This window comes from Culex pipiens, chromosome 1 (genome assembly GCF_016801865.2).
Source record: "Culex pipiens pallens isolate TS chromosome 1, TS_CPP_V2, whole genome shotgun sequence".
In the NCBI taxonomy this organism is placed as follows: Eukaryota; Metazoa; Arthropoda; class Insecta; order Diptera; family Culicidae; genus Culex; species Culex pipiens.
The window spans coordinates 34,364,657-34,594,117 of record NC_068937.1 but is presented as its reverse complement, the minus strand read 5'-3'; the positions used below and the strand labels follow the sequence as shown (position 1 = coordinate 34,594,117).

The window sequence follows — 229,461 nt, the reverse complement described above, 5'->3', positions numbered from 1 at the left end:
GCCAGCAAATCCGCGCCAGATCCGCGCGATACGCGCCATCCGCGCCATCCGCGCGATCCGCGCCGTCCGTAACAACCCTGAGTGTAGACCTACGGAAACCCTTGCCGCGAGGAGAGGTGAGTGAACCAGTACACGAGCCACCTACGACATAATTCCTCGGGCGGCCCAGGTCAACTCGAAGTTACCCTAGGCACCCCCAGTGCAGGACACATTGGGGGTAGAAAGCGGATGGAATAAGCAAAACATCAAAGCAGAGCGCGAGCCATACTTTTAAAGTGGTATCTGCAAAGAAATTTGTATTAACAAAATGGTCAAAAATAAAAAGGAGATACTAATTAATACTTCCCTGTGACCTTGGAGGTCTCTCGGTTGGACATATAGCCGTGGACACCAAGCTTGGTAGCAATCCTCGTCAGTCGGTGTGGTATTGATCACAGCTGATGTTAATTTGTCCTGCAGCTCAGATGCTCGCTCATTCGGTTTGAAACGAAAAGAACAAAAGAGAACACAAGAAAACATTAGATTCTGATAGTGAGTTTTACACAGATATAAAGTGTAATATAATATTGAATATATTTATAATAATATTTTCACTTCACGATTATTTATTGACACTTTATTTAATTAGCTTTCACTATCACTTTCACTATTTCTTTGCTGAACTAACTATGCTACTGTTACTAAGGAAACAAAAGGATAAAACATCATGATTTGATGTTCTAACAGGTACGTTCAACTAGCCAGCTGCGAGACCCATCAGCCCGGCCGGGAACCAGTCCATATCTGTCGAGTACAGCATACGGTGTGGTTCACAAAATATCAAATGCAGCAAACACAACACTAAGGCTATACATATGGACTGGCGGGATGGAAGCACGTGGACACCTCCCTCCCCCCCCTCCCCCCCTAACCTAACACCCACATTAAGATAAGAAAAAATGACGCTCCTGTTTTTGTGATTAATTAAATTATTTAATATAATCCCACAATGCCTAGAAGAGCCCTCTCTTACTGTTGTGCGTAAGCGTTGCTTTGCTTTATGAGTTTCTACCTAAGCTAACGATGTATCAAAAAGATTTAAACCTGTTCCTACCAGATTTTACAAACAAGAATATTGAGATGCAAATAAAAAAATCAATATCTTGCAATTTTACATAGTATAAAAGTTGTGATTTCTATCAACACAAGTATATAAATATAAAATAAATGTGTGATATAAATCAACATCGGAAACCATCTTTGCAAATAGCCCTGAAACGACGGCAACGTGTGGCTCCATCTCCAGGGATCAATGAGAAACTGCATTGTATTGTTAAAAAATGCTAACAAAAAAAATCTTTAAAATACAAAAATATTTGGTTGTTTGGCAACAAAAAACGTTACTTAATCCACCTTAAGGTGGTTGGTGCCTTCCTCGCATTCATGTTGTATTTTAGGTGGTATTTACAAATTAATTTAAGAGTTCTTTTATTTTTTTTTTAAATTTTGTTTTCATTTGTTTTTTTTTTAACTATTGATTTTACTTGAACAGCAATTTTCAATTATTTTTTTTACCAGCTCTTCAAAATAAAGGTGAAAAATCTCATGAGTTATATATTTCAGTAAAATGTTCGTGTAAATCTTTGTCGAGACAAAATGATGCAGCAACATAATTAATACAGATTTTTTCCAGAAGAGACGCAGACACTGCTGAAGTGATGTGGCAACCGGGCAATACGCATGCAAGGGGGTGTGGCTGCCAATCCCCCGCGTGGTCAAAAAGTCAAAAAAGCAAAAAGACCTCGAAAAAGACCCGGCCTTTGAGGTTATGCAAAAATCACCCTTTTTGTAGCTACAAAAAAACTTTTTCTTGGCATAACTTTAAAAGTACTTCACTAAACAGAATAAAATTTAATAGGGTCTTAGGGGACCCCAAAACGAACAGAATAAGGCAGATCCGGCAAAAATCGGTACAGCCAGTTCTGAGATAATCGTGTGGAAAAAAATCATGTCTACACACATCCCCACAGACATTTGTTCAGAATTTGATTCTGAGTCGATAGATATACGTGAAGGTACATCTAGGAGTCGTATTTAAGAAGTTCATTTTTCGAGTGATTTTATAGCCTTGCCTCAGTGAGGTGAGGAAGGCAAAAAGAAGCTATGTTTTTATGGCAAAATTAAAAAGCTGTACTTTTTTTTCAAGAATTAAACCAGTACGTTTTGTTTTATAAAAGTAATTTGTCATGAAAAAAAAATTTTCGGCACGTTTTTTTCTTTTTACTTTGTATATTATTCCCAGGGTGACCACTCAAATCCCAATTAAAAAATCCCGCAATTTTCCATAAACTCAAAAAATAGGCATTTCTTATCTAAATAATGATTTCAAACAAAAAACTCAAAAAAAAATAATATCAACCATCGAAAAAAAACTAAACAAATTTAAAAAATCTAACTATTTACAAAGGGAAACTCAACAATAAACTCCTAAAAAAAACTTTAATACAATAAAAACCCCGTTGGTTTGACACCAACTGTTGTCAAACGAACGGGGTCACTTTTTAGTTTGACACCCCTTTTACACGGAGTTCACACACACACTTTCCCGATTTCCCGACTTGAGTGGCCACCCTATATTCCGGAGATAATTTTTTGATTTATTGTACGATTCGATTTGAGCCTATAAATTTTTAAAAAACTTACTTGAAGTTGTATAATTAATTACATGCGTTTAAGTTTTTAGTTGATCTTCACACATATTTTAACGATAAAAGTCGCTTTCCTATACAATTTTGTACAAAATATTGATCAGAACCAAGATCAACAATTTTCAATAAATTTAAATTTTAATTCCCGGGAAATTGGACAATCTAAATTAATATATTTTCTGCTGAAAAAGTTTTTGCGGTTCTATAGATCGGAATTTTATTTAAAACTCAACATATTTTTAAATCAGCCCAAACATGCTAAATATTTTGAATAATGCGGAAAAATGTCGGAAAAATGGGAGAGACAAACTCTGATAAATATTTGCAACCTTGTGGCATTTTTTTACTGCCTTAAAATGATTCAAGAGCCTGATAATGTTTGACATACCTTAATTCTTTTTGTAAATTTCCAATAAACACAACTTTTTTTTTAGCTTTTTGAGTGTTTTTGTACATTCCTGACTCAAGGCTTTTAACTAAATACATAAAATCGAGGAATGCTTATTTTTTTCCCAAAAATATTTTTTCCAAAAAAAAAACAAAAATCATAAGTTGCGTTTAAAAAATAAAATAAAAATATAGATAAAATGTTTTTTTTTCTGAAAAAATAGTTAATTTAAAAATCGTCAAATTTTGTTCTTCCGTGTACCACACTCCGTCAGACACCACCGTTCGTCCTTCTGCCGCGTTGTCCTCGTCTCGCGGCCATAGAGGACTACCGGTCAGATCAGTGTTTTGTACATCGTCCGATGTGACGGTTTTCCGTAATCCGAAGTAGGTACGATTCCCAGCAAAAATACGAGTCCGAATCTCTTTGCAATCCCAAGTACACGAACTCGCTCACCTCCTCCAACTCATCATCATCCACAGCTAAAGGGGTGGGGGCCGACGTCCTTCGAACCCCTTCCTCTCATGTACTTTGTCTTCGTCGTATTCATGCCCTAAGTCCTAGACGCCTTGCTTCTACCTTCCGTCTGGTGTAAACATTTTTACCGTCTCCAAGTTTCTTGCCACTATGTCGATGTCATCGGCAAAAGCAAGCAGCTGGTAGGTCTTGTTCATAATCGTGTCACTCGTTTCGATGCCCGCCCTTCGAATGATGCCATCAAGAAACTTGCCGCAGCCCTCGGCTTGATCCAAAGAGTTCCGCTGATTCCCCCGAAACAGGCACGTGACATATCACACCATCCAAGGTAGCCTTGATCAGCCGAGTCAGTTTATCTGGGAACCCATTCTCGTGCATAATCTGCCATAGCTGCTCGCGGTCGACTGTAGGTCGCCTTAAAATCGATGGAGATGTGATGGGTGGGCACGTTGTACTCATGGTTTTACTCGAGGATTGAGACAACAGTTTGTCCTATTGATAACGGATTTCTTTTGGTTCTATAGAGACCATTAGCAGCTGCTTTGATTTTATATTACATGTAATAACCATAATCAGTTTTTTTTATCCAACGTAAAAATCACATCTTGCTTTATAGCTCCAAATAGATCTGTTTGTCACAGAATCCGGTTAGCACGAGTGTAATGCTTCAGCGGTCTTCTTACACGAGCTAAAGATTTGCGCATACTTACATCTTAAAACACACACTCTTCGAGACCTCGATCCTCCTCCTTACAGGAAATGTTCCGCACCGCTGCCACCACCCTCGCTCGACCCCTCATTGTTGTTGTTACTGTTGTTGTTGCTATTGCTATCGGTATCACCTTCAGACGCTGCTCCACCGCCATTGGCGCCGCCGCCACCCCCGTTGCCATTGCCATTCCCGGGTGCCGGCGCCGGCGGAGCACGCCGATTCCTCAGCGAGTGGATGCACGCCAGCATGCGAATCATAAACGAGGCCGGCACCGTGATGGTGTCCTTGGTTTCCTCCAGCATCACTGCGTTGCGCTCCATTAGCTGCGAATATGGACGAAATTAAAACTAGTCGACATGCGCCACACCCTCGAGCTAGTAACTTACATCCAGTGCCGCCTCCCGGTCGAACCGCACCTTCTCCTCCTCCATTGGGGACCAAATCTTGATGTCGTAGTCGATGCCGGACGTGGCCAGCATGGGCAGCGTCGGGTGCGGCTGCACGCAGTTGACCACGTGCTGGTCGGCCTCCATCAGCATCACGAGCTCGCCGGTGGCCCGCTCCCAGGTGAACACGTGGCCACAGTCCGAGCCGGACATGATGTAGTCGTTGCCCCAGAAGGTGGCCTCCTTGATCATTGTGCTGAAAAAGGGGGTCAATGAACTCTTTGAGATTGACAGCAACCATAAGCCTTACCGTGCATTCCGGTGGCCAACAAACTTCCGCAGGACGTAATCGTAACTGAGGACTTTGGCTTCGAGATCGTTGAGTGCTTTCAGTTCCGCCTCGTACGCGGCGGCCTCATCTCTGCTGCTATCAGACTTTTTTCTTTGGTTTGGATTGGATTCTTCGTCGTCGTCTTCGTCGTCGTCATCATCGTCGTCGCCGGGTTTCGCCGAGGCTCCAGCGGTTGATTGACCCGGCCGTGACGACCCTCTGCTGCTTTCACCACTCGTCGATGGTTGTGGTTCGGCCGCCGCTGACTCTTCAGCTGTGCTATTCCCTTCGCCGCTGCTGCTGCTACTGGCAAAGGTTCGAAAATCGTCCACAACGGTCGCCAGATCGCTATCGTTCGTCAGTTCGTTCGTGTGAGTGAGGCCAATGCGCGTCCGCGGGTCGGCCAACATTCGCGACAAAACCTCAGTCATACGATGCATGATCGTAGCCTGAAGTTGTGGGCGAGCCTGGCCGGCGCCCAGCACCCGAGAGGCCATTTCCCGAGCCGGACGCGCCTCTGGTCCCGTGTCGGACCAGTCCCCACGCAAACGCAACCGACGCACGGGCGGCGGACTGTCGATGCTGTGCTGCGTTTTGGAACCCCGTTTGCCCTTGTCTACGCTGCTCGAGGCCGCCTGCTGGGCCGCTTGCACCTCAATTCCCTCCCGGGTCGCGTCAAACAGGTACAGATGGTCGGACGAGTAGTTCACCAGCAGTTCCCGCTCATCCGCACTATACGCAATCGAAGTCACCCGGAAACTCCGCTTCTCGCCCGACGGATTCGTAAACATCTTCACCGGCACCGTATGGCGATCGTTCGGCGATCCCGGCACGCTACAGTCCACCATCTTCAAGAACCTCCTATCATAAATCCTCACATGACTATCGGAACTCCCAACCGCAATATAATTCATCGAGATCGGAGCCAGCGTCATCGCCGTCACCGCCGACGGACTCAAAATCAATATATTGTCCTTGCAGCACGTCTTCACGCACCGCGTCATCTTCCGCAGGTCAAACAACCGAACAGTCCCATCCTCGCCACAGCTCATAAACGACTTCGGTTCCGTCGGCACCGTCATCACCTCGTACGTCGTCCCATTGCTGTGACAGTTGAAGCTGTTCCAGCTCCGCAAGCCCGCCTCCCCAGCCGCAAGCTCCGCGTTCTTCAAGTCCGTGTACAGCACAATCCCATCCCCCGAGCACGACACAATCTCCCGGTTTCCACTCTGCGGCAGGAAGCGTGCGCTGAAAATGTTCGCCCGGTGCGTCGTATTGTACTTGTGCAGCGTGCGGCCCGTGAACGGATCGCTCACGACAATGTGCTGATCGTCGGAACCGGACAGCAGCAGCTGGCCGTCGTCGCTCCAGAATACCGTGTTGACGCAACCCTTGTGCACCTTAAGCGACTTCCACAGGTCCAGCCGGCGGATAAAGTCGAGGCTGTCTGGTTTGGAAAAAATGTTATCAGTATGTTAGTCGATTTCGATAGTACTATTTAGAACGTTAGCGTCGTGTTGACCTTTGATCAAGTTACGGTATAAAGATTACCGAATGACGAACTCTTTCCCAGAAATCGAATTTTGGTTTTACACGAATCCCAACAGTAGAAGACGAGCATAAAGTGCGCTAATTGTGAGGGAAAGCAGACAGCGAATTTCCGCGTAAAGCGGCATACGCACTTTGGAAGAAACCGGTTAACAAAAATGTCAAATGGGCAGCAGCGGCAGCGAAAGCAAGCCAGAGAGGGTGAAGAAAAGCCCCAAGAAATCGTTCCCTCTCCTTTGTGTTGCTGTTCGTAAAGCCATTTCTTGACCCCTTTTCTTGGGAGGTGCGTATTGGCCCTGAAAACGTACATCCAGTTTTTTCCGTTTTTTTTGCATTTTTCAACCCATTTTCAACCAGAACAAAATATTTAAATTCACTATCTTTTTCGTAATCACTCAATTTGCCAAAATGTACAATTTTGATGTCATCAGATTTATAATGCTTATACTGCCCTTGATCGCATAAATGTCCCATATGCATTTTCACCTCTTTTGAGTTATTGATGCAGTTTGGTTCAAAAACGTGAGTTCTTTTAGAAAAGCCTATAACATCCAGTACTTTGCTCTAGAAATCAGGATGAAATTCAGTTTTTTCACGAAAACTTAACACGTAGCCTTATGTGTGTGACAAACTTCAAATGCGTTTTTTCAGCTTGCTGTTTTTTGCATATGGGACATTTATGCGAACATGGGCAGTATATCTCTCTTAGACAAATCGAATTGACACATGTTTTGCACCATTCCATTCAAAGTTATTCAGCAATTTTTCTATTAAAACAATAACTTTGTCCAAACAATTCATTTTTTGATACTTGTAAAATTTGCAAGAAATAAAAATAAAAGAATGACAAAACTTTATAATTATTAAATTCTTAAATTCTTAAATTCTTAAATTCTTTAATTCTTTAATTATTTAATTCTTTAATTCTTTAATTCTTTAATTCTTTAATTCTTTAATTCTTTAATTCTTTAATTCTTTAATTCTTTAATTCTTTAATTCTTTAATTCTTTAATTCTTTAATTCTTTAATTCTTTAATTCTTTAATTCTTTAATTCTTTAATTCTTTAATTCTTTAATTCTTTAATTCTTTAATACTTTAATTCTTTAATTCTTTAATTCTTTAATTCTTTAATTCTTTAATTCTTTAATTCTTTAATTCTTTAATTCTTTAATTCTTTAATTCTTTAATTCTTTAATTCTTTAATTCTTTAATTCTTTAATTCTTTAATTCTTTAATTCTTTAATTCTTTAATTCTTTAATTCTTTAATTCTTTAATTCTTTAATTCTTTAATTCTTTAATTCTTTGATTCTTTAATTCTTTAATTCTTTAATTCTTTAATTCTTTAATTTTTTAATTTTTTAATTCTTTAATTCTTTAATTCTTTAATTCTTTAATTCTTTAATTCTTTAATTCTTTAATTCTTTAATTCTTTAATTCTTTAATTTTTTAATTTTTTAATTCTTTAATTCTTTAATTCTTTAATTCTTTAATTCTTTAATTCTTTAATTCTTTAATTCTTTAATTCTTTAATTCTTTAATTCTTTAATTCTTTAATTCTTTAATTCTTTAATTCTTTAATTCTTTAATTCTTTAATTCTTTAATTCTTTAATTCTTTAATTCTTTAATTCTTTAATTCTTTAATTCTTTAATTCTTAAATTTTTTAATTATTAAATTAAGAAAATTCTTAAATTCTTTTACTTAAAAAATAAATTCTAGAATTAAAAATATCTGTAATTGAGAAATTCTATAGCTCAAATCAGGAATTTTTCTGGTACTATTGTACCCGACCCTTTCCGGTTTCAATGAAACTATTTAAAAAAGTTATCCTGGGCTTATATAAGCCATTTTTGTGTACAAGGAGCCAGTTGCACTCGAAAATGACAGGTAAGAAAAGTGTATGTTATTCAAATATTTTGCTTTTTGTAATTTAAAAATAACTGTATCTCGAAGTCGTTGCATCGTAGTAGTAGTGAGTAAAAAAAGTAAATTAGTCGACGACAAACTTGTATGAAATTGGACGAGCTATCTGGAAAAAAATACACTGAAAGAAAAATACACGCAACTTCTATGAGATTTCTCGATTTTTAAGCTTAAAAGTTAAATTTGAAGGTGATGTCATGAATTTCTTTTCGCTCAATTTTTGAGAAAATAGTCTAAGAAGTCTCTCCTAAAAAAATACAAAAATCATTCACTAAAACTTTTTTTTTGAAAAGTGATCTAAACGTCAAAAATAAAAATAAAAAACCGACAGTGGGAATCGATTCTCCAGACAATTTTATACAAAAGTCTCCATATTGACTATTTGCCTAAGTCCAATCCTTTAATGATACAGCGGCTTTAAAAACAAAAATGTTGAAAAAAACAGGAGTTTTGCCGTTTTGTTGGCCATTTCTATATGACAGACTTCATTTTTCAGTCTCGTACATATTTTTTACCGGAAAGCTCGTCCAATTTCCCACAAGTTTGGCGTTGACAACATTTCAATTGAATTCGTTTTATTATTATTATTCTTTATTATTTATAAACTATATGCAAAAATGGCTTATATAAGCCTAGGAAAACATGTCTATAAAGTTTCATTGTAATCGGAGAAAGTCGGGTGCAAAAGCACCAGAAAAAAAATCCTGACTCGAGCTGGAATTTCATGAATTTAAATTTCATGTTTCGATAGTCCGGATCCGGAAATCCTAGATTTAGCTTCTAGCATCTAACATTTTACCTCGATCATTCAGATATACACCGTCGAGACTAAACAAAAATTAGAACTTTTGAATCAGATTACTAAAAAAACGTTTAAATGAAATTAATTACTGGTAACGGTTTGAATTCTGTATTCTAAACCTCATAATAAAATCTCTGATTCAATCATTTAAACAGAGCCAACATTTATTTAAACTGTCTGATTATTCAAATGTGGTCTGTTTGTACCTCCAAACTGACCAAACGTGTTAATTGATATCGCTTCCCGATCACGACCACGCGCGTTCCGTGCCCTTTGAAACTGCGCAACAGAATACTCACAGCAAGGGTTTGTTCAAAAATTACGTCCAGGATTTTTGATCATTTTTTACCCCCCTCCCCCCCCCTTGTCACAAACTGTCACAATCCTTTACCCCCCCCCCCCCCCCAAGAACGTCCTTTGGTACTTTGGCAGAATAAAACGAAGTGTTACCTTTCCAGAAATAACGCTTTTATTTTTCAAAGTTAGTAAAATGCAACTCAGTATAGTAAAATACACTTAAAGATCGTCAATCCAGGGATTGGCCAAATGCTCTTCCAGGGACACAACCGGCAAAACGTCATCAACATTAACCTGAACCTGATCCTGAACCTGTTGTTCATCGTCACCACCATCGCCCTCCAGAAAAATGTCTTCCGAGATTTGGCTTTTCGCGACTGCTCGCTTTCTGCGTCCGTCGCCCTTATGAATGACACGATGCTTTTTTTGCAGCACATTGGATGCAAAGTACAAACCACAATCGTCACAAACACGTGACTTTAACTTTTCGGCCAAAGAGGGGCAATACTCATCATAGGGTACGTCTTTGTTGAAAAACGCGAGGTTCTGGAAGAGCGTAGCGTACGTTTTCGTCGATGGATCGTCAGAAATCTCGAGGTTTTGCTTGTAGCGCAAAGGTATCGGTGCTGGCAAGAAACGGTTCTTGATGAACGTTTGGTAGACGCTGCGGAATGAGCCACAGCATGCGGGGTTGAGGCACTTAACAATCTGTAAGAAATATTGAGAGGATCGCACGTGCTGGCTTACCCATTCTGGTGATGCTGCTTGAATTGAGTTCTTTTCAAGTTCCGATTCGCTAGACGGGACGAATTCGGCTGTCACTGGATATCCGTCGATGACAACCGACGAAAAAATTTCCACCAAACACTCTCCAGCATGTTGGAAGTTTTCGACTTCCAATTCCGCGTCAACCGTTTTGCCTGAGGCATCCAAATGGCTTCCATAGCGATCGTGAGGGAGCACGACGCCTGAGAGTTGGCGGGACAACGGTGCCATACGCCGTTCAACAACGTTGAAGGCACTGCGGCCAGGCGCGTTCGTGGCGATGAAGAGGCAATCAAGGTTTTTCGTGAGAAAGTGATGAATCGCTATTTCGATGTTCTTCTGGTAGCGGGGATTCTCATCCGGACCGCCATCGACGGTCAGGATAAGAATAGGCTTCGGCTGGCCATCCGGCGTCTTAACAAGACATTTGAATTCCTCCAAGCTGAACACATGATCGAGATCCCGGGCGTGGCTGTACGCAGTCGACTTCGAGTGTTTGCCGGAACGCACCGACACGTGTGTCGGGCCCGAGTAGGACACGGCACCTTTGTCGCCGAAGCCATCCTTTTTAATGGCCACACCAGCATAAACCGACGGAATGAGCTTATGCCTATCGGCCACCACCCAGTCATGATCGGGAAGCCGCACACGATACTCCATATGCATCAGCAATGGGGCTTGAGCGGTAGCTGCAGCAATCCCAAGCGGCACGCGTGCCTTGTCGTCAATACTGAGTTTGGCCACCTCGGTTGGTCCAAAAAATGACGCAACTTCATCCAACGCGGTCATCGTGCTTTTACAGAAATATCCATCTTCATGCGATTTATGCAGATCCTTGCCAGCCTTAGCAAGTGCCACGTTCACCGCTCGAACGTGCCGCTGTCCATCCGTCGTACGACTATTTTTAGCCTGGAGCCGGTAGTACACTGACGAACGGCAGACCTCAAATCCGAGATGATTAAGTGCTTCTGTAAGCTGGTCCAGGGTTTTAACGCTGCGCACTGTTTCAGACCTACAACATAAAATTAAAATTGAGATATTATCGTTGAAACATATTTTAGTTTAACTGAAATATTTTATAATTTTGACGATCTGAAAATCTAGTTGAGAACGTACCGTCGCCGAGCGTCAGCCGATGCGCCGTATTTGGCAATGTTTAGCAATGCCTTGATAAACAGTGGCTGGTCCGATTCGATGTCCGGACGGCCGACCTCCTTCCGGATTTTCAGTTGCTTAGACAACTCCGGGTTGCTTTCGCAGGCTGCCTCCAAGGCTCGCTTCCTCTGGACACGGAACTCCTTTTGTCGCTCCTGGTCCGCTTTCAACTTTTTCAGGTCTTGTTCGAGCTTCAGTTTCTTTCGGGTTTTCTCCTTGAGATCTTTCTCCTGCTCAGCTGACAAAATCCCGTTCCGTTCTCGTAGCAATAGAGAGCAAACTTCCGAGGTCAACGCCTCAAGCTCTTTCCGGATGTTGTCTTGTTTGGGGCAAACATATTTGCTTGAGCTGGCTTCGTCTACGGAAGCGGAAGAGGCTACCGGTTCCGGATCGGCCGGATTGATTACCACAGAAGGCGCGTTTTCCGGGGTGGATGCTGGGACAGACGGTTGTGAGGGCATGGACACGGTCGTAAAAAAGTTCATGATAGTTCCGGTTGGCGCTTTAGCCTTTGCCTGCAACTCCTTAATCTTCTCCTGAACCTTGTTGCTCCAGTCCTGCTCGCCTTTAACCGTCTTCCAAAAGGTGTGAGTGGCCTCTTGATTTGCCTTTCGGCTGCGCAGTGGAAAAGCCTTGCAAAAGGCATCGAAAATCTTGTCCAACGCTTTGCCACGTTCCATCTGAAAGAAAATATATATGAAACATTTGACATTCCGTCAAACTAACCTGTTTTACCTTTCACTTCAGCTGGATTCGTCTGATAAAAAAATGAAGAAAGTGCCACTAAAAGCTAAACTTATTCACAAAGCGTGGAAAAAGCCGAATGAATGTTGACCGAAGCAATTTTGCCATTGACAACTAACAGATACCCTGTAGAAAAATCCGCAAGGTTCATATGACGTATTGAACTCGACACAATTTGTCAAGTGTAGAGCGTTTTAACAAGGTTGTACACGCAAAATCCAGATAACACAGATCTGTGTAAAATTGACACAGATCGCCCAAAACCAGGAATACACAGAATCTGTGTAAAAGTCTTGTACACAGATCTGTGTAAAAAAATTTAACCCAGATTATGAAAGCTAGAACTGAACAGCAATCTGTGTAATTTTTTTACACAGATCTGTGTTATAGGGATTTTGCGCGTACATAAAACTAGATTTTTTTTAAAATCTTACCGGGATTCTCGTTTGACAAATGAAATGATTGTTGTGTTTGCAGGGGTTGCATTTTTTTTTAATTATTTCAAATTTTAACTGGACGTAACAAATTGCCAAACCCCCCCCCTCCCCCCTGTCACAAACTGTCACAAAATACTTACCCCCCTCCCCCCCTCTAAGTCTGGACGTAATTTTTGAACGAACCCCAACAACTCTGTCTTTAAAAAGTCAAAATTATACATTTTATTTCAGCACGCGCGCGCGCTCCAACAAAGTGTCGAAACCGTTTTCACTGCCGCCCCTGTTTCTCTTACCTTTGGTTCCGCCGGCCAGCCGCGACCCGTACCGCTCACCGTGGTTCGCTCCGCCGCCGTACAGCGTCCGGAAGACGCTGTTGGTCGCCGCCATCCGGCTGTCTTCCGGCTTCATCACTAGAGTTTCTTTTTTCTTTAGGCTCACGACACTGAACCGCTCAACCGATAAGCTTTAGCAGGTTTGGTTTTGCCGTTCGATATCTGTACGCTGATTGATATCTTATCACAAACGGGTTCACACAACAGAGGGGCGTTGCAATATCTGAGAAACTCGCACCCGATTTCAAATTGAATAATTGCTGGATTTAAACTATGGTCTCCACCGGAAATGGGTACGACGACGATGCGAGCTCAGCGACTGGTCCAAACTGCTTCTCAGCAGCACCAGTCGGAACCACCAACAGCATACTGGAAGATCGCCGTCCGATCCAAGGGTGAGTGATCTACAAAGATAATTTGGTTGAAAATAAAAAATCGTTACAAATCTTCGCTGAAATATCACCTCCCGCTCTCGAACGCAGGTAAGATGCTGAAATTAAATATTATGTCTCAATGTCGCGTCGCGCGTTTTTTTTTCTTAACTCTCAAAATCCCCAACTTATTTCCACCCCAGCTTCTAGACCGAGACTGACCGAGACCAATCCATGTCGGCGTTGTCGTCAGCTTAAGGAATGTAAACAGCGACGTCAGAGTGCCAACGCCAAAATGTACAGCATTTTGGCAGCAGCAGTCTGGGGGGAGATAAATGAATTCCGCTGTCGCGGTCGTCGCGGGCGTCCCCGTCATTATGGTCATGTCCCGCGCCACCCCCCAGTTATACTTACAAGGGAAGGGAAGTGGAGGGGAAAATGGTGCTAAATTTAGAAGTGCGCTTTTTTTCGCGCGCTCTCACGGAAGACGGGGGTCAGCTGGGAAATTTCCCTTCCCTTAGGTTGATTGAGAAGAGGGATCCGGACACCGAAATAGCTCCAGAGAAGAATTTGGAGACGAGTGTGAGATGGTGATGGTTCTTTTGGGGGTTGCTATTTATCGAAGTGATCATTTTGCGCCTGAGTGGCGAAGCAAACTTAGCTGGAGAGGGTGTCGCAGTTATCGGGAAAGGGGTTTGAATTTGTGCTGTGCAATTCTCTGAGACTTGGAGCAACGATTATTTCTTTTATTTTTGATTTGGCTGAAACATTGTGGATATTTTCGCCCATACATGTCTTCATATAATTTTGGCAGCAGTCCATACAAAAACTCATTGAAACTATTAAAAAAAATCTTGAGAGCGGAGTCTTCTGTAAAATTGTAGGTTTTGCTTTGGACATCTCTGAAAGATAGTTGAGCAATTCTCTACGAAATAGGTCTATTTTTTAAATTTTTGTATTTTTTCATCTGGCTGAAACTTTTTCGGTGCCTTCGGTATGCCCAAAGAAGCCATTTTGCATCATTAGTTCGTTCATATAATCTTCCATGTAAATTTGGCGCCTGTCCATACAAAAATTATGAGCATGAGCATAAGCATGAGCATGAGCATGGTTGACTGCCAATGAGCTGCTACTCCGTTATTGACAGATCAGCTGAAGTTAAACAATGAATCAAAAATGATCAGTGGGAGCCAACCATCCGTTCACTGTTTAACCTCTGAAGATCCCTATTTTATTAGTCAATACCGGCGCCCTCCCAAGAAGCCTGCAGTTCAACGAAAGGGAGGAATGTTAGTCCGATAGTTGAAGTTGCAGACTCATCAAGCACACAGTTTTTCGCTATATACTTGTTGATACCGCTTGAGACCGTTGAATCCACAGCATCTCCTTCAAGCATCACGTGATTATTATTTTTTTGGGTTAGTAGGATAAGGTATTGGCTTTTCGATGCCTCCCGAGCTACGATGCTATGGGGAGGACTTTCATAACAGACCCGTCGGCGAGCCTTCCGAGCAACGATGCTATGGGAAGGTCTTTCTGGTTAACACACAAAGTCACTCACACACAATTATTTCACTCCACTAATAATTAATCCAAAATGTCAGTGCGTCTTTCGACCATTATATAGAAATGGCTTTTCACCATAAAAAATAAAACCTTATTCAAAAAAATTATACACAATTAACCCGAAGCCGTGCCTTCCGATCAACGATGATATAGGAAGGGCTTTGAAAATCACAAAACAATTAATTAAGATCACAAAAAACACCAATTACTCAACGAAAATAACGCTCAAGACACAAATAATTCAGTAAGTCATGCTATTATTCGATTACCACAATCTCTCATCCCATACGAACAGCGACACAAAAGCACACCAAACAAAATTAACCTGCATAATCACGACTTCGCGTCTCCACTTCCAGCGCACCAATCTGGCGCCTGTCCATACAAAAATTATATATGAAAATTCAAAAATCTGTATCTTTTGAAGGAATTTTTTGATCAATTTGGTGTCTTCGGCAAAGTTGAAGGTATGAGTAAGGACTAAACTGAAAAAAGGGATACACGGTAAAAAATATTTTGGTGATTTTTAATTCCACTTTTTGTCACCAAAACTTGATTTGCAAAAATTTCACTTTTTGTCACTAAAACTTGATTTGCAAAAAAACACTATTTTTATTTTTTTTTTATTTTCTGATATGTTTAAGGGGACATCAAATGCCAACTTTTCAGAAATTTCCAGAATGTGCAAAAAATCGTTGACAGAGTTATGAATTTTTGAATCAATACTGATTTTAATTAAAAAAAAATTAGAATTACAAGCCTAGGTTTCAACATTTGGATGAATAAAGTGTTTTAAAATGCATTTACAGGCATCCAGTTGCTGATAGGTTGGAACAGGGAAATAGACAACTACCGAAAGCCTGCTGGACCTGGCCCGGATTGGGAAGATGGCGAGCGCAGAGAACGAGGCAGTCTTCGGTCACGGCGTAAACGGTTCCCATTAAAGTCAAAATCCCGCGAACGCAAGGACATCGGAGCTGAAGAGCACAGATTAGTACGTGGGCGCAGTCGCAGCGGGGAGGTTCTGTTGCCGCCGTGTCAGCTGAGTGGCAAGTTCCTACGAAAGGAGGAAAATAAGGATGATTGCGCGGATTACGAGTGGAACGGTGGCAAGCTGATCCAGCTTAAGCGGGAACCGGCTCATCTCGGGCATGCGAGCGGGATTCACCAGCTAGTTGCAGGGAACTGGAACATGAAAAATTATTGAAGATTTGAGCTGTTTGCGGAAGATGCACTGTTTGGTGAGAGCTTTCCATAATTGTTTGCTATATTTTTTATCCCCTATAATCATACTGAGCTCGCGCAGTTCTCTATCTGATTGACTATTTCTTTTTCTTGATTTTCTATTCTTCATTTGCTTTCTCTACCATCTCACTCTTTGATGTCCTTGTGAGGGGATCATCGATCCATCCGCATTGACACACTATCTTTTAATTTTTCGCCTTGTCTTTCTTCTTATTTTTCATTGTTTTTTTCACACTTACTACCAGTCTTTGTGAGGGGATACTGAGCTCGATTTGCTCTCCATCCGCATTGACCTTTTCTCAACTATGATTTTCCTTTTCATCAGTAGTTAGAATCTGGGTGCTGAAAAGACAGAATGCGTAACGTGATTTTCGAATGCTTCTAACTACTCCTCACTAATACAACTGCACTACAGCTATAAACATAAACAAAGTAGAAGGCTATGTTCAAGCTCAAGCGTGACATTTTTTTGCTGCTGAAGTGACTTGTTTTGAAACATTTTGGATCTGTTGATGTTAGACTTTTCGCTGACAAGATTAAGTACTTCGCGCGTGTTTTGTTCATAGTCTAAACGATGGGCGGCCAAAGAGGCCTTTTTTGTTTTCCACGTGACGAAAAATTGAGTCAGAAGTGGGTGGAATTCAGTGAATCGTAAGAGCATCCAAATGGCACTTTTGAATGTTTCAAATGTTCGAAGCCATCAACTTTTTTTTATTCCTGACAAAATAAATTATTGATCGACTACAATACTTGCTATTTCTTGGGATCATTTTGCGAACAGTAAATTGGTTCCGCTTTGACAGTTCTAAATTGAGGCCGCTTTGCGAACGACTATTCAGCACCCAGGTTAGAATCAAAGCCGGGGATCGGGGAGGGAGCATCAGGGCAGTGGACAGTATGCTGTAATGGCGGAGACTGGATGTGGATAGTGGAAGACCAGAACTACGTCACAAGGGGAAAATAGTTTAATAATTATACAATTCTTAAGGATTGTCTAATTACTACATCTATTGACCTCTGTCAGTTTCCAGCTGTCTGCCGCGCCCTTTTAGGCCCCCAACAGGGTGCGAGCCCTGTTTTTCAGCTTTGTCAGACTTTTTTCGGAGTTATTGGAGGTTACTGTCGGAAGGAGATTCTCTTCCCCTGAGGACACCGTGAGTGATTTTGCTTGTTCGCGTCCAACCACCCCCTTTTGGCCCTTCATACGGCAGTAATTTGAAGATGCTCCCTTTAAGTCTGAGCCACTGTAATTCTAGGCAACCGCTACATAGGTCATCCTTGTGGCCCTGTTGGTTATCACATCAAATCAAATCAAATCAAATTTTACAGTCATCCAGTTGCTTTCCAATCATTAGTTTTGAAAATATCGAGGAATTGGCGATTTTTTTTTTCTCAAAAAAAAACTTTTTGCGGGACTGTACATTGGTATTTCATGAAAATTTAAAATGTTTTCAAAGGAGTTCAAACATGCTAAATATGATTATAAACGCGGGAAAATGCATTTTAACTGGTTTCAGTTGATTAAACTTTAATTTTCATTAAAATTTTGAAGTTTTTCGAAAAGGCGGTGTGCCCAGAGAAGTTGGGCCATCAGTCGTGTGGTGTTCGTTGGATCGATCGAAGAGTGAATAGGCGCGCGCGAACCCGCGAGAAGTAGATCGGAAATGCATTGAAATAGAGATTCGCGTCGTTGAATTATATGTTATATTTTCATTTCGTTTTGAAAGCCCATCCCATAGCATCGTTGCTCGGATGGCACGCCGGCGGTAAGAAGTTAAACATAATACGCGATTGAGGAATTGATAAGTCCTTCTCAAAGCGTCGCAACTCGGAAGGCAGCGATAATGTTTCACTTTTTGGTCATATCATCTTACAAAAATGAATCCTGATCTATCCTAAATTGTACATCACCGAATAATACGTTAATTTAAAATTCATTTCGTTTTGAAAGTCCTTCCCAAAGCATCGTTGCTCGGATGGCACGCCGGCGGTAAGAAGTAAAAAATACGCGATTGATAAGACCTTCTCATAGCGTCGTAGCTTGGAAGGCAACGATTGTTTCACTTTCTGGTCATATCATCTACCAAGATGAATCCTGACCTTCCCTTTCCTTCCCCTACTAACACAATTCCCCCACTTCCCGTGATGCTTGAAGGAGATGCTGTGGATTCAACGGTCTCATGCGGTGTCAACAGGTATAGAGCGACAAACTCTGTGTCTGATGAGTCTGCAACTTCAACTATCGGACTAACATTCCTACCTTTGTTGAACTGCATCTCCTTGGGGGGGCGCCGGTATTGACTTAAAGCAGAGATCTTCAGGGGTTATACAGTGAGGATGATTAGCTCCCACTATTCATCTGTTGGTTCATTGTATAACTTCAGCTGATCCGTCAATAACGGAGTAGCAGCTCATTGGCAGTCAACCATGCTCATGCTCAAAATTTTGAAGTTTTTCGAAAAAATATTTTTTGCCCCCTGTTTATTCAGGCCAACTTTGAAGGGGGAGCGACATAAATGTTGAAAAATATTTGCAACGGCCTAAAGTAGTAATTTGGATTTGGCCCGCACTTTTCTCTCGCACTTTTGACAACAAAATTTCCAAAAACTAGGCAACCAGCAGTTGTTTATTTACATTTCCAGTCGCAGTTTCCACCAAACTGGATATTCGCACTTTAAAATTGCGATTGACAGATGAGCAACATCGGCTCGCTTTGATCTTTTTTTGAGAAAATTAAAATTTCCCTAGCCAGTTTGACAAGTCGCAATAGCGCGATCGATAGCAAGTTAGTGAGAATTGCGCAATACCAGTCTTATATTATAATTTTCTAGTGTTTTAATTTCATAATTTCATAACTTCATAATTTCACGAAAAGAATGCGCAACATTTCTTGACCGCGTTCCTTCCGATCTGCATACCTACACAGCTTTGCATAAACTTTGTTAATCTTTTCGGTGCAATTCGTAAAGAATGTGCTTTTAATTTTCTTAAATTCTATTTATGACCAACGAACGACCTTGCCCTTTTGCCATAGGCCTTGTTGAAGTAATATTTGCCAAAAACCTACGAGTGAAAAAATACGCACCAGGAGCCAGGGTGAAGGTCAATGATGTCCCTCCCAACCCCCGACACGGCACCAGAAACTTTTCCGTCTTCACGGAAGTGTGCGCTATAATTAGACACTAATCTGTTCGCTAAGTATTTTCCAACAAGTCAATTAACGCCCTTCGATAGGCTGTCTGCCTAGTTGAGACTACTGCTGCAGTAAAATCGATTTGTTTGAATCTTGTGTGTTTATTTTTATCATTTTCCTTTGCTGCGGAAATCTCGAAGATTGATCGATTTTGGAAAAAAAAATCAAACTTTTTCCTTACCTTGATGAGTTAGTCGACTTGAACTTTGTTGGCGGATTAAAACACGGATTTAGCTGATGCGATGGCCGTTGAACACTATTAAATACTGAATTTTACACAATTTCACGTAAATTTTATGATAGAACTTAGAATTTTTCAGGTCCGAACAACAGGAAAAGAATCGACAGCTGATTGAGAGATTTTTTGACAAAAGCTACTCATCTCAAGGCGAATGTTTTTCTTTTGATGAGTGCCAATGACAGCAAGGTTGCCAAATCTTCTGAGTGGCACAAATTTGAAATTTAATGCTGGTTTCAAGCAAAACAATATAAATGGGCCAATGTAAGTTAGTAAATATTACACACTGTTTTCGAGCCAAATTTAGAGCTGATCTCTAGCAAAACAATGCAAAAGGGCCGTTGTGGGTTTGTGAACAAAGAGGGTATCCTGCTCACCCTAGAAGATGTTTACATCTGGCAAGAAAGGGATACACTCTATGTTTACAAACCCACATCGACCCTTTTGCATTGTTTTGCTAGATTTATCAAAGCAAAATGAAACTTTGTACAACCCGTGGTACAACCACCGACACCGACGTAACACTCAAGTAAAAAAGATGACCCTTCTTTGCATCACCCCTCCGGTAAGTCCGGTGAGCTGTCAAACGGTTTTTCGAAAAATGTATCAGCAAGGCAACACTGATTCTATTTTGTTTGTAAACACAAATCAGCTGATTCATTCATAAACTACGATTTGTTTGCAAACAATGGGTCGAGCAGTGTTGCGAAATATATTTTTATCGGCAAGGGGTGATTCCAAGGAAGTAATTGGGGTGAGTCGTGCTGGGACACATTTCAGCAGATTTTTTACATGGAGTGTTACTTCGGTGTCGGTGGTACAACCACAAGAGGATGACATTTTATTTCAAAATGAGTTTTGACAAATTCAGTTTCGCGGTTTTTCTTGACAGAAAGTTTTTTGACAGCTCGTTTCAAGGGGACCATAGTTGCTCCATCGCAAAGTTTCTGTTTGATTTATGTTTGCGTTAAAAAAATACCTGTTCCGAGATTGTTTTTGCTTGCCTTTTATCGTTATGTTTTTTTTTGTTTTTGATAAACATAATTTTATTTTTTGTGCTTCTTGGATGTTTTGAATTTATGCGCTCTAAATTCTTATTTCTCGATTAAATTTTCAAAAGGCCCTATCTGCATAGGAAACCCATGAGGGATAGGTTGTTTTGACAATTTAATCTAGATTTATGAATCATGATAATCTTATAATAGATCAGGGGGATGCTAAAGGCCGCCATCTTGGGTGGTTGAGATTAATAACGCGCGCAAACTGCGCACAGTGAAAACAAAAATATTTGTTTCATTAATAATTCAATTTTTGTTATAAATATTGCTGTAGGAAAAGTCAAATTACACAGTAGTTAAGTTAAATGTTTCATGCGATAAAAGTACAGCTTTAAATGAGTTCATCTGCCCGATGTGTACTTAATAATCCCAACTTTATAGTTTATTTTGCAAATAAATTGATAAAAATCACCTCAAAAACATACACTAACTTTTAAACTTATATTGCGGTAAAATTTTAACATAAAACAATAATTGGGTCCTAAAATGAAGCTTAGATTGCTGATATTATTGTTTACAGCGATAAAGCTTATTTTTCTGAGTACAATTACCCTTTGTACGACCACAAAGAGTTTAAAATGGATTTTTAAATCAATTTTGAAAAATTTACCTCGCGGTCCTTCTTGACAGAAAAGCTCTTACTTGACAGCTCGTTCCAAGGGGACCATAGTTGATCCATCGAAAAAATGTTGTCTTGTCAAAAAAAATTTTTGCATTCAAATGAAAAAAAGTAATCAGAAATGGTTTTTAATCGTGTTTTTTACCGTTGTACATAAAAATTTACATAGGGCTTTAGTACCCAATTACTTTATTTCCATTTTATGCCTGCAGTTTTTGTACTTTTTTTTACAGTACGCAGTTGCATTTTTTTTGTTTTGGTTCGGTAACGAACAGCTGTTCTTTTGTGCTGGCGCCGTAATTGGGTCCTAAAATGAAGCTTAGATTGCTGATATTATTGTTTACAGCGATAAAGCTTATTTTTCTGAGTACAATGACCCTTTGTACGACCACAAAGAGTTTAAAATGGATTTTTAAATCAATTTTGAAAAATTTACCTCGCGGTTCTTCTTGACAGAAAAGCTCCTACTTGACAGCTCGTTCCAAGGGGACCATAGTTGATCCATCGAAAAAATGTTGTCTTGTCAAAAAAAAAAATTTGCATTAAAATGAAAAAAAAGTAATCAGAAATGGTTTTTAATCGTGTTTTTTACCGTTGTACATAAAAATTGACATAGGGCTTTAGTACCCAATTGACAGCTCCCTTTTGTTCTGGTGCCGAAGTTGACAGCTTGTGTTGGCTGCGGGCGAGCTGCCTGTGGTGAGATATAGATGTCGCCCCCCCTTCAATAGATACACATCTGGAGTTTTTTAAAAAGTAAAAAAATCCAGTTTTTGCTTTTTGGGTTGGAATTTAATGGACCTTTTTTTAAAAAAAAAAACCCATACATAATTTTGTAACATATCTAGAGTTTTTTTTTGAGTAGATCCTGTAAACATTTGAAAGGCAATAGTTTATAAGTCCTTTTAAAAAACATTTCTTAATCCACCATTAGGTGGTTGGTGCCTTCCTCACATTTACAAGGTAATTATGAAAAATATATAACTAATACAGAATTTTTCAGAAAATATGCAGACTCTCATTTGAAGCAATGTTGCAACCGGGCGTTTCGCGCGAGACTCTCGCACGTAAACAAAAAGACCTGGCCTTTTGAGGTTATGCAAAAAATCACCCTTTTTTGCAGATACAAAAATCTTTTTTTTTGCATAGCTTTTTAAATACTTTACTAAACAGATTAAATTTTAATAGGGTCTTATGGGACCCCAAAACGAAACAAATAAGGCTGACCCGGCCAAAATCGGTTCAGCCAGTTCTGAGAAAATCATGTGGAAAAAAATCATGTCTATAGACACATACACACATCCCCACAGACATTTACTCAGAATTTGATTCTGAGTTGACATTATATGTATCGAGGTTTTTAAGCGAAGATGGCGTTCGAATGGTGAACGCCCGAAATGTCAAAATCACGCAGTGGTACCAACATTACGGAAAAAGTGTGCCATGGCATGACAGCCACATTTTTTTTCTAATGTTGGTACTACTGCACGATTTTGACGTTTCGGGCGTTCACCATTCGAACGCCATCTTCGCTTAAAAACCTGGATACGTGAAGGTATATCTAGAAGGTATATTTAAGAAGTTCAATTTTCGAGTGATTTTATAGCCTTGCCTCAGTGAGGTGAGGAAGGCAAAAAACTCTAGATATCCAATCCTGCAACCCTAATCCCTACAAGAACCTTTGAATGTAAAAAATCTAAAACTGGAATTTATGTAGGTTATTTCGAATGAGCGTGTAAACCAAACGTCAACAATGTGGATCATATGTTGCAGAAGGCGCGCAAAATCGTTTGCAGCATAAATCGAGGTAAACAGTCAGCATAACATTCGCCGTTGGACGGTTTTAATCTCGCGAGTTGTTTTTGACCGAATTCTAACGAAAAATGGACCAAGTCGTGAAAGTTATCAGTGCCAAATATCCCTGCCGCAAGGCTCTCATCCAAAAGCTGTACCAACTGTTCGGCGACGGCGACCCGTTCCCCCCGGCGGTCTACCTCTACGGCCACACCTCCACCGGCAAGAGCAGCATCCTGCAGGCGTTCCTACCCCTGCTAGATTCCTCCACCACCCCCACCAGCTGGGCCATCCTGAGCGCGATCGAGTGCTACACCAACAAAATCCTGTTCGAAACCATCCTGAACCGGCTGACCGGTCACGTCCCGTGCGCGGCCAACGGGTACGCCTCGCTGGCCAGCGTCGACTCCATGAAGGACTTTGTGGCCCAGCTGGCGCGACTGTCGCCCTCACGGAACTACATCGTAGTGTTGGAGAACGCCGAACGGGTGCGCGACATGGACCACAACGTGCTGCCAATGTTGCTGCGACTGCCGGAGGTGACCGGGCTGAACGTGTGCGTGCTGCTCGTGTCGGATTTGCCGTTTGAAAAGTACTTTGTCAGGACGGGGCTCGCGCCGGTGGTGAAGCTGTTTGTGGCCGAGTACAGCAAGAAGGACATTCTGGTGATTCTGATGAACGATTTCGAGGCGGTGCGGGAGCAGTTAAGGATTGAGTTGGAGTAAGGGTTATTTTGGATGTTTTAGGGCGATTTTTTGATACTGATTGGTTGTACAATTTTAGGTCTTACAAGCATGCCAACTTGTCGGAGGAGGAAATAGATAAGCGTTTGAAGATTGTGGAGATGCTGACGCCCGAGTTCTACGAAAACTACCTCAACATCTTCCTGAACGTGTTCTTCAAGGTGTGTCGCGACTTGAAGGAGCTGCAGCTGGTTGCGCTCGAGTGCTTCCACAAGTACTGCGAACCGGTGCTGGACGGGACGATTGCCGCGGACGACGTGACCCGGCTTTGGCGGAATATTTCGAAAACCATGAAACTTGCCCTCGGGACAATCTACATGCGCATGGGGAACGTCAACCAGGAGTTGCTGCGTCCCATCACCGTCGACGGCCAGACGTCTTCGGAATCCGTCGAGCAGATGCAAACGATGAAGCGGCTGGCGCAAAACCTGGAACTGCCCTTCTACGCCAAGTTCCTGCTGATTGCGGCGTACCTCGCGAGTCACAACGCCGCCAAGGAGGACAAACGACTGTTTATGAAATATCACGGCAAGCAGAAGAAGCGCCTCCAGTCGGTCAACGCAAAGGCCAAGGTGTCGGAGAAGATGGCCACCCAGCTGGGACCGAAGGCGTTCACCATCGACCGGCTGTTGGCCATCTTTTACGCCATTCTGGACGAGAAGGTCGGCCTGACGTGCAACTTGCTGGCGCAAATCTCAACGCTGATTCATCTCAAGTTTCTGAACTTTGCCTCCGGCGAGGGAACCATCATGGACGGCAGCGCGCGGCTCCAGTGCACCGTAGGAATGGACTTTATCGTGCACATCGGCAAGATGGTCGGCTTCAACGTGAGACAGTACCTGTGCGATTTCTTCTAAGCTTGCGTGCGTGTGTTTGTATTTATTAAACTCAACTTGTTACTATTTTCAATAAATATTGCGGTAAATCCGAGATGTGAATCGTTTCGCTGAGGGTGGTGTCGCGGGACCGCAGCTGAAAGAGGCCATTCTGGAGACACTGGTCGCGCAGCAGCAGGCAGTACGGGACGGCAATCGAGTCGAGGTGGTGCAGCTGCTTGGCCAGGGAACGACCGCCATTACGCTCGGAGCAGTCGAGCACGGGAAGGTTCGCTTTGCGCAGCACGTTGCACAGGTGTTTGGCCAGGTCGCGCAACTCCGGCATCAGGGCGGGGTCTGGACAGTGAGAAAGACAACAGTTACAACTCAAATCAGAAAAAAAAGAAACCAATCGTGGTGATTATTGCACTCGATCGTTTTACATATTTAGTAATTTCTCGACACACGATCGAGTTTTCTCGATAGTAAGATTTCGATCTGCCATTTAATACTAATCGAGAAATTACGATCAAAATTTCAAACCTCCACAAAAAAAATCCAAGAATTTAGAAAATGACCTATTTTATTGAAAAAATCTCAATACTTCCCAAATTTAGAAAATAAAAGATTAAAAAAAATAAATAAATTTCAAAGTAATGAAAAATATTCTAAAATTTTAAATATAATAAAAAGTTATTTCTTTTCATTCAAAAATTTTAAAATTCTGCAAACAATCAGAAGTTTTTTGGTTTGGTTGAGAAGTTTTGAGAAAAAGGTTAGAAGTAGGGACCTGTATAAGGAAATGAAATGTTCTGCGAGAAATTTCAAACACCCAATATTATTCAAATTTAAGGTTGAAAAACTTAAGGTTTTTCTTTGGTGTTGGCACGTTTCTAGTACCGATAAAGCACAAACCTGGAGCAACATCTGAAAAGGGCGCATAAGCATTTTGACATCTAGAACTATTTTGAAAATTCTGAAGCAACAGGTAACTATTTAACAAAACTCGCTACGTTAGATGGTAGCTGGGAAGGCCAGCTATTGTTTAACACATCGAGTTTTGTGCAAAAAATACCTGTTGGCTCGTAGTTTGCAAAATAGTTCTAGATGTCAAAATGCTTATCCGCCCTTTTCTCGTATTGCTCCAGAAACATAACAAAGACTACCAGATTATTATAAACAACAGTTTTACAATGCTTGTGATTGTTATAAAATTTATTTATTTATAAGATTTAATCTTGTTTTTTGGCCAAAAATGTTTTAAATTGATTCCGACCTTGTTCTTGCATGGTCTTGTTGCTCGATTGGAACCCCGATTTGACAGTTCGATTGGAACCCTGAGAGTGACATTTCGCCTCTCCATATAGGCTCTCTAGTTAGAAGTAATAATAAAAAGTCAAAAATCGACAATTTTAAAATAATCAGGTCACACTATTTTTTTTAGTTTAAAAATTTAAGAACTGAAATAAACTGCAAGATTGTTGAATTTTTAAAACCTTTGAACTTTGTAAAATGTTCTAACATTCCTATTTCTGAAATGTTGAAGGTTTTTAAATTTTAAAATAAATAAATAAATGGAATTTGAAACATTTACCTATATTTTTTTTTAATTTTTGATAGTATTGAATAAAAACAAAAAAATAAAATAAAAATATAAAATTAAATATAGCGATAAATTTAATTTTCTACAATTTTAAAATTCATTAAATAAAAAAAATTAAAATTTTGAACTTATTTAAAAATTGAACTTTGGTAAAATTTGCAGCAAAAAAAAATATTTTCGAAGTTTTTAAAAGTTTTCTATACCTATTTTTGAAATTTTGCATGTTTTAAAAATTTGGATTATCTTTTTAATTTTAAATTAAAATAAAATCTTTTAAAAATCTGCAAAGTTTTTTTTTATTTGACATATGTTTTAAAACTTTTAAAGTCTTAAAATTCAAGTTTTTTTTTAAATTTTAAACTCTTTCTAAAAACAGATTTTAACATTCAAAAAATTTTAAAGTTTTAAAAATTTGATAAAAAAATCAAGATTTATAAAATTTTGAACTATTGTAAAATTTGCAGCCAAAAAAAAAAATGATTGAAGTTTTTGAAAGTTTTCTATATTTTTGAAATTTTGATAATTTTAAAAAATTTGATGAAAGAAAATCTTTTTATTTTTTTTTTCAAATATATACAAGTTTTTTTTTTAATTTGACATTTGTTTTAAAACTTTTAAAGGTCTTAAAATTGAAGAATTATTTAAATGTTATACCTTTTTAAAAACATTTGAAGTTTTTAACATTTAAAAAATGTTTGAAGTTTTAAATTTTTTGTTTTAGATTTGCGAAGGTTTTGACATTGAAATAAAAAAAACATCTATTAAAATAAAAAAAAACAAAAAATCCCAAAAAAATCTACATAAATTCCCGCTTACTTTTTCAAAAAATCCTAATTGTTTTTAAATTTATTAATATTCGAAGCTTTTTAATTGGCATTTCTGCAAAAAAAAAAAAATAATTTTAAAAGTTTTTATGAGCTTTGTAATTTAGTTTCGTTTTAAATTTTTCTAAAGGTTTTAAAATTTAATATTTTTTTCTTAAAAACGCAATTTTCACCGATAGAATATATTGAATTGAACATAATATTATTGTTAATCAGGAAGGTGAAACACAACTTTCTAACTATAAATAACCCATGGGTGTTTTCGATTTATAATATTTTGCTTCCTTTTAATTTTAAAATGTAGAATTTTTCAATACATATCGAGATTTTCTCGATAGTCAGTCTTAATTTGTCGATGGTAGATCGACAAATTATGATCGAATGATCTTAATCTATTATCCATAAATTAGGACCGTAGACAAATTACGATCGAGAAATTTCGAATGTGAGTCGAGAAATTACGATCGAGTGCAATAATCACCAAGAATACCAACCCTCAGCAAGGCACACGATGCCACACTTGAACGGCGCCAACTTGCGGTGAATCCTCACGCTTGCATCGCCGCCACTTTCAAACGCATCCAGCACGATCTGCAACGTGGCCACTTCGACGCACTGGCGCACCCGCAGCACGCTGGGCCGGATCCTTTTACTGCTGGTTCGGCCCACCTTGATTCGAAAGTCCCCCAGCTCTTCCTCGAGGGCGGCAGCGTCCGCCGGAAAGAGTTCCAGCTGTTCCAGCGTGAGTTCCTCTCCGCCAAGGCGACTCTTGATGGCGACGGATTGAACGCGCGTGTCCGCGTCCTGGCGGGGGTCCGAAATGAAGAACCGGCCCGGATCGCACGCGTACCGCATCCACCAAATCTTGCGCTGCCGTTGGACCTTGTACATGAACTCGCTGGAGGTCGACGGGTTGATCAGGTATCGGCAGGAGAGCGTGTGACCCTGGTCCAGGTTGAGGGTCAAGGAATCATTCAAGGGAACCTTCCCGTTCGCAAATCGCTTCTCTATTGTAACTCCAAACGGTACATTCGGATCGAAGGTTTCCTTTACAAAGCTAAGGTTCTCCCGCATCGGAATCCCGGAACTTCCTTCGTACACCGCTGTTCCAGCTTCCCCTCGTCGAAACTCATCTCTCAGATTATTGCGCAACATTCGTCCAATCGGGCTCAGCTTAAAACCGTCCACAACATTATCCCCCAAACCTAACGCTACAAATTTACTATCCCTACAAGCTTCCAGCAGCTGCCGGAAGCCCACAATCCCCTTCCCACCAACCATCCCCCGCTCACTTCCTCGGTTCCTGCTCGAGCGGAATATTTCCCGGTGGCGCCACAAAGTACTCCTCCTCGGTAACGCGTGCGTTCCTCAGCACATCCTGCTGGATGTTCCCGTCGGTTACGCGGTCCTCGCGCAGCGTCAACCGCTCCCGCTCCAGCACCGTGTACAGCGGTTCCACGCCCTCGGTGTCGATGGACAGAATCTGCGACGCAAACTCGATCGCGTCCTCGAGCGTCCGGTGGGCCTCGGCGCTGTCCAGATCCACCAGGCTTAACCGTTCCAGCAGCTGCACCGTTTGGGCGTCCACCGGGATGCGGGTGGGGGTCGATTGACCAACCGTCGTCGTCGACTTGTGTGAACGCTGGGGAACCTTGCTCGGATGTTTAAGCTCGTGGAAGTTGATCTTTTGCCGGGTGCCCCTTTCTTGTTTTAAATCGGCCGGTTTCGTTGAGGCAAAGGTCCTCACCAGCGAGTGGAGGGTGCGTCCCGGGGGTGGTCGTAGACGGAACGGAATTCTAATCATGTCACACGAGGAGCCGGACTGCGAAGGAACACGGGATTGATATAAGCTGAATGTGGGTTTGTTTTGATTGTTGCGTGATGCGCGAGAGGAGAATCAGCATGAGTCACTCACGCGCCTGACGTGCGAGAGGTGAGTTCCTTTTGTTGTGTGGAACTTGTGGATCGCAAATGTACACCCTTACCAAAAATCATGATTTTTTGAGTTCCAAATCCCACTTTTCATACGAATTTTTCAGTTCAACCCGTATAACCATTTTTATGGTTGTAGTACCTGAACTCAAAAAATCGTATGAAAAGTGTGATTTGGAACTCAAAAAATCATGATTTTTGGTAAGGGTGTATGCTGCTCGCGATGCTTGGTTGCCAGATTTACAGAACTTTACGCAAGTCGTAAATCTCGTCTCGGCATCTCTCTCCGGCAATAGGGTCCTAAAGCCCTATGTCAATTTTGATGTACAACCATAAAAAAACACGACTAAAAACGAGGGGGATGACACTCCGCGATTTCATTCAAATCGCACCTAATCGCGTTAAATTCTTGCGTCATTGCTCATCGTGCCTACATCGTGGTCGTTTTTCGCTCATCGCGCCAAATCGCGCCAGATCGCGCACATCGTGCTCATCGTACATATATCGTGCTCGAATGAAAATTTGCATTCATGCAGTCAGAGTTGCCATTCAATATTCATTCAAGCAGTTTTCCATGAAACTGGCCGCACTGTTGAAATGTTTGTTTTTATTGATTCGAGCAGTCCAAAAAGGTAAATAAACAAGATTTCTTCGATATTTCGGGACAGATTGCGGCAGTTCCATGAAACTGGATTGTTAAGGTGTGTAGTCGGAACTTTTCCCCCTGCGATGACCTGGAGCCAGCATGTTTCGGATTTATAAACTGTTTCCTTTCGTTTCCACAGGACGTAGATTAGCAGGGAAGCGATGGAGATAGCGCTTCGACGGCCGCTTCTAGCGACGTTGGTTTACGGGTCGCAGCCCAACCGGAACAGCATGGCAACGATGACGGCCGTAGCGTCGAATTATTGTGACATCCGGTTGGACATTGGCGGCAGAACGGAACGGAAGTTTCGACGAGCAGCTTCCATCGTCGATACGGACGCTGTGTCTACTAGATGTCCTACGGGAATCTACCGTTCAGAGTGATAAGTTCCAGCTTCCTGAAGGGTCGCTCAACATCAAGAAGGGGACGGATACGGAGTTGGATCCAATCAGCGGCGATTTGAACCCGTGGGGATCGTTCACGCAAGTTCTGGCCGAACTTACGAACAAATGGCCCCAATTTATCGGCATGGAGCAGTACGACAAGCACGAGCTGCTGTAGCACCTGCTGGAAAGTGTACGCAGAGAGGATTTGATACGTTACCAGCTGGCCATCGTCCTCTCGCTTGGGTACGGAAAGCGCCCGAAAACGGTCGAGGACAGGATGGAAAAATATCAAGTTCTTCGACACGCATCGGACCGCATGCTCGATCCCGAACCGGTGTTCCGTGGCTTCCTCGTGTCCTAACCTGCCAGGACTGCTGTCACATTTTGGTGCTTCACGCTTCCTTCCTGGATTTGTCACTCCCGATCAACTTGGAAAAACCTCAACCCCCCATCCGTCGGAAAGGCAACCCTGAATCGCACTACGGCAACAGTGTGTCTGCTTCCAGTTAAGGCACCCAAAAACCACTGAGCAGCCGTAACAACAACTGCACCGCCACCGCAGCAGGTGGCGTTCCGGAAGGTGACGAAAAAGGCGTACAAGGACGACGACGGCATGTTGGACGCGGACGTCGAGGTCTATCTGACCGAAGATCGGCAGTCGAAAAAAATCGTGACCTAATATAGCAATCAGTCGTCGGGCGCCCGGAAAAGCTTGACGATGCGCCGGAAAATCCGAACAAAGAGGTTGAATCGAATATGGTGTTTGAGTTGGGTCTGAGTGCCGAGGGCGTGGCCAATATGATGGATAGATGAGCATCGAGCAACAGGAAGCGAAGGCCAAGGAACGACGTCAACGGACCGTGAGTCATGCCGATTGGGGCAAAACGCTGGTACCGCGATACCAGTGCGAAGACGAGTTGATGGTCGGGAACAGCAATGTGTGCTGCGACGCGTGCACCGAGCGGATCAACAGCAGGCTGTACAAGTGCGTCTAGGTGGTGCTGGTTGCCTTTAGTGTTCGTTCGCGCTAGCATAAAGTGTCCAAGGGCGTAAGCTGCCCCGAGTGACGAGTAAGCCGTTAAAGATGAGTTGAGCGTCAAATTCGAGCCAGATTTCGCGGCAGTCTTTGAGAAAGGGAGAAGGTCGCAGAGAAAGTGTTGACCCGCAGCGTGAGAATCAGAAATTTGTGAGTTGGTTTACAGCGAACGTTCCGTGGTTTGCAACGGCGTACTGGTAGAAGTAGCATTGGATTTGTTTAAATATTTAATCTATGTATAAAACTCTTAATTGCTTAAATAAATTTTATTTTAAATTTGGTAAATATAACGCGAAGCCTGTATACGACTACAATTACACGCTTAACTGCTTCTTCAAGTTTCTACTGAATGCGCGGCTTCTGCTACGAGCTGGTGTCTTTCTGAGCTGGTCAAACGGCGTTTCTGGTTGTGCATCCGTTTCCACTGGCTCGACAGCGGCAATTCTTGGTCGATCACTTGTGCAAGTTCGCGCAGATTACCTCGTCATTTCACTCGACCCTCTCGTAGTTCTAGATTGTATCCGCGAGCCGACCGCCGAACCATCCTCTCGAGCGTCTCGAACGACTCCACAGCTGAAGCCTGTCCAGCGAGATCAGGTTCAAGTCGAATGTCATCAGCTGGCCAGCCGCGGCCGCTTCCTGCCGAAAACACACTGCTCGGCGTATGCCTGGTCATCGTTGATCGGCGACGACGTTCCTGACGTCAACAGCTGGTTCTTGTTGCCGGCCCATCACGTCTTGGGGGACGAGTTCATGCTGATTTGTATGCGTCAATGTCAATGGTAGTTAAGATTTGTCGTAATTTTCTGAGGATATTTGAAGAATCGTTATTAGATTACGCAAGATTCTTACAGTGTTGACTTTCTTACCTGTTGGGGAACCGGGATAACGGTGCAAAACTTGAGTGCCTGGATTACCTCGTCGATGCACTCGACCCACTTCAGCTAGCCGTCCGCCGCCATCGCCGAGCCATCCTCTGGAGCGACATGATCTCCTAGTTGTCAATGTTGGACATCTGCAAATGCACGTCCTAACCGTCCATCATGTACTGGTCCTGCTCCATTCTTGTGCTGAATGATGTTCGACACGTGCTGGTGCACCTGGACAAACTCGGATGTGGGCAGTAGTTCCGACCGGATGTCGTGCATGACCTCGCAGAAGATTCACGACAGGTCGACCAGTTTGGCGTCTGAAAAGTGTGCAAACAAGAAGAGAGCGAGAATGTTAGTTACGGCTGTCGAGTGGCGCCGTGCTCGCGGCGACAGAGCACGGGTGAGTCTTCACTGTTGGGTAATCTTTTACCACTGTGCGGTAGCGACGACGGTCCGTCCGGATGGGTAGCTGAGCGGCTGCTTTTCTGACGGGGGCTTGGGCGGGTCCACCATACATAGTTGCTTAATCCGCTGCAGGACCGTCTGATTGCAAAGCTTGTTCCGAACCAGCTGGTTGAACTGGTTCTCGTGCTCGGAGCTGGTGCCGCTGTTGCACCAGCCGTGGCCGCCTTTACAGCTCCAACCACTGCCGGACCACTGTTGTTATTGATACTGATCGTAGTCGTGGTGCGACCTCCATCTCCGCCATTCGAGCTCGAGCTGCTACCAACCGGGTTGCTACTTGAGGTACTACTTTCCGAGCTTTCATTTTCAAGTCCACCGGAAACACTGCTGCTCGTGGCCGCCGGTGATTTAACCGGCCGGCTCATGGTTGTGCGATGGGTTGACTGATTAGATTGTTCATTTTCTAGATGGCGTTCGGCGATGTTGGACGAGGACGAAGTGGGAACCATATTGTTGGCCGCTGCCACTACCGTAGACTTGTTCGTCGCGACCGTAAAACTGTTGCCAGTGGTGTTGTTGTTGGAGGTATCCCGCCCACCGGGCTCCGATTCGAAAGCGTCCGCTGAAGGACCTGCACGTTCTGTTCGGCCGTTGGAATCATAGACTAAAATATATACCAAAATCAGCGCACTGAATCAACCGAAGACCACCAAACTTACTGGAACCGGCAGTGGGTGCTGCTTCGGCGAAGGTTGTGGAACCGTTATGGGCGGCGGAACATTCCCTTCTATAGCAGAGGTTGCTCCTGCAATTTTGGCCATCAACGTTGCGAGCTTCAAACCGAACTCGTCTCTGCAGGGTGGTCCTCGTCATCTGTCGGCAAATTCCACTACGCGTGCCACCAACGCTGAATTCGCCTCCGCAAAAGGGGGCTACAGTTGCTTCCCTACCGGCCAAGCACGAGACGGATCATGTACACAAGCTTCTCCACGGCCTCTATCGACGCCCGGCGCTATTCCCGTTCCCGGCAGCGCTGGTAAATCTAGCGCGACCATTGGCCGCAGGGTTGCCACGAGAGCGCAACCAGGTGCCACGTCCTCCACCACCGCGAATGGTTGGGTTAAGAACGGGAATGATTGCGCTGTTGTGAGCGATATCGGACACGGAATACGACCGTCTAGGTTGCCTGATTCGTGCAACTTCGCCATCGAATTCTTGATGGCCTTGGAAACGCAAACAAGCTGGTTCTTCTAGATCCTTTCTCGGAAACGAACAAAAAGTAGAACCCGTAATCAAAGCGGCAAATTTCGGACCACGTTTTTTATTTTGTTTGTTTATATTCTGCTGCTCGAATGTGATGACAGCAAAAAAATACATTCCGTGGCTGTCATTCCCATTCGAGCAGTTTGACAGCTCACATCGTGAGATTTTTTTTAGCATCGCGCTCTCATCGTATTCAAATCGCGCACATCGCACCAAATCGCGCTCATCGTGCCAAATCGCGGCTAATCGAAGAAAATCGTGTTCATCGTAGCTAAATCGTGAGCTCATCGCGGGAGTGTCATCCCCCTCGACTAAAAACTATTTCTGATAACTTTTTTTTCATTTTTATTAAAAAAATGAATTCTCGATTAAATTTTCAAAAGGTCCTATCTGCATAGGAAACCCATGAGGGATAGGTTGTTTTGAAAATTTAATCTAGAATTGACTGGACAACATTTTTTCGATGGATCAACTATGGTCCCCTTGGAACGAGCTGTCAAGAAGGACCTTTTCTGTCAAGAAGGGCCGCGAAGTTAAGTTTTCAAAATTGATTTAAAAATCCATTGTACACCCTTTGTGGTCGAACAAAGGATCATTTTGGTCAGAAAAAATAATCTAAGCTTAATTTTAGGACCCAATTTGTCTGTCCAATTGGGTACTAAAGCCCTATGCCAATTTTAATCTATGTCGTGATCGGGGACTTTCTTTTATAATAAAAACACAGATATTTTGCAATTAACAAACAACACGTCTTATTCCACACAAATTAACCACAAAACTGATTTGACAATCTTCATTCTCTCTTTCACCGGCCGCGCGCATCTCGTTGTTTTCTCTTTCGCAGCTCGCTAGCGCGCTCTCGCACTCTATCCGCAATCTGTCTGCTAACAAGGCAATATTCATGAAGGTGCGCACTTTTTGTTGCGCTCTAAACTCTTATTTATGAATTATATCAATCTTATAATAAATACTCATTTAATAATTTATTACATATTCAATCCTGCAACCCATAATCCCAACAGTCTACAACGGTAAAAAAACACGATCAAAAACCATTTCTGATCACTTTTTTCATTCTGAAGCAAAAAAAAAAAAAAAAATTGACGAGACAACATTTTTTCGATGGATCAACTATGTTCCCCTTGGAACGAGCTGTCAAGTAGGACCTTTTCAGTGTAACCATTGGTTACAATTCTTGAACGACCTCAACGGCGCACGGATATCGTTCGGTCCAGGCCTATAAGTGCGGAGGAGCCTTTGCCTGCATCTCAACGTCAAAGACCAACGACCATTATCGTCAAGGGGTTTCCCTCTCAGCGAGCCCAAATTGGTGGACTCCGGGGCTTGCCGATTCGTCAACGAGGGAAGACGCCTGCCCGCGCGGAAGTCCAGCAACGCTCGCTCGACATCCGACCGCGGTTCCCAGCCCAGCAGCTCAACCGTTCTGGAAGCAACCGGTTCAACAAGAACAGCCTACAACCGTTACCTGGCTGCAACGACCCGAGGATCAGCTGCAGCAGTAGGGTACGTTGTCCTCGAGTTGTTTTATACGCCCACACCCACACACAAATACACCGTTCAATAAAATTATACGTTTTAGTTTCATTCCTTTGTGGACCACCAATCAGTGAGGTACTCCTGGATATTAGCTCCTGAAAAGTGCTTAAAGAGTGCAAAAATGCCTCACGGCAAGAAAAAGAGGCGGTCCTCACCAGCAGGCAGAGTTCGGAAACTCACTCACGAGTTACTCAACCATGAGGAAAAACTAGAGAATTTTCCGATCTGCGACTATATCCAAAAAAGTCACCTAAATATCAAATATCTCGGAACTGACACAACCTTTCATAGTGCTTTAAGTTGCAGGTGTTCATGTAGAATGTATACTAACATCTCCCCAAATTTAATCAAATTTGGTTAAGCACAAGCAAAGTTACAGTACGAAATGTAAACAAAAATGGGCCAATTTTAGGGAAATAAATAAGACCAGTTTTCGAAAGCCAGTAAAAATACCAAACACAAAATTTTATGAAACAAAAAATGTTTTGCTATCATTTGATCCTTGGAAAAGAACCCCTGTGAATAACATTGTGAGTTTGGACCGGTTTTGAGTGTTTTTCAACCTTTTTCATTTGGTGCACCAGAGCACCACCTAGGCATATGAGCAACTAAATATTCAGGAGCACTTTTTTCTAAATTACAGAAAAAGTTTATGTTTATCAAAACAATAGTTTATAAACGTTTTGACTATCCATAAACAAGACAAAACATTGTTATTAGACGAATGGTTTTATTATTTTCCTTATTTTTCATGAAAATGGTTGTTTGTGAGTTTTGAATTAGCCAATCAAAGAAATCTGAAAATGCAGAGATTTTAGAATTTGTAATTCATACTTCAGAAATATGGTCTTACAGCAAAGAATAAGTAGTTTTTAACACATTTCGAAGCATTTTCTTACAACTGAACCAATAGATTTGAAGAAAACGAGATTTTGTGATTTGAAAAAAAGTTGCTCATCTTCCTGATGGTGCTCTGGTGCACCACTTCAAATTCATTTTTTTGCACCAATTCGATGTTTGTGGGCCAAAATAAAGTATTTCCTGCATTATTGTACCAAAATTTAGCCATTTACTACTTTTACGATAAGCAAACAACCTGGGCGTTAGAGGGTTAAAAAAATCATAACTCGGTGAATGATTTTTTGCACAACCTGTAAATTTCTGAAAAGTTGGCATTTTATGTCCTCTAAAACATATCAAAAAATAAAAAAAAATAAAAATAGTGTTTTTTGGCAAATCAAGTTTTAGTAATAAAAAGTTAAATAAAAAATCACCAATTTTTTTTTTACCGTGTATCATTTTTTCCAGTGTAGTCCGTATCCATGCCTACAACTTTGCCGAAGACACCAAATCGATCAAAAAATTCCTTCAAAAGATACAGATTTTTGAATATTCATACATCATTTTTGTATGGACAGCTGCCAAATTTGTATGGAAAATTATATGGACAAACTAATGATGCAAAATGGCTTCTTTGGGCATACCGAAGGCACCAAAAAAGTTTCAGTCGGATTAAAAAATACAAAAATTAAAATTGGGTCCTAAAATGAAGCTTAGATTGCTGATATTACTGTTTACAGCGATAAAGCTTATTTTTCTGATTGCAATGACCCTTTGTACGACCACAAAAAGTTTAAAATGGATTTTTAAATCAATATTGAAAAATTGACCTCGCGGTCCTTCTTGACAGAAAAGCTCCTACTTGACAGCTCGTTCCAAGGGGACCATAGTTGATCCATCGAAAAAATGTTGTCTTGTCAAATTTTTTGTTTGCATTAATATGAAAAAAAGTGATCAGAAATGGTTTTTAATCGTGTTTTTTACCGTTGGACATAACAATTTTCATAGGGCTTTAGTACCCAATTGAAGAAAAAAGACCGATTTCGTAGAGAATTGATCAACTGTTTCAGTTTTTAACTGTGGAGGGCGCCATAGTTATCCGATTTTAACCATGTCTCAGATGTAGAACCACCGATGTCGGTGGTAGAACCTTCATTAAATTTAGAACAACTTTCTCAAGACACCATATTTTCAAGATTTTTTCCCACGAAGTTATTAACTCCCTAAATTGTTTAGGTTGATTAACGCTTAGCATTAGGATGTAACAAAAAACTTTTTGGCGGACATTCAGGGGCTGGTTCCGGTGGGCGTACTGAGCCAAAATCCCAAATATGAGCTTGATTGGACGTAACAGGAGCTGGCGCTCCGCCCTTTAATTTTAAATGGGATTTACCCCGTAAATAGCCCGTAAGTAGCATCCTAGAGCTCGGTATAGGCCTTCAAAGTTCGCATTTTTTTCGAAAAATCGGCCATAGCAAAAAAGATATGCGACGTCCGTGACGCCATTTGAATTTGCTGGGGCTAATTTTTCAAAAAAAAAAAATGCCGAATTTAGAAGGCCTGTACCGGGCTCTAGGATGCTCAAAACTTCAATTTTATATATACCAAAAGATGCGCAAGGATCTGGCCTACACGCCAATGATGTTGAAAATAAACGCTTCAGTGGCCAAAATGCCTCAAAAAAATCTTTTTTACGGGTTAAATCCCATTTAAAATTGAAGGGCGGGGTGTCAGCTCCTGTTACGTCCAATCAAGCTCATATCTGGAATTTGGGCTCAGTACGCCCACCGGAACCAGCCCCTGAATGCCCGCCAAAAAGTCATTTTTGTTATACTCTAGCCTAGCATCAGAGAGAAGGGAATACTCTTTGCTAGCATCATCTTGTCATTATTAACAATTGCAGTGCCCTAATGCAATAAATTGCTTTGAAACATCACAAAAGTTAAAGCGGCCAGGCCAGCTGCGTAAAGTTTACCGCAAAGATGATTCGTTGAATTGGATTGAGTTGGAGCATGAATGTTCAAACAACAACACATTTCTGAATCGATATGGGAGGAGAAACGTGAGGATCCCCCGCTCGCGTTCCTGTTTGTAAGATCAATAAATCGTTGGGAGCCACCAGCTGAGAAGTTTTGGTGCTTCGGGACCCTTAAAGGATGGGACACTGTATTTCCACAAGTCTGTTTGTCGCATCGTTGAACTTCTACGCATAATTATCCAACCAAGCATTTTCTATCCCGAAATCATTACTTTTACGAAGAATTGTATCTTGTTTACCTGTTGCATAGCAAGAGAATTACAAATAAGAATAGAGTCGAGGGGGTTGGGAGTTCGAATGTTAATATGCTCGAATTATCAAAGGGCTCAAAACTGGGAATTCATGCTTTGTACCACCCAGATTATGTCCTGCAACGGACGGTATAATGATATACGTAACAAGAGTTGCTAAGTAGGTACTCTTAAACACTAGAATAGATGGTTGAGTTTAAGATATCGCTCCTGCATTCTTACAAGATTTGTTTCTTTTACCTTTACCATAACAATCTACCTAACCCGGTCAGGTATATCGCTTCGTGCTCAACTTCCCTCCGTGCCCGCCCCGCCAACGCCAACCTTATACGCGATACGCCACAACAACAATACTTCCTTTCACTTTCATCGCATCGCCGCCCGAATTTCAGTCCGGTTCGAGCGAGCAGTCGACGTGGTACACTCTCTCGCCTGCGCAATCAATTCTCGCTAGTTAGTCGCGCTCCCAGTGCAACATAGTCGGAGTGATTTATTTTTGTTTTCAATTCCGATTCTATCGCGAACGAGTGCGGTGCCAAAGGTCACGCGGTCATCCCAAGTCGAGTTCAATCTAGTCCAGCCCGTACGCACTCCACACTAAAGGGTATCTCTTGATGGCAATGATGAGACTGCTACAGCCGGGAAAGTCTTTCCACGGGAGTAATCCGGCGTTGCTGCGGATGCTGACGGCGAGTTTGTCCTCGTCGGGGAGTAATTTGCCGGCGTTGCCGCTGCCGAAGCTGTCCGATACGCTGAACAAGCTGCTGACGACGATCGAACCGCATGTGGATCGGGAAGGGTTCAGCCGCAGCAAGTCGGCGGTCGAAAAGTTCATGACTCCGGGTGGAGTTGGTCTGCGGTTGCAGAAGTTGTTGGAGGAACGGGCGGCGAACAGGAAAAACTGGTTGTCGGACTGGTGGCTGCAGTCTGCGTATCTGGAGTATCGCGATCCTGTAATCATTTATTCCAGCCCGGGGTTGGTGTTTCCGCAGTTGCGGTACAAGTCGGTTGACGATCAGCTGCGGTACGCGGCCAAGATTGTGTTTGGGGCGCTGCTGTACAAACGGATGATCGACCATGGCCAGATTAAGCCGGAAATGATGGGCAAAGCCCCGTTGGATATGGCGCAGTACGGCAAGATCTTTGGGACGTGTCGAGTTCCGGGGAGTCCGGCGGATTCGCTGCTGTACCATCCCAACTCGACGCACATCGTGGTGGCTTCAAACAATCAGTACTTTAAGGTGGAGGTAGGCAGCTCGGACGCCATCATCGGCGAGGAAAAGCTGCTCGAACAGTTGCGCCAGTGTCACGAAATGTCACGAGAGCGTGCCGAACCGGTTGGAATGTTGTCGGCGCTTCCGCGAGACAATTGGCACGAGGCGTACGAGGTGTTGCGTGCGAATCCCGCCAACAACGGGACGCTTGATGCGATACAAAGTTCGTTGTTTGTGCTGTCGTTGGATTACGAAATCAAAAACTCGTCCGGCGATGACATAATCGACGCTTGCCACCTGTTGATCCACGGCGGAGGCTCCACGGCCAACTCCGGCAACCGGTGGTACGATAAAACACTGCAACTGGTGGTCGGACCGAACGGAGTCAACGGACTGACGTACGAGCATTCCCCAGCCGAGGGCCAGCCGATCGCGGTCCTCACCGACTTTATCATCAACCACATTGCCAAAGGCGACTCCACAAAAGGATCCGACCGGACCCTACCAGCTCCCCAAAAGCTCACCTTCGACCTGTCTCCAAAGGCCCAAACTCTCCTCCAAAAGGCCGCCACCCAGCACGACAAGCTGATCGCCGACCTGGACATGAACTACCTCCATTACACCGGCTACGGCAAGAACTGGATCAAGACGCAAAAGATGAGCCCGGACAGCTTCATCCAGATGGCCATCCAGTACGCGTTCTACAAGCTCCACCGAGTGCCGGGCGCGCACTACGAGTCCGCCCAGACGCGCATGTACGAAGCCGGTCGCACCGAAACCATTCGATCCTGCTCGAACGAGTCGGTTGCGTTCGCCCGCGCCATGCTCACCCCCTCCGAATCGGCCCAAACCAAGGTCGCCAAGCTGCGATCCGCCGTCGATGCCCACAAAGCGTACGCCTCCAAGGCCGTCCAGGGCTACGGCGTCGACCGGCATCTGCTCGGCCTCAAGCTGATTGCGCGCGAAAACAACATCTCTCCCCTGCCGGAACTCTTCAAAGATCCCGGCCTGCTGGCCAGCCAACACATGAGACTGTCGACCAGCCAGGTGGCGTCCCGGTACGACGCGTTCATGTGCTACGGCCCGCTGACGGCGGACGGGTACGGCTGCTGCTACAGCCCCAAGAACGACGACATGTGGTTCGGCATCAGCTCGTTCCGCAGTTGCCCCGAGACGGACACGCGCACCTTCCGGGACCATCTGCGGGCCGCCCTGGACGAGATGTTCGAGGTGCTGAGCAAGGTTTCGGCGACGGCCAGCAAGCTGTAGGGCGTGGGAGAAGTGGCGACGGCGAGAAGCAGGGAGTTTTATTACCAGTTGTGATAGAGGAGAGATTGTTGTTTCGAACGTATTTTGCACAAGTGTTGACCATATTTTATCGGAAAAATAAAAAGGTGGCGGTATTTTTTTAACATAAAATTTAAACTTGTTTTAATATCTAGTTAAACTGAGAAATAATTCTTGGAGAGATTGATTTTCAATAACATTTTGATTTTAACAGTGTATTGACTAAACACATGAAAGATTGACTAAAAATCCTGAGAAAATAACTTCTTTTTGCAACTTGTTACATAATAGTAGATTCAGCACTTATCCAACGAGGTTTATCGAGAGCATGTGTTTAATCAATTCACCGTTCAATTCAAATTGATATTGACAAGTATTTCTTTTCAATACAAGTGATGAATAGTAAAACTTTTCAGCCATTGTAAACAAATATTACTTTTCGATTCTGTTATTTTTATGGAGAAAAGCAGGCCGTTTCATCATTCGAGAATGACAGAAAAAAGCAGTTTCACAAAGGAGTTACAAAAACTATAATTCAATAATCCATTCGAATGCTGAAACATTTAAGTTAAACTTTTGCGCCATTCTAGAACGACGAAACAGCCTACTTTTCTCTACAAAAAAGAACAAATTCGAATAGAAACACCTTTCAAAACAAATGCTAAAAAGTTCTACTTTTCAGCACTGTAATGGATGCTGAAAAATTAAAGTTTTCAGCTCACTTGTTTCGAAAAGTAATACTTTTCAACAGTGTTTTCGGAATTGCACTCGTCGTATTTATCCAACTCGGTGAACCTTGTTGGATAAATGTACGACTCTTGCTGAAAAAATCTTCTTTTTGCAACTTGTTGCATAATACGACGAGTGATGAAAAAATCAACTTTTGCAACGAGGTCCATACAACGTTTTTTGCAATTCCGAAAAACACTCTTGAACAGAATTATAGGTCCATGCATTGTGTCAATGAATCGTGTAATTCAAAAAAATGTTGAAAAGTACAACTTTTCCCAAAAAAGTTTAGAAAAGTTCAACTTTTCAGCATTCATTTCATTGCTGAAAAGTAGAACTTTTCAGCATTTGTTTTGAAAAGGGTTACTATTCCATTCTGTTATTTTTGGTACAGAAAAGAAGGCTGTTTCGTCGTTCAAGAATGACAGGAAAAGTAAGTAGTTTCACGACGGAATTGCAAAAATAAAGATTCGTGGATGGATTATCCAAAGTGATTTTTTTTTAAAGAATTCTGAAATAGTAGTTTATGCAACAAGTTGCAAAAAGAGGATTTTTTCAGCACGAGTCGTACATTTATCCAACGAGGTTCACCGAGTTGGATAAATACGACGAGTGCTGAAAAAATCAAGTTTTGCAACGAGTTCCATACACAAATTTTTGCAATTTCGAAAAACACCCATTGAGTGAAATTTTAAGTTGAATTTTCACTGATGTTACTTCAGCAGGGAAACGTTAGCAAGGAAAATTTTAGTTCTCGTATTGGCCACCAGATGGCGTCATTGAAATCCAATTTCATTGCTCACTTCACGTCGTCAGCAGGGAAAAAAATTGTGAAGACAACAGGGAAAGTGAAATTTCCCTGCTAACGTGATGTAAATAAATTAGTTATATTTTACGTAATTTAATACTGATGTTACTTCAGCAGGGAAACGTTAGCAAGGAAAATTTTAGTTCTCGTATTGGCCACCAGATGGCGTCATTGAAATCCAATTTCATTGCTCACTTCACGTCGTCAGCAGGGAAAAAAATTGTGAAGACAACAGGGAAAGTGAAATTTCCCTGCTAACGTAAACAGGATTTTTTTTTTTGAACTATAATTCGTATCGTAAATGCAATCTTTTCAACAATATACTTTGATGTATTTAAATTAGTTATATTTTACGTAATTTAATGTCTTCAAATCTGAAAAAATATTTTCCCTGCTAAACGTAACAGTTACTGTACAATAAGAAAATTTTAAAGTCATGGTCATGGATCACAGAAATAGGCAACCAAAATTATAATTTAAGTTAAAATTTACAATCAAACTTGTATAAAAAGGTACTCAAATATGTTGGTGTAAATACTTTCAAATCATTCCTGTTCTTCAAGTGTTCAGCAGCGAATTCTATCATTGGAGCGTGGCTTATTATTGTGATGAGCATTTTCCTTGCTAACTTCACAGTTTCCAAGCCTTTTTGTTTTTTTTTTTATATTATAACTGATGTTCATGTTTTTAGATAATGAGTAGGTATGTTTTTAATTATACACTAGCACATTTTACTACCTTTTCACAAAAGTACGATTGTAATGTGTGTGTGTGTGTGTGTGTGTGTGTGTGTGTGTATGTGTGTGTGTGTGTGATCCAATCCAATACCCGCTGGCCGGCAACGAAATTATGGGAAAGTATAATTTGTATCAGTCTTGGATTATGCTGATACAGGTTATCTCAGTCCCGGGTATTAGGTGGTGACAGCCCTCACGCTGCTTCCAATGACCCGTTTCAGAATGACAGAGCTCCTTAAAGTCCAATTGGGTACTAAAGCCCTATGTAAATTTTTATGTACAACGGTAAAAAACACGATTAAAAACCATTTCTGATCACTTTTTTTCATTTTAATGCAAAAAAAAAAAAAAATATTGGCAAGACAACATTTTTTCTATGGATCAACTATGGTCCCCTTGAAACGAGCTGTCAAGTAGGAGCTTTTCTGTCAAGAAGGACCGCGAGGATAATTTTTCAAAATTGATTCAAAAATCCATTTTAAACTCTTTGTGGTCGTGCAAAAGGTCATTGTACTCAGAAAAATAAGCATTATCGCTGTAAACAATAACATCAGCAATCTAAGCTTCATTTTAGGACCCAATTCCGAGGTCATTGGGCATTGTCTGGCCCCGCCTAAACATAGACCAAGAACCAGAAGAGTCCTCAACCTATCTTTAGACTTCCAATCCCATGAGGGAAAAAGAGATCAGCGCGTATTTAGTGGTTTGGTTGTTAATAATGTAGGCAGAATTTTACAGTTTCAGTTCGGATAGATCTCACCAAGTTTCTGGAATCCCGGTAGCCTTCTTTATCGGCTGCTTCTAAACATCCGGACGTTGCCAGCTACTTTTAGTCGTACGGGTCCGGACGGCCAGCTGCGTGTCGCAAATCACGGACAGCTTGATCTTCCTCTTGCTGATCCGACAAATATCCTGGCGAGTGTATTCTGGAAAGTTTTCCTTGGCAGCTGCGGACACGATCTTGCGGTGTGTCATCTTAAACAACCAAATTTCAGTAATACAAAAATCAAAGCTGTGCAGTGAGTGGAGCATGTCGCACACTCTATTATGAAAAGTTTTCTTCATGTAACTTTTGAACAACACATTTTATCTAACTTTTCCTCGAATTCTTCATTTCCAGGAACGAGTTGAGTTTTAATTTCACTATTTCGAATTAAAATGGCTTAGCACAACTTTCTTTTCATTGAGGAAGACAAACTCAAAAAAATAATACACACAGCAGCCAAGCCACAAAAACCTTCATAAAAGTACGATTATAATGTAAACTCAAATAAATATTTAGCTTGAAATAACAATATCACATCTTTTCTGATTGGATAACTCTTAAAGATATGGATTTCCTTGCAAATATTTCTTTACCATTAACGGTATTAGAAAGTTATTTTAAAGCAATTAAATTTATATATTTTCCGAAATTTTTATTTTTTTGTGTGTCTCATAATTGATTCTTTTAACTGAAATCACGGACAAAACCACCCTGCTCACGCGTTCCAGAATTGTTTTTTTTTTAGCTGAACTCCTAGACAAATAAAAAATGATTTCCCTGCTAACGTAACAGTTTACTAGGCCAAGTGTTACTTCAGCAGGGAAAGCGTAGGCCACGCCCCCACAACGTTGTCAGCAGTGAAAAAAGTGAAGTCAGCAGGGAAAAATATTGGGGTATGATAAATTTATGTTGCCTACGTTTTCCCTGCTGAAGTAACACTTAACTCAGTAAACTGTTACGTTAGTAAGGAAAACATTTTTGATTTGTATGAGACTTCACTTAAAAATATATTCTGGGACATCTATCTTAAAAAAATAAAAATTTCGGAAAATGTAGAAATGTAATTGCTTTAAAATAACGTTCTAATATCAAGCGGTTAATGGTAAAGAAATATTTGCAAGGAAATCCAAATCTTTAAGAGTTATCCAATCAGAAAAGATGTTGTATTGTTATTTCAAGCTAAATATTTATTTGAGTTTACATTACAATCGTACTTTTATGAAAAGGTAGTAAAATGTGCTAGTGTATAATTAAAAACATACCTACTCATTATCTAAAAACATGAACATCAGTTATAATATAAAAAAAAAAAAAAAACAAGAAGGCTTGGAAACTGTGAAGTTAGCAAGGAAAATGCTCATCACAATAATAAGCCACGCTCCAATGATAGAATTCGCTGCTGAACACTTGAAGAACAGGAATGATTTGAAAGTATTTACACCAACATATTTGAGTACCTTTTTATACAAGTTTGATTGTAAATTTTAACTTAAATTATAATTTTGGTTGCCTATTTCTGTGATCCATGACCATGACTTTAAAATTTTCTTATTGTACAGTAACTGTTACGTTTAGCAGGGAAAATATTTTTTCAGATTTGAAGACATTAAATTACGTAAAATATAACTAATTTAAATACATCAAAGTATATTGTTGAAAAGATTGCATTTACGATACGAATTATAGTTCAAAAAAAAAAAAATCCTGTTTACGTTAGCAGGGAAATTTCACTTTCCCTGTTGTCTTCACAATTTTTTTCCCTGCTGACGACGTGAAGTGAGCAATGAAATTGGATTTCAATGACGCCATCTGGTGGCCAATACGAGAACTAAAATTTTCCTTGCTAACGTTTCCCTGCTGAAGTAACATCAGTGAATTTTCATGTATTTTGTCAATAAATCGTTTAAATCAAAAAAATGTTGAAAAGTGTTACTTTTCAATTTTCCATTTCAGTGCTGAAAAGTAGAACTTTTCAGCATTTATTTTGAAAAGTGTTGCTATTCGATTCTGTTATTTTTGGTACAGAAAAGTAGGCTATTTCGTCGTTTAAGAATGACAGAAAAAGTAAGTAGTTTCACGACGGAATTGCAAAAAATATATAAAAATATCCTTATTTTTACCTAAAATTAACATCGAAATGGGCACTTAAATTAAGCTTAAATTTGTAATATTATTGTTCACAACAATAAAACTTATTTTTCTGAATACAATGACCCTTTGTACGACAGCAAAGGAGTTAAAATTGATTTTTCAATCAATTTAAAAAATTGACTTCTCGGCCCTTATTGACAGCAAAGGTCCTACTTGACACCTCGTTCCAAGGGGATCGATCCATCGAAAAAATGTTGTCTTGTCTATTTTATTTATTTTTTTGCATTAAAATGAAAAAAAACGTGATCAGAAAAGGTATTTCATCGTGTTTTTTTACTGTCGTACATAAACATTTACATAGGGCTTTAGCTGGGTGCTGAATAGTGGTTCGCAAAACGGCCTCAATTTTGAACTGTCAAAGTGGAACCAATTGACTGTTCGTCAAAAGTAGCAAGTATTGTTATCGATCACTATTTTTTTTGCAATATCTGAAATGCTCCTATTTGAAAGTTAAACTCTAAATATTTTCAATACCCCCCATTTGTTTCACTCCCTGCTCCACAGTTTTTTTTTCAAATCCATGTGTACAAAAAAAGTGTAAGTGTTTATGTTCCAGACATGACCAATATGGAAAAGAACACAGTAACAGTAACTTGATGCGTTTCAGACCGAAACAAGGACGTGAAATTCACGTACCTAATAGCAACAATTTTGCAACTCTTTTTTTAAATTGACACCTATAAAAATAGAGCCCCTGAGACAAAGTTCTCAGTAAAAATTCCCCGATTGGACTTTAATTTAGTTCGAGGATTTCACAATAAGGGGATTTTCACAACACAATATGCAACTGAAAGCGGACACACTTTTTTTAACACAATACAGATAGAATTTAATAGCTCTCTCGATCTTTTGAAGTACATCAATACGTAGAAATATCCAATAGAAAAACGACTTGTATAAAGTTTTTTTTGTTTGTTTAAAATTTCCAGTTTTTACCCGAAAGCGACTCGGTTTTCAGGTTATCAGTTTGTTCCAATCGTTGTCTGTCCGGTTTTTTTTTTCATTCGTTTCTAATGTATACGAGTGTGAGTGGGTGTGTGCGTTCTTCGTTTTTTCTTCTTCTTCAATATTTAGGGAATTGAGTGGACCTTCAAACTAAACAAAACAGTCACTAACTAATATGAAACATTATTATTTTGTAGGCTTACACTTGTAACTTATGTTAATAATAATAATATTAAAAAAAACTGGTGACCAATCGACATCTGGTTGAGCTTAAAGAAATCAGGGAATTACCTTAATTTAATAACGAGTTCTACTGCTAAGAAAGAATAATAACAATAATTGTGGCGCTAAGAATCCGATGATAGTTTCTCTCTCTTCACTAATATGAAATTTTTGGAGAGAAGACGGGATGGTGTCAACATGGTCAAATGTTCATGCTAATTCAAAATGTAGGGGCTCATAATATCAGTTTTGACCAAAGGATCTCTTTGCTTGTCGTCTCTGCACACACAAGGTTGGCCTGCGAGAGTTTCACACGCACAAGTTTTTAGTATCGTTTTAGTAGTTGATAATGTTTTCTCTTTTTTGAAGTATTTCAAAAAACATGCATATTCTCAGTTCTAATTTGTATATATAACTTCCCTAAAAAATCTGTATGGCAGTCTGTGGTGAGGGTTACTGTAGTGTACTTATCTTTTGACCTAAACTTCTTCTTTATCTCTTTTTCTCTACCTTTCTCTCATATCTTGAATTTCCAAATGGCTTACGTTAGAAAAAATCTCTAATAAAAAATTTGTAAACATTCATAAGTTTAAAATTTTCCTCTCCTCCTAATAAACGTACCTTCTTTCGGTTTAGACACTGTGTTAAGGCTATAAAAATTTGTAATATCGAATTGATTTTTTTTGTGTGTTTCCTCCTCTTCCTATGACTCTTTTGCCAAAATGTCCAAAACGTGACACGTGAGCACCAGGTTGAGGTGGACTCAGTACTGCTGCTGTAGCCCTAATTCCCGATTCCTACCCCTTTTCCCTCTTGTCTGAAAAGCTCGCTGAAACCGTTGCGCGTTGTCTGTCTGTCTTAAGGTGGTATTAGACTGTGACAAACAAACAAACTCGCACTTTTTCGTGTTTGACCGTTTGCCAAACTGACGTATCTGCAAACAAATGCAAAAAGTGCGAGTTTGTTTAGGTGTTGGTCATAGTCTAATACCTCCTTTAGTTTTGTTTGTTTTTTTTTTGTTGCCGAAATCGTGTAGGAGTGAGTGAGTTTGTCTTTTTGATTAAACTTTTGAGAATTACACTGAGAAAAGCGCGAAACACGTTGACGAATTTGCTTGTCGGTAAGAAAAAGTTTGCTTGTTTGTGTGTGTATGTGAGAGTGAGTGAATTGTTTAAATAGTTTAAATGGTGCAATGTAGTCGTGCGTAGAGCAAAAAAGAGTGTCGACAATATGTCGTCATTTATTTGTTTGTTTTTTATTTCGTCTCAATAAATAATGCCGACCTAACCAGCTGTGCTAACGGTAGAAATATTTTAAAAAGTTTGTAAAAACGGCGTGTTCACAACAAAGAAAAGTTAAGCTTAAAAAGTTGTTTGAGTGTGTTTGTGTGTGTGTGTTTAGTACCTACTAGAACTCTCTTCGCTATGAACTCTCTCTCTCTCTCTCTCTCTCTCAGCTATCAACAGTCGTGTAGATATTCATTATGAATCTTTCGAGATCACTTTTGCTCGTTGGCGCCAATTTCTACAATCGACAAAATAACCTTATAAAATCTAACTCCAAGGAGCAATCGTGTTTATGTATGTGTGTGTGTGTGTGTGTTCGTAACAATAGTTTAGTAATATGGCTTCTCGCATTGACACTCTCGTCGCTATTGCACCTAGCGGATTCGCTCTCTCGCTCTCTATCTTTCTTTCTTTCTTCTAGGAAGGCAAAAAGGGGTTTAGGTGTGGCAGGGGGGAAGGATGCTCGCGGATGCGCCAAGGCGTCGATCTCAACCTCACCAACCTAAGCGCGTGATGGTAGCCCAGCCAATGATGTGGCTGTAAAAGTCGGATTATACTGGTTTTCGGATGAGGGGGAAGATAGAAAAATACGATTTGTATAAGCAAAACTGTTTTACAGAAAAAAAAAGATGTTTAAAATTCCAAGGAGGGTTGTCTATTTTAAATGAGTTTGTCATGACTTCCTCTCTCATTCCACTGATTTTCCCATTAACACTCTCTCTAATCTCGTTCTCATCCCCATTCTCTCGCAACATCCTCTCACTAGATATGCATGGAGCGTGAGCATAATTTTCTCAGAGAAAATTGTTGTTAATAAATCAATGCCTCCAGAAAAATCAGAAAATTAAAAAAAAATCAGAAAATACAAAAAACAAAACAAATCAGAAAATTTAGAAAATAAAAAAAAACCGATAAATAAAAAAAATTAATTGGCAAAATTAGATAATTACAAAATTCCAAAAAATAAAAAAAAAACAGAAAATTCAAAAAAAATAATCTAAAAATAAACAAGAATCAGACAATTTAAAAAAATCCACAAAATATAAATATTATAAAAATTTAGAAAATTTTAAGCATTCAGAACATTCTGAAAATTTAGAAAATTCAAAAAACTCCGAACATAAAAAAAAATTATGTTCAGAAAATTGAAAAAAGTCAAAAAAATTACCAAATTCAGAAAATACTTAAAATCCAAAAATTCACAAAAAATAAATCAAAAACTTCAAGAAAATCAACTAAAAATCAATTCAAAAAATTCAGATATTTAAAAAAAAATAAAATAGAAAATTATCAAAATTGAGAAAATTCAGAAAAATAAAAAATCTAAAACAATCAAAAAATTAAAAAAATGTAGAAAATTAAAAAAATTAAGAAAATTTACTAAATTTAGAAAATTTACAAAACTTAAAAAACTAAAACATTCAGAAAATTAAAAAAAAATAGAAAATTCTGAAAATTAAAAGAATCAGAAAATTTAGAAAATTTGAGAGATTTTAAAAATTTTAAACATCTAGAAAATTAAAAAAAAAATCAGAAATAAAAAAAAAACAAAAGAATCAGAAAAATCAAAAACTTTCCACATTCAGGAAACTCAAAACTTCATAAAATAAAAAAAAATTAAAAAAATAAAATAATACAAAAAATATTAAAAATACAAAAATCAAAACATTTAAAAAGCTGAAAAAAAAGCAAAAAATAAAAAAAATAAGATTTAGAATATTCATAAAACTCAGAAAATAAAAAAAAATAAAGAAATCAGAAAATTCTGATAATTAGAAAGTTTAGCAAATTCCGAAAAATTTTAAAATTCGAAACATTCAATAACATTTTGAAAATTCAAAAACCTCAGAAAATAGAAATTACAAAAAATTCCAAAATTCAAAAAAAAAACAAAAAATTTACGGCATTCATTATTAATTATAAAAATTAAGAAAAAAAATAAACAAAAAAATCAGAAAATTTAGAAAATTTACAAAAAATCGCAAAATTTAAAAAAATCAGAAAGATTAGAAAATTCTAAAAAATCAAAAAAAAAAATCAAAGATTTAGAAAATTTAAAAAGTTTTCAAAATTAAAAAAAAATCCAAAAATTAAAAACAAATAGAAAATTTATTGTATTCATAAAATTTAAAAAAATAAAAAAATCTGAAAATTCAAAAATTCAGAAAAAATAGAAAATTGAGCAAATTCCGAAAATTTTGAAAACTCAAACATTCAATATTATTTTGAAAATTCAAAAACCTCAGAAAAAAAATCAGAGAGTTCCAAAAATTCAAAAAATCACAAAATGCAGAAAATTTCGAAAAATAGTAAAAAAAAATCAGAAAATTAAGAAAATTTACAAAAATTCCTAAAATTACAAAAAAAATGAAAGAGATCAGAAAATTACAAAAAATCAGAAAATTCTAAAAATAGGAAATTTTAGAAAATTCCGTAAATTTTGAAAATTAAAGACGTTCAGAAAATTAAAAAAAAATGAAAATTCAAAAAACAAAAAAACGAAAAAAAATCAAAAATTTCTAAAAATTAAAAAAAAAATCACAAAATTTCAAAAAAATCCGAAAAACAGAAAATAAAAAAAAGAAAATTTAGAAAATTCTTAAAATTTAAAAGATTCACAAAAATTAGCAAATTCTAAAAAATCTAAAAAATCAAAATTTTCAAAAAATTCTAAAATTTTTGAAAATTCCTAAAATTTTAAAACCCGGGGCACCTACCTGCATCAAACGCGTTCGGGTTGATGTAGCTGATGAGATCGTTGTCGGACATGATGGTTAACTCCTGCGGTATGCTCGCGTTGGCCCCAACCGCGGCTGCAGCCGCCGCCGCAGCGACGGCTTGTTGCTGCTGCTGTTCCTGAATCCCGCCGGCCGTTTCCACGACCATCTGGGTAGGAATCTGCTGCTGCTGCTGCTGGGTCGGACTAGTGTCCATTGGCTGCTGCGGGGGTTGTTGTTGCTGCGGCACGGTAGAGGTCACCGTCGAGGACATGATCGGATTGCCAATCTCCATCTGTTCCGGGACGGACTGCTGCTGCTGCTGCTGACTGGCGGCGGCCGCTGCGGCAGCCAGGTTTAGCATGAGAGATTCGGTTGCTTGCTGTTGCTGCTGGTGGAGGCTTTCGGTCAGCATGTTGTGGACGATTTGCTGCTGCTGTTGTTGCTGTTGCAGGGCGTTGGCCATGGATTCGGCGGTCATCATGGCGGTCGGTTGACATTGCGACATCAGCGTTTGCTGGGACATGATGGCCTGGGTTTGCGGTTGGCACGAGGTGGTCATCATTTCCTGGGCGTTCATCGAGATTAGCGCGTTGATCGTGGACTGGGTCGTTACGGAGGGTTCCTGGGAGGTGAGGATTTCGGCCGCGGCGTTCAGGATGATTTCCTGGACGGCTTGGGTGGTTTCCTGGGGCTGGTTTTCGATCATGTTGGCGGCGACGGCGGCCATGTTGTTGAACACTTGGTTCGACAGCAGACCAGCGGCACCGTCGGAAACGGCTGCAGCTGCGGCAACGGCAGCCGCGGCCGTGGCAGCGACCGTTGCGTTCGAGGGTGTGCACATCATCGAGGTGGGCGAAATGGTCGGGTTGAGGATGATGTCCGGGGAGATGGACGCATGGGGGTGGGGGCTCACTTCGTTGGACGATCCGGGGGATGACAGGACCAGATTTCCTGGGGATGGAACCGTTATCGTGCTCTGGGAGTTGAGCATCACGTCTTGGGAGAGCGGCGAGTGGTTGGTGTTGGTTGCGCCACCCGGCATTTCGTTGTGCATCATGACGGTTGACGTCGGAGAGTGCGATGCGTTGCTGGCCAACGATACAACCGAGTTGATCTCGAGCATTCCGGGCGGCTTCTCCAGGGAACCTCCCGGCGAAACGGCCGCGTTCAGCATTCCCTCGACGTTGAGCTGTGCCTTGATCTGGTTGATTTCGTTCAAGTTGCCCAAATTGCTGGTGGTCGCGATCATCTGCTCGATCTGGTTCCGCGTCGTGGCGGACATTTGCTGTTCCTGCTTGATGCACAGGTTCATGACCTTGAGTTCGCATGCCGATGGCGATGTCGCCGAGTTGCTGACCTCGTTGGTCTCCATCAGCGTGCTCAGTCCCGACCGGAAGCCCATCATTGGACCGCCCGCACCCGATCCACAGTCCATAGCACTGTTTTCGTTGATCAGCATCGACATGCTGGAGCTTTCGTCCATCATGTCCATGCTCGGCTGGCGAACGCTTCTCCGCCGGTACAGAATGTGGCTGTTGTCGATCGAATTGTCCGTCGAATCCGGGAACCGATCCAGCGAGTCTTCGTTATTCGGGCTGCGACTGCTCTCGTCGAGCAGTTCCGCCTTAAAGTTGGGCGGCGACGACATGTTGGACAGCTGCTCGACCAGCAGTGACGGCCGTCGGCTCGTCGTTCCACCGCTCAACGGTAGCACATTCACCGGCGGAGGCATCATTCCCGTGTCCAGCGTTTCCTGGACGGCCGCGGCGTTGGCCAGCTGTGAACCCCACAGGAACAAAGACTTCTTGGCCGACGCCGCTTCACTGCTCGCTGAGACATCTGCGTCGAAGAAACGACAGAAACGAGAGAGAGAGAAAGAGAACAACACAAGCGTACGTTAATCGAGGATCGTATATCGCTTGATGCGTGTTGGGCCTTAAATCTACACAATAGATCATAAACGGAAACTTATGGCTAGTCTTAGAAGCTAACGGGTAAACGGTATTCGTCGAGACGGTGTAGATCTGCGGGAAAGCTGAGAAAGAGAACTTGAGAAAACTTCTCTGATCTGTTTAGCACACTCATACACGTAAAAAAACTGAAAACGGTTCAAACGTAACTCTGAACCTGTGGCACACTCACTCCGCTTCACATGCTCGATCCTCAATCAAACCAACGACCCTGGCCAGCTAACTCCCACCTGATCCCGGTACGGGTTTATGTGCGTAAGTTTGTACGGAGCTTGAAAAGTTTAACGAATTCAAGGAATCGATCGCAATTGGTGGAAACATTCGCGTTTTTTGTTTGTTTTTTAAAAAAAATCTCAACATCGCAGTCAACGCGAGCAAGTTCAAGTTTAAAAAGTAGACGTAGTCCTCCTAGCTTCTACCAACATCTTTGCCACCACATTAGGCTTGCAAAAACGACGACATTTCAGACACATTCAAAGTAGACAGCGCACTTGCATCCAAACTCGATAATCCACTGACTCAAGCAATCTACCGGTTTGAGGTTAGGACGGTAGCAATTTTCAAGCAAACTTATTAAGGCCAATCGTAGTCCCAACCTCGAACCGACAGATTCCAGATCAAAGAAATTTTCACTCGTAAAAAAAAAATCAAAACTAGTTGACCATAGCTGTTGTCGTGCTGGCACTGAAATAAGAGAGAAAGAGAACAATCGACGATGCGCGCTGAAATGATGAGCTGTGTGTGTGTGTGGGAAGACTGCTTCGCTGCTGCTGCTACTCTGCATCCATCTCTCTCTCAATAGCTTGTTACGATTGCGCGCCGTTGGGCTTTCAGATATTTGAGCGAGAGAGAGTGTGTGGTTGTGGTGGAGAGAGAACAATAACGCGCGCGTGTGTGTATGAGAAGCACGGTGGCGCTGATAGAGAGAGAGCGTGTCGTTGCTTCGCTGGGAAGACTGGTTCGAATGCGTTTGGGCGTAAATAATAATTGGGACAGAGTGTATTGCGATTTGCAGAACGAAAAATAAGGAAAGGATGATTGCGGAAGAAAAGAATTTAAAAAAAAAACTTTCGGATGAAAACAATCGCAACAAGAATGAACGCGAGCTCACTCTAGAGGCTATACGAAAAGAGAGATTAATAAATATTTAGTCGAACAAAGAAAAAAATAATAGAAAAACAAAGGAATATGAAGAACACATTCGAAAACAATAGGTCAAAAATATAGGGTTCAAAAATATTGGTTTGGCATATGTTATCAGTACCCTTGATGGAACCGTGGCGCACGCCGGTTTGCGAGTGCGCGCGCGCGCGATACAGCAGAACGTGCCCGTTACGACGAAACACGGGCAACGATGAAGGCTGATGAAGGTGTGAGAGTAGAGACGGCTCTTAGAACAGGATTCTTCACAGGTTGTGTTGGCTCAGCTCTGTAGCAGTGACTCGCGCAGGTGAGCTCGGCTTCACAGTTAGGCAATGATCACGCGAGTGAGTGCAAGTGAGTGCGAGCGAGTGAGTGAGTACGACTGAATGACAGTTGATGATTATTACGTGCGTGACCGAGCAAACAAAGATGCTCTCAGAAACGATTTTACTGTTTAATCTCAATGTAGGTTAGCGCACGTTGTGCGGCATGGGCAGTCTGTGTGAGTTACTCGATGTTCACGTACGCGAGTTATTGTTCTTTTTACAGAGTGAGAGCACACCTAAAGAACTAAGGAGAGGGGAGAAAAAAAGATGGTGGAAACTTAGATGAATGCGACATGTATTTTTTTGGTTTATGGTTCAATAGGAGCAGTTAGTTTGATTGCAAATCGAATATGAAGAACATAACTAAAGATTTCGTTTCAATAGGTTTCAATAGAAATAGACCAATAGATTTCGAGAAGCATTTGAAACCGGTCGTATTCTGAAGCACACGTATATCCGATACTTTTAATCCGGGATTTTCATGCAAATAATTAAAATGCACTTGAAGATTTGAAACGTTAAGCACTACTTGCAATGGAAGAATCTTTATCAAAAGAGTTTCACTGAGCACGCACTGAGAGAGAATGTGGAAAGAACCGGAAATTCTCTTCTCTCTTGTGTGGAGGAATTTCGATCTCACTAATACATTTGCAGATGAAACGTCAGACGCTGATTTAGCGAATCATGGATTCTATAACCGTTATTTTGAAGGAACTTCTTTGTCTTAAACGTTGTCTACAAAGGGGTGAATACTACAAAAATCACGGTTTTTGATCCAAGTATAGGACAAGGCGGAACAAATTTCCGGAGTTCCAAAGATTTGATGGAAACACATGTTACAGATCAAACTTTGTGGCATCTGAAGTTACAGCTAACTGAGACCATCCGGACATCAAGCGGACTATGAAGACCACTCCGGGACCGGGTTTCAAGTTTCGATGGAGGACATTTCCGAAAACAAATTATGAGTGACCACGCCGGAAGCAGCTTCCGGTGTTTCGATGGGAGACAACTCAGAAGAATTCATGTAAACACGCCATGTTGTCTATCAAACTTGTTGAAATCTGAATTTACTGCTTTTCAAGATTATCTGCATATCAAGGTTGTTAACGATAAAATTATTGAGGCTTATCTGCTTTTTTCACTTTATTCTAGATTTTTTTTTGACTAAAATTTTCACAAATTACCATATTTTTTCAAAACTCCCAAATTTGGAAAATATGCATTATGGAAAAAAAAAGAAATACCAGAAAAAAAATCACAAAATACCATATATTTTTGAATGTACTCAAATTTTCAAAATCTGATGGGTATCAAACGAAGCGAAATTTGAATTTTATTTCACTCTATGTAAGCTTTTTTTGTAAAATGCTAAAATTTTCACAAAATACCGTATTTTTTTTCGAAAATACTCAAATTTTAATAATTTGCAATAGAGGAGAAAAGCAACTCGCGACATAATTTTGAGGCTAGGAATTTTGACAGGTATGATTTTCATAAAGTATTCGCCTTCTTTTCTCTCCCACATAAAAACTGGGGACAAGGTAGCTGTCAAACTAGGCCAAACTGTTAAAGTCACTCACAAAATGAACTTTGAGTGACTTGAGTTCATTTCTGACGTCACAATTTTCTCCTCTATATGGGTATTAAACGACGCATACATAATTTGAATGTATGTATGAAGCATGCAAAATTACGCTTCGTTTGATACCCATAATGCAAATTATGAAAATTTGAGAAGTTTGGAACACATACGGTAATTTTTGAAAATTTTAGTATTTTACAAAAATACATTATTGCACACTTTGCACCAAATTCTCCACCCTTGCAAATAATATCTGCACACCAAATATTTGCACACTTGAAATCCTACCCCTTCTCCCCCGCTCGCCTATAGTGGTGTGTGTCTCGGCTGAGCTTTGATGCTTTCGACCACTTTAGAACAGTTCCAAACTAGGGTGTGTGTCTTAGATAGTTTTTTTTTATGCTGTGGTTTGACGTGTGCTCTTTTGTATAGAGCTTTCCACAAGTTGCACGATTGTCTAAAAATCGCTGCAATCTGCCATAGTAAAATAAAAAAAAAAATTTAGCTTCGTTTAAAAATTATTAAAATTTGAGTATTTTCGAAAAATGCGGTATTTTGTGAAAATGTTAGTATTAGTATAGTATTTATACTTTGAAACTTACTTTTTTTCAAAAAATATATTCTTAGTGAAAGCATTGAAAATTTCACTTGATATGGATGAATTAATCGATTTTAGAAAGATTTCAAAAATGAGTTATCGTCCATTATCGGCGATAAGATTATCGCCGATAGAATGTGGAATAACGATAACGATAACCATTATCGTTATCGTCAGACGATAATATTATCGACGATAATTTTATTGATTAACAACCTTGCTGCATATTCTACGGACTAGTAGGACCACTCCGGAAATGGTTTCCGGTGTTCGAGGACGAGGACTTTTCCGAGGACATTTCCAAAAAAAAACCCCCCCGAAAATACATCATGTTGCATATCAAACTTCATGAAATTGCAATTTATGATCTTCAAAGCACATATCGTCATTCTATGGACTTGTATTACTACTCTGGAACCGGTTTCCGGTGTTCCGATGGGGGACATTTCCCAAAGATTCTTAGAAACGAAATTCCACGGACTAATACGACCACTCCGGAACCGGTTTCCGGTGTTTTCGATTAAGGACATTTCCAAAAAAAAATATCCAAGGAAATAAATCATGAATTTGGAAGTTTAGGCAATCTTAGCCCATATGAACATTCCACGATCCATTCTGGATGTTCCGGATCCGGACAATTCGTTTGAAGAAAACAAATCGAAATCATGTCTTCCACAGATGGTTCGTTCGTTTGAAGAGCCAGTGCGGCAATGAGTACCGCACTCGTCGGTGCCAGTTTTGGTTCAATCGAACGTCATTTGACAGTGTGCGTGGAACTCGCATGAAACTGAAAAAAAAATCAAGTGCGGCACAGAGTTTCAGTTTCAAGATGGCGACGAAACTCGTGCGAACTAGCGCGAGTTTCTTCAAAACAAACACTTTGACAGCTCTGAGTGCGGAACTCAGTGCCGAACTAGCCATCAAACGAACGTACCAAGAGACATCTCATTTAGTGAGCAGAACGCAACCGCTTTCATCTGACAGTCTCTTGTGCTATCGGCTGAGAGGAAGAAAATCGCGAGAATTGAGAGCGAGCGAGCGAATCAAAAAAACTTTTTGTTTGTTTTGTTTTGCGGAAGGATGGGAGAAAGTTTCAACCTTGGAACTGGTCCATTACCTGGTCTCGGGCATTGCTTCGCGGTTCTCTCAAAGTGTGTCTGCGTGATTGTCCGCTTCCGGTTCCGCACACCATCATCATCTTCTTCGGGGCGCTCTCTGGTTTCTCTGTTTCTCTCTTGCGATGGTATGAGTTCCCCTTCTCTTCTCTCTACTCTACATCTATTTCTGATTGTTAAAATTAAATATTCATACAGAACCAATAGATTGTTGTTTGGTGAAAGAAAAAGGGGTTAAATTGTTTGTGTTTTTTTGTTGTGATTGTTGGGGGGAGGTTGGGAGAAAATTACAAAACGGGGCGGTTTTTGCGTTCGACTCGTTGAATCTCCAATTGTTGCTTCTTTGATGGTGGTGGTGGTGGTGGATGTGCTTGTTGATTTTTTGTTGGTTTTTTTCTGTTATTGGCTATTTTTTCATGATATGGGAAACTATTCTAACTTGCGATCGAAACAGTTTAAGCTTTATCTTGTTGCATTTTATAGCATTCGGTATATTTCATGCAGTTCCGCAACCATTCGTCAGCATTCTTGGGACACATTCCAGAGAGGGGGAGATAATTGCTAGACGACACGAGCGGAATACACAACAGTTTGGTAAATTTGGAAAAATGTTGTTCGCAGACAAACAGACTCACTCGCTCATACATTTTAAGCCCGGTCGCACTTAGCATCGGTTGATGTATCCGCGCAAAGTGATGAGGGGTGACTTTAAACGGTGCCAATTTTGACAAAGAAAAAAAAAACACATTTACGGACCCTGAAGTGAGTTGTGTGTTTGTGAGGTGAAAAGCCAACAGCTTGCTGGTGAAGGTGTGAGATCCCAATCGTTCAGTCGCTCATACGAACTCATCCTCGAAACGCACTCATGGCCGCACACTCACACCAGCTTAAACTGCTTGGATCGATCAACGGAGCGTTCGCAATAGGAGTCATGTGGTTAGCAACTTGAGGATCGCCTCATCGGTAGCTGCCTAATATTACGATAATCTCGCTCGCTCCAGACGTATGCCGGCCCTTCTAGAAGCCTCGCATACATCCGTTTCGAGCGCGTGAACCATCGAGAGGCTCTATATCTTGCCCCCCCTCTTCAGACGGGGAGGGAATCCGCGAAGATTCGCTCTGTCAGCCCACAGTTGAGATGCTTACCTTCGCTCTGGTTGCTACTAAAGCTAGAGTTTAGAGAATTGAAGCTTGCCGGACCAGTATTACCACCACCAACACTTGCTGCCGGCCCCGACGGGCCAATCTCGTCCCCACCGCCCAACCCGAAGAACGACCCCGTCGTCGTGGTGGACGCGCTCAGCGCCGTGTGGTGCCCCTTGGGCGTGAAGGTAAAGTTGTGCGTTTCGCTCCGCTTGCCGGCGGACACGATGAAGATTTGTACTACCACCGGTTCGCAGATGTCCTGGCTGATGTACGGCGGGACGGTACAGATGAGATGAGTCTGCAAATTGAAACAAACAATAATAAAAAAAAACTCCCAGAGAGCGCGAGACAAAGCGCGAACCCACCTGCTGCAGGTACTCCTTGTCCGGGATGACGGTCTGCTCCCAGGGCATCACGCTGATGCCGCCGGCGGTCGCGGCGCCCCCGAGCGGGGCCTTGCGCCGCTGGAACACCACCTTGGTGTCCTTGAGAAAGTTTTTGCCGACGATGAACAGTTCGAGGCCGCCCTCGGCCGGGCACGAGACTAGAGACTTTTTGCAGATTTCCGGCACGCCGGGCGGTTGGGCTGGAAGGAAATAAAATTATTGAAAAAATAATTCGGGGGGTCCGTCAAAATATTTCGTCGGGGGGTCTAGAGCAACTTTTTTTTGGGTTTTTATTTATTTTATAGGACTTTTCTTCAGAAAAGTCGCTAAAAACCGATGGATTCATGTTGATTCTACCTCTAATTTAAAGTCACCGGACCAAATTTTCTAGCTTGCTTTAACCTTCTACTGCCCAAATTTTTTTTCGTTTTTTTTTCCCCGTATTCAGGAGGTCATTTTGAGCAACTTTTGTTCTACGAAAAACTTTACTTCTCTTGTTTTATGTTTTTCTTGTTTCATTTTTATTATTTTTATTTGCATTTATCTTGTTTAGTTTATGTTTGTTTTTAGTAGTATTTGGCCTATTCTACCACCTCCTATCATTACATTTTGCCTATCTAATTTTTCATGTTTTTACAGTCACTTTTTCAATTTTTTGCTTGTTTTTCACATTTTCTGCTATAAAAGGCACCATTATTATTTAAATTGGAAAAAAATGCTAAGAAGGATAGTCTGGGATACTAACAAAATTACTGCATACTCCCTTTTACTTAAAATATAGGAAATGTTAGTAAAAAACACAGCCAAAGTTGACCCCTAAAAAAATGACACATTTAAAAACATTGGCAAAGTCACATAAAACAAGTAAAACTTCCAATTGATTTTTGGCGATTCTTTAAATCTAAGCCCGTCTAGAGGCGGGGTTGGGTTGTAGAGGGTTAAAAATAGCCCAACAATCATAGTTGAAAGAAACAGGACGACCGTAGAGAAACCACGTGGACATTTTTTTTGTGTCTTAATGCCGTTCCCTTCTCGTGTATAATTGTTCATACAAAAAAAAAAAAAAAAACGGAAAGTTGTACTTTGTCAACAGGATGCAAAATGAAACTTTGTTTAGACAAAACCGCTCTTTTTTAGGAGCCGCTCATTTTCGTTCGCTCAGTAGAAAGAACCGCTCTTTTGATCGGCTCTTTCGCTCTTTTTCAAAGTTTGGATAAAAAGGGGTTCTTTAAGAATCGTTTGATTTTATAAGTTACAAGCCTTACCCGGCAAACTTCGTTCTGCCTTTTTTTCGTTTGTTGACGTTTCTTGCTTGTTTGCTCATTCAGCCTCCTGTGATCAAAATTTGTTTTTACGTAACTTTCTCCATACAATTTGCCGATGCTCCGGAATCGGTTCCAGAGTGGCCATAGTGTCAATTAATTAGCGTATAAACCTTCCTTGGGCTTATACGAACCCAACCCAACAAAGAGCACCTCGATCCGACGCTCCGTATTGAACCGATTCGCGTTCGAACAAAACCGTCGAAATTTTTTATATATATAGAAGATTTCACATTGGACCTTAAAAAATTATTTGATGAAACTAGTTCAAACTGAAAACGAGAAGATGCCCTTGGAAACCATAAGTTTTGGTGGTCTCTTTGTCAAGATTTCTACTCGTACCTAAACATTCGAGTAATTGAATGGCATCCAAACTTAAATCTAGGATGCTGAAAAATTGTTTTTAATTGCGTTTAATTCTGCAAGAATCGAACTAATGCTGATGTTTTATTTGAAGAAAATATTCTGTGAAATCTTTTCTACATTCTGATTTAATCGATAAAGTCTATAAACGCTAAAGTTTAATCGGACAAAATTTTTTTTCTTTTTTTCAAAAATCTCTAAACTATTCAGTAGATTTTTGGTAATATTTTACAAATTAGGCAATTTGAAATGCTCAATTTGAAATGCTTCAAATACATTAGTGTACAATCAGTTGTACAATGATTTTCTTTTTCATTTTGTTTAGACAATCATTTACTTTTGAGATAAACTTTTATTAGCATTTAAATATTTGAAATTGCATATTCAATTCTCAAAAACAAATTTAAAACTTTTTTTTTAAGTTCAATAAATTATTTTTATAGCATCAATCATGCCATCTTCAACGGTTCATTCAAAAGACCGAAGTTTAAAAAGAACCGCGGTTCTTTTTTCTGAGCCACGGTTCGTTCGCTCTTTTTAGTGAACCGGCTCGCTCTTTTTTTGCCCACCTCTAGTTTAGGCTATTCTTTTGATAATTCACCAGTAAAATTTTATTTTGCAATTTGCATTTCAAGACCATTACCAGTAGCAGAACACTGCCTTAAAATTGCCTGTTTCACAATTCGATGTCTTTGTGCTCTCTATGCTAACTAGATGAGCAATTCTCTACAAAATCGCTCTTTTTTCTTTAATTTCGGAATCGGTATTTTTTCTTTAACTTTAATTTTTGTATTTTTTAATCCGATTGAAACTTTTTTGGTGCCTTCGGTACGTCCAAAGAAGCCATTTTGCATCATTACTTTTCCCATATAATTTTCTATACAAAATCTGTATCTTCGGAAGGAATTTTTTGATCGATTTGGTGTCTTCGGCAATGTTGTAGGTATGGATAAGGACTACACTGGAAAAATGTGATACACGGTAAAATTTTATTGGTGATTTTTAATTTCACTTTTTGTCACTAAAACTTGATTTGCAAAAAAAAAACACTATTTTTAATTTTTTCCATTTTCTGATATGTTTTAGGGGACATCAAATGCCAACTTTTCAGAAATTTCCAGAATGGGCAACAATCTTTGACCAAGTTATGAATTTTTGAATCAATACCGATTTTTTCAATTTCATTTTTCGATGTAAAAACAAATTTGCAATCAAAAAGTACTGAAGTGAAATTTTGATAAAGTGCACCGTTTTCAAGTTATAGCCATTTTTAGGTAACTTTTTTGAAAATAGTAGCAGTTTTTCATTTTTTTTATTAGTGTCCATGTTGCCCACCCTTGAATTTTTTTTTTGAAAATCTGAGAAAATTCTCTATATTTTGCTTTTTTGAACTTTGTTGATACGACCTTTAGTTGCTGAGATATTGCCATGCAAAGAATTAAAAACGGGAAAATGTATGTTTTCTAATTCTCACCCAAACGACCCACCATTTTCTAATGTCGATATCTCAGCAACTAATGGTCCGATTTTCAATGTTAATATATGAAACATTTGTGAAATTTTCCGATCTTTTCGAAAACAATATCTTAAAAAATTAAATCAAGATTAACATTTTAAAAGGGCATAATATTGCTAAAAAAGTGCAATCAGCTAAAACCAATTCAAAATACATTCCCCTGCATTTAGAATCATGTTCTGCATATTTGGGTTGATTTAAAAATTAAAAGATTTTTTTAAAATTTAGATGTTTAGCATCGCAAAAAGTTAATTTTCGCTCAAATTTTTGATTTCGTCAACTAGGGAACTAGTGTTAAATGCATTTTAAAACACTTTTTGCATTCAAATGTTGAAAGTTCCTATTTTGAATACCGGGGTGACTTTGATAGTCATAGTTTTTGTTGTTAAAATCAGGTTAAATGTGTTCAAATTTTATTTTTACGTCGAATGTACTACGCTAAGGTTATAGTTTTTAACAAAAAAAATTAATGTTTATTAGGGTGGGTACGTTTTTTAAAAAGTTCTCGGATCAAGTTTTAGTATGGTTCCCCTTGTAGGGCATGCCCATAGAAAAATTGAAGCTTTTTGAGGGAAAACCGTTGATTCCGGAGACATCGGATTGTTTGCCGATGCGCCAGGTCTAGAAACAACGAATCCATATGCTCTCTTCGGGAAAGGTGTTCTCCAGACCATTCCCCATAGGCCTGACCATACCAGAAGTTGGCGCGTGATTTTCCCAGACCTGTAGGAGCGCTTGAACAAAAAGTTCCAATTTCCCATAGTAATTCCCATGTAAACTTTAACCCTGATGCGCGCAGCCAGTTTACAACCAAATGAGCTGATATTTGGCATGAAAGTCCCTATGGGCATGCCCTACAAGGGGAATCATACTAAAACTTGATCCGAGAACTTTTTGAAAAACGTACCTACCCTAATGTTTATATTTAGTTAACTAAGTTTATAAATTTTAGATAAATTGTTAAAAAGTCAGAATTTGTCCTAAAACTTGTTAAAAATAGTTTTGTTTATACAATTTTCGATTCACATTGCATTTTAAACTGAATTCGAAGCACAAATCAAAAGTGTTCACATTTTGTATGAAATTTGTTCTATTGAAAATACCTGCAAATCTGGAAATTTTATTTAATCATGTTTCAAAAACACATTTTTTTTATTATTTACTAACTTCGTTTACCTTTTCCTAGTGGAAAATTGTCCGAAGATTCCGAAAATGCTTTCCATTTTCCGATTTGAAATCATGTTCATTGAGAAAATCATGACACTTTGAGAATATGAAAACATTGCTATTCATCAACGTTTCCTTAATTATAGTTGACTAACTTTTTAAACTTTTCAAAATTTAATGAAAATGTCATCTAGAAGTACCTTGAACCTTTCTCTACCCCGGTCAGTATGATTCCATACAATTCCGTACGTATTTTATTTGTACTCTTCATTTTGCGAAAAAATCTCAAACCTATCAAAGTCACCCCGTGGCTATCAAATTCATCCCGTTTTACGGTACTAAAGTGTACCGTTTTCAAGATATAGCTACTTAAAGTTTAATTTTGACTGAAAAATTCAAGTATGTAGATTTTTTAAAATAATTGTCCATTCCTGAAAATATTTTTATTTTTCGTAAAGTTGAAGAAAATTTACAATCAAATTGCCTAAGAGACACTGAAGATTGGACCTCTGGTTGCTGAAATACTTTTTTTTTTGAAAATCAGTCCTGGAAAACCTTTTAAGATATACGGTTCTCGTGATATCGCAGTTTGAAAATGGACATTTTTCATAGTATTCACAAAAAGGCGAAACTTTGGTGTCAGATCTCGTCCAACGTGTGATGATGCACTTTCTACTCCAATTTGGTTGGTCTGTGCTGGGAATTGAACTGCCGATCTTTGGGGTAAGTTGGATAACTTGAAATGTTTTAATTAGTACTAACACAAGGTACTCGAAGAAGTCGAACTATATAGATCTGCGTGGCTTGCATCCATCAAAATCAAAGAGATTTCAATCGACAGAGGATTACTCCGACATGGCGTCTTCCTCCTGCTGTGCAATATCTCCCATCAACTCACGTGAAGATCACCCCAACGAACGCAAATACCAAACCGATCTAGTTACACATTTGATTGATGGCGTCCACACTTATCGGGATATATTGTTTAAACGTCATGACTCAAAACGCTCCGGCCACCTATCCTATAGCAGGGTGACGACAACCGGCAGTGTGTACGTCAACGCAGACTTTCTGATGCAAACAAGATTTGGGGACGCACGATTTGTTGAGGCCATTCTTCCCCACTTTCAATGGTCCATATCACGATGATACCCATCCAGCGCGCGCGAAAAGCTCAGTGGAAAATTTTGAACGAAAATAACTCCAAATTTGAAATTAAATATGTCTTTATTGAACTTTCTTATAATAATTACATTTCATTTACATTCTAAGTGGTATGGCTACATGCTCTTCATCTTTGTTATATTTTTCGTTTTCTTATTAACTGTTCACATTCATTTATTTACTTCAAATTGTTTTACATTTTTGCATTGAATCGAATACATTTGGGTAAAAAAGAAAAAAAATCACTTTAACAGCTAATCCTAACCTAAAACTAAAAAAAATAAATCCATTGAAATATTCAAAATCACTAGAACGAGTAAACTACGAACTGTATTTTAAGATGAATCCTCCAAGCGTTCTTACTTGTTCCGCACGAGTTTTGCAACCACGCAGTGTTGTTGTCATCTCGATGAAAATGTTCAAAAGTTCTTGTGGTGAAAACAGGTCACTGCTGCCTTCATCCGTTGATGCTGGTTGGTTTTCTCTCGGCTGCTGACTGAAGCCAGGAGGTGTTGTGTTCTCTGCAACTTTTTGCCGCTGATTCAACGGCAATGGCTGCAGATTTGGATCCACTCGAACAGATCCCGCTCCAGGTGACGCCAAAGCAGGAAAATCCACGTCCGTGTATGCTGGTGGTGTTTTGCGACGATTTGGTTGGTGCCTCGTCGTCGCTTGCTGCCGAATTTTTATAAACTCAGCACGTTTTGGGCAGCTTCGATTCTTGGTAGAATGGTCGCCTCCGCAATTGAAGCATTTCGCTTCAATGTTCTCGTTGATTGTTTCGCAAGCTTGAGTTTTGTGCTCACCTCCGCAGGTTGCACAACGACTCTTGATGAAACAGTTCCTTCCACCATGCCCAAACTGCAAACAGTTCGAACATTGTGTCACGTCACGGTGCACTGGACGATAACGTTCCCAAGTCACGATGATGTTGAAAATTGCCCGAACTGCTTTCAGCTCAGACGGCGTTGTCGATCCTTTCTCGAGATGAACCAGGTACAGTTGATCACGATACTTGATGTCCTTGTTGTGTCTCGTCATCTTGAAGACTTCGATCACGTTCAACTTAAGAGTTTTTAGCTCTTCTTTCAGCACACTCACATCCATGTCGTACAGGCCACGGAGGACCTGTTTCATGGGGCGTTTACCTGGATCGTCATGGCTGTAGTATTCAATCTTTGTGTTGTTCAGGAAATCCCGAACGTAGTTGTAATCCTTTCTGGTAGGTAGCAGAATTTTGAGTCCATCAGCACACAAGCGAATGGAAGCTCGTAAAGCGCCAGATTTGATAAATCCGGTCAGCCACTTTCGCACCGAATCCGATGACGATGTTTTCACAAAAATGGGTGGCAACTTTTCCCGTCGTTCAAATTCTTCCTTCTCGCTCACGTCCACAGGGAGGGTAGCGAACTGGTTTCCAGACAATTTTTGAGCGTCCTTGCTCAAACTGCCTGGCTTTGCAGGTAGCGCTTCGGCATTCTTTAGCTTCTTCAAATCTGCCGATCCTGCTGGTGAGGACCGCCTCTTTTTCTTGCCGTGAGGCATTTTTGCACTTTTTAAGCACTTTTCAGGAGCTAATATCCAGGAGTACCTCACTGATTGGTGTTCCACAAGGGAATCCGAAAATAACTCCACGTTTCTAGCACGTGGTAAAGTTTGTTTAACATTGCTGGGGCCCCGAAATGTGCCACAAAGGGGGCGGGGCTTTAATTCAAGCAATCTTTGTCGGACAGAATCCGAGGAGCGATTGCTGGACGAAAAGATATGTGTCTTTGTGGTTGCAGGTGGAGTGTACGTCAAAGGCAAAGGTGAGAATTAGAGGCAAGCCCACAGAAAACTGAGCTAACAATTAGTCAAGCAGCAAGGCGAAGATCTTATCACGTGAAACAATTTGGAGAGCGCAAATATTAACTCTTTAACACCTGCTTCCTTTCAAATTGTCAACCCTCGGCGCTTTATTGGCATCATGGAATATTTTGAGAACTTACTGTTGGCACATCGATGCCAAATGTTCCAGTGAAAAACACGAGATCAAAATCCGAAAACATCCAGAAAACCGCGTCAACACCTGTACCGCACAATTCAATACAGATAATTCTCTAGGCACGACTTTCCCAAAAGCCAGTACAAACCCAACAAGAAAAAAACAGGAAATAACATCACAGACAAACAGATCGGTCAAAATAATGCTTCGGCTGCCGACAATCCGTTTCTCCAGCAACTTCGCTTAAAAATTTTGTTCAAAACTTTTCGGTCGGTTTGTCTGTGATCACCCATTTTTTCGATCTAATTCATAACAATCAAAACTTGCACGTGGATGACCGAAAACATCGGCTCCAAAAAATAACCTGTTGCGCACCGTATTTTACTCTCTCTCTCTCTTTCTCCTCTCTTCTTGCACGCACACACACACTTGTTATTGTTGACCCGCGTGTCTCGCGTGACTTGAGTGCTTTTGAGTTGGCGGTGGGTGGTGCGGCCACCCTTCTTTCGGTTCCAACCAATCACACGCGCTCAACCTTTCTGAGAAAAAAAAAACATGAGCTCGTCAGCTGCTGTAATACACATAAAAAAATTGTTTTTAATTTGAAGTGTGCGACAGTCGAAAAGATTGACAAAAGAGCAATCATCCCGAATTCCGGAAATGGATTTAATTTGTGTTTTTTTTGAACAGGCCAATTTTTTTTTGGGGCCTTCTCTATGACTAAACGATTATTTTGTTTTGAGGGATTTTTTCTGATCGAAATGGTATCTTGGGCAAAGTTATGCGGACTATTCAGAAAAAAATAGCACACGGTTTTGTTTTGCCAATTTTTAAATTAACTTTATTTTTACAAAAAAAAAAAAACAATTTGCCAAAATCCGCATTTTTTTTATTTTTGAAATCTTTTGATATGTTTTAGGGTACAATAACCCGCAAATTTTGAGCCATTTTACAATTGAGTTATGTTTTTTTGAAAAAAAAAAAACTAATAAAAAAGTTCAGAAAATTTACTAGAATTACTTCTAAGACACATTGAAGATTGGTTCTCTGATTGTTGAGATAGGGGAAATATGCCCATTTCAAGCCTAATAAGCGGTCGTGTTTGAATGATGCTGGATAATCTGGAGTGTTCCTTGAAATTTATTAAAACCATGTACACCAACGAGTAGAGCAACTTTTTGTGAACATTTCTATTTATTTCACTTTTATTTAAAGTTATGCTATTCCTTTTACAAGCATTTTAAAAAAATATTTCAAAAATGCATTCTAATCAGTCGAGTGCATTGGGCCACGCCCATTTTTCTATTTTCAGCTTAGTACTTTTTTTCTTCCAGCGCTCTTTTGGGTCTGCTTAGTGCTGCCAAAATTGATGAAATTTTAAGCGAACACTCACGAAAAGTAGCATTTATAGCGAAAGTTTCCTGGCAGCACTTGCTCACTCCAACAGGCGCTGCACCAGCATGTTGGTGGTGTTGGTGGCCACCCTTTGTTCTTTGTTTGCCTTCGCTTCTCGCTCGGTTTTCTTCAGCCTTCGATTGGAATGGGTGGTCAAAATTGAAACGTCAAAAGACGCGCGTTTGTTTTTTTGATGGCGCTTGCTAATTATTTACATGTTTCGGGATTCTTTTTCAAGTGAGTGACTAACTAATGTGCAAAAGAACATGTTGCCGGTAGTTGGAGGCAATTTTCTATCTTAAACGCTTTGAAATCGTTAGCGCAAGTGAAAAGATATTGATGGCGACTTTCGTTAAGCAGTTAACCTCTGATCTTGCGTGTGGATGTGTGTGCCACCAAAATGATGGGAAATGGTCTCGCAAAATAGAAATTATGATCAAAAGTGCATTAAATTTGATCTTTTTGGCCAGTAATGGCATAAATTTGCGAGGCGGTGCTGTTGCTGGTAAGTTTATAGCCTACAAAGTATTTTTGGAGCTTTAATCAAGCATCAAACTCTCCATATGACGAAGATAGGTGTTTGATTAGAAAGGTTATATTTCCCCTACAGCGAATAAAAGCAAAACAAACGAAAAAATTGAAGTTTTCTAAGTATCTCCCAAACAGCCCCTCACTTTATAATGCCAATATCTCAGCAACTATGGTCCAATTTTCGCTGTTAAAAAATGAAATATTTGTGAACTTCTCAGTTCTTCTCGGAATACATATTTTGAACATTGTCCAATGTAGACTAACATTTCAAAAAGTGTATAAATATCACTTATTTTTATCAATATCTGAGATTCGGCCTCAAAAAAGTGTATTAAAAACAATAAAGTACTTATAACTTTTGATAGGGTTGTCAGATCTTCAATATTTTGGGCTCGTTGTCCAACGATGGGTCTCATTATAGATCCGGACACCTTTTTTTTATCAAAATATTTGATATCTGGCCAAAAAAAGGTATAAATAACACTTAAGTGCTCATAACTTTTGATGGGGTTGTCAGATCTTCAATCTTTTAAACGCGTTGGAAAGGTCTTTCAAAAACCATGATCACCCTTTTTACAATCTTCCGAAATTTAGCTAAAAGCGTTGTTTTAGCATAACTTTTGAAGTACTTTTCTTAACTTCATAATATTTACTAGGATTTTTTGGGACCCCAAGACGGCAAGACGATAATCGTGCGCATATTTTTCGGTGCACGGACTTTTTTTTTTATTCGCTAATTTATTTTTATAAGGTCCTCTTCGGTACCGAGACCTGGTTAGGACCGGGGATCAAATACATAAAATAAAAAACAAAAATACACTACGGCAGGAGTTAATCCACACCGAACTTGCGGGACATGGTGCCGACCACCCATTCCTGGTCCGAGCGGGTCTAGGAACTCCTCAGCCGCGCGGTAAACTCGTAGAACATTTTCCACAGCTCCCCGAGGAACATCTTCCACAGCTCCTCCGTGCTGTAAAGCACCTCGTCTCCTTTCGCCTTGGGTTGGCCACCGGCACCAGGGCCAGTGTTTCCTTGGCTGCTTCCTGCATCAGCTGCGGATTGTGGGTCTGTTTCTTCAGCTTATCCGGGATCGGGACCGGAACCGGCAGCGGAGGGAAATCCGCCGCGGAGAACGACGGTACCACCGGACTCTGTTTGTCCTTCTTCCATGCTGGCGGTTTCGGCTTGGACGCCTGCTGCCGCGACTGGATGAACTGCGCACGTTTGGGGCAACTACGGTCCAGACCCTCGTGAGATCCAGAGCAGTTAGCACACTTTTTGGGTTGAGTTACGTCGTCGTTACACTGTTCCGTTTTGTGGAATCGCCCACAGTTGTTGCATCGGCTTTTAGGAAAACAATTCTTGGCTCCGTGTCCCAGGCGGACGATGACTGGTCCCATTTTCTCAATTGCACTCAGCTTATTGAGGTTCGTGTGTCCCTTGGGAAAGAAGACAATGTTAGGGGTTTCACCCGCGGTGGACTTTTCCTTCCGCTTGATGGCCTTCACATCCAAAACATCAAGGTTATGGTCCTCTTTGAGTCGATCCTTGATGATCTCCACATCCACTTCTGGGAGTCCTCGCAGAACTACCCGGTGGGATCGTTCGCTTCGTCGATCGTGCGAGTAGAATTGCACTTTGTACTCAAGCAGCAGCTCTCGAATGGTGTTATATTCCTCCACGGAAAAACACGTCACTTTTATTCCGCTCCGGGTCAGCTTGTACTCCGGTTTCACTTTGCACAGGGCCATTAAATCCAGAAATCTGTTAAAGCCCAAGTTCGTTACCACCAGAGGTGGTTGCTTTTGTTTACCGGCAGATTTTCTGGGTTCTGGAACCGCCGGGGCGTCTCCTCCTCCTGCTGCACTGGCATTGTTGTTGTTTTTGTCGCCCGCTAGCGCGCTGAATTTGTTGCTGTTGAGCAGGGTCTTCTCAACTTTTTCTCCTTCGATGACGATTCCAGTGACCTCGCTGGTCTTCTTCCGCTTCTTATTCCCGCGGACGGGCCGAAAATCTTCCTCCTCGGAGGATTCCTCCACCTCCATCCGTCAAAAACTTCCAAGCACGCGAGATGACAACACGAGCAAAACACGTCTTAACTTGTCGCTGGCTGGCGACTGATTGGTGCACGGACTTACAGACATACACACGCACAGACATTTGTTCAGAATTTGATTCTGAGTCGATAGGTATTATACCTATTATAATAATTATAATAGTAGAGTAATTCTCGCTGAAAGTGGACCACTATTTACACAAGGTGCTCAAAAATCAAATGCAATGTACTTTTCCAATACCCCTTACCAAGTTATGAACGAAACCATGTTTGGTTGGTTGAATTTGTCCTCACCTCGGCGCCACGAAGCTAAAACATTTTTTTTAATTGGTAATTTTTTGACTTAGGCGCGCCTACAAAATTGCTAATAACTTTGCAAAACTTCAACGAACCCTTGATGTTTAGGGGTTTTTTGGAAAGGAAATGAGCAGAGCTTTCGAATGCACTTGTCAGAAAAATACCGTTCCATACATTTTTTAGCCAGAAAACACCAATGTATTTTTAAAAGTCATTTTTGAAGGCCGGCGCCCCGCTTTATCGAAAAACTGACAAATCCATTCGAAAGCTGAGACGATTTCACATAAAGGACCAATAAATCTAAGGTGTATGTTCCTCCTTTCTTTTTTAATCTAATTTTGATTCTGCGAGCACAGCGCTCCGTTCGCATTTTGGGCACTCAAAATGTTGCAATTTGCTTGCCCCATTTTAAGGTTTTGTCAAAAAATATAGGTGCATACTTTTTAAATGATAGTTTATTGTCCAAGGATCAAAATGCACTTTCGATAATTGACCAATATTTATGTTTTTGGGTTCTTCCAGGCAATTTAATGTCGAAAATTGTTTTTTTTACTTTTTTTTTTTTTAATGCTCGCTTACAATTGGGTGGACTTTGTTTTGAGTAAAACTAATGAAGGAAATGTAGGAAATTTCACTACGAACATTTTTCTCTAAAAGAAAACGTAATTTCGATACTCCAGTGCCAAGATATTTTAGTTTTAGTGAGAAAAAAAGTGCCAATTTTACAAATTTCTCGGAATCAACAAGCACGGCCTATTATTTACATGCGGCATATGTTTTGGAGGCCAGAGTATGGTTTCTTATAGTTATTTTGGTCGCTGAATTCGGATCTGGAATCAAATTTCAGATTTACAGTGAACCGTGATATTTTCGCCACGCTCAAATATTATTTGCGTGTATTCCCCATAGCCACTTAGGGATCGGTAGCCGAAGCCGCTAACCACCGCGCCACGAGGCCTCTTAAAACAATCAGAAGTTGAAAAAAACAATCTCCATAAAAAAATCCGTGAGTAAAATATCAATTAAAGGTGAGCGAAAGATGAAATATGACCGAATTCACTAGCGATTAAAATTACAGCATATTACCGCAAATAACTTTTGGGCGTAACTGTTAATCTGAAATTTGATTCCAGATCCGAATTCAGCGACAAAAAAAAACTATAAGAAACCATACTCTGGCCTCCAAAACATATGCCGCATGTAAATAATAGGCCGTGCTTGTTGATTCCGAGAAATTTGTAAAATTGGCACTTTTTTTTCTCACTAAAACTAAATTATCTTGGCACTGGAGTATCGAAAATACGTTTTCTTTTAGAGAAAAATGTTCGTAGTGAAATTTCCTACATTTCCTTCATTAGTTCTACTAAAAAAAAAGTCCACCCAATTGTAAGTGAGCATTTTCAAAAAAAAAAAAGTAAAAAAAACAATTTTTCGACATTAAATTGCCTGGAAGAACCCAAAAACATAAATATTGGTCAATTATCGAAAGTGCATTTTGATCCTTGGACAATAAACTATCATTTAAAAAGTATGCACCTATATTTTTTGACAAAACCTTAAAATGGGGCAAGCAAAATGCAACATTTTGGGTGCCCAAAATGCGAACGGAGCGCTGTGCTCGCAGAATCAAAATTAGATTAAAAAAGAAAGGAGGAACATACACCTTAGATTTATTGGTCCTTTATGTGAAATCGTCTCAGCTTTCGAATGGATTTGTCAGTTTTTCGATAAAGCGGGGCGCCGGCCTTCAAAAATGACTTTTAAAAATACATTGGTGTTTTCTGGCTAAAAAATGTATGGAACGGCATTTTTCTGACAAGTTCATTCGAAAGCTCTGCTCATTTCCTTTCCAAAACACCCCTAAACATCAAGGGTTTGTTGAAGTTTTGCAAAGTTATTAGCAATTTTGTAGGCGCGCCTAAGTCAAAAAATTACCTATTAAAAAAAATGTTTTAGCTTCGTGGCGCCGAGGTGAGGACAAATTCAACCAACCAAACATGGTTTCTTTCATAACTTGGTGGGGGCTATTGGAAAAGTACATTGCATTTGATTTTTGAGCACCTTGTGTAAATAGTGGTCCACTTTCAGCGAGAATTACTCAGTATAATAAGTGAAGGTGGGTCTACGAGGTCGAATAAAGAAGTTCATTTTTCGAGTGATTTTATAGCCTTTCCTCATTGCAAAGGAATGAGCAAAAATCAACTTATTGATGTACTTTTTAGTTAAAAGGTTGAAATAATGTAACTTTTTATTTCTAAATACATATTTTTTTCCCTTCCAAAACGTTGGGCACGATTGCTCTTAAACTTTTTATGAGTTTCGGCTAAAAATGTAGATAAAGGTTGATTTTCAATAATCGGAAAAACTTGACTAGCAAATGACCCCAATAAAATAAAAAAAATCATATTTATTTTTTAAATTTTGAAAATATAAAAAAATATTGATTTTGTCAATATTATAAAAAAAGGTTGAAGACGTTTTTTAAATTCAAGCCCTTTCAAATTAAAACCTGCGGTTCTAAGATGCTACCAATTAAATATGCTAAATTAAAGGAAAAGCATATTTGTCCTTTTTTCGCAAAAAAAGAAACTTGAAAGCAATTTTGAAAGGTTTCTTCCGAAAAATTGCCAATAAATAGTAAGTAGAAAATAATTGCTTCTAATCCGGAAATAATTTAACAAAAAAATTTAACACAATTTGCAGGATGAACAAAAAAAAAAGGTGGTTCTCAGGAGTTATCCATAATCGTTGAAAAGCTTGAAAAAAAAAATCAAAAATGTATGTATGGTTACCTGCAAGAACGTCTAGAATGCTTATAAATTTTAAAAGTTACATTTTATAAAATTAATTGAAAAAATACTTTTCAAAGCTGAAAATAGGACCCACAAAGATTTGCCGAAAAAAGAAAGAAAAATAACTGTTCCAAATACTCACTGCACACAATCTGCTGGGAGCACACTTGCAGCGTTTCGACGCTTCCGTCGTCGTGCGTGATCGCCGCCCGGAACACCATCCGGCAGCGGGTGGACTTTTTCTTGGCCCGCGGTCCGCTCTGGTCCGGAAACCGGTGCTCGACGTCCACGTTGCGCTCCTTCAGAATGCCGACGCAGTCGCACGTCACCGTCATGTCGCCGTCCGGTTTCATGTCCACCTCGATGACCATGGTGCCCTCGAGCTTCCGCTCGACGCAGGGCGTCGAGTTCTTCCCCGACACCTTGCAGGCCTGGTAGAACATGTGCGGCGCCACCCGACCCACGTCCGTCCCGATAAACACCTGCAGCACGGCGGGCTTGTTGTGGCCGACGAGCCGCACCACCGGGAACCCGTTGCCACTGCGATCCTTGACGGCTCCGCGGGAACCCTCGGTTTGGTAGCGCGCCCGGTGCTGCTGCTCGGGCTGGGTAAGAATCTGCAGCTGAATTTTGCCGTCCCGCGAGGAACATCCCAGCTGGGACTGCAGCGTGACCACGCCGGAATTGCTGAACGGACCACCCCCGCTAACGGGTCCTCCTCCACCGCCTAGCGATCCGGACAGCATCGGGGGTCGTTTGCCCGGTAACCGGTTCAGCGAGCGGGATGCCGACGAGGTCATTACTCTGGAAGAACGGAGAAAGGTGGAGAAACAGTGGATGAAACAGGGGTTTCGAAACTTTCGGTAAATGATGCAAGCTAATGCTAATAGTTTCTAGTTTGGAGAGCTACGCTAGTTCAACTGCTAGAAAGTGTTTGGGATAGGGAGGTTGTCGAAAGCGATGACCTAATAATTAGCATAATAAAGAGCGAGAGGATCAGTGAATATGTATATGAAAAAAAGGAAGAGCGCTAACTATGAATACCACAATTCTACAAAAAAAAAAGTAGTTAACGAAATTACTGAACCATAACATTTTTTGTAGAATAGTTTAAAAAAAACTAGTATCTTTAAATTGATTATGCAATCCAATTTGCATACTAATAAGCCGTCATTTTTAAATGCAAACAAACTCACCGCAAGAATCTTCTGAATACGACTAATGTGACAATAATTGCAAAATCAATAATACTACACTCTAGCATGTGCATCGATCAGTCAACTTTTGCACTGCACCGTTCGGCTTCTCGGTTAGCCAGCAACAATAATCTCAACTATACTCAACAATTACTGCGCTGAAAGAAATGTCCTTGCGACTGAATTATTGATTGCAAAGTAAAATTAACGCGAAAAGCTGCTATTAAGAGCTGAATCGTCATATTTTGTTTCGGAGTCTGTTGCAATTTTTTCAAAGACTCTAAATTGTATTGATGCCCATATTTGAACTTGTAGAATATTATCTCAAAATATCTGCATTTGTTCAAATTTGGCAGAATTAAACAAAATTTCGTAAAATTAAGAGTAATTTTCTCCAGAATCTTAGATTTGGGTGCCATTTTTTTATCCGAACTTTTCTAGACCTTCAAGACGTATGGTTTATTTTATGTTATTTTTTTTCAAATAATTTATACAAGTCCAATAATAAAAAAAACTTGAAAAATCACAACATTCTTGAAAATAGCCTTTTTATCAAAATTTTGAAAAAGAACGAGAGAGCAGTTCTTTTTTATGAGCGAACGAAAATGAGCGGCTCCAAAAAAAGAGCGGGTTTGCCCACCTCTACTCGAAACCGATGCATCGTACAAAAAAGTGGACAAATACAAAGGTCAGTTGTAAATATTTAGTTAAAGTTAGCTATAACTTGAAAACGGTACATCTAAAATACTTTTCGATTGCAAATTCAATGTTGCTTTTCAATAATTGTTTTGTCCAGGTTTGCGATATTTTCTAAAAAATACGGTCCTTTCAAAAATTCATATCTCTTAAACCAGATATTGCACCCTTACTCACTAAGGCTCAGAAGACGTTTTTTTTCTAGGGGACACCATACTTATCAAAATTTTAAATAAGATAAAATTTAATATTATAGCTCTAGAATTCGAATCAAAAAATAAAAATTTTAAATTCGCAAAAATTGCGAAACTGAAATCGAAATACTCAGGTAGACTTTGGAACTTTGGCAACCCTGTAAGAAATACAGTCATGCCCCGGTTATGATTCGTTTAGCTGCTTCGGTTAAGCACGGACCAGTACATTTCGAATGTGATGACCACATTTTTTGAAAATACTAAACATTTCAACAAAACTACGTATTTTTGAAAAAAATACTCAAAACTTCAGTTTTTTACAATACGAGTATCCAATGATCGGGTTTTTTCATACATTTCGAATGTATTAACAACATTTTTGGAAAATACTAAAACATTTCACAAAATTACGTATTTTGGAAAAAATACTAAAAATTTCAGTTTTTTACAATATGTTTACAACATTTTCGAAAAAATACTAAATATTTAAATTTGATCAGTAGTGCGGTGCCTGTGGGGACGCGCAGTCCTGTTTTTTTCGTGTTATTTTCCGTCTCCTTTGTGTCGCTGTTCGAGTTCGAGTGTAATTAAATAATGGCATCAGTTTTCGGGACGCGCAGTTCTGTTTTTTTTAACTTCTTCTTTTTTCATTGTTTTTATTTTTTTATAGACTAGCAAGTCGTATTGCTGGATTAAGTCCATTCTATATCATTGATGATCAGAAGGCACGCCGACGGAGAATTTCTGTTTTAAGGCTTATGATATAAAATCATTTTCATAAATGAAGCCCTTCCTACATCACCGTTGATCGGAAGGCACGCCGACGGAGAATTTCTGGAGAATCGCGATCGAATTAATACTATATTTAAATTCCTAGATAGCTATCTTTCCGCAGCCGGCTGCCTAAGATTTTTAAAATTTCAACCGATAAACAAATTGCTTATGGTCGCATCACCTACCACAGTGAATCCTGACCTTATACCCATCTTACTAACCCCTCAAAACTCATGTGATACTTTGTCGGAGACGCAGCCGATTTAGCGGTCCCATCACTCAAGTATCGGACTAACATTCCCATCCACTTCCCCGTGTCTTACTACTGACCGTGGCCGGCGTCGGTATTGATCAGCACGATAGGGACCTTTGAAAATTGCGAAGGGGTGATGACTGGTTCCTACTTTTCATCTGTGGTCCACGGAGCAATGTTTGGGGGTCCTGGTCAATAACGAAGTAGCAGCTACGGGTAGACACCAATGCTATGTGCTATGCTAAAAATACTAAATATTTAAATTTTTCACGATTTGGGTAACAAAATGACCTAGACTTTTTATACAATTCGAAAGTAATAATTTTGTTTTCGAAAATACTCGAAATTTTCACAAAACAACTTATTTTTGAAAAAAATATTCAAAATTTTATTTTTATTTCAATATGGGTGTCAAACGGTGGGAATTTTTCATACATTTTGGAAGTAATAACAACATTTTTAGAAAGTGCTTAAAATTTTCACAAAACTACCTATTTTAGAAAAATACTCCAAATTTCAAAATTTGTTGCATTCTAAATGTTGGAAAAAAATCCGACTACCTATACTGTAAAAAAATTAAATGTTGAGTATTTTTACGAAAAAAAGTATTTAAAAAATATATAACTTTATGTACTGTTTATAATCTATAAAAAAATCCATATTGTGTAAAAATAAAATTTTGAGTATTTTTTTTGAAAATACATAGTTTGGTGATTCTTTTGTTATTAAAAAAATTGTAATAACTTTCGAAATTGGTGAAAAATTCCGATCGTTTGATACCTATACCTTTAAAAAAAAAATTGGAGTATTTTTTTGAAAATACGTAGTTTTGTGATTTTTTTTGTATTTTCAAAAAATGGTATGTCATTCGAAATGTATGAAAAATAACCCGATCATTTGATACCCATATTACAATAACAATTATTTTGAGGTTTTTTTAAGGCAAACAATTGCATTTCAAAAATACAAGAAAAATACGTATTTTTGTGAAAATTTCCATGTAATTATGATTGCAACGGATAGCTGCCATCATCGCGATTCCAAAATACTAAAATTTGATGTTTGCATGATTTTTCATACCTGGAGTTTTTTTTTAAAAGGTCCAATAAACCAAATTTTCAGTTTTTGCTTTTTGGGTGTGTTTGCAACTGCCTTGAGTCAGGGGTATTAAAAAACACCCAAACAGTAAAAACTGAAAATTTGGCTTATTGGACCTTTTGAAAAAAATCCAGATACGATTATAGCCAATGCCTCCCATATAGCCAAAATCCGATAAGCTCTGTGCACGCCTCGGTTCTGCGTCCCCCATATGTAGTGCTAAACCGAGGCATGACTGTATTTAAATTTATGTAAGGTATGTACTTCGGAAGAAACCGGTAAAAAAATTACAAATGGGCAGCAGCGGTAGCGAAAGCAAGCCAGAGAGGGTGAAGAAAAGCCCCAAGAAAACATTCCCTCTTTTGTCTTGCCGTTCGTCAAGCTGTTTCTTGACCCCCTTTCTTTCGAAGAGCATACCGGCCTTAAGCGGGATTTATGAAGCTTTTCAAACCCAGATGTTGTAAATTTTAGTCACAATGACGTTCTGGCTACTTTGAACATATGTATGTGCCCTAATTCCAGAATAAAAATGTGTTTCAAGAGATTGAGGGTATTAAATGTCGCTATTGCTGTTGACGACTTAGAATTATCAGAATCAATCTCAATCCCACTCCGCACACAATCTTTATAGATACTTCAAACATTTACCACAAAGAGTGCAGGCCCGACTACACGCAGCGTCCGTCCCCCGTTTGATGATCTCGATTAGAATCACAAATACCCGCGCCCTAGATGTGAGCATCCTGCACTGCAGGACTACACTCAAAATTGAGATGCCAAACTATCTGTACTGTTTGGATACACAACATCTTTATTGCTGTTTTGCTGAGTGGGGAGTCCGCCAGATTTGGGGGTAGCATTCGGTAGACATTTTGGATCACGCCTCGAACACGTGCATCGCGTCGAATTTTGAGAATGATCCAGTTCCAGCGGGCTTGATGACCTTACTGACGATTTAAGATTCGTTCTGAACGGGGGTTGCCTCAGAATGTTGTGTAACGTAGCTTTGAATTAACTTATTTCGACGCACAGCGCGCGTAGTTGTATCGATCGCCGATGCTAGATCTGTCTAGATATAGAGAGAACGGTTCTACTACCTCAACACAAACTACGACTACGGGCTCAAGCAACGACTAAAGAAGCTTCTACGAGAAACACTACAGGGCACCTTTCACCCAAACAGATTAGTTGCACATTGCAATGCACAACATTCTACACAGAGTGGGAGAGAGTGAGGGAGAATTGTAGATAAGGAGAGCTATGTATATCACTAGCGTGCCCAGGTCCTCAAGGAAGGTGGGGCAAAAATATTAGAGTTTTGAAAATTTCGTCGTTTATGGACACCCCCTGCCCAATTTTAGAACAAATTTCCGAGGATGGTGGGGCAACTGCCCCATGTTGCCCCACCCTGGGCACGCTAGTGATGTATATCTAAACAGTGAGAGAGAGAGAGTAAGCGCAGTTATCACTAATTACATCTGCCTACGGCAGCATTCTTGCGAGTGAGTGTGAGTAATGCGATCCTTACTTCGCCGGCGCCGCCGCCGCCGTCTTCTGTGGTGATGACTGAGGTGAGGATGATGACGGTGCTTGCAATGATAATGACGTGCTATTAGCCGTGGCGATCGTGATGGTGGACTTTCCGGCCGGCGTCGTCCGGTGGACGGGGATGATGATCTTCTTGGGCGCGACCACCGTCCTGGCCATGGGTTTGATCGGTTTGGAGGCTTGGAGCTTGGTGGTGGTCAGTTTGCCGGTCGACAGGGCGAACAGGGCCCCGGAACAGGCCGCAGAGTCCTCCAGCTCTAGGTGGGTTCGCTTGAGCGATTTGTTGCTGGTGGTGCTAGAGCTGCGGCTGCTCGCGACCGACGATCGGCTCGTGGTTCGGCGCGTGCCTCCGAACATGGAGGCCGGCTTGCCACCGCCGCGGATTCTTCGTGGCGCGGAGGAGTGGCCATTGCCGCTGCTGGTGGTGCTCCAGCCGGACTCACTGTCGACGCCGTCATCGTCCGGATTGCTTCGCGGACACAACAAGCACACACACACAAAGGCGGATCACACGAAATTGGATGAAAGATTCGTTTGTGATGAGATGATGGGGGACGAACACATGAAAAATGGAAAGAAATGATAAGAGAAACACATGTTAGTAACACAATGGTTGGGCGAATTTGATGATGTGTGGGATAAAACTAAACCTAAGGATTAAAATTTAAAAAAAAACACAAAACAACAAAAAATCAAATCACTTTTTCTGCCTCCTCTCGTGGGTCGTGTCCAAGTCGCCGATCGATCGACGCGTACCTCTCGCGTCTAAATAATGCAATAAGTGGCACTTTGTAGTAAACACCGTCACGTGCAGCGCAAATGCACTATACGAGCGATTGCTGTAACGGACAGCTGTTTTCGCGCTCCTGTCGGGAGCGTTCACCGGCACAAACTGGCCGCGGGACCCCGGCTGGACTCGCGATGAAGCTACACTAATCCCACTCTCCGTGTATACTATACACCTATTAGTAGTTTCGACGTCGTCGTCGTCGTCGTGCATATATGAATGAAATGAACGTTCGTGAAAAGAACAGAGAGAGAGAGAGACTGGGCTGAGTTACTCACTAGGTCGTCATTGAATTGTGTCGTTCTGTTGTTCCTAGTACCTACCACTCAGGTTGGGAATTTCGCTCGGAACTAGTCGGTCGGTCAGCGCAGCGTAGAGAGTTTGCTATCGCGGGATTAGCGGAAGATTTTTTTTATGATTGAAACGTGATTGGCACGAGATCGTTGAGTTTGTACGCGGCATGAAACCGGGTTGAGAGGGCATATATTATTTATACCCTCCCTCCTCCTCCTATACCAAACCATCATGTATGAATTATTTTATAGGATAATAATAGATTCCCGTTTCTGTTGTTGCAACTACAGGTGCATGCATGAGGTGGCGCCGCAGGCAGGTTTTAGAAAAAAAAACGGGGATTTCAACGTGCGTCAATGGATTGGGCGCAGATCGGATTTTGACCAGACAAACGGATGGATTACTAACTGCATCAGGAGTTTTCCCGCGCATAACTTATATTCGTTCGGAATATTACACCGTGGAGTGAGAGGGTGGCTGTTCTTGGAACAGTAACGAGAAGGAATATTACCATCCACAGTTGCATCCAATGGATGATTGCTATCCTTAATGAGGTTGCAAAGTTAGTAGTCTTGATATCTGAGTAAGTTTCTCAAAATTGACAGCATTTTCGCAATTCGCAATTCTCGCAATTTTCAGTGTAAGAACGGGCCTTGACCGATCTTATGCACTAGGTTCCCGACGAACACGCACTGCCCTTACACCTACATCTCACCCTTGCTCTGAGTCAGTACGAGCAGCACGCTAGAACACGCTTTGAGTGTTCGTGCCAGGCATGCACACCTTCTTTTCCGGTTACGCATTTTAACTCGGCCGGGGGTGGTACATTACGTAGGGTTTGATGTAAGTATAAGCGCCTAACCATTTATAGTGTGCCTATCAATTTTCATTAAAGCAGTTTAGTTTGAATTCAAAAACTAGTTGTTATTTTACTGTGTTTTGTTTTCTCCTGAAATCTTTCCTAGTGTTGAGTCGTGTTTTTATGTTGCTATTTCTTTTGTCGCGGTGTTTTGTTACAACTTTTGGTCCTAAGCATTTTATAAAAGTTTTTCAAAAGTACAATAGTAATATTTGTGTTAATTCTTTGATCACTCCAAAAATTGAGTAAGGGCTCGAACCTCATTTGTTTGAAGAAAAGGGTGAAGATTGAAAACAATGGACAGTGAAAGAAATATACTATTTGAAGAATCAATAGTAAAAGAAATATAGTAATTTATGAAGTAGATAAAGAAATTAACAATAATTAATAAATAGAGCTAACAAACAAGCTTAGATTGTATTGAGGGCAATTTATAGGGCAAATGAAAAATTATTCAAATAGATAAATAAAGAAAAGGCAGATGATAACAAAATTGACATCGCTGCCAAATTAAGGGAAAGCAGAAAGTATGTTACAGCAGCATCAATTGGTAAAATAGAGTGAAAAAGCGTTGAGAAATAAGAGAATCAAATGAGTAAAATCGAAATCAAATGGAGGATAGTAAACAGAAGCCGCGTTAGAAAATCAGTGAAACAAAATAAACAGAAGATAGGTGGTAGCTGAGAATGAAGAGAAGAGAAACCCCGTTGTGCGATGTTTCAGGTACATCCACAGCAGTTGACTCAACATACTGCGAATCAAAACAATACCGTCTACAATCACAAATTACTTCCCTTTCCCACATTGTCGCGCCCCTTTCTTTTAGCCGTCTCGACTTTGACTTTGGTCAAAGGTTTACGATCCGTTTCCACAGGCCACCAGCTAGGTCATCATGAAAACCAAGCCAACGTGGAGGTAAGAAAATAGGACACTTGCAAGGAACCAGAGCTATACTGTCTTGATCAAGCATGATCTAACAGGACTACGGACGTAGTCAGTGACGCTCCTTCCAGGATGTTCCTCGCCTGAGCGTCAACTGAAGAGGTATCATCAGCATCATTCGCACTTGGCCTGCTTCTCAAAATTGACAGCATTTTGGAAAAAAAAAAAAAAAAAAAAAAAAAAAAAAAAAAAAAAAAATAAACGTGAAAAATACATCACCAATAGGGTGTTTCAAAGCAACACGATGCCGCGGAGTCCTCGTAACTCAGCCGGATTTAGATAGAATTTTAATGTTAGGAACAATGTTATCATACAATTAAAAAAAATCCCAAAGTTCGTTTGTAATCGCTATTTGCAGTGCACTCTAAAAAAGCATAGTTTTTGTTCAAAGTCAGCCCGAAAAATCAGGGGCAAAAATATTAATTTGTCAAAAAAAACTTCTAATTTTCAATGGAAATTTAAGCGAATTACCCTGCGTTTAGAATCATTTTCTAGCATGTATGGGTTAATTTAAAAAAAATATAATTTTTTTAAATTGTCGATGTCTATTACCGTAAAAGTTTTTTTTTCGCTAAAATTTTTGTTTGCGTCAAATCTTATATTTTTTGAAAACTAATGATAAAAAAACAACTGAACTAATGTAAAATAAATTTTTAAACACTTTTTGCATTTAAATGTTTCAACTGTGGCTTAATATTTCAAATTTAATTTTTTTTGCCATTAAGAATAACACATGAAAACCCGTTTTGTATATATAGGGTACGTTATCCTTTAGTGGACCCCTTTCCTATAGTGGACCCTCTGAAGGGTTCTTGATGAAAAATCAATAAAATCACAATTTCAAGCGTGTTGTTGTCTACAAATCTTTTATTTGGCATGTTCAGCATCATTTAAATCAATGTTGACTAATATTGAATTGTCCTTTTCACCAAAATAAGTGTTTTGAGTTCGACATCTGAAATCAGCCATGGCCACTAGCATTTTCACAACAAAACTGCTTTTATATTTTATGATTGAATTAACTATCCAATCATTTTTTGACTGATTATTTAACTTCAGCAAGTCGAAAACATGTAAGTTTAAGGAACTTTACTAAAATAAAGAGAAAACTGCTCATTTTCGAGCAAAAAATAGGGGAGGGGGGGGGGTCCAATATAGGACAACGAAAATCCAAACTTTTCCAAAAGTAGACCCCTGTTAATTAAACCTTCAAAAATGAAGAAAACTGTGTATTTAAGCAAAAGTTTCTCTTAAATATACAATGAATGCTTGTTGTTATCAACCACAAGTCACTTAAACTTAACTGAAGCAACATAATTGCAGTTTGAAATGATATTTTATAATAATAAATCAAGAACAAAACCTTTTTTAAATAAACATGTGTGGTTTTATCAGCAACTGTAAACAAATCCATTGATTAGTTTCGGTCAACCATTTATGTAATTAATATGGAAAAATGTGTGTGTGTGTGTGTGTGTGTGTGCAACCAACCAAACGGGACCACGCGGTCGCTTCTTACAAATTGAGTTGTTTCCATGTATTTTTAGATCTTCATTCTATACATACAAATAACTCGCATAGGCATTTGGAAGGTGTTAGCTCTGCCGAGCTTTGGTGACCCATTTCTACGCTGGCTAGCCGAGCGCGAGGTCCCTCAGCTTTTATCGACCAGCCCCGCCCTGAAGAACGTTTGCACCAATCGGGTTCAAACGTTATTTAGAACTTCCGAACCCTTGTCAAATGGACAAGGACCCAGCGCGTATATAGTTTGATAGTATTAGTATTCCTAATTCCAGGCATCGTTCACCAAGCCGTGATGGCCTTGTGGTTAGCATTTTTGCTTACCAATCCAAAGGACGGGGGTTCGAACCCCGACTCGGGCGACTTTGATTTTTCGTTCATGTTCAGTGTTTCAAGATTAATATTTCCTATACTTTCTCGTTGGGAGCAGATGGGAATCGAACCCAGGACCATTCGCTTAGAAAGCGAACACCGTAACCAGTCAGCCACGGCCGCTCCTTGTAATTAATATGGAAAAATGTGCATCAAAAATACTTTTTTTTAATTATTTTTATGTTTACAGTGGTTTTTGAAACATTTTCTGTGATCTTTTTCGGAATAAAATGTGTTTAAATGTCTTTTAGGTTTTTTTGTTGTTAAAAGCCAGATTAGTTAACAAAACATATTTGTTTATGATGAAAAGTGAGCAAAATCCATCTTTTATTCATTATATCTATCATTAGACCTACACCATGCATCAAAACATCAAATATCGGTTAAATTTGGTATAAAAATAACAGTTTGCCTATAGTGGACCCGGGTCCACAATCGGATTATGGACCCGGATCCACCATAGGAAAACTTTTTTTTTCAAATGGCTATTTTTCTGCTCAAAAACAAATAAACTAATGAAACAAATAGTCAAAATTGTTCAAAAGACTTCAGTTTTCATTGTTTTGTACAAAGGGTTATGAAAAAGTGCTTAAAAATATTGAAAATTTGTGAAAAATGTGCTTCGGCTCTACTAGGGGGTCCACTAATGGTTAAAATACCTTATATGTATTAGAAGAGGGACTCGTTTGCAAAAAAAAAGGTCGGTGGTCGAAATTTGAGCCAAATCCATACAGGGGAACCCATCGGGCAAGAGATTTAATTTTTTTAACCTAGTATGAAAATCGATTTAAAATTTAAAAAATCAATCAAATTTAGCGTCTTCACAGCCCTGGTGAAAATTTCTGCAAGTATTTGCTGATTTGGCAATTTTGTAAAATAAAATAGCACTTTTTTGTCCAAAAGTATTCGCCTATACATATACTTTTTATGTTTTGGCAAAAAGCACGTTCTATACAAAAAGATGAAACTCGCGAACGAGGGAGAGAATAGCTTGCGCTCGCATTTTCGATCGCGCCCTCGCCGTGAGCAGTCGCGAGCGCCCCGTGCTTCGTCCCAAGCTAGCAATTTGTTTATCAGGTTTATGAATGCGAATCAAGCGTTACATTGATCGCTGTGTTGCCCGTTCGCGAGCGGAGGAGAGCACGGGCAATCGGCGAGTTTCTCTCGGCAGCTCGGGACTCGCGTCGAGACAGGCTTGTCACACGTACAGATATTTTGGGCACAGACCAAACACTCAAACTAATTATTTTTACAGTTAAAATACATTTGAGTAGTTTTTGTAAACTAAACTAAAAAGATAAAAATGTTTGCATCTTTTTGCTTGTTTAGTTTTTGATTAAAATGTTTTTCTTTAAAGTTATACTTGATTGAGTGTTTGGTCTGTGCCCAAAATATCTGTACGTGTGGCAAGCATGCGTCAAGAACTCGAGAAAGGATTTTTCTCGCGAGAGCGCGAATATACCAACACTGCAAATAATACGTTTTATGACCTTTGAAAAAGTTAGGCATGATTTTGAAATACTGTCAATATTTTGTTTTTAAAAGATAAGAAAATTACACGCTCGTTTTTTTACATTGAAAATCGGATCGATATGGTTTCCAAGATATCGACGATTGAAAATTGAGCGTCCAAGGGTTAAGGCTCTGGAAGGCATAATTCCAGATCGGCCATTTGGTGGCCATGTTTGTTTTAGAAAAAACATTCAAATCTTGATTCAGAGTTTATCAATCAAAAAATGGTTTTCTTTGTGTTGTTTTTAAAAGCATTCTACATATCGTGATTATTTTTTCATTTCAATTTACTATTTCTGGACCTTGAATTCAGAACCATCATTGGCAGTCATTGCCCCAAGAGTGAAGGACACCTTCTACCACCTTAACAATCACACAATAAAAAGAATGTACCGTCAATGGGGGTGAAAGTGGTCAAAAACAAACTTGTAGGAAATTAAACGGGCTTTCTGAAAAAAAAAAAAATACACTGAAACAAAAATACACGCCACTTCTATGAGATTTTTTGATTTTTAAGTCTAAAACTTAAATTTAAAGGTGATGTAACGATTTTTTTTCGTTCAAAATTTTTGAGGAAATAGCCTTAAATATAACCAAAAGACTGACGAAAAATGCAGGATGGTATGTCTCTCCTAAAAAAATACAAAAATCATTTACTAGAACTATTTTTTTTAAAAGTGGTCTAAACGTCAAAATTTTTGAAATCCGGTAGTAGGAATCGATTCCCCAGACAATTTTACATAAAAGTCTGCATATTGACCATTGTCCTAAGTCCAATCCTTGGGAAGATACAGCGGTTTAAAAAATGAAAATGTTGAAATAACGGGTTTTTTTGGTGGTTTTTGGCAATTTCTATATGACAGGTTCTTCAGTCTCGTAAATATTTTTACCGGAAAGCTCGTCCAATTTCCCATAAATTTGCCTTTGACAGCTTTTTGATTTATGTCGTTTTTATATTAACGCAATCAAATTTACTATCCTGATTTCTACCACACTTAAAACATATTCTATTTTCCGTTATAAGCAATGTAATTAAGCTTATATTTGTAAGCCCTTACATCCAATTGAAATGCTATCAAAGGCAAACTTATGGGAAATTGGACGAGCTTTCCGGTAAAAAAAACTTACGAGACTGAAAAACCACATCTGTCATATAGAAATTGCTAAAAACCACAAAAAAAAAAACGTTTTTTCGACATTTTCATTTTTAAAACCGCTGTATCTTCCCAAGGATTGGACATAGGACAATGGTCAATATGGAGACTTTTATGTAAAATTTTCCAAAGAATCGATTCCTACTACCGATTTTAAAAAAAAATTGACGTTTAGACCACTTTAAAAAAAACAGTTTTAGTAAATGATTTTTGTATTTTTTTAGGAGAGACATACCATCCTGCATTTTTCGTCAGTCTTTTGGTTATATTTTAGGCTATTTCCTCAAAAATTTTGAACGAAAAAAAAAAACGTGACATCACTTTTAAATTTAAGTTTTAGACTTAAGAATCAAAAAATCTCATACAAGTGCCATGTATTTTTGTATCAGTAGAAAGCCCGTTTAATTTCCTACAAGTTTGTTTTTGACCACTTTTTGATACGACGCAACGGCTTCGAGATACAGTAATTTTTAAATTACAAAATACAAAAATATTTAAAAACCTTACGCCCTTCTCAAATGTTATTTTCGAGTACTATTGGCTCCATATCGAGAAATTAAAAAGAGAGATGTGAGCCGGTAACATGGAGTGAAACTTTCGCAGCTTTCATGGTAAACTTCACAGCAGCTTGACAAAAAGTTTAACTCCATGCTGCACTTTTAATTTCTCGATACACAAAAATGGCTTATATAAGCCTACGATAACATGTCTACAAAGTTTCATTGAATTCGGAGAGGGTCGGGTACAAAAGTACCAGAAAAATTCCTGATTTGAGCTGGAATTGCTCATTACCCCTTGTTTGAGTTGTTTTACCTTTAAATTGTGTAAAATGTGATAATTCGTTAGAAACTGATTACCATCAGACATTTTTTGTCAAAGAGTCTGCCACTATTCCCAGATGTAATATTATCATCATTTTTTGTCTGTGATTGATACAGGTTCTCTTCGAGTTACAGTCCAAACTCGAATATCCGAATTACGACCAAACATTTTTTTAATTTTCTTATTTTAAACATCAAATTCGAGTTCTGTAACCCCAACTTAGTCAAATTTGATTGATTTAAGATTGTAAAATGCATTTTTCAATATTTAATCACCGTCATTTTAGCTGCCATCTTGGATTTAAAAATTCTAAATCATTTTAGAGTAGTTTATGGGTCATACTCGACCATCAAAAATAAAGCACAAAAAAAAATTTCGTGGTTCGATTATCCGAAGAGAAATTATACCAAGGCCCCTTCGGATAATCGAGTCTAAACTGTAATTGCCGAAAAAATATTGAAAGGTTCATTTTGATCATTTGTTCATTGGTCATTCTGACCCAATCTCACCCCATGTGCTACTTTTTATGATGTAATATTTACTCAATTTTGGTAAAAAAAGATGTAATATTACACACTTTTAAAGGAGAAGTTACACATTTTTATGTATTAAAAGATGTACTCCACTCTAAGGTCTTTTGTTATCTTCTAGCCGACCTCTTCGAAAATATATTTTCTAAGGTTGAACAGGTTGAACAAACCCTGAATAAAATAAATAAAAAAGGGTTTATTTCGTAAAAAAATAACAATGAATTGTTATAAATCTAAAATGGAATGTTATCTTCTAAAACATTTACTGAGGGTTTTAAGAATGTTTTTTTCCTTAGTGTTTTTGATCATCACCTGCAGTTTTGCTGAACACATCTCATGAATTTGAGATTATTAAAATTTATTAAAAAGCACTGTGCTAGTCTATTACGCATCATTTCAACGGTCAAGAAGTTAATCAAAATTGAATAAACAGATAAGACTTCTCCCCCCTTAACGATGAGGCAACTCATTGTTAGTGTGCATGAGACGCACCTGCTAATTTTTTCCTTAAATATGCGTATTTTTCCGACAAGATTCACTTTTACAGATACTGTCTGTTTAATCAAAAGATAATGATTAATATCTTCTTAGCATTTGAACCTCATTGTTTGCAAAGAGCAATACAATGCCCTTGAAATAGTACCAAATTTATGCTACTTTTTTTCGCAATGAAAATTTGCCAAGATAGTGTTAAATTAGATGCTCAAACCCACTCGAGTCACCGTTGCTTGCACATCGGAAGAAAACAAGATCATTTGAATATGGTCCTTTAAATCGTATGCCAACAAGCTTTGCACAGCTTTTATTTTTTTCATAAAATCTGTCGAGGAAGCATGACTGTTTAGAAAAGTGCTCTGAGGCTCGTTTGAGCAGCTGCCACTGGATGATTTTACAGATTTTCTTTTTGATTTGGTATTAGAGAAAATGTACCTATTTTCAGCATACTAGGGCAAAGCGATTTATTTTTATGAGTTCTTCAGTTTATTTTTGCATTTTTTTGTTTTTTTTAGGATTTAAAACTTTGTTCTAGACGGTTTGATCTCGAAAAAACACTAGATTTTACGTTTGACATCACTTTTAGGAAACGGTCTAACACACTACTAAACGATTGTTTTGATAGTGTTCGTGAGCGCTTTGTAAAAAGTGACAGATACCAAAACAACGGGGTTTCATTGTAGGGATTGTAAATAAAAAAAAGTGACATAAAAGGTATATTTCCCCTATACATTTTCAAACAGCTATTGGATGATGTTTTCATTGAACGTCAAATAAACCGCACAACCTTCACACATCCGGTACCACACAGGTCCCATTTATCTGTGGACAGCAAAACAAGCAACTTATCGCCCAAGGATCGCATTCCACGCGCGGGCAGTCTGGAATGGCCTCAGCACACTTACATAAAGCCCGGCAGAGGGGACGGTGACTCAAACAGGTTGCCAGCCCAGATATTCGAGGCCCGGTTTTCCCGGTCGGTACGTCACATCGCATGAACCGCCGAGGTTGTTCTAATAGCCATACAGACAGCACCAGACAGGTTTTAGCTGCTGTAGCAATAGATGCGACGACGGTGGTTGTATGGTCTCTGTTGTAATTGAATCTACCAGCACTCCGGTGGCAGTCAGGGTGGTTCTGATCGCTACGAGGTACGCATCATGAGCGTTCTCGCGCGCCGGGGACCACCCTGACCTTCACCTGTTGCGCCGCGTTCAGAGCTGCGATTTTGACACAGATAAACGATACCGACGACGAGAGCTTTGGAGAAACTGGTAATGCAAAGTGAAGTGACTCGACCAGGAATTGAATGGCTCGATTGCGAGTAACTTGCGGATGAACTTTGGATTCCACCGAGCGGTGTCTACTACCCTAGAACCTCGATGGTTTGACATCTTTCTGAACACCCTAGTGAGCACCCAACTGTCATTTTTTCACCGCTCTCACGACATTTATACAGCTTTGACCTAACTGACCTAAAGTCGCGGTCATTGTCAAACCATCGCGGTGTTACTATACACACTTTATTGTAAGTTCGATAAAAAGAGATATACTAAACAGAACCTGAGTGCAACGACTATGTGTGTGTGTGTGTGTGTGTGTTTGTGCGCGCTGAGCAAGGCAAAACAAGATCAAGCGATTGCAGATAACGCATTCTCCGAGCTGCCTGGGCTGCCTGCACCTTCTCTCGATGGCGATGACTTGCGATATTTTTACGCTTCGAGTGGCGCAGCACTGAGACTATAGTAGATTTTGAATTGATTTGTTGTTGCTGCCACTGTTTGATTGTGCGTTTATGATGAAGCATGGGAATGTTTGAGGTATAGGTAGAATGCAAATAAAAAAAAATGCACATGTATTTAATTGGCGGGTGGTTTATGTAAATCTTCGAAATTAATCTACACAACATTTGGCGTGATTGCATTGTAAATGTAAATTTATTGGCACACTTTGGAAACGCTGGCACATGCGCTTCCACGTGATATTCGCTGTTTGTATTCTGCAGTTTGTCAAGCGAGTTATCTGAAATTCGTTACAATTTGTATAACAGAGAGGCTCAAACTCTCTTTCAACATAATGATTCAACTTTGTAAATGTTTAGCAAAGCTAAACATTAAATTTATGATGGTATTTTAATTTGCTAGCTGTGTTCTGAAATGAGACAATTCCATAGTAACAGTCCAATAGGGCGAATCTGCGATAGTAAACAAGCAGTCTATCCCTTTTGCTCAAGTGACAGTTCACGTCATGTAAGAGGTGGATAGACTGCTTGTTTACAATCGCAGGTTCGCCCTATTGAACTGTTACTACGGAATTCTTTAATTCTGTTTGCTCAATGTATTGAAGATATTTTTAAATTGCAAAGCTCTTTTTACCACAACGCAGTTTTTTCGGTTTTTATTGAATATTTCAGGGTTGAAGTCCATTTTTGGAGATCTGAGAAGGCCAAAGATGAGGAATTGAGAGCTGAACAATATGGCATACTAACTCAATTTAGCCCAAAATGAACGCACGACAAGATAGTACGACAACGACGATTTTTTTCGACTTTTTAGAATGTATGAAATCCGTAAAACAAATTATTTGACTTTTAATTTAGTTTTCAAAACTGTACTTATTTAAAGAATGTATTGCTTGAAAAAAAAAAGATTTTTAAAAAGTTTTCAGAGTTTGAAAAGTTTTTTCAACAATGTTATTTTTTTTTAAATAGATGATTTTCAATAATTTTGAATTTTTTGGGTTTTTTTTTATTTTTACGAGTTTTTAAAATTTTAAATAACTATTGCTAATTTTTTGAATCTCAGCAATAGGGTATTTTAACCATTAGTGGACCCCTTAGTAGAGCCAAGGCACATTTTTCACAAATTTTCAATATTTTAAGCACTTTTTCATAACTCTTTGTACAAAACAATGAAAACTGAAGTCTTTTGAACCATTTAAACTACTTGTTTCATTAGTTTATTTGGTTTTGAGCAGAAAAATAGCCATTTGAAAAAAAGTTTTTTTTGCCTGTTATGGACCCCCTTTTCCTATAGTGGACCCGGGTCCACTATAGGCAAACTGTTATTTTTATACCAAATTTAACCGATATTTGATGTTTTGATGCATGGTGTAGGTCTAATGATAGATATAATGAATAAAAGATGGATTTTGCTCACTTTTCATCATAAACAAATATGTTTTGTTAACAAATTTGGCTTTAAACAACAAAAAACCTAACAGACATTTAAACACATTTATTTCCGAAAAAGATCAGAGAAAACGTTTCAAAAATCACTGTAAACATAAAAATAATAAAAAAAGTAATTTTGATGCACATTTTTTCATATTAATCACATAAATGGTTGACCGAAAACTAAACAATAGTTTTGTTTACATTTGCTGATAAAACCACGCATGTTTATTTAAACAAATGTTTTGTTCTTGATTTATTATTATAAAATATCATTTCAAACTGCAATTATGATGCTTCAGTTAAGTACAATTGACCATAGTTTTGATTAATTATAAATTCTTACGGCTTTAGCATTTTTGGTACTTTTAACATGAAAACAGCTATATTTATACTCATAATTGAAAAAAATATGCGTTTAGGTTGATAACAACAAGCATTTATTGTATGTTTAAGAGAAACTTTTGCTTAAATACACAGTTTTCTTCATTTTTGAAGGTTTAATTAACAGGGGTCCACTTTTGGAACAGTTTGGATTTTCGTTGTCCTATATTGGACCCCCCTAATTTTTGCTCGAAAATGAGCAGTTCTTCGCTTTATTTTAGTAAAGTTCCTTAGAATTACATTATTTCGACTAGCTGAAGTTAAATAATCAGTCAAAAAATGATTGAATAGTTAATTCAATCATAAAATATAAATGCAGTTTTGTTGTGAAAACGCTAGTGGCCATGGCTGATTTCAGATGTCGAACTCAAAACACTTATTTTGGTAAAAAGGACAATTCAATATCAGTCAACATTGATTTAAATGATGCTGAACATGCCAAATAAAAGATTTGCAGGTAACAACACGCTTGAAATTGTGATTTTATTGAATTTTTCATCAAAAACCCTTCAGAGGGTCCACTATAGGAAAGGGGTCCACTAATGGATAACGTACCCTATAAAGTTTTTTAGAATTTATACAATTTTCAGACCTTACAGAAATATTACATTTTGAGAACTCCTACATTTTTTTGAATTTGTTGAATTTTGGATTTCTTTGCATTTAAATTTTATGGAATTTTTAAAATTACTATTTAGAACTTTTCGAATCTCATTTTATTTATACATTTATTAGATTTAATTCCCTTAAAACAGCGATTCTCAACTTTCTTCTTTCCCCCTGCCAAGTAAATCAAGTAGGCCCGGTATTTGCAGATTTAATTTTTCATGTTTTTTTTTATTTTTGGATGTTTTTTATCGCTTAGATATATTTTTCACTTTTGGAATTATGTTCTTTCAAATTTTTTTTCCAAATCAAAAAATAAAAAAAAATAAAAAAAACCCGATTTAATATAACCAGAGGTGAAATAGAGCCTTTCTTACAAAATGATGAAACTCCGACAAATATATTGGTGCAATTAATTTTTCAGAAACAAAATGATACCACCCAGTGAGAATTTGACCTAAAGTTTCGACTAACCCTCGAATACCTTTTTTTTTTTAATTTCAGAGGTACATTATGGGTCGCAAGGTATTAAAATTTTATTAAGAAAAACATATTGGATTGACATTATTAGCAAAATATAAAGGGTACTCAGTCTTTAATGTAAGTCTATGATTAACTTAAAAAAAATATGTATCGCTATTGCACTTTGTCGATCTATTATGAGAAGCCAAAAAGAACACTTTCACGCGCAGCGTAAAACGTGCAAGCGTAAATGTGCTGGCGTTTATGCTTCGACTTGACGACTTTGAATTTGATGTTCATGGCTATATCTCTGGAAATACATTTTGGAAAAGCTTCAAAGTTTGGGCCCAAGCAGTTTATGGCGCAGGTTTTCGAATGGCTTTTTGTTCGAAACTGAATTATTGTAATTTGATAGCGTTATCTGTAAAATAGTCCAAAAATACCTCTAAAAATGGCTTTGACCACATTTATTAGTCGAAAATTGTGCATCGAAAAATAAAATGTTTGTCTCCGACCCCATGGCTACAAATCTGAAATATAAAAATTGTGGGTTTTACGAGCAGTTTTCCAAAGATGGAAGACACAAATTTTTAAGAGCGGATACAGACATCGCTCAAATATTTCAGAAAAAAGAGCTTTCAATAATCAGACTTTGAGTTCCGGGTTTCGGGCCAAAATTCAATCGAAAGAGCGCTTCAATTTAGTAACAGGATTTTTTTAGGGACAAATCCTTGCGCGCACGATTTTTTAAAGATTTCTGAAAAAAGTGTTTTTCTAAAAGCAAACCTTAAACCTTTTTTTCGTAAGAAAGGCAAAAATCTTAAACAATTCTCATGCTTTTTTTGCATATATTATTTTCATTTTTTTAGAACTTTTTGAATTTTTGATCTTGAATATTTTTGGAAATTTTGAAAGTTTTCATTTTTTGATGCTTGTTTAAATTCTTCGTTTTTTTAGACTTGACTCGATCCAATTTTAAAATTAAAAATAATCAAAATATAAGAATTTTTAAAATTTTTGAAATTTTTATTTTTTTAAATGTATTGATTTTTTGGAAAATTTAGAAAATTCTAAATTCTAAAATCACGGATTACCACAGGCTTTACAACACTCTCTTTGATTTTTTTTCTCTAATAAGCAGGGATGGAATAAACGCAAAACAACCAATATCGCTTGCGAACTTCTTCCACCCGCGAAAGAGAGAGGAAGCGAATCACGCAAAAGAAAATCGCTCCCGAAATTCTCCAAGAAATCAATCTGCTGATGATTTTTTGTGAATTTCCTTGTCAGCACTACTTAAAATCATTTATTTTACTTTGTTTACACACATTGCCCATCTACAAAATGTGACAGGTCATTTTTCGACGTGTCAGTGTGTGACGTTACACTTGCAAGTGTAGTAGTGAAAAAGATGTTCCGCTCAATAATCAAGATTATGTTTTTTAGATTCTTTTTACCGATCTTTCGTGCGCGAGAGAGGAGAGCCATGCTCCCTTCGGATTTTTTTCTCTTGATGAACATCCAAAGATTTTCTTTTGATGATGATTATTTCCTCGCAGCTCATAAGTAATCTTTCGATGAGAAAAGTTGCTTTCGCCGAGGGAATCAACCTGAACTTTTTGATTTCCGCGCATCCCTGGACTGCGCAGGATACCGTCAGTGGGAGTGACATTGGGTCTGGGGGGTTATAGTTTGGTAGAAAATATTTTTTACGGATTTTACCATTTCTCAGGTTCTTTTCAATGAAACTAAATTCTGTTAAAAGGGCTGTGCAGGGGACATCTTAAGATGACTTGTCTTGAAAAAAATTTTGGCAGGCGTCTTAACTTGAGATACGTTTTTGGCTAAAAATCAACTTTTAAATATTTTTGTTGGAATTGCTCGAAAAGTACCCAAATGTTTGTCTTTGCAATTGAGCATTATTTACGTTTCATTTGACACAATGTCACCCTCTCTCAGGGGAGTGATTGGGTAAATTTTCAAACAATTGGCATTTAAGGTAGAGTTCATCAAATTCCACCATATTTTGGGAAAATATTAGTCAACTATCAATTCTGGAGTTTTTTTTTTGAAAAGGTCCAATATACCAAATTTCCAGTTTTTGCTTTTTGGGTGTTTTTGAAACCGCCTTGAGTCAGGGGTATTAAAAAACACCCAAAAAGCAAATACTGAAAATTTGGTTTATTGGACCTTTTCAAAAAAAAAAACTCCAGAATTCTACGATAAAAGATCTATAAAAGTATCTATAATCCATTACGATAATTATCAGTTGGGAAATATGAATCATAAAAATTGAGATTAATAGAGTCTAGAGTGCAACATTTTTTTGATGACCACGGAACCAGGTAAGCGTCAAATTTGAACTATGTTGAACAAAAAGAGCTTATTTTAAATCATATTTTTAAGTTCAGTCTCTCAGCATTTTGTAATTAAGGTACAACTTAACAATTATAAGCAGAAATGAAAGTTTGCGATGCAACTATGGGTATATTTCCCCTAAGTTCAGGATAAATCCTCCGCTTTCGCACCACCTGTCGTAACGAGTTAATTGGAGTCACAGTTTGTGGTACGGTAATCACCCCTAACTGCACCGATAGATTATAAACCGGCTTTGTAATTCAATTCACTCTCATATTCATCACCATTAATGCGGAAAAACGGTGATCTATACAGCGAGTGCGTCACACGATTTCTCACCAATCAGAACAGAACTAAGCAGCTCTTTTCGGTTGAATCTGCACACTTGGACACGACACGTAATCGGGAGCGGGGTTTTTACGCCACGCGTCCAGTTTGGCCGACGGGATCGCGGGAACCGTGGGAGCTTACTCACCTCGAGTGCTGGATTGGCCGGCCGGTCGAGGTGTGGTGTGGGTTAGTGCCGTTCTGGAACTGGGCAGCACCGAGGGCGGCGGCACTGTCGAGACTGCGGTCAAAGCCGAGACCGGAGTCGTTGGAGTTATCACAGTTGTTGACGTTGGCGGATGACGACGAGGACGAGGACGTCGACGACCCAACGGGTCGTTGCTGCTGCTGCTGCTGTTGCAGGTTGAACTGTTGAAGCTGTTGAGCTTGCTGCTGTTGCTGGAGCCGCTGTTTGGCGGCGGTCAGCTTGCTTGCGACCGACGCGAGTTTGCCCGGGTGGTGATGGTGGTGCAGAACCTTGCCCGGGATGCGCTTCGCCGGGACGCGTAATACTTTGCGATGGAGCTTGGACGCGAGTGACGAGCTGGGACTGACGCCGTGTTTCACTGAAAGTGAACAGAAATAAGGAGATAAAAGTTAGAATGATTCTTGTAATCCTTACTTTACGTTTTAGACATTTTAATAAACTACAACTAAGTCCAGTTGAACTGTATAATCACCGTGTTACTTCTATATAGCGTGATGAAAAGTTAGCAGAGTCGCTAATAGAGTGTCGTTTTGTGCACTGCAAGTTTTAAATCAAAACAGTTTTGTTTACTGAACTGGTTTTGAACACGCAGCGAGTAATGATTTTTTAATGTCTTCTGAAATATGTAAAGCTTTTCCCATACCATTTTTGTGGAGGGTGTAGCAACTTCTCCATCAACAACAGAGAGTTGCTTGCTCACTTTTATTTGAGCTATTTATTACTTTGAAATAGTCAAAAACACTTTTTGAATGTTGTAATTTATGAACAAAGTTCTGAGAAGTCGATAATACACCCTAAGGAAAAATATAGCTCAAAATCTGCAACAGTGGATTTGCTGCAGAAAATGTCACAATTTATAACATTTTTTGCAGCAAGCCCGTTGATCATTTTTGCCCGCGTGTAAACATTTCAGCGATCTGCAGTTCTCACTAACACATATAATAGGGGGATGGCGTCGCTATTTTTAGACCACGTTTTCCACTTTTTCTCCTTCGAAACCGACTACTTTATCGACTTCATTTTGCTGGGCGAGCGTCCATGTCGCGGTGGAAGGGTGTCGGATCAATAATCAAGAAGTTGGTGGTTCAATCCTCGTTCTTATAAGGGTTTTTTTGTGAAATACAACCAAAAAGCCGTCGGTAATGTCGATAATTGTCGGTAACGGGCAAAAATGTCATACCCCTATATCGCAAAAAAAACATGAGGACAGATTTCATGCAGAATCTGATATACTTTCATGCCACCATGCATCACAATCATGCGACCGCCGGTTGGGTGTATAAATGTGCCAAGAAAGAGGGTATATTTTTTTGTACTGATCAAAAATATAAGAAATAATATCCGAATCTTATTTTTAATAGTTCAATCGAATATGCATTAGGGTGACAATAAAAAAAATCGACACCAGAGATACCCTTTGATTCGATTCTAATGCAAAAATAAGTACACCCAACTGGCAGTCGCATGATTGTGATGCATGGCGGCATGAAAGTATATCAGAATCTGCATGAAATCTGTCCTCATGCATTTTTTGCGATATAGGAGTATGACATTTTTGCCCGTTACCGACAATTATTGACATTACCGACGGCTTTTTGATTGTATTTCACAAAAAAAAACACTTAGCAGAACGAGGATTGAACCACCAACTTCTTGGTTATTGATCCGACACGCTACCACCGCGCCATGGACGCTTGATGAAAAGTGAGTGAAAGAGCACCAACATATGCTTCTCTTTGGAGTGTTGCTCGGGGACGGGCCAGCTTTATATGTGTTGGTGAGAACTGCAGATCGCTGAAATTTTTACACGCGGGCAAAAATGATCTACGGGCTTGCTGCAAAAAATGTTATAAAATATGACATTTTCTGCAGCAAATCCAATGTTGCAGATTTTGAGATATATTTTTCCTTTGGGTGTATCTGTGCCAATTTTGAGCCAAATCGGTTAAGGCTAAGGGGTCGCTTTTCATCGTTGAAGTTTATATGGGAAAAATCACAAAAATGTATGGGGAAAAACATCGTTTCAGTAATTTTCTGCTAGGTGGCACAGATCTCACCCAAAATTGTTTCTTGTAGGAAATTTAATTCCCTACAACTTTGTCAAAGGTGCAAAACGATCCGAGTTGATCCTGATTTTTGGTGATTTTTCTGGAAAAAATATTTTCTTATATACTTCCTATATACCCCTTGTATACTTTCAAGTATATAAGCCGATTTCTTTTCATCGCATTGCTAATAACTCATCAGGATCAACTCGGACCGTCTTGCACCCTTCTACAAAGTTGTAGGTAATTAAATTTCCTACAAGAATCTTACACTTGGACAATTTTGCACGAGACCTGCGCCACCTGTTGCAAAAATCGTGATGCGATGTTTTCCCCTTGTTTTTGCCTAAAGAATCGATCCAGGGAAATCTCTTGCGATTTTCCGAAATTTTCAATTTTTCTTGTCACCCTAATATGCATGCATTTTCAAACCTTTTTTTAATAATTAACAATACTCAATGTTTTGGATATAAAATCTCTAGTTATTATGAAATCTTTCAACAATTTATCCTTTTGCAGCATTGGCACATACAAGTCTCCATAACATTTTGGAGGCTGGTCATACAAAATGAGTTCGTAAATAAGAGCGTCCAATTTCCCGTCCCGGGAAATAATTTCCCGGGAATTCCCGGGATTTCCCAAAAAACATATTCCTTGTTTATTTATTTTTGACAACCTATTTTAACGATTTTTTTTTATATATCATTTGAAAATAAAATTTGACCAAATCGGATGAACATTGAACTGATGTAATTAAATTTTTCAAAAAGGGTTGTGCGAGAAGAATTTGTTGAGAAGTAGGGTAGGGTAGTAATCAATTAGACACTTTTGGTTTTCAACTTTCAACGATTTTTCTAATTTTTTCATCAGCATGTTTTAATGAGCTTTTGTTGCATTTTATTTCTGTTAGTGTTTTCTAACATTGACCAAAATATGGGATTGATCCGACCTCTACATCCAGAGTTATTCAACTGTCTCATTGTAGACGCACTTGGCAGGAACAATGAGACAGCTGGGGAACAATGAGATACTCAACGAAAATCAATACTTTTCTAGTAAAACATCATGTTTTTGTATTGTTCCATTACAGGTGACTTGCCTTGAACATTTTAGAGCAATTTTGCCAACATGAAACTTTAATTAACCAAAGTTATACTAAAAAGTATTTATATTTTGTAAAATCCATATATTTATACCAAATAACTTTGTAAAAATGAAGTTTAAACTCTATAAATATACCAAAAATCACTTTCGATTCATGTTTTGAAAGATTTACATGGATTTTGAAAAGTTTAATGAAGAAAAATCAAAGTGTCTCATTGTTATCCATGGGCTCAAATGAGTGGGTACAATGAGACAGCCCTGGATTCTGGGTATATTCAAAATTTTGGTCAAACCTAATGAAAGGACATTGTAGCCCAACTCAATCCCTATGGAACGTCGAAAGAAATTTGAAGAAATATTAGTTTTGGTGTAAATGGTAGCCTACGAGCTAAAAAGTATTTTTTGTCCCTTATTTACTTTTACACCCCAGAATCAAACATTTATGAATAACTTTTCAAGGGAGCGTCCATAACAAAAGCCACTATTAAGGCAGACGTGTATCCAGTAGATACACCTTTCCCCCAAATATGAGCCTAATCATTTAAAAAAACAACTTCGTTTCATTTGATATTTACTCTAAGAATGCAACAATATTTCAAAACTCACTTCAAATATTTGATAACTTTAAGTTGTGATTTCATGAGATAGTGTTTTAAAGAAATATTGGATTTTTAAGGCAAATTCAATAATTATCTATTTGTTGAAGCTGAATATATTTGTTCTGGAATAACTTATTTATCCAACGAGGATCACCGAGTTGGATAAATACGAAGAGTGCGGAAAAAATCAAGTTTTGCAACGAGTTCCATACAGTCATCCCATATATTCGGAACGGTTTCCAGATTGGCAAATGTTCAAAAAATTATAGCAAATCGATAATTGAACTTAATGATTCGCTTTTACCTTCATTTGAAAGCCTTTCTTGCGATCTTTCGAATGCTGTATCGAACATCTGCAAATTTTAACTTTTATATGAAGTTTTTTAATAATTACTTTGACCCTTGAAATCCACAAATTCGGAACACTTTTTTCTTACGAATGTAAACAAACTTTTGATCTCTCCAGGAGTACATATTTATTACCAAATAATGACTTCACTCACTGAAACCAATGAAACTCAAGCTAAGTCATGTTTTATACATGGTTTGATAACTTTTTTTTTGTGAAAATATCAGTTAAATTTAGGTGTTCTACAATAGTGGGAGGCACAATAACATCCCACAATTATGAAACAGGCCATTTGGAGGCAGTGTTTTGCTGCTCTGGACAAAATAGTCTTGAAATGAAGTTTTTTGTTCAAAAAGTACTACTTTTACTAGTGAAATAGCAAGATAATGTCCAAATGAAGGTTCTAAAAATAGTAAGGTCGACAGAAAAGCTACTTTTTTGCAATTCCATCGTGAAACTACTTACTTTTCCCGGCATTCTTCAACGACGAAATAGCCTACTTTTCTGTACCAAAAATAACAGAATCGAATAGCAACACTTTTCAAAATAAATGCTGAAAAGTTCTACTTTTCAGCACTGAAATGGGTGCTGAAAAGTTGAACTTTTCAGCACTTGTTTCGAAAAGTAACACTTTTCAACATTTTTTTGATTTAAACGATTTATTGACAAAATACATGAAAATTTGACTAATTTCACTCAATGGGTGTTTTTCGGAATTGCAAAAAATGTTGTATGGAACTCGTTGTAAAACTTGATTTTTTCAGCACTTTTCGTATTTATCCAACTCGGTGAACCTCGTTGGATAAATGTACGACTCGTGCTGAAAAAATCCTCTTTTTGCAACTTGTTGCATAAACTACTATTGGCATGCTATTGACAAATTATCATAAAAGTGTTCCGAATTTGTGGGTGTTCCGAATATGTGGGATGACTGTACAACATTTTTTGCAATTCCAAAAAACACACAGTGAGTGAAATTTTATGTCAAATTTTCATGTATTTTGTCAATAAATCGTTTAAATTAAAAAAATGTTGAAAATTGTTACTTTTCGAAACAAGTGCTGAAAAGTTCAACTTTTCAGCACCCATTTGAGTGCTGAAAAGTAGAACTTTTCAGCATTTATTTTGAAAAGTGTTGCTATTCGATTCTGTTATTTTTGGTACAGAAAAGTAGGCTATTTCGTCGTTGAAGAATGCCGGAAAAAGTAAGTAGTTTCACGACGGAATTGCAAAAAGTATTTTTCCGAATTTTAGATAAACTGTTGGTTTTTAGAGAGATAATCGTTTGTTTTTTTTGCAAATTTTTTTTTTTCAACTATATCATGTTGTTAATAAAAAATTGACGACACCCTGGATCAATATGAACCAATACTTATGATTTGAATTGAAATATGGGACAATTTGAACGAATTTTTCAATGTTTTAAAGCAAAATATGAGATTCTCTATGAGAACAGTAAAGTTTCGGCCATATCAAAAGGTTTCAAAAGTCGATTTTCGAGATCGTAGGGAACTGTGCTCTGCCCCTGTTCGTTGATGCACAATTCGGTTCAAAATCGTGTGCTCTTTCAGAAAACTCAAAAATATCATGTAGGGTAGAGTAGTCATCAATGAGACACGGGGAACAATGATAAAATGGCTCTCACAAGTCGTACTTTCAACCAATCAGGCTCATATTTGGGGGAAAGGTGTGTCTACTGGATATACGTCTGCCATATTAGTGGCTTTGGTTATGGACGCTCCCTTGAAAAGTAATTCATAAATGTTTGATTATGGGGTGTAAAAGTAAATTATGTACAAAAAATACTTTTTCGCTCGTAGGCTGCCATTTACACCAAAACTAATATTTCTTCAAATTTCTTTCGACGTTCCATAGGGATTGAGTTGGGCTACAATGTCCTTTCATTAGATTTGGCCAAAATTTAGAATATACCCAGAATCCAGGGCTGTCTCATTGTTTCCCACTCATTTCAGCCCATGGGTAACAATGAGACACTTTGATTTTTCTTCAATAAACTTTTCAAAATCGATGGAAATCTTTCAAAACATGAATTAAAAGTGATTTTTGGCATATTTATAGAGTTTATACTTCATTTAACCAAAAATACTAAGTTATTTGGTATTAATATATGGATTTTACAAAATTTCATTACTTTTTAGTGTAACTTTTGTTATTAAAAGTTTCATGTTGGCAAAATTGCTCTAAAATGTTCAAGGCAAGTCACCTGCAATGGAACAATACAAAAACATGATGTTTTGCTAGAAAAATGTTGATTTTCGTAGTGTCTCATTGTTCCCCAGCTCTCTCATTGTTCCTGCCAAGTGCGTCTACAATGAGACAGTTGAATAACTCTGGCTGTAGATGTCGGATCGATCTCATACTTTGGTCAATGTTAGAACACATTAAAAGAAAGATAATGCAACTAAAAACTCATTAAAACATTTTAATGAAAAAAATAGAAAAATCGTTGAAAGTTGAAAACCAAAAGTGTCTCATTGATGACTACCCTACCCTACTTTGTTTTAGAAATCTCGCTGAAATCCAGTTTTTTTCTCGTTGTCAAAGGATTAAAACTAAAAAAAAAACTTGAAGGTGTTTCCATGGAAAAACTAAATGTTTTAAAACGGGTTCTGAATAGTTTTCTATCGGTTTGTTTTTATTTCATTATTGATTCATTTTCTCGATTTCTACTGATATTTAAGCTCCTCAATTTTTAAACTTTGATAAAACTTGTGTTGGCCTAATAAACAGTCTAAAGGAAAAACGGCTTTTCATTAGAACAAATGTCTCATAAAACGGATGCCAAATCGTGAAAATGTAATTCGATAGCGAGAATTCAAATTAAAGACCTATGGATTACCTATGGATTAAAAAGAGCAGTTTTCCTTTTCAAAATAATATTTCCGGATTTTTTATCAGCTTTAAATGTTCATCAATGAAGCTAGATCGCTACATGGATTACACGCAATCATCCCAAAACAGCCCACTACTACAAAACCCATCCCACCGTCATTACCGTTTAATCCTCCCGCCGGCTGTCCGGCCGCCAACGTCGTCGTCGACGCCGACAACCTCCCACTGAACCGGTCAGCGGACTGACCGCCAGCCGGGCCTATAGTGCCCCCCGGCGGCGAGTATCCCATTGATCCGGGTGAGGCCGCAGCCGATCGCGTCTCGTACGAACCCGCGGCCGTGGTCCGGCTGGTGTTCCAGTAGTTGATCACCGAGTCGTAACTCTTGCTCCACTGGGCGCTCTGCAGCAGCCAGTTCTTGCCGGCGGACCGTAACTTCCGGCTGCCGTTGCTCGGTTCGCCGTCGGATGCTTCCACCGAAGAAGTGGTGGTGGTCGGTTGACGACCACCGACGCGGACCCGATTCATTTTGCTGATTGTTTATGGCACTTTTTGAACGTCGAAGCTGTTGGGTCTTCCCTGGGTGGACACTGCTACACCGATTGCTGATCCGCTCACGGACGGCGCTTCCGGACTAACTGTTCTGATACGATTACGCTTGAATTTTCTAATTATCAGCGATTTGCTTGGTCGCATTGTACGGTTCACGCTACGTACACACAGACCTGCCGTTGGCTCTTCACGATGCACGACACAGCTTGGTCGTCGATGTGGTGATGTAACGGTGTGTGTTTATGTGCTGAGTAGAAGATCAACAACACTCTACACGCCTATTGAACGGGCCTTTCTGCGCAGGGAAAAGGCGCCTAGAGCACCCTCTAACTGGTGATCATGGCGACGATCTCTTGAACCAGAGTCTTGCAACCGGGGATATCACAGTTCTGAACTTGTCAACGCGACGGATTCTCGCGAACTCGAAACCCCGACGACGACGATCTACGTAGCGACCTTTGATCTCTGAGTACCCCACTGATTGCCCCCCCAATCAACCACCACACTATACACACGGGAGTCCCGGAGATTGCGACGATTCCGAGACTTGCGGCGAACTGGCGCGCGCGCGTACTGGAGACGTCCGACGAACGTGCGATGCTCACTGATACTGACCCGAAGATCCGATCGACTGGGCTGGCCTGCGAGGTGGAGGAAGAGGAGGAATAGTAGGAACACAACACACCGCGTGGATGACAACGTGGTTCAGTATACAACGGGGAAACGCATACTAAGGCGCCAGTGTCGTGTAGTGGTGTGACGGGTAAACATTAGGAGGTAGTCGACTACGACGCAAGGGCGGGGGTACAAATCATCATCATCCGTAATATACGCACATTTATAGCAGTTGACGAAAATTTCGAAGCAGAAAGCTGAAAAACAACTCGGCGATAAGAGAGCGAGACTACGGTGCAACAGAGAAAGAGAGATATCCGAGCGGGTTTTAAAGCGACAGAGCGAGATAGCGAATGAGGATTAGAAATTTGGACTGCACACACCTAGCAGATATGGAACACCCGTAACGGGTAGGTAGATCCAAGTAGCAAGTGTTCCCTGTGGACAACAAAGGAGTTGACTACCTTAACTGCTGAGTCATCGACTATGCTAATTAACAGGAGAGCAGTGTGTGAGATATGTGGGATACGGGATGATACAGCATAACGTTGGGATGCTTTGTAACATAATACACAGGGTCGAAATCTTCGCAGATAAGGTTGCTTTTGTTTACCTTTATGATTTGTATAGTATCACTATCTGATGATGTTTGTTTGTTCGTTCGGTTAGTATCAGTTTCAAACAGATATTTCGCGCTGAAAAAGATCTGGTAAACCCTTTTTTTAGTGTAGAAACACTGCTAATCACCATAAACATCATAAAACGTAGACTAAAACGTATAGTTCAAAATATAAAAGTAATAGGTAACACAAAAGTTCTTCAGTTCTTTGGATCAGGTTTAAATTAAAACCTTTAAATTAATTAGATAAGGTAAGACACTGAAGCAGATAAGGAAATGACGTAATTTTATGAAATACTTGAATATCAAATGTACAACAACATTATTGTTATTAAGCTGAATCACCAAAGTTTCAATGTAAATATTTTTTTTAAATATGTTTCGATAATATACTGGTAGCATATGATTACAACGCCTAAGATCAACAGCTGATAGTGAACCTCAATGTCCCTTTATTAATGCTTACGGTAAACATTGGGCACTTGCATGTCTTGTACAACCAGAAATGCCTGTTATTGTCCAAGATCGTGCTCGTGTCCAGAAAATAAAACTGGTATAATGCTGCCCCCAAAGATCATCCCCAACAAGGTCTGCTTGTGGTTCGCGGTTCGACGACAAAGCGCCCGTACTTTTCGGTTTCTTATCTGGAGCGAACAAGGAAGTGACAGCACAACATCTTCGGCGGGCCAAACGCAAACAAAACAGGCTCAAACTGGTCATGGAGCGTCGAATTGGTTTGTTTGTGAACGGTGTGTGGACGCGGCATATAAATTTCTTGTGCGTGTGGACACGCTAATTGATTTTGGGGAGGACGAAAAAAAATGTAGCCGCCGTGGGATTTGGTATTTATTTGCGCCAAAAGTTTAATTATTATTTTTTTTATTCAAATATTGGCTGTCTGCTGTTTGATTTCCGAGCTATTTTTAAATTTTGGAAAGGAGTTGCTAATCACCGAAGAGTCGCGAATCTATTTTGAGAATGGAAAAATTGCTGAAAATGTGTTAATACATGGTGTTGACACAATTTAAAGCAAAATCCCTGTGCTGATTCCAGCTTATAACATTAGACAGTGTTGCTGAAATATCTTAAACAGTAAGATCTAAAACATTATTGCATATAATCAAAGGATAAAAAAAATATTATTTTTGTTTGACAAAAAACTGTGAGCCATATAAAGGGGAAATAAACCCATTTTAAGCCTAATTAGCTGTCGTGTTTGAACGATGCTGGATAATCTATAGAGTGTTCCTTGAAATTTACTAAAACCAAGTACACCAACACGTAGAGCAGCTTTTTGTGAACCTTTCTGTTTATTTTCACTTTTACTAAAAGTTATTCTATTCCTTTTACAGGGTTATTACGGTGAAATCGAAAAAAAAATCCGCGCCAAATCCGCGCCGTCCGCGCCATATTAAAAAAATAATTTCGCGACAAACATACAAGAGAGTTTATTTTTTATGAATTAAAAAAAAATATTTTGGAACAAAAATCAAGAGATCCATCAAAAGGAACACAACAATCAAAAACGATTAAATAAAATTGTATTCAATAAATGCAATTTTATATCAAGAATAGCCGCATGAGGCCGAATCTCATAACGCAGAATTTTGAAACGCCGAAAATTTTGTGGACAAATTTATTTTTGCTAGGATGAAGTAAACCAGAGGGAAAAGCCATCACAATAATTTTGGCAAAAAGAGAAATTCTAAATATGAATTAAAACATTTTGAAATATAAATATGAAAAATAAAAAAAAAAACAAAAATTTATGGAATCATAATGATCATAAAATTTATAAATTTGAAAATCTTGAAAATTTATAAATCTAAAGATTTGAAAATTTAAACACAGTTCGTACTTGATGATTCTCGCCAAAGAGTCACTCATAAAAATCGAACCACCAAATTTGTATTATTTTTGTAAGAATTTAAGAATTTAAGAATTTAAGAATTTAAGAATTTAAGAATTTAAGAATTTAAGAATTTAAGAATTTAAGAATTTAAGAATTTAAGAATTTAAGAATTTAAGAATTTAAGAATTTAAGAATTTAAGAATTTAAGAATTTAAGAATTTAAGAATTTAAGAATTTAAGAATTTAAGAATTTAAGAATTTAAGAATTTAAGAATTTAAGAATTTAAGAATCTTTAAGAATTTAAGAATTTAAGAATTTAAGAATTTAAGAATTTAAGAATTTAAGAATTTAAGCATTTAAGAATTTAAGAATTTAAGAATTTAAGAATTTAAGAATTTAAGAATTTAAGAATTTAAGAATTTAAGAATTTAAGAATTTAAGAATTTAAGAATTTAAGAATTTAAGAATTTAAGAATTTAAGAATTTAAGAATTTAAGAATTTAAGAATTTAAGAATTTAAGAATTTAAGAATTTAAGAATTTAAGAATTTAAGAATTTAAGAATTTAAGAATTTAAGAATTTAAGAATTTAAGAATTTAAGAATTTAAGAATTTAAGAATTTAAGAATTTAAGAATTTAAGAATTTAAGAATTTAAGAATTTAAGAATTTAAGAATTTAAGAATTTAAGAATTTAAGAATTTAAGAATTTAAGAATTTAAGAATTTAAGAATTTAAGAATTTAAGAATTTAAGAATTTAAGAATTTAAGAATTTAAGAATTTAAGAATTTAAGAATTTAAGAATTTAAGAATTTAAGAATTTAAGAATTTAAGAATTTAAGAATTTAAGAATTTAAGAATTTAAGAATTTAAGAATTTAAGAATTTAAGAATTTAAGAATTTAAGAATTTAAGAATTTAAGAATTTAAGAATTTAAGAATTTAAGAATTTAAGAATTTAAGAATTTAAGAATTTAAGAATTTAAGAATTTAAGAATTTAAGAATTTAAGAATTTAAGAATTTAAGAATTTAAGAATTTAAGAATTTAAGAATTTAAGAATTTAAGAATTTAAGAATTTAAGAATTTAAGAATTTAAGAATTTAAGAATTTAAGAATTTAAGAATTTAAGAATTTAAGAATTTAAGAATTTAAGAATTTAAGAATTTAAGAATTTAAGAATTTAAGAATTTAAGAATTTAAGAATTTAAGAATTTAAGAATTTAAGAATTTAAGAATTTAAGAATTTAAGAATTTAAGAATTTAAGAATTTAAGAATTTAAGAATTTAAGAATTTAAGAATTTAAGAATTTAAGAATTTAAGAATTTAAGAATTTAAGAATTTAAGAATTTAAGAATTTAAGAATTTAAGAATTTAAGAATTTAAGAATTTAAGAATTTAAGAATTTAAGAATTTAAGAATTTAAGAATTTAAGAATTTAAGAATTTAAGAATTTAAGAATTTAAGAATTTAAGAATTTAAGAATTTAAGAATTTAAGAATTTAAGAATTTAAGAATTTAAGAATTTAAGAATTTAAGAATTTAAGAATTTAAGAATTTAAGAATTTAAGAATTTAAGAATTTAAGAATTTAAGAATTTAAGAATTTAAGAATTTAAGAATTTAAGAATTTAAGAATTTAAGAATTTAAGAATTTAAGAATTTAAGAATTTAAGAATTTAAGAATTTAAGAATTTAAGAATTTAAGAATTTAAGAATTTAAGAATTTAAGAATTTAAGAATTTAAGAATTTAAGAATTTAAGAATTTAAGAATTTAAGAATTTAAGAATTTAAGAATTTAAGAATTTAAGAATTTAAGAATTTAAGAATTTAAGAATTTAAGAATTTAAGAATTTAAGAATTTAAGAATTTAAGAATTTAAGAATTTAAGAATTTAAGAATTTAAGAATTTAAGAATTTAAGAATTTAAGAATTTAAGAATTTAAGAATTTAAGAATTTAAGAATTTAAGAATTTAAGAATTTAAGAATTTAAGAATTTAAGAATTTAAGAATTTAAGAATTTAAGAATTTAAGAATTTAAGAATTTAAGAATTTAAGAATTTAAGAATTTAAGAATTTAAGAATTTAAGAATTTAAGAATTTAAGAATTTAAGAATTTAAGAATTTAAGAATTTAAGAATTTAAGAATTTAAGAATTTAAGAATTTAAGAATTTAAGAATTTAAGAATTTAAGAATTTAAGAATTTAAGAATTTAAGAATTTAAGAATTTAAGAATTTAAGAATTTAAGAATTTAAGAATTTAAGAATTTAAGAATTTAAGAATTTAAGAATTTAAGAATTTAAGAATTTAAGAATTTAAGAATTTAAGAATTTAAGAATTTAAGAATTTAAGAATTTAAGAATTTAAGAATTTAAGAATTTAAGAATTTAAGAATTTAAGAATTTAAGAATTTAAGAATTTAAGAATTTAAGAATTTAAGAATTTAAGAATTTAAGAATTTAAGAATTTAAGAATTTAAGAATTTAAGAATTTAAGAATTTAAGAATTTAAGAATTTAAGAATTTAAGAATTTAAGAATTTAAGAATTTAAGAATTTAAGAATTTAAGAATTTAAGAATTTAAGAATTTAAGAATTTAAGAATTTAAGAATTTAAGAATTTAAGAATTTAAGAATTTAAGAATTTAAGAATTTAAGAATTTAAGAATTTAAGAATTTAAGAATTTAAGAATTTAAGAATTTAAGAATTTAAGAATTTAAGAATTTAAGAATTTAAGAATTTAAGAATTTAAGAATTTAAGAATTTAAGAATTTAAGAATTTAAGAATTTAAGAATTTAAGAATTTAAGAATTTAAGAATTTAAGAATTTAAGAATTTAAGAATTTAAGAATTTAAGAATTTAAGAATTTAAGAATTTAAGAATTTAAGAATTTAAGAATTTAAGAATTTAAGAATTTAAGAATTTAAGAATTTAAGAATTTAAGAATTTAAGAATTTAAGAATTTAAGAATTTAAGAATTTAAGAATTTAAGAATTTAAGAATTTAAGAATTTAAGAATTTAAGAATTTAAGAATTTAAGAATTTAAGAATTTAAGAATTTAAGAATTTAAGAATTTAAGAATTTAAGAATTTAAGAATTTAAGCATTTAAGAATTTAAGAATTTATGAATTTAAGAATTTAAGAATTTAAGAATTTAAGAATTTAAGAATTTAAGAATTTAAGAATTTAAGAATTTAAGAATTTAAGAATTTAAGAATTTAAGAATTTTAGAATCTAAAAATTTAAATTTTATTTGAGATTTTTTAGATTTTCTTTTTGTTTTCAAAATTGTTTTATATTTAATATTTTTTTGTTTTTTTATTTAGATTTTTTTCTTAAATTTTGATTTTTTTTTTAGTTTTTTGTCGTTTTGAATTTCACATTTTTATAATGCTGAATTTTGAATTATCAGTTTTTTTAATTACGATTTTAAAAATTCAAAAAAAAAATTAATCTGGATTTTGAAAATTTTGATTCAAAAAACTATTAGAATGTAAAAAAAGTTTAAAATTTTTAATATTTGAATTTTGAATGATGGAGCATTAATTTTTGAATGTTGAGATCTCTTTATTTTTCGCCAAGAATGTTTAAATTTCGAAAAAAATATTCTACGGGTAAATCCCATCTACAATTCAAAGGCAAATTGAATATATTTACTATAAAATTAAAAATAAATAAGGTTAAAAAAACATTACTCAAAACTCAAAAGAAATTACATATTCAGAGCCAGATATATTAAGAAATGAGTTAAGTGTAGTAATAATTTTATTTAAGAAATTCTCAACCATAAATTTAAAAAATAATATCTACATAATCTTCCTCTTAATTTTTCGACGGTTCGTATTAAGAAAATACAAACAAACATTTTCAGAAAAAATCTATTCATAAGAAATTGAAATTGCACTCAATGTAAAAAAAACAAATTCTCGTAATTATTGATAATATTATTCTTAATAACTTGAAAGTAATTCTATCTATTTATCGATTTATTTATCAAAATTGCCATCCGCGCGAAATCCGCGCCTGAGCAAAATTAGTCAGCAAATCCGCGCCAAAACCGCGCTATCTGCGCGAAACGCGCCATCCGCGCGATCCGCGCCGTCCGTAACAATCCTGATTCTTAAATTAAATTTGAATTAATTTGTTTGAATTTTGAATTCCAAAATTTTTCTAGTTTTGAATTTATTTATTTTTAAATTGCAAATTTATAAAATTTCGTATATTTGAATATTTGTATTCTAATTTTTAAATTTTCAGTAAAAAAGACTATAAAAATCAAAAATATTTTTAATTTCTGAATCTTCGAATTTTGAATATTGTAGCTTTCATTTTTGAGTGTTTTGATCTTTTATTTTTCCCCAAGAAATCTAGAAAAGAAAATTATTATATGGGGTGGGTTTTACTACAATTCAACGGCGAAGAGCCAGCATCCGCAGTTGAGCACAGTACGGCCACGGAAACAAGCCCCAATAATCATTTTTCTTACATCCTGGTATATAACATCGAGAAAAGTTTGAAAAATGATTCACATGATTGAAATCCTTTTTAAAATAAACAATAAATAAGGTTAAAAAGAACGATACTCAAAACTCAAAAGATATTAAAAATATTCAAAGCCGGTAAAAATTTGTTGAATGTAGTAATAAATTTGTTTAAGAAATCCTCATCAATACATTTAAAAAATAATCTCTTCATGAACTTTTTTTTACGTTTTTTATTAAGAAAATACAAACAAACATTCTCGGAAGAAAACTCAATTTTGTTTCAGTAGCAGAAATCGAAGCAAATTAAAAAAAAATCCCTGATTCCCTGTTAATACTTTTCTTTTTTGCTTGAAAGTAATTTTATCGCTCTCAATTATTTTAAATATTAATCAAATTTCACATCCGCGCGAAATCCGCGCCTAAGCAAAATTAGCCAGCAAATCCGCGCCAAATCCGCGCGAAAAGCGCCATCCGTAACAACCCTGCTTTTACACGCATTAAAAAAATCCCAAATGTATTCTAATCAGACGAGAATGCATTGGGCCACGCCCACTTTACTATTTTCAGCTTAGTTCTTTTTTCTTCCAGCGCTCTTTTGGGTCTGCTCAGTGCTGCCAATTGTAATGAAATTTTAAGCGAACACTCCAACAGGCGCTGCCTGGTGGTGTTGGTGGCCACCCTTTGTTCTTTATTTGCCTTCCCTTCTCGCTCGGTTTTCTTCAGCCTTCGATTGGAATGGGTCGTCAAAAGTCAAACGTCAGAAGACTTGGCGCGTTTGTTTTTTTTATGGCGCTAGCTAATTATTTACGTGTTTCGGAAATATTTTGCAAGTGAGTGACTAACTAATGTTTAAAAGAACATGTTGCCGAAAGTTGCGGGCAGTTTTGTATCGAAAGCGCCGTGAAAAAATAAGCGAAAGTGAAAAGTTGATTTTGGCGATATTCATTAAGCGTTTGAGGGTTTCTCGCGTGTGTCACTGTGTGTGCCAACAAAATGATGAGAAATGGTCTCGCAAAATAGAAATTATGATCAAAAGTGATCTTTTTGGCCAGTAAGTGGTATACATTTGCAAGCTTACTCGAGGCGGTGCTGTTGCTGGTAAGTTTATAGTATAAATAGTATTTTTGGAGCTTTAATCGAGCATCAAACACTCCATATGACGAAGATATGTGTTTGATTGGAAAGGGTATATTTCCCTTACTTCTACACAGGGTTTTGCTAGATCAAAAACATATACAGTCCAGACTCGATTATCCGAAGTTCAATTATCCGAAGGTTTGTACGGGACTTCGAATCACGACCATTATTTTTTTTCTTTCGTATTTTTTATTTTCTTACTTTTGACATGAAGTTCGAGTTCTGCGATCCATTTTTTTTAATTTGAATATTTGTATGCATTTTAAATTGAAAAAAGGCAATTTTTAATATGTTATTACCGCCATTTTGGCCACCATCTTGGATTTAAAAATTCTAAATTATTTTAAAGTAGTTTATGGGCCATACTCGACGATCAAAAATAAGACAACGATTTTTTTTCCGAGGCCTTCGGGTAATTGAGTCTGGACTGGATTTTTATTTCCTCGACAGAGTTATCAGAATCAGCTTGGATCTCCAAAAGTTGTAGCAAACCCCCCACCCCATTCTAACAAACCACTCTGAAGTGCTTTTGCTACTCCCTAATCGAGCCCAAGAACGCAGCATCCCCAAAAAGTTCTCCCCACCAGCACCACCACCACCGTCCTTCTGCTAGGGCGTGGTTTCGGGTTTTGCGCTTTCGCATCCACCAAGCGTTCTCCCCCCACCTCTAAATGGGCCTCGCGGGGCAATCGTCGTTACAACAACCTGTTGACAGAGCGGCGGACTCACCTGTTCCCGCAGCAGATCCAATCGCTGCGCCAACAGCAGCTCCACTTGGGACGATAGTGCCGGAGGCGGCAAGTCCATTCCGGGTACCGCCAGCACCAGCAGCACCGTTTCTGGTGCCTAGTTTGCCGCCCTTGCCCTTGCCAACCGGAGGAAGGGGGCTCAGTAGTGTCGCCCCGCTGAGAATGGGAGCACCGAGGGTCACGGGCGTGGTGGCGGTCGTCGTTGATCCGGACGACTGGCTCGCGGCAGGGACACGTCTAAGTGGCGAAGAAGTGGTGCATTTCAACAGCATGACTTCTTTCCGCGCGGTTGGGAGGTGGGGTTTGGTTTTCGTCTTCTTCTCTTCTTTTATTGGGTTTGCACAACAATAAACAAACTATTTCTAGCCCTCTTCACTACACACACCTTGGACTCACTAGCACACACAAACACACAATCACTCACTCAGTAGTAGCACACTCTTTGCCTAAGCTTTTATCACTATGCTGGGCCTTCTAAAATCGATCTCTATCGCGGAACCAGAACCAAAACGCCACCAGTTGCTTCAATCTTCTGACGCTTATCTGCTAGCTGTTGAGCTCAGAATCTCATCCAAGGAGCAGCGAGGACTTGCAACAACACTACCACAGCTACACCGAGTCCGAATGTCGGGGCACACCCGAAAATCACCGATAACGGCCCCAGCCCGGGATGACCGAAAGGACGACGACGACGACGACGACGGCACGTGCGATTGAACTTGGTTGTGGCGTTGTATTGGTGCGCTCGGGTGGTGGTGCTGCACGTGGAAACACGGCCTGTTTTTCGGCTCGATTTAGCACTCTCCTCGCTCGGTTTGGTTGCAGATTTGCTTTTTGAGCGTTTTCACTTGGGTGTAGAAGACACAAGTTACACAGCGTATTGATTCTGGAAAGGGAGTGGGGGAAGAGAAAAAAAAAGTACGATAAGTTAGTACGATGGCGCGGATTCAGAGAACGCATTCGTTTTTAGGCAAACATTTATTGATTAAGAATACACCCATTCCGAGAATTTTAGTAGAGACAAATTGTGAGAAATAAAGGCTATTTTCGAAAGTACCTACGCATCAGTCTGTGTAAATTTGCCCCACAACGGGGGTGGGACTCTCAAAACATATTCCGACTTCGGGCGCTTCTAGTTAATACTTGTTACATTTAAATTGTAATAAAAACTTAGTATGTAATCCTAGTAATTCTGTACAAAATTAGCACTTTTTTCCATCTATTCCTTACATCTGAGCAATTCTCTACGAAATAGGTCTTTTTTAATTTTAATTTTGTATTTTTTAATCCGGCTGAAACTTGTTTGGTGCCCGGTATGCCCAAATAAGCCATTTTGCATAATTAGTTTGTCCATATAGATTAATTCCAGCTAAAATCAGGATTTTTTCTGGTACTTTTGTACCCGACCCTCTCCGATTTCAATAAACCTTGGTAGACATGTTATCCTAGGCCTACATAAGCCATTTTTGTGTATATAGAGCCAATTGTACTCGAAAATAACATTTGAGAAGGGCGTAAGGTATTTAAATATTTTTGTATTTTGTAATTTAAAAGTTACTGTATCTCGAAGCCGTTGCGTCGTATCAAAAAGTGGTCAAAGACAAACTTGTAGGAAATTGAACGGGCTTTCTGAAAAAAATTCACTGAAATAAAAATACACGCCACATCTATGAGATTTTTTGATTTTTAAGTCTAAAACTTTAATTTGAAGGTGATGTGACGATTTTTTTCGTTCAAAATTTTTGAGGAAATAGTCTTAAATATAACCAAAAGACTGACGAAAAATACAAAATGGTATGTCTCTCCTAAAAAATACAAAAATCATTTACTAAAACTGTTTTTTTGAAAACTGGTCTAATTGTCAAAATTTTTAAAAACCGGTAGTGGGAATCGATTTTCCAGACAATTTTACATAAAAGTATCGATATTGACCATTGTCCTATGTCCAATCCTTGGGAAGATACAGTGGTTTTAAAAATGAAAATGTTGAAAAAACTTTTTTTTTGTAGTTTTTGGCAATTTCTATATTTTTTCAGTCTCGTAAATATTTTTACCGGAAAGCTCGTCCAATTTACCATAAGTTTGCCTTTGACAACATTTCAATTGGATGTAAGGGCTTACAGATATAAGCTTACTTACATTGCTTATAACTGAAAATAGATTTTTTTTTTCAGTGTGGTAGAAACCAGGATAGTAAATTTGATTACGTAAATATAAAAACGATATAAATCAAAAAGCTGTCAAAGGAAAACTTATGGGAAATCGGACGAGCTTTCCGGTAAAAATATTTACGAGACTGAAACACCAAGTCTGTCATATAGAAATTGCCAAAAACCACCAAAACACCCGTTTTTTCAACATTTTCATTTTTAAAACCGCTGTATCTTTCCAAGGATTGGACATAGGACAATGGTCAATATGAACACTTTCAAAAATTTTGACGTTTAGACCACTTTTCAAAAAAACAGATGTAGTAAATGATTTTTGTATTTTTTTAGGAGAGACATACCATCCTGCATTTTTCGTCAGTATTTTGTTTATATTTAAGGATATTTGAACGAAAAAAAAACGTGACATCACCTTTAAATTTAAGTTTTAGACTTAAAAATCAAAAAATCTCATAGATGTGGCGTGTATTTTTGTTTCAGTGTATTTTTTTCAGAAATCCCGTCCAATTTCCTACAAGTTTGTCTTTGACCACTTTTTGATACGACGCAACGGCTTCGAGATACAATAACTTTTAAATTACAAAATACAAAAATATTTAAATACCTTACGCCCTTCTAAAATGTTATTTTCGAGTACTATTGGCTCCATATACACAAAATTGGCTTATATAGGCCTTGGATAACATGTCTACAAAGTTTGTCATTGAAATCGGAGAGGGTCGGGTACAAAAATACCAGAAAAAATCCTGATTTGAGCTGGAATTGCTCTATAATTTTCCATACAAATTTGACAGCTGTCCATACGAAAATGATATCTGAAAATTCAAAAATCAGTATCTTTTGATGGATTTTTTTATCGATTTGGTGTCTTTGGCAAAGTTAAAGGTATTGATAAGGACTACACTGAAAAAAAAAATTATAAGCGGTAAATTTTTTTGTTGATTTTTAACTTCACATTTTGTCACTAAACCTTGATTTGCAAAAAAAAAACACTATTTTAGGGGACATCAAATGCCAACTTTTCAGACATTTCCAGAATGTGCGAAAAATCATTGACCAAGTTATGATATTTTAAATAAACACTGGTTATTTTCAAAACATTGAATCAGCAAAAAAAAATTCAACTTCATTTTTCGATGTAAAATCAAATTTGCAAAAAAAAAAGTGCTTTAGTGACATTTTGATAAAATGCACCGTTTTCAAGTTATAGCCATTTTCAAGTCACTTTTTTGAAAATAGTCACGGTTTTTATATTTTTTTTTTAAATTAGTGCACTTTTCAAAAAAATATTTTTGAAAATCTGAGAAAATTCTCTTTTTTTTTTTTGCTTTTAGAACTTTGTTGATACGACCCTTAATTGCTGAGATATTGTCATGCAAAGGTTTAAAAACATGAAAATTGATGTTTTTTAAGTCTCACCCAAACAATTCACCATTTTCTACTGTCGATATCTCAGCAACTAATGGTTCGATTTACAATATTAAAATATGAAACTTTCGTTAAATTTTCCGATCTTTCCGAAAACAATATTTTCAATATTTCAACTCAAGACTCAAATTTAAAAAAGACGTAATATTGAATGTTTACCCTTTTTGAAATGTAAGTCTTGTTAAAAAAATATATATCAAAATACTGTTTTCGTAAAGATCAAAAAAATTAAAGAAAGTTTTATATTTTAACATTGAAAATCGAACCATTAATTGCTGAGATATCGATATTAGAAAAGTGTGGGTTGTTTGGGTGAGACTAACATAGAGAATTTTCTCTGGTTTTCAAAATGAGCAAAAATGGGCACTGATTTTAAAAAATGAACAACTGCGACTTTTTTCAAAAAGTTACCTAAAAATTGCTATAATTTGAAAACATTGCACTTTTCAAAATTTCACTAAAGTACTTTTTGATTTTGATTTGATGGAGAATGAGGGTGTCCAAAAAGTTAATAGTTTTTAGCGTTACGTAATAAAAGAACATTCCCTTCCCCAAACAAGTTTGCAAGTTTGGCAAACTGTCAACACGAACAAGTGCGAATTTGTTTGTCATAGTCTAATACCTGCTTTAGCCCTTAAAACAATGACGTTAAAATTTTAGAGATGATAAAAAAGTACTGCAAATATCCAATGTGTTGGATATTTTGTTGGTGAGTAGTAGTCCATCAATATATAAAGAATCAAAACATTTTTTTAAATTAATTTTAATATGCTATTTTTTGGAATATTGTTTATGAAAGAGATTCATTTATGTTTTTTTTTTTCATGGCATAACAAAAAGAACGCAGGAAAAAAAATAAAAAGGATATTATTTTGAATTTTATACAGATACTTTTAAAAGTGGGCTGACTATTTATTTTTTCCATAAAAAAATATTAAAAAAGAATACTTTCAAAAAAATTCTTGTAGACATACATGATCGTAAATTCATAGAAATGTTGCACAATTTGGACAGTAGCATAACTGTAGACTTCCCTGAAGTTTTCTGTGATATTTTATGGGCTTCAAATTTTAAATTCATTTTCTTATCAGCCGATTGGAATTTCTCAAGTAAATGTTTTGAAATAGGGTATTTTAACCATTAGTGGACCCCCTAGTAGAGCCGAAGCACATTTTTCACAAATTTTCAATATTTTAAGCACTTTTTCATAACCCTTTGTACAAAACAATGAAAACTGAAGTCTTTCGAACAATTTTGACTATTTGTTTCATCAGTTATTTGTTTTTGAGCAGAAAAATAGCCAATTGAAAAAAAATTTTTTTTTGCCTGTTGTGGACCCCCTTTTCCTATAGTGGACCCGGGTCCATAATCCGATTGTGGACCCGGGTCCACTATAGGCAAACTGTTATTTTTATACCAAATTTAACCGATATTTGATGTTTTGATGCATGGTGTAGGTCTAATGATAGATATAATGAATAAAAGATGGATTTTGCTCACTTTTCATCATAAACAAATATTTTTTGTTAACAAATTTGGCTTTAAACAACAAAAAACCAAACAGACATTTAAACACATTTATTTCCGAAAAAGATCAGAGAAAACGTCTCAAAAACCACTGTAAACATAAAAATAATTTAAAAAAAGTAATCTTGATGCAAATTTTTCCATATTAATTACATAAATGGTTGACCGATACTAAACAATAGAATTGTTTACAGTTGCTGATAAAACCACGCATGTTTATTGGAAAAAAAATGTTTTGTTATTGATTTATTATTATAAAATATCATTTCAAACTGCAATTATGGTGCTTCAGTTAAGTACAATTAACTATAGTTTTGATTAATTATAAATTCTTACGGCTTCAGCATTATTGGTACTTTTAACATGAAAACAGCTATATTTATACTCATAATTGAAAAAATATGCGTTTAGGTTGATAACAACAAGCATTTATTGTATGTTTTAGAGAAACTTTTGCTTGAATACACAGTTTTCATCATTTTTGAAGGTTTAATTAACAGGGGTCCACTTTTGGAAAAGTTTGGATTTTCGTTGTCCTATATTGGACCCCCCTTATTTTTGCTCGAAAATGTCAGTTCTTCGCTTTATTTTAGTAAAGATCCTTAAACTTACATTATTTCGACTTGCTGAAGTTGAAAAATCAGTCAAAAAATGATTGGATGGTTAATTCAATCATAAAATATAAATGCAGTTTTGTTGTGAAAATGCTAGTGGCCATGGCTGATTTCAGATGTCGAACTCAAAACACTTATTTTGGTGAAAAGGACAATTCAATGTAAGTCATCATTGTTCTAAATGATGCTGAACATGCCAAATAAAAGATTTGTAGACAACAACACGCTTGAAATTGTGATTTTATTGAATTTTTCATCAAAAACCCTTCAGAGGGTCCACTATAGGAAAGGGGTCCACTAATGGATAACGTACCCTAAACTCATTGATGATTTTCCCACTTTTTTATTTTTTTGTTGTTTCGGAACATGACAAAACAGAAAGCAAGCAGCTTGAAGCATTGCATGTTTTTTGTAAAGCATATTTTTTCAGGGGTCTAGAATTCCGAGAATGTTTCCACGTGGTTTATGGATGGCCCCTTAATCATTGAGTTCTTTCTAGGACTAGGACGACTCGCTTGAAACGCTCAAGTATGCACACTTCACGCTATTGACAGACTGTCTGATGTTGCGCCCTAGTAAAACAATACCTTAGGAAGAATTTGGAATTTATAGTATGCAACAGGCTGACCGATATGAAAACAGTTCATACTCTGTTTTAAAATAAAAACAAAGCCCAAACTTGTGCCCCACGGTGTAATAATTCAAAATCCTAAACCAGACAAAATTGTCCATAAATCACCGTCCGTTTACGCCCAACATAATCAGTTTTGACGTCATTACCCGACGATTCACGGTGCGTTATCAATCCAACGAAAAGTTCAGTTGTTGTTTTGCTATGTTCTGTTTACATTGCCAGCCCGGCCGTTTGGCCGTTAAACAATTATTGTGCTACGACGATTGTAGAACCGACCGAGTGACGAAAACCGAAAACGCGCTCAATTCGTCCCGCCATGAACCACCGTTCTTCATTAAAGCTGATCATCGCCAATAAAATCAATCTGGGCACCACCTCTCTACCCTCGGGCAAAAACTGGAAACATCATCATAATTGATATACAACGCGCCGCGCGGCAGCAGCAGCACAAAAAAGCTTTTTGATTCCGAAGGGTTGTATGTTCGAGAGCCAATCGAAACTGTTTAGTTTTGCCGCTGTGTGTACACTAACTTGATTGATAGCATCGAATAACAAGTGCGGGACCCGGCTGGTGCTGGTGGTGATTCTGCCTCGCGAAACCCGTTTATTGGTTGGTGGGTTGAAAATGAAAACAAAAATATACCAGCCTGCTATTTCTATCAAGTTGGTACGCAAATCATCGTCACATTGGAGAGTTGAACACTTTGAACGACATTTGGGCAGGATATGAAAAAGGTTATCAAAAAAATGCTAAATACTTGAAATACCTACATTTTCATCTGTTTACGCTAAATAGATCAATAGCAAGCAATCTGTCGAGTTCAGAAATCTATTTGAGTTGAGCAGAAGTTGTCCAAGCATTGACGTCCCGTTTCACCTTAAGCGGTAAGCAGCCGAAAAGGAACAGAAACGGAAAGTGGCGTTTCGCGCGGTACACGTTTGCAGTGCTTGAAAGTTGAAATGTATAAATAATATTGTATTCGATGTAATAAAATTGAACATTTCGACAACACCCCGCGCGGTATTTCAGAATGTGGCGCAGACACTGTTGCCAGCGATTTTCTGCACTTTTGGTGCAATAAAAATCATACCCGGCAACAACAATTTCTAAAATTAAAAAAAATATTTAAAAAAACAACATTCAAAAATTACACAGAAATTGAGAAATAAAAAATTAACAAAAAAAGTATTTTAAAATTAGGAACTCCAAAAATTTTAAAATAATTCAATTCATTTCAACTTATTTTATTAGTAAATAATCAATCGACAGTTCCGCATTTCTTATAACCTAATCGAGTTTTGGAGTTCCTTTCAACTATAATTTGTACTATAATTCATTTTGATGCAATTCGATATTCTAACAATGGATTTGCAAAAGAGGAAAAATAAAAAAAAAACTTTCAATTTTAAAATAAAAAATTAAATAAAATCATAAATTCACAAATCAAATATTCAGATATTCAAAACAATCAAATTCAAAAATTTCAAAATCTTAAAATTCAAAAGATTCAAAATGAAAAACTTTCAAAAATTAAAATAGTTCAGGACATAAAAAAATTAATAATGCTACAAATATAAATATCAATTATAATTTCAAATATAAAAAATAAAGATTATAAAAAAAATCACTTGAGAACTGTTCTTTTTTTCCAAACCAGCATAGAATTTTTTTTCTCAATCCCAAAATATAACTCTAAAAATGTCAGATTTGTTTAAAACTTGAGATCTCGACAAAAATGGCGGCATTCAAGAATTTGAAAAAATGAAAGAAATTATGGAAAATGAAACCTAAGAATTTAAGACTTTGAGAAGTTAAGAATTTTACAGTTGTATTTTTTAAAATTTAAAGTATTAAACGATTAAGTAAAATTTAAGAATCTAAGAATTCAAGAATTCAAGAATTTAAGAATTTAAGAATTGAAAATTTAAGAATTTAAGAATTTAGGAATTTAAAAATATAAGAATTTAAGAATTTAATAATTTAATAATTTAAGAATTTAGGAATTGAAGAATTTAAGAATTTAAGAATTTAAGAATTTTAGAATTTCAGGATTTTTGAATTTTGAATTTAATAATTTAATTGTAATTGTAATTTTATTGAAACGATATCCTGTTAGTTTACACTGTATATTTAAGAATTTAAGAAATCAGGAATTTAAGAATTTATGAATTTGACAATTTAAAATTTTTTAAGTTTTCCAAATTTATTTATTTTAAGTTTTTGACCTAATAAATTTAAAACTTAAGTAGTTAAGGAATTCAAGAATTTGAGTGTAGAAGGATTTTTTAATTTAAAAATTATGATTTTTTCATGCACGAAATGAATAGTCAACTTTTTTTGACCGCGTTTCTTCCAATTTCCGTACTTAGCTGTTACGTATTATTTTACTTATTCCTTATAAAATGAGGTAAAATTACAAAAAAAAGAGATAATATACAAAATTTCAAAACAGCACATTTTAAACTGTGACTGTTCAAATTTAGAACTAATGTCTAAACTAAAAAAGCATAACAACTTTGACCTTTTTAATATAATATAAGAAAACCACGCATACAATTATTGTACGGAAAAATTAATTGATTCAGAAATAAATAAGTGAACTAACTGTGATGTTAAGACCGTGAGGTTATCATTAAGGAGGTACAAACATCAAACACCCACAACTAATAACACTAATTCGAGCCAAACATTTCATTAGGGCACAAAAGCAAAAACCGCGATTCGAGAAAATCGCTTGCAAAAAATGGACAACTTGTTTCAATTCCTATTTAAAAAATAAGCATGACTGATGGTATTTTTACTGATGATTCGATAAAACACACCATTATCCTCAACTCTGCTTTACTCAGGGTGACCACTCAAATTCCATTTTCAAATTCCCGACTTTTTCCCGACTTTTTTCCAGAATTAAAGATAACTTAAAGATAACTGAACTTAAAATCTCGATCCTATTTTTTTAAACTTCATCATCATTTTAAACCAAAGAATGATTCAAACATAATCGCTGTTATTATTCATTTAAAGGATTTAGAAAAATGTCAAGGTATTCATAACAAAATGTTTTTGCCAAGTTCCCTTTTTAATTTTGTAATTTCTGATATTGAATTTTTTAATCAATGCTAATTTATCTAGTGGTCAGTATTTAACTGTTTGTTTTTTTCAATTAAAATTCAGTTTGATATGATTGTATGTTTTCCCACTTTTTTTAAGCAAAATGTTTGATGAGACTATTTTTTTAAACAATTTTTTTTGCAAAAAAACTCAAAATTTCCGTGATTTTTTTTTTGCATTTTCAAAATTTTCTTTATGTTTTAAAAACGTAATTTTTTTTTTTAATTTTGGATTTTATGCGATAATTAAGTTTTTCAAAAACTGAAAATAAAGCTTTATTTATGGTAGGTAATTTACACATACTCACAAAAAAAAGTTCAAGGGTAACATTTGGAAAAAAAAACATATTTTAAATTACTTAATGAATTTAGTTTAACAATTAATAATATTTACAAAAAAACATTGCCACATTCAGTTAGGAATCTGTTTTCAAATATTCAATTTATGTGACAAAATTAAATAGAATCTATTAGGATTTATTTTTATATTAGTTTTTCATTGACTTTACCTCTTGTTTAATGAACAAAAAATAATAGCGATCATTTGATTCATAGAAAAATATTATGAAAATCTGTGTCAAAGACCCCAATATTCATTTTGAATGTCTAAAACAGCTTTTCAATACTCAAATATATTGAAATAGTCAAAAGAACTTTAAATTTAAAAAAAGTTACTAAAGCAGAAATGAGTGACTTCAATTTTAAAATTGTTCAAAAGTTGAAACATAATTTTCAAACAAGTATGCCCAGAATTCCCGACTTTTCCCGACTTTTTGACAAAAAATTACAAATTCCCGACTTTTTCCAGATTTTTTGCGGATTTTGGCGAATTCCCGACTTTTTCCCGACTTTCCCGATTTCCCGACTTGAGTGGCCACCCTGTTTACTGCTTCTTAATTTATGTTGATTTTCGCAATAAAACTCATAATTTTAAAAAATCTCGTTATTAGGCCCTTTTAGCTTTCCAACTGCTGTTCATAATGGGCCCTTTCTAAATGCAATTTCTAAGAGAACTAAAAGGGCACTAAAGCGCTGTCACCGGATTGTTGTTTTGAATGATGTTTATGGGCCCTTTTGTTTAGTTAGAAATAATGAGGAATTCAGTGGAAATTTTGATAATTGGTGAAGTTTTATGATCGAATGGAGCAGATAAGGTATGTGAAACATTAAAATTCTTCAAAAGTGTACTGAACAGCAGCCGCGGGCCGTATTCAATATTGTATTTCGACGAAGTTTTTTTTTCTGCAGAAACCCTTGGTGAAACGTTAACCAAACTTTGTTTTGAAGAGAATTAGTGTTAAGAATGTATGAAAAGTTCACTTTATAACATAGAAAGTTCCTTAACCACGAAAAACTAACGAAAAAGATAAGGGCACTATTGAACTTTTTTTCTGGTTTGGAGTGAACATTGTTATGTGCCCTTTTGTTTTTTTGATTTTTTCAATAGGAAATTGTTTGCTATCAATCTGATTCTTGGAGGGCATGTAGGGAGTGTACTATGGAGTGGAAAAGTGGAATAATCCCGAATGTTTACTTTTTGGTTTTGTGCCCTAATGAAATGTTAGGCTCGAATTTCTCACAGTGTAAACAAACCCGCTGATTACAGAGTGGTGTTGGTTGTTGTTTTGGTATGCGGGGGGTTAAACTACACGCACACACCGTTAACTAAATTCAAATAACATCACCCAACAAACCCATCAAGATCCACACACAAGGAGCAACACCAATAACAACAACAACAACAACCAGCAACAGGAGAAAGAGCAGGCCCAACAGCAGGCCAACGAAGAAGAAGAAGTAGCAGCAAAGCAATCTTCCTGGCTGCACAGCGGTGCGTGAAATATTTTCACGCTTTTCACCGGCTGGAACCTACCTCGGCGGGTCGGAACTGGTCGGAAAACACGCGCAACACTTCCGGAACACGCGCGAGACGTTCGGGACGCGGAAATGGGCCCGGGAAATTGCGGATTTTCGCTCGGAAAGCACGACCGTAAATTCAACACATCCGACGAGTGACCGAAACTGATGGCGAATCTCGAACAAAACAGGCACTCACAGCGCGAGAAGCGAGAAGAAATGACGGACGACTGAGTCGGCGGTGAGTTCCTGCCTGGGGTTGACAGGACGGCAGTGGTGCCAGCACTTTACCGTAAGACTTCGGTTGTTTGATTTGGAGATGTGTTTCTTCCGGGGAAAGATTTGGCAACAAGTTTGTAATGGTATGACGTTTTCTGAGGGTGCTGAAGAGTTTGGTTATGTTACTGATTGCAAAAAAGTTGGTGTTAACAAACATGCTGATACACTAAGAATCGTTTTCGACTGCTTCAGGAAAAACATTACGTCAATTCGGCTAACTGACGTCATGTCCGTTTCCATCGTGTCGTGCCCTGTGACAGTTTGTACATCTCCTTCCTTTCGATACGAGTGTTCATGTCCCCGATGACGATCTTCACATCCTTCTGCCAACATCTATCGAACTTCTTCACCAGCATCGCGTAGATGGCCTTCGAATTGAAGTATACCCAAGTTCCGAGTTTCCAATCGATGTCCTTTTCGAGCCCAGGTTTATGCCGATTGTTCCGGATCTTGATTGTTCGTAGTTTTGCTTTGGTTCCCTCAGCAAAAAAGGCGGGATTAACAACAACTTCTTTCCCATCTGAACTATCTTGCGACTAGCCCCTTTCGAAAACAAAAGCAAACGTCAACGGAGCTGTCACATTTTTTGTTTATTTATCTCCAGCACCAGCCATCAAGATGATGAGTGTTCAAGCTTTGCATTGATAAAACAACCCGAAGGCGAAGAGCGAAAAAATACACGAAAAGGTGAAAAAATAATCAGAATTCACACACGTACCGCAGAAAAAGAGCCTCCAACTCACTGCAAATGCTAAAAATAATTGTGCAATCATCGTCCGCGGTCCGTTTGTCGTGAATTGCGCTTCGCTAGTTCCGCAATAGCTTGGTGCAAAGGTGTGGCGCAAGAATTGGGACACATCCTGACCGTCGTCGGAGATGACAGCAGGAGGAACGGAGCGCACCGAGATGGACGAGCAAATCCTGGACACGGCCAGCTTCGGCGAGCTGCGCGACAAGAATGAGATCATCGGGCGGTACGTGGAACATCTGAACCGGTTGCGCCGACTGGCGGCGAATCGGGGTCAGATCAGCGAGGCGGAATTCAACAATTACCTTGTGCGGCACTACTTCCACAACAACAACATCATCAACTACATCTTCGACAAGAACACCAGCCGAATTCTGCTGAAGACGGTCATCGAGCGGAAGAAGAAGATCATCAACTTTATCTTCGTCCTGCTGACGCTGTTTATCGTGTTTTCGTACAAGCACGAAGTCTCGACGGTGGTGCTGCGGAACATCCAGAGCTTCATCTATCCGGGGATGCGGGTGTGGCGCAAGGTCACCGTGCCCATCATCGCCAACTATCCGTCGCTCACGGAGTACTACGACGAGAGCTGCCTGCTCACCAATCCGTACTTCCAGGTGGAGAACCTGAACTGTGATCCGTGCGCCGATGTGGCCAACGTGCTGGACTTTACCACCGTCGAGCACGCCACCGTCAATTATCCGTACATTTTTAAGGTGAGTCAAAGTCAGACGGACCACCCATCGTACTGGATTTACAATCCAGTTTCTAGTCCCTGAACCTCACTGAAGCTATCCGGATATGATCTGAGGTCAAAATCCACCGAACTATGCCTTTTTACGGCGGTAGACCCATCGTCCGTAACTCTTGGGAGTCTGCAGTTGGCCCAGAAAATTATCACTTTCGTTTAGCTAAAAAAATTCCTTAAAGCTATTCAGTTATGATCTGAGTTCAAAAACCAATGGTCATTGCCTTGATCTGGCGGTAGATCCATCGTCCGCAATTCCCGGAAGTGTACAGGTGGCCCATAACATTACCAAATATCGATAGACTAGTCTCTGAACTTCCTTGAAGCTATTCGAATACGATCTGAATTCAAAAAAATACTGACCTTTGCCTTGTTACAGCCCTTCGGCCGTAACTCCCATGAGTCTGAAGACAGCGTCCCTGAAGCTATCCGCATATGATATGTGTTAAAAAATAACCGACCTTTGCTTGTTACGACGGTACACCCATGGTCCAGAACATTCCCACTTTCCCCACATATCGGTAGACTAGTCTCTGAACCTCCCTGAAGCTACCCGGATGTGATCTGTGTTAAAAAATAACTGACCTGTGCCTTGTTACGATGATGGACCCATCATCCGCAACTATTAGTAGACTAGTCCCTGAAGCTATCCGGATATTATATGAGGTAAAAAAACACAGACCCATCGTCCGTTCCTCCCGGAAGTCTACAGATGGCCCAGGAAACATCACCACATATCGACAGAATATTCCCTGAACCTCCCTAAAGCTATCCAGATATGATCAGAGTTCAAAAACACCTGACCAATTCCACTACAACATTTACAGGGACCTGACAGTCATAATGTCACAACAATGTTTGTAAACAAAACATGAACCGGAAAAAACGGGACAGCTTTGCTGCCAAATCTGTGAAGAATTGCAGAATTCTTCGGGGAAAGCATGTTCAATCACGTTTCTCTCACTGTTTCGTCGACGTGCCTTCCGAGTTGTAACGCTATGAAAAATGATACAAACTGATTTGGCTAAACTGAGTTGATTTAAAACGCCTACTTTCTACTCCCCACAGACCCAAAAGGAGCTCGTCGACATCGGTCGGCTCCAGGCGCTGTACGAGCAGCACCGGTCCATCTTCACCAAGGACGCGTACAAGATCCAGTCCACCCACGCCGACATCCGCAACCTGGACGACCTGTTCCGGCACTTTGTGAACGCGTCCCAGCCGGTCGAGTCGCACAGCGTGTGGCGCTGCAACCGGATGGCCCCGGCCCGGCTCCTGCGCAGCATCTTCCCCCGGCCCGCCCGGCTGCCCGCGACCGGCGTCAGCCTGGAGCGGTACCTGCTAGTGGACAGCGCCCAGGCACCCCCCTACCGCATCCCGGACGCCGAGTGCGCCAACATGTTCGTCATCCAGGCGTACGGCAGCCGGACGTTTCTGCTGCGGCCAACGCAGGAGTGCCGGCACCGGTGCCGGACGCTGTCGGTGCGGCTGCCGGCCAGCTACAGCCGTAAGTGACCGTAAGTGGCTCAACTCGACGTTTTACTAATCGCTCTCCCTTTCTTTTACACATAGTAATCTACAACTGGTGGTACTGGAAGCCGATCTCGCTGCCGGAACAGTACGCCAAAACGCCTTCCGTCAGCTACATCGGTTCGTACTGTTGATGAGACCGGGCCAGGGCCGGCAATTTCCGCACAACCACTACCAGCAACAACAACCCCCGTACTCACCGAAGCCAAACTATATATTTGAACGAACGAGTGAGCGAGCGAGCCTATGCCGTAGCGAAAGTCCTTTCGTTTGTTATATTTATTTCTTTTTAAAACACTGCGATTAACCACTTTTGTTGCATGTTGTATGTTAACTTTCCGACTGCTTAAGATGATTCACGTAATTCTTCCTGCACCCAAACCAAAAACCGCTGACATCCAATGCTCTAACACTGATTGACAGCCGTTCTGTCATCCAATGTGTGTTGCAACACTTCACCAATACAGCTGCAAACAATAAGAGAGAGAGAGAGAAACCACAGATGCAAACAACATCGTTACATATTGCCTCTCCACTGCGCAATGTTCTCGTAACGCCATGGTAGAGAGGCAGCGTAGCAATCAAAGAGTTCGGTCTCAAATCTTGCCTAAAGCAGTTAATTTTTAATTGTTTTTTTTTTTTGCATTTCTGTTATTTTTACGAGCTAAAAAAGTCTGACATTCGATGAAAATTCAACCTTCTTTGTTTGGGTGTCAAAAAAGAAAACAACCTCCTCACTGGTGATATTCATGTAACAATTCGCCGTTATTTTAACATTTTTGACTGATTATTTTCGTGTGAGAAGAACCTCCTATTTCTGATATCATTGAGCAAAAAAAAAATCATTACGTTTAGTGAAAGAAGCGCCTAGAGTTTAAGACGTGTTTTTAGTTGTTTACTTTTCAGTCCTGGATTGAAGCCAAAACTAACCAAAAATGATACCAATTAAATTATTAAAAAATATTCATGGATTGCGCGAGCGAAGTGCGCCAACACGAAAACAAAACAAAGAGCGTTGATTGCTTCCCAGTAGGCATTAGGAACGCACCTAAATTTAACAAACAAACACACACACAGGCCATAACAACTACACCGTAAGAACTCATGCTAAACATAAAAGGGGGAACGCGTATTTTTGTGTTATAATTTTTTTTTGTAGAAAAGAGAAAGTTTGTTTAGGTTATTTTGCGTGTGTTTAAATCTGGGGTTTTTTTTAAAAGGTCCAATAAACCAAATTTTCAGTTTTTGCTTTTTGGGTGTTTTTCAATACCCCTGACTCATGGCAGTTTCAAAAAACACCCAAAAAGCAAAAACTGGAAACTTGGTTTATTGGACCTTTTCAAAAAAAACTCCAGAAAATTTCTTCATCACTCGATAGATCACCAAAACCCCCCGCGCGATAGGACGAGTCTCGCCGAAGGACGTGAAATAAAATTTAAAGAAGAAAAAAACATGCTACTGAAAAGATGACCTTACGTAATTGTGTAAAAAAATATATATTTTTTGTAGAAGAGAAAAAAAAACTAAAATACACACATACACACACACACACACACACAAAATACTGCGCAGTATCATGTAAACAGGAAACCGGTAACAATGAAATAAAGAGAGAGAAAACTAACAAAACGTTACAGTTTGTAAACATTTCGAAACATACCTACATTCGAAACGTGAGGCGACGGTTTGTCACTGGTGCCTAACAGTAAATATTTGAAATAATTGTTTCTTAGCACTGCAGCTTGGAAGGCACGTCTACTACTGTAGAATGTGTGTCATTTTGAATCTTTTTTTTACAATTCCCAGCATCGGCTGAATCCTAAATTCCAAATCTTCTGTTATAATGCAGCATTTCAATAAAGGATCATTGCCCTAATTTTCGAACAACAATGAAATTTTTGTGGAGCTTTTCAAATGTCAGCATTGACTTTAAAATTTTGAAAATACAAAAAGAAAAGTTTCAATATTTCGTCGCCATCGTGCTAACTTGTCGTACGTGCATTTTGGGCCAAATTGAGTTAAGAACGCCATTTTGTGCAGCTCACAATGCCTCACCTTTTGACCTTCACAGATCCCCAAAATTCGATTTCAATCCTGAGATATTCAACAAAAACCGAAAAAACTCCGTGCATTTTTGTCACTTTACATATAAAAGTAGTTTCAATCTTGTCGTGCTATCTTGTCACTCCATGAAAATTGATGTAAGTGCGACAAATGGCCAAAGGGATTTCAGGCCAGGAAAGTCAGGATGCGTTTGTCGCACGTACAAGCTAGACTACTGTAAACATTTGTAATTATAACTCAGGACTCCAGCAACCAACTTCAACCAAACTTTGGGACAATGCACAGAATGGTGAGCCAAACAAAACGTGTTTGTTATTGTTTACATTGCGTGCTCTCGTTTTTGAATATTCAAGGTCAAACATTAAAACGCGTTTTTCTCGGAACGTCAAAATGGCGGGTGCGACAAGATAGCACGACGACGTCGATTTGAAGGACTACTTGCTATTTTTTGAAATAATATTGATTTCTCAATAATTTTGAAAAAAAACCTAAAATTAATCGTGAAAAGCCCGCATAAAATCGAGCCAAACATTTCATTAGGGCACAAAATCAAAAACCGCGATTCGAGAAAATCGCTTGCAAAAAGTGGACAACTTGTTTCAATTCCTATTTAAAAAAGAAGCTTGACTGATGGTATTTTTACTGATGATACGATAAAACACATCATTATCCTCAACTCTGCTTAAATGCTTCTTAATTTTTGTTGATTTTCGCAATTAAACTCATAATTTAAAAAAAAAATCGTTATTGGGCCCTTTTAACTTTCCAACTGTTGTTCATAATGGGCCCTTTCTAAATGCAATTTCGAAGAGAGCTGAAAGGGCACTAAAGCGCTGTCACCGGATTGTTGTTTTGAATGATGTTTACGGGCCCTTTTGTTTAGTTAGAAATAATGAGTAATTCAGTAGAAATTTTGATTATTGGTGAAGTTTTGTGATTGAATAGTGTAGATAAGGTATGTGAAACATAAAAATTCTTCAAAAGTGTACTGAACAGCAGCCGCGGGACCGTTTTAAATATTGTTTTTTGACGAAGTTTTTCTCTGCAGAAATCCTTGGGGAAAAGTAAACCAAACTTTTTTTTGAAGTGAATTAGTGTTAAGAATGTATGAAAAGTTCACTTTATAACACAAAAAGTTCCTCAAGTACGAGAACCTAACGAAAAATAAAAGGGCACATTTGAACTTTTTTTTTTGGTTTGCAGTGAACATGGTTATGTGCCCTTTTGTGTTTTTGATTTTTTCAATAGGAAATTGTTTGTTATCAATCTGATTCTTGGAGGGCATGTAGGGAGTGTACTAATGAATGGAATAGTGGAATAATCCCGAATGTTTACGTTTTGGTTTTGTGCCCTAATGAAATGTTTGGCTCGAAATGTTAGTCGTTGTTTTGAGGAAAAAAGTTTCGACATGGTTTATGGATTAATTTCGGTTCACCTGTAATGAAATAAAAAAAATTGATAAAAAAAAAATCAAACCATCCACATTGACGACTCCCAGGTCTTTTGTGGTCTCTATTGGAAGTTTCTGCTCGAACCTAGGAGTCCGAAGGCTTGAATGGGGAGAGCACCCAAACCTCTTTCTACTCCAAGGAACCTTCCACCCCAGTGTTTGAACTGACGACCTTTGGATTGCGAGAGTCCAACCGCCGCCAGCGATTCCACCGGAGTAGGTTTGGTTTGGTGTGTTGTTTGTACTTATGGCATGGAGACGACTCCTACACCTGGAATGACTTAACGGCCTAACAACCAAGGCCGGGACCGACATTTTACTTCCTCATCCGATGAAAGGTTGCAGCAGATGGGAATCGAACACAGAATCATCCGCTTACAAAGCGGACAGCGTAACCATTCGGCCACGTACTGCCACTAAAAAAATTATCACGAATCCGAGGTCCATTTTTCGATATCTCGTGACGGTCGGGCGGTACTTTTCCATTCATTTTTCTGAATTTTTACTAATACACGTTTTTCAGTTTGTTTTTCTTTTTTGTAGCAGGAAACTGTGAAGAGATATAAATATGGTGTCAAAGGTCATTCCTTTGGAAACCACCAACCAGTGAGGTACTCCTCGATATTAGCTCCTGAAAAGTGCTAAAAAGTGCAAAATGCCTCACGGCAAGAAATAGAGGCGGTCCTCACCAGCAGGATCGGCAGATTTGAAGAAGCTAATGCCGAAGCGCTACCTGCAAAGCCAGGCAGTTTGAGCAAGGACGCTCAAAAATTGTCTGGAAATCAGTTCGCTACCCTCCCTGTGGACGTGAGCGAGAAGGAAGAATTTGAACGACGGGAAAAGTTGCCACCCATTTTTGTGAAAACATCGTCATCGGATTCGGTGCGAAAGTGGCTGACCGGGTTTATCAAATCTGGTGCTTTACGAGCTTCCATTCGCTTGTGTGCTGATGGACTCAAAATTCTGCTACCTACCAGAAAGGATTACAACTACGTTCGGGATTTCCTAAACAACACAAAGATCGAATACTACAGCCATGACGATCCAGGTAAACGCCCCATGAAACAGGTCCTCCGTGGCCTGTACGACATGGATGTGAGTGTGCTGAAAGAAGAGCTCAAAACTCTTAAGTTGAACGTGATCGAAGTCTTCAAGATGACGAGACACAACAAGGACATCAAGTATCGTGATCAACGGTACCTGGTTCATCTCGAGAAAGGATCGACAAAACCGTCTGAGCTGAAAGCAGTACGGAAAATTTTCAACATCATTGTGACTTGGGAACGTTATCGTCCAGTGCACCGTGACGTGACACAGTGTTCGAACTGCTTGCAGTTTGGACATGGTGGAAGGAACTGTTTCATCAAGAGTCGTTGTGCAACTTGCGGAGGTGAGCACAAAACTCAAGCTTGCAACACAATCAACGAGAACATCGAAGCCAAATGCTTCAATTGCGGTGGTGACCATTCGACCAAGAATCGGAGCTGCCCAAAACGTGCTGAGTTTGTAAAAATTCGGTAGCAAGCGACGGCGGGGCACCAACCAAATCGTCGCAAAACACCACCAACTTTCACGGACGTGGATTTTCCTGCTTTGGCGTCACCTGGAGCGGGATCTGTTCGAGTGGTTCCAAATCTGCAGCCATTGCCGTTGAATCAGCGGCACACCTCCTGGCTTCAGTCAGCAACCGAGGGAAAACCAACCAGCATCAACGGATAAAGGCAGTAGTGACCTGTTTTCACCACAAGAACTTCTGAACATTTTCATCGAGATGACAACAACACTGCGTGTTTGCAAAACTCACCAGGAACAAGTAAGAACGCTTGGAGGATTTATCTTGAAATACAGTTCGTAGTTTACTCGTTCTAATGATTTTGAAGAATTCAAAGAATTTTTATTTCAGTTTTAAGTTAGGATTAGTTGTTAAAGTGATTTTTTTCTTTTTTACCCAAATGTATTCGATTCAATGCAAATATGTAAACAATTTGAAGCAAATAAACAAATGTGACAAGTTAATAATAAAACGAAAAATGCAACAAAGATGAAGAGCATTAAGCCATAACAATTAGCATGTAAAAGAAATGTAATTATTATAAGAATGTTCAATAAAGATGTATTTAATTTAAAAAAAGAAGTTATTCAAGGAAGTTATTCTCGGCGTTCATAAGACGGGAGATTTGATGTGCACCCCAGCGCTGGAGATGGCCTTAGAACGCTAGGGGTTGGACATGGACACATTTTGACGCTTGATTTTCTTCTTTGGGTTTATGTGATATACCAACACGTAAAAGAGCACGATTTTTGGTTTTGTTTTTCACATATTCGTTTATTTTTCACTAGCGTAAACCACTTTCACAGTGCTGTTTGCCTTATTTTGAGAATCGTTTCACCGTGGATTTGCCCTTAATTGTGAAACGCTCGCATAAAACGGTTGTTTTATCATTGAACCTTTTTTTGTTTTATTGGTTACTAGTTTGCTTTTCCCTCTGACTATGCTCAGTGTCACTTCACTTCACTGATGTTTTTTGTTTGTTTTCAACTTCTTTCCATCCCTAGCAATAGTGTTTATATGTGCTTACTTGACTATGTTTTGTGGTTTGTTGCTGTTGTTGTAAAATGTGTCCCATTTCCACCTTTTTTACCGGATCACATGTTTTTTTCACATTTCAATCAATTAGCTATTTCTTTTCACGTCGGGTATTACACGAACAGTTAGGATACACATTTTTTTTCTTCAAATGATAAAATCTATTCGTCTAAGCTTTTTTTTGTTTGTGGATTCTTCCAGATCTTACTTGAGACGAAGCGTAGGTGCGTAATACTATTTTTGTTGACTGATGTTTCTCCCTTAAAATTCATATATTGATATTATAGTGAACGAAGAAGTGCTTTTGTGAAATAGGGGAAAAACTTATGTTGTTATCGTTGTTGTACAATATATCATTCCTTTCACGAAATAGACAGAGCTGCATAGTTTCTTTTCTTCGTTCAATAGTTAAGGTTTAGTTTAGCTTATATTTGTAGCTTAGTTTGTTAAAACAAATAACTAACTGTTGCGCTGCTTAAATGATATTGCTCATGAAATGACAATATATCTGCACAAATTAAAAGCATTTTGTCGAAACCATATCTGTTGTCAAAATGTCACAATTCCTTTTCATTATTTTTAGAACGTAATTGTTGGAGAAAAAATTACGTATATTGAAAAATAATTGTTAGGATTCGTTGACATTTTTTTCTCCTTATTGTTTTATTTTTTTTTTCGCGAGCAGTAACATTACCCAACTTTTCCACACCCCCATAAAACGTCAAATCAGTACAAACTTGCAGTCGGAATTTTTCCCCGATCGCTTCCGGAAGAGATCCGGCAGCCATTTTGTATGAGTTGACGTTTGCTGACGGAATCGAAAAAATGAAAACAAATCACTTCGTGCGTCAGTCAATTGTCATTTACAAGCAGAACATAACCAAACTATTCGGCATCCTCAGCTAACGTCATATCAGTATAAATTGCTGCCGGATCTTTTTCCGGATCTCTCCCGGAAAAAGATCCGGCAGCAATTTGGTTTGGTATGACGTTTGCGGAGGATACCAAAAATAGGTAAACAAATCACTTCGTGTATCAGCCAATAGAGGAGGAAATCAATTCGCGACAAAAAATTGAGGCTAGGAATTTTGACAGGAATGATTTTCATAAAGCGTTTGCCTCCTTTTCTCTCCCACAGAAAACTGGGGACAGCGTAGCTGTCAAACTGGGCGAAACTGTTAAAGTCACTCACAAAATCTGGAGTTTTTTTTTTCTATTGAAGAGGTCCAATAAACCAAATTTCCAGTTTTTTTTTCTTTTTGGGTGTTTTTGAAACCGCATTGAGTAAGGTGAATTAAAAAAATTATCCAGAAATGAACTTGGAGTGATTTGAGTGCATTTCTGACGTCACGATTTTCTCCTCTATAGCTGCTATTTCACTGCGGGAAAAATTGTTTGCCAACTTGTCAAAACACGCTTTTGACAACATCTTGTCAAACCAAACCAAACCAAGCTTCAGTGGAGCCACGGAGAAGGAAGCCGGGGAGGTACTCTACAGTCCGGCTGAGTTCGGTGGGGGACTTTCTCCGAGTACATCGGCAGGTTCAAGACCTGCAAGACCCGCTTGGACCAAGTAACCCTCGTCAGTTAAATGATCTCCAAGTATGGAATTTAAGGAGTTGTTTTTGTTTTTTTTATTATATATTGTTTTTACAGATCCTTGGTCCCAACCAGGTCACATCACCTAAAAGGACCTAATAAAAAAAAGTTAAGAAAAAAAACAAAGCCAAACTTCATCAAACGTCAAATCAGTACAAATTGCTGCCGGATCTTTTTCCGGTTTGACGTTTGCGGGGAGAGTCGAAAAATTAAAACACATCTCTTAGTGCATCAGCCACTAATCAGGTTTTGAAACGAATATGAATACTTGAAGATTGTTTTGAATACCACTAAAATATGTTTGAAAAAGGTTTTTTTGGTTTTTTTTTTTCACTTCTTTCAAGATTTTACGAGGCAAACAAACAAACGCAAGATCATATCCTATTAATATGTAGCATTTTAAAAACATAAAAAATAATAAAAACAACCGTTGAACTGCACTAACCTGACGGCAACTCGCCAGCGCCAGCAGCAGCTTACCTCAAGTGGGATTCTTGTCTTCCATATGCTGCTCCTTCTGTTGACCAGCAATTTCTCAGCATTTTCTCACAACACTTCGACAGGTTTCAACAAATTTAACTTTAAATTAGTTCAGAAAAAAATGTCATTTCTGGTGTGTGTCTTTTTCGCTATGGCTTTCAGCAACGCAAACAACACTTTCTATTAATGTTTTAAAAGTCGAATCTTGCCTGAAACTTCGACTCCGTCCCTAGCCTACACTTCACCTAGTCCGTAACTCTAAACACTTTTAGCTTCACATATACATATCTTTGGCTAGAATTATACTATTCATATGTTTTCACACTTTTTCCGCGTGTCCCACCAAACGATTCTGACTAGCCGCGCCGTCGACCTTAGTCGATCTTGGACTTGAAGTACCGCTTGAATATGACCGGCACCAGCGACAGCACGGAAAAGGCCGCGAGCAGCGTGACCGAGCCCCAGCTGAACGCGTCGCTCGAGCTGGTCATTTTGTACAGCGTCTTGCCGGCCTGGATGGCAATGAAGGAGGGCGGGGCCACGCCCAGGAACGTCCCCAGTGCGAACGGGTACAGCGGCACGCCGATGACGGGCGCGACCAGGTTGATGAACCAGTTCGGCAGAAAGGGCGTCATCCGCAGGAACAGCATGTAGCTGAGCAGATCTTCCCGGTGCTTGTCGACCTGGGCGGCCCAGTCGCGGGCCTTCGCCGGGAAGTAGTGCTTGACGAGGCGACGGCCGACCAGCTGGGAGAGTAGATAGCAGAGGGTGGCGCCCAGCGCCGAACAGAAGCAGACCAGCGCGAGGGCGACCGGGAAGTTGTACAGGAAGCCGCTGAGGATCGACAGGAACAGCGAGCCGGGAATGGCGAAGGTTTGCAGGCTGGAAAGGGAGAAGGAAGGAGAATTTTTAGTTGGGGTATACATTCTCACAATAACAAAATATTAAATGAAATAAATAAAAATAATAACATTTAGATAATTTGTTTATTTGTATTTTTTTTTTGTATTTGTTACCTTTACCACAAATGATTTCAAAGTCTACTCTCAAGCATAATGAGTGCCAAGCCTAGGTTTCACCATTTGGATAAAAAAAAATGTTTTAAAATGTATTTTACACGCGCCCAGTTGCTTTCCAATCATTAGTATTTAAAATATTGAGGCATCGACAGAAATTTTTCTTCGCGAAAAAAAAAACTTTTCGTTGGACTATTGATTGTTATTTCATGAAAATATAAAATGTTTTGATATACGCAGGAAAATGCATTTTAACTGGTTTTCAGTTTATTAAACTTTAATTTTCATAAAAAATTTGAAGTTTTTTGAAAACATTTTTTTTGGCGACATAACTGCCGTTCTACGCATAATTGTCCCATGTTCAAAAAAGGCCAACTGAGAAAAACGCGATTGAAATTTTTCAAACGATTTTTGTGTTTCTACGCTATTGTCTCGTGGGTACCTATTCGCCCAATATGTCCCTAATCACCCCGGATAAAATTGTATCACCCTTATTTGTAATCCTCTTGCTATACAACAGGTAAACAAGGTACAATGCGTCGTAAAAGTAATGATTTCATGATAGAAAATACTTGGTGGGACAAATATGCGTAGAAGTTCAACGATGGGACAAACAGACTTGGTGTTGTTTTCAATGAGTTTCTGAACAAAGTACTAGATTTTATGTATTTTCTGAAAGTATACGTTAAACTAAACCTAAAAATGATAAAAAGTCAAAATCGTCCAAAAATGACATGGGACAATTATGCGTTGAACGGCAGATAAACTTTGAAAAATATTTGCAACGGCCTAAGTTTCAAAGTAAAAATATGTATGAAAATACTTAAAATTTCAAAAATTTGCAATATGGATATCAAACGAATCAAAATTTTGTATGCTTTTTCAATTTATTAGTGTTTTTTTTTAATTTCAAAATGTTCACAAAATACCGTATTTTTTCGAAAATACCGTAATCTGGGGCGAATCGGGACATCAGTCTGAATAGGGACAGCAGTTTTTAGAGCACTACAAGCTTTTAAATTTGGAAATGGATGTACACATTTTGTTGGTCTGAATCTGTTCTAACCGAAACCAACCAGAAAAATCAAAATATTTTGCTCCAACATGGTTAAAACTGCTGTCCCAATTCGCCCCATGTGTCCCGATTGACCCCAGTTTACGGTACTCAAAGTTTCAAAATATGCAATATAGGTATCAAGCCACTATGGGCCATCTCCATACAAACAGGCGGCCAAATTATTTTTTTGCTTTTTAAATGTTTTTTCATACAAATTTGGGTAATTGTATGGTATTGAAATGATATACGTCAATTTTTATGACTTTTCATGTTTTTCAATAGTTGATTGTTTATAATAAATAGTCTTTTCATACATTTGCAAGTGCAACAGAATTCTGTAATTCTGTAATTTCGGAATACATTCGTCCGGCTTCAGCTGAAGATTCATGCTGTCCCATGTTGCATGTACGAGTGTAGACCTACGGAAAACCTTGCCGCGAGGAGAGGTGAGTGAGAAGTACACGAACCACCTACGACATAATTCCTCGGGCGGCCCAGGTCAACTCGAAGTTACCCCAGGCACCCCCAGTGCAGGACACATTGGGGGTAGAAAGTGGATAGAATTTTCAGTGAATACAATAGTTATGACAATATAGGTTCATATAATCCTTATTTCTTGATCTTACCTTTTGACACTATCAAACCTAGCAATATTACTATTGCATCTTACCATTCCCTTTTGACAGTGTCAACTTCAAACCTTCATCCATTGTGCAATTAACACCTAATTTCCGCTATATTCTTCATGCGGAATCGTCGTCTACTTTCTTCGCCTTATTATCACTTAACCACGACGCGATATTGTTCTCACATTTTTTGAGCTTCAACGACCGATTGTTATTCACGCACTTATAAAAATACTTGTTCTGTTTCGCGGCTTTGTGAAAAATACACGTGTGTTGGCTTATACAATGACTTTTTCGGTCATCGTATGCTCGCAAGGTACATGAAAGAGAAAAAGAGAAAAAATGGGATAAGTACAATGTAAAATAAAATCGAACATTGAATAACATACTAACACAGAAAGAAAGAATAAAGAAACCTTATTTTGCAACTAGACAGAACTACTAACTTGTAACGAGAAGTTTTCGAGAAAACAACTGAAGTTGTGACATATGGGACAAGACAAACAACTTGAATAGTTAACATATATAATAAAACATATTGAACGTACCTTTAATCATATTAATAACAGTTATGCCCAAATTTCTTACCAATTTTTTCAGTAGTTACATTTCTACAATAATGTATTGCGATTCCAAGATTGAAGAATAGAGTACTTAAAGTTTGTGAAGTAAGGGACAAGTTATAGCAATAACAAAAAAAAGATAGGTAGATTTTACTAAATTTTATCTTAAAATAATAGGAAAAATCTAGCTTGTTTTGAAAATAGCCAATGCACCAATTGCAAACATACAGCATTTCACGTTCACACCATATGGAGTAAGTGTGATAAACTATATGTCCACATTCGGCGCATCACCTTTTTCAAAATACAGGAAATGATAGAAGGAAGACCCCATTTTGTATAGTGGAAGATTTCTGCAACAGCTTGGATTCGGACCAGACATTTTGTCTGAAATAAGAGAGAAAGACCAATATTAAATTGTGGTATTATCACTAAATCCTATCATCCTTTCACCCCCCAAGACATGGTCTATCCTTCGTGCCTTCGTGTCTTGGGTGATGGCTAGGCTTAGTGATTTTTCACGCTCGAAAATTGCAAATTTCACGGGGACCTCAATTTCAAAACACCAAATTTCACGCAAATTTCGCGGAACTTGAAAAATGTTAAAATAACTCTGAAAATCCTATGTTTAAATCACAGAAACTACTTTTTATTTTTCATTATGTATTATTATGTAAAAAAATCTTTACTAAATTTGAATGCGACAAAAAAATTCTTCCTGTTTAAAAAAAAAAAACTCCTGGTTTTTGGATGGGCTCTATATATATTTTGAAACAAAGTGTAGGGCACGCGTATTCTCATTTACTGAACTGCTCTTTTAATATTCGACTAATAAAGCTAAAATGTTTTCGCTAATTTGCTTCTGTTATAACATTTTACATTTTATTGAATTTAATATCAAAGCTAGATTTGTCCAGTCAAAATGAGTAAAATAAATTGAATTTTCTGCGTCATTTAGCCAATTAAACATATGTTTTAAGGGTTTTAGCTCATTTGTCAAAAACTAAATTAATAAACATTTTGCAAAAATAATATAATTTTTAACAAAATCGAATTTTTTTTCTCAATTAGAAGAGAAAACAAAAAAGGAGTATTTTTTAACTTTCAAGGGAATCATCCACCCAAATAAACAAATATCGTTAAAACGGGCCCAAAAAAAAATTGTTGTATTTTTAAAATATGATCCCAAAGATAAAAAAAAAACTCTTAATTTTATTTTCAATAAAACAAAGCTTGATTCTTTTAATTTCTTTCAAAACTATACCTTTCAAATAAAATAGCACTAAAATTTTTAATACAGCGAATGAAAATACAGTAGTTGTTCGGTAACTGGGCGTTGTTTAACTGGGGTGTATCACATTTGGCATAATGCCATTTGGCATAATGCCGTTTGGCATAACGCCGTTTGGCATAATGCCGTTTGGCATAATGGACGTTTGGCATAACGGTCATTTGGCATAATGGCCATTTGGCATAATGGTCATTTGGCATAATGATATTAAATTTTCAAAATTATTTGAATTCCAAAGACTGGGATCAATCGGCACTACAGTTTGAATGTGGACAGCAGTTTTTAGTATATTTTATAGCTTGACATTTAGAAAACGATGCACTTTTTTGAATGTTACAGAATTTATAACAACATCGCTGAAAATTTAAACTTTTTCTTTAAGCTCTTCTGGCAGCTTGCTTGCCCACTGAGAATTTTGGCTCGAGCCTCGAGTCGATTTGGTTCGAGATCGAGCCTGAATCGAGTCGAGACTTAAACATGAGAGTCGTGCACAGAAAAAAAATCATGATAATATTACATCTGGGAAGGGGTACATCTTTTATGTCAGAAAAAATGTGTAATTTTACCTCTGAAAATGTGTAATTTTACCACTTTTCTGGTGTAATGTCACTTTTTCAGTCTAAATTGAGGTAAAATTACATCATAAAAGAGGTAATATTCAACCTTCCAAAATTACAGCTTCCAAATTTACATTATTTTTTTCTGTGTGGTGACACCTGCCTCAATCTTTTCTGCAGTTGCAGCAAGTGCTGCCAGAAGAGCTTAAAGAAAAAGTTGAAGTTTTCAGCGGTGGTGTTATAAATTCTGTAACATTCTTAATATTTGACGAATCTTTTCGCACTCTTCGGTTCTTTGGTTGTTCCTGGGTTGTGCCCTGGAACACGAACTATGAGCTCGTGAGGTTGATGAAAAATTCAAAAATCATTAAGGGACTCAAAACTCAAGCCAAAACGCACCGATTATACAGGTTTAAATCCCATTTAAATTTCAAAGTCAAAGCGCTAGGTCAAGCTCATATTTGGGATTCGGGCTTAGTGCATCCAGGGGATCATGCCCTGAAATGTACGCAAAATGCACTCATTTTTGTTACATCATACCAACATATACTCATTCATATTACAGGGTGAATATTAATTGAATATTTTATCAGCAAGTGGCGCTACTTCCATTCGAATATACACAAAAGTGAGATTTCTATTTGAAATTTAAAGCATTCCACTTTGTCATATACGTAGAAACATATTAATTCACCGTCTTCAGCTTTGGATCTAACCCAAAAAAAGCTGCGGGTCATTTTTTCTAAACTCTCAACTGCTGACTCAAGGTTTATATTTCCTTTAAAGAAAGGGACACTTTCTAGACTTGTGACAACTGCTGATAAAAGTTGAATTTTCCTTCTAAAGTTGAATTTTCTTCATTAAAATGGGGATAATGCGCTTCAGCGGTGGTCACAACTCAAGCGAGTTTTCCCTTCCTTTAAAAATATTCACCTATATCAGCAGTCAAAGAGTTTTCCCTTCTTTAAAGAAGGGAAAATTCAACTTGTATCAGCAGTCAAGAGAGTTTTCCCTTCATTAAAGAAGGGAAAATTCAGCTCATGTTAGTAGTTATCTCAAGTCAAAAAAAGTTTTCCATTATTTAAAGAAGGGAAAATTCAACTTGTGTCAGCAGTTATCACAAGTCAGTGAGTTTTTTTCCTTCTTTAAATTATGGAAAATTCTCTTTACTTGTGATAATTACTAACACGAGTTGAATTATCCCTATATGTTTGATTGTTCTCTCCCTTTCTGTAGGGAAAATTTTCTTGACTTATGATAACTGCTGACACAAGTTGAATTTATCTTTCTTTAAAGAAGTGAAAACTTTCTTTGATTTGAGATAACTACTAACATGAGTTGAATTTTTCCTTCTTTAAAGAAGGGAAAACTCTCTTGACTGCTGATATGGGTGAATATTTTTTAATAAGAAGGGAAAACTCGCTTGAGTTGTGGCCACAGCTGAAGCGCATTTTCCTCTGTTTTATGAAGAAAATTCAGTTTTAAAAGGAAAATTCAACTTTTTTTTTAGCACACAGAAAATAATTGATGGTAATATTCATCAGGAAATGGTGACAGATTTTGTGTAAAAAAAAAGATTAATTTTGCATAAGAAATTGGTGAATAAACTTCAGTTTCTGATGAATATTCATCAGGTTCACATTTTTACAATTATTTTAGGTAATATTACTCAAAAAAGAGGTAATATTCAACCAAACAAATTTTCAACCAACCAAATTTTCAACCTTCCAAAATTCAACTTATTTTCTGTGCAGTTATGGCAAGCCTAGAAAGTGTCGTTTTCTTTAAAGGAAATATTAACCACAGAATAATCCAGAGTGACCAGTCCGAAGAAAAGTCATTTCAATTCTTGGCTCCACAAATGTCGAACATATTTGGCTCAATCTAGGGCTCAATGGCTTAAAATATCCCTGGGAACAATATTCAGCATGTGGAGCAACGTTTTGAATAAACGTTCCAAGTTCTGGGCACCTATAGCCAGCAGTTTTTAAATCAAGAAAAAAAAAATCTTAAGGTATGAAAAAATCAGCTTTCGCCGGCACAACCTAATGTGGTCTTCTTAAAGCAATACTTTATTTTGAATTTTGAATTTTGACTTTATTTTGAAATTTTAACATCATTATGCCAAATGACCATTATGCCAAATGGTCATTATGCCAAATGACCGTTATGCCAAACGTCCATTATGCCAAACGGCATTATGCCAAACGGCGTTATGCCAAACGGCATTATGCCAAATGGCTTTATGCCAAATGGGATACACCCGTTTAACTGGGTTGCTTTTTAACTGGGCGCTCGATAACTGGGCCGTAGCCCAGTTAAAAAGCAGACAAACGTCAAAAAACCAAAACAAACCAAAATGACCGAGGGGTTAATGGATGCAAAAAACATATTCAATAAATAAAAAAACTTGTTTCAAACTTTTGTTTAATTTCAAGTTACAATTAAAGAAAAATGAAAAGTATGCATTGTAAATAAATTTGAGTAACTTTTATTTTTATATTTCATCTGGAAAATACTATGCATCGGTGGTCCCCTCGATATTTTTTGTTCAGCCCAGTTACCGAACAACTACTGTATTACAAAATTTTGTTAGTTTCTAAAAAACTCAAAAATCTCAACATTTCTTCAAATGGTTCATATCAACTTGACACACATATATAATCAAGCTTTTTAATTGAAAACTAATAAAATTTCTTTTCTTTTTGGATGAAATATTTATTAAGTTGTTAGGCTGGTACAAATTTTATTAAAAGTTTTTGTCTCCCCCCCCCCTCCCCTCCCTTCGAAGTTGGCCCGAAAAATCAGGGGACAAAAAAAAATATTTTTTCGAAAAACTTAAAAATTTCAATGGTTCAACTGAAATAAATTTAAAATTCATTGCCCTGCGTTTTTCATTCCATTTTTAAAATGTTTGGGATCGTTTTAAGAATGTTTGGGTTGATTTAAAAATCTTTCGAATTTTTGAAAATTTTTGATGTTTGTTATCGCAAAATGTTTTTTTTTTGCTAAAATTTTTGTTTTCGTCAAATCTTACATTTTTTGAAAACTAATGATTGCAAAACTACTGAACTAGTGTAAAATGCATTTTAAAACACTTTTTCCATGCAAATGTTGAAACTATGGCTTGTTATTTCAATATTTATATTTTTTATTTTTTTTGCCCATATTTGCATTCAATGATTCGAGAAAATTGATAAATTTCACGAATTTCACGCCGTCTACGAAACCGTCAAAAATCATTAACCCTATTTTTTTTTTTTTTTCATAAAATTATTTTTATTAGGTCCTTTTCGGTACTGGGACCTGGTTAGGACCGAGTCGGCTTTTGTAATTACATTTGACTTAATAATTACAGAGGATCTTGTGTGTAAATGTTAGTGGGAGGGGAATCATTAACCCTATATTAGTAATAAAACCAGGGTATTCACTCGCTTAATTCTACAGCAGTTCATAACATTATTTTTATTCTTTTTTAAGTTTGATAAGTTATTTTATGAAAAATCGTTACATTTTCACCTAAACATAAAATTTTACGGGATTTCGCGGAAAAAGCCAAATTTCGCGGATTTCACGCTGTCCGCGAAATCGTGAAATTTCACTAACCCTAGTGATGGCGAATTCTACCTTCTTCAATGATCTTCGGATCACCTCCAACTAGAATTCACAACAGGACCTCCCTCGGCTCCAGTTTACAACATGACAGCGACGAGAACACAGCCGAATGGGAGTTGACAGTATCAAATGCATGCTATACCCTTTGCTTTGCTGGATACTTACTAATAGCAAAGGGCGAGAGTCCTGCGACTCTCAGCAATCATGAATACTGCCCATTTGCCACATTGTATTGCAAGTTTATATTATTAAATTATGGATAAGCTAATACATCCCCACTTTAAGGACACAACCCCTCCCTCCTCTTTCTTTCACCCCCCCCTCCCCTCCTCCCCTCCAACAAAATTTTGTTAAGCGTAATAAATTCATTTTAAGTCAAATATTTATTATTAACTGCTGTGTGTTTCTTTTTGTGAGTCCATGCCATATAACTTGAGACCAGCCCCCCCCCCCCACCCTTACGGGCATAAATTGCGAAAACTTTAATTGTTAAATCAAATAACAGAAAAATTAATTTTATTCAAAATATTAATTATGAAGTAAAAAGGATAAAATACAAAACATATTCTTAATTTCTTACTAATCCTAATGTTCTTGTTCATGAAAATTCATTTGATTATAGAGTTTCTGACGGCTTCAGGATATGTTAAAGGTACTTTTTATGATGTTTTGTACTAACCAACATAGAACTTAAATGTGGATCAGTTTCATGGATTGATCGCAGAAATTCATCATGCTAAGTCAATATTTTGCTGAATACTTTTTTCGGTATCAAACTGAGATTCTCCAGTTTCGCTTGAGAAACTTTGGTACGAATACTCAATTTTAAATGTAGGCAACAGAAAATTCCAATAAAGTCATTTCGAACTTCTTGAAACCAGGTATTGATTTTTGAAACGACGATGCCCACGAAGTAGGTAGCAAAGCAAGTGAAATAAACGGGCGCATATGTAGATTGCAGCAAATTTTGATAAAACGTAAATGTTCAAAATGGCATATCTCCGAAAACGCAAAAAATCGCAGGCTGGAAATTTCAGCAATGTTGGATTATGATCCAATCTTTCAAGTGATCTTAGTTTCATGTTTAGCATCGGTTAGCAAAAAAAGTACTCGATTAACAAACACAAAAAAAAAGTTTTGTCAAAAAAATGCTTCAGTTATTCGATGAAAACTTCAGTTTTTGGTTTGGAAACAAAATTTTGTCTGTTAATAGTTTCAAAGCTTATCTCATAACCTTTCCAACGATGTTAATTGTCTTAATAAAATATTTAAAATGGCTGAGCTATGTTAAAATTAAACAATCAGCATTTTTTACGAAAAACGCTAGTTTTTTACTCCATTTTTTGACTTTCAGCTTGCGTATCTCCGTAATGAACAAACTTAGAGCTTTGAAAATTTGGATTTTTCTTAGTTAAATTGTTTACTTTCGAGAAAAAATTACCAACAAATATTTGGAGAAGGTCACTTTTTTGAAACTTGGCCACCCAATGTACCATAGTGCAAGCGAAGCGAAATTTCGTATGCTTTTTAACTTTATTAGTGCCTTTTTTTAAATTCCTAAATTTAAACAAAATACCGTATTTTTTCGAAAATACTCAAAATTTCAAAATAAGCAGTATAAAACGAAGCAAAATTTTGTATGCTTTTTCAATCTATTAGATTTTGTTTTTAAATACTTAAATTTTCACAAATAACCATATTTGTTCGTAATTACTCAAATTCTCAACATTTGCAACATGGGTATCAAACGAAGCGAAATTTTGTATGCTTTTTCACTTTATTAGTGTTTTTTTTAAATTCACAATATACCGTATTTTTTCGAAAATACTCAAAATTTCAAAATATGCAATACGGGTATTAATCAAAGCGAAATTTTGTATGCTCCATACATACATTTAAATTGTGAATGCTTCATATGACATGTTGCGTCGTTTGATACGAATATTGCAAATTAAAAAAAAATGAGTATTTTCGAAAAAAACGGTATTTTGTGAAAATTTAAGTTTCTGCGCAAAAAAACTTCAATAAAGTGAAAAAGCAAACCAAATTTCGCTTCGTCTGATACCCATATTGCATACTTTTAATATTTTAGTATATTCGAAAAATGCGGTATTTTGAGAAAATTTGTAAATTCTACAAATAAAACATAAATAAAGTGAAAAAAAAAAACATTCAAAATTTCGCATCGTTCGATACACATATTGCATATTTGTAAAATTTGAGTATTTTAGAAAAACTACGTTTTTTTTTTTAATTTTAGTATTTTCAAATAAAACTCTAATAAAGTGAAAAGCATGCACAATTTTGCTTCGTTTGATATCCATATTGCAAATTATAAAAATTTGAGTACTTTTGAAAAAATACGGTATTTTGTGAACAATTTTGAGTACATATTTTTCTTTTAAACTCACTAGATAATAATAAATATAACGATAGAGTATCATTATCGTCCCGACGATATGTTGCCAGGGGGTAAAAAGGGGTTTCCATTTAAATATATATATTGATTTATCAAGTTGTCAATGGTTTATTGTTTTCATTTTTATGAATTTTTTAAACATTTTTGAACAGTTAATTAACATATTTTCCATAATTTCAAAAAGTGAAAATCACTTATTCAACATGAAAAACGTTTCATTTATTTCTTAGAAATTTTTTCTTAAAAGAGTTTTCATGGGAGTTCCAACTTTTGGCCAAAACTCAAAACAATCCCAAAAAAACCAAACATTATCCCGATTTTCTGCGGATTTTGAAGAAATCCCGACTTTTTCAATTTCCTAGAATTTAGTGGCCACTAGGGTGACAATTAAAAAAAAAATCGACATTAGGGATACCCCCTGACTCAATTCCTTAGGCAAAAATAAGTCGGTATCTGTTCGAGCCAAATCGGTTTAGGTTTTGGAGTCGCTATAGAGCTTTGTAGATCGTTTCAGTATTTTTCTGCCAGGAGGCGCAGGTCTCGTCCAAAATTGTCCAAGTGTGAGATCCTCGTAGGAAATTCAATTCCCAAAAACTTTTGTCAAAGGGCGCAAAACGATCCGAATTTATACTGATTTTTGGTGATTTTTTTAAAGTATTTTCTTATTTACTTCCTATATTATATAGAAAGTATAAAAGAAAATACTTTTTTCTAAAAAAATCAAGATCGAGTGCCTGGTTTTCAGTGGAGGCTCGCAGTCGTAAAAAATAAATCATTTTTCTATGCGTACGGTGCATGCAGCGGTGCCGCGCGGTTAATTTCCTGTGTTTTTGTTGTGTTTTTCGTTTTTTTTTCTCGTCGGGTGGTTAATGAGCAGTGAGACCACGTGGTCGTTAAGTAATTGTTAGGGGAATATTCATCTTTTGTTAAGTTTGTTTGTAATCTTAATTTTTTACGTATTTAAACAGTCCTACCCATAACAGTGTTGATCGGAAGGCACGGCGACGTAATGTATTTAAGTATGAAAGGGTGCATAATATGTCCAAATAGCTTTATAAAAAAGACCTTTCTATATAATCGTTGATCGGAAGGCACGCTGACGTTGGGTCGTCGAGTTAATAGTGGTGCAAAATTACAACAAAATCTTTTAAAAATATTTGTACCATCCCAATGTAGAATCAAGTATAAAGCAAAGGACTTACAAAATGTACACCAGGATGACTCCAAACATCACCTCCAGATAGTACAGATCTTTGTACCGGTCCAGCACCCTGCCCAGCTGCTTGGCATCCTCGATATCGAACGGAACCTTGATGTACTGCTTTTCCGACCTACAAAGAAAAATACACACATCAATTCAGCAGCTGCACGTGACCGGTTGCGCGACAACTCACTCCTCCAGCCTCGGGAACATGGCGTACACGTAGATCATCGCAAACAGGCTGGTGAAGAAGATCGCGGCCAGGATGATGAGCGACTGCCGGGCGGACCGTTCCTCTTCCTCTTTGTCGGCGGCTTGGGCAACCTTTCCGTTGGCGGGTTTGCTGTGGTTGTTGGTACCATTGTTGAGATTATTGTTGGCCGTGTACCGCAGCTGACCGTTGGACGTCGGGGTGGACATTGTTGATGGAGCCTGCTTGCCGTTGCCGAGCAAATGCGCCTTGAGGTCACGCTCGCTGGACGCTGTGAAGAAAGAGAGAGGAGGGAGGCAATCAATCAGCAGTCTATTAATCTTCCTGGCACGCAAACAAGAGGGGTTTCCGTCAACAAAGAGGGTATATAAAGTGTGAGCGAGCAGTGCACAACGGAGAAACGCAGATAAGGCTTGACGTAGAAACGGAATACAATTAGCACGAGGAAGTCAGCGCAGAATCAGCTGATGGTGTGATCTTTAGTCTGAATCAGTCAACATTTTAAAGATCGTAAAATTAAATTACGTAGAAAAACCTGTCTTGATAGAGTTCCAAAACATTCTTTACCTCAATTTGGATTCAGTCTATTCTGCGACTTTACATCGAAACCACGATAAACTTATAATTCAGCTAACAACTTTGCTAGCACACTTTATTGTGCTGTGGTTGTTGGTTCAGGTGGCATTGGAGCGAAATACCACGTACCAACTACCTCAAACCGAACACATTTGCAACACTCGCGCGCGCTGTTGAGGTAGAACTTACGTGGTCGTTTGAGCGGCGGGGTTCACGTATGACGATCAATAATAATGCGATATTGTTGCCGGAGTGCTAGGTGGTCGCAAATGGAATTGGGAAGAAATGGGAATAAAACAATTCAATCAAAATTTCGAAATTTTGATTTTCTGTTCCACCAAATCCATGATTTTAACTCTGATCGTCTGCTTGAAAAACAGATTACAATGAAGTATCCGTATTATTTAAAGAAAATATTGGAAAAAAAACTCTTTTAATTTTTTTAAGCAAGACTGACATTTCAAAAGAGCCAAACATTAAATATTACGCCCTTTTGAAATGTTAGTCTTGATTAAATAAATTTGAAAATATTGTTTCCGAAAAGATCAGAAAATTTAAAATTGGGAATCGGACCATTAGTTGCTGAGATATCAACATTAGAAAATGAAGGTTTGGTTGGGTGAGCCTTAGAAAACTTCAATTTTCTTTGATCTTGTTTTTTATGCCGCTGTATCTCAGCAATCAATATCTCTTAGACAATTTTATAGGATTTTTTTTGAAATTAAAAAAAAATGCTTTTAGAAATGGTCACTCATGGTAACTATTTTTTTAAATCGAAAAACTGCAAATATTTCGCTAAAATCAAACTTTCGCTGGCCCTTTATCAAAAAATCTGTAAAATTCAATTTTACATAAAAAAAATAAATCAAATTTGTTTTTGCATGAAATTTCGATTTTTTTTTCCAAAAATCACTATTTTTTTCAAAAATTCATAACTCGGGGCAGATTTTTTGACCATACTTCTCTATAGCTCTAAAGTTGCGGATACCAAAAAATCTCAAAAATCAAAAAATACCTATTTTGGGAAACTGAGTTTTTGTGAAAAAAAAGTTAATAAAAAAAAATCGGCAAATTTTTTTTCCGTGTACCTATATTTTTCTCAATAGTCCTCAACAATACCTACAACTTTGCCGAAGACATCAAATTGATCAGAAAATTCACTAAAAAGTTACAGCTGTTTGAATATTTACGTAACATTTTTGTATGGACAGCCGGGACCGTGGTGTAGGGGTAAGCGTGGTTGCCTCTCACCTAGTCGGCCTGGGTTTGATCCTAGAAGGTCCCGGTGGCAAATTTTGAGACGAGATTTGTCTGATCACGCCTTCCGTCGGACAGGGAAGTAAATGTTGGTCCCGGTCTAACCTAGAGGTTAGGTCGTTAGCTCAGTCCAGGTGTAGGAGTCGTCTCCCTGGGTCCTGCCTCGGTGGAGTCGCTGGTAGGCAGTTGGACTCACAATCCAAAGGTCGTCAGTTCGAATCCCGGGGTGGATGGAAGCTTAGGTGTAAAAAGAGGTTTGCAATTGCCTCAACAATCAAGCCTTCGATCACCTAGTTTCGAGTAGGAATCTCGTAATCGAGAACGCTAAGGCAATGCTGTAGAGCGAATAATTTGATTTTTTTGATTTTTTGTATGGACAGCTGCCAAAATTGTATGAGTGAACCAATGACACAAAATAGCTTCTTTGATCATAAAAAAGGCCCTCACAAAGTTTGAGCCAAATAAAAAAATACAAAAAATAAAAATGGTCGAAATCGCCCGATTTCGTAGAGAGTTGCTCTACTGAAAAAGTTCTTCAAAATGGGTATTAAATGAAAAATCTGGCAAAATCTGTCAATATCTGGTACAGAGAAGGGTGAATCTGGAATTCTGGCTGACACTTGAAAAATCTGGCATTCCCAGATTTATCTGGCAACCCTGCTCAGAAGCATAACAATTTAAAAATTCAAAATAACAAACATTTATAAATTAAAAAAAATCAAAAAATTAAAATCATGAAATCAAATATATTTTTTTAATTAAGAATTTATAAATATAAAAATACCAGAATTTTAAAAAATTCTAGAGTAAAGAACTTTAGAGCTCTTTATTTTATTTATTTGCGTTTAAGGAAATTTTAGAGGTTTAAAATTTTAAGGATTTAAGAACTTAAGAGTAAATCAATTATAGAATTTGAGAGTTTAGAAATCAATAATCTAAGAATTTGGTATTCAGTCTGTAGTGAAAACAAAACACAAAAGATTAAGAATTTAGTACATATAATCATTCATTTAATTGTTTAGTATAATCATCATGTTATCATACTCTAATCCAATCTAATCTAACACAAACGCAGCCAGTCCGATGAAAGCATGCTGGAAAGTCTTGTGATTAGATTACGCCCTGTAGTGTATCTAACTCTATTATGTATTAAGAGCCGGTCTACCAAAGTGTCATGGTAGAACTTTCAGTCAGAGCAGTGCTACCAACAATGTCCAAGTCTATTAAAGGACCATGCGTCCACATGTCGTTCTCTTTCATCCACGGACCGTGGAGGTGCAGTCGTGTCTAACCTAACCTAGAAGTCGTAAGTGTGCTTCTAAACCAACTGAGTTCTTCATTCGCGCAAGTCCAGAATACTCACGCCCCAAGCACTTTTCTTGTCATTATTAATAATTGCAGTACATCCGAGAACACCCGAAAATGTATTGCAAAAATTAAAGCGGCCAGCCCTACTACATTGTGTTTACCGCAGAGAGGATTCTGAGAACGAATCACATTTCACAGAATCTACAGGGGAGGAAGGATGCGTGGACATACCGTACAAAACGCTCCAGTTTACAGTTTCATATGTGTTTTGTATAATGTGTTAAGTGTAAAATATAGTGTGGTTATATAATCAATTAAATATAATAATGCAATATAATGATCATTTAATAAAATCCCTTCACCTATATATAATAACCACGCACCCAAGCACACAAACAGCGACACAAAAGAAATGAAAATGAGCATGCAAAACAAGATAGCGCGTCCCCGTGGTCAGCGCACTAATCGTATAATCATCATGTTATCATACTTAAAAAAACAGAATTTAAGATTTAGGAATTCTTGATTCTAATTCTTTAGGCTATCTTGTCGTACGTGCACAATATTCTTAAAATTAAAAGTAAATAATAAAATATCACAATAATTGAAAAAATAAGTTTTAAAGTTGTAAACTACAGAAATTTAGAAATGTAGAAATTTATATACAAACAATAAAAATTAAAAATATCAAGAATAAAAAAAATAAATAAGAAAAAATCATAGGTCAACGCAACCCCCCCTCAATGGCCTTGTGTACAATTGTCCATAGAAAAAAAATCTTGTTTGTATAGAGCGTGGACTATCGCCAAACCCCTTCCCCCACCCCCACCCCAATTGTCCACGTGGTTTATGGATGGCCCCTTTTCATATTATACAATTTAGAAATTTAAAAATACAAAGATTGAAAAAAAAATAAATAATAAAAATACCGACTGAATAGAAAAATTACATGCACTTTCGGAAACACTTTCCTTTTTTGAACATGGTCAGGGTCCTATAAGCTATTGCGTTTCATATGTTTACAGGACCTAATCAAAAAAAAAGTCTAGATTTGTCCACGGAAACCAAGATATTTGCAAACAGTACACACAAATTGTGAATTTTAAAAAATCTGAGTATTTGCTAATTTGCTCGTTCAAAGTGGGGCTCACATTCTCCGTCACAAAAAGCCATTGATTTTTTTTTCTAAAAAAATATTTTTTTGCAATTAAGAAAAACACCCTTTGAATATTTTTAATTCGGTCCATCTTTTCAGCACTTGTATCAAAAAGTAATACTTTTCGACACTGTTTTGGTTTCTGAGTTGACCAAATCTGGAGTTTTTTTTAAAAGGTCCAATAAACCAAATTTCCAGTTTTGCTTTTTGGGTGTTTTTGAAACCGCTTTGAGTCAAGGGTATTAAAAAACACCCAAAAAGCAAAAACTAAAAATTTGGTTTATTGGACCTTTTTTTTAAAAAAAAACTCCAGAAATACACATCTCAAGAGGAATTGTTTTGAAATCGATAAAATCAAAGTATTTCTGCCACTTGTGTTCAGTATGGATACTAGGTCCAATATAGGGACATTTATCGTACTTCGGAGTTTATTTTTTTGAGCAATCGATATCAATTTGCACCAAAACATTGCAGAACTCTACAATGCCACAAATTCCACTGGTATACATATAGAATGAATTACCAATAGCGCCCGCCCCAAAGGCCATCACGGACAGATTCGAAGCTGAGCCGAGCCAGTTTAGTCTTGTCGGCATCAAATGCCTTCAGTTTCACTTTCAGCTAATAATTATAATTGAACCGTTTTTCGCCCGTCCACATCTCGACGTGTTTCGTCTCGTGTTTGTTTTTATTGCGATCTTCGCCGGCGGGCTAACTAGAAGGAAAAAAACCTGGTGTTGAAACTTCCCCCCGGGGCACGGTTCGTTTCATTAGCGCGGTCATCGTTAGAGCGTTTGAGGTGAATGGGAACCACCAGTTTGACAAACTATACTGCCGTTCTACGCATAATTGTCCCATGTTCAAAAAAGTGCAACTGAGAAAAACGCGATTGAAATTTTTCGACCGATTTCTGTGTTTCTACGCATAATTGTCCCGTGGATTCCTATCCACATTATGTGTCCCTAATCGCCCCAGTTAGCAGTTTATCACCCTTATTTGTGATTCTCTTGCTATACAACAGGTAAACAAGACATAATGCTTATTAAAACTAATGATTCTGTGTAAGAAAATACTTGGTGGGACAATTATGCGTAGAAGTTTAACGATGGGACAAACAGACTTGGTGTTGTTTTTAATGAGTTTCCGAACAAAGTACCAAATTGTATGTGTTTTTCTTAAAGTACACGTCAAACTAAACTTAAAAATGCCATAAAGTCAAAATCGTCCAAAACTGACATGGGACAATTATGCGTAGAACGGCAGTATATGTTTTGTAAAAATAGAATTAATGGAAGAAAGCTTACTTTCGATTGCTGGGCAAAAATAAACGACACTCTCAGAGAGTATGGCTATTAAAGCGACGATTGCGTCGACACCTCGGCGGTTTAACGACACCTGGCAAGAGACTAGCCGACGAGACCAATATTCCAACGGTCAATGACCGCAACGTCGCAACAGTCACAGTCTCTCAACGCACTTCTGCTTCTGCATGGCATTGAGCGCGCATAAAACTTGCCTTGCAAAAACAAGCTGCCGGCTACGAACCTACCCCAAAGTGAAAGTGCAAAGGCTTCCCCCGGGTTCTTCGTGTCCCGGTTTTGGCACACCACGCGAGGTTTGCCATTCTTGTCTGACCGGAAACCGATACGGCTTTCAAGGTCATGTTCGTGCCCGCGTTTTGCGCTTCCTTCGTGGTTCGAGGGGTTTGCTTTGCTAAATAAACCGGTTTTTGAATCATGCTATCGACATGACTGGTGTCTTACCTTTGATAGTAAGAGATATTTAAGGAGTACGGTTTCGAGTTATACTGATTATGAATATCTTTCAACTGTCAACCTGCCAGCCAAGCTATTAGGTTTTACTGCGTGACGTCACGAGCGCACACGCAAACACATTTTCATTGAGACACACGTGAAAAAAAAATGTAAACAGTGCAGCCAAGCTGTCAAATTTCTAACCTAAAAATCGAGTCGGCGTAAAACCTAATTAGAAGGACTGAATTTAGCTGTAAGTTTTTTGCGCTTTTTCTCATAAACAAAAAAAACTTTTTGACGAAAATGAGAAGTTGCCTGCTAACATTTTCAAAACAGTTGAGATCACATTTTCCTTCTGGATATTTACCCATGAAGCAATCTTACTAATGTCCTATCAATAAATGGGGACAGTAAAGCACGTGTCACGGCGATGACCTTAATTATGGATGCGACAGGGTGATAAAAATAAAGTTGCGGCAAAGATAACAAAATGATGACCAAGGTCAGTAGTACATTTGAATATTTAATAGAAATCGACAAACGTCGTATCCCAAGTGTCTCTTTTAAAAACTTATTTACCAAAGTTAAGCTTCATATTACGCAGTCCAAAGTTCTAAATCAGTGAACGGTACTATCAACAACAAACACACCACCAAAGCCAAATCATACAGCACGGGGTGTAAAACACAACATGTCATGTGGTGCTGCTAAACAAAGCTCTTCTGCCTCTCTCTCTCTCTATCTCTCTCTCGCACGTTCATACCTGACTGGTTCGTGTCAGCGTGTATCATGCTGGAAGTGTTGTGGCTTTATGTCACAATCGACACGGTTTGAGTGGACTTTTGCCGTTTTAAGCCTCTATCACAGAGAAATAGAGGAAATATACCCTTTCTAATCAAACACCTATCTTCGTCATATGGAGAGTTTGATGCTCGATTAAAGCTCCAAAAATACTATTTAGGCTGTAAACTTACCAGCAACAGCACCGCCTCGAGTAAGCACGCAAATGTATGCCACTTACTGGCCAAAAAGATCAAATTTAATGCACTTTTGATAATAATTTCTATTTTGCGAGACCATTTCTCATCATTTTGGTGGCACACACATCCACACGCAAGATCAGAGGTTAACTGCTTAACGAAAGTCGCCATCAATATCTTTTCACTTGCGCTAACGATTTCAAAGCGCTTAAGATATGAAATTGCTTCCAACTACCGGCAACATGTTCTTTTGACCATTACTTAGTCACTCACTTGAAAAATAATCCCGAAACATGTAAATAATTAGCAAGCGCCATAAAAAAACAAACGCGCCAAGTCTTTTGACGTTTGAATTTTGACGACCCATTCCAATCGAAGACTGAAGAAAACCGAGCGAGAAGCGAAGGCAAATAAAGAACAAAGGGTGGCCACCAACACCACCAGCAGCGCCTGTTGGAGTGAGCCAGTGATGCCAGGAAATTTTCTCTATAAATGCTACTTTTCGTGAGTGTTCGCTTAAAATTTCATCAATTTTGGCAGCACGAAGCAGACCCAAACGAACGTTGGAAGAAAAAAAGAACTAAGCTGAAAATAGAAAAATGGGCGTGGCCCAATGCACACGACTGATTAGAATGCGTTTTTGAAATATTTTTTTAAAATGCTTGTAAAAGAAATAGCATAACTTTTAATAAAAGTGAAAATAAACAGAAATGTTCACAAAAAGTTGCTCTACTCGTTGGTGTACTTGGTTTTACTGAATTTCAAGGAACACTCCAGATTATCCAACATCATTCAAACAAGACCGCTTATTAGGCTTAAAATGGGTTTATTTCCCCTAAATCCAAATTCATAGTAATGCATTCTGCTCAAACGCTCAACCAAACCACAATATAAACTAACTTCTGACCAAATTTCAACTATATTGATGTAGTACGAGTTTTTTTACAGGCCAAAACGTAAGAAAAAATCGAGTATTTTAGAGAAAATATTTAAACACTATTTTTACAAGCTGTGCCAGCCGACACGAAAGCTTTTAAGATGAAATAAAAATGTTCAGGAGTCATTTGGGCACTTCTTAAGAGTCCTTGCACATTGAATTTGAAATTTTTACTTTTTTGATTAATTTTTCGGCTTTTTTTCAAAATGGTGCGCCGGAGCTCCATTGCACAGTTTGCAAAATTAAGTGGAAAATGGATTTTCCGAAAAATTGTGAAGTTTTTGAGCTTTGGTGTCTTTAGAAGAGTTGTTACAAATGAGATGGGTCAATTTTTGGTTTGGTTGAAAATTAGGATGGTTCACTTTTAGGGGGATTTTAAAAATTTAACATTTCAGGAATACTCAGGGCTAAGTTTTAGAGAAAAGTGATATTCGAGGCACTGTTAGAGCTCTTAAAAACAAACATTTTAATTTTTGACAAGTCAATTTGGACTTAAGGGTCAAAAGTTACAGCCACTTTAAGCTCAAAAAGATGCAAATTTTAAAACATAAATATCTCGAAAAGGCGCAAGCCAAATTGCAAGCGCCAGGTTGCATTCGAAAGAGGGAATTCAGCACTACAAAAACACCCCTCAGAAAAAATCTCAGGGGTGTTTTTCTTTAAACTCGAGATATCTTCATTTGAAAATGTCTAATTTTCAAAAGAAAACTGTATGGGACCACCCTAACGAAATTCAAAAATTGTCAAACTATATGTTTGTCCATGTAATTTTGCCCGCTGAATCTGCCCTTAGAATTGAGCCAAAGTGTCTAAATATCGATTTTTGTTCATATTTTGGGTTTCTATATAAAATTATTTAAAATATTGCAAAATATTAAAGAAGCAAGATTTATCTTTTATTGAACTTCTTCTAATTTGCTTTGAATTCTGACATTTATCATTAAACTGCTCATGTTATAAAAAAAAAAAAATGCAAAAAATCACAAAAAAATACTGTGAAATGAATACAGTCCAGACTCGATTATCCGAAGGCCTTGGCAAAATTTTACTACGGCCAAAATTGCGGTGATGAAATATTTAAAAGAATCATTTTTGCAATTTAATAATAAATTTCAAAAAAAAAAATCTCTGCTGGCCGTTTCCCTGCTGAAGTAACATCAGTTCAAATCTGACAAACTGATGCGTACAAATTTGGCAGCTGTCCATACAAAACTAATGTATGAAAATTCAAAAATCTGTTTTTTTTTTTCGGCAAAGTTGTACTGCCGTTCTACGCATAATTGTCCCATGTTGAAAAAAGGGCAACTGAGAAAAACGCGATTGAAATTTTTCAATCGATTTCTGTGTTTCTACGCATAATTGTCCCGTGGGTCCCTATTCGCCCTATATGTCCCTAATCACCCCGGTTAAAATTTTATCACCCTTATATGTAATACTCTTGCTATACAACAGGTAAACAAGGTACACGTACAATACGACGTAAAAGTAATGATTTCGTGATAGAAAATACTTCGTGGGACAAATATGCGTGGAAGTTCAACGATGGGACAAACAGACTTGGTGTTGTTTTTGATGAGTTTCCAAACAAAGTACTAGATTTTATGTGTTTTTCTGAAAGTATACGTCAAACTAAACTTAAAAATGATAAAAGGTCAGAAACGTCAAAAAATGACATGGGACAATTATGCGTAGAACGGCAGTGTAGGACTACACTGAAAAAAATGATACACGGTAAAAAAATTGGTGATTTTTAATTTACCTTTTTGACACTAAAACTTGATTTACAAAAAAACACTATTTTTATTTTTTGATACGTTTTAGGGGACATTAAATGCCAACTTTTCTGAAATTTCCAGGTTGTGTATTGATTGATGTATTGATGTATCAGTATTGATTAAAAAAATCATAACACGGTCAAAGGTTTTTTGCACAACCTGGAAATTTCTGAAAAGTTGGCATTTGATGTCTCCAAAAACATATAAAAAAATAGTTTAGTTTGCAAATTAAGTTTTAGTGACAAAAAGTTAAATTAAAAATCATCAATTTTTTTACTGTGTTTCATTTTTTTCAGTGTAGTACTTATCCATACCTACAACTTTTCCGAAGACTTCAAAAGATACAGATTATTCAATTTTCATATATCATTTTTGTATGAATGAAATCGTGTATTTTAGAGAAAATATTTAAACACTATTTTTACAAGCTGTGCCAGCCGACACGAAAGCTTTTAAGATGAAATAAAAATGTTCAGGAGTCATTTGGGCACTTCTTAAGAGTCCTTGCACATTGAATTTGAAATTTTTACTTTTTTGATTAATTTTTCGGCTTTTTTTCAAAATGGTGCGCCGGAGCTCCATTGCACAGTTTGCAAAATTAAGTGGAAAATGGATTTTCCGAAAAATTGTGAAGTTTTTGAGCTTTGGTGTCTTTAGAAGAGTTGTTACAAATGAGATGGGTCAATTTTTGGTTTGGTTGAAAATTAGGATGGTTCACTATTAGGGGAATTTTACAAATTTAACATTTCAGGAATACTCAGGGCTAAGTTTTAGAGAAAAGTGATATTCGAGGCACTGTTAGAGCTCTTAAAAACAAACATTTTAATTTTTGACAAGTCAATTTGGACTTAAGGGTCAAAAGTTACAGCCACTTTAAGCTCAAATAGATGCAAATTTTAAAACATAAATATCTCGAAAAGGCGCAAGCCAAATTGCAAGCGCCAGGTTGCATTCGAAAGAGGGAATTCAGCACTACAAAAACACCCCTCAGAAAAAATCTCAGGGGTGTTTTTCTTTAAACTCGAGATATCTTCATTTGAAAATGCCTAATTTTCAAAAGAAAACTGTATGGGACCACCCTAACGAAATTCAAAAATTGTCAAACTATATGTTTGTCCATGTAATTTTGTCTGCTGAATCTGCCCTTAGAATTGAGCCAAAGTGTCTAAATATCGATTTTTGTTCATATTTTGGGTTTCTATATAAAATTATTTAAAATATTGCAAAATATTAAAGAAGCAAGATTTCTCTTATTGAACTTCTTCTAATTTGCTTTGAATTCTGACATTTATCATAAAACTGCTCATGTTATAAAAAAAAATGCAAAAAATCACAAAAAAATACTGTGAAATGAATACAGTCCAGACTCGATTATCCGAAGGCCTTGGCAAAATTTTACTACGGCCAAAATTGCGGTGATGAAATATTTAAAAGAATCATTTTTGCAATTTAATAGGCAATTATATTTGAATTTCCATGATTTCCATGAAAAATTTCAAAAAAAAAAATTATCTGCTGGCCGTTTCCCTGCTGAAGTAACATCAGTTCAAATCTGACAAACTGATGCGTACAAATTTGGCAGCTGTCCATACAAAACTAATGTATGAAAATTCAAAAATCTGTTTTTTTTTTTCGGCAAAGTTGTACTGCCGTTCTACGCATAATTGTCCCATGTTGAAAAAAGGGCAACTGAGAAAAACGCGATTGAAATTTTTCAATCGATTTCTGTGTTTCTACGCATAATTGTCCCGTGGGTCCCTATTCGCCCTATATGTTTCTAATCACCCCGGTTAAAATTTTATCACCCTTATATGTAATACTCAACAGGTAAACAAGGTACACGTACAATACGACGTAAAAGTAATGATTTCGTGATAGAACAAATATGCGTGGGACAAATATGCGTGGAAGTTCAACGATGGGACAAACAGACTTGGTGTTGTTTTTGATGAGTTTCCAAACAAAGTACTAGATTTTATGTGTTTTTTTGAAAGTATACGACAAACTAAACTTAAAAATGATAAAAGGTCAGAAACGTCAAAAAATGACATGGGACAATTATGCGTAGAACGGCAGTGTAGGACTACACTGAAAAAAATGATACACGGTAAAAAAATTGGTGATTTTTAATTTACCTTTTTGACACTAAAACTTGATTTACAAAAAAACACTATTTTTATTTTTTGATACGTTTTAGGGGACATTAAATGCCAACTTTTCTGAAATTTCCAGGTTGTGTATTGATTGATGTATTGATGTATCAGTATTGATTAAAAAAATCATAACACGGTCAAAGGTTTTTTGCACAACCTGGAAATTTCTGAAAAGTTGGCATTTGATGTCTCCAAAAACATATAAAAAAATAGTTTAGTTTGCAAATTAAGTTTTAGTGACAAAAAGTTAAATTAAAAATCATCAATTTTTTTACTGTGTTTCATTTTTTTCAGTGTAGTACTTATCCATACCTACAACTTTTCCGAAGACTTCAAAAGATACAGATTATTCAATTTTCATATATCATTTTTGTATGAATGAAATCGTGTATTTTAGAGAAAATATTTAAACACTATTTTTACAAGCTGTGCCAGCCGACACGAAAGCTTTTAAGATGAAATAAAAATGTTCAGGAGTCATTTGGGCACTTCTTAAGAGTCCTTGCACATTGAATTTGAAATTTTTACTTTTTTGATTAATTTTTCGGCTTTTTTTCAAAATGGTGCGCCGGAGCTCCATTGCACAGTTTGCAAAATTAAGTGGAAAATGGATTTTCCGAAAAATTGTGAAGTTTTTGAGCTTTGGTGTCTTTAGAAGAGTTGTTACAAATGAGATGGGTCAATTTTTGGTTTGGTTGAAAATTAGGATGGTTCACTATTAGGGGAATTTTACAAATTTAACATTTCAGGAATACTCAGGGCTAAGTTTTAGAGAAAAGTGATATTCGAGGCACTGTTAGAGCTCTTAAAAACAAACATTTTAATTTTTGACAAGTCAATTTGGACTTAAGGGTCAAAAGTTACAGCCACTTTAAGCTCAAATAGATGCAAATTTTAAAACATAAATATCTCGAAAAGGCGCAAGCCAAATTGCAAGCGCCAGGTTGCATTCGAAAGAGGGAATTCAGCACTACAAAAACACCCCTCAGAAAAAATCTCAGGGGTGTTTTTCTTTAAACTCGAGATATCTTCATTTGAAAATGTCTAATTTTCAAAAGAAAACTGTATGGGACCACCCTAACGAAATTCAAAAATTGTCAAACTATATGTTTGTCCATGTAATTTTGTCTGCTGAATCTGCCCTTAGAATTGAGCCAAAGTGTCTAAATATCGATTTTTGTTCATATTTTGGGTTTCTATATAAAATTATTTAAAATATTGCAAAATATTAAAGAAGCAAGATTTCTCTTACTGAACTTCTTCTAATTTGCTTTGAATTCTGACATTTAAAAAATACTGTGAAATGAATACAGTCCAGACTCGATTATCCGAAGGCCTTGGCAAAATTTTACTACGGCCAAAATTGCGGTGATGAAATATTTAAAAGAATCATTTTTGCAATTTAATAGGCAATTATATTTGAATTTCCATGATTTCCATGAAAAATTTCAAAAAAAAATTCTCTGCTGGCCGTTTCCCTGCTGAAGTAACATCAGTTCAAATCTGACAAACTGATGCGTACAAATTTGGCAGCTGTCCTTACAAAACTGATGTATGAAAATTCAAAAATCTGTTTTTTTTTTCGGCAAAGTTGTACTGCCGTTCTACGCATAATTGTCCCATGTTTAAAAAAGGCCAACTGAGAAAAACGCGATTGAAATTTTTCAAACGATTTCTGTGTTTCTACGCATAATTGTCCCGTGGGTCCCTATTCGCCCTATATGTCCCTAATCACCCCGGTTAAAATTTTATCACCCTTATTTGTAATCCTCTTGCTATACAACAGGTAAACAAGGTACAATGCGTCGTAAAAGTAATGATTTCGTGATAGAAAATACTTCGTGGGACAAATATTCTGGGAAGTTCAACGATGGGACAAACAGACTTGGTGTTGTTTTTGATGAGTTTCCAAACAAAGTACTAGATTTTATGTGTTTTTCTGAAAGTATACGTCAAACTAAACTTAAAAATGATAAAAGGTCAGAAACGTCAAAAAATGACATGGGACAATTATGCGTAGAACGGCAGTGTAGGACTACACTGAAAAAAATGATACACGGTAAAAAAATTGGTGATTTTTAATTTACCTTTTTGACACTAAAACTTGATTTACAAAAAAACACTATTTTTATTTTTTGATACGTTTTAGGGGACATTAAATGCCAACTTTCTGAAATTTCCAGGTTGTGTATTGATTGATGTATTGATGTATCAGTATTGATTAAAAAATTCATAACACGGTCAAAGGTTTTTTGCACAACCTGGAAATTTCTGAAAAGTTGGCATTTGATGTCTCCAAAAACATATAAAAAATAGTTTAGTTTGCAAATTAAGTTTTAGTGACAAAAAGTTAAATTAAAAATCATCAATTTTTTTTTACCGTGTTTCATTTTTTTCAGTGTAGTACTTATCCATACCTACAACTTTTCCGAAGACTTCAAAAGATACAGATTATTCAATTTTCATATATCATTTTTGTATGAATGAAAGCTGCCAAATTTGTATGTAAATTTATATGGACGAAACAATGATGCAAAATGGCTTCTTTAAGCATACCAAAAGCAACATAAAAGTTTCAGCCGGCTTAAAAAATACAAATATTAAAATTCTAAAAAAAGACTAATTTCGTAGAGAATTGCTCTGTTATGAAACCATTTAAAAAAAAAATTCATGTTTGACAGAATGAGAGTACTCACAAAATTTATCACTGAAACAAGAAAAAATTATTTTGAAAGTATATTATATTCTTAACGAATATGTTTGTTTTCCCATTTATAACGAACATGGGATACGAATAAAAAATTTCGCGAAGCGAAAAGAAATGCCTGAAGATGAAACACCCTTTCCCATCTCGGGACGTGCTATTCAAGTATATCTAAAGTTTTTCGTTATGATGGTCATCCTTATAAGTGTCCCCGGGGTTGATAGATGGCCCATCTAAGATTTAAACGTAGAAAGTTGTGTTTGCGCTTAAAATTTAAGTTTTTTTGATTTTTTGAACGGATTTTTAACTGAATTGGCTTCATAGGTGGATCGATCTAAAAAACATATTTGTTATAACAGATTTGTAGAGAAAGCTCTAAAACTTTAAAACCGTTTTTAAAGCTAGTAAATCCGTTTTGATTGTCAAAAGCTATTAAATTTTAAAGACATATTTTTTTATGCGAACTTCGGGTGACCTTGATGCTTTATGACCATTTATTTCACTTAAAAATAAGCCTGAATATGGTTGTGTAATTTAAAATAAGAATATTTTTTGGCAATTAAAACAATCAAATCGGATTTACAAACTATACAAAAAACTTTCAATTTAAGAACTATCTCTAGAAATGAGGGTCTCGTGGCGCCGTGGTTAGCAGCTCGGCTGTAGATCACTAAGTTGCTATGGGGCCGCGGGTTCGGTTCCCGCCTTATCCTTATGGAGCTTTTCGTTCAATGTTTGTCCTGTTTAATATTAGTATTCAGTCTGTAAAGACGATGGGATTGTCTTTAAATCTGCTGTAACTATTTTTTTGCCTTTCTTACTAAAGAAAGGTATAGGTTTTACTTTAAGCCAGGACGTCATTTCCATCTTCGTAAATATGTCGATTCAGCATGAATTTTAATCGGAAAAATCGCCAAAAAATCACACTGCATCGATTCTTGACGCTTCGTCGCCAAGTCGACAAGTTGTCAAGTTGAGCTTCGAATACTGGCGCGAGAATGCTGGCGCATATATTTGCTGGCTCGACTTATACTCATTTTGTAGTAGCTTGTCTACCGATGTTTCCTTCAATATTTAAGATATCGTAGCTCTTCGGTTTCTTTTGCCCTGTCCGTTTTTGCATAACTGTCCAATGTTTATGCAAAAGTCTTTGTGACATAGGACATTCATCCGGCTACAATCAATTTGATTCCCGTGCGCTCCTCGAATCGCCTAAATGTAGACTTCATTTTCGTAAGTTTATTTAACAGGGTTCATTGGATTCATTGGAGCTTTCTAAGCTTTTCATCGTTTATATCGTTTTCAAAGTTTTCAATGCTGGCGACGCCAATGGCTTTCTTCCTAAGGTTCTCGCGATTGAGTGTGTAGTACAGATTGTCAAGGCAAACAGATTGGCCAATGTTTCTGGACACCAAACGTGCTGGACACCAACCGCCCTTTACGCCCAGCAAAACTGGCAGTGTTGCAAGCGCAAAACATACGTTGCCAGTGCCGATTTATTTTGCATCGGCCAATCTGTCTCCCTCGACAATCTGTAGTGTGTAGTGGTGCGGTTGTTAAAAATAGCTATCTCTGACTCTGTCACTTTCGTAGAAGCTGAATGGCTAGCTTCCATGCACCGTGCGGCACACGCGGTTCACTTGTACCTCGGTTTTGCTTGTCTTGGTGCGCTGGTACGATGAACCAAAACACCAACACAGTCACACAAAAGGGCTCGTACCGAAACTAGAAAACCAAAACCGCGGTGTGCGTTGTTGGGAAGCTTGCTATGATCGCGTTTGTCATAATCGCTTGTTTGATTACAAACGTACAAACATATTGTACGATTAAAAATATTCTTTTGGTGAAAATTGCGTTTTTTATTTCTTTTGGAAATCATATCATTCATAATACTCATAATATCATCATAATACTCTGCTTTCATCATAAGACTTTCTTTTGTGCTGACGTTATAAATAAACAAAGTCGATGTTATTAATTGAAAGAAGTTCTACCATTGTTATATTCTTTTGTAAGAAAGGCTCTTTCTCACCCCAGGTGGGATTAAATCGGGTTTTAAAGATCGATCGAGATTATAGGTCAGTTAAAAATCCGTACAAAAAGTCAAAAACTTAAATTTTTCAAGATCCAATTTCATTTACAGAATAACTATTTTGATTCATAAAAAATCTTATACAGGCCGGTAAAACACAACTTCTACGTATAAATCTCCGATGGGGTATTCCGGTTTATAATAATTGGGAATAGAACAAATTCCACCTGAACCAGATTCTCATCACCATGACAGTCGTCCATTGCCAGCAGCTCCCATCTCCACCGCGCACCAGGGACAAGGAAAGAGATTTTGAAGACAGGAAGTATTTGATGTTCCACATTTTTAAGGGGATAAGGGAAAATCTCCACGGTATCTCCAAGTAAGTTTTGCTTGGCGTTGGACGATTTTCGGGAAGGTATAAAGTTACGCTCTAAGCAAGCGTTGTGACTGTTTTTTATTTTTATTTTTAGTAATAAAAAGTCAAATTAAAAAATCGAGAAATTTTTCTTCTGTGAAGTTGTTTTTTTCTGGAAAGAGTAGATTTTCTTGAAATAATCATCTACCACATTGATCACACAAAAACCTGTAGTAGAAAAATATTTATCGGTATTTACAGTATCTACAACTTTGGCAAAGACACGAAATCGACAAGGGAATGATGGAACGAGCATAAATAATTTCAAGATTGTTCAGGTGTAAACCGAAAACGCGATCAAAAACTAAAGTGGACGAATTAGGCTCTTAACTTTTTATTTAATTGTCAGTGTACAGGACGTTGCGCTATTTAATAATTTTCTGGCGTATATTTCATTTTGCAGCCTTTTATTTTATTTTTATTTTTCAAATTTTCTTTTCTTGATTTGTGTGCACCTTAGGGTGCCCAGAAAAAATGACCCCCTGCTCCACAAGCAAAAATTGTTTTTTTGGGTTATTTTAAGCATCTGTGCAAATTTCGAGCGAAATTGGTTGAGATTAACCCATTGATACCCAAGCCTAAAGTTGGTGAAAAATATGTTTTTCATGCAAAAATTACTTTTTTAAATCGCTTATACAGGGGTGACCAAAGTATGGCCCGCGGGCCAAACGTGGCCCGCGAGGTGATTTTTTGTGGCCCGCGGACCCATTTTGAATGATCATGTAAATTGGCCCTTTGATCATTTGTATAATGATTTATTTATATTTTTTTAAATAAATGTTTATTCAAAACTTTTTTATGCTATTTTTTTATTTTTGTTGATCCAAAACTAATGGTTTATCCATCCTTTTTAAACGATACAAATATTATATTATAGTTACAATGTGAGCGAAAATATTTAGTGAAATTCAAGAAAACATTCATCAAACATTTCCGGAAATGATTTATGAAACGTTCAAATCTGACTTACTTTGTACTTAGAATCCTTTTTTCCACCTTGGGATTCAAACTCATAAAAGTTGGATAACGATCTGATTCAGGCAGACAAATTATTGTTGAAATCGAAGGAATGAGGCTGCTGTCTCTCAAAATGTTCCGCAATGCACCGCACATTTTTTTTCGTTAATATTGAATGTTAATTGTTAAAATTCCGGCATATAATTTCAATTTTTACATATTTTTTTTGCTTTTATTTTGCGCTCACAAAAACTTTTATAAATATTTGCAGAGGACTAATAGTTGGACAGTAATTTTGCAACGATTTTTCATTTCGTCGCCGTCGTGCTAACTTGTCGTACGTGCATTTTGGGCCAAATTGAGTTAAGAACGCCATTTTGTGCAGCTCACAATGCCTCATCTTTTGACTTCACAGATCCCCAAAATTCGATTTCAATCCTGAGATATTCAATGAAAACCAAAAGGTCTCCGAAATTTTTTGTCACTCTACATATAAAAGAAGTTTCAATCCTGTCGTGCTATCTTGTCACTCCCTGAAAATTGATGTAAGTGCGACAAAGGGCAAAGGGATTTCAGGTCAGAATGCGTTAGACGCACGTACAAGCTAGACTACCGTAAACATTTGTAATTATAATTCGGGACTCCAGCAACCAACTTCAACCAAACTTCGGGACAATGCACAGAATGGTCAGCCAAACAAAACGTGTTTGTTATTGTTTACATTGCGTGCTTTCGTTTTTGTTTATTCAAGGTCAAACATTAAAACGCGCTTTTCTCGGAACGTCAAAATGGCGGGTGCGACATGATAGCACGACGACGTCGATTTGCTACACTTAATTTAATGATTAACACATTTTTATCAGGTTTTTTGTCATCATTGTCAATATTATACATGCTTTTTCCATAAATACACAAGCACATTCAAGTTATTCCCATTTTTTACCAGAACTATTAAAACAATAAAACTGATTAAAACTGTATTTATTTGTTTTGTATTATTTTCAAATAGTAAATTGCCGTTCTAAGCATAATTGTCCTATGTCATTTTTTAACGATTTTAACCTTTTGTCATTTTTAAGTTTAGTTTGTCGTATACTTTTCGAAAACCCCATAAAATCTAGTACTTTGTTCGGAAACTCATCAAAAACAACACCAAGTCTGTTTGTCCCATCGTTACATTTCTACGCATAATTGTCCCACCAAGTATTTTCTTTCACGGAATCATTAGTTATACGAATCGTTGAGTCTTGTTTATATACTGTATAGCAAGAGGATCATGAATAAAAGTGATAAACTACTAACTGGGGCGATTGGGGACACATAGGACGAATAAGAACCCACGAGACAATTATGCGTAGAAACACAGTTGCACTTTTTTGAACATGGGACAATTATGCGTAGAACGGCAGTAAACAAATTCAAAATATAACAGAAATTTTAATAAACTTCAACTTATTTATGTAATTTTTAGTCATTTAAATTAAAATAACGAAATTATTTTTTTTATTAACTATACTGTACATTTGGCCCACCAGCTAATTTGAGTTTCAAATTTGGCCCGGCATCGAAAAACTTTGAGCACCCCTGGCTTATAACTTTTCGGGATCGAGTTTTACGGTTTTCGTGTGTTGTACAAAGTTGTAGAGCATTCAATTTTCAATAAGAATCTCACGTTTGGGAATATTTGGATGGAAGTAGCGTAGCGTGCAGACCAAACTGTAAGAAAATTGGGTTTTCCATACATTTTTTCGATTTTTCCCATACAAACTTCACCTTCGAGTATCAATGGGTAAATGTTGACCGATTTTGCTCATATTTTACCCAGAGTCCTAAAAAAGCCCAAAAAACAATATTCAGCTTGTGGAGCGAGGTTTTGAGGAAAAGTCCCATATTCTGGGCACCCTAGTGCACCTACGTCAAAGTCCAAGATTGTGAAATCTAAGAGAATACATTTTAAATAACTGACAAAAATGTGTTTGAATTCGAAATTTATTTCTTATTTAATTTTATAACTTTCGATCATTTGTCTTTTCGACCTTTTCATTGAAGTTCTGATAACCCGATTAAAAAATATGAGCACTAAATCACTTAATTGTAATTTATACAACTTGTTGAGGTCCAGTTCCATCATTAGTTGGATAATTGAAAGGCCTTTCAAATTAGCATAAAAGTTATGCGTTATGTACATAAGACCTTTTGAAAAAGTAAGCGAGATTTAATCGATTAATCATAATATAGCAAAGCATTGAAATCTCCGCGTTTTCATTACTGAAAACAACAGTAAAATTTAAAGATTTTGCAGTATTCATTAGCGTTTACAGATTTCTTGACACACGCACGCATGACACGGTCCGGTGGCGTTGTTTTAAAATTAGAAACGCCGGCCACTCGTTGATATCGGATCGCGTGTTTTCATCTCTTATGTAATCTAATCATATGATTGTCTTGTCTCTTATTTTAGGCAACATACTATAGACATCTTGGAGGTTCACAAACAACTGATTTCCCTCTTGGGAAAGGAAACAGATAGATTCCTGGAAATCTAATCTAATCTTAGATTAAGGTAGCAAGCAAGCTTCCACTAGACACACACCTGACCACGTTTCACCCCACGAGGCCTTCCAACGAGGACAGGGCCAATTAGTCTGCCACTTCTAATTAGCATCGCATACAACACACACACAATTAATTACCAACTAATCTGAAACCAGGTTAATGCAACGATTCCCATCGTAAAAAAAAGAGGGTCTTCACCTCCGACTTACCTTCCCCAAAGGCCACAAAGTGGTTGGCCGTCTCGACGGTGTCCATGTCCCGAGTCTCGATTCCACGCAAAAATCCTGTGGCGTGATCTCCCGAATTCCGGTGCGCGCGAAGGTGGAACCAGAGTCTCTTGCCTCTTTGTCCCCCAGCGGTTGCGCGACGCAAAAAAGAGCAGAACCCACGGTTCGCCGCGCTCTCAGCAACGGCGGCGCCGCGCGATATCGTACGATATTTTGTTGTTTTGCTTCCCGCGGACCGCGTCCTCCACCCCGAGCGGGGGGAAGTCCCTCCTCTGTGTTATTGATTCAGCAAGAGGTGAGTCGCGTGAGGTTTTTTTTTCGCCTTCTGCTCTTTGTTCGGGAGTTCGAACTGCTGCAATTCTCGGCTGGTTCTGGGTCTTAAAGGTCACGGAATCTACGCGGCTCGCAAAATTCCTTTTCCCTTACTAAGAATCAACGCAAACTTAGTGGTGTGCTGGCCACTAAACCAAGCAGGCTGCGCGAAACAGAACGAAACAACACTCTCTAGAAGCAGGATGTTGTAATCTGCTGTAAATGATGGCACACACGCACGCCTGCTTTTTTCCTCCACCCTCAAACGCGCCAGGAGTTGCGATTACGCGATTAGAGACGGCTAGTCGGTTATCACCGTAATAGTTTTCAGCAATATGGTTTCTAAACACTGCGCGTGCACTTTTGTGGGTTTTGTCAAAACTGAAACAGAAAAAAAGACTGTCGAATCGGCGAGCGCGACCAAACCGAACCGTGCAGAAAAATCGACTGACTGCGAAAAGGCGACGACGACGACCGACTGTGGAAAACTTTGCGATGTTTTCATTGTTGTTTTCTTGCCGAGGTTGACAGCTGACGCAAGCGTGCTGTCAGAATTTGTTTGGTGGCGAAACAGGGGTGTATTTAAATGGAATAAGGTTGCAGTGTAATGGTGAGAATGGGTTCACACAAAAAAATATTATGGTAATGACAAAAGTAACTTACTTTTGAATTAATAAATGGTTAAAATTTGCTACATTAAAAGTTTTTTTCTTGTTTTGAAATTGAAAACTTTTACTGCTACAGTTTTTAAAAATCTCATTGCTAACTTAGGCTGGTACAAATATTTTTAAAAGTTTTTGTCACCCCCCCCTTCAAAATTGGCCCGAAAAATCAGGGGGCAAAAATAGTAGTTTATGCAACAAGTTGCAAAAAGAGGATTTTTTCAGCACGAGTCGTACATTTATCCAACGAGGTTCACCGAGTTGGATAAATACGACGAGTGATGAAAAAATCAACTTTTGCAACGAGGTCAATACAACGTTTTTTGCAATTCCGAAAAACACCCTTTGAACAGAATTATAGGACAAATGTCCATGCATTGAGTCAATGAATCGTTTAGTTAAAAAAAATGTTAAAAAGTACAACTTTTCCAAACAAGTGCTGAAAAGTTCAACTTTTCAGCACCCATTTCAGTGCTGAAAAGTAGAACTTTTCAGCATTTGTTTTGAAAAGGGTTACTATTCCATTCTGTTATTTTTGGTACAGAAAAGTAGGCTGTTTCGTCGTTCAAGAATGACAGGAAAAGTAAGTAGTTTCAGGACGGAATTGCAAAAAAATATTTTTACAATAATCTTCAAAATTTCAATGAAAATTCAAGTGCAACCAACTGAAATCAAATTAAAATACATTCTCCTGCATTTAAAATCATTTTTAGCATGTTTGGGTTTATTAAAAAATCTTAAGATTTTTTGAAAATTTTCGATGCAAAATCTTTTTTTTCGATACAATTTTTGTTTTTGTCAGATCTTAGATTTTTTGAAAACTAATGATTGCAAAAAAACTGAACAAGTGTAAAATGCATTTCAAAACACTTTTTTTTATTTAAATGTGAAGACTATGGCTTGTTATTAAAATTTTTATATTTTTTTATTTTTTGCCCCCCCCCCTTGACCTCGGCCAGGGCCGAGGGACAAAAACTTTTTTTAATATTTGCATCGGCCTTATTTAAAAGTTTTAACTTTTATTGATCCTTGCACTGTAACTTGGATTTGGCCCGCACTTTTCTCTCGCACTTTTGACAACAAAATTCCCAAAAACTAGGCAACCAGCAGTTGTTTATTTACATTTCCAGTCGCAGTTTCCACCAAACTGGACATTCGCACTTTAATATTGCGATTGACAGGTGAGCAACATCGGCTCGCTTTGATCATTTTTTGAGAAAATTAAATTTTCCCAACAAGTCGCAATAGTGCGATCGATAGCAATAATTAAGTGGGAAGTCCAAGTTAGTGAGAATTGCGCAATAATTCGACTGTATAATTTTGTCATTTTGTCGTTCTCGTGAAACCGTGTACGTCTAAGTCCAAAATGTAAACAAACGTTTAGGTGATTCCGGTGGTAAGTGAGTGAAGGTCCACGATGTCAATCAAAACAAAACGCGTCCGCAGCCAGGACTTGTACGCGGATACCTTCGAAGGAGGATGGTGCGGAACAAGGTTAGGGGATTAGGGGAAAGTTGGTTTTCAAAAGGATGAGGCCAGCTTCCTGCCGGATCTGCAGCTGTTTCACGACCGAAATGGGTAATAAGGAAGCTTGGGTGTTTGGTGGCGTTTGTGTTTGATTTTTGTTTGTTTTTGTAGGACGCCGTTTATGCGGATGTGAATTTGCACCGGTTGTATTCGATAAAGTTAGTTTTAACGGTGAGGAGAAGGATCCGACGGAAGAGGGAAACGACGAGAAGCGATCGGAGGTGGTCAGCGCGGATGTTGCACTCGGTGCTGGTGGTTTACGACCATCAGCAGCATTATGTGCCGAAAGTGATGACGGGACAGTGTGGGATGTCCTGAGGGTCTGCAGTCCATTTCTCTGTGCGGGACATGTTTGACGAGTATTACATACATAAACATCCGGAAGAACAGTTTGCACCAGTTTTGGAAGAACCGTCTGTACGAAAGCCGCAGGTCCTGAAGCTGTCGTACTCGGATTACTTCCAGAGGTTGGAGCGATATCCGATAAACCTGATCAAGAACATCTACCTGGAATACCGAAGAAGTCACCGGTGAGTATTGAGAATGTGTTCAGTGTCTAGCCAATTTAATTTACTTTCAAACTCTTTCAGCAACTCCCGCCCGCAAACTCTCAACTCGCGACGGCGCAGCTTCGGCCGGGTGAACTGGCAACATCTGTGCCATTCTCGAAGGAGGACGATGTGATCGGGAACTATCGGTTCAGGCGCTTCACTTCCCAGTCGGAAAACGAAGACTTACCTTCCCGAATTAACACCCAATGGCCAACTTCTCCAAGCCTGTCCTGATGATGGCCGGCAACGAGACCACCCTGTTCTTTACTTCGCTGTCACGCTCCAAATTGTAGGCCGCGATGTTAAGCAGCATAAGCAGCAGTTTTAATATTAAAATAAAAATAAAAATAGAAATAAAATCCATCACATTTTTCGAAAATCACCACTGTAATGTTAAATGTTATTTATTGTTGCCATAAAAAGTTTCTTCTTATAATAAAAGTAAAAAACTTTTACCGATACAACGATTTTGTTCCAGAAGTGCATGGTAGTATCAAAAACTGTCCAACTTTTAAATTAAAAAGTTTGAACTTTCTACGAATATTCACCAACGCGAACTTTTAATCCAACGAACGATCTTTTTAAATTTAGAGTATTTTTTCTTTGTGTGTAAGAAAGATTAAGTACGGTATGCTGATCGGAAGGAACGTGGTCAAGAAATGTTGCGTGTTCTTTTCGTGACCCCCCCAAGAAAAGTTGACAGTTCGGTATGAGCGCGATTGACGGTGTGCGCGCTTGAGGTTCTTTCGAGGAAAAAATAAAAAGATTAAAAATATTCAAAAGTTAAAATTAAATAGATTAAAAATGTTTATTCAAAAACTTTTAACAACAATTATAAACAAAATTAAGAAATCAATAAATAAAAGCAAATTTAGAAATTCTTAAATTCTAAAACAAGAAAAACTGAAATTAAAAAAATATGTAATTATGAAATAAGGAAATTAAAAAACTATGTAATTATGAAATAAGGGAATTAAAAAATTAGGAAATTAGGAAACAAGGGAATTAGGAAATTTGGAAATTATGATATTAGCAAATAGGTAAAATACAGAAAATAAGAAAATTAGGAAATTATGAAACAAAGAAATTAAGAAATTAGAAAATTAATATGTAAGGAAATTAGGATGTTAGGAAGTTAGGAAATTAGGAAATGAGGAAATCAGGAAATTAGGAAGTTAGGAAATCACGAAATTAGTAAATTTGGAAATTAGGAAATAAAGAAAAAATTTAAAATTAGGAGACTAGGAAATTAGGAAGTAAGGAAGTTAGGAAATTAAATGAGGATATTAGGAAGCTAGGAAATAAGGAAGTTAGGAAAATAGGAAGTTAGGAAATTGGGAAATTAGGATATCAGGAAACTAGGAAATTAGGAAGTTAAGAAATTAGGAAGATAGGAAGTTAGGAAATTAGGAAGTTAGGAAATTAGGAAATTAGGGAACTAGGAAATTAGGAGTTTAGGAAGTTAGGAAGTTAAGAAATTATGAAATTAATATGTTAGGAAATTAGGAAGCTAGGAAATTAGGAAATTATGAAATAAGGAAAATAGGAAATTCAGAAATTAGAAAATCGTGAAATTAGGAAAATAATATGTTAGGAAATTAGGAAGTTAGGAAATTAGGAAGTTAGGAAGTTAGGAAATTTGGAAATTAGGAAATTAGGAAGTTAGGAAATTAGAATATTAGGAAGTGTGGAAGTTAGGAAGTTAGGAAATTGGGAAATTAGGATATCAGGAAACTAGGAAATTAGGAAATTAAGAAGTTAGGAAGTTAGGAAATTAAGAAGTTAGGAAATTAAGAAGTTAGGAAATTAGGAAATCAGGAAATTAGGAAGTTAGGAAATTAGGAAACTAGGAAATTAGGAGTTTAGGAAGTTAGGAAGTTAAGAAATCAGGAAATTTGGAAGTATGGAAATTAGGAAATAAGGAAATTAGGAAATAAGGAAATAAGGAAATTAGGATATTCGGAAACTAGGAAATTAGGAAGTTAGGAAATTTTGAAATTATAAAATAAGGCTGGTACAAATGTTTAATTTTTTTTCTGGAATTCCTAAATTCTTAAATTTTTAAATCTTTAAATTCTTAAATTCCTAAATTCTTAAATTCTTAAATTCTTAAATTCCTAAATTCTTAAATTCTTAAATTCTTAAATTCTTAAATTCTTAAATTCTTAAATTCTTAAATTCTTAAATTCTTAAATTCTTAAATTCTTAAATTCTTAAATTCTTAAATTCTTAAATTCTTAAATTCTTAAATTCTTAAATTCTTAAATTCTTAAATTCTTAAATTCTTAAATTCTTAAATTCTTAAATTCTTAAATTCTTAAATTCTTAAATTCTTAAATTCTTAAATTCTTAAATTCTTAAATTCTTAAATTCTTAAATTCTTAAATTCTTAAATTCTTAAATTCTTAAATTCTTAAATTCTTAAATTCTTAAATTCTTAAATTCTTAAATTCTTAAATTCTTAAATTCTTAAATTCTTAAATTCTTAAATTCTTAAATTCTTAAATTCTTAAATTCTTAAATTCTTAAATTCTTAAATTCTTAAATTCTTAAATTCTTAAATTCTTAAATTCTTAAATTCTTAAATTCTTAAATTCTTAAATTCTTAAATTCTTAAATTCTTAAATTCTTAAATTCTTAAATTCTTAAATTCTTAAATTCTTAAATTCTTAAATTCTTAAATTCTTAAATTCTTAAATTCTTAAATTCTTAAATTCTTAAATTCTTAAATTCTTAAATTCTTAAATTCTTAAATTCTTAAATTCTTAAATTCTTAAATTCTTAAATTCTTAAATTCTTAAATTCTTAAATTCTTAAATTCTTAAATTCTTAAATTCTTAAATTCTTAAATTCTTAAATTCTTAAATTCTTAAATTCTTAAATTCTTAAATTCTTAAATTCTTAAATTCTTAAATTCTTAAATTCTTAAATTCTTAAATTCTTAAATTCTTAAATTCTTAAATTCTTAAATTCTTAAATTCTTAAATTCTTAAATTCTTAAATTCTTAAATTCTTAAATTCTTAAATTCTTAAATTCTTAAATTCTTAAATTCTTAAATTCTTAAATTCTTAAATTCTTAAATTCTTAAATTCTTAAATTCTTAAATTCTTAAATTCTTAAATTCTTAAATTCTTAAATTCTTAAATTCTTAAATTCTTAAATTCTTAAATTCTTAAATTCTTAAATTCTTAAATTCTTAAATTCTTAAATTCTTAAATTCTTAAATTCTTAAATTCTTAAATTCTTAAATTCTTAAATTCTTAAATTCTTAAATTTTTCAATTCTTAAATTCTTAAATTCTTAAATTTTTTAAATTTCTTTATTCTTAAATTTTAATTCAAGATTTTTTAAATTTGGAAGAAAAATAGTTTTTGATTGTTATAATTTCGAGGTTTTCGTAAATTTGTATTTACGAATTTCTATATTTCCGATTTTTAAAACTTTTGGAATTTCGATGTGCATTCGTTTCGAATTTTAACATTTTTGATCTATGGAATTTATAAAAACGTTAAAAATTAAAATTATTATTCAATTCTGCATATTTTTAATTTTGATTTTCCAAATTTCAGATTTTTGTTGAAATTTTCTTTATTATTCAAAAAAAAAATGTTATTTGAAATTTCTGAAATGTTTGTTTTTTTCACATTTTTGAATTTGTTGTTTGGTTGGATTTCAAAATTTCAGATTATTATTGTATTTACAGTAAGAACATAGATATTTGTATGATTATTGTCAAGTTTAATTTCACTCTGATTTACTTCATTTTGGTCCCGCGAGTGTGGATAAATCGGACAGTGCAGGGGACTCATAATCCAGAGGTAGCTGGTTGGTACTAGCAATAAATTGTTGGTGACACGATGGTCGACATCTATAAAGACAACTTCTTTTTTTTACTCCATTTCGACCGAAAAACTAAATCTGTCCTTTTAGTTTCAATATTCTGCTTTTTGAGATTCGGCGGGAATTTTAAATATTATTATCTCCAATACAAAATTATTAAAACGTTTGTAATTATCAGTCGCATTCAAAAAGAAAAATTACAATTCTTTGATTTTTTCATCAAAACATATTACAAACAAGCTCCGCGCGAAGAAACGTCAAACGCAATCTTTCCGTTTTTGTTACTTTTCAGCTGCGTACCGCTTAAGAAAAATCTTTTCGTGACCCTTTCCTTGACCGTTTCTTGGGCGTTTTTTTGTATGGAGTTTTGCGTTCCTTCCCATCTGCGTATCAGCCTTTAATTGGGTACTAAACTGCCGCTCGAAGCTAGTCCGTCTCATATGTAATTTCGTTAATTTTGAGGTAAAGATGCAGTTTGGTTCAAAATCATGTAAACTATCAGAAAAACCGATAAAATTTAGTACTTTGTTCTAGAAAACTGGAGAAAATCCACTTTCTCGTAAAATTCTAACACGTAGCCTTATGGGCGGGACAACTTTGACATGCGTTTTTCTCGGCTTGCTGTTTTTACATATAGGACGGACTCGATTAGAGCGGCAGTAAAGCTAAATGTAAATTTTTATGTACAACGGTAAAAAACACGATCAAAACCCATTTCTGATCACTTTTTTTCATTTTAATGCAAAAAAAATATTGACAAGACAACATTTTTTCGATTGATCAACTATGGTCCCCTTGGAAAGAGCTGTCAAGTAGGAGCTTTTTTGTCAAGAAGGACCGCGAGGATAAGTCTTCAAAATTGATTTAAAAATCCATTTTAAACTCTTTGTGGTCGAACAAAAGGGTCATTGTACTCAGAAAAATAAGCTTTATCGCTGTGAACAATAATATCAGCAATCTAAGCTTCATTTTAGGACCCAATTGAATTAGGTCCTAAAATGAAGCTTAGATTGCTGATATTATTGTTTACAGCGATAAAGCTTATTTTTCTGAGTACAATGACCCTTTGTACGACCACAAAGAGTTTAAAATGAATTTTAAAATCAATTTTGAAAAATTATCCTCGCGGTCCTTCTTGACAGAAAAGCTCCTACTTGACAGCTCGTTCCAAGGGGACCATAGTTGATCCATCGAAAAAATGTTGTCTTGTCAAAAAAAATTGTTGCATTAAAATGAAAAAAAGTGATCAGAAATGGTTTTTAATCGTGTTTTTTACCGTTGTACATACAAATTGACATAGGGCTTTAGTACCCAATTTAACAACTAGAAATTTTAGCATTCCCACCTTTTTACTAAGACTTCGTTCGTTTTCAACCAAAACAAATAAGACCCTTTGCAAACTTCCTCCACACACAGAACTGTCAAAAAAACATCGCCGACACTTTATTCCTTTGTGTCAAATTCCCCTCTTTCAGGCAGTCGTCAAACATCTCGCAGCAGCGAAAGAGAGGAAAGCAAAAGCTTGGTCGCGAAACGAAAAATCCCTGAATTTCACCAGCGTTTGGAAAAGTGTTTTGCAGCTGGCCGAGGAAGAAAAAAAAGTGAAATCCCGCCGATCGTTGTCCGGAATAACAAACTTCCAAGATGTGCGGTGGTTTTAGCTGCTCCAAAAATGCGCTCATTTCGCTCAACATCCTTTATGTCGTAAGTTTTCGCTTGCTTTTTTCTTTCTAGTGCCTTCGATAAAATTTGTGTTGAAATTTTTTGGAATTTTTTATTTCGTGCGATTTTGTTGCTCAATAGAATTGCCGAAACAAACGGACGAGTTTAATTACTCCTGGCAATTGTTACTGCTGGAATTGGCACTAAATTAAATAATGACCCATTCGCGGGCTTTGCAGATGCTTATTTTTCTCTGCTTCTTCCTGCTAATCGATCCACGGAAGGCGGAAGGAAATTTCTATTTTTGTTTCACCTTCACCTTTCGGGTGGCCCGTCGCAAAGAACCGCAGGGCTCAGGGTGGCCACCCGTGGCTTGTTTCTTGGAGTTGCAGGCTTTTTGAGTAATATTTTCTAAAATTAAAAAAACTTATTTTTTGTTTAAAACTTTTCCAGATGGTCGGCTTCCTGCTGATTGGAGTCGGAGTTTATGGACGCGCCGCGTCCATCGTGACCAACCTGCCCATCATCGGTGGCATTCTGGCCTGTGGAGTGATCCTGATTCTGATCTCGGTACTTGGCCTAATCGGCGCCGTTAAGCACCACCAAGTGATGCTGTTCTTCGTGAGTTATCTTATCTATCGGAATCTTGAATCTTGCCCTAACTTCTCTTTCGCTCATCCACAGTACATGATCATTCTGTTTATGCTGTTCCTGATCCAGTTTTCGATCGCGTGCTCCTGCCTGGCCGTTAACCCGGAACAGCAGCGCCAGTTTGCCGAGCAGGGATGGTCGCTGGCGCCGGCCGACCTCAAGCAGCAGGTGCAGGAGGAGTTCCTGTGCTGTGGGTTTAACGCCACCACCACCGACGATCATCCGTCGTGCGCGCAGGTTAATGTAAGTAAACTACGGTGTTTGAATTGTCTTATCACGGCGCAATTGTTGTATTGTGGCGTAGTTTGCTGATGGTGGAGAGGGGTTAAATTTATTACTTTTTTTGGTAAAAAATAACTATGTTTTCTAAATCTCACCCGAAAAACGCACCATTTTCTAATGTCGATATCTCAGCAACTAATGGTCCGATTTTCAATGTTAAAACATGAAACATTCGTGAAATTTTCCGATCTCTTCGAAAAAAATATTTTGAAATTTTTTAAATCAAGACTAGCATTTTAAATGGGCGTATTATTAAATGTTTAGCCCTTTTAAAATGTTAGTCTTGATTTAAAAAATTTAAAATATTTTTTATTGATAAAAGTTAAATCCCCATAAAATATTGATTAGAGCTTAATTACCAAAATATAAAGATTTTTTATTTTTTTACCATCCTAAATTCAAGCGCAAAAGATTCCTTTGTTGGTCCCTTAAAACATAAAAAACGACAATTTAAAAATTACATACACTGGACTCTCTGGCTGTCGAACTTCTCGATATCAATATTGCTCCAGTTGTCAATAAATTTTTCAATCCCTTCAAATTGATTGCTTTGATTTTTTGTTCTATAATTTTTAACTCCCGCGACGGTCCCTTCAATATTGACAACGAGAGAGTCCACTGGTTTTAGGAAAAAAATTGTAATTAAAAAGTAAAACAAATAAATCGGGAAAGGTTTATTTTTTCTACGTACTTTTGTTTCTGAAAAAGTTCTAATCATAACCTCCAACCTACCTACAACTTTGCCGAAGACACCAAATCTATCAGAAAATCCCTTCTTAAGGTGTCTTAATGGTGTCATTCACTCTTTAAACAATGACTGCGGTGATTCTAAATCCAGGGTCCAGAAATCCTCGCTAATAGCAACGAAATAGTAAATTTAAATGTGGAAAACAATCACTACCGTCATCAGGGGTGAACATTTCTGTATTTTTATATCACCCAATCTCACCCCCAGACCCCGACCCCCAATGTCACGTAATAAAATAAAGGAGGTATTAGACTACGGCAAACAAACAAACAAAATCGCACTTTTTCGTGTTTAACAGTTTGCGGCAAACTCGCAAACATGGCAAAATGTATGCAGGTTGACGTTTCTGCATAGGGGCAGGGGGGGCAGAATGGACCAGGGGGGCAGAATGGGCCACCCTTGGTTTTGGGCTTTAGAATGGATTTAGACCAATTGTAAGGCAAGGGTCTTATAAAGGACGTCAAATAACTTCACCATACCGAAAACGACGTTTGAATTCATTGTATTTTTCGAATTATGAGCAAAAATGTAAATTTATTGACAAAACTACGCAAATGTTGTTTATTTCGAGGTTTTTAAATAAGCTTTCTGAAAATTTGGATTGTTTGAAAAAGTTTGCTCAATGCTTATAACGTTACTAGATGTTACTACCAAGGTATACAAACAACAACGGAACCTTAAAATCATTTAGAGACTTGGTGGTGGAAGTGTTAAATTAAAATCCACTTGGGGGCAGAATGGACCACCCTTATCCTGCCTTATAAAAACAATCAAAAGTTATGAAATTTGGATTAAATGGATTATTTCACTTGTTTTATGTGACGATTTTGAAAAACGTACCATGAAATTTGAACACTTTGTTCGTGGTTCCCATTTTCATGAACGCTTGTTCACGATTATGGGAACTCTTTTTTCTCCGTGTAGCTTCACAAATCACGTTTAATGCAAAATTAGTTGATTTTTTAGTTGTTTTGATGATTATTTGTAAAAATAGTGTCCTTTTTCAACATATTAACACTATTTTCAAAAAATTTGTTTTGATAAGTGACTATTTTTATTAAAGTGGTCTAACTTCATGGAAACTATGTTAGAAAGGTACCTTAAGTCATTTCTTATCTCCCTTCAACGTTGTATTAGACAAAATGGCTTGTTTTCTAAGGTGGCCCATTCTGCCCCGCAGGGTGGCCCATTATGCCCCGCACCCTGGAAAAAAAAGTCGAAAAAACTTTTTTTTTAAAGTGGCTCAAAAACAGTTTTAAGCTAAAAAATTTCATCAACCAATATAACATTGAAGGGAACATCCCAAAGCATAAGCCTACTACACTGAATTCATAAGTTTTCATGTTTTTCTATGGTTTTTGGCGCATTTTACTTAGGCGGGCCATTCTGCCCCCCCCTCCCCCTACAAATGCAGGCAACAAACAATGCAGGCACTGCCAAACTCTCAAAAAGGGCGAATTTGTTTGTTTGTTTGTCGTAGTTTAATACCCCCTTATCCCTCTACAACCCAACCCCGCCTTTAGACGGGCTTCGATCTAAAAAATCGCCAAAAATCAATTTTCCAACCGATTTTTGATCTTTAAAAAGCATTGGCAAGAAGAACTCTCAAAATTATAGAAAATGTATGGGTTGGAAGTTTTACTTGTTTTATGTGACTTTGCCAATGAGCAATTCTCGCTGAAACCGTCCCACTAGATGCACATGTTCTCAAATCGTTACGGCAATGTTCTCATTCGATTCAGCGCACCAAAAAACCATAAAAACAACCTTCGAACCAATGAAAATGTCAGCCGTTAGCCACCTGTAAATAAAAACTTGTTTTGAACAATGGATTTTTTCGAAAAAATGCCCTAATTTGAAGAAATGATATCTCCCAAAATACATTACCAAACATCAAAAACTTATATATCGTTGGAAAGGTAATCACGAGGGCTTTCTATCGCACTTTGATAAACATTTAAAAAATTATTTTTTCAATGGTAATTTTAAGGATTTTTGGGAAACTTACTCTTAATTTTGAGTTTTGACCGTGTTCGCATCCACTTATCGTTACGCAACCATTTTCATTCGAAAGATTGGACGATTTTGCATAAAATTAACTTGAGAAAAGTAGTGTAATGAAATAGTTTTCGTATAGTTATTAACGGATGAAAGAAATTGGTCAAATTTCAGTTAAAAATAATCAAAGCTCAGACTTTAGAAATGAGCCTTATTTATAGGCAAAACAAAGCAGGATAGTATTTGAGCCGAATGTACAGTCATCTGAGGCAAATCTGGACATAAAGGATGAATAGGGACAGTTATTTCAACTATGCTTTCACTCATTAGATCATATTTTTAATTTTTTTATGTAAAAGCATACATAAACAAACAAGTTTCTAAATTTTAAGCTTTTAAGTACTCTGAAAACTAATGTCCTTACTTAGACTGTAGTCTCGATTCGCCACATTTCACTGAAGTAATATTTTATGTACAGAATTTGTTTTAGGAAGGTCTGCTTTATTTGTAATCGTGCACATAAAAGTGCAAAGTTGAAATCAATATTTTTTGATCAAGCTAAAATTTGGTGGGGCAACTTACCGAGCCACGTAGGCTAGTGGTAACGCTTCCGCCTAGTAAGCGGTAGATCGGGGTTCAAATCTTGGCTCAGACCAACACAACTGGTGATCTTTTCTCTTCTGGATTCGATTGCTTAGTAAAGGGAAGGTAGTGTATCGTCACAAACTGGACCTTATTACGACACCTTAGGGAGGCGACCTATGGAATGTTAACATTATCCGTAACATGTTAACATTAAGTTGAGAATGAAATTGCCACTGAATCCGCTTTGTAAATGCCGGCCCCGATACTCTTCTAGGGTGTTCCCCTCAGGAACTGGGAAAGATTTACTTTAATTTATTGATACCATCAAAACAAGCAAGAAACTCGATTTTCATCCAAATCGGACTACGTTGGGATTCATTTAACTTTAATTTTAATTGCTTTAAATATGAAAACCAATTATAAAGTTTTTATTTGCGCAACATAAATACACTGAAAATAGTTTTTATTGAAAAACAGACTACACCTATTGATTCTACGTAAAATTATCTTTCTAGTGAATTCTGGCTCGACTTTGTACGGCTTGCGGTTTTTGAGACATAGCAGTTTGAAAATGAAGGCTTTTAACATTGTTTGCAAAAAAAAGCGAAACTTTGGGGTGGTGTCAAATAAAAAGGCGTAGTCCGATTTGAACGAAAATCGAGTTTCTTGCTAGTTTTGATGGTATCAACAGCCCCACCAAATTTTAGCTTGATCAAAAAATATTGATTTCAACTTTGCACTTTTATGTGCACGATTACAAATAAAGCAGACCTTCCTAAAACAAATTCTGTACATAAAATATTACTTCAGTGAAATGTGGCGAATCGAGACTACAGTCTAAGTAAGGACATTAGTTTTCAGAGTACTTAAAAGCTTAAAATTTAGAAACTTGTTTGTTTATGTATGCTTTTACATAAAAAAATTAAAAATATGATCTAATGAGTGAAAGCATAGTTGAAATAACTGTCCCTATTCATCCTTTATGTCCAGATTTGCCTCAGATGACTGTACATTCGGCTCAAATACTATCCTGCTTTGTTTTGCCTATAAATAAGGCTCATTTCTAAAGTCTGAGCTTTGATTATTTTTAACTGAAATTTGACCAATTTCTTTCATCCGTTAATAACTATACGAAAACTATTTCATTACACTACTTTTCTCAAGTTAATTTTATGCAAAATCGTCCAATCTTTCGAATGAAAATGGTTGCGTAACGATAAGTGGATGCGAACACGGTCAAAACTCAAAATTAAGAGTAAGTTTCCCAAAAATCCTTAAAATTACCATTGAAAAAATAATTTTTTAAATGTTTATCAAAGTGCGAAAGAAAGCCCTCGTGATTACCTTTCCAACGATATATAAGTTTTTGATGTTTGGTAATGTATTTTGGGAGATATCATTTCTTCAAATTAGGGCATTTTTTCGAAAAAATCCATTGTTCAAAACAAGTTTTTATTTACAGGTGGCTAACGGCTGACATTTTCATTGGTTCGAAGGTTGTTTTTATGGTTTTTTGGTGCGCTGAATCGAATGAGAACATTGCCGTAACGATTTGAGAACATGTGCATCTAGTGGGACGGTTTCAGCGAGAATTGCTCCAATGTTTTTAAAAATGTATTTTTTTTAGGGGTCAACTTTGGCTGTGTTTTTACTAAAATTTCCTATATTTTAGGTAAAAAGAAGTATTCAGTAATTTTTCTAGTGCCCCAGACTATGCCTCTACGCATTTTGTAACAATTTAAATGATAATGGTGCCATTCCAGAAGCCACCAGAAAATGTGAAAAACGAGCAAAAAATTGAAAAAGTGGCTGTAAAAACATGACAAAATTAGATAGGCAAAATGTAATGATAGGAGGTGGTAGAATAGGCCAAATACTACCAAAAACAAACATACAGTATGTAAAAAAAGTATTTACACCCCTTGGGCACTATGCACATTTTGTGATGAAACATGTAACAATATAAAGTTTGACAGGAACCTAGTACTACGTTTTGTTCAGAAACTCATGCCGAACAGTTTGCTACAAAAAGCTCATGAAAAGATGTTTTTTTTTATAAAAAGTTATATAACAATAACTATTACAAAAATAAAAAAGGTGCAAAAAAAGTTTGTACACCTTTCGAAAAATTAACATATATAAATGAGTTGCGTTCGTAAAGTTGAACGGTGCGGGTCGTGGTCATCACGCAAGATTTTCGTTGCCGTTTCCGTCTTTGTTGTCCCCCCGATTGCGTCTGTTTTTCTATCCAGGCGGTTTCGCGTTTTCGCTTTTTCGAATATTATTTGGTTTTATCTTTCCACAGCCGGCTGTCTAAGATTGAATCATTTATTCTAAACCAACACCATATAACCGGGAATAATCTCATCCACATCATCCGACTGTTTGCCTTGAGAATGCATAATACAACACACTATTAAACCAAATTTATTGATTATTGGGTCGCATCATCATCCTCTATGTTGAATCCTGGCCATTACCTTTATCCACTAACAAAATCCCAAGTAGAAGTAGTTTTCCGGCACACGTGGGAGTGTGGATATCGTATAGAACCCACCCTTGGTAGCAACCTGTGCTAACTAACATTCCCGTCCCAATCCCCCCGAGATCTACAAACTGACATGGCGGGCGCCGTTGGTGGCCAACGACTGTTACCTATTTGCTCCAGATCTAGTTTTGATGATCTTGATGTTTTATCTTTTCAGCGCATTCATACATGCTGTTGATAAGGGAAACACCATTAGATCGTTGAAGCGTATGACCGGTTGTATTGATAGGATATTACGGTCCTGTTCAGCAACGGAGAAGGACAACCATGGGTGGTCTCTCATGCTCATGCTCATGCTCATGCTCATGCTTTCGAAAAATTAACATATATAAAGTTATTTGTTGACAAATCACCATAAATCCAGTCTCCCAACTCCAAATGGGCTTCCTTGACTGATTAAAAAAATAATTTGGATCAAATATAAAGTTTACTAACTACTTAGTATAAAAGTTTATATAACTCTGGAAATTCTATATAAAACTTATCTAAACTTAATTTTGCAAACTTTCAATTTAACTAAATGTCAATATATTACCATAGAATTGCTAAATTAACATTTTGGAGTAGGAATAACACCGTTTTGGGGGTCTTTGTATCGATAGAATAGATTTTTCGTTGGAATTTCGTACCAACCCGGAATTACGTCGTCGGAAAATCCGCCGGCATCCGAACCGGTCCACAATTCACAAGTCAACCTATGTGGCATCGGAAAGGGCATAAGATTTCCGATCTTTTGATACCCATACATCCAGGTTTTCTATAAAACCTACGTTTTTAAATACCTAGGCAAAAACGTTGTTATGGTTTCGTTTGAGCAACCTGCCAAAAATGTATGGAATTTCGTAATTTTTGTTCTCGTGGATCAAACTTACTTTTTGCCCAGGTATTTAACAACGTGGGTTTTATAGAAAACCTGGATGTATGGGTATCAAAAGATCGGAAATCTTATGCCCTTTCCGATGCCACATAGGTTGACTTGTGAATCGTGGACCGGTTCGGATGCCGGCGGATTTTCCGACGACGTAATTCCGGGTTGGTACGAAATTCCAACGAAAAATCTATTCTATCGATACAAAGACCCCCAAAACGGTGTTATTCCTACTCCAAAATGTTAATTTAGCAATTCTATGGTAATATATTGACATTTAGTTAAATTGAAAGTTTGCAAAATTAAGTTTAGATAAGTTTTATATAGAATTTCCAGAGTTATATAAACTTTTATACTAAGTAGTTAGTAAACTTTATATTTAATCCAAATTATTTTTTTAATCAGTCAAGGAAGCCTATTTGGAGTTGGGAGACTGGATTTATGGTGATTTGTCAACAAATAACTTTATATATGTTAATTTTTCGAAAGGTGTACAAACTTTTTTTGCACCTTTTTTATTTTTGTAATAGTTATTGTTATATAACTTTTTATAGAAAACATCTTTTCATGAGCTTTTTGTAGCAAACTGTTCGGCATGAGTTTCTGAACAAAACGTAGTACTAGGTTCCTGTCAAACTTTAAATTGTTACATGTTTCATCACAAAATGTGCATAGTGCCCAAGGGGTGTAAATACTTTTTTTACATACTGTAAAATAAACAAGATAAATGTAAATTAAAATGCTAAAAATGAAACAAGAAAAACATAAAACAAGAGAAGTAAAGTTTTTCGTAGAACAAAAGTTGCTCAAAATGACCTCCTGAACACGGGAAAAATAAAAACTTCGAAAAAAAAACTTGGGCGGTAGAGGGTTAAACAATGACTGCGGTGATTCTGAATACAGGGTCCAGAAATCGTTGCTAACAGCAACGAAATAGTAAATTGAAATGAGGAAAACAATCTTTATCGTCATCAGGGGTGAAAATTTCTGTATTTGTATATGACCCAATCTCACCCCAGACCCAATGTCACGTTATAAAATAAAGGAGGTATTGGACTACGGCAAACAAACGAACTCGCACTTTTTAGTTTGCGGCAAACTCGCAAACATGGCAAAATGTATGCAGATTGACGTTTCTACATACAAATGCAAGCAACAAACAAAGCAGGCACTGCCAAACTGTCAAAAAGGGCGAGTTTGTTTGTTTGTTTGTCGTAGTTTAATAGAGGAGAAAAGCAACTCGCGACAAAATTTTGAGGCTAGGAATTTTGACAGGTATGATATTCATAAAGTATTCGCCTCCTTTTCTCTCCCACAGAAAACCTGGGAACGAGGTAGCTGTCGAACTAGGCCAAAATGTTAAAGTCACTCACAAAATGAACTTTGAGTGATTTGAGTTCAATTCAAATTCAAAAAAATGTAAAGTCCCGGTTTGACACCTGTCAAATCACTCAAATGACACTCACACAATGAATACTGAGTTCTTTGAGTTCATTTGCTACGTCACGGTTTTCTTGACAAAATTTTGAGGCTAGGAATTTTGACAGGTATGATTTTCATAAAGTATTCGCCTTCTTTTCTCTCCCACATAAAAACTGGGGACAATCCAGCTGTCAAACTAGGCCAAACTGTTAAAGTCACCTACAAAATGAACTTTGAGTGATTTGAGTTCATTTCTGACGTCACGATTTTCTCCTCTATAGAGGAGAAAATCGTGACTTTTTCTCCTCTATAGAGGAGAAAATCGTGACGTCAGAAATGAACTCAAATCACTCAAAGTTAATTTTGTGAGTGACTTTAACATTTTGGCCTAGTTTGACAGCTACATAGAGGAAAAAATCGTGACGTCAGGAATGAACTCAAGTCACTCAAAGTTCATTTTGTGAGTGACTTTAATATTTTGGCCTAGTTTGACAGCTACATAGGCAAGAAAACTGTGACGTAGCAAATGAACTCAAAGAACTCAGTAATTCATTTTGTGAGTGCCATTTGAGTGGTTTGACAGGTGTCAAATCGGGACTTAGCATTTTTTTAATTTGAATTTGCTTCCGATTGCACGAAACGTCATAACCCGAGTTTTTTTTCCGTATTAGTGCCCGTGTGCTTGTCCGTGCTTCTGGCCGTGTTCGTGTACGTGCACCTGACCACGTAGGTGCCTGTTCTTAGTCGTCCCCGTGGCCGTGCTCTAGGCCGTGTCCTTGTCCGGACTTCTGTCCGTGTTCGTGCCCGTGCTTCTGGCCGTTTTCGTGTCCCTGGCCGTGTAGGTGCCTGTTCCTGGCCATTCCTGTGACCGTGTTCCTGGCCGTGTTTGTGTCCATGCGAAACGGAACAACCGGAACAAAATTATAATTTTAAATGCTAAGTCCCGGAACTGACACCTGTCAAAAAAGTTTATTCGGTTGTTTATCTTTGAGGTTAAGTTCCGAGCTTTTCTCCTTTATTGTCCTAAGTTTTCTGTGGGAGAGAAAAGGAGGCGGATACTTTATGCAAATCATACCTGTCAAATTTCCTAGCCTCAAAATTTTGTGGCGAGTTGCTTTTCTCCTCTATATTGTTTGGAATTTGAATTTGAGAAACTTATATAAAAAAAGTTCAGAATTAAATTTGCAATCGAAAAGAAGTAACAGATATTAAGATATGCAATCTCTGTAAAAAACATCAATCTCTCGAATGATTATTTTTCAATATTTCAAAATCAATCCTAAAATTTTTTAAGTGCAAGATTTATGTTTTAGGACCTTTTCAAATGTTGGGCCAATTTTAGAAATTTAAAAAATATTTTTATTCAAGAGATTGAAAAATTTTACAGAGATTTTTTTTTATTTAACATTTAAAATCGGACGAATAGTTGCCAAGATATCGTTAGTTGAAAAAGCAAGACTTATTAGAAAAGTTTTTTTTTTATCTTTGCAGTGCTCTATCTCGGCAACTATTTGCCCGATTTTCAAATTGCCTAAAAGCAAATCAATTTTCGAGTCAAAACTTAAAAAAGCAAAGAGTATCACTAAATTCATGATAGCTCATTACAGTAATGCTATTGTCAAAAATTAAAAAAAATAACCAGACATTCATGAAAATATTTTTTCCTTAATGTTTAACGTCTTTTTGCGATATGTAGTTTAAAAATTAACACAAAAACTTGTAAAATTATTGAAAAGCCTTTTATGTCATAAATATTTTAGAACTCATAACAGAAACTACGGAATGCTTTCCTATTTTCATTTAATCAATGAGCAAATTTCCAAACATTTTTTTTCAATCAGGTCAAAATTTAAACCATTCTTTATTTCATTTTTCAGCTAAAATGCTGCCCGGACGGAGCGCCCGAGACGTGCCAGTGTTCGCCGTGCATGCCGAAGCTGGAAAGCACCATCGATTACGCGTTCCACCTGTCCGGCGGAATTGGGCTGTTCTTCAGCTTCACCGAGGTGAGTCGCTTTGGGTTATTTGCTGGTTTACTTTCATAAAAGGTGGCAGCAAATTTTGCAAACCAAGTTGAGACTTTGTTCCATCCAATTTGTTCAGTTTTGATACTAATCAGTTGAATCGTTTTGGTTCGAGTTTTTAAATCCACGTTCTTTTTCTTACTTTCTTTCTCTTAACATTAACTCGTTTCATGCTGGCATGGATTGGTTATTTAATATTTTATTATTATTATTATTTTTTTGGGAAAACCACGAATTTCATTTCTCACATTGGCTTACATGTTTATTTTTTTCGTTTTCTAACAATTCTAATTAAAAAAAATCTAACAAAACAAAAACACGCAGTTTGTCGGTGTTTGGCTGACCGTGCGCTACCGCAACCAGAAAGACCCCCGAGGCAACCCGAGTGCTTTCCTATAAGATTGGGACGATCCCGTAACGGAGCTTTAAGAAGTTTTCGTCTTATTTCAGTTATTTTTTATTTGAGTTTTCGAGCCTTTTTTTATTTTACCAAAATTATTTTGAGAATTGAGTATAGCACAGCGAATTTATAGGGACTCCGCAAAAGAGAAGGGAGAGAGGGGCAGATTTACGTTTCGTTGGTAAAATGCAGCAAATTTGTTTGATGTGTTGTGATAAGATGTCTTCTGTCTGTGTGTTTGTGTGTGTTTTTTTTGCCAATTTTTGTTTTATTCTTTTATAATTTTTGTGTGGCAATTTCTGCTTCTCTTGAATAAGTTTATCCACGGGCGTCTCTGTGTGGAATGGCTTGAAATATTCGAACAGTCATAAATTTGCTTGGTTTCTTCTAGTTGCACTCTCTATCGGTGGGCGTTTCTAAAACTTCAAAAATACTACTCTTTTAAAAAGTGATGCTTTTAGTGAAAATATTTTAAAGCTATGATTTTATTGGTTTTCACCCTTTCATTTTCGCTATCATCCTACTCTATTTTCTTTATTTTCTATTTTCGGTATAGTATTTCCCACAATAAAATATTAAGTTCAAATGTCCCTATGTTGGACCTAGTACCCATATTGGAACCAAGCGGGAAACTTTGAATTTTTGGATTTCAGAACTCGTGATCGTCGTTGCAAACGATAATTTTCAGGAATCTGTCGTTTAGAAATAATATCTGCTATCAATATTTATTTTTTTGGTGAGTAACTTGTTTCTTTCACCTGTTTTTCATCGGAAGGCGTTTTTAGGTTTTAAATAGCCCTCATTTTTCAACTGACAATTTCTCGGAAACAGTTAGTTTGATTTTCGAAGTAAGAATGAAATTTATGTGAAAATTTCAGCTCTTTTATATATAAATAATTTAATATTGTTTTTTATCAAGTCAAACATTTGAAGATGCAGGCCAAGGATTGATACCTAAGAGCATGCAATGGCACTGACCTTGTTGCGTGCTCTTCGGTTGACGTCCACGTAAGGAACATCCTGGAAGGAGCGTAACTAACTACATCCGTAGTTCTGTTAGATCATCCGAATTATCTTGATCAGAACAGTATAGCTCTGGTTCCTTGCGAGTGTCCTATTTTCTTACCTCCACGTTGGCTTGGTTTTCATGATGACCTAGCTGGTGGCCTGTGGAAACGGATCGTAAACCTTTGACCACCGCGGGTCAGAGTCGAGACGGCTAAAAGAAAGGGGCGCAACAATGTGGGAAAGGGAAGTAATTTGTGATTGTAGACGGTATTGTTTTGATTCGCAGTATGTTGAGTCAACTGCTGTGGATGTACCCGAAACATCGCACAACGGGGTTTCTCTTCTCTTCATTCTCAGCTACCACCTATCCCTTTTTATTTTTTATTTTTTTTTTATTTTGCTCTACTGATTCTCAATTCTTCACTAATTCTTCTATTTAATATCCATCATTTGATTTTGATTTTACTAACTTTTGATTCTCTTATCTCTTAAAACTTTTCCACTCTTTTTTACCAATTGATACTGCTGTAACAAACGTTGTTTTTTTTTCCTTAAAAATATACTTTTCCTTAATGTACTAGTAATTTCAAGTCTGTTTATCATTCGCCTAATCTTTTTTGATTTTATTGCGATTTTTTTTTTTTTTTTTTTTTTTTTAATAATTCTTTATTTGTCTTTTAAATTATCATTACTATAATCTTAGCTTGTTTTGTATCTCTTTTTATTAACTATTGTCTAATTTTACATCTAATACATCTAGCTTCTAATTTTTATTCTTTAAAATACGATCATCATTCTCTTACAATTGATTCTTGATTTTTATAAAATAAATTCTCTTTTACTGTCTATTGTTTTCAATCTTCACCCTTTTTTCACACAAGTGAGGTTTGAGCCCTTACTCAATTTATGGAATGGTTAAAGGATTAACACAAATATTACTATTGTATTTTTGGTAAACTTTTATAATATGCTTAGGACCAAAAATTGTAACAAAACACCGCGACAAAAGAAATAGCAACATATAAACACGGCTCAACACTGGGAAAGATTTCAGGAGAAAACAATACACAGTAAAATAACAACTAGTTTTTGAATTCAACCTAAAAATAAAACAGTTTTTGCTTTAATGAAAGTTGATAGGCACACTTTGAATGGTTAGGCGCTTATACTTACATCAAACCCTACGTAATGTACCACCCCCGGCCGAGTAAAAATGCGTAACCGGAAAAGAAGGTGTGCATGCCTGGCACGAACACTCAAAGCGTGTTCTAGCGTGTTGCTCGTACTGACTCAGAGCAAGGGTGAGATGTAGGTGTAAGGGCAGTGCGTGTTCGTCGGGAACCTGGTGCATAAGATCGGCCAAGGCCCGTTCTTACACTGAAAATTGCGAATTGCGAAGTCAAACATTTGAAGACGTCTTAAAAAAAACTTTTTGCAATTCCGTCGTGAAACTACTTACTTTTCCTGTCATTCTTGAACGACGAAATAGCCTACTTTTCAGTACCAAAAATAACAGAATCGAATAGCAACACTTTTCAAAATAAGTGCTGAAAAGTTCTACTTTTCAGCACTGAAATGGGTGCTGAAAAGTTGAACTTTTCAGCACTTGTTTCGAAAAGTAACACTTTTCAACATTTTTTTGATTTAAACGATTTATTGACAAAATACATGAAAATTTGACTCAAAATTTCACTCAATGGGTGTTTTTCGGAATTGCAAAAAATGTTGTATGGAACTCGTTGCAAAACTTGATTTTTTAGGCACTCTTCGTATTTATCCAACTCGGTGAACCTCGTTGGATAAATGTACGACTCGTGCTGAAAAAATCATCTTTTTGCAACTTGTTGCATAAACTACTATTTTTATCAAGTCAAACATTTGAAGACGTCTTAAAAAAAACTTTTTGCAATTCCGTCATGAAACTACTTACTTTTCCTGTCATTCTTGAACGACGAAATAGCCTACTTTTCTGTACCAAAAATAACAGAATCGAAAAGCAACACTTTTCAAAATAAATTCTGAAAAGTTCTACTTTTCAGCACTGAAATGAGTTAAACTTTTCAGCAATTGTTTCGAAAAGTAACACTTTTCGTTTTTTTTATTTTAACGATTTATTGACAAAATACATGAAAATTTGACATAAAGTTTCTCTCAATGGGTGTGTTTTGGAATTGCAAAAAATGTTGTGTGGAACTCGTTGCAAAACTTGATTTTTTCAGCACTCTTCGTATTTATCCAACGAGGTTTACCGAGTACGAGTGTACGACTCGTACTGAAAAAATCCTCTTTTTGCAACTTGTTGCATAAACTACTATGTAAAATAAATTTTATCAGATCTTTTTAAATATTTTAAGTGCTTTTGGAGGGAAACAATGAAAATAATACACGGATACAAAATAGTAAAGTAATTTTCAATTACAAATTTTTATTATGCTTCTAAATATGAATATGAAACTCTTGGAACATATTTTGCACCATCCTAAACCTTACCTTGAAAAATATTTAAAAATCGAAAATTTAAAGAACGTTTTTGAACATTTACTTTTACTGATAAAAATATTACTGGATTTTTTCCGTGTGCCTCAAAAGAAGTCACAAAGCAAAATTTTTCAATGCAGTTTAACGGGACGTAATGCGTGGTCGGTTCCCAATCCCCCTTTTCACAGTCTTTCTTTGCGATTTCCTGAGTAAAAACAAAAGAATCTCCGGAAAGTGTGTGTGACCGAGGAAAACAGAGGAGTGATAGAAAAATAATGGTCTGGCTGACAATCACGAGATAAATAAGAACTCACACGCTATAGTTACGGTCTCTATACTCTATATATATATATATATATATATATATATATATATATATATATATATATATATATATATATATATATATATATATATATATATATATATATATATATATTATTTTGGAAAAAAACATGCATGAAAAATCAGGTGGGAAAGTTATGCTTTTCTGGAAAAAATATATTACACACTTGTTTCATGTGATTTTTAAAGAAGTTTTGATTAATTTTAAGCAAATAACCTTTTTTCACAAAATTTCATTTAAAAAACAGGATCGACTTTTCGTTTAACAAAATCCAAAACCACCAAATTTGAGTTGTTTGTTTTTCCATTGAGATTTGTTGATAAAGTGCCTCGTTTTCAAGATATAGTCACCGAAAGCTTGAGTTCAGAGAAATATTTGCAGTTTTCCGATTTTTAAAAACAGTGGCCATTTCCTAAAATATATTAAATAATATATAAAATTGTCTAAGAAACATTGCAAATTGGACCTCTGGTTGAAGAGATACATCGCAACAAAATTTTGAAAATACTTCTCTATGGCGCAAACGTTGCTGGTTTCGGTCTCCTAAAATATATAAAAAAAATTCGAAAAAAATACAAACATTGGGAAATTTAGTTTTAGTGAAAAAAAAAATCAGTTAAATAAATGGCAAGATTGTTTTCCGTGTACCTATTTATTTCTAAATAGTCCTCATTAATACCTACATCTTTGCCGACATCAAATTGATGGTTTCACACCAACTGTTGTGACACCCCTTTTACACCGAGTTCACACACACCACCAAACGTTTGTTTTGAAAGTGTGCGTGAGCGCCGAGTAAAAAGTGACAGTTCGTCACTTTTTGGTTTGACTTTGACCAACCAATGGAGTACAAACTAAAAAGTGTCAAACGAAAAAGTGAGTGTATTTACGTACCATTTTTGTATGGACAGCTGCCAAAATTGTATGAAGACTTGTATGGGTGAACCAATGACACAAAATGACTTCTTTGATCACAGGGAATGCCCCCACAAAGTTCGAGCCAAATAAAAAAAAAAACAAATGAAATCCATTTCCGTTTTTAGTAGAGAACTGCTCTGCTTGAATACGCCCAATGTTACGTCCTATTGAAAGGTTACCTTAGAAGTGCATATCGGACAAATATGCGAAAAACGTCAGATGGCGTAATAAAAGAAGTTATAAGATTTTAAAGTATTTTTCATTTCTGATCAACATTTTCGAAGCTTTCTTGTAGTTTTGCTTTTTAATAAAAAGTTTTTATAGACAATGCAAATTATCGGCAATGCAAATTTGTCTGACGTGAAATTTTGTTAGTTAAAACAAAACATTATAAAATTTAAGGTTGACGTAGCCTAATCAACTTCTCGGAAAATATGATCACAAAAGTGTACGCATAGGGACGTGGCGTTACATCGTGCTGCCATTTGTTATTTAAGTGCAAGAGTGGAAAAGTGCTGAGTAGGGTGCCCAGAAAAAATGACCCCCTGCTCCCAAGCGGAAAACGTTTTTTTAGGTTATTTTAAGCATCTGTGTAAATTTTGAGCGACATTGAATGAGATTAACCCATTGATACCCGAGCCTAAAGTTGGTGAAAAAAATGATTTTCATACAAAAATGACTCAAATCGCTAATAACTTTTCAGGGTCGAGTTTTACAGCTTCGGTATGTTCTACAAAGTTGTAGAGCATTAAATTTCCAATAAGAATCTCACTTTTGGGAATATTTGGATGGAAGTAGCGCACCGTGCAGGCCCAACCGTAAGAAACTTGGGGTTTCCATACATTTTTTCGATTTTTTCCATACAAACTTCACCTCCGAGTATCAATGGGTAAATGATGACCGATTTTGCTCATATTTGGCCCAGAGTCCTAAAATAGGTCAAGGAACAATATTCAGCTTGTGGAGCGAGGTTTTGAAAAAAAGTCCCATATTCTGGGCACCCTAGTCGCCCAGCAAAATGAAGTCGATAAAGTAGTTGGTTTCGATGGAGCAAAAGTGGAAAACGTGGTCTAAAAAAAGCGACGCCATCCCCCTATTGTATCTAATTTTGAAAAGTGGGACAAGTAGTATGCTTTCATGACAAATATGATCGAACATTTTTTTTAGCTGTGAAAATACACTGAACATTGCGATACTTAGGTATTGACAGTGTTGTAATGAGTGATAGAAAAAAAAAACTATCGATTGATGATTCCTGCCAAAATATCAGACGGTATAGCGACCGTCACGTGTGTGCGTGCAACATTGAGTTAAACTTTTTCAAGTGCCATGGTAAACTTCACAGAAAGTAAAACTCCATGTTGAAGATTTGACAGCTTGTGAATTTTCTTTGTTTATCTCGTGATTTCAAACAACAGCATTCTCTTTCTCTCACTCCTTCTCTTTTCCTCGTTCACGCACACTCGCCGAAGATTCTTTTGTTATCTCCGACCGCAAGCAGAATTTTTTTTCTTTGGGAAATTCTATTGCATTTTTGTTTACCTTTACCTTTTGCAATGTTTGCGGGTGCTTCCGTTTGTTTGCGCATGTTTGTTAGATATAGTTTAAGCACCTGACCTAAAACACCTAATCAATCTATTTTTTTCCTCCCTCCGAAAAAAAAAATCTAATCTCAAATAAAAAAAAAAGATCATCGCGGTCGTGCTGACGCGCCGCTACCGCAACCAGCAGGACCCGGACCACCTTCCGGCGCGTGCCATCTTCCCCCAGAGCAACTACGTGTACTGAGTGTCCGAAATTATGAAAGAACAAAGGAAAAAAAAAAACAACAGTTTCCAGGGAGAGTCAGACTGCCTATTGGTTAAAGCTTAGTTTAGGATTGCTGAAAGTAGGGGGTAGAAAGAAGGGAAATGTTCTCGAATTTTTCTGAACAAACAAAACCAAAATCGTGAATACTCAGTTTTTTTGTTTGGTGCGCGCTCCAATAGATTTATACTTTCAAAGAGAAAAGTGGTTGTGCTAAGTCTTAATTCTTGGTTTGATTTACCTTGCTATTTTTTTAAGTTCAGCTTTTACTCGTTGGATTGAGGTTTAGGTTAAAAAAGATAGCGTTTTTATTTCTGATTTGTGAAAAGAACAAAAAAACAACTTGTCATGCTTCAACCTAAGCCTAGATTTTAAGTAGCATGTTTTCAAATCATTACTTGTGGAAGAGTATATTTTAGAAAATTGTGATAGCTATAATAATTTTACATGAAAATCTTGTGAATAATGAAGCTTCCAGCGTCCCAGAAAAGCGTTGGATTTTTCCTTGATCTTATTCCATCTCGTTTAAAACCAAATCACAGACAAACAGACGTAAGTCATTGAACATTTTTGTCAAAAAATCCATCGACCACTTCTCACTAAAGCCACCTAGTTGTGAACTCGCGAACCGCACGGAAGGTGAGATTCTGTACGTGTGGTGAATTCGAAATTGCCGTGGTGAGTTCTTTCAAATTGACCGTTAAATTGTTGTCTGCAAGTCTGTTTGTCTGTGACCAAACTGACCAACAAATCGTAGCAGAACGTAACAGAGACGTGAATCTAAAATATCGGTATAACCTTTGCATGAGATGTGTATACGTAAAGACAGCTAAATTAAACTTTTATTTCGCCTCAACACGCAGCTAAATTCACACCACATAACCGTAAAGTGTGTCTACAAATCAGCTAAATTCTCATCATAAAAAAGTTAAAGCAAAACAATGCAATTTATGTGTGTAGCTTGAAAACCCGAATTTATTTTGCTCAATTTTGTTTAAAATCACCCCACATGCAATATGAAAAAAACGTTAAAAAATAAAAACATCAACTTCACCACACTATTTATTGATGCACTGGAAAAAATTTACAGATCACAACAATATGAACAAAACGTTGAAACAAAGTTAAACCGTAGTAATTCTCGACAATCGCATGTAAATTTGCTGAATTATATACCACTCGAAAAGCTATTCGAAAGTAAACGTTTGATTTCAAAATTTTGCAATAGAAAAAGAGGTTTATTTTACACTTAAAAAAATATCACACTGAAACAATTTTAACCTGTAATAACGTGATGTAAGGCTAAAGACTATGTGTAACTAAACAAAAATCTATTGAAATAATAAAAAAAAGATGCAATCGCCACTCTGTGCACACAGGAAAACAGACGAGAAAAAACTGCCGTTTCAAATGCAAACTAGTTCGGCGTTTGTCCGCACCAACAGGTGGTGGCGCTGTCAGTGCGTGCGCGATGTTTTGGCGAATGCTCACCAGATTGCGCTAGTGTTTTGACGTTCGCTGCGCGTCCGAGTTTCGTCTGTTTGTCTGTGCTTTGTGGTTGAACTGCGGTAATAATAGAAGCTAAAATAGTAAATAAATCATTCATGTATAGCGGACTGTGAGCATAGACTAAAAAGCAGTCGTTTTTCTTATTTGATAGAAAGTTGAGAACAATCCTTGATAATCACTTTTAAAAACAAAATTTGACGTCTATTTGGCTAGTTTTCCTCAACATTACGTAATTAAACTTCCCCAGCTGAGCAGCGATGCCACACATTTTAATATTATCGCCCGCGACCCGGGTCAGTGGTTATCAAACCGCAGCACTTTAATACTTTTCGCGTGTTGTTAAACATTCTCATGAATGACACTGGGAGTGTGCGTCAGTTGCGACCACACCGGGATTGGGTTTGGTGGCGCGAGATAGAGTAGCCATCAAGGTCATTGGACTTTATGTAATTTTGTTTTGAGACGACTATTTTCGTTGGATCACCCGATCAGAAATTTGCGTCATGGTTGAGTAAAATGCTTGCTTAAATTAAAAAAAGGTTCATTAATTTTGCTTATGGTATGGGTAAAAAAAGTATTCTGAATTAGAAAACATGATTTGGTCTAAGAAAAATTTAAATGTCATGTCGACATGTTTTTTTACCAAAACAACATATTTCAATTATTTCCAACTAAACAAAAATGTTTGTACCATAATATAACTTTTATACGGTTTCCCGAAATGATTAAATGCTCAAATTTTAAAGAATTGTTGATGAACATTTTTAACACGTGAGTAACACGAGGATCGTACACTGACATTGATTGAATGATATTTGAAAGTTGACCCTCAGTAAACGCACACGAAGTTGAAACGAACAAAACCGAGCTTGACACTCAAGTAGCCGCCCGACACGAAGGCAGATTCTATCTCTTTCTTTCTCTCTCAACCTCTCTCTTTTTTTTGCTCATGATGCGGTGCTGCGTTTTGACAGCAATCATTTGAATGCAGTCAGGGAGAAGGTGAGCGGAATTTCGGTAAAATGTCAAACGAACATGCTCTGCTCAAATGTATGTAGGTGAGAGTCAAACGACTGTGTGAGTGACTTGGCGATGCGCTCATTCGTCTGGCGTGAACGAACGAAAGCAGAATGTCACCGTCAGAATGACGTAGCGAAAGCCAACGAAGCGCTCAGTTATCACTCTCTAAACCAGGCCTGCCCAACCTTTTCGGCTCAATTTTCACATTTTTGATCGTCAAAATTACAATCGTTCATTTTTTCATGACTTCTTTGATGGAATCGGTTCTCAGATGACCAGTGAACATAACTTTACCAAAAGATTGAAAAAATATTTATACAAGTCGTTTTTATCTACATTTTATGTCAATAATCAATCCGGCCCGCGGGCCGGACCAATTTTTCGCTTAAAACTTACATAAAAACGACATGCAAAAATATTTTTTCAAACTTTTATCAAAGTTATGTTCACTGGTCATCTGAGAACCGATTCCATCAAAGAAACCATGAAAAAAACAACAATTGTAATTTTGACGATCAAAAATGTGAAAATTGAGCCAAAAAGGTTGGGCAGGCCTGCTCTAAACATTGCGAGTTGTCACAAGCTCTGGGCCCCAACATCGTCAGTTGAAGTGAAACCGAGGAAAACTAATTTTCTAACCAGTTGTGTGTTCAATAATAATCTAAACCAAAACGACATATTCTCTACTTAAAAAAGTAACCTTTTTTCATCAAGTGTTTGTTTATAAACTGCATAAAAAAATCCTCTAAATGCATTACCAAAATAAAATTTCACTAATAATCGGTTGCAAAATGTATTGTGTTCATTGAAAACGTTTTATTTGTTATAAAAGTGTCAAATAATTGTAACTAAAAACAAATTTTATTGAAGGAAAGTTAACTTAAAAAACCGAGAGAACACGGAATTACTTTTTAAGATGCATTTGTTTGACAGAATTGTAGGTATTGATGAGGGCTTTTCAGAAAAATAGGCACACGGTTGTTTTTATTGATAATTTTTAAATTACCTTTTTTTCACTAAAATTCAATTTCCAAAAATTCTGATAGAGTTAGTAATTTAGTTGGTTTGCTGCTAATTCAGTAATTTAGTTGGTTTGCTGCTAAAATCACCGTTTTCAAGCGAAATGCATTTCAATTGGGTCCTAAAATGAAGCTTAAATTGTGATATTATTGTTCACAATGATAAAGCTTATTTTTCTGAGTACAATGACCCTTTGTACGACCGCAAAGGATTTAAAATTGATTTTTAAATCATTATTGAAAAAAATACCTTGCGGTCCTTCTTGACATTAAAATTATTACTTGACAGCTCCTTCCAAGGGGACCATAGTTGATCCATTGAAAAAATGATGTCTTGTCAATTTTTTTTTGCTTGAAAATGAAAAAAAGTGACCAGAGATGGTTTTTACTCGTGTTTTTTTAACCGTTGTACATAAAAATGTACATACACACCAAATTTTTTTTGCTGTAATTCAGTAAAGTTATACTGAATTTTCATCTAACGAAATTTCAGTAAACGATTCAGTAATTTAGATTTTACTGAATTCTCAGTTAACTGACATTTGTCACTTTGACAGATGATTTACTGAAATTTCAGTAAAATAGTTGTCAAAACAACTGAAATTTCAGCAAAAGAAACGTCAAATTATTTTGCTGAAAATTCAGTAATTTTCTTGTGGCAGTTTGACAGATCATTTGCTGAAGATTCAGCAATCGTTGCTGGTATTTCAGTTATCAAAATTTGATTTTGCTTGCCATTGAAAATGTTTCCAGTACTGTTATTTATACATTTATTTCATCAATCGTCCAAACCTAAAAACAGGTGGTTAGCATCGAGGCATTTGTTATTAACATTTTTCTTACCTTGGTTTCTAAAGATCACAATACAAAATTTAAAAAACACAACATGTTTGAAAGAGGATTTTCTCTCGGCAGCATCCAAACAATAAGTCATAAGTGACATTTCAGTTTGACAGATATGCAGTTACTGATTTTTCAGCAATGTTTTTGTTCATTACCGAATTTCAGCAAAAGTGATGATTACTGAATCGCATTCAGTTAATTATTTTACTGAAATGGCAATCCAAAATTTGCTGTGTAGGACTTTAGGACCCTATTTCCCAAAATCCGTATTTTTTGTTTTTTTTTTATATTTGAAAATTTTTGATATGTTGGTGACAAAAAACCAAAACTTTACGCGCAAAAATGTTGCCACCGAGTAATATTTTTTTTAAATGCGCTTTTTTGATTTTTTTTGATTTTTGAAAATTTAAACGAAAATTGCTTAGTAAAAAAATTATAAAGTGTATCTTTTTTTAGATATGGCAATGTCAAAGTTTGAACATTTGGCTCATTTGATAAGATAACTGTTGAATCAAAAATTTTGAAAATATTTCAGAATAGATCAGAATTTTTTTTGAATATTATTCAAAAGTTGCGAGTTTTTTTCCCCTGAAACATATAAAGAAATTTAAATGTTAAAAATAACAGATTTTGAAAAATTGAATTACAATACAGTCCTTACTCTAGAGGTGGGCAAACCCGTTCTTTTTTAGGAGCCGCTCATTTTCGTTCGGCTCACTAAAAAGAGCCGCTCTTTTGAACGGCTCTTTCACTCTTTTTCAAAATTTTGATAAAAAGGTTATATTTAAGAATTGTGTGATTTTGCGAACTCTTTTCTAAATTCTGATTTAATCGATGAAGTCTAAAATCACTGAAGTTAAATCAGGCAAGAGATTTTTTTTTCCATAATCTCTCAACTATTTAGTAGATTTTTGGTAATATTTTACAAGCTATGCAATTTTAAATGCTCAATCTTATTTTCAGATAATACTTTAATGTACGATCAGTTGTATAAAGAAAAGCTTTTTCATTTTGTTTAGAAAATCATTTACTTTTGGAATTTCAAAGAAAAGTAGGAAACTGAAAATAATTTTGAAAACTTTAAAGTGGTGTTTGGCAGCAATGCTATTTCGGGATTAATTTTTATAAGCAATTATTTTTCAGTTGAGAATTGCATTTTCAATTCTAAAAACAAATTTTGTGATGTCATTTGTTCGAAATTCGATAAATTATATTTATAACAAGTTTAAAAATCATTCTATCTTGGAACGGTTCTTTCAAAAGACTGGAGTTTAAAAAGAACCGCGGTTCTTTTTTTGTGAGCCATGGCTCGTTCGCTCTTTTTAGTGAACCGGCTCTTTGAGCGGCTCGCTCTTTTTTTGCCCACCTCTACCTGACTCGATTATCCTCGATTCCTTTTGTGGATTTGGTAGAACCAGGAGCTGTTGCTGCGTTGCTGCATGTCCGGGAAGACGTCGCTGACCTGGGATAGAGCCTCAATCGCGCAGATGACGTGGAAATCTTGGCTGATTCGATCTTAGGAGCTGCCGATTGGGGCACAAACTGACTTTGTCTTTTGAAGATTTTAAGATTAGCTGATTCTTGGTGAGAGCTTTCCATCATTATTTGCTAAATGATTATATTTCCCTATATTATTATACTACACAATTAAAAAAGCCCTCCTAACCCTTTCCTCACTTTCCCATTCCTTAATTCCATTTTGCATTTTTCCACTTTCTGCAAAATTTACACTAACACACCACACCTAACTAATCCGGAGCGTTTGGTACGGTATGTCCACGCATCCTTCCTCCCCTGTAGATTCTGTGAAATGTGATCCGTTCGCAGAATCCTCTCTGTGGTAAACACAACGCAGTCGGGCTGGCCGCTTTAATTTTTGTATTACATTTTCGGGTGATCTCGGATGTATTACAATTATTAATATTGACAAGAAAAGTGATTGGGGCGTAATCTAATCACAAGACTTAACAGCACGCTTTCTTCGGACTGGCTGCGTTTGTGTTAGATTAGATTAGATTAGAATACAGTCCTGACTCAATTATCCGAAGTTTGATTATTCTAAGATTTGTATGGAAACTTCAAATACACGAATCACAAATAAATTTTGGTTTTATTTATGTATTTTATCACTTTTTGCATCAAATTCGAGTTCGACAACCCCAATTTATTCTAATTTGATTGATTGAATGCTAATTAATTTACCAATTTTTTTAATATTTCGTCACCGATTATTCGAATTGAAATTTTCCCGAGGCCTTCGGATAATCTAGTTTGGACTGTAGTCTTCATCAATACCTACAACTTTGCCGAAGACACCAAATCTGTATTCGAATTCTCGCGCTCTCACGAGAAACATTCCTGTCTCTCTTGAGTGCTCGCCGCGAGACCAGCTGCCGAGAGCAATTCGCCTATTTGTCATGCTCTCCTTCGCTCTTGGTAGCGCTCGCTAGCCAGAATTGCACGCGAGCGAGATGACAATAAAACGATTGTAGTTACACCTCTTCACCATCGCAATCATAAGCCCGATAAAACATGCTTGCTTGGAACGAATGGTTAGCAAGAGGCGCTCGCAGCGAAAAGGAGAGCGCGAGCAAAGAAGGAAAAGGACTACAAGTTCTCTTCATTGCTCGCATCGAGCAAAGCTTTCATTCTTCTCGCTCGAATTCCATCACTGCATACAACGATCGAAAAAAATTCAAGAACAGTTTCTGAAGAATTACATTTATGACGTAAATGGAAAAACGTATTTAGTCGAATCATGTTATATTTGTTAAATTGTTTAGCTCTACTAAGACGGAAAACATTGAATGAGTTTCATAAATCTAGAACCTAATTACAACACAACACATCACATTAGAAGTTCTAGTTTCACAATCTTCGTACGTAAGTATAAAAAATTAAGACATTAACACTATTTTCAAAAAAAAAGTTACAACCGCCTTCACAGACAACTGTTCAGCTCGGCCACCTTGCCCAGAATCAGCTCAATGTCCCGCTGGCAGTCGATTCCGATCGTGTGCAGGTCGTCCTCGGACAGCGTCAGAAACACCACCAGGTCGATCTCCTCGCGCACCATCACGTCGATGTACCGGGCCAGGTCCAGATCGCGCAAGATGTTGGCCACCGTGATGCGATGCTCGAGCTGTCGCTTGGCCAGGGGCGTACCCAGGATGACGGAGCGGTTCCGCTGCTCCTTGGCCGTCATAATGCTGGTTGATCTGCAGAGAACAATAGGCTGTAACGAATCTTCCAGAAAGAGTTGTTTTTTTGCACAAACTTACAGCTTGCTGGTGTCGATCAGCACCTTCGGCACGATGGGCCGCTTAAAGTCCTTTGGCCGTGGCGTGTTGACATGCCGGGGCGTCATCCGGATCGACGTCGTCGTCGTCGTCGTCTTGGTCTTGCTGCTGATTTCGATCGGGGAGATGTTGGGCGATCGCATTTTCTGCTCGTGGACGATCGGCGAGAAGCTGCGCTTTCGCGGTTTCGACTGCTGCTTGTACGACTCGAACGACACGTCCACGGCGGCCAGCGATTCCGGCGAGAACTTAAAGATCTTGGGCGACACCATGACGGAGGTCACGGTGGGCGTTGGGACTGCGGGGTTAAAGGTTTCAATTTGATTTCAAATGATCCAAATGTACAACAATTAATTACCTCGTTGGTGGAACATTTTGTCGAAAGGATAAAAAAGCTGCAATCACGATGGTCACCAAATCTCACACTGTGTGGCGATTTCAATTATAAAAGTAATGTATTGTGCCCAGGGAAGACAATGCCAATAGAAATGGTGGCAACTGCTGCGAATTGAATGCCTTTGCGTGATTGGCGATGTTATGGAAATTGCGATTTTATGGCTTTATAGGGTAAATATGCCAATTTTAGTCGCATTCTTTTTTAAACGTTAATTTTTATTGCTCATTGCATGGGAATTTGGACATAATTTTTCCCCAAATCTCTAAGATCGCCCATATAGTGGAAACTATTTGTGGTATAGTTCACTATACTGCCGTTCTACGCATAATTGTCCCATATCATTTTTGGTCGATTCTGACTTTTTGACATTTTTATATTTAATCCGAAAAAAAACATACATCAAACTGTTTTTCGGATTAATTTGTCGTCTGTAAATTGCTTTTAAAATTCAAATTTTAAATAACATACACGTTTTCGAAAAAAACATGATTAAAGAAAATAAAATGTCAGCACTGCCAATTGAATTCGACTATCTTGTATTACAGCTTAAAAAACAGCATAATCCACATATATGGTGGATTTCATACAGTTTGTTTTACACACAGTTTTGTTAGTGTAAGTGATTTAAACCTTATTCCTCACAAATAAATCATGCAGTTTCAAGTTGTTATACCGACATTTCGTCGCTTGTGTGCTATCTTGTGACATATCCTAACATTTTACAGCAGACGTGTCACAAGATAGCACACAAGCGACGATTTGGTAAAAGTTACACAGAAAAAAACATGGTAAGATTACATCTGGGAAGGGGTACATCTTCTATGTCAGAATAAAAGTGTAATTTTCCTCTAAAAATGTGTAATTTTACATCTTTTCGAGTGTAATATCGCTTTTTCAGTCTAAATTGAGGTAAAATTACATTATAAAAGAAGTAATATTCAACCTTCCAAAATTACACCTTCCAAATTTACACAATTTTTTACTGTGTAGCTTGACAGCCCGATTTCGGTAGATCGCGGTAGTTTTTTTTTTTCTTAAAATAATTCGAACTGTCAAAAATCTACCAATTCATCTACTGCCGTTCTACGCATAATTGTCCCATGTCATTTTTGGACGATTCTGACTTTTTAACATTTTTCAGTTTATTTTGACGTATACTTTTCGAAAAACCCATAAAATGAAGTACTTTGTTCATGAACTCATTGAAAACAACACCAAGTCTGTTTGTCCCATCGTTGTACTTCTACGCATAATTGTCCCACCAAGTATTTTCTTCCCCGGAATCAATAGTTTTACGAAGCATTATGTCGTGTTTACCTATTGTATAGCAAGAGGATCACAAGTAAGAGTGATAAACTGCTAACTGGGGCAATTAGGGACATATAGGGCGAATAGGGACCCATGGGACAATTATGCGTAGAAACACAGAAATCGATCGAAAAATTTCAATCGCGTTTTTCTCAGTTGCTCTTTTTTGAACATGGGACAATTATGCGTAGAACGGCAGTCTACCACATTAATCACAAAAAAACTGTGTGTAGAAAAGTATTTACCGGTATTTATAAATCGCGATCAATTTTTGACAGTGCGACGCCTACGAAATAATTCAAGAAAATCTACTTCGATCTACCGAAATCGTTCAACCATACGGCTCACATGTTTAAAAAATACTGAGTTTTTTGGAAGTGATAGCTGAGCAATTCTCTGAGATTTCGGTCATTAGCAGATTTTTTTGTTTTTTTTTTAATCCTGCTGAAACTTTTTTGGTGCCTTCGGTATGCCCAAAGAAGCCATTTTGCATCATTAGTTTGTCCATACAGATTTTTGAATTTTCTTATATCATTTTTGTATGGACAGCTGCCAAATATAAATGATATGAGAAAATTCAAAAATCTGTATCTTTTGAAGGAATTTTTTGATCGATTTGGTGTCTTGGCAAAGTAGTAGGTATGGATAAGGACTACACCAAAAAAATGATACACGGTAAATTGTTTTTGTTGATTTTTAATTTTACTTTTTGTCACTAAAACTTGATTTGCAAAAAAAACACAATTTTTTTTATATGTTTTGGGGGACATCAAATGCCAACTTTTCAGGAATTTCCAGAATGTGTAAAAAATCTTTGAATGAGTTATAAATATTTTTTCAAAAATCCAAAGATTGGTCGCAAAAAATTTGCAACTTAATTTTTCTATGTAAAATTGAATTTGCAATCAAAAATTTCTTTAGTGAAATTTTGATAGAGTGCACCGTTTTCAAATTATAGCCATTATCAGGTAACTTTTTTGAAAATAGTCGCATTTATTATTTTTTTTTAAATTAGTGCCCATGATTGCTCACTTTTCAAAAAAACATTTTTGAAAAGCTGATTGAAAATCGGACCATTAGTTGCTGAGTTATCGACATTAGAAAAAGGTGGGTTTTTTTTGCGATGAGACTTAGAAAACATCAATATTCCTGTTTTTAAACCTTTGCATGGCAATATCTCAGCAACTAAGGGTCGTATCAACAAAGTTAAAAAAAATCAAAATATAGAACATTTTCTCAGTGCACACTAATTTAAAAAAATGAATAATTGCGACTATTTTCAAAAAAGTTACCTAAAAATAGCAATAACTTGAAAACGGTGCACTTTATCAAAATTTCACTTAATTACTTTTTTATTGCAAATTCGATTTTACATAGAAAAATGAAGTTGCAAATTTTTTGCGACCAATGTTTGGATTTTTTGGAAAAATCAGTATTGATTCAAAAATTCATAACTCGCTCAATGGTTTTTTGCACAAATTTCATTTTTTGGAAATTTCAGAAAAGTTGGCATTTGATGTCCCCTAAAACATATCAAAAAATAAAAAAAATGTTTTTTTGCAAATCAAGTTTTAGTGACAAAAAGTGAAATTCAAAACCACCAACGAAAATTTACCATGTACCATTTTTTTTCAGTGTAGTCCTTATCCATACCTACAACATTGCCGAAGACTTGGTGTCTTCGATCAAAAAATTCCATCACAAGATACAGATTTTTGAATTTTCTTATATCATTTTCGTATGGACAGCCGAAAAATTTGTATAGAAAATTATGGATGTGCGGCAAAAGGTCGAAAGACATAAGGTCGAATGGACAAAAAGTCGAATGCAAAAAGGTCGAAAGACATAAGGTCGAATGGACAAAAGGTCGAAAGTGGACAAAAGGTCGAATGGACAAAACGTCGAAAGAACAAAAGGTCTAATGTAAAAATAGAATAAATAATTATAATTATTAACTTCAAAAAAATTCTGATTTTCTTGTTTGTTGTAATATTTTTGTAAGTTTTTCCATTCTTTCAAACATGAGCAGTTCTTCCAAAAAAAGTTCGACTTCTTAAATATTTTTTAAGTTTTTATTTTATTTTTAAAAACAACCTTTTCTTGATTGTCAAAATATTTTTGTGAGTTTTTCCATTCTTTCAAACATGAGCTGTTCTTCCAAAAAAGGTCGACTTCTATAATATTTTTTATTTTTTATTTTTAAATTAAACAACATATTCTTGACTGTCGTAATGTTTTTGTGAGTTTTCCCATTCTTACAAACATGAGCAGTTCTTCCAAAAAAAAGTTCGGCCTCTAAAATATTTTTTAAAGTTTTAATTTAATTTACAAAAAAGCTGATTCTTGACTGTCGTAATGATTTTGTGAATTTTTCCATTGTTTCAAAAACTAGCGATACTTCAAAAAAATACTTTTTCTTAGAGGGGGTTTATCTTGAAAAATATAAATAAACACGATCATTTTTTTATATATACAGCTATGTTTTTGAGGTCAGATTTTTCTCAGGATCCGAGACTTTTTCATTTTTCGAAACTATTACAATTTGAAAGAATGTAAGAGTCTCTAAAATATTCCAACATTTTTTATAAATAAAATAAAAACTTACACAATATTTAAGAAAAAGTATTTTTTTAAAAGTATCGCTAATTTTTGAAAGAATGGGAGAATTCACAAAATCATTACGACAGTCAAGAATAAGTTTTTAAAAATAAATAAAAACTTTAAAAAATATTTTAGAGGTCGATTTTTTTTTTTAAGAACTGCTCATGTTTGTAAGAATGGGAAAACTCACAAAAACATTACGACAGTCAAGAATATGTTGTTTAGTTAAAAAATAAAATAAAAAATATTATAGAAGTCGACCTTTTTTTGGAAGAACAGCTCATGTTTGAAAGAATGGAAAAACTCACAAAAATATTTTGACAATCAAGAATAGGTTGTTTTTAAAAATAAAACAAAAACTTAAAAAATATTAACGAAGTCGAACTATTTTTGTAAGAACAGCTCATGTTTGAAAGAATGGAAAAACTTACAAAATTATTACGTCAAACTCAAACTTACGACTTGTATGTAAGAAAATATTTTTTTAAAGATTTTTTTTTGAAGTTTATAATTATAATTATTTATTCCATTTTTTACATTTGACCTTTTGTCCTTTCGACGTTTTGTCCATTTGACCTTTTGTCCACTTTCGACCTTTTGTCTATTCGACCTTATGTCTTTCGACCTTTTGTCGCACATCCGATAGTAAGTGTGAGCCCGTGTAAAAAGTTTTTGCACTTTTTGTAGGTCAGTGTATATCAATCGAAAGATCACAAGAAAGACTTTCAATAACTGTACTAAAAGTGAATAAAAGCGCTCAAAATATTATTTTTTTAAAGTTTAAACCTGATTTTTTTTTAATTTGAAGCCGTTCAGAAAGAATACAAAGTCAAACTACCACGATACTCCACCGTGTAACAAGTAACCACGCGTCTCCATGAAAAATGAAACTCCCAAAAAAGAAAAGCTCAAACACAAAGGGCACAATGCATTCCGCCACAACAAAAGCTTCCGCACCACCATTGTGTCATCATGTTTGCTTTGACTGACAACTGGCCCGCGAGGCATCATCTGCCGTTGCTTTTTGGTTGGGACACGACCGTGTCTCGTCGTCGGTGACCTGGAAGTGCGCGTGTGCGTGCTTGGCCCCGAGCAACTCCCGAAATAAAAAAAACCTTCGCCTTCGGGCCCAATCTTATCACCTGGGGCGAGAGGACGAACGGCAAAGCGGTGCGACCCCGATGACCGACGACGACGACGACTCGGGCAGGGAAGAGCGAGTCAACGAAGAAGCAAACTTCTGATTACGTTTCGTGGGTCCTCGCGTGGTTTGGCAGGCACTGTGGACATTTTTCATCAGAAAATACGTTATATTTTTTTAAAATTAATTCAGATTATACATCTGTTCAAAGTTATCAGTCCAGTTTATCAAGTAATATATTTAGAAGAAGTTATTTTTTTACTGATTTTATTTGAAATTTCGTATATAATCTTTAGATAACTGTATCTAACAACTGTCATTAATACCGAAAAAAAGAGATTAACTGAAAAATAATGCAAAGAATATAAAAAAATTAAGGAATTTGCGATTGCAAAATTTGGTTAGTCTTTTTGGACCCTATATATTCGTGAAGAGGGCGCTAAATACCTAGGTACCTAAATACTTAGATTTTTGTTTGCGTCCGACGCGGAATTCGAATCAATAAATTCTACTTTCAAGCTCAATCTTCAAAATTAAGAAGCAAAAAGTATCTTCAATTGCTTGCACATTATTAAATAATTTAAATAAATTTTATAACATTTATGCTTCTACAAAAAAATTGAGAAAACCAAAGAATTAATTTAAAAAAATGTTTATGTCTTTTTCCGATCTGTGCTCCCAAAATTCAAAAACTTGTAAAAAAAACTAAAAGTGCCCTGTTGGATAAAATAAACAAAATTAAGCGTTAAACAACGTATTTTAAACAGTCCCCAATTTTGGCTCCCAATTTTTTGAGGATTTTTTGAAGTGGGGAGGGACAAACACTGGAAACAAAATTTGCAATGGCCCTATTAGCTTTTGGGGTCATCCATAAACCACGGGGACTCTTGAGTGGGGGGAGTTCCCGATAAAAACTCGTTTCTTGACACTTCGAGGGTTTTAAAATATCCATTTTTTTTTAACGTTTTCATAATTACAGTTAACTATGTTTTAAAACGATTAAAAATTGGTTGAAAATTTGTTGTGAAGCTATATTTGTATTTTTCATTTTGCAAAAAATATCTTCAACCTTTCAATGTCACCTCGGCAATGTCATCAATGTCACCCCAGTTTAAGGTAGCTGAAATCATTCGAATTAAAAATGGATGGAAGCTAATGATATTTTAAGATGTATCAAAAACACGTTAGAATTGATGATCTAGAAGTGTTATTGAATTGAAATCAATAATAAAATAACGTCATGATTCGAATTCCCGGACGCTTCGAAACCCGGAAACCTTATCTTGTTTTATCAATTATTTGGTTATAAGTTCGCATTCTAAATGTCAATTATAAGTTCGCATTCTAAACATCAATTTTCATTTAAAGGTTGTTTGAACGCTGTAGTTAATGTCAAAACAATAAAATAAAATAAAATTATAATATTACCAAAAATGCGAAAGATTACACGTGAAATATTTCATAGGCGTCCGAAGCACCGGGAAGGCAAAGCAGGAATTTATGGTTTTGATTTCCTTAAATTCTAGCAAATTTTTATGTAAATATCGATTGTTTTGATGTTAATAGATTATTTGAGACCTAAAGAATGCCATTCACTAACATTTCAGTCCAAATTTGTGCGGTTCATAAGCAAAATCGAGTGTCCGGAATTCGAAGCAAAAGTGTCCGGATTTTGAATCAGCTTTTATCAGTGTCCGGGATTCGAAGCACAACAAGTCATTTTAATTTTAAAATTCTGATGAAAAATTGTTAGAAAAGACATATTTTGCATGCATTCTCTTAAAACTGACTGTTTATACTACATCCTGATGATATTTCTACATTTCAAACTTGTTACATGATTTTTTGCCAGCTATAACATAAACGATATGCTACTAAGTGTCCGGATTTCGAATCATGACGTTACTATTTTGAAAACGAAAAAAGTTTGTGTTTTTTTACTAAACAAGTAAATTTTTTTGTTAGAAACACTGTTTTGCTTATTGGTACGGTTATTTTTTTTTTTCATCTTAATAAATGTTTCCATGGATCAACATATTTCAAATACTTTTAGACACGTTATCTCATCTCTCTATACAAAAAATATCTGCAGAATTTCAAAATCACGATTTATTACGACTTCAAAAGGGATGAAATAATTATTCTGAACATGATTTTTGTTGTTGTAAAAGATGAGAAAACTTCACAAAGGTTTTATTTTTTATATTGAAAATCGAATCAATAGTTTCCAAGGCATCGTCGATTGTAAAATAAGGAGGGTAACAATACAAAAAAATTGGTATTTTTTCTAATTTTCTGTCTCCGAAAGGCAACTGAAGGTTATTACCCTGTTGTTGTTGTTAATTCATTTATTTCTGGCAGATTTAACCTTCTTGGTATTTGGCTGCCCTTTATTACCCTGGTTCTATACTTTAATGATCCGTCCTCTCTTCTTTAGTTTTTATACATTTTTCAATATTTCAGCAAGATACGAAAGTAAATTATTATATGACAAATGATAAACTGTATAAATTGTTAAGGATATATTATTACACTTCACACACTCTACATAATACCAATGCAACTATAAATCGGAGCGTTTGGTACGGTATGTCCACGTATCCTTCCTCCCCTGTAGATTCTGTGAAATGTGATCCGTTCTCAGAATTCTCTCTGTGGTAAACACAACGCGATTGGGCTGGCCGCTTTAATTTTTGCATTACATTTTCGGGTGTTCTCGGATGTACTGCAATAATTAATATGACAAGAAAAGTGCTTAGGACGTAATCTTATCACAAGACTTTCCAACATGCTTTCATCGGACTGGCTGCGTTTGTGTTAGATTAGATTAGATTAGATTGAAAGGCAACTGAAGGTTGTATCAACAATGTAAAAAAAAAATGTAGATAGTTTGTCAGCAGTTTGCAAATATTTTTCTCAGTAGTGGACAAGGATGGACATTAACTTTAAAATTTAAAAAGATATTTTTACATGAAGAAGATTTTTACAACACGAGTCGCACATTTACCAAACGAGGTTAACCAAATGGATAAATACGACGAAAAAAGTACAAGTTTTGCTAAGAGTAACTAACATTTCTTTTTCAATTCCGGTAACACTAAGAATTTAAATGTTTCAGAAAAACGTTTGTTTTCCCGCTTGAATATTAATTGTCGTCAAAATAAGTGTCAAACTTCAAAACAGAATAGGAAAGTGTTACTATTGAACATGAATTTTTCAGCACACAAATGATACTGAAATGTACTTTTCCGTACTGTTATTTTTTTTGCGATGAAAAATGGGTCGTTTCGTCTTTCTAAATTGACAGGAAAAGTAGATAAATTCACACCGGAAATGCAAAGACATAATTTCCAATAAAAAAATAATGACACAAAAAAAAAATTCGAGTGTTTTTTAAAATCATGTGGCCTTTTTGGTCCACTAAAACATATAAAAAATTAAAACAAATTAAGAGGATAAAGTTTGTGATTTATTTTCAATGAACTATTTTTTTCTGTATAATTTTGTTTGGATTCTATGAGCCCCCAAGTTTGTTTGGATTCTTCTATGAAGAAACCAATGAAATTTTCGCGATTTTCATTTTTGTATTAATATTCTTTTACAAAACAAAATGAGTTAACAGATATTATGTTGTTTGAGAAAAACAAATTTCTGGTCCATGTATTCAAATTGCCACTTCGCGGTAAATTTTCAATGAAATGTGACGAAATTTTAAAGACATTTACAAATTTATGAGATTTTGTCAATTAAAATCTCAAATATGAGCTTATACACCGACCTTTTGAAAATTTGACTGATTTTCAAGAACCCCTAAGCATTTAGCAATTTTGATCAAATTAGCATAGCATAGCATTTGGTGTCTACCCGTAGTTGCTACTCTGTTATTGACCAGGACCTCTAAGAATTGCTCCGTGGACCACAGATTAAGAGTAGGAACCAATCATCACCACTTCGCAACTTTCAAATTTCCCTATCATGCTAGTCAATCACAGCACCGGCCACGACCAGTGGTAAGACACGGGGAAGTGGAGAGGAATTTTAAGTCTGACACTTGAGTGATGATGACCGCTAAATCGGTTGCGTCTTGGACAAAGTATCACGTGAGACGTGGGGTTAGTAAGATGGGTGTGAAGCCAGGATTCACCGTGGTATACCAAGTAACATTTTTTCCAGGAGTTCTACAAGAGCTGAAAAAGTTTTGAAGAGAATTTTATCCTACCGCGGTCCAAACTGCTATGCTGTAGCTATCTTGAAGAGCTCTTGTAGAACTCCTGGAAAAAAAATATACTTGGGATCGGTCAAAGTTATTTATAGTCCTTAATTCTTCGTATGTTCTTAGATTTATCTTGAAAGCTTTCCAATTCGGTTCACCAAGCTTTTTGTGGTGAATTCTGGTCGTGTTGAAAGTTCAATATTCGCCTAACGAGTATGCAACCAGTAAAGTTCTTGAATTCAACTTTGCATTCAATATTGCATTTGTCCTGTTCTAAGGTTCACAGATTCCAATCAAGTTTCTTGGATTCTTGTAGCATTCTTAATCCTTCTAGTCTAGGCTCGATGGTCTGGTGGTTAGCATTTTTATCTGCTGACCAAGAGGACGGGGGATCGAACCCCTCCGTGAGCTAATGAATTTTTCGTTCATATTCAAGTGCTCAGAATTTCTTCTTTCCATAATTTCTCGATAGGAGCAGATGGGAATCGAACCCAGAAACTTCCGCTTACAAAGCTAACAGCTTAATCATTCAGCCACGCCTGCCCCATTTAGAAGTTTTGATCAAATTTAAAAAAAATCATTTTAAAACTAATTGAAGAAAGAAAATAATTTTTTATCAATAAAACATGAAAATCGATTTTTTTTTGTAATCGATTCCTTTTTTGTGAAATCCTCAAGTTTTGGCTAATCTTTTGATAAATTATTTGGCGGAATACATTGTACAATTTTTTCGCTAATTATCTTCTTTATTCAATGTTTACCACTTTCCAATGTTTCTCACCATGACACATGTGTTGCTCTAATCTAATCTAATTTTTTTTGAAGTTTTGGAGAAAATTGTGAATGCCAATAACCATTTTGATTAGTGAGCTGACCACAGGGACGCGCTGTCTTGTTTTTGCATGCTCATTTTCATTTCTTTTGTGTCGCTGTTTGTGTGCTTGTGTGCGTGGTTATTATAGATAGAGTGAAGGGATTTTATTAAATGATCATTATATTGCATTATTATATTTAATTGATTATATAACCGCACTATATTTTACACTAAACACATTATACAAAACACATATGAAACTGTAAACTGGAGCGTTTGGTACGGTATGTCCACGCATCCTTCCTCCCCTGTAGATTCTGTGAAATGTGATCCGTTCTCAGAATCCTCTCTGCGGTAAACACAACGTAGTAGGGCTGGCCGCTTTAATTTTTGCAATACATTTTCGGGTGTTCTCGGATGTACTGCAACTATTAATAATGACAAGAAAAGTGCTTGGGGCGTAATCTAATCACAAGACTTTCCAGCATGCTTTCGTCGGATTGGCTGCGTTTGTGTTAGATTAGATTAGATTAGATTAAAAATTGTGAATGCCAATAACCATAAATAATATTTGTTCTTGAAAATTTTGGGAAAGCTTGCCTAATCAAAGAATGCTCTTGGCATGCTCTCTCAGCGTAGCAAAGCCATTTTTGCCCACCACCCTTAATCCCACTGTGCGTCACCATCGTCGTCGTCGTCGGCTAATAGTTCTGGTGTTCGCGTTCCGATCCATCCATGATGACGGAGAGGACGCGCCGACAGAACTCCTTTAAAATCTGCTCCTCGGCCGTGTGTTCCTTTTTTACGCTCGAAGCCTTCGTCGAGTCGGGTGGTACCTTTGCGTCGTTCCTTCTGCCGGTCAGTCAGTCCGTGTAAGTCCGTGCTTTAGGGTGTGTTGGCGCGCTTAGTTGTCGCGACCGGAGTTGGGGTAAAAGGTAAATTGTGGGGTTTTCCGAAGAGTTTGAAAGGGAGTGTGATTGTTGAGTGATAGTTTTTTTTGAAATTAAGGAAGAAGAAAGAAAATTGAGTGTAATTTGAAGTTGATGCGACGTTCCAGTTTCTTTTTTCCGCGAACCGAGATCAAATGTTTGAAATTTGAGAAGAATTATCGATTTTGGAAAAGTGAAATCAACTATGAGTCGGATTTAGTCAGAGCAACAAATTCATCGAAACACCCAAGGTATAGTTTACATTTTATTGCTCATTACTGAGAGTTTTATCTGAGGAAAAGTTTTCCGAACCCAAATACGATGCTACTTCGAAGAAGGCTTGATAATTTTAATGAAAAAACTTGCTCCTCCTGCCGCGTAAAATGACTTTTACAATTCTGTGCAGGTTTTTTTTCTCTGGAAAAATTTCCTCTTCCCGCCACCGCATCATGGCAGGGGGGTCGGGAGAGCTTAGTGGCCAAAGTTACGGGCAGACACCCGGAGAAAATCGATATCCGCCGCCTTTTTCCCGCATATTTCCCACCACACCACGAATTATGTGTGTGAGCGAGTTTGTGTGTGAGGATGGGAAATCGGTGGCGCGCGGTTAGAGATGGTTGCGAGCTTTTCCCTTTTCAGATCGTGTTGCTTTCGTGTGAAGTATTGTTTTGAGCTTTGAAATATGTAAAAATCCTCACTTAGGGTAATTTAAATATATTTAGTTTTAAACTAAAGTGTGGATGCTATTCTACTCCAATACCTCAAACTTATGTGAAATTTCCCGAAATTCTGAATAAGCAAAAAATGCCGGTGTTTAAATTTTATCACAGCAAAATCGTCCTATTATTAAAACAAATCCATGCGCCAAAAAGTTAACCCTCAACTGCCCAAATTTTTTTTCTCAAAAATTTGTATTTTTCCCCTGTTTAGGAGGTCTTTTTCAGCAACTTTTGTTCTACGAAAAACTTTACTTCTCTTGTTGTATGTTTTTCTTGTTTCATTTTTAGTATTTTAATTTGCATTTATCTTGTTTAGTTTATGTTTGTTTTTGGTAGTATTTGGCCTACTCTACCACCTCCTATCATTACATTTTGCCTATCTAATTTTTCATGTTTTTATAGCCACTTTTTCAATTTTTTGCATGTTTTTCACATTTTCGTGCGTAGAGGCATAGTCTGGGACACTAGAAAAATCACTGCATTCTTCTTTTTACTAAAAATATAGAAAATGTTAGAAAAAAACAGCCAAAAAAACTATTTTTACATAAAACAAGTAAAACTTATACAACCCATAAATTTTCTAAAATTTTAAGAGTTCTTCTTTGCAATGCTTTTTCAAGATCAAAAATTGGTTGATTGGTGAATTGTTTTTTGGCGATTTTTAAAATCGAAGCCCGTCTAAAGGCGGGGTTGGGTTGTAGAGGGTTAATTCCCATGAGCTTGCTGTGCGCAAAATTTCTTAACTTTTATCTAAAGCAGTATAGATGTTGGAGGCTATTATAAAAAAAGTTATTGCGGTTTTAAAATATCAGTTTTTTCAGCAGTTTGCAGAAATTGCCAAAAGTGAAACCATTCCTGGATTTTTACAGCACATTTAGAAGGGTTTAAAAAGACCTTTCAGCCAAAATCATCAAACTTCATCAAAGTATACGAAAATGAACGCAATTTTAGCATTTTTTTTTTCAATTGGTGGGGAAAATGCTTGAAAATAGTCTAAATCTAATAATATTCAACTGTTTTAAAACTTAGTCCACTTTTCAAAACTACAGTATGTAAAAAAAGTATTTACGCCCCTTGGGCACTATGCACATTTTGTGATGAAACATGTAAACAATTTCAAGTTTGACAGAAACCTAGTACTACGTTTTGTTCAGAAACTCGTGCCGAAAATTTTGCTACAAAAAGCTTATGAAAAAATGATTTCTATAAAAAGTTATATAACAAATACTATAACAAAAAACAAAAAAGGTGCAATAAAAGGTGGGTTTTGTAGAAAACCTAGATGTATGGGTATCACCCTATCCGATGCCACATAGGTTGACTTATGAATCGTGGACCGGTTCGGATGCCGGCGGATTATCCAACGACGTAATTCCGGGTTGGTACGAAATTCCAAAGAAAAATCTATTCTTGCGATACAAATACCCCCAAAACGGTGTTATACCCACTCCAAAATGTTTATTTAGCAATTCTATGGTTATATATATTGACATTTAGTTGAATTAAAAGTTTGCAAAATTAAGTTTAGATAAGTTTTATATATAATTTCCAGAGTTATATAAACTTTTATACTAAGTAATTAGTAAACTTTATATTCAATCCAAATTATTTTTTTAATCAGTCAAGGATGCCTATTTGGAGTTGGGAGACTGGATTTATTGTGATTTGTCAACAAATAACTTTATTTATGTTAATTTTTCGGAAGGTGTACAAACTGTTTTTGCACCTTTTTTTTTAGTTTTGTTATAGTATTCGTTATATAACTTTTCATAGAAATCATCTTTTCATGAGCTTTTTGTAGCAAAATGTTTGGCATGAGTTTCAGAACAAAACGTAGTACTAGGTTTCTGTCAACATTAAATTGTTAAGATGTTTCATCACAAAATGTGCATAGTGCCCAAGGGGTGTAAATACTTTTTTTACATACTGTATAAAGACTTCATAAAAATCGGTTTCAACATTATTCATTTCTGACATGTTAAATTGAAAAAAATAAATAAAAGTGATGCAAAATGTTATAATATGGCTATTTGAACATCATCATATTGGAAAATGTTTCAAAGTTTGAAGTAACAGCTTTTTTTTGCTGGATTTTTCTTCTACTCTTTTCGAATGAACCAAAATCTAAAAAAATCCTCAAAAATTCAAATTAATTCACATTCGAAATATTAACATTTGCAACGTTATTTACCGATAAAATTTACGCTGATAATTTTATCGTTCGTGTAAAATATCAATTTTCTAAATAAAGTTTTTTTTTAATACAGTCCTGACTCGATCTTCCAAAGTCCTCGAAAAAAATCACTTCGGATAAAGAAATCTCCGGATAAACTAAACACGATTTCTTTTTGCGTTGTCTTGTTTTGGCTCTAATTTGACCTCAAAAATACCTCAACGTGATTTGGAAATTTTAAAATCGAATATTAAGAAAATGCATCTGTTAATGCAGACAATCAATCATTCGAATGTTACTGAAATTGGGTTTTAGCACACAGTGAGAAAATAAATAAAAAATACGAAAATTTGATGATTCGATTATCCAAAGTTCCTCAGACACCATTTGATAATCGAAACTTTGGATGAACGAGTCTTAACTGGACTGGATATTTTTTTATAATTTGCAATATGGGTATCAAACGACGCAAATTTTAGTAAATAATGTACTACTTTTCATGATTTGCATCATGAGGACAATTTTTGAATACATTTTCACCAGATTGATTTTTATGTTGTTTAAAATTTTAAAATTTCCACAAAATATTTTCATTTTTGAAAATACTCAAATTTTCATAATTTGCAACATAAGTGTTAAACAACGCAAAAAATTCACCAGATTAGGTTCAAAATAAGGAATTTTAAAAGTTTTACACTTATTTTTTTAAATATCGTAAACTTACATTCAAAATACTCAAATTTTCATTATAAAATAAAGCCTAAATTTGGGATATTATTATTCACAACGATAAAGCTTTTTTTCTGAGCACAATGACCCTTTGTACGACCGCAAAGGATTTAGAATTTTTAATTCAATGTTTTAATAGTAGTTTATGCAATAAGTTGCAAAAAAAGATTTTTCCAGCACGAGTTGTACATTTATCCAACGAGGTTTACCGAGTTGGATAAATACGACGAGTGCTGAAAAATCAGGTTTTGGAACAAGTTGCTTGCATTTTTTTTTTGCAATTCCGAAAAACGCTTCTTTAATGGAATTTTATGTCAAACATTCATGTGTTTGGTATATTCGTCGTTCAAAACAAAAAAATATTTGAAAATGTTACTTTCAGATACTAGTGTTGAAAAGTTCAACTTTTCAGCACCCATTTCAGTGCTGAAAAGTAGAACTTTTCAGCACTGTTATTGGAAGGTATTAATTTTTCATTCTGTTATTTTTGGTAGGGAAAAGTAGGCCGTTTCATTTCTCCAGAAGGACAGGAAAAGTTGACAGTTTCACAGTGGAATTGCAAAAAATTAACTTTGCGGCTTGACAGAAAAAGTCCTGCTTGACAGTTCTTTCCATGGGGAACATAGTTGATCCATCGTAAAATGTTGTCTTGCCAATATTTTTTTTTTGCATTGAAATGAAAAAAAGTGATCAGAAATGGTTTTATTTGTGTTTTACCGTTGTATATAAAAATTTACATAGGGCTTTAGGACCCTATGCGCAATATAAGTATTAAATAATGCAAAAAAAAAATCAACGTTATTTTGAGTGCAATCAGTTGAAATGCATTCACCTGCGTTTATAACATGTTTTACAATATTTTAAATATTTGCAAATTTTCAATGCTTTTTAAAAAATTGTTTTGTCGTCGAAACCTAGATTTTTTTTAAATTAATGATTGCAAACACACTGTACTAGTCAATAATGCATTTTCAACAACTTTTTTTTATTTAAATGTTGAAATTTTGGTTGTGAAATTATAAAAAATATATTATTTTCCATTAAAATACGGTCAGAACAGGGCAATAAATGCGATAATAACTTATTCTATGGTTATAGTCTCAAATGAAAATGTAAAATCGATTGCCTCTAAGGAAATTTCTTTTTTTCTTTTTATTTTTGAATTCAACTTAACAACGAAACAATTTTGCATCATTCATTGGATCCATTATCCAATGGAATCTGGAAAATGGATCCATCTTAACATTTTTTGTCAAAATCGAGATTTTTGCTCAGGGTGGTAGACGATGTTCAATTGCATCTTCTGTAACTTGAATGTCAATAAAATAAGGTTTAATTTGGCTGCCGACACAACAAGTGGCTAACATCTAATTCTAATTTAAAATTGCTGAACTCTAAAATGCGTTTTTTCACGAATTAAGAGCGAGTTTTTCGCCTATGTGAAACAGGTCGTATCGAGGTGCTCCGATTTGGATGAAACTTTCAGGGTTTGTTTGTCTATGCATGAGATGAACTCATGTCAAATATGAGCCCTCTACGACAAAGGGAAGTGGGGTAAAACGGGCTTTGAAGTTTGAGGTCCAAAAAACATGAAAAATCTTAAAATTGCTCGCATTTCCGTAAAACTTCATCAATTGCAACTCTCTTAGATGCATTCGAAAGGTCTTTTGAAGCCCTTCAAAATGTGCTATAGACATCCAGGATTGGTTTGACTTTTTCTCATAGCTTTTGCAAATTACTGTTAAAAATGGATTTTTTTAAAACCTTAATAACTTTTGGCAACAGCCTCCAACACCCATACTCCTATTGGTCAAAAGTTAGGGAATTTCATGGACTATAAGCCTACGGTGTTAACTTTTTGGCCAATCGCAGTTTTTCTCATAGTTTTACGATTTTTCTAGAACAAACATTTTACAACGTTAGTTTTTGCCCTGTAGGCCAAGAAGACGGCACTTTTTGGTCTCAATTTTGTTATATTCGGAATCCTCAGAAAATTTTACATTACATTGAGGTGTTGGAATTTTGAATTTGATTGGAAAAAATGCCATTTAGAATTAATTAAAATATTATTTAGAATTTTGTCGGATTAGGGGCAAAACAAGTTTTCGCCTACTTGATACAGCATTTGACGTATTGATCATAGGGTAAATAAAATCTATTTCTTTTTTCAAAAATGTTTTATTTAATTATTTTTTAAATCAAAATTACAACTCCAATACTTCTAACTTACGTGAAATTGTCCGAGGATTCCGAATATGACAAAATTGAGACCAAAAAGTGCCGCTATGGAAGCCTACAGGGCAAAAACTAACGTTGTAAAATGTTTGTTCTAGAAAAATCAAAAAACTATGAGAAAAACTGCGATTGGCCAAAAAGTTAATACCGTAGGCTTATAGTGCATGTAATTACCTATATTTTGACCTATGGGAGTATGGGTGTTGGAGGCTGTTGCCAAAAGTTATTAAGGTTTTAAAAAAATCCATTTTTAACAGTAATTTGCATAAGCTATGAGAAAAATCCAAACCAACCCCGGATGTTTAAAGCACATTTTGAAGTGCTTCAAAGGATCTTTCGAATGCATCTAAGAGAGTTGCAATTGATGAAGTTTTACGGAAATGCGAGCAATTTTAAGATATTTCATGTGTTTTGGACCTCAAACTTCAAAGCCCGTTTTACCCCACTTCCTTTTGTCGTAGAGGGCTCATATTTGACATGAGTTCATCTCATGCATAGATAAACAAACGCTGAAAGTTTCATCCAAATCGGAGCACCTCGATACGACCTCTAGAACAAACCGAGCAGAATCTACAAATACTGCCTCTTAAATAATCTGAAATAATAACAGAATTTTTAATTACATTTTATAATTTCTCATATTTTAGTAGCCGGATAGGATTGGTTGAAAACTTAGGCTGTTCCAAAGCTATAATTTTTTTTTTTGAAAAAATACATTCAATTCAGTCCGATTTATTGAAATTCGAAAGCAAAGCAAATTACATTTCAAATTCAACCACCTCTACAGTCCTGGTTGAGCTGGCGGTAGCATGTTCATATCTCGTACAGCACCACTTTCGAAGCGATTTTCCCAGCTTCTTGGTACAGACCAGTACTTAGTACAACAGAGTCCATCCTTCATCCAAGTTGGGTGCCAACATACAATAAAAAAAAGTGAAAAGAAAACCCCCGAGAAAATGGAAAAGCTTGCTGGATGTTTTGTTTTACATTATGTTAAGGGAGCTAGAATGAGAAATATGACACAAAAAACACAACCTCATCATCCCACTTGACCGCAGTGCGCGAGTTTTAATGGTAGGAGGGGTTTCTTTTTGACATTTTTTGTTTTGGTTTTTAGCTTGACAACGATATTTTGATGTGAATTCAATTTAGAGTTTGCTGTATCATTTCAGTTTGTAAAAGGTGTGACTTTCAAAATTATTTCAAAGAAATTGTTTACCGTCACATGTCACTTTTATTTGTAAACATAACATGACATGAGAATATAAAAACAACAGATCTTTTCTAGAATTAAATCGAAACCCTTTGATTGAGAGTACTTTTTGTTTTATCAAATTTGGCTTTCCCCTTCTTCTTCATTCCAAACTGAGCCAAACTGAGAGAGCTTTTAAGGTAGCTTTGGTTGCCAGAACAGCTGTCAATCAGTGTCATAACTCGGTAGTCGCATTTGATGTCAAAGAAATTTGGTTTGGGTGTAGACATCCGATGTTTCCAGTTTAGATTAATATCGTTAGATACCAGTGGAACTAGAGGAGGACTACTTTTTCTAATAATAGCATGTAAATATTTCATTCCATCAATCAAATTGCCCACGTTACATCAAGTGGTTCGGTGTTATCTTTCCAAGAGCGATTTATCCTTGATTAATCATTGATTATACAGAAGCCACCGTTGATTGCGCGTTATGTGACACGCACCACCCTCCTCGAGTTGCAAGTGAAAGTTGGTTTTACCCAGCAAACATCATTTCTCTGAGGGGAGTGGGGGGTAAAACTTCCAGTTCCGGCGCGGACGCCCACGCTGACGTCAATTTTTAAATGGGTTTTTCGTCCCATTTTTTCTGACCATTCCGACCAGCAGCAGCAAAAACCGAAGAGCCGTGCTGTAATTGTTGCAAAAAAAAGAGAAAAAAAATAAATATGCACGAAGATAGCAAAACTGTCATTCTGAGGCAGAAATTGCCAACAGAGGAGCGATTCCGACTTCCGGTTGGTGCTTCCGGATTAAGTGTTGCCGGCCATGTTTTCTCCCACTTGCTTTCCAGCTCAAGGTTGTTTGAGAATTCATTTTTTTTTTGCTGGAGAGGAGGGAAAAAACGTAGTTCTGGAAATTGTTTCACGTAATGGGATGTGTCATGAGTGTGGATGGGAAATGTTTGGCTGGTGATTTTTGTGGGAAAGTGAATTTTCAACGTTTCAAAATTGATAGATATTTCATTTACTAGGTAATAAGTGATTTATTTGGATTTTAAAATTTTCCAAATATTTTTTCGTACCGATGCAGCTAGTTTAATGAATCTTTCACTTATTTACATTGGTCCTGGATATGGACATTTGAAAATTTAGTGCTGTTTTGGTGACCTTTGTAACTAGAATATTTGAGGGGCTATATCTCATGAACTACAAGACCAATCGTTATTCTTTTTTGAATTTAACGATTTATGATTTTATTTTTCCTCTAAATTGAACTCAAAGTGGCTATAAATCGAAAATGGTGCTTAAATAATGTTTATGCTTCATATTCGATTGAAAAAAAAAAAAACAATCTATATATATATATATATATAAAAAATTTCGACGGTTTTGTTCGAACGCGAATCAGTTCAATACGGAGCGTCGGATCGAGGTGCTCTTTGTTGCGTTGGGTTCGTATAAGTCCAAGAAAGGTTCTAACGCCAAGAAGTTACAACTTTGGCCACTCTGGAACCGATTCCAGAAAAATTGCAGATTGTATGGGAAAAGTTACGTAAAATCAAATTTAGATCACAGGAGGCTGAAGAAGCAAACAGTTAAAAACGTCAACAAACGAAAAAAAAGGCAGAACGAAGTTTGTCGGGTAAGGCTTGTATTTTTATAAAAATAAAACATTATTTTTTTTCACTGCTGCTCAAAAGAAGCATATTTTTTCCCCTTAACATAAGTAATAGAAAATCTAAAAAATACGGATTTTGGGAATTAAACTTCTAGTGAAAAATTGTTGATTAGGAAATGGGTGTTTTTTGTTACTGTATTTACCTAAATATCCCTTACCAATACATACAACTTTGCTGAAGACACCAAATAAATCAGAAAGTTTCTTGCCAAATTACAGATTTTTGGAGCCTTGTATGGGTAAACCAATGATTCAAAATGGCTTTTTTGGTCTTAAGGACGCCCCGGAAAAGTTTTAGTCTAAGGGAGCCTTCTTTCATTACGTAACGCAGTTGGGGGGAGGGAGGGGGGGGTCGGAGGTCATGTTACGCTCCATACAAAATTTTAAAATTTGTATGGAAATTTTGTTACGATGGGGGGAGGGGGTCTAAAAATCCGATTTTTTGCGTTACGTAATAAAAGAAAGCTCCCTTAATAAAAAAAACACAAACATTAAATGTCACATACAAAATTTGCTGAAGTTTTCGTTTTGAATACTTTCAAAGGCATTCGGTTAAGTTTAAAAAGTGAAAACATGAAAAACAAACTGTTAGCAAATTGCGGAAGATGGCGACAAAATCCTCGAAATTACGTTACGTCAATTGTGAATGGCGCATTGGTATTCAAAGGGTCAATGACCCTTTGTACGATCACAAAGAGTTTAAAATGAATTTTTAAATCAATTTTGAAAAATTATCCTCACGGTCCTTCTTGACAGAAAAGCTCCTACTTGACAGTTCGTTCCAAGGGGACCATAGTTGATCCATCGAAAAAATGATGTCTTGTCGAATTTTTTTTTTGCATTAAAATGAAAAAAAGTGATCAGAAATGGTTTTTAATCGTGTTTTTTACCGTTGTACATAAAAATTTACATAGGGCTTTAGTACCCAATTAGTAGGTTCTAACAAAGTTTGATGCTTCGGACATAAAACCTTGTGACAATAAAAGCTAAATGGCTTTAATAAGGTTTTATGAAAGTTTTAAGAGAGTCTTGAAAACCCAATGGCAATGTCATGCCAAACGGTTTTATCGCATGCTTCTTTAAAACCAAGGGTGTTTTAGCTGTCAAGTGCCATTAGGCATGCAAAAAGCTTACTTAAAACCATAAGCTCCTGAAAAAGCATTTAACGCGGCCAATCAGCAGTGCATAAATATGGTGTTAAACGCGTATTCTGATTGAATGTGATTGAATGCCATCTTGGTCGAAAAAAAGAGAACTGGAAAATTTGATTTAAAATTGACGAAAACACACATTTATGCTGAATTTCTGATATAATCAATATAGCGATAGATGTTTAAAATTATTTGAACTTTTTTTCAAAGAATTGCAATAAAATATGTTTTAACATTATTGATTGATTTATTGATTGATTTTTTGGCTCTATCTCCCCAACATTTATCATTAAAGTTTAAACCGCAGCTGAATTTGAGTCATCAATTTCGAAAAATTAGCTTTCAAATGGTTTTGATTACCTCCAATATCTATCACCGCCATTTTTGCAAACCATCTCCATTTTATCATTTGGCATAATAAAACCAATTTGGCATAAGACGTTTGAAGACGTATGAAATGTCATTTTCCATAACTCCTGACTAGGTTTTAACAAAGGTTTTTCAAGGCTTTGAGGAAGTTGTTAGGATTCAGTTGTACAGCCTGGAACTCTTATGTAGGTTTTATAAATAGGCCGTGACAACCTTCTGCGGAGGTCCTTTTGGGTTTTAAGAGAGGTTTATCGGGGTTCTGGGGAGGCTGTTACGACTAAGTGGCTGTTACGACTAAATTTTAAACATTTCTAAAGTTTTTTTTTTGAGAGAACCTGTAAACATATGAATCACAATAGTTAATCGGCCCTTTAAAAAAAAACTCTAGATTTGGATTGATTATCTCGAATCTTCATTACAAAGGGTCGATTCATATTTGGTTTTTCAAAACATAATAATTAAAGAAGTTTTTTGTCGGAATAACCTAAGACTTAAAATATGTTTCTTGGGACAATGATGCATTTATGGGAAGTGCAGTTTCGAAAAATACCTTTAATTTCTCATAGAATGTAAAATGATTTTTGAAAATTAAGGTACGGGACCATCCACAAACCACGTGGACACTTTTTTTGGTAATCTCAACCCCCCCCCCCCCCCCCTCGTGGACAATTGTCCATACAAAAAAAATCTTTTTTGTATGGAGCGTGGACAATCGCCATACCCCCCCCCCCCCCATAAAGTGTCCACGTGGTTTATGGATGGTCCCTACCCTTATTATAGAATTATTTAAGGTATTTGAGAACTGTTTTGATGAACACACGTCCTAAAAACAGCTGTTTGAGCATCAATAGATGGCTGGCACTTAAACAAATATCTCCAGTTATAATTTATATTTTTAAAGTAACTCATATTAAACTTCTCAAAATGATCACCACTCCGTCAAATTTAACATTTCCACTAACCATCTCCTTTTTCCTTCTCTACTTTATTTCAGACTTTTTCATTACAATCGTGCATTCCGGTGTGACAGCCCTCGCCGTCCTACTCGGTGCAATCCAGATTACGGATTTTAACGTCGCGAGTCGCTTTGGTTCAGTTCAGAGCTGTTTGCCCTTCTCGAGGGAATCACTCTGAAAATCCACGTCTGACTCTTCTTTTGTCAGCTCATATATTGCTCGTTTTGGGCGCGGGCAAAGTTTATCCAGCGACTAACTTTTGCTACCCTCGGCGCGCTAGAGTTGCTCAAACAAGTGACACAAGCTGAGTTTTTCGCGCGAAATGAGAAAAAAAAAGTCAGGACAAACCGGGAAAGGAAACTGGCCGCACGTGACGGAAGCCGAATCGTGCCGTCCGGTATTGATTCAATTGTCACACGGGGGAGTTGTTTGGGGTTTGCTTTTTGCTTGAAATAATCGTATTTTCGCAGTTTTTTATGGAGATGTTTGGAGATCTGGTAGCATTGTCATGATTTGGTGCAAATACAGAGAGATTTTCGATAGTTTTCAAAGCTGAATTTGAGAATTTTTGTTGAATATACTTTTGGAATCGTATAGATTTCCAATAAGAATTTTAACGGTCAATTTGAGTGATCTGAAACTCAGACGTGAGTTACTCAACACAGCAGTTTTAAATTCACCACAGCTTGTTTACATGCTTTTGACAGTTGAGCAATTCTCTACGAAATCGGTCTTTTTTCTTCAATTTTAATTTTTGTATTTTTTAATCCGACTGAAACTTTTTTGGTGCCTTCGGTATGCCCAAAGAAGCCATTTTGCATCATTAGTTTGTCCATATAATTTTCCATACAAATTTGGCAGCTGTCCATACAAATATGATGTATGAAAATTCAAAAATCTGTATCTTTTGAAGGAATTTTTTGATCGATTTGGTGTCTTCGGCAAAGTTGTAGGTATGGATACGGACTACACTGGAAAAAAAATATACACGGTAAAAAAAATTTGGTGATTTTTTTATTTAACTTTTTATCACTAAAACTTGATTTGCAAAAAAACACTATTTTTAATTTTTTTTATTTTTTGATATGTTTTAGAGGACATAAAATGCCAACTTTTCAGAAATTTCCAGGTTGTGCAAAAAATCATTGAGCGAGTTATGAATTTTTGAATCAATACTGATTTTTTCAAAAAATCGAAATTTTGGTCGCAAAAATTTTTCAACTTCATTTTTCGATGTAAAATCAAATTTGCAATCAAAAAGTACTCTTCTGAAATTTTGATAAAGTGCACCGCTTTCAAGTTAAATTCATATTTAGGTGACTTTTTTGAAAATAGTCGAAGTTTTTCATTTTTTAAAATTAGTGCTTATGTTTGCCCACTTTTGAAAAAAATATTTTTGAAAAGCTGAGAAAATTCTTTATATTTTGCTTCTACGGACTTAGTTGATACGACCTTTAGTTGCTGAGATATTGCAATGCAAAGGTTTAAAAGCAGGAAAATTGATGTTTTCTAAGTCTCACCCAAACAGCCCACCATTTTTCAATGTCGATATCTCAGCAACTAATGGTCCGATTTTCAATGTTAAAATATGAAATATTTGTGAAATTTTCCGATCTTTTCGAAAACAATATTTAAAAAAAATTCAAATCGAGACTAACATTTCAAAAGGGCCAAACATTCAATATTACGCCCTTTTAAAATGTTAGTCTTGATTTGAAAATTTTGAAAATATTGTTTTCGAAAAGATCGGAAAATTTCACAAATATTTTATATTTTAACATTGAAAATCGGACCATTAGTTGCTGAGATATCGACATTGAAAAATGGTGGGCTGTTTGGGTGAGACTTAGAAAACATCAATTTTCCTGTTTTTAAACCTTTGCATTGCAATATCTCAGCAACTAAAGGTCGTATTAACAAAATCCGAAGAAGCAAAATATAGAGAATTTTCTCAGCCTTTCAAAAATATTTTTTTCAAAAGTGGGCAAACATGTGCACTAATTTAAAAAAATGAAAAACTTCGACTTTTTTCAAAAAAGTCACCTAAATATGGATTTAACTTGAAAACGGTGCACTTTATCAAAATTTCAGAAGAGTACTTTTTGATTGCAAATTTGATTTTACATCGAAAAATGAAGTTGAAAAATTTTTGCGATCAAAATTTCGATTTTTTGAAGAAATCAGTATTGATTTAAAAATTTATAACTCGCTCAATGATTTTTTGCACAGCCTGGAAATTTCTAAAAAGTTGGCATTTTATGTCCTCTAAAACATATCAAAAAATAAAAAAAAATAAAAATAGTGTTTTTTTGCAAATCAAGTTTTAGTGATAAAAAGTTAAATAAAAAAATCACCAATTTTTTTTTACCGTGTATAATTTTTTTCCAGTGTAGTCCGTATCCATACCTACAACTTTGCCGAAGACACCAAATCGATCAAAAAAATCCTTCAAAAGATACAGATTTTTGAATTTTCATACATCATATTTGTATGGACAGCTGCCAAATTTGTATGGAAAATTATATGGACAAACTAATGATGCAAAATGGCTTCTTTGGGCATACCGAAGGCACCAAAAAAGTTTCAGTCGGATTAAAAAATACAAAAAAAAATCGAATGACCGAAATCCTAGAGAACTGCTCAGTTGCTTGAAATTTAAGCATTCATTCCTAGATGGCGGTTATGAGTATTAATTTTTATAAAATATAAATAATCAATGATTCACGTCTGTTGTCTGTGAATAAACTTTGAAGAACTGGCAACTCTGCATGAAATATCGTCATTCTCGAAGCTGATTTTTTTTGGATTGTTGATGAAACTGAATCTAACA

The 229,461-nt window shown here is 36.7% G+C and overlaps 10 protein-coding genes and 1 long non-coding RNA gene across 19 annotated transcripts; 5 read left to right on the top strand and 6 right to left on the bottom strand.

Annotated features, from left to right (window-relative positions):
* Positions 1-4,093: 4,093 nt before the first annotated feature.
* Positions 4,094-19,709, bottom strand: LOC120418119 (DDB1- and CUL4-associated factor 6-like). 2 transcript variants are annotated; one of them, XM_039580396.2, is made up of 5 exons: positions 19,542-19,709; positions 12,947-13,389; positions 4,961-6,428; positions 4,651-4,906; positions 4,094-4,587 (listed from the first exon to the last, which is right to left on the bottom strand). In XM_039580396.2, the coding sequence occupies exons 2-5, from the start codon at positions 13,059-13,061 to the stop codon at positions 4,303-4,305; spliced, it is 2,124 nt and encodes a 707-aa protein (XP_039436330.1). In that variant the 5' UTR covers positions 13,062-13,389; positions 19,542-19,709; the 3' UTR covers positions 4,094-4,302. The 2 variants fall into 2 exon arrangements, with proteins under 2 accessions (XP_039436330.1, XP_039436331.1); XM_039580397.1 differs by lacking the exon at positions 19,542-19,709 and adding an exon at positions 13,449-13,597.
* Positions 19,710-23,102: 3,393 nt separating this feature from the next.
* On the top strand, positions 23,103-24,742 carry LOC120418100 (origin recognition complex subunit 5). The gene is made up of 2 exons (XM_039580371.1): positions 23,103-23,790; positions 23,853-24,742. Exons 1-2 carry the CDS (start codon positions 23,159-23,161, stop codon positions 24,667-24,669), a joined length of 1,449 nt encoding a protein of 482 aa, XP_039436305.1. The 5' UTR covers positions 23,103-23,158; the 3' UTR covers positions 24,670-24,742.
* On the bottom strand, positions 24,698-125,064 carry LOC120418098 (nuclear factor of activated T-cells 5). Of its 5 annotated transcripts, XM_039580367.2 has the most exons (9): positions 124,884-125,064; positions 113,509-114,414; positions 96,509-96,926; positions 79,744-80,232; positions 74,147-74,808; positions 59,394-59,614; positions 59,029-59,326; positions 51,143-52,984; positions 24,698-24,984 (listed from the first exon to the last, which is right to left on the bottom strand). In XM_039580367.2, exons 2-9 carry the CDS (start codon positions 113,798-113,800, stop codon positions 24,701-24,703), a joined length of 4,506 nt encoding a protein of 1,501 aa, XP_039436301.1. In that variant the 5' UTR covers positions 113,801-114,414; positions 124,884-125,064; the 3' UTR covers positions 24,698-24,700. The 5 variants fall into 5 exon arrangements, with proteins under 5 accessions (XP_039436301.1, XP_052562746.1, XP_039436300.1 ...); XM_052706786.1 differs by lacking the exons at positions 113,509-114,414; positions 124,884-125,064 and adding an exon at positions 103,673-104,670; XM_039580366.2 differs by lacking the exons at positions 113,509-114,414; positions 124,884-125,064 and adding an exon at positions 103,682-104,670.
* On the bottom strand, positions 28,201-28,960 carry LOC120418103 (glutamyl-tRNA(Gln) amidotransferase subunit C-1, mitochondrial). The gene has a single exon (XM_039580373.2). The coding sequence runs from the start codon at positions 28,856-28,858 to the stop codon at positions 28,343-28,345; it is 516 nt and encodes a 171-aa protein (XP_039436307.1). The 5' UTR covers positions 28,859-28,960; the 3' UTR covers positions 28,201-28,342.
* Positions 31,389-37,234, bottom strand: LOC120418102 (sericin-2-like). 2 transcript variants are annotated; one of them, XR_008211932.1, is made up of 4 exons: positions 33,051-37,234; positions 32,357-32,995; positions 31,924-32,243; positions 31,389-31,860 (listed from the first exon to the last, which is right to left on the bottom strand). XR_008211932.1 is itself a non-coding variant. In XM_039580372.2 (3 exons), exons 1-3 carry the CDS (start codon positions 33,202-33,204, stop codon positions 32,218-32,220), a joined length of 819 nt encoding a protein of 272 aa, XP_039436306.1. In that variant the 5' UTR covers positions 33,205-37,234; the 3' UTR covers positions 31,389-32,217. The 2 variants fall into 2 exon arrangements, 1 of the variants encoding a protein (XP_039436306.1); XM_039580372.2 differs by having other exon boundaries at positions 31,389-32,243.
* Positions 38,668-40,913, top strand: LOC120418099 (carnitine O-acetyltransferase-like). Its single transcript, XM_039580370.2, has one exon. The coding sequence runs from the start codon at positions 38,895-38,897 to the stop codon at positions 40,761-40,763; it is 1,869 nt and encodes a 622-aa protein (XP_039436304.1). The 5' UTR covers positions 38,668-38,894; the 3' UTR covers positions 40,764-40,913.
* LOC128092618 (uncharacterized) lies at positions 80,780-82,383 on the top strand. Its single transcript, XR_008211937.1, has 2 exons — positions 80,780-81,001; positions 81,135-82,383. It is a non-coding gene; the product is annotated as an uncharacterized LOC128092618 (long non-coding RNA).
* Positions 125,065-125,750: 686 nt separating the features above from the next.
* LOC120418127 (uncharacterized) lies at positions 125,751-129,238 on the top strand. Its single transcript, XM_039580404.2, has 3 exons — positions 125,751-126,610; positions 127,711-128,149; positions 128,215-129,238. The coding sequence occupies exons 1-3, from the start codon at positions 126,023-126,025 to the stop codon at positions 128,304-128,306; spliced, it is 1,119 nt and encodes a 372-aa protein (XP_039436338.1). The 5' UTR covers positions 125,751-126,022; the 3' UTR covers positions 128,307-129,238.
* A 6,657-nt stretch (positions 129,239-135,895) lies between these two features.
* LOC120418118 (transmembrane protein 41 homolog) lies at positions 135,896-170,453 on the bottom strand. 2 transcript variants are annotated; one of them, XM_039580393.2, is made up of 4 exons: positions 169,681-170,453; positions 148,891-149,179; positions 148,699-148,827; positions 135,896-137,234 (listed from the first exon to the last, which is right to left on the bottom strand). In XM_039580393.2, exons 1-4 carry the CDS (start codon positions 169,724-169,726, stop codon positions 136,727-136,729), a joined length of 972 nt encoding a protein of 323 aa, XP_039436327.1. In that variant the 5' UTR covers positions 169,727-170,453; the 3' UTR covers positions 135,896-136,726. The 2 variants fall into 2 exon arrangements, with proteins under 2 accessions (XP_039436327.1, XP_039436328.1); XM_039580394.2 differs by lacking the exon at positions 169,681-170,453 and adding an exon at positions 149,476-149,613.
* A 7,611-nt stretch (positions 170,454-178,064) lies between these two features.
* On the top strand, positions 178,065-197,971 carry LOC120418131 (tetraspanin-13). 2 transcript variants are annotated; one of them, XR_008211933.1, is made up of 6 exons: positions 178,065-178,295; positions 178,707-178,874; positions 178,938-179,147; positions 189,233-189,361; positions 189,704-189,960; positions 196,219-197,971. XR_008211933.1 is itself a non-coding variant. In XM_039580409.2 (5 exons), the coding sequence occupies exons 1-5, from the start codon at positions 178,236-178,238 to the stop codon at positions 196,315-196,317; spliced, it is 666 nt and encodes a 221-aa protein (XP_039436343.1). In that variant the 5' UTR covers positions 178,067-178,235; the 3' UTR covers positions 196,318-197,971. The 2 variants fall into 2 exon arrangements, 1 of the variants encoding a protein (XP_039436343.1); XM_039580409.2 differs by lacking the exon at positions 189,704-189,960 and having other exon boundaries at positions 178,067-178,295.
* Positions 197,972-203,475: 5,504 nt separating this feature from the next.
* On the bottom strand, positions 203,476-204,542 carry LOC120418121 (ankyrin repeat and SAM domain-containing protein 6-like). The gene is made up of 3 exons (XM_039580399.2): positions 204,384-204,542; positions 204,008-204,323; positions 203,476-203,944 (listed from the first exon to the last, which is right to left on the bottom strand). The coding sequence occupies exons 1-3, from the start codon at positions 204,397-204,399 to the stop codon at positions 203,668-203,670; spliced, it is 609 nt and encodes a 202-aa protein (XP_039436333.1). The 5' UTR covers positions 204,400-204,542; the 3' UTR covers positions 203,476-203,667.
* Between the last annotated feature and the right edge of the window lie 24,919 nt (positions 204,543-229,461).

Bases quoted from the DNA above. Each gene is read 5' to 3' on its own strand.
- LOC120418119 (XM_039580396.2), bottom strand. From the start codon at position 13,061: ATGAAGCCGGAAGACAGCCGGATGGCGGCGACCAACAGCGTCTTCCGG. The intron at 4,907-4,960 runs GTAAGGCTTATG...CCCCTTTTTCAG, and splicing joins GTTGGCCACCGGAATGCACG to CACAATGATCAAGGAGGCCA. The intron at 4,588-4,650 runs GTAAGTTACTAG...CCATATTCGCAG, and splicing joins ACCGGGAGGCGGCACTGGAT to CTAATGGAGCGCAACGCAGT.
- LOC120418100 (XM_039580371.1), top strand. From the start codon at position 23,159: ATGGACCAAGTCGTGAAAGTTATCAGTGCCAAATATCCCTGCCGCAAG. The intron at 23,791-23,852 runs GTAAGGGTTATT...GTACAATTTTAG, and splicing joins CAGTTAAGGATTGAGTTGGA to GTCTTACAAGCATGCCAACT.
- LOC120418103 (XM_039580373.2), bottom strand. From the start codon at position 28,858: ATGATTAGAATTCCGTTCCGTCTACGACCACCCCCGGGACGCACCCTC.
- LOC120418102 (XM_039580372.2), bottom strand. From the start codon at position 33,204: ATGACGAGGACCACCCTGCAGAGACGAGTTCGGTTTGAAGCTCGCAAC. The intron at 32,996-33,050 runs GTAAGTTTGGTG...TATATATTTTAG, and splicing joins AGCACCCACTGCCGGTTCCA to TCTATGATTCCAACGGCCGA. The intron at 32,244-32,356 runs GTAAAAGATTAC...CACACTTTTCAG, and splicing joins GTCGTCGCTACCGCACAGTG to ACGCCAAACTGGTCGACCTG.
- LOC120418099 (XM_039580370.2), top strand. From the start codon at position 38,895: ATGGCAATGATGAGACTGCTACAGCCGGGAAAGTCTTTCCACGGGAGT.
- LOC120418098 (XM_052706786.1), bottom strand. From the start codon at position 104,045: ATGAATCGGGTCCGCGTCGGTGGTCGTCAACCGACCACCACCACTTCT. The intron at 74,809-79,743 runs GTAAGGATCGCA...CCGTTCTTCCAG, and splicing joins GCGGCGGCGGCGCCGGCGAA to AGTAATGACCTCGTCGGCAT. The intron at 52,985-59,028 runs GTAAGCATCTCA...TCTTCGACGCAG, and splicing joins TAGTAGCAACCAGAGCGAAG to ATGTCTCAGCGAGCAGTGAA.
- LOC120418127 (XM_039580404.2), top strand. From the start codon at position 126,023: ATGACAGCAGGAGGAACGGAGCGCACCGAGATGGACGAGCAAATCCTG. The intron at 126,611-127,710 runs GTGAGTCAAAGT...TACTCCCCACAG, and splicing joins ATTATCCGTACATTTTTAAG to ACCCAAAAGGAGCTCGTCGA. The intron at 128,150-128,214 runs GTAAGTGACCGT...TTTTACACATAG, and splicing joins GCTGCCGGCCAGCTACAGCC to TAATCTACAACTGGTGGTAC.
- LOC120418118 (XM_039580393.2), bottom strand. From the start codon at position 169,726: ATGGACACCGTCGAGACGGCCAACCACTTTGTGGCCTTTGGGGAAG. The intron at 148,828-148,890 runs GTGAGTTGTCGC...TTTTCTTTGTAG, and splicing joins ATGTTCCCGAGGCTGGAGGA to GTCGGAAAAGCAGTACATCA. The intron at 137,235-148,698 runs GTAAGTCCTTTG...CTCCCTTTCCAG, and splicing joins GTCATCCTGGTGTACATTTT to CCTGCAAACCTTCGCCATTC.
- LOC120418131 (XM_039580409.2), top strand. From the start codon at position 178,236: ATGTGCGGTGGTTTTAGCTGCTCCAAAAATGCGCTCATTTCGCTCAAC. The intron at 178,875-178,937 runs GTGAGTTATCTT...GCTCATCCACAG, and splicing joins ACCAAGTGATGCTGTTCTTC to TACATGATCATTCTGTTTAT. The intron at 179,148-189,232 runs GTAAGTAAACTA...TTCATTTTTCAG, and splicing joins CGTCGTGCGCGCAGGTTAAT to CTAAAATGCTGCCCGGACGG.
- LOC120418121 (XM_039580399.2), bottom strand. The intron at 203,945-204,007 runs GTAAGTTTGTGC...TGTTCTCTGCAG, and splicing joins CTGATCGACACCAGCAAGCT to ATCAACCAGCATTATGACGG.